We start from the raw sequence: 259081 nt of genomic DNA, 5'->3' as shown, positions 1-259081 counted from the left end.
ACATCAAAAACTTTTGGTAAGATTTCTTCAGACTGTGTCAAGATTATTACCAACATATAGATTGATATTTTTTTCTGTCTTTAGCCATGCTGGGTATTGCATGCAAACACTGTATTAGTTTTAGCATATATAGATCCCACTGGTAGCCTACTTCAAAGAAAGTGACCACTGTTGGCCTATTTCCCTTTGCCAGAACTCCTGTGATTATTTTAAAATACAGGTCCCCTGCATAGAAACTTAATTGACAGGAAATAACAGAGGACAAATCTAAAACCGGTGAATTTCTTGGGGCCACCTTTCCTCCTTACATCTCAAAATGCAGTCTCTGAATGGCTTTCATTTCTCCCTTAAGACTGAAGGGGATGGTATTGTCTTGGGTTGTATATTCTAGGACCTCACGTCTGAGAATCATTTCTGTATCTTCAGGAAACCTTGGGTACCTATACTGCTTATGATGTATTCAACTGCATGATTGGCTCCTTGAAATCAACACGTTTTCACCCCCTCCTTTTTTTTTTTTTGTTTCTGTCATCCTCCCCCCCTTTTTTTTTTACCTCTAGCATTTTTTCCTCTCTTTCTAGTTATTCCACTGTATTCCCTGTGCCTGCACATCCATATATTGTCTCCATTTCCCACTAGTAAAGGCCTTTGGTTAAATTATTAGCTAATTATATGCTTTTCACTGAAAGGGACATAAGTTACTTTCTGTCACTTTAGCATCTTTTTCTTTCAGGAGCTAGCTGCCTTTCCCCTGTGTGGTAGAGCTGTTCAATCACATGGCCTTCACCTCCTCTGGTACCCAGCTCTGGCCACCCAAAATATCCTGTCCCTTTAGCCTGAACCCTGATTGATTCAGGTGTGGGCATGTGACTCAAGCCAAGCCAATCATAGTCTTCTCTAGGATTTTTGTGAGAACTTTTGGAAAAGTGGCTTTCTTTCTTTCTTTCTTTCTTTCTTTCTTTCTCTCTTTTTAAGATTATTTATTTATTTATTTGACAGAGATCGCAAGTACACAGAGAGGCAGGCAGGAGATGGGGGCAGGGGGAAACAGGCTCCCAGCTGAGCAGAGAGCCCAATGCAGAGCTCGATCCCAGGACCCTGAGATCATGACCTGAGTTGAAGACAAAGGCTTAACCCACTGAGCCACCCAGGCACCCCAAAGTGGCCCTTTCTTATACTTCATTTGAGATTGCTAACTGTAAGTGTTATAAAACACAGGACTGGCCAAGGACTGTCTTTGCTACAACATAGGGGAGTTTACCAACAGTGAAGCCAATAGAGAGCAAAGCCAAGCCAGGAGAAAGAGGATTGTATTGAGTCCTTAAGACATGTTTGAGCTCCAAGCTCTTAGCTACTTCTTTTCAGTAAGTTCACTTTCTGCATACCGTGGTTTGAGCCGGGTTTCTGTCACAACACCTGAGTGATTTCCAGCTGAAATACAAACACAAAATGCCAGTCATAAGTCAAGGAATGCCTCCTTAAACAAGAAAAGGTCTCACCAGCCTATGACTAGAAATATAATTTCACATTATTAAGTAATAAATTATGAATAAGAGGGGCTAGATTCTTGTCATCCTGGAGGTGAAGACAAAATGTCCTGTTAGGTTGGGTCCTCCAGTGTTCTTTTGCTAGTTCAGAAACGGGTCCCTCAAGGAGGCCCCTAGTATTCTTTTTTCTTTCTCATGCTGCCACACCAATGTTTCTGACACTTTTTTAAAGCATCAGGACTCTGCCTCCCTCAGGTCATTGACTGAAACATCAGTCTGGTCTTATGAGGTGGGGCAGGTAGCTGCTCTTCTCTATCATTTTCTAAAAAACAAATTTCAACTGAATACATTTGAGGATCTAATTGACTTTATTCAATGATTCATGAATTTGGCGGCATCCCATCTAGAAGCTAGAGAGGAGTCCCACGGAGCTGCACAAATGGAAAGATTTATAGACAGAAATGGAGGAGGGGCAAGGAAAGAGCAGATTGTTTCAGGGCACATCTCTATCCTGTGGGGGAGAAAAGGGGTCTTCTGGGGGGATTACCTCATTAGTGCTGACCAGGTAATTCCAGATTGACTGGTTGAAGGTTACATTTCTGGGACAGACTGAAACTGTACTTAGGTTAGGTATTATGTCTCTTGGTTTGCTTATGCAGGGCTTACCACAACTTTGTCTGGGGCCTATTGACCTTTTTTTCATACATTCCTTCTCAAATTAGAGAGAAGTTTCTTCTCTTGATTTGGATGCCACAACTGTGAGCAGAGCATAACTTAACCGCTCTGTTTCGACTGGCTGTACTCAGAGCCCACTGGCCCAGATGTAGAGAGGCGAAGCTGCTCCACATTCTCCAAGTCTGCCCAGCCTTCAGAGCCAAGGCCCAGGGAATGGATAGACTTTCTAGCTTCTTCAGTTTCAGGGCCACCTCGCCAAACCTTATGCCCTGTTCCAGAAGAAACCTAGACAGTTGACAGTGGAAATGCACTCTCCATACAGGGAAAGCTTGCTTCACCCACAAGAGCATGGTGTTGCCCACTGGCACCAGCAGGGTAATGACTCAGCATGCATTGGCCAACACCAGTGCTTTTGGCCTCCAGTGACACCTTGTGTGGGAGGGCCCCAGTCCAGTCCAGTCCTGCTGAATCACTTCCTCTAGTGCTTTTGTCCCAGCAAGAGGTGAAGATCACTGCTTCCCATGGTCCACCACATTAATGCTGCCTAGTTAAGACACACCCCTTGACACTACCTGGAATTAACTTCACATTCTGACTCTGCTGCTAAGTAGCTGCACCCCATGTCAGAAATTACTTAATCACTCTGAGCCTCATTTTCTTCAAATGTAAGATGGAGACAAAGAAAGATAACTGAGACAGTATACATCAGGCTTTTAGCCCAGTGCCCGACTCACTGGTAGTAAGTTCTTGAGAATGGCAGCTGCTACTGTTTTAATTCCCACAGTCTTCAGGTCCCAGTGAGATTTACATACCAAAATATGCCATGCATACTCTAAAGGACAAGAGATAATGGCGGGTAAAGTGCAAGATAAGGTCTGCATGGTAACACAGTTTCCCTATCTGTTAATGAAGGGGAGCAAAATACAAATACAGGATCTGCTAGTCGGTCATTCAGATCACCCAGAGTGCTTTGCATCCAGACTAAAACATTTGCCTTTAGGTAAATGACCACTTCAAAGTTTACTCAAAGAGAACTTGGTAGGTACTTCTTTTTTTTTTTTTTTTAATGTCAAAACAAGGACTAATTTCTAACAGTTCTCTCAAATCAAGAAAACTGCCTTCCTCGAAGACTAAAACACTCTCTACCCCTTGAGAAATGGAACATTTCTTGCAAATTTAAAGCATTCCCCCCAACTTCTATCTATACCGATTCCAAAAGTCTTTGCTAGGTCACTGTGTTTTTTATATTTAAATTGTTGAGGGGGGGTACATGTTAAGCAGTCCTTTTTTAGTTGAAAGGAAGGAGATAGTTTGACAGGTAAGCTTGTTTACTATACACTTACTCTGTACCTGGCGCTGTGTGAGGTATCAGATTCATATCGGGGATAAAGCAGGTACAGTCTCGTAGCTGACCTTACAGTGGGTAGGCAGGAAAGTCAATATGCACATACAAGTTCTATGAAATAAACAGGACGCAATGAAGGGGCAGGAAAGGGACAGTACAGGGGGTATTTAATATGGTGATCAGGAAGGACTCTCTAAAGAGGAAACATTTGAGCTGGTCTTTGAAGGATTAAAAGGAGCCAGGAAGAGAAAACATGATGCTACCCTGATGTGCAAAAGACAACATTTTCAAGGAAGTAGGGGAAGCCGAGTACAAAGGGAGAGAGTAGAATGGCAGAGAGGTAGGAAGGAATCACATCCTTCCCATGAAGGATGGGAACAGTATATGGATATTTTCGTTTTATTCTAAATGCGATAAAAACCCATCAAAGAGTTCTAAACGGTCAGGTACTTAATCAGATTCATACTTTTGGAAGATGAGTTTGGTTTCCGAATGGAGAATAGGTTAGAGGAGGCAAGAATGAAAAGTAGGGAGCCCAGCTAAGAGGATTTTGTGGTGGTTCAAGTGAACAATGGTAGTGGCTTGGCTAAGATGGTTAAGGAGAGATGGAGACTGATTTGAGATGTATTTTGGAGACAAAGGAGAAAGCTTTATTGATTGTAGGGGGTGAGGGAAAGGGGCATGGAGAATGTCTCCTACGTCTCTGACTTACACCACTGGATGGAGGTGGTACCATTCACTGGGATGGAGAAGAATGAAGAAGGAAAAGCTTTTGATAAGAGGGGGGTCAGAATCTAGAGTTCAGTTTTAAATGTGTCAGCTTTGAGATATTTACAAGATAGCCACATGTAAGTATCACTTAAGCAGATGAATGGACCAAACGACAATTCAGAGCCTACAGATATATGCCTGGGGAACGTCAGCATTATGGTGATCTTCAAAGCCTTGCAATGGCAATGAGATCACCAGAGGATGTGGTCGGGAAGAGGTCCAGGATGAAGTCTTAAGAATCCCAATAATTAGTGGTGAGGTAAAGGGAGAGGAATTGGCCAAAACATAACTATGGAGGAGCCACTACAGAGGAAAGAAAAAAACCCGAAGAATGCCGGGTGGACAAGGCCAGTGTGAGAATCCCTACAGAAGGAGTGCTCATCAGTGAGAGATCTGGGAGAAGCGATCAGAGAAGTGAGCATTGGGTTTTGCTTCCTGGAGGTGATTCATGACCTCCACAACAGCTGTTTTGGTGGAAGAGAGGAGATAGAAGTCAGAAGGGATCAGTGAGTGAATGGGAGACGAAGAAGTAGAGGCAGCCTTCATGGAGGACTGACCCAGCAACATGGTAAAGAAGGCAGGGAAAGGGAGTAGTTATTGCAAAAGAATGTGGATCTTAGACCATTTTGATCTTCTCAGATAAGAAGAATTAGACTGTATTTGTTCTGATAGGCTTTCATTATTATTGCATCAGTAGGGAAAATCAAATGAGGACTCAGGAGAAAGAGAACGACAAAGGGAACAAAGTTCTTAAGAAGGGATAAAATCAAGAGTAGTACTTTTCCAATGTTAGTGTCCTTGCTCATGTAAAACCCCTGGGGGGCCTATCCCATGGCAGACTCTGGTTCAGTGGGTCTCGGGAAGGACCTGAGACTCTGCATTTCTAACAGTTCCCCAGTTGATGCTGATGCAGCTGGCCCAAAGACCACTATGACTAGCAAGGATAGAACAAGAGGGGATCTACATTTAACTGGGGTGGGGGGGGGGAGCTATTTCTTTGACTGTGGTAGGAAGTAGTCCTACCTGGACTGCTCCTTGACAATTGCTAGTTTCTGAGTAAATTATGAGAGTGAGGGAGGAGGTTGAATAGGAAACTTGAGAAGAGAACAGTGGGCATGGAAACCATCTCTGGAGTGGAAAAGTAAGCCCTAAAGAAATGTGGTTAGGTTTTTGGGCAGAGCTGAAGGCCCATTTGAGGTTTCCAGCTATGTACTTAATGTCAAACCATTCTACAACACTGAGCAGCTTGGATGTCCACAAGCAGAATGGGGATAGTTGGATTTCTAGAGTGTTGGGGTTTTGTCAGTTGAGTATGAGAGTGGGAATAGGGGTTAGAGAGGGGAAAGTCTTTTCAAAACTGATGTAACGATCACTGTGGACTCCAAGCTGGCCAGGAATGGAAGTGGACTTACTGTTCCTGCCAAATGTGTGTCAGTTGAGATAATAACATTCATTTCTTTGGAGAAACATGTCAGGGTCATCCTGGAAAAAAGTGCTGGTTCATTATATGAGCACATGCTATTATCTTAAAAATGCAGATTCTAATTGAGAAATGAGAGCTATGGAAAAGCTGTGGGTTTTCTGTGATTCCTGTGTATTTGTTAGGAACATACTTAACTGTAAGAACAGATTACTCAACAAACAGTAGCCTAAATAGTATCTAATATAGCAAGAAATCTAGAGTTAGAATCATGGTTATTCTTTAAACTGCTCAACTATGTCATTTTGGTTTCAGTCTCTTGGTATCCTTTTTGTCCTCAGAGTTATATCCTCTGGTTTACAAAATGGCTGCTGCTGCTCCAGACAGCCCTTCCATGTTAAAGTTAGGAAGAAAGGAGGAAGGGATGATGCCAAATGCAAATGCCCCTTTTTATCAGAAATGCAAAAGCTTTCCCAGAAACCCTTCGGCAGACATCCACTTACACTGCATTGGCCAGAATCTCATCACAGATCCTTCCTTTAAGGGAACTGGGTAAAATGAATATTTCACTTTCCTACTCCCCATGATAGAAGTTCACAAAGGATAAAGGGGTTGGGAGTGGGTGTTGTCTCTGCCCACCTATAATATCTGTCTCATTCAGAGCTGGCCAGAGGGCTTATCCAGGTATCTCTGCTATTTATTTATTTATTTATTTATTTATTTATTTATTTATTTTTGGTATTTTATTCAACTGTAGTCTTGAATTTTTTTTTTTAATTTTTTAATTTTTAAGATTTCTTTTCAGTGTACCAGGATGCATTGTTTACATGGGGAGAGGGACAGGTATCTCTGTTTTAGAGTAGTCAGTCCACCAACAATAACCTATGACGTTAAATATGCTGTGCTCAATAGCAAAGAACTGTCTTCTCTTCGACTCAGTTCCTTTTCTAGTCTCCGAGGTCGGGGTTTGAGAAAGAATGCAAATGTACCCACCCCTGTATTCTCGGGGCTTGCAATCACTCTCACCTGGCTCATGTTCCCAGGTTAATTTGGTGGTTGTTTAAGGAAAGATGAAGTGAAGAATAACACCTCTTTTTCATTCTAGGGGAGCCGTCAGCTCTGGATCATCCACCAGCAGATGATTTGTTTCAGCATTTCCCACACTGAGAGAGGAACTGCTTCCTTCATCTAAGTCCCAGGTTTTCAGTTCTAAGAGTCATTCACGGGGTTTCTCAGCACAACACAGAGGGAGTTCTATTGCCTCTCAAGCAAGTTATTTGAAAGCTTTATTCTGTATTTCACTGGGAGGGCAAGGCTTTTAATCCAAAGCCATGAATTATATGAGATTCTGAAGAATTCCGAGGAAATCACCAGAAAGCCAAATACATAAACCCCAGTGGTATTAGCTGGGTCTGTGATAAGGTCGCTTATCCCTCTCCTTAGCAGGAGGCTCCCTGCAGCCTGGCCCCTGAGAGCCTCTCCAGCTGCAGCCCCTCTCTCTTGGCTTCTTGCTTTCCACCCCCAGCCATTGGAGCCAGCAGCAGTTCCTGAAATGAGCTGGGCCATTTTCCATCTGCTCTGCAAACACGGTCCTCTTGCTGCGAGTGCTGGCTCACGCAGGGGCCCAACGAGGAACAGAGGTGCCCACGAAAAGTGGACAGTTCTAGAGGTGTAGACAGTAAGGGAAGGTAACGAGCCTGCCATCAACAACAGCAGGAAGCTGCTAAACCCGCTCCTCTTGGTAGCCGTTCCCTTCTGTGCCCAGAACTTGGTAGGGTGCTGTGGTCTTAGATGGAGGAACCCAGCTCTGCGGAACCCTGGCCAGGCAGAGTGGGAGCTGTTCTCCCATCTCTTGCTTAGCACAGAGAAGAAGGGAGGAGGTGATGTATAGAAGTCCAGCTCCCAGCCTACAGAGCAGAGAGAAGGACCCTAGAAATTACGCTGGGCATTCTCCATGTGCTCCTCAGATGCAATGCCCTTCCTCCTATTCGTTGTCAAAGCAAACTCCTCGACCCTGTTGAGACCTGTGTAGCACATCCCTTATGCTGCTACCTTTCATTACCCCCAAGCCCTTCCTTTGAATCAGCCTACACACAGCCGTACCTCTTCTGTGATGCTTCTCACTTACCATCATGTTTATGATTTAATAGGTCAGTTCCCCCAGCAAACTGCGGTTTTGAGGTCAGAGACTCTAGCATATTTATTTTGGTGTATGTATTTTTGTATTCTCAGCCTTTGGCCTACTATCTGGCCTACAGTCGACATGCAGTAAAAGTTTGCCAGAGGTGCTGTGCTCCTCAGTGGGTTAAGCGTCTGCTTTCGGCTCAGGTCATGATCTCAGGGTCCTGGGATTGAGCCCCGCATTGGGCTCCCTGCTCAGTGGGGAGCCTGCTTCTCCCTGTCCCTCTGCCTGCCCCTCCCCCTGCTTGTGTGTGTACTCTCTTTCTTTCTCTGTCAAATAAATAAATGAAACCTTTAAAAAAAAGTTTGCCAAATTAAGAAAGATGGCAGAGTATGAATTAGAGGCCTCCAAAGACCAGTCTACTGAAATATAACTCTATCAGTACTTCTTCCAAATAACAGAGACGGCACATTCGTGTGGACAAGATGTCAAGCGTTATCTACGTAATTTGTAAGTCCCGGGTTTCACACAGTGATGATTATATGTGTGTCGTATTTGCAAGTATAGCTGGAACCTCTGTGCTCCAAAGTCCCTGCCTGACTCACGAGCAAGGTATCTGATTTTCTCCTATGATCCTCTCTCCCCTAGTGGCAGAGAATCTCTGAGTATATTACAGGTGTCACCGGCCTGTCCCTAGTTCCCACCTTGCTCCTTCCCTAGGATTTAAGGGCACAGAACAGAGTTACCCTCCTCTGAAAGTTCCAGGCTGGAATTTGTCCACCAGGGATCAGAGACACCATGTGCCACTTTGGGCTCCCTGCACTTCTGCTTTGACCCCTTCACATTCCTGCTGTCACTTGGCCAGCTGGACATGGCCCTTGCTGCTGCCCACACTGGTGCCGGTTCTCCTCAGGGCTGTCTGCACCTACACCACCCCCAGAGCTGGCACTCTCCCGCTGACCATGCCCAGCCTGCCCCAGAGACCACCGACCTGCCCGCTGCCCACGGGTCCTGTTCACACAGTTCTTGACTCCATCTGACTCGCCAACACTATTGCTTCTCTTCCTCACCACTGATGAGGGAAGCACTTTATGCCTTGCCTGACCAGGGCTTCCAGGAGGGCTTCCTAACTCAGAGCTGTGGGGCCTCTAAGGACAAGTTCTCTATTCCACATCCCTCTCTTATACAAAGATCTCAGGCATTCTGGGGTCATGATGGCTTGTACCTGGGTGGGCTTGTGAGGACGTTAACCCCGACTCAGAACCAAAGTCTCAGCCCTTCTTGCTCATTTGGCCAGAGTTGACTTCTTCCCTCAAGGGGACTTTTTTCTCCAAAGGTTTGGTTTTCATTTCCTATTGCTTTCTTCTTTTTAAAGAGGCCTAGTCCATCCAATGGGTCTGTAATATCTAAGGCCTATTGCACATAGGATTCAAGTTCTTTAATGTGAGTCTCCAGGGTCCCATAAAAATCAGGGGAAATTAGTGGGCACCTGTTTTAAATATTTTCAAGTTCTCAGGTGATTAAGAAAGTCCCTGAATTTCTTCGACAGGAGGCTTTATGTCCAGAAAAGCTCAGTTAATTAAAACTCAGATTTTTAGGGAGAAGTTCTGTTTCACCCAACAGTCTATCCATGGTCTCACACCCAGCCCAGAAAAGATACCCAGTGACATCTGGATGGGACAGCACTTTTGAAGCCTATGCAGGTGACTTCAGTGATTTTATCTGTTGGCACAGTAAGCCATGCCCAGGCCTGCTGCAGGCCCAGTGACACAGCAACGGATAGAACTCAGAAGTAGGATTGGGGTTGCAAGAATGTTCTTGCATAGTACCAGGATGGCACTTACCTGTGGATCTGGCCCAGCGCATGGTACTGCTATATTATAAATCTACAAGCCTGTGGGTCCAGGTCCTTCAATGTGACGGATTCGAGTTGTACCACTGATTATCATGGAAAGAACTACTCATTTTGTTTTTTAATCACATGTGTGTTATTTACACTTCTTTTTTGCTAGTTTGGTGGGAAAGAGAAGTGGAAACCAACTTAAACTGAGGCAGATTCATTATTCTTGCCCAGTTTCAAAACTGGCTCAGCCCTTCTTGTGTGACCCGGATTTGTAGATTCCTCTTGGTTCCCGCCAAGTCCCCAAAGCTGTGTGGCTCATTTTGATGAGTGAAAGAGATTATAAATATTCAGACATTCAGAATCTTCTGTGCAGGCCAGGGCTCAGGGGTTAGGATGAAGGAGTAGAAACCCACAGGCTTTGGAATGCACAAGTGTCCAGCCTTGCCACGTTATCTCCTTCATGACGTTATGATGTAGGGAGAGAAGCATCTACCTTCTTCCACGTTTCAGGCTTTCGACAAGCGATAGTCCCTAAGTGGAAGGCTATAGCTATGCTTTGCCAAATATATACCCAGGTATAAGGATTACCTGGGGATGTAAATAGTACAAAAGAAGGAAGTTGGAGAAAGGGATTCATGGCATTAATAATGCTAATCAGAGGTATCCATGAGCAACTTTGACCATCCCCCAAGCAAGACTTGCAGCATAGGGAAAAGTGTTAGAACATGGTCTTGGTAGTGACCTGGGGTGTGAATCCCAAGTGATACTTATCAGTTATAGATTGGTGAGCAAATTAACTAATTCCTCTAACCCACCCTTCTTTCATTGATTAAAAATATAAACTCCAGGAGGGTATGTGCTTTGGTGAGTGCTGTGAAGTGTGTAAACCGGGCGATTCACAGACCTGTACCCCTGGGGATAAAAATATATTATATGTTTATAAAAAATAAAAAATTAAAAAAAAAAAAAAACTCCAGAGACTTTGCTTTTGTGAGGTAACGGGTAGATGGGAAATCTCTGTGCTTTCCTCTCAATTTTCCTGTGAACCTAAAACTGATCTAAAGAAATTGTCTTAATGAGAAGAAAATCTACTCAGAAAGACTTATTAATGATATTGATGTATAAAATACATCGTAACAAAGAATAGGTATATAGTGAATGATCTGGAAGGGAAAGATACGGTCTTCTCACATTGCTCACACTGCTTTATTAAGTTCCAAAAAGGAGAAGACCTTTGAAGCTCTAGGAGCAGAAACATCTCTTTTTCAGCATAGACAATAAGTTGAATGAAATTATGTTCATTCATCTTATTATCTGTAAAGACACAACACATAAAGCAAACATGCTTCAGCTTTGAAGCATGTCTCAGCACATTCCTGACACTGACCACATGGGTTCAAATCCCAGCTCTTCTATTTGCTGGATATGTGACTTTGGGAAAATTACATAACCTCTATGTGCCTCAGTTTCTTCATCTATAACTTAGAAATAATGATCATATCTTTCCTAAAATATTGTTTAGACAGATGAATGACTTAATAATACATATAAAGAGCTTTGGGAAGGGCCTGGCACTTAGTATACCAAATATAAGTATTTGCTGTTACTGCTACTACCACCATCTTTATTTATTATTTATTATTTGTATATTTTTAATGACTGACCAGACAGTGCCTTGGACATGGGAGGCATGCAATCAATCACATTGGTTGACATGTTTTCTGAAGAAAGGAAGATGAGGGCAGTGAAATGGGAGGTGACAGAAGGTGACTTGTGGTATTTATTAAAAGCAATACTAATTTTGAGCCCAAGAAGTCGGCGTGAGTCAGAAGCCATACGTGAATACATTGGAGAGAGTGTCTTCTTGCCCACTGACTTACACAATAGCCATCTGTATTCAGAGGAATTAAATCCCACGTTGCTGCTTGCGGGATCACTAAAGCCCTCTAGCGTGATAACTTCTATGCCTCCAGCTCTGCACCTGCTTGGACGCTTGTCTGGGCAGCTACTGTGGGGAGAGGAAGCCCTGTGCGCAAGACCGACTGTCAGCTGCCTTACACATTGTGGTTCCACTGCCTTCAAAAGTTTTTTGGTTATTTGTTTGTGTTTTAAATTACCGCAGTAGATGCATCAAGAGAATAGGCAGCTACCATTTAGATTTCTAGTTCTGCTGGCTGAGATCTAGCACACGATGCCATTTTCTGGTAGGTGTGATGTGTGAATTGCCCTGTGAATTGGAAGTCGAGTGAATGACATGCTTCTCTAATGACATGCTCCCTCTCTTAACTTTTTATTTTTTCCTGCTCTTTTGTCTACCAGTTATATTATGCATTTTCTTTTTATGTTTTCATGGCTACTGGGTTGCTTTCAGAGGGATACTATAAGACAGCAGAGAAATTAATGCATCAGGGGACCTCAAGCAGAAAAATCCATCTGACCTGATGACAGTTGGTAAGCATTAGAGAAAATCTCATTTACTTGAGAACCATAAGTTTGGCAATTTCATTTTGGCTTACTTCGCTGCCCTTCCCAAAGCTCCGGTTCAATCAAAGAGAAGAGGAAAAAGCAACCTCGCTGAATTTGGTCAGAGAGAGAACTTTGAAGTCTGCAGGAAGGCTGTTCAAGAGGAAAGGAACTGTAAGAAAAATATCTCATTGTTGTTGGTCCAAATCCGACTTCCTGACGCCCTATTGCATTTTAATGAAAACTTTAAGCCATGTCCCAGATTTTCCTTTTCAGCTGATGGATGAGGAGTATTGCTCCATAAGAAGGCACACATTCTTTCTGCCTTTTTCTACTTCCAGCTGCTTTATTGGGTGCTTTATCTCAACCACTTACAATTGTTTTATGATGAAGGCTGCATTCCAGCTCATCTTGAAGTGGAATGTGCTCTTCCACATGGGCAGGGCTGAGGAAGAAGGTCTTTCTCAAAAGAGGAAAAGTGGAATTTGTCAGTGATGCAAACCAGACAGGAAGGGAAGGGAAGGAAACTGGTTGTTCACAAAAGGATACTAGGACAAAGAAAAGCAAGCCCGACAAGCTCACTCAGCAACTGAGGTCATCTGCCTGTGGTTCAGCGATCTTGTCTTTGAAACACAGAGCAGATAGGACCAGGGACTTTGAAGGTAGTGAAAGACACTAGGCTGTCAGGCTCATCAGGCTAAGTAATGAAGCCTCTGTCTCAGAAGGACCTTTGACCAGGGTCATGTTTTTTCTATCTGTAGTCTCCCGACTGCCCCAGATTCAACTCTTCCAAACAGGCCTGAGAAATGATTCTGTCTTTATGAATCTAATCAGTCTAATTTAAGAATTCAAGTGAGAATGGGAACAGTTTCATTCCTGTGAGAAAGTCCATTTTAAATTCACCCTCCTGTGATGTCACCATCTCTCTGGGATATTGTACTTTCTTGACCAGTGTTTTCCAAAAAACACTCTTAAAAGAATAAAAGAAGATTTTATATGAAATAATCTGTTATTTTGCAGGACCTGTGAGGCTATACCTAATCTGGGTTTTGATTCTTTTTTTTTTTAATGTGTGGTTTAAACTGAAGAATCAATTAATGATTGATCGTATGATTGTGTAGGTCTTAGATACTTAGGCCTATTTTACTTCGGATGGTACCAAAAGTTTCAATATTTTTTGTTTGCAAGAAGTTTAACATTAAGTTGAGGAAAGAGAATAATCTCAAACAGTAATTAGTGAGAAGACAGTGTGATAATTAACTATACTTTATGCTGACAAAATAAAGTATAAAGGAATCAAGTATAGAGAACAGAGTTGGGCAGAAGTGGTGTTAATTGCACAGTTTAGAATAAAAAGGCGAAACACAGACAACCATGCACCTACTTTGTTAAGAGCTACTGAGGACACAGCTCTTTGATAACATCGAAAAACTATTTTTCTTGGTTGTATTGTATTGCTCTGAAAATAGTTCATGATTCTTGATATCAGATCCTATTAGTTACCCTAAAGTCTGGGAATAATAGAAAATACCAGTATTTCTATAATGCTTTAGACTGAGTTTGCGTATTCTTGGGAGGGTTTACTATGGGAAAAGAGGTGCTAATTTAAGCTTTTGCCAGATTTTAGGCTTTTGTCCCATTTACTAAACTCTTATCTCTTAGAAATTTCCCTAGTTTCTCCTAAAAAGTCTAACTATATTCACAAGGACTCATGACAGGGGCTTTTTTTAAAAAAAAAAAATGTTTTTTTAAAGATTTTATTTATTTGACACAGAGAGTGATCACAAGCAGGCAGAGAGGCAGAGAGAGAGGGGGAAGCAGACTCCCCGCCAAGCAGAGAGCCCAATGCAGGCCTGGATCCCAGGACCCTGAGATCATGACCCGAGCTGAAGACAGAGGCTCAACACACTGAGGCACCCAGGTGCCCAACAGGGGCTTTTTTAAAGAGTAGATCTTATTACTTGGTATTATTTGCCTTCCATCATGTTACTTTAAGTGGCATAAGGCTGAGCTGTAAGTCCTGAGGTGTGTTAATATCTCTGTGTGAGTCACAAGGGCTGTTTTTCAGTCTATTTAGTGGGGGAAACTGAAGAAAACAAAGATAACATTCTGAGTGACATTACTTGAGGAGGCTATTCCAGCCTTTGGGAAGAGTGCTCATTAGTTAATGTTCAGTGCTACTGACCAGACCGCCAAGGACTTATCTCTTATACTAGTCTTTTCTTAGTTTCTATCTCTTTGCATTCCCTTTGGCTCCAGTCCTATCAGGAGCTTCTTGGTAGGCTTGGGTTTGTTATAAAGGATCTAATGGCATTTCTGTAAAAGTCATAATTGATCTGACATTTCCAATTTGTGAACTGGAAGAGAGCAGAGTTGGTGCAATGCTTTTGTCATCTGAAAAAGCACCTGCCGATTATTTGATGCGCTACCTGGCACCACCAGTGTTCTTTGGTTCTCATTACAAGAAACACTGCTCTGGGCCCATTGATAGAATGGGCGGCACTGTATACAAGAAAAAGCATGGGAACTGGTGCTCTGTGAGTGGAAGAAGAAAGAAGTCTGACCCTGCGATGTGGTTGGCTTCCCTGAAACTGGGCAAAGGAACAAGGTGGCTGCAATGCAATGTCCTGGAAATCGCAAAATCTTAGAGGGGAGTGACTCCATGTCTGCAGAACTAGGAGCCAAGCAGCATTGATGTCAGGGCCCAACGAAGTTTCCTTTAGCTGAGCTTGGTGAGGGTGTGAAGGATTGTTTGAGAGACTGTAACCAGTATTAGTTTTTGTTTGTTTGTATATCCTTAAAAGTCTGTGAGATAAGGGAAAGCCTCCATCCCAACTGGGTTGTCCTCCATATTTCTGGATGACCTAAGCCTGGAATAATTCTAAGACCTGAAAATGGCAATGAAGTCTTGATAACCAAACTCTTTAATGAAGGAGTATTGGAAACAGGTTAATTTTATTTAGAAAAATTAAGAAATATAAATGCTATTGCATTTCAGAAGCCATGGAGGCAATTCAGATCTGTTACAAGTCTTCAAAGGAAGATCATTGAAAAAAGACTGACTTCTGCTGGGATGTGGATTTCACTGATCCTGCTTGAGAACTGGCTTCACAAAGTTAACAAAAATGCAAACCAATTAGGAATTACCTAAGCCGTGCTCCCATTTGGGAAAATGAAAAACAAAAAACCCTAACTAAATTTGTATGTAGTGGGATTTATCACTATGTCTAAGCAAAGGTAACTAGCAACACTGAATGCTTCTCTGGAATTTCAGTAACTGAATCTGGCCATTTTAAAGTCTTTTAGCCCTTTTGACCCTAAGCACTCTTGTACACTTCCTACTCACATCATATCAAGCATATTAAAATGAACTGACAACCTACATTTAATTAAATGCAGACTGAAATACAGAGTTGAGTTGTAGTCACCGCGTCCAATGTTACATTTTTAGAAATAAAAACGTTAGTTTTAATTTTGTGATTTCTTTTTTTCTATTTGGAAGCAATCAATTTCTTTTTCCACATCTCAAATATTTCCACAGGCCCTTGGAAATCTTGAACGTTTCAAGAGATTGTACCTGTGTGCCTAATGGATTAAAGGACCTGCCAAGATGGGGAGCTAGTGGTCAGGTGTATGCTTTCTATGATAACTGACCTGTCCTCCTGTTCCTCACGAAAACCATTTACAATTGGAGATGACTGAGGCCATTGTCATATTCAGTCACTTAACATGATATAATCCTTTGCCTTTCCAGATGAACTGCAAAAGTATTTTATTTCAGTGGAAAGAATGTGAACAATTTTGTCCCTGAAGTGTCTATAAGGCTAAAAAAAAGTTTTTACTAGTGTACCAATAAATGGAACCAGTGGTTGTTTTTTATGGCTTCTGAATGCAAAGACATTACAATGCTTTTTAGAGATTTTTAAAAAATTTATTTGACAGAAAAAAAAATTTATTTGACAGAGAGTGCATGTACACAAGCAGGGGGGAACAGCAGGCAGAAGGAGAAGCAGGCTCCAAGGGAGCTCAATGTGGAGCTTGATCCCAGGACCCTGGGATCAAGACCTGAGCCAAAGGCAGAGGCTGAACCAACTGAGCCACTCAGGTGACCCACATGATGATTTGATCAGGTATATTTTATAAGAATATGATATTTCTCCTTTATAATAGGGAGGTTTGGGGGCAGTTTGAAACAGCAAAATGTACGGGTGTCTGGGTGCCTCAGCCAATTTAGTGTCTGACTTCAGCTCAGGTCATGATCTCTGAGTCCTGGAATCGAGACTCATGTCTGGCTCCATGCTCAGCGGGGAGTCTGCTTGTCCCTCTGCCTGTCCTGCTGCTTGTGCTCTCTCTCTCAAAAATAAAATAAAATAAAATCAGCAAAATATTGACAAGAATACTGCACACATTTGAAAAAAAGTGAATTTGGTTTTACTTCTCTCACTAAGGAGATACATGAATTTCATTACATCTCTTGCCTCAGTTACTTCCCCTGTGTAGTAAATGAGTTGGCATACACAGGCATTTTATAAACTTCAGTTACTTACAAAGCACTTTAATGGTTTTTGCCATATTCATGTGAAATCAGGCTAATAATTTCGTAATACTTTTGTTTATATAAATTCTATTTTTTATTTTTTAAAAAATTTATGAGAGAGAGAAAGAGCATGGGGAAGAGCAGAATGAGAGAGACAAGCAGACTCTATGCTCAGCCGAGAGCCTAATGCAGGGCTCCATCTCATGATCCTGAGATCATGACCTGAGCCAAAACCAAGAGTCAGATGCTTAACTGACTAAGCCACTCAGGCACCCCATAAATTCCATTCTTTATACTAAAAATGTATTTGAGAAGACTTCTGCTTCTGGTCAAAATGGAATAGTAGGGGGCAGGTTTATCTCCCACCTGAAACAACTAAATATACCAACAAAATATATGAAGTAAACATTTTCAAGATGTTGGACATCAGGCCACAAAGACCTGAGGGAGAGGGAAAAAATGAAGAGAATTCTACAGTTGATCCAGCTTTTTGCCCAGAAATAGTTTCCAGATCTTTCTAAGCAACAAGTTGGGGGAAATTTTAGGGTTTGTTTTATTTGTTTTCAGATGTGGTGCAGCAAAGCAAAAACCCTCAATAGATCCTGGAATTCTCCTTAAGTTGAGTAAATAGAGCTGGGAGTCAGGAGGCTAAGAAATAGCTACAGAAAGAAAATTCTAGAGATCTGAAGATTTACTTCCATTAGTCAACTGAGTATTGATCAGCGCATGCATGTGAGGCTGGGGAAAAAGCCATCTGAAAGTGTTAGAGGGAACATAAAGGGTGGGGAATAATGTCTCTTCTCACCACTCGGACCTCAAGATTCACAAAGCCTCAGGTTAGTCAGTTGGGTATTGCTTCAATAATCAGAAAAGTTAGCTAGTAAGACTAGTAACGGTAGTAAGACTAACTGCTCTGGTCTCATCTAAAAAAGCTTAAAACCAGTATCTGATAGGATCAGTTATTTCCAAATAACTGCATCCCAGAACAAAATTCAATATAAGCACCAAACAAAGTAAAATTCTAATTCAAAAATTACCAGGCATACAAAGAAGCATAATAAGAAGGAAAAAAAAAAATCAATAAAAACCAATCCAGAACTGACACAGTATAGAATTTGCAGACAAGGACGTTGAACCAGTTATTATTAATATTCCGTATGTTCCAAGTGCCAGTGAAAGACTAAAGATTGTTGGTAGAGAAGTGAAAGAATGAAAGAGATGCAATTTGAACTCCTAGAGATGAAAACTACAATGTTCAAGGGAAAAAACATGAGATATGATTAATGGAAGATTGGACATTACAGATAAAAGAAAAAAACCTGAAGACAGAAGGAGGATCCATTCTGAATGAAACATAGAGGGTAGGGAAAAAAGGAATTAAAGCAATAAACAGATCTACAGTAATTAATGAACAGAGGGTTATGGGAAAACTTTAAGCAGTCTAATATGTGTGGAATTGTAGTCTCCGAAAGGACAGAGGAGGAGACAGAAAAAAATATTTGAAGGTATGAGAGCTGAGAATTTTACAAATTTCATGAAAACAATAAAGCCACAGACATAAGGAGCCCAAAGAATCAAAAGAACAAGAAACAGAAATAGAACTAAGGCATACAATAGTCAAGATGCTAAAAACCAGTGATAAAAATATTAGAAACAGCCTGGGAATAAAGACACAGTACACACACAGAGGAATAAGGAGAAATAAGGGTGACCACATATTTCTCATAGGAAACAATGCAAGTGAGAAGACAGTGGAGAAATGAAGTACTAACAGAAAACACTGTCCACTTAGAATTCTATACACAACAAAAACATCTTCCAAAAAGAAAGACAGATATACACAGGTGTAAAGAATTCAGTAGTAGATCACCAGTAGTTATACACTATAAAAAATACTGAAGCCTTTTTGATAGAAAGAAAATGATGGGCAGAAATGTAGATCTACACAAAAGAGTGATGAACACCAGAAATGAGTTCTCCACGGGTAAGAATATAACAGTTTTCTTATTCTTTACATACCTTTAATAAATAATAGGTTATGTAAACAGAGTAATAATAAAGTAATATGGGGTTGTAAATGCATAGAGAAGCACATATAGAAGCACAACTGCAATAGCACAAAGCCTGGAAAAGGAAGATCTGAAACTGCTGTTTTTAAGGTTCTCATCGGTAAAATGGTATTCTAGCAACTCAAGATAGACTTTGACAAGTTAAAGATACATACCGTAAACCCTAAACAAACTTCTTGAAAAACAAAGCATATATCCTTGTAAATGAACATGGTAGATGAAGCAGGATCAAAAGAAGTAATCCAAAAGAAGACAGAAAAAGAGGAAAAAGGGAAAATAGAAAACAAATAGTAATTGTTAAATTAAACCTAATTTAATTTAATTTAAATTAAATTTAAACCTAAGCATTATCAATCATCACCTTAAATAAAACTAAGCATTTCAATTAAAATGTGGAAATGATCAGATTGGATAAAACAAGCAAGGCCCAACTATATGCTATTTGCAAGAAAATAACTTTAAATATAAAGACACAAATACATTAAAAGTAAAAAGGTAAAAAGATATGGCATGTTAATATGAAAGTAAAAGAAAGTTGGATTGGCTGTTTTAATATTTGACAAAGTAGTTATCACAATAAAGAATATTATCAAGGATTTTTAAAAGGTCCATTTCAAAATTATAAAAGGGTCAATTCAAAAAGAGAATAAATAAATCCTTAACTTTTATACATCTAATAACAGAGCTCCAAAATATAGAAAGTCAAAACTGATTAGAACTACAAGAAGAAACAGACAAACCCACAATTAGAGTTACAGATTTTGCTACCCTTCTCTCAATAATTAATAGATCAAGCAGGCAGAAAATCAGCAAGAATATTTGAATATTACTCCCAACCTACTTGATTTGACTGACATTTATTAGAACATTCCATTCATCTGCAACAGAATACACAGTCTTCTCAAGGGCACAGAGAACATTTGCCAAGAGAGACTATATTCTGGGCTATAAAACAAGTCTTGATAAATTAAAAAGGATTCAAGTCATATACAGCATGTTCTCTGGCCACAAAGGAATTAAAATAGAAATCAATAACAGGATGATATCTGGACAATCTCCAAATATTTGGAAAATAAATAACATGCTTCTACATTACCAATAGGTCAAAGAAGAATTCCAAAGGGAAATTAGAAAGTATTTTGTCTTGAATGAAAATGGAAACACAGCATATTAGAATTTGTGAGATTACAGCAAAGTAGGAATTGAGAAGAAATTTATAGCAGTAAACCTCTGTATTAGAAGAGAAGAAAGGCCTCAAATCAGCGACTTTAAGGTTCTAAGAAATTAGAAAAGGAGGAGGGAATTAAACCCAAATTAAGCAGAAGAAAGAGCTGGGTTTTATTCCATTAACAGTTAGCTGTGTAACCAACATAATCATTGTTCTCCCTGGTCCCACCTGGCTTCATCACTTGAAAAAATGAGGATCATAAACAATATCAGAGTTTACCAAATTCTGGGTCTACAGCATTTGAATCACAAGGGAGCTTGTTAGAAACACTAATTTCTAAGGCCTGTGACAAATCTAGGGAATCAAAATTTCTGGGTAGAACTTGAGAGAACCTATGCATTTTAAGTACTGAAGTAATACGAGTGTTCTAGAGTGGTAAAACCCATATCCTCAACCTTGGCAACATTCAAATCAAGCCAGTGACGTGATTTCTGAGGGCATGAAAGCTAGGAAGACCTGCCCTAGAGAGAAGGCTCTCAGCTTCAGCACAATCTCTTTCCCCTTACACTTAAGTAGCTGAGTCATCATGGGAGACTCTTGGAGCCTGGACAATGAGGATATTAGCAATGACCTGAATGACTGACGAAGTCCATCTTCCATTTATCTTGTAATGTTATAGAAGCCTCAGAGATGTAGCACTGCTTCCTAGGTTGCTGATGAAGTCTAATTATCTAATTATGACTGTGGTTGGACTTCCAGCCCTTCTAGTGATGTAAGAACTCAGGATGTGATTTAATGTGTTTCATTTTCTTTTCATTTCTGCCTTGTATTTCTTTGATCAAAAATACCTTTATGTATCTATATATCTCTTTGAACAACCTCAACAAATTTATGTTGACATCTTTCAGACTATTCTCTAAAATGAATTTCAGTTGGAATCAATTATCCTTTTCAAGTCTTTTGCTAATTGGCTGTCCTTTGAGAAATTAGTCTTCCGCCCTGTGTTTTGGAATTTTGGTTTGTAAGCTCATTTAGAGTATCCCCTCCAAACTTTTCCCTCCTTGACAGTTTGAGGGTTGTTTCTACTTAGCCCAGCCCAGAACCAGCCTTTACAATTGAGCTTGGGATGTACTGCCCCTAGGGGCCATGAAGGACATGGCAGATCCATTTACAGAGTATAGGCAGTTCCTGGCAGCCACACTTTGTCTTTGTCCTTTAACTCCCCCTGCTCACAGCTTCATCTGTAGCCACAGTCCCAGTAGAGGAGTCCTGTCTGCCCCTGGCATCAAACAGGAAGCCTGGCTCTGCTCCAAGTCCCATTCACATTTAAAGCTCCTTATCCCACAGGAACCAAGCTCCCAGTCACCAGTGCCTTCTTCTAGAGCCCAGATAACACACAATTTATATTTTCCTTCTGTGTCTGGTCCATGGAGATTCTATCTTGTGCCAAAGCTTGATTGGGTCTTCCTGGTCTCATTCCTTTCTTTCTCTTTGTCTGTCTGTCTTTCTTTCTTCCTGTCTTTTAAATATTTCATCTGTCATTGCAATGTGTTCAGAGTGGAAAGGTGAACTCCCTGCCTTTTGACCATTATAAAAGCCTGAATTCATTTCCAAATGGCAAATAAATGACATTTCTTCCAACCCCACGTCTCTGGAGTAAGATCCACATCCTCTACCATGATTGACTCTTCTTTATTTGTCCACTTGGCAGAACCTGAGCAGTTATTTCTTCTATTAATTCTTGTGTACATTATATAAGTCGGTACTTATATAACTTTAATGAGCTACCATTAAAGTGTTCCCCAAATGACACATTCTCTTGTAGCCACAGACAAAGAGCTTCAACCATCAGACTGATTTACTCCACCTATCTCAAATTTCTTCAATTACTTCATCAAAGGCACGATAATGCTTAATAAAAATACTTATATATTCAAATGTGATGCTGAAGTACAAAAATGAATAGCTCTATTCTATATACAAATATGTACAGATTTGACATTTTTAGTTTCTTTTTTTCTTTTTTTGCTACCAGCCTTGAGAATTAGTGTCTAATGACCTTTCAACTTGGAAAACATCGTGCATTTGTCTTCTGTCCATTTTCCAGTGCTATGTAGAGAGAAGAATTCCCCGGGAAGAGGGCCTCCAGCCCTGCCCATCAGGAAGTCAGCTACCTGTGACCAGAGAGAGACTACATTCTTTCTCGGAGCAGGTGTTAACCCACCCCAGCTAGTTAAGAGCCTGCAAGGCCTCTTCCTTTGAGGAATAAAGAGGCAGCCTGTGTGGGGTCCCTTTTCCTCCCTGACAGAACCATTTGCTACTGGGGATACACCCCCTCCAGGAATCTTTCAATGCTCTTCAAACCCTGGGCATGCACAATGCACCTGACCTTGTTCAAAGACAGGGGCTGCATTGCCCCAGGCAAAGGGTGAAGAAATACAGAAAATTACACCTCTCTCTAGGGTTGGTTTTTTTTTTTTTTTTTTTTTACTACATTCATTACATAGAAAGACTCCTATGTCTGTCCACCAAAACACTTATTAGTTCTTCCTTTCTTTTTTCTTTTCCCTCCAGTAAATTAACTAATGCACACCATCAGTTGCTAATGATTTGGCAATAAGAATCTTCACTTTGATAAGGTGCAGCCAGTGTGAAACAAATGCAAAACTTTGTATCCTCTGCATTTTAGGTCATCCATTTACCTCTGAGAAGAATGCTTTTTATGCCCTCCTCATTGAATAGGGAATGGACTTTGTGCAAAGCATGTTTTATCCTGCAGAAGGGCTCTCTGGAAAGTGCCATTTCCTCAAAGGGAACAGATGCCTGTAGGGTGTGCTTACTGAGGTGGGGGTGGCTGGTGACAAGGTGTGACATCTGCAGAAGAAATACAGTCAAGCAGTTTAGCCACTTAGTACTTACCAGTAGACACAGGGCTATTCACAATATAATAGTGGAACTTTGGCTCATGTTCAAAAGGCTATTTACTCAGGTTTTGGCCCACCCAATGGTATCTGCATTTTAATTATAAGACGGGAAAAAGGATGTGAAATCCATATGAGGCCACCACACACTCAGGGACATATGTGCAATTCCTAGCTTGGAGCACAAAGGATATAATTGAAGAAATCCACAAGAAGACATGTGTGTCCATGTGCCTGCACAAGAAAATGAGGAATACTTACGAAAAACATAATTTGCTAAGTAATTGAAAGGTTATCCTATACTCTAGGTTTTCTTTCAATTCCAGCTTTGGCTTATAAAGACAAAGCAGAAGGTTACTACATTCCTAAATCGCTGTAAAATGGACTTAAAACTGATTGGCAGATTTTAAAGATGTGTGTGCATTAAGGTTGGAACACTGGGAAATGCTTTAAAGTTGGTTTTTTTTTTTCCAAGCGTGTACTCATAGATGAAATATTTTGACATAAGTGCGCATAGTCCTAGAAAAGAGTACTGTTGACTATGTTTGCCAGGAGATTTAGGTTTTAAGCGGGGGAAGGCCTGAAAGGCAGGGGGCCAGTGCTCTTGACTTGGGAAAAACTTGGGATTTGGAAGAGTTCAGTGAAGCCCATTACCCGAGCTCTACAACAGGGAGTGTTCTGGGTTAAATTTTGTCTGGAAAAAAAAGATATGTTGAAGTCCTGACCCCCAGAACCCCAGAATGTGACCTTATTTGGAAATAGGGTTTTTTGTAATTAGTTACAATGAGGTCATATTGGATTAGGGTGGGCGTTAATCCATTGAGTTGTGTCCTGTCCTTTTACGGAAAACAGAGGAGAGGGAAGACACACAGGGAGGTTACCATGTGACAGTGGAGGCAGAGATGGGAGTGACACAAGACAATGGGTGGCAAATGTTGTGGGCGGCCACCGGATACCAGGAGAGAAGCACAGAGCAGACTTGCCTTCAGAGCCTTCCAGAAGGTTGCCTTGACTTTGGACTTCTACCCTCCAACACTGTGAAGAGTCCATGTTTCCATTACTTTAAGCCACCCAGTTTGTGGTACTTTGCTCTGGAAGCCCTAGGAAGCCAATATGGGGGTATCCTGTCTCCCAGGCTTCTGATAACTGAGCAGGAAGAAGAGCTGAGATCTAAAGTCAGGATAGGGATGGTCATTTAACCCCTTGTTTTCTGCATGATAGCCTTTGCTTTTCTTCCCTTTCAGCGCTTTACAGAAGTGAGTTGATGAGTACATGGGAGTGGGGAGAAGTGTTCACCATATTATTCTAAGTTTGTGTGTGTATGTGTGTGTGTGTGTGTGTGTGTGTGTGTGTGTATATATATATATATATATATGAGTGTGTGTATATATATATATGAGTTTTTTTTATAATAAAAAACCAAGTCAGTAAATATCCTTAGAGCAATGAGAAATCTTGTATCTGTGTAACAAAATCAGGCTACCATAAAATCAGAACATAAGATTCAAAAGAGCTCTTAGAAACGAAAAGTAGGTTAGTAGAAGTTTTAAATATTCTAAAAGGACTCGAAGATAATGTTGAAGGAATTTCTCTCCAACTTGAACAAAGAGAGACATAGAAGGTGGAAAATTGGAGAGAAGAGATATGTAAATTAGAGGATAGATTTAGGAGGTCCAAAATCTAATAAGCATACCAGAAAGAAATAACATACAAAACAAAGGATAGGAAAATTTCAAATCAATATAATTTCCCTGAACTCGCAAACATGAGTTTCCAGATTGAGCTCTTACCACTCCCACCATTGTTATGAAGCATGGTATAATAAATGAAAAAAAAAAATTAAAAACAAGGCATCATTGCCAGATGGTTTTATTTTATTAATTTTTAAAATTTCTTTTCAGTGTTCCAGAATTCATTGTTTATGCTCCACACCCAGTGCTCCATGCAATACATGCCTTCTACAATACCCACCACCAGGCTCACCCAACCTCCCACCCTCTCCCCTCCAAAACCCTGTTTGTTTTTCAGAGTCCACAGTCTCTCATGGTTCATCTCTCCCTCTGATTTCCCCCAACTCCCTTCTCCTCTCCATCTCCCCATGTCCTCCATGTTATTCCTTATGCTCCACAAGTAAGTGAAACCATATGATACTTAACTTTCTCTGCTTGACTTATTTCACTCAGCATAATCTCTTCCACTCCCATCCATGTTGATACAAAAGTTGGGTATTCATCCTTTCTGATGGAGGCATAGTACTCCATAGTATATATGGACCATATCTTCCTTATCCATTTGTCTGTTGAAGGGCATCTTGGTTCTTTCCACAGTTTGGTGACTATGACCATTGTTGCTATGAACATTGGGGTACAGGTGGCCCTTCTTTCATTACATCTGTATCTTTGGGGTAAATACCCAGTAGTGCAATTGCAGGGTCATAGGGAAGCTCTATTTTTAATTTCTTAAGGAATCACCACACTGTTTTCCAAAGTGGCTGTTTACCAACTTGCATTCCCATCAACAATGTAAGAGGTTCCCCTTTCTCCACATCCTCTCCAATACATGTTGTTTACCGTCTTGTTCATTTTGCTAGGTGGTTTTAAAACATGTTCTCAAATTCCTTGACACCTTTCCCATCAAATAGTGGAATCTGGTGATTCTAATTATGCTGGATAGTTTGGGCAAAAATGCTGGTGCATGACTCCTGAAGCTACGTTACAAAAGGCAGTATGTAACAAAGGGATTTCATAGGGCTCTGTCTTGGGACAGCCACCCCTGGTAACCAGTCACCATACTGTGAGGAAGCCAGCAGCCACCGAGTGGACATGAGAGCAGATATTTCCAGCTGCCAGTCCTCCTTCCAGCTGCCCCTGCTGAAGGCCAAGAGGACTAGAGACAAGCTGTCACTGCTTTGCTGTGCTCTATTTTCAATTTATTTTTGCATATCTTGCAAGACAAAAAGTCAGGGGGACAGGCAACACTGTGGAAGGGTTTTCATGTGTTCAGAAAAATAGAATGAATGATCTCATAGAAATACCTGAAATATCTGCTACTTTACTCCACTGGCATCTCAACTCGTCTTGGGTCCCTGTACAGTGACCTATTTGTATAGCTTTTAAGATAGCTTAGTCAACTTTCCATTTTTCCAGGAACTGATGTTTTAATTTCTGGATTTATTTAATTTCTGCTTGCTTCATTTTAGGGTCATTAGGTTTTTCATTGGGTTTATAAAAATAAACCTTTGCTTATTTGTTTAATCCTTCGGATGATCTGGCAAACTGATGAAGTAAGCACAGTTTTCCCCTCTATCCCTTCCAAATTAAAATTTTTAAATTTTAAATTTTAAAACATGTTCAACCATGAGTGTCTTGACTCTGACCTCCCCCTGTATATAGCTGGAGATATGTCTGGCTATCATTAAGCAGTGTAGAACCCCATGAACTGGCAGCAGTAGAGAAGGCCCAACCCAGCCCCAAGAGCCCAAGACCTTTAAACTAAGTGCGCTGTCATCAAAGTTAGCAAGGACCCGATGACCCATCACACCTGGGATTCTTGGAGATTTGGAAGTGGCACAAGGAAAGATGATGTGACACACAGTCCAGTCTTTGATGATCTGATAGGTCCTGCCCTTCATTCTCTTCAACTTACAAAAGCCCTACACGTCACCCTTCCTGGTGCATACATTTTGGAAAATGGGGTCTAGTCCTTCATTTCTACAGAATTTTCTATAGAATAGCAATAGATCTTGGGTCCCACTAAAAATCTGGCAAATAACTTTCTCTTCTTCTCATCAAACCTTATGAATCTCCATGAAATTGAGGTAGAAGGTTACTGCAGAAACAGGAAAAACATTTGAGATGGAAGGGCAAGATACAAGAGGAGCTAGAAGTGAGCTCGGCCAGTGAGATAGCAAAGGGACTGTTGTGATAGAACAATCAAAGGACCCAGGAAGGAGAAGGCAGGCATCCTGCCTGCCATGTCGGAGCGTTGGGCATGAGATGAGCATTTCCCAGTCTCTGTGGGGCCTTGTGTACCCCTGCAGGGCACAGCAGCCCTGCAGTCTGCAGAGTGTCCCAGCACCCCCACACAGGGCCAGGGGGCTTTTATTATCTTTTCCAGAGAACAGAAGCATGGAGGGCATTTTCTTTGGGGAATCTATGTGGAGAGTTTATATAGCTTCTCCTATTCTATTTTCTGCTTTTTAAGATTTAAAATAAATGTCAGTATAGAGTAAGTAGTATAATAAGTAAAAAGGATTTTGCTTGCACATTTTCTTCATGTTTCTTATAGCAAAAGAAAATGATGTTAGCTGTAGGAGAGAAGTCATCCTTTTAAGCTGATTGGACAGAGAGGAAAGTGACAGAAGTTGTTAGTTTGAAGAGAACACACTTCACATCTATTTACCTTGTTTGGTCTTTGCAGGGAAAAGCTCTATAGCCACCGCCATCTCTTGAGGATGACTTAGCCCACTCTCCTGCAGTACCTTTAGACAGGCTGGAAACGTGGTTTATGGAAATAGCCACACTTAACAACTCTTGCATGTTAATTAACATGTGAGCATGTTCTTAACTGACTCTTAACTCTTAGCTTTCAGCGCCACCACCTTCACTTCCATGCTCTGCATTATGATAGTTGCTTTTGGAGCATGGCAATCCCAATCCCAACACAAACACACGCATGCACTCATGCACGCTTATACGCATGTGTGTGCGCGCGTGCACACACACACACACACACACACACGCTCACACGCATGCGCACACACGCTATGGCTCTGGCAATGTACTCTAGCAGCAGTGCACCCTCTGTTGGGTGTTCGTAGTACACTAGTACAAATTCTTCTTGTACACAAGTCCTGGGAATAATGTATAAACACCTGCTTAGGTGCTTTGGTTCTAAAGCACTTCTCACATCTCTTATCTCATTTAATCCTTACAGTGATCCCACAGTGCAGGCATTGTTATTAGCACCATTTTATAAAGGAAGGAATTAAAACTCAGAGAAGGTAAAGTATTCGCTCAAGTTCAAGGTGGGAGAGTTGGAGCCTTGAGCTAAGATATTCTTGTTTTTATTTATCATTGTATTATTTATATATAATAAAATAAATTATATATTATGTATTTCTTCTGATTTTATAGTTCTAATGTTTTACTGTTATTATTTATTTTAAAGTTCAAATTGTCCCAGATTAGGCCAATGGTAGCCACTTTTCGCTGGCTCCTGTGTCCTTTGACATGCCCCCCTTATTCCTTGAGCCATTTTGTCCTTTCTGTCATGGTTGGATGTTCTGAGTTCATCATGTACTTTTCATGCCTTATCTTGGGAATCAGCCATTTTACTAAGGAGTCCTAGGTGCTTTGGTGGGGAATGGAATTTAGAAATCAACATCTGATGCTAAGGGTACTCACCGTCTGTGTGTGCTGCTTGTAATCCAAGTGATTTCTTCTTGGCCTTCTCAAATAGAACCATGGGGAAAACTCTTTATCTATATTGATATGTATATCTGTATCTTTGTCTATATATAAAAAGAAACATACAACCATATACATATGTATCTTTTCTATATCTATCTGAATTTTAAAATGAATTTATATTAATATCTCAGATTCTCATCAGTTACCCTAGAGTCCACTCTGTCCTTCCCTCTTTCCATATTTCCATATCTATTTCCATCCTCAATAGATAGAAATCTGGCAAGTAAGTAAATATGCTGTGGTTAATGTTTCCTGTCCCTTAGGGGTTGCTGTCCTTTGTTGTCTGGTGTTCAGTATCTTGCAAATGATTGTTTTACAGATATTGTCAATTTGTAGGTTGTTTCCAGTGGGAGGGTAAATTCAATCCCCATAGTACCATCTTAGCAGGAAGCAGAGATCCACTAAGGCCCTTTTTGATGAGTTTTTAAATGTCTATTTATGAATTCTTACTGCTCAGGCACATTATATGATAAAGTAAATTTGGTGTTTAATACCTTGAGATTCCTGAGCTTCCCTAATCCTCCTGTTAACATGCTCATATTTCATATCTTTACCCTAGATTATTTGATCAAGACTTCGTCCCTCACTAGACTGAAAGCTCAATGAAACATGTCATCAGATATGTTATGTTTTGCTCATCATTGTCTTTCCAGATTCTAGGATGTACCTTTTGTTCAATATTCAGTAAGTGAATGAATTTGCTCTGTCAGCCAAACCCACTGCTATTTTTTTCCACATATAATTCCAGGGAATTTTAACACTTGCAGATTTGATTATTCTATATACTTTCACAGTGTTACCCTTAGAACGTCTCTCCATTTACCCAATCTACCTGTCATGGAGAATGGTAGCAAAGAAGCACTTCTGTGTTAGACTTGAAAGACTGTGTCTTATGCCTTTCCACCAAAAAAGAAGGACTGACTGCTGGGATCCTGGGAGTTAGGTCTTAATAGCCTATGATATTCAAGGGTCTCCCAAGGTGTGACAGCCAAATCCAGCACAATGGCCCCTAGTCATAGATGTGTTGCTAGAGAACTCTATAATCTTATTGGAAAATCCTGTTTCCTTGTTGGAAATAATCTCTCATTGGGAGAAAGCAGGAGACAGATCATTATGACAACATCCAACATGTAGTACTAGGTATATGAACTGTTCACTGTTGACTCTTCAAAAGACGATCAGGAAAACCTGTAGATCAAGCAAAGTTAAATTTATTAGCTCTACTGAAATATGGACACCTCCTGGACAGTCTTAATAGAGACTCAGAATTGGAAAATCAGGCTATGGTATGAGAGACTGAACATAACAAATGGGCAATGGCCAGACCATATGTAACAATAGAATTGTGACCCACAACTTCTGCAGCAACTATCCCAGGAAGCCAAACCATAACCTCTGCAGCAACTGGCACAAAATGATCAGGACTGGTCCATGATTGACAGCTCCCCTTAATTCTGCCCCTGCTTCCCCAACTCAGGACCAACCAGGGAAAGCCATGTATGCTCTTCAAACCAGTCTCATGGGATGCCCTGCTTCTTGTTGGCCCACCTCCAGCTTCTCCATGACAACAGCTTCCAATCACAGCATACTCAAATCATACCCCATACCCCCACTTTTTTTTTTTTTTTTTTTTAAACTCTAAGGCTTTACCACTGCTCTGTCAGGGCATAGTCTCTGAAATCCAAGCAATGGTGGCTGACTCTCTTGCTATAGCCAGCTGTGAATAAACAGCCACTGTTCTCATCTGGGTTCCCTTTATTTTATTTCCACAGGTATTTATGAAAGTTTTAGAGTCTTGGCTGTGATTTCAAGGCAAGTCTTGAAAAGCAGGAACTGGTTAGAATGGGCAGAGTTTATGACATAATACTTTTGGAAGGCACAGTGAGGTGAGAGTCTTGAAGTACTCACTCGATGAGAAGGTAACCTTGAAATGCAGGCAGTTTAATATGCTTGCCATCTTGTTTTCCAGGAGTGGTTAATCCCTGGAGCAAGAAGTTAGGCTATCTTTCTTTGGTCTCAGTAATGTTTAACACGGGGAGAAAAGTATGCCTGGTCCAAGAATTGGTTAACACAAGGACATTGTTTTGGCTTAACTTCTTGGGGTGGACAAGGGAAAAGAAATATTTTTAAGTCCATCCTTGACTTTTTCTTTCTTTATCCAACCCAGACACATTGGTCAGTCACTTGAATAATGTCCTTGTAGTCTAAACAACTGCCTGAGCTATTGCCCTATTGTACTAGCCCACTGAGTGCTAAACCTGGATTAATCCTATATTTTGTGATAATCCTACATTTTGTATGTTGTTCCTACAGCTATCTGTTGGTGGTGGCTATGAGTGGTGAACTCAGAAGGGTGCCAAGGCCACATGTGGGCACATGACTGGTTCACAATGTCTGCTATGGACACAAGTGGACACAAGTGAGAGTTTAATTTTATATACAATGCTCAAAAATGTATATCTCTATTGAGTTTTGGACCTGCATATCCAGCTATCTACTAGGTAACCTTAGCTGCATGTTTGCAACCCCCTCAATCTGCACATGGCTAAAATTGAAATTATAATTGCTCTCTTCCACCAAAGGTTTGCTAATGGAGCCATCAGATTGCTCTCATGATCCTTACGAGAGTGTTTCCTGCAGCCATTACCATAGTTCAGATTAGCACTCAGTTCACAATAAACCCTCTTTGCCATCTGGCTAAGGAAATTTTCTCTGATTGTGGAATTATAGGTATCAGCAATGGGGATGAGAGAAGAAGTTGACGACATGATGGAAACCCAACCTCTTGAAATTTTACCTATCTCATTTTTTCTTGGCCCTACATACAGAATTAAGATCAGAGGCAAAAATTTAACCAGTAGTTGATTTTCTCAGGTATGGTGATAGGAACAGGGAAAAAAGAAGATAATGAAACTTTTAGACCTTTCTGGATTCATTTTTACAATATCTTGTTTAGTTTACATCTATCTGTCCATCGCCCTCAACTTCCTTTCCTTAACCTCTAGTATTTTCATTGTCACATGGTCATTAGGAGACAACCTTATTTATGTGAAGAATTACAGCATCGATTCCTTGTAGGATCTTTTCATGCTTATGCAAAAAGTGGTCCCTGATAGAAACAAGGTATAAAACTGATTGATGTCTTAAAGCAACTGAGGGGGTCTCTGCTGGCAGCCAGGACTACTGTTTCCTGGTAGAAAAACTGGTAGAGAAAATTGAGTTCTTATAATAAATTCCATAACAGCAGCTTAGCTGTAAATGATTTTTTAAAAGTCACTTGACTGTGCAAACTGGTTAGAGCAGAAATATTTTAATGATATTTCAAGAGCTTAATGTCAACCATCAGTGTCCAATAAATGAAAATTACTTTTAGTGATACATCTGGAAATATGATGGTTTTTTGAGCCAAAATCTCTCAAGCTTTGCATAAAATCTGGGTTTTTATTTTTACTGTGTGCTTGTTATATAAATTTCTGATATTTGTGATAGAGGAAAAGAAGATAAATTAGCCACTGGGATATTGAAAAATGAGTAAAATGTTAAAACATGTTAAATTTATTGTTTGCTCATTGAGAGAGAGAAAGAGAGTGAATAATTTATTTAAGGAAAACAATTTTACTTAAAGAAAGGGCAATATTTTAATAAGCAGAAAGGGGAAAAGGAATATATTTTGAAATAAGAGCAGTGTCACTGGAATGAAAAATGCAATGCACCAAAGTAGCTACTTGGAGCGGAGAAAACACTCATCTGAATGGAAAATTTTGTTACATTCCCATAAAATTGCAACTTTATCCTTATTCTTATCTGTTTATTTATTAAACCAATATTTATCTAGTACCCACTGTGTGTACTGGTATTGTGTGAGGCATTGGTGGTGTTTCAGTGACTAAGAGAGGCTACAGTTTTTTCTTGTACAAAGACCACATTTAGTGAAATCTTATTAATTGATTAATTCCTACACTCATTATATTAGGGAAAATGAGGTTTAGCTCCAGCTCCATGTGACAAGAAATGAGAAACAACAATGGTTTAAACAACTGCCTCATATAAAAGTAGATCATTCCAGATCTCCAACTGTGGCTCTGTCATCATGAAAAACCTGTAGTGCTTTTATCTCACTGCTCTGCCATTCCTAACCAGTGTGAGCCTCAGCTTTTTGAGTCTGGTTTCTCTCACTTAGCATGATATGTTGAGATAGACCATGTTTGTACCAATAGTCTGTACCTTTTATTATTGAGTGGTATTCTATTCTCGGGATGTCCTATGGTTTTATGTATTCCCCAGTTGAGGGACTTTGGGGTTAGTTTGAGATTTTAATAATAAAATTGCTATAGCTATTTGTTAGGTTTTTGTATGAACATAGGTCTTTCATTTCACTTGGGTGAATACCTAGTATTGGGAAGATTGTGTTGTATGGCTAAGTATACAGCAAAGTTTATAAAAGCTGTGAAACTGTTTTTAGAATGGCAGTACCATTTTGCATTCGCACCAGCAATGTACAAGAATTTCTCCGTGCTCGGCATCCACATCAGCATTTGGTATTGTCAGTTGTGTGTGTATATTTAAGCCATTCTATTAAGTGTATCACATTGAAGTCTTAATTAACATTTTATTAATGACTAGGGATACTGAGCATCTTTTTGGTTACTACTTGTCATCTGTGTATCCTCTTTGGTAAAATGTCTGTCTACATCCTTTGGGCCTTTGAAAAATTTGGTTGGTTGTTTTTGTTGTTGTTTAGTTTTGAGAATTCTTTATATACATTGGCTATAAGTCGTGTGTCAGATATATGAGTTGCGAACATTTTCTCCCAGTCTTTTTTCTCATTCCCTCAATCGTGTTGTTTGCAGAGCAAACATTTTAAATTTTGACCAAGTTCAATTATTTATTCTTTTATGGATTATGCTTTGTGTCTTTTAGCTTTATGTTTTCAAGTTGGATTTTTATATGTTAAAAGCCAAATTTATAAAAAAACAAAAGAATAAATTTCTTCCAGCAACAGTAGATTATCTACAAATAGTAAATTAGCTGTATCTTCTAAGGGTGACATCAAATGAGAAGAAATTAGATAATTTATGTTAGGGAGAACCAAATTAGAAAGATAAGGTAAGGACCTAATGAAATGAATTTTGAAAACTGAGAAGTGAAGTCTTTCAGATTTTATACAATAATAGCATGTGAATACATGAAATAAGACGCTTCGCGGGGATTTAAATACTCACTTCCTTATTTATCTGTTTATGTAAAAAAATTTTACTAACCATGTACTATGAACCAGGCACTGTGTTCTAGATGGGGTTACGTGGTTGAATATTATGGGCGATAAAACTTTGGACCAACAAATCAACAGATTATAACACAATGTGGTAAGAGTTATGGTTGGCGTATGTACAAAGTAAACCACACACTTTTTTTTTTTTTTTGCAGGTTTCATCACACTTATCTCAGTTTGCAATCATTTATCTATGTGACTTGATTTAATGTTTGTCTCTCTCATGGTGTGTTCCAGCAGTATAAATATGATACGTGTTTGCTTCATTGTGGTTGGCACATAATAGGAGCCGCAGAAACAGTTGCTGGGTAAAGAAAGCACTTGCTATTGAAGTACAGAGAGGAGGAGCTGCTAAATCTGCCCCTGAAACTTTTGAGGGCTTCATTTAAGCAGTAATATTTGAAATGAGTCCTGAAGCAGATGTAGGAGCTGCTTGGGGGCCGGGAAGGGGGAAGAGAGGAGAAGAGCAGTATTCCCACACTCTATAGTCTTAGCCATGGACACATGAAGTCACCTAACACAGAAAACGGAAAGTTGTGGGGGGATAGGGTCATCCTGTGTGGTGAAGTGTGGGGGGCAGGAGATGAGGCCAACATGAAAAGCTGGGGTCAGGCTGGGAAGGAAGGGCTTTGCCAACCAGGCTAAGTTTGAACTTCATAGCAATGGAGTTGGGGGACAGGTGGATTTTCAGCCTTTTTTTTTTTTTTAAATAATTTTATTTATTTATTAATTTGTTTATTGGGGGGGGGGGGCGCAGAGGGAGAGACAGAGAATCCCATATGGACTCCATGCTGAGACTCAGAGAACATGACCTGAGCTGAAGCCAAGGATCTGATGCTCAACCTACTGGGAGACCCAGCTGCCCCAGATAGTAAACTTTTCAGTGACATGATTATCTTAAGGAGAGAAGGCAGCGTGGGGACTGACTGGGTAGTAGAGGAGTTAAAGCTGTTTGCTGAAACCAGTAAGAGATGACAGGGTGCTGCAATGCTAGTGGGGAGGTGGAGAAGGACACTTCTGAAAATTATTCGAGGAGACAGAATTTATGGAACTTAGTGATTGATAAGATTCGAAGGGTAAAGTAGAAGGAGGATTTAATATTTTAGCTCTTAAGATGCCTGAAGGGTATTGTGTGTTTGGAGTTAATATATTTAATTTTTTCCCCCTGATTAGTAAGTATTACATGTTCTTTAGAAAATACAGTGAAGTATAAGGAAAAAGACCAAAAAAATCCACCTATTATCCTAGCACACAGTGATAACCACTTGCTGACATTTCCAGGACATCTCTCTCATTCTTTTAAAACACATCTTTGAAAAGAGGTCCTAATGATTCCCTCTCCATCAGGAACTCAGTCTCATGAACTGCATGAATATCCTGAACTTCATTTTGAATGCAAATATTAAGTTTCGACTAAACTAGGAGCTGTACCACTTTTGTAAAAAATCAAGTGAGCTAGGTACACGGACAGGAACTCTGCAAGAAGGAATTTCTTTCCTGGAAACTAAGTAAGTGACAGCAGTGACACCCAAGACATGCCCTTGTAAGTACCAGATTCTAACTTGCAGAGGTAATCTGCTTAGTTGCTGAGGGACATTACCAGTTTCAGTTTGATTAATTCATGTTCAGCTCATTCAGTGGGCCGAGCCATGCAGGAAGACAGCACCGCAGCAATCACCTCATGGGCGCAAAGGTTCTAAACGAGTGCTAATTATTTTTGCCCATCTGAACCCTGAGCTTCATAAGGAAAGCACATAAAGAGTAAGAGAAAAGTTTTCTGAGGCCAGGAGCTGTGAATGAAGAACATCTTATCCAAGTCCCTTCCAAACAGAGGGAATGAGAGGGAAGTTTGAAAAAAAAAAAAAAAGATATTTTAGAAACAAAACAGATGAACATAGGGGAAGGGAAGGAAAAATAAAATAAGATGAAAACAGAGAGGGAGACAAACCATATGAGACTCTTAACTATGGGGAACAAACTGAGGGGTGGTTGGGATGGGGGGTGGGGAGGTGGGGGTTGGGGGAGGAGAAGGGGTAAATGGATGATGGACATTAAGAAGAGCACTTGTTGTAATGAGCACTGGGTATGATGTGCAGCTAAATCACTAAATTCTACCTCTGAAACTAATAATGCACTATATGTCAATTCAATTGAATTTAAATAAAAAAAATTAAAAAGACACTTTTACGTTGAGAAGGAGCAGATTAAGGGGAAGAGCCAAGCCGGAAGATTCAGAACAGGCCTACCTGAAAAGAAGCTTGAAAAATAGAAAGTCCAAGGAGGAGAGAGAGGATACTCATAGCGGGGCAAATGGACCTAAAGCGAAGGTAGTCCTGCAGACCAGGTACCAGGCAGAGGTGGGGCGGCTGTGGGAGACCTTCCGAGGATCTTCTCTAGTCAGCGCCCCCTCGCCCAGCTCCGGTAATGCTCAGTGGGGGAGAAGGGTAAGGCCGTGCTCCTTTTCCACTTTGAGGCTTTAGATTAAAAAGCACAGGAGAGTGAAACCTGATTTACAAGGAAGAGAAAAATCAATACCTCCTGAGAGATTGGCGGGGTCGGGAGTTTGGGGGTGGCTTTACCTGGGAGAAAGGTTTGGCAGAGGGTGGGAGAACTATGCCTACTAAAACCACGATCAGATTCCCACTTTCTCAGAAAGACCTGCCTCCCAGGCTTTCTCCCACCGCTCCATCACCCACCCCGCGGTCTCGTCTTCTATTGCAAACGTCAAGCGGTCTAGATCTGCCCTGGGTTCGGAGAGGGACTTGATTTTCAGCTCGTTAGGTGCTGAAAATGCGGCCCTGGGGATGGCCAGGAGTAGGATTTGGCTGGGGCCATTTCACAATGCCAGGTTTCCACCACTCAACTGCTAGCCAGGGTGCGGCGAGCCGCCTAGGGGGTCGCTCACAGGAAGGAATCGGTGCAACCTGAGCAAACACTGCTGGTTTGGAACGCTCACTGGGAACGGGCTTCAAGGGCAGGTCTTAAATCCTCTCTGTTCCGCCCGCCGAACGCGGACCCCACTGCCCGCCGGAGCGCGGAGCCGGGAGCCCCACCTGCAACCGGCGATCTGCTCCTGCGGGCTGGAGTTTGCAGACTTGGCGCTCAGGCCGACTCTCCCGGAGTTGGGTCGAGCGCGCCGGGCCAATAAGCGCGCCCCGCGGAGGGCTCGGCTCCCCCCGCGCGCGTTGATTGGTCCCGCGGCCCGCGAGGCAGGGCTGGCCGGCCGGGGCTGCGGGCGAAGGCGAGTGCCCGGCGCGGGTGGGAGTGGCGCGCGCGCCCCCCGCCGACCCCCGCCCCTCCCCGCCGCGTTCTCTCTCCTTCCTCTTCCCTCCCTCCCTTGCTTCCTCCCCGCACTCCCCGGCTCCGGCCGTGCGCTGGTGGGGCTCCGCATTGCACACTCTGGGGGCGCCGCAGTGTTCGTGGGATGGGGAAGCGGGCTGCCGCTGGCGGCCGGAATCCGCGCGCAGCCCGGGTGAGTAGAGGCGGGCTTCCCGGGAGAGCACAAAAGGAGACTGGGTTGGTGCCAGCGGCCCTAACTATGCGGGTTCTGGGCGCCCCAGCAGTGGGCTTAGTCCCTGGAACTACCCAGTGCTAAGACACCCATCCCCACCCCCTTCCCGGGGCCCGCGGAGCTGGGGTCCTCGCCTCTGCATCCCGCTCCGGTGTTCTGTCCCCGAGTGGGCAGCCAGTACTGAGCGCAGCCTGGGCAGGTCTAGAGGGGCGTGTGCGTGCGTGTGTGTAGTGCTGGCGCACAGGGGGTGGCATGGAAATGTCAGTAGCTGCCAAGTTCAACGCCGGAGGAATCTTTCCCAAGAGTAATTCAGCACCTTCTCAGGGCCAAGTGTACGTCCACCAGGAACTCCAGCTGGAGGGAGTTCCTGCGGCGGAGTGGCAGCGCCCCACATGTTGCTGCGGGGGGTGGGGGGGTGTCGATGGCCTGGCTGCGCCCACCCGGGGCCGCTGCCCAAGATGCGGTAAGCTGGGGCGCCTCCAGCCTTTGCGGGAATTCTCCAGGCCCTCCGACCACCCACCCGGGCGACCCGCAGAAGGGGCCGTCCACCCACAGAGCCAGGGCTTCGCCTGGGCTTGACTTGGCGATGTGTTTTTCTCTCTGGTAACAGCAGTTCAGTTGATTTACATTTGGCTAAATAGTCAGTTTTAGCCTAAAGCTCTCTATCTGTGGGTCTGTCTGACCGGTTCCGACCCCCACCACAGTATCATTATCTCTCCTCCCCTCCCCACTACCCCCCCACCCCCCGCCCCGGGCATCTACCCCTCTCCTCACTTGGCCGTACAAAACTTGATGTTTCTACATGATGGCATCTGGCGAGGTCTCAGGTATCTTAAGTGTCACAATCATTTGCCATTTCCTTGGGACTACGAACACTCGTATAATTTGGGGGGGGGGTGCTGTTGAGCGGGCAGCAGATCTTAGGTAGCGATTTGTTGGTAGGATAGCACTGACCTCCCAGAGCATATGACAAAAAGAATGTTAAGCTTCTCCCTCTGGTAACCTACCCAAAGTGTGACCTCCAAAATTCAATTTTCTTTGTGGGAGACTAGGGAGTTTAGATTCTCCAGGGAGCAGCTTATTTCTTGTTAAATTGAACTATGGTGACATACACTCTGTTCTGCTCTGCTCTGGCCAGCCATTGCAGATGCCATGATATTATTAGAGCAATTCCCTTAAAGCCATTACATTTTCTTTCGAGTGAGAGGACTCAAGATAGCTGCTTAAAATTTTGGATCTGCACCTTATTTCTCTGGAAGACATTAATGGTTACTGTATATGTGCTCACGTGTACCAAGTTTGCAAAAGATATTTGTGCAATCGTCCATGAAATGGCTTAATGCACATTTATGTTAAACCCATTTAAATGTAAAACATCTATCTGTTTTCAATTTTAGTTTCCACCTTGACCAAAGGCACCAGACTGAAACAGGACTTAGAAGAGGCTTCCTTGTTTAAACAGAGATTGTAGAGAACTCTAGTCCTTAGAGCACACAATAAGCTCTTTGAGCTTGTAGGTATACAAAGGCTGTAAAGATTGTGAACTGGTTCTTTGGGTTAAAAATATCAGAAATGCATCCAGACCAAAAAAATGTAGATAGGATTCTTGGGTCTACATTTTGAAGCTGTTGACAGTCTTTTGAAGATGAATGTTTATATTACAGAATGCATAAATGAAGCTGATTACAGGCAAATAATGTCAAGGTATCATGGTATACAGTTTACATAGCACACTGAGATCTGCTATTGAAGTGTCTGTGAGGAAGTTGTATTTTTGTCACCCCCATTTTACAGGTAGGGTAGCTAAGGCTCTTGGAGATTATGATTTTTCCAAGGTGAATAGTAGAGTTCATGTTTTTTTCTACCTTCTTACTTTCATTGCTCCCTCCCTTCCTTCATGTGGGCTACTTCTTCAGTGTTTTCCTAGTTCTAATTTCTGCATCTCTTTTTATTATTCAACCCATGGCTTTAGGACCATTGTGTACCAGTCCCAAAAAACTTTGCTCTCTGCATTTAAGTCCCACTAAGATGTAGGCTGATAAGGATTTAAGGAGAAAGCTAATGTTTTTAAGGAACTATCCTCTTCAAAGTGTTATATAATTTTTGTTAATGAATAGTTAAATATACAAGTAATCAAATCCCTAAAGAATGATGTCCTGATGGTAGTGTTTCAGGAAAATCACGGGATTGATAGTGATAAAGATGTTTGTAATAGTGACAGAAATATGTAAGTCTTCCATTTTATAAGCAGAAGCTCCTCATAAACTCTATAGACTATTACAAGGAAACCCTAATAAATGATTATTTCATTAGTGCCATTCTTATGTTAAAAAGAATTGACAAAACAGATTACTTAAATAAACCCAAAACCAGTCAGGGGAAAAAACCAAAAACGCATTTATTAAGAAGTCCCCAAATCCTCATTAACGAGTGCACAAATGCAACAGAAGTATTGATTAGAGGGAAATCCTATTTTTAATTGCATGGTTAGCAATAAGGAACATAGAGATACCTGTCTGCCTATCTGATTATTTATTAAAAACCCATCATTTTCAAATCTTTTTTTGGGAAATTATTGCTCACAATATTGATTTGTAACATTGTATAATATTTGTTAAGATAAATAGATTTAATTTTGTTTGCCTTAATGTAGAATGTAGGTAGGTATTGAGTTTCCAAGTAATAAGTCCTAGTTAAGTATCTGGGCTTTGGAAGCAAGTCTTGGCTTCACATACTAACTGTGGGACCTCAGAAAGCAATCGAACCTCTCTGTGCTTCAGAGAGGCACATAGGAAAATATATACGTTTTCTTGTGTGTAAAACATGTATAGTAATGACACGTATTTCATGCAGTTTTTGAGTTTATCTTTATGGCAATATTCAGTGAGCATCTACTAAATGCCAACGCTGCTGTAGGTGCTAGGGATACATGGACAGACTCCTCACCCCTGTTTACAGTCTAATGCCTGAGAATTAATGACACGATGCTTGTCAGATACTTAGTGTGGAACGTGACACCCAGTAAATGCCCCATGATTGTTACCTGTTGGTATCTTATGTTCATCCTGGAAATGTTCACTGAGTACCTTGCAGATGCGATGCAGATTGGAGCACATAATGAGGAATATATATATTTCAATTTAATTCGATACTCTAATGGGAGAGAGGACTCCAAAGAAAGACATCAAGTATGTAATCAGTTCTCTGAAAGATAATTCAATGCAGACATGTAAGAGGAAAAAATGGAGATAAATACTTAATTAAATTATCCATAAGAAAGTGGGGAGTAGAATTTCTTTATGATAACTTAGGATAAAAAAAAGGCCTTGTTTTCAAGCTATTTGAAAAACTGATTACATAGAAAAAAAAAAAACTAAAATGAGCTCTTACTTAGATATATGTAATGAAAAAGAAAATTTTGAAGGGTCAGATTACTGATTCAAGCTTGCAAAAGGTGACAAATCCCAGGCACACAAAAATAAGAAAGCCAATCATGAATTTGAAAAAATCCTTGCAGTGGATTCCTAAAACAATAGCGAAAGATTCTTAAATACTGTGAAATGAGAGTTGTGGAAGCACCTGGCTTACATCGTACCAAGTATATACTCACAGATTTAAAAAAAACAAAAAACAAAAAACAGTGTAAATGAAATCCTTGCTTCACCTTTCACTGAGTAATATTCTTACACCCAGACTTCCCAAGCAATAATCATATAGGAGGAAACAGACAAAATGATAAATGCTCAGGACATTACAGACCTAATCCACAGACTAGATAAAGAGAAATCACTAAGACCAGGTGGCCGTTACCTTAGTTTGTTGATGAACTTAGTGTGTAAGTGACAGCTCTCTGGGGCATTGGCTGGTAACCTTAGGGTTCCTGTCAGCAGAAAGGTTGACTTTTTTTTTTTTTTTTTTTTTTAACCCTTATCAGGTTTCTATAAAAGAAGAGCTAGACGGATACTGGAAGTCAAATTCTCAGGCACACATTACACATAGAATGAGCAGATTGTTTTTCATGAAAGTGGAAACGTAGAACTAGAAAACATCTATTGACATTTGAAAGTAAGAGACTTGGGACAGAAAGTAATAAGCCCAAAGACTATGTAATTCCCCTATTCCCCCCTCCCCCCCCCACCTGCTCAGCCTCATTCTCTCTCTTGCCAAGAAGGCATGCAGGCTAAAATTAAAAATAGGTTCAAGAAATGTGTAGGTATATGTGTGAGTGATTGCCACATAATAGGTTTTTAGGGGAGACAGAAGTACTAGGCAAGGAATTCTCATCTTTTGACAGTCCTTTCAGAAGCCATAGATGTAAGAGTTCTTAAACCCAGGATTGTCCTACCGTCTCTGCCATGAAGAAGAAAATCAAGATTGTTACCTGAATTATCAAAACAAGTATCTTTAAGCAATTCTAAATGATTAACAATATAGTTATTATGTTTGAGCGGCAGGATATTGGGTGACTATTTTCTTTCCTTTTTTTTTTTTTCCCAAGATTTTTTATTTATTTATTTGACAGACAGAGATAACAAGTAGGCAGAGAGGCAGGCAGAGAGAGAGGGGGAAGCAGGCTCCCTGCCGAGTAGAGAGCCTAATGCGGGGCTCAACCCCAGGACCCTGAGACCACAATCTAAGCCAAAGGCAGAGGCCCAACCCACTGAGCCACACAGGTGCTCCATGGGAGACCATTTTCCAAAAATGTATTTCTTAATGTTTTTATGCATAGAAGGTAGGAGAAATAAAGATTGCATTATTCTCATCTCACTTTTTCCTTTTCAGTACTGAGTTGTATAGTAAGTTAGAAATGTATTTAAGTTTCCATCAAGACATCTAGAAATACTAGTTCCTTTATGCCATTAAAGCAATTTAAATAATTATACATTTACTTGCACTTACAATAATGGCATTTATTACCCTCTACTTTTGTTTATATGGCTTTTTATCTACAGCGCTCTATGTGCTTGGCAGGATTATGTTAATTGTCCATTGGCAGAGAAGCAGAGCCCAGTAAAGTTTAGGGGTCTAGGTTCTGCTGGGTTGTAATTCTGCCCCACCAGTTTCCAACTCTGTGACCTTGGGAAAGTTATTTAGTTTCCTCCAGTTTAACTGGTTGCCATTAACTAGCTGGGTGACCTTTAGCAAGTTAGTCCCCCACTGTCTGGACTTCATTTGCTTCAACTATAAAATCAAGGGGCTGCTCAAATTAAACTTTAAATTCCCAGGTGAGTAGGAACCAACACTTTTTTTTTTTTTTCCATTTAAAACTACCCATTAATGCTGACCTACTAAAATAGTTTTGAGCAACTGAAAGTGTGGCATAATGTTGGTATTTAAACCAAACAAAGTTAAACAGAGTTTTTGGCTTCTGAGAGCTGAATCTCTAATCAATAATTTAAAAGATACAGCACATCTTCCTGGAATTTGTTCTTTTCTTGCTTTGTAGATCTTCACTGTTCTTTGACTTGATTATTCATGCAGAATACATTCAATTTCTTAGAATTTTTCTATCTGGAAGAGGAAAAAATCCCACTTTCAAGTGTTCAAAAAATATTACTACTTAAAAATACTGGCTTTAATAGAAGTAATACTCTGCATTTATGTAGTATCTTTCCATGTAAGATCAAAGGACTGGTATTAGAAGTACATGGTTTTTCTTTTATGTATAACTTCATAGAAGAATTTTCTTTTATGAAATTCTTTTAATTCATATTCCCAATCACCCAACTGAGTGAATTTCCAGAAACTTTTGTAGCAGTCTGACTCTTGGTCACACATGTCCTTGGTTAGGATGTCCTTATATCCATTACTTCCCAACTGACAATCTTTTCACCCTTCAGGTCCTAGTTCAATGCATGCTTCCAACAGAAGCCTTTTCTCCTGATTGTCCTCTCCTCAGTAAAAATTTTACTCTTTTACTTATGCTTGTATTTCAAACCGACATGTTTCTTACATGTAGCTTATTATTTTCATAATGTCTTATTTCTCTTGAATGCCAGCAGAAGCATATTGTCTTACACAGAGTAATCCTTCAAAAGTATATGGAGGAGAATTAGGACTTTCATAGAGAAGAAGCTGTAAAGATTGGATGGGAGCATCACAAAAGATTGGTTGAGATGGAAGGGATGGATTGGTTTGCTAACCTTTACTTGGCTTCACTTCTCTGCCAATGGAAAATCTAGTCTCTGGATGTCCATGAAGAACAAATACTACAAGCCATGACTGTTCTCTTCAGAGACGCTTCCCTACTTTTGTTTCCCAGAAACACCTTCTAGTATTGAGGTTTATATGGAACAGACTCCAAGCTGCTAGTCACCATGACTGAAGGCTTGGGAAAGATAGGTATGCCATCTTCACAGGTGGATATAAAAAACTGGCTGATCGCACTTTCATACTAAGATGTACTGTGCTTTTTAAAGTTCACAGATCATTTCAGTTCAACAAAAACAACAGAAATACTGACAGAAGAAAATAATCATTCTCCTTCCTATCACCCAGATTTATTATCCATATGTCATTTCTTAACCCCTCAATGGTGTTGTCTTTAGGTTACATGGTGGCTCCCTAACATATTGCATATGTTCAGTGTGTTTGAGTCTTATTCTAGTAGAATAAACTAGGGGACAATATATCACATGTGCTATATATAGCTAAAGATATACAAAATCATTCTACGCTATTGAAAAACTCTTTTACAAACCATCTCCCATATGGCCTGCTTCTCACCGGAGACAGTCACTTGCATAGTTAGGGCTGGCACTTTAAAACGGAGACCTAGACAAGGCAAGATTTAATCTCTGATAGCCACTCTTCTTCTTTCCTGTTCCATTGTCATAGATTGGAATCACAGCCAGCTGATTTACAATGTTGTTTTAAGGAGCCCCAGGTGAGATGTGGCAGGATCAACATCGACTCCACCCAGTTCTGAGAAACAACTGTGGGTTCATCTTGCACTGTTGCTGGTGTTTGTTCTGTGGCATAGCCAAGCCGGGCAAGGGATGAGCAACAGGATGCAAAAGATATTTTTCCCACCAAAGCTATTTAGAGGCACAGCTTTCTAAATGAAGGCCAATAGGTAGCATCTGATGGAATGGCATTAAAACAAAGATACATTTTGTAATGGTACTTTCTTCTCAGTGTGCGAACTCTCTGAGAAGGACCTTTGCCAGAATGGGTTATTTCTAGCTAGGCTGAGCAAATTCAGGAAATGCTGAGTGCTATATAGCAGGCCTGTGGGGGAACTCATCTCCCCCAAGGTCACTCTGACACAGCAGGAGGGTTGCTGAGCTCTCTAAGGTTGACTATGGAAGAGGAAAAAGGAAGAGTGAAGAAAAGGAGCCCAAGGACTGAACAATAAGGAAAGGGTCACCTACTTTATGATCAGTTTGAGAAAATGTTCCCTAGCTGGTCTGATTCTAGTCTTATCTGGGGAATCCCTAGAATAAATGTGAATAAATTTGAGGAGAAACACAAAGCCCTATCTGCCTTAAATTATATGCTGTGTTCCTGCCACGGCCTCCATGAAAGCCGCTCCCTGGTAAGTCTTTGTTAAAAGGCTTGGGTGGGGGGGTTGGGAAGGACACGTCACTAATGAATGAATCTGAGCCCGTTAACAGCTACACACATTGGTCAAGTAGACAAGCAGAAGTTGAGGGAATGTAAGGGGAATCTGAGGGGAATGAGATAGAGACTCAGGAGAGGCGACCATTTTGCAGTGAGATCTGAGTGGAAAGCAAAGGTGCTGGGCTCTGTGCTTGTTTCCCCGTATTACCTAGACTCCAGTCATGCTATTCTGGCTTATCAACCACGAATTAATTACCGGATCTGGGCCAAACAAGTTAACTTTGAATGTCTGTTTCCTCATCTGTGAAATGATTATACAAGATCAGCACTTCTCGAACAGGATCTGCAAGAAGAGACACCCGTTCTGTGGAATGTTGAAGGCAGAAAAAGGGGTGTGATGGCACACTATGTTTGGGAAACAGTGGGTTGAATTGTAATTTTTTTTTTTTTTTTAAGTTGCAAGACTTTGGAACATTAGTGGCTGAATATCATCCGAAATGTCTGAAAGGAAATGTACTACTCAGTGAACCCCAAACCTCGTTGACAATAGCTCCCCTTTTAAAGGCATATCTTGAGGGTCAGTGTTCGTTATGACATACTCTATTGAGTTAGCTGATGTCTGAGCTTGTTCTGGCTTTTCGATTCTCTGAATCTATAGTTAGATAGTTTGTCTCTCTTCTGTTTCTTTTCTAGCTAGCCCCTTGCTTCTTACCTAGAAGAGTTTGTGTGTTGTTTATAAACCTTTTGATAAAAAATGTACTCTGTTAGAAAATCCCTGCATCTAGTTTAAGAACGGAGCACACTGAGAGAGTGCAAAGCTGCAAGGTATGCAATTTCCTCTTTCCTTTTATATTTTAGACTATATAAAATCACCAGCAGTCAAAACACAAATAACGACTTTCCCAAACACACCCATACCTACACCCACACACCCTTAACAAAAATATTGAAACATTTATGCTAATAGAGGGGATAAGATTTCAGAAAAGCACAATCTGCACAAGACCCAGATTTTATTCTGGCAGAGGAATTTCTGAGCAAAGCAATGCAATTAATCACAGAGCTGTAACAGCGAGATGAAAAGACAAATACTGAATGTATACAAAATGTGCACTGCTCTTCCCTTCATCTTCGGGATTCCAGAAGATGTTTATCTTACCTTGCCCCACCAATACCAATCTTAGATTTTTTTTTTTTTTAATTTGGCTCCTGCCAGATTCACCCTTTGGTTGATGAGGACCTGATAAAGAAGCTGCAGTGTTCTGAGGAGGGTGGGGCAGCCCTTACAGATGTCCACGGGATAGCATGGCTTGGTCTGGATTTCCGCCTTTCCCTACTGAAAAAGCTCCACCTGCAGAGGTGGTGGTGGTGGTGGGGGGGGAATAGAGGGTGGCCATTGTAATCTCTTGCTCTGCGAGGAAGAGTAAGGATTCCCACTGGCTGTTTTTCACATTGTAATCACTGCACTTTGTGAATTCTCTAACATTAGGCTAATCTGAATCTCTGTATGTTACCCTCTAGGTAATTTACAGCAGATGATTTACAGTGGCCTATGCGTTTGATTTCCTTCAGATTTTTTTTTTTAAGATTTTTTATTTATTTGTTAGAGAGAGGGAACACAAGTAGGGAGAGTGGGAGAGGGAGAAGCAGGCTTCCCGCTGAGCAGGGAGCCCGATGTGGGGCTTGATCCCAGGACCCTGGGATCACCACCTGAGCCAAAGGCTCAACCGACTGAGTCACCAAGGCATCCCTTCAGATATTTAAAAAAAAAAAAAAATTATGAGGCAGTGTTAGGATATAAAGGCCAAAATCTGATACCAGTTTCACTTTACAATTGAATTTACATTTTCTGCTCTTTCTAAGTGTTAGTTATGTGTCCTCCTCCATTCTAAATTTTTAAGAATCTTCGTCAAATGTTCTGTTGTTTGAACCCAAGCTTATCTCTGAGGAATCATCGATATTCCCATTTAGTTATTCCTGTCTTGTTTAAAAAAAAAAAAATTGGGATTAGCTGTATCCATTTAATTATATTTTTAAACTCTAAATCTAATTTTGAAATCGGGTGGACAATTGGTAAGTATTTCTGTTACCAAATGATAAAAGGCATAACAATATTGGCTTAATGTGGAGGGCTCATGTTTCCTCACCTCGAGTTGTCTTGGCAAGGATTCCAAACCACGCTGTGCTCTGGTTTTTTAATTCAACACTCATTTTTTAGAAGCCACCTTTCCTGTTCACTTACACATATGCATGGCTCCTTAGTTCATCAGTCATTGCAAGCCCTGGCACAAAGTACATAGATACTCACTAGATTTTTGATGGGCAGAGACTCTCCCTACTCTGTTTGCCGAATAAATAAGCAGATCCACTCATGAATAGTGCTCTCTGTAATTGTCACCACTGTCCCAGTCATGTAATCATTATGTGACATACAACCCTGTGTTTGTTAACAATTGAAAGTACATTTTTATAACCTGCAAATAGGATACTAGTGTCTAATGTTTATTTTCTGTTTTTAAGCAAATACACAGGTAAGAGAATTCTACTTAGTGGTTCCCATAGAAAACAGAAGCATTGTATCTGAGCAGTTGATTCTGTTCTTCAGCAGCTCAGTGAATTTTGGAGGAGATGCAGGTCCTCTCACGTAGGGAAGAGATGCTCCCTATGGGCCCGAACCTCAGTGCCGTAAAAACGTTAGGTAGGGTTTGTTTTGGCATGTGATAGCATTCCCCTTTCGGGATGCTCAATCATTTTATGGATGAAAGATTTCCATAAAATTCTATGCTTAGTCTTCAAATTATCTTATGTGAAAAAGAATCTAGTGTGTAGTTGGTCTGTAGTTGATTGTTGATGTTTTTATAGGAAACGTTCTGGATGTGTAGAGAGATTGAACCATTCCTGAGACTTACTGACTAGTCAGTCTCCCTTGTTAAAGGCTAGTTGTTCAGGAGATGACAGGGTGTGTGCAGGGGAGGGGAAAGTCTCTTCCTTTCTCTGTTGAACTGACCCAGTTTTGTAATTCCCTAACAGTTCCTCTCGGTCATCACCATTCTCATTGCTTGGCATTGTTGATTTATTAAAAGCACCTGTCCATTTTAATAACCAACCTAAGGGAGAAAACCCCCCCAAAACCAAATAGCTTGTTTTGGGGATTGGCACTGAAATTTTATTTGCTGTAATTTACCTGATAAATTATAGCATTGAGATTTCCTCTTCCCATCTTTTTTGGGCAGGTAGTTGTATCGGTATTTTGGCAGCACTTAGGAAACTGTCTCTTATTGGTGATTTTGAGAATTGTTCATACTTGAATAGAGATTATGAGCTCAAGTTTAAACAGCTTTGAAATCCTTTAAAAATTGTTACATCTTAATATTGCATCACCACTGTCTACATTTAACATGTCCAACACTTTGAATGACCTAACATTTTACATTTGCCAATGTAAACAGAGCAGTAATCAGGCAACAAGTACTTTTCTCTGGGCCCTATCCAGGGATATAAAAAGGAACGGTAAGGCATGGCAACTGTCCTTACAGGACTTGTAATTGGTTTCTCTCTTTCGCTTTAAGTATTTGAGGATCAATTTGTGTCAGTCACAGTTCAAGGTGGAAACACAATGGCGAATTAAACAGGCAAAATCTCTGGGGAGAAAGCAGTGACTAAAGCTCACAGAATCCCTGTCCCCTTAGAGCTTACATATTACAAGGGCGGAGGCAGAAAGTAAAGAAATAAATAAGAAAATATGCAGTATGTTAGATGGTCATAAGAGCCTCGGAGCAACTAAAGAGGGGAGGAGGGAGTGTCTGAGGTGGACAGGAAGCAGTTGGCAACTTGAAATATCATGGTCATAGGAGGCCTGATGGGGAAAGCTTCGCGTAGCACCTGGAGCAGGGAAGGGAGGGAGCCTTGGGCACCTCTGCAGGAAGAGCCTTCCAGGCAGAAATGCAAAAGTGCTGCCTTAGCATCATGCCTCACCCTCAAAACAGCAAGCAGACCTGTGTCAGGAATGAAGTAAGCCAGAGGGAGAGTAGTAAAAGCTCAAAAGCCTAAGGTGGCAGGCCGCCCATAGTGCAGGGCCTTAGTGGTTATGGAAAGATGTTCCCTCCTCCTCTCCCTCCCTCTCTCCGTCCCTTCCTTTCCTCTTTCTTTCTTTTTCTCTCTTTTGGGACTGCGTCAGTTGAGCTATTAGAAGAATTTACATCAAGGAATGACCTGATTAATTGTAGGATTTTAAAAATCACTGGCTACTGTTGGAATAAATAATAGAAGGGAGGGGAGGCTGGAAGGAGGCTGTTGCAATCCAGATGAGGTTGGCTTAGATCCACGTGGTTGCAGTGGAGGTGGTGAAAGGGCCTCTCTCTCTGTTTGGAAGGCGTGCAGGAGGTAGGATTTACTGTGGGTAGGATGCAGCGCATGAGTCAGAGAGCACAGTCAGATGGCTGATGCCTGGAAGGGCAGGGCTGTCATTTACTGAGATAGGAAACTTGAGGAGGAACAGATTCGGAAAAGGATCGGGTCAGCTTTAGACATCTTACATTCGAGATACCTGTTAGGCTTCCAAGTGGAGATATGGAATAGGTGTTGGGAATATGGATGAGTTCTGGGTAGAGGTAACTGGGAGCATCACTGTCACTGTAAGAGCCAGGAAATGGGAGCAGATCCGCGCACATGAGGGGATTAGATCAGGGTGTCAGAGCAGAAGGAGGGCAATTAAGTTGCAGACGTATGATCCTTTATTATGTGCTGTAAGTACAGAGAGAAGTAGGAATTTGTGGACTAGAAGACATGAAGCCACTGTCCTAGAAAGTGTAAGAATTGAACTGATCTGTGAAAATGGGCAATATTTGGATGGATAGGAGAATGAGGGGAGGGCATTTTGGTTAAGAGTCTCCAGAATTAGCAAACTGAAACCACAATAAAATACCACTTCACACCAGTTACCATGGCTTGTATCAAAAAGACAGCAAGTGTTGGCAAGGATGTGGAGAAAAGGGAACCCTCGTGCACTGTTGGTGGGAGGGCAAATTGGTGCAGCCACCATGGGAAACAGTATGGAAGGTCCCCCCAAAACGAAAAATAGAAATAGCATGTCATCTAGTCATTCCACAACTGGATATTTACCTAAAGAAAATGAAAACAGTAATTTGAAAAGTTATATGCACCTCTCTGTTTATTGCAGCATTATTTACAATAGTCAAGATATGGAAGCAGCCTGTGTCCATCAATAGATGAATGGATAAAGAAGAAATTGCTCTAGATAGATAGGTAGATATAAATCTATCTATCTATATCCATCTGTATCTATTTTATCTATCTATCTATCTATCTATCTACAAAATGGAATATTACTCAGCCATAAAAATGAAAGCTTGCCATTTGCAAGGATATGGATCGACCTAGAGGGTATTATGCTAAGTAAAATGAGTCAGAGAAAGACAAATACCATGTCTTTCAGATACCACAATTTCACTTACATGTGGAACGTAAAAAAAGACAAAGCAGAGACAGAGCCATAAATATAGAGAACAAACTGGTGGTTGCCAAAGGGGAATGGGGTAGGAGAGATGGGACAAATGGGTGAAAGGGAGTGGACGGTACAGGCTTTAGGTTATGGAATGAATAAGTCACAGGGATGAAAGGTGCAGCACAGGAGATGTAACGGATGGTATTGTAACAGCGTTGTGTGCTGACAGATGGTAGCTATGCTAAAGGTGAGCACAGCATCACATATAAACTTGTCAAATCCTTAGGTTGTACACCTGAGACGAATGTAACATTGTGTGTCAATTACACTTCAATTTAAAAAAGGGTACCAGAATTAAACACATCGTAGTTCCTTAGTAGGAATGTAATAAGGGAAAGCATACCAAGATCACAGTAGAATTTTCTCTTGTGGAGAAAGTGGAAGGGGTAGGATTTCTAGTCTCTGGTCTGTTTCCTAGGATCATGATATGCAAATGGTAAAGAGACTTGGTCCCAATTAAAATCTTGAACATTTCCTGGCACTTTGCTAACAGCTTTTCCTCCTTATCCCTGCAGCTGGTGCTGCCTTATATTTTGTAGTAACTTGAAACTGACATGTGGGGAATTTTAAGTACATATGTTATCAAAACAGATGTTCCCCAGACTTTATAGACTATCAGGAGGTCATCTCATCTTTCAGAAAGCAGCCTGGAATTTGAATTTAGTTACTCTCATAATTTTACATTCTCCAAAGTAACTATGTGGGAAATTTAAAATTTATTAGCAACGTTCTCTTGTTCTTAGATTTTAGAGATACGGCAATTTCAGTAAACCTGAGAAAAATTATATGCTGTGCCAACCAGAGGCAGATTATTGACTGACTTCCCCTTGCCTGGTGATAAATCTAAGGCACATAAGTATTTTAATGCTTTCTCAGGAACTTTGGGGTCCTACTTTATAAATGAAAGATGTCCCACTCCCTTTTCCATGCAAAATGATAATTAAACCAAAAATGAACTTCATAAAATAATAAAAGGATGCTGAGTTCAGAACAAGTAGAGACATTTTGACCCTGGTCCCTGTCCCCTACTTTTTATTAGACTCCAGATGAGACTCTGGCTTCTTTTTTATTCTGTGTACAAGTTTCTCATGGATTGCAAAGGCTGGGGACTTTGGCAGAACTCCCTGAGATAAGAAAAAGTATGTATTTATTTTTATTTTATTTATTATTTTTTTAAAGATTTTATTTATTTATTTGACAGACAGAGATCACAAGTAGAGACGCAGGCAGAGAGAGAGGAAGAGAAGCAGGCTTTCCACTCAGCAGAGAGCCCAATGCAGAGGTCGATCCCAGAATCCTGAGATCATGACCTGAGCTGAAGGCAGAGGCTTTAACCCACTGAGCCACTCAGGCGCCCCATCTTTTTATTTTTAATTTTACTTAAAGAATGCCTTCACAAAAATGTGGTGTTAATTATTTGGCACTACCAGGTGTGATATTTCCAGACCCCACTTTTTCCTTTGGGTTTCAAGGAGGTACAGAGTACAGCTCCAGGAGGCCTTGACTGTTTACCAGCCAAGCCTCATACGTGTTGGCTGGAGAGCAGCAATCACTGAGAAGCGCACTGGACCCACTAGTGCTGTCCGGTAGAACTCTCTAGTCTCTTCTGGGGTGACAGACATCCTCTATCTGCACTGGCCAACATGGTGGATGCTAGCCTCATGTGGCTTCTGAGTACTTGAACGGTGGCTAGTGTAGTTGAGGAACCAGATTTTAAATTGTATTTATTTTTAACTAACTCAGATTTAAGTGGCCACAAATGGCTGGTGTCCACTGTCCAATACAGTAGACCTGATGGTTTGTCTTGGGCTTTCTGGAGCGTGGAATGGGTAGGTGCCTGGCGTCCCCTTGCTGCGGCGTCTCTACCCCTCAACGAGTGCCCCCAAGTAGGTCTTTCATGGAGAGACTCCACATCTGGGGTTACTGCTGAAGAGTGCACGTGGGACAGGACTTTGTGAAATATCTCCTTCCTGTTCTTCACAGGGGTGGGGGGAAGGAACATGAAAAGGTAAAGTGACATTAAATGAAACGAAATATTTGTCCTGGTCTTTTTTTTTTTAAAGGTTTTATTTATTTATTTGACAGAGAGAGATCACAAGTAGGCAGAGAGGCAGGCAGAGAGAGAGAGAGAGGAGGAAGCAGGCTTCCTGCTGAGCAGAGAGCCTGATGAGGGACTCGATCCCAGGACCCAGAGATCATTACCTGAGCCGAAGGCAGCGGCTTAACCCACTGAGCCACCCAGGCGCCCCATGTCCTGGTCTTAAAGACTCTTTTCTCACTAAGATATTTAGGGTGGTGGGTATTATGGAGGGCACGTTGTATTGCATGAAGCACTGGGTGTGGTGCATAAACAATGAATTCTGAAACACTGAAAAGAAATTTAAAAAAAAGATAGTCTATTTGAATATTTTACGATTGATTGTGAAAGAGAGTGATCCTGGGGAGTAGAGTTTGGAGGTAACATTGTGAGAAACTTGTTTTACTTATGCCTTGAAGAATTCTGTGAGGGACCCAGTTTCTTACCCTGAGGAGAATTCCTTGTTTATAAGAAGCACTCTCGAGATTCTTATTAGTTTCTTAGTTTGAGAGTGGAATACTGAAGGCCTACTGTGTGCTTGTGCATAAATACTGACAGTGTAAGTGTGGCTCTGGGGTAGTGATTATTAAGGAGAGGGATAAAAGCACAGGATATGAAAATGACTGAGATAAGGCTGCTGTAAGGTGGGGGACCAGGACAGACAGTGGGCCCGACCTCCCAATGCTCAGCTGGGATGTTGGTGTTACAATGTGCCACGGTACAGTGTGCCACACCAGAGGGTACCTGGGTGGCTCAGTGGGTTAAGCCTCTGCCTTCAGCTCAGGTCATGATCTTAGGGTCCTGGGATCGAGTCCCGCGTTGGGCTCTCTTCTCAGCGGGGAGCCTCTCTCTCTCTCTGCCTGCCTCTCTGCCTACTTGTGATCTCTCTCTGTAAAATAAATAAAAAATAAAACCTTAAAAAAAAAAAAAGAATTTCCTTCAACATTTCTTTAAAAAAAAAAAAAAATTCACACCAGAATCCTGGTGGGTGGTAGAAGGTAGAGACAGGAGGCCTTCTGCCTCTCAGAGATCAGTCTTTATATCTGAGGAAGCTTGACACACCAGCAGTCTTGCAGCGGCTGTGGTGAGGGGGCCACCTCCTACATGGGAAGCCGTCCCCGCTGAATTTGTGGAGAAAGGTGTGTAAAAAGATTTGTTGATTGATATTTCTGTGGTCATTCTGCCACTCTCCCTCATAAAACTAAATGGAGCTTATGTGCCAGGGACTATGCTCCACTTGCCGTCTAAATGAAGAGGAAAAAATGTGTACATGGAAGAAGAAAACTAACAATAAGAGCCTCGTGAGATGGATCCCACGTGAGTGGGGCAGACCGTAAATGCCGTATCCCACAGTTGTCTTCCAAAACATAGAGGCCCTTCAGGTGGGAGAGGTATTAGGCTTCCTCTCTGGGGCTCCAGAAGGCAACACTGGTGGTATTGTCTTTAGTTAAAGAAAAGGGGTTTTGGAAGGTCTGTTTCTGTAGGGCACTGTGGGGTGGGAGAATGGTTGAGGAGTGGGCAGGGTGCCCAGAAGATGAAGGTGTGACGGTGACTGCTGGTTACGGAGGGATTCCTTGCAGCCAGGGGAAGGGAAAGCTTCACAAAAATGGAAGAGGCTGCTCTGAGGGGATTAGCCTTCTTCACGGGAAATGTCGCCAAAGAGGATCCCTGGACCCTGTGTGGGAATAGGGGACTCACACTGGTAGAGCAGGGGTCAGAGAATTACTGACTGTGGGTCAAACCCGGCTTCCTGCTTCCCTTCGTAAATATTTTTATCAGCGTCCAGCCATGCCCATTTGCTTAAATCTGGTGCAGGCTGCTTTCCCACTATAGTGGTAGAAGTGGGTGGGTGATGATGACATCCTATGGCCCACAAAGCCCAAATTATTTACTATCTGGGCCTTGAAAGAAAAAGTTAGCAGGGCTCTAGAAAGGATTGGGTCCAGTGATACATAAATCCTTTCTAATTTTCTGACTGTAAGGGATTGGGAACAGAAGCAAGCCTTATGGGAAGTGTGAAGGGTGCCTTGGAAGAGATGAACTTCAGTTGGACCTTGACGAAAACTGGCAGGTCCTGGCAGAGGATGCCCATCCAACATGACCCCAGGGCCAATCTCATGGGGATTGAGTCAATGTTCCTTGGATGCCGAGGACAGACTCATTCCAACATTTATCCGTTCATTCATTTATTCTTCATGCCTTCAGTGTATCCTTGGCCAATATAGACAATGCTCTAAAACACTTCTCTAGTGTTTACTGGTAAAGTAAGCCCAAATTCTGGCACAAGCTATTGGCACTTCGAGAATAACTTTGCTACTATGGAAATGCTCCTTCAGTTCAATGTTTATAATTGAGTTTTATGGACTTACTTTATTTTAAGTATAATGCTCTCACCTAGACACAACTTAGAATTTATGCACGTGTTCAGCTTAATTGTAGGACATAAGAAATGATCGTTTCAAAATGAAAACCTCACTGTATTTGCGGGTGATGCAGCTCGCCGTGTTAAGGGTAGGATGCACATTACTATTCATGCCTTTTTAATTGATTAGCCTTTAAGGCTTCTGAAAGCCTTTAAAAGTTGTTTTGTCAACATTAGACCAGCTGCTGTGTAATTACGGTAGCTCTTCTTGCAGTTAAATTCTTTTAATAACGTGTTCCATCTGCCCATGCCGAAGTGCTTTGAACCTGTGATATATACTATGGAGAGCTTTTGTTTTTACTTACAGATGGTTGGTGCCGTTTTCTGGGCAACTCTGTAGAAATTTCACAGAAATTTTAAAGATGAATTACTTCAAAATGGGAGGCAAATGAATTTGAACATCAGGTTACTCCTCCTCCTATAAAAATTGTTCATATGTGACTCGAATTTTGAACTTGACTCGTAACAGCCTAAATATGCTCATTAAAAAGGAAAAAAAATCTCCACCCTGAAACCATTTTAAGGCTCTTTTCTCTCACTCTCCAGCTTATAAATCAAAACTTCCTGGCACCGGTCAGACGGTGGTGAAAGCAGTGGGGCTGTGATAAAGATCGCTGCTTAATGAGGAGCCGGACAGGTAGGTCTGCCCTCTGTGCAGGGGGGGCTGAAGGTCTGCTCGGAAAACTGAATGCTACCTTGGTGGTATAGTTTGCTATATTTCAAAGGAGACTTGTCCTGAAGTCGGCTGTAAAAAATTATAACTAGGGACAGGAACTGGTGTCAGAAAGAGGCAAACAGGAGATCCTCTCTGTCCTTCCTTCCTGTCTCCCCACTCCCCAAGCCCCTCTGTGCGCATAGTCGTGTCTACGCGCACAGTTGGCGCAGCTTTTCTATGGACAGGCTGCACAGTGATGAAGGTAGATGGAGCGGTGGCTCTGGCGGCTGTGGAGGCTGCTCCTGGTAGCTCCGTGACTTAGCTGACTTCTTCCCTAGAGCATCTCAATAGAGAAAGGCAAGGCCGTTCAAAGTAGAGGCACAGAACATGGGGCACCTGGAGGAGCAAGAGACTAGATGCGGCCTCAGCGGGCTCTCTCTGGCCCTTGTCCAACTTGTAATTAAGAAATGCATCTATGTTGCTGGGAAACCATGAAGGGACACTGTCAACTGCTTGCGCTCACCTTTGCTCTCCGTTTTGTGGCGTATAAGGAGGCTGGGAGAGAAATGGACTTTTTCCTCATGAGGAAGCCAGTCTGTTTCAAGTTTGAATAGAAGCTCCAGTATCAATGATCTACAAAATCTGGGGAAGAAGCTAACCTTGACGGTGTCGGCAGGGCGGGCTGAAAACTGTGCCTCTTATACCTGCTAACTCCCAAAGTACAGATCTATGTGCCTTGGAAGCTCTTGGGCCCTAAGAATTGGGCATTTGGGAGGAAACATGGACTTGTCAGCATCTACTTGTGGTGCTTACTAAGTGGTCTTTAAGACACGGATATGAAGAGAATAAGAATTTATTTAAATAAAAGATACCTAAATTAGTTAATATTTTATTCTAAAATATTACATGAAGTTATATAATTTATCTTAAAACTTATATGAAAATCTTCTACATAAAATTAATAATATATTTTTCCCTGTGGGACAAACTTGTTCCTGGTAAATGGCTTAATCTTTACAAAGTTATATTGAATGTTAATTCAGATGTTTTTAATATTTCAGGCTGGTAGAACTGTCTACTTGGATAAGGCCAAAAAAACTAGCATGAATCTCGATGTTTGATAACCAAATATCAAAACCTGTTAATACTATCATACAATTCTTGGGACCATCACCTTTTGCTCAGGTGCATTCTTTACATTGATATGATAGAAATTTCTACCTTCAGGTGTCAATTATAAATGCTTGCATGAGACCTGGTCTTCTAATCAATCTTATAATATAAACTTTATATATGCTTTCACATATAATGCTTATCACATTGGCATTTTATATGCTTTCTCCAAGTCTTGCATATAGTTTTAGAAGATTGGAAACTGTCAAAACTTCTCTGAGGACTGCAAAATTGTCTTTATCACTCCCCCACAGTAATCTTACATTATTTTGAGATGCACTGAATCAGGGAGAGGACATATTGATCTTAACCTCTGGTGCTAAGCAAAGGCCCAATAGCCATAAACTTATGTATACATGTATGTACATATATCAATGTATATGAGGAATCAGTTTCCAAAGAACTCCAGGACCAACAAGGTGAAGGACTTGTGCACACTCAGATGGCAAATGTCATGGAGGTCTTTGCTTCTCAAACAAATCATCCGCTAAATCCCCTATTATATTGGCAGGGACTTAGGTATAGCATCTTTTTAAAAAATCAAGTATTTAGATTTTCTTGTCTATAAACAGCCAAAACCTAACTCAAATTAACTTAGGAAAAATTTTTTAAAGGATTATCTCATGTGTGGAACAGAATTTATCTTTTTCTTGACCCTAATTTATGTATTCTATAAACATTGGCCTTTGCATGCTGGGTCTGTGTACTTAACTAAGAGTAAATTCCTTTTTAAATTTTTAATTAATTTATTTTTTATTATCTTTTAAAGATTTTATTTATTTATTTGACAGACAGAGATCACAAGTAGGTAGAGAGACAGGCAGATAGAGAGGGGGAAGCAGGCTCCCTGCTGAGCAGAGAGCCCGATGCAGGGCTCGATCCTAGGACCCTGGGATCATGGCCTGAGCTAGAGGTAGAGGCTTTAACCCACTGAGCCACCCAGGCGCCCCAAGAGTAAATTCTTATAGTGCTGGACTGCACCACCCTTCTCTTACATGATTACATGTAGAATAATTGAAGGAAGAATTAGACAGTAAACTGCTAGAAGACCAGGGTCATAGCTGGGCCTCACTATGAAGGACTTGAATGCATCTGATAGTGTCTCCCTATCTCCCTATCTCTTGATTTCTCTCAGCTTGTCAGTTTAATTTTTGCTTATTGCAGACCAGGTACAGATAAAATGAGAAAGATGACTTCCAATCCTCCTGAGATTTATACATCTTACAGTTTATGCCACTGCACAGGACTGACTCAGGCTCTCAGACCAACAGTCCTGGGAAAGAGAGCTGATTGACTCAGCCCAGGACAGATATCAGCTTGGACCAGTCAGTTGTGGTGAGGGTAGAACAACATGTACTTGTCTTTGGTGGTCCTTTTTCTGGATATCAACAAAAGGAGAACTAGTGTGGGCTAGAGAAGGTTGATACTGGTGAAATGTTTTTATTTCTCATACATGAACACATCATGTTTCTCTTCCCAACCATGATTACCTGGCCTCTGCCAGATACCTTCTTTCTGCCCCTCCTTTCTACTTTGCTTGCTATTGCTTTTGATGGTTTGGTAAATAAATGTCTTGCCCCAAGTTGCTAGGTCAGCAATATAGAGCAGGTCACTTCTGGTCTTTTCCCTTGAACCCCAGTGATGCTCATTTTCCTTTTTATAATTTAGGGAGCAGTGGCAGCTCAAGAGAAGGCAAATGAAAAGGTCAAATGATGAAGCTCACAATCTGCTTTAGGTCCGGGAGATAATGCCCTTTTCTAAAGGCTAAATATTTTCTTGGGATGAATGGATTAGTCATGAGTCCAAAATTTCATGACTGCCGTAGGAGATATTTGATCCTTTATGTATGTATAACATGTATAATAGCTGGAAGAAATGCACTTTTGATTTTTCTTATTTTCTAATTTGTTTTCACTATCCAGACTCATTCGTACATACTTTTTAGGTGAAGAAAATTTTCCAAACTCATTTAACATGTAACTCTTCAAAGCTTTACTGGGATTCTATAGGTGGTTCAAGGCAGTGTAGGAAGATTATGAATTCCCCTCCTCCAAAGGGCACAACAAATCTACAGCTACATGTGGGAATACTTTCCCTGGAAAAGGTACTAAAAACTAAATGAATTGTGTCCCCACAACAAGGGATAAAAGAGCCATATCAAGATGGTTAGAAGAGGCAGAAATGTGCTCTTGCCAAGAACCCCTTCCCAGGCACAGCAGAACACAACCAGGAGGGATCTCCACAATATGAATTTTTTCCTGAGCAGTGAGTGATTTGTGCTCATATCAGGAACTCTAACTCTTGGTTCTTCACTGGACAGACCAGCCCCCAAAACATAAAACCATTAGGGTTCCCTCACCCCTTCCCTCACCCCTGCACTAAACAAAAAAATAATAATTTTTTTTTTTTTTTTTTTTTTTTTTTAAAGAGAGCATCTTAAAAGCAGCAAGAGGAAACCAAAGTTACCTACAAGGGGAAAAACTCCCATAAGGCTATCAGTAGATTTTCCAGCAGAAACCTTAAAGGTCTGAGGGGACTGTTATGACATATTTAAAGTGCTGAAAGGAAAAAACTTTCAACCAAGACTATTCTACCCAGCATGATTATCATTCAGAGTAAGAGTGGTAAAGAGTTTTTCAGATAAGCAAAAGCTAATGGAGTTAATCACCACTAAACCAGAAATGTTAAAGGAACATCTTTAAGCTGAAAATAAGTAGCACTAATTAAAGATAAGAAAACATATGAAAATAAGAATCTCATTGGAAAAGGTAAATATTTAATAATGGTAGTGAATTAATCACTTATAAACCTAGTATGAAGGTAAAAAAAATTTAATTACAAAATAAGCTAAAACTACAACAATTACTTAAGGGATCCATAAAAAAAAGATATAAAATGTGACATCAAAAACAAAACATGGGGGGGGGGCGCCTGGGTGGCTCAGTGGGTTAAGCCTCTGCCTTCAGCTCAGGTCACGGTCTCAGGGTCCTGGGATCAAGCCCTGCATCGAGCTCTCTGCTCAGCAGGGAGCCTGCTCTCTCCGCCCCCAGCCTGCTGCTCTGCCTACTCCTGATCTCTCTCTCTGTGTTGAATAAATAAAAAACAAAAATCTTTTAAAAAATGGGGTGGGTGATTAAAAATGCAGAGTTTTATAATGTATTTAAATTTAAGTTGCTATCAACTTAAACTAGACTATTATATACAAAAGTTGTTATATGTGATCCTCATGGTAACCCCAAAGCAAAAAATTATAATAAATACACAAAACAAAATGATAAAGAAATATAAAAAAAAACACTAAAGAAAATTATCAAACCACAAGGGAAGAGAGAAAGAAGAGAAAGTAATAGAAACTATAAAAACAACCAGAAAACAATAAAATGGCAAAAGTACATACCTATCAATATTACTTTAAATGCAAATTTATTAAATTCTCCAGTCAGAAGACAGAGTAGCTGTCTTTGGATTAAAAAAACAAGAGTCATATATATGTTACCTAAAAGAAACACATTTCAGAAGGACTCATACAGACTGAGAATGAAGGGATAGAGAAAGATATTGCATGCAAATGGAAACAGAAAGCTTGTGTAGCTGTACTCATGTCAGGCAAAATAGACTTTAAAACAAAGACTGTAACAAAAGACAAAGAAGGGCTGTACCTAATGATAAAGGGCTTATCCAGCAATATATGATATTTATAAATATCTATGCACTGAACATATAAGCACCAAAATATATCAAGCCGCTATTAACAGGTAGCAAGGGAGAAATTGACAACAATGCAAAAATAGTATGAGACTTTAACACCCTGCTTATATTAATGGGTAGATCATGCAGACAGAAAATTGATAAGGAAACAGCAGACTAAATGACACATTAGACCAGATGGACTTGATATTTACAAAACATTCCATCCAAAGGCATCAAAATACATGTTCTTCTTAAGTGCACATGGAACATTCTCCATGATAGATCCCATGTTGAGCCACAAAATGAGTTTTATTATGTTCAAGAAGATTGAAACCATATCAAGCATGTTTTCTAACCACAATGTTATGACACTAGAACTCAATTACAAGGAAAAAACCTGGGAAAACCACAAAAATGTGGAAATTAAATAGCATGCTCTTGCTCCTGAACAACCAGTGGGTTAATGTAGATAATCAAAGAAGAAATTTAAAAAATTGAGACAAATAAAAATGGAAATATACCATACCAAAATTTATGGGATGCAGCAAAGACAATTCTAAGAAGGAAGTTCATAGAAATAAAAGCCTGAATCAAGAAACAAGAAAAACTCAGGGCACCTTGGTGGCTCAGTGGGTTAAGCCTCTGCCTTTGGCTCAGGTCATGGTCTCAGGGTCCTGGGTTCGAGCCCCGCATTGGGCTCTCTGCTCAGCAGGGAGCCGGTTTCCTCCTCTCTCTCTGCCTGTCTCTCTGCCTACTTATGATCTCCATCAAATAAATAAATAAAAATCTTAAAAAAAAAGAAAGAAGAAAAACTCAAACAACATAAATCTACATCTCAAGGAATAGGAAAAAGAACAAAAAAGCTAAAAGTTCGAGGAAGGAAAAAAATAACAGAGATCAGAATGGAAAGAAATACAGACTAAAAAGGTAATAGAAAAGATCAATGCAGCTGAAGAGCTGGTTCTTTGAAAAGATCAACAAAACTGACAAAACTTTAGCTAGACTCACCTCACCAAGAAAAAAATGAAGACTCAACTAAATAAAATCAGAAATGAAGAGGAGACATTACAAGTGATATCACAGAAATACAAAGGCTCTTGAGAGACTACATGATTACATGCCAACAAATTTGACAACCTGGAAGAAATGGATAACTTACTAGAAACATACAACTTACCAAGACTAAATCATGAATAAAGAAAAAATCTGAACAAATTCATCACTGGTAGGGAGATTGAATCAGTAATCAAAAACCTACCAATAAAAAAAGTTCAGGACCAGACTGTTTCACTGGTGAATTCTACCAAACATTCAAAGAAGAATTGGTACCAATCCTTTTCAAACTCTTCCAAAAAATAGAATGTGAGGGAATGCTTTCAAATTCATTTTATGAAGCCAGCATAACTCTGAAACCAAAATCAGACAAGGAAACCACAACAAAAGAAAATGATGGAACAATTCCTATGATGAATGTAGATGGAAAAATCCTCAACAAAATATTAGCAAACTGAATTCAACAATACATTAAAAAGGTCACACACCTTAATCAAATGGGATTTGTTCTAGATATGAAAGGATGGCTCTAAATCCACAAATCAATCAATGTGATATGCTACACAAAACAGGCAATAAAAAGCATATGATCATCCCAGTAGACATAGGAAAAGCTCTTATCAAAATTCAATGTCCATTTATGATAAAAACCCAAATAAGTGTGTTGTGAGGGAATGTACCTTGACATCATAAAGCCACGAGTGGCAACCCTATAACTAGCATCATACTTAGTGGTGAAAAGCCAAACACTTGTCCTTTAAATAAGGAAGAAGACAAGGATGTATGCTCTCTCACTTTTAGTCAACATAGTACTGGAAGTCCTAGCCACAGCAGTTAGGGGGAAAAAAAGAAAAGTAAAGGGATAGAAAGCATCCAAATTGGAAAAGAAGTAAAACTGACACTCTGTGTAGATGACATGATATTATATATAGAAGACTCCATTAAAAAAAAAACTGTTAGAACTATTAAAAAATACAGTAAAATTGCAGGATACAAAATCAATACACAGAAATTTGTTGTGTTTCTATATGCTGATAATGAACTACCAGAATGAGAAGTTAAGAAAACAATCCCACTTACACTTGCATTAAAATCTAGGAATAAATTTAACCAAGGAGGTAAAACTTAAAAATAGAAAACCATAAGATATTAATGAAAGAGATTGAAGAAGACACCAATAAATGGAAAGATATTTCATGGTCCTACACTGAAAGAATTAATATTGTTAAAATATCCATACTACCCAAAGCTATCTAGAGATTCAGTGCAATCCCTATCAAAGTTCCAATGGCACTTTTTGCAGAACCAGAACAACCACTCCTAAAATGTATATGGAACCACAGAAATCCTGACTAGAAATGCAATCTTAAGAAAGAGCAAAGCTGGAGGCATCATGCTCCCTGATTTCAAGCTGTATTGCAAAGCTATCATATTCAAAATAGTATAGTTTTAATATAAAACAGACACAAAGATCAATGGAACAGAAGAGAGCCCAGTAACAAACCCACACATGTATGGTCAGTTAATGTACTACAAAGAAGACAAAAATACACAATGGGGGAAGGACATTCTCTTCAATAAATGATGTTGGATAAACTGGACAGCTATATGTAAAAGAATTAAACTGGACCAGTGTCTTGTACCATATACAAAAATCAACTCAAATAGGATTAAAGACTTGAATTTAAGACCTGAAACCATAAAACTCCTAGAAGAAAACAAGTAGTAAGCTCCTTGACATTGGTTTTAGTGATTCTTTATTTTTCTGATCTGACTCCAAAGGCAAGGGCAACAAAAGCAGAAATAAACAAATGGGTATGTTAAACTGAAAAGCTTGTGTACGGTGAAGGAAACCACCAATGAAATGAAATGGCAACCTACTGAGTGGGGAAGGCTTTGCAGATCATACATCTGATAAGGATTTAATATTCAAAGTATATACAGAATTCATGCAATTCAACAACAACCTAACATATGAGCAGATCTGAATAGACATTTTCCCAAAGAAAACAGATGACCAACAGGCACATGAAAAGATACCAGCCATCACTCATCATCAGGGAAATGCAAATCAAAACCACAATGAGATAGTACCTTACGCCCATCAGAATGAACTATTATCAGAAAGACAAAAAATACCAAGTGTTGGCAAGGATGTGGAGAAAAGGGAACCCTCCCACACTAGAGGCGGAAATGTGCATTGGCGCAATCGCTATGGAAAACAGTGTGGAGGGTCCTCAAAAAATTAAAAATAGAACGAATATACCATGCAGCAATTCTAATTCTAAATCTGAAGAAAATGAAAATATTAACTTGAAAAGATACATGCACCCCCTATATTCACTATAGCATTATTTATAATAACCAAGATAAGGAAACAACTTTAGTGTGCATTGAATGGATAAATGTGTGTACACACACACACACACACACACACAAGACTACTTAACCATAAAAAGAATGAAATCTTGCCATTTCTGACAACATGGATGCATCTTGAAGGTATTATGCTAAATGAAATAGGTAAAAGAAGACAAATACTATATGATTTCACTTATACATGGAATCTAAAAAACAAAAAAGGAAAACAAAACCCAGGCTCATAGATACAGAGAACAGAGTATTGGTTGCCGGATGGGGTGGAAGTTGGAAGGCAAAATGGGTAAAGGGGATTAAGAGTTACATACATACTTCCGGGGTGCCTGGGTGGCTCAGTTGGTTAATGTTAAGCTTTTGCCTTTGGCTCAGGTCATGATCCCAGGGTCCTGGGATCAAGCCCCACATCGGGCTCCCTGCTTAGTGGAGAGCTTGCTTCTCTCTCTTCCTCTGCCACTCCCTTGCTTGTGCTCTCTCTAGCTCTTGCTCAATCTCAAATAAATAAAATCTTTAAAAAAGAGAATTACATACTTAAAATTATAAAAGAAATATATCATGGGACTATAAAGGACAGTGTGGGGAACATGTCCAGTAAAATTGCATTAACTTTGTATGGTTGCAGTAGGCAATTAGACATTGTGGCAATCAGTTTGCAGCACCTACAAGTGCAAGTCACTATGTTGTACACATGAAACTAATATAATATTGTATATTTATTATTGTTCAGGAAAATAAACATAAAAATTTACTGGGATTCTATCTGTGTTCACTGAAACAGGAGTCATTCTTTTTTTCCCAAGTTAATGGTGCTAACTCACTTAGTTCTGCTCTGACAGCCATTCGGTAGTAATGCATTCCCAAAGGAGTTGCGGTTGATTTTTAAAATCTTGTATTTTCAGCTGCTGCCTCGTTATCCCACTCTGATTGGCATTTGACCATTGAGTTAGATTTTCCCTGCTAAAGAGGGCTTTATGAGCTTTAACTTCAAGTGCCTGTATCACAGTCTGATGTTTGCATTATAATTGACATGAGTAAGCACTTTTTGCTGGAAAAGGCATTGTCTCCTAGGATTGAGGGAGGATTTGGGCAGAGTTACTGGACATTCTTTTTTAGGGTTCAATTCAGTGTTCTTCTGGATGGCTGCATAGGTGAGCACATTTATAAGAATCTCACCTGGCTCATGTTAACATGCTTATTTTATTTCTGCCGTTAGTGGTGATTATATTCCCTAAGAGCTCTTTCTCTGGGCTTATTGACAGATATGGCCATAAATATATCCCTGAAGGGGAAAACTGTAGCTGCTTCAGCACAGATGGAACAAAAATAAATGTCCCACTGCTTTAGCATTACAAATGGTAATCCCACTGCAGCGTGAAATTTAAGGTGGTGATAGTTCAATTTCTGTTGTGGTTTTTTTTTTCTTTTTCTTTTTTTTTTTTTTGACATGATGGCAGAATAAATCGAATTTAAACAAAATTAATCAAGCAGTTTTTTGCTAAACATACTGTGTGCATGGTTCATCCTCTGGCCCCTTGGTTGATGTATTATATTTCGAAAATAGATCTGATATTCTTAACCCACTGAGCCACCTAGGTGCCCCTTAAATCTGATATTCTTTTGTTATGTTCTTTAATTATTGAAAATAAAGAAACAAAAATTGTCATTTCTAGGACCCTGTGGGGGTGTCCAGGCCAAGAGGGAGAAGCAAGTGGAAGAGAGTATGGCGGGCATGGTTCCTGGTGCAGAGTAGGCATGCAGTCCTTGTTAATATGCACTTGCTCTTCCTTTTCTAGCTCTTGCCCTTTTGTTCGAAAATCAGGACCTGTCGGATTTTCTGTTAGTGGCTGGACGAAGCGATTGACACTTCTGAGAAGGAAATAATGACTCTGATATTAGACCCATGTGATGTTAGAATGGGAGAGGAATTTCATGATTATTTGATACCCCCTCCTTCTCGATTCACAGATGGGGAAACTAAGACCCCAAAGGGTTGAGCAACTTCTCCGATAATCACAAAGCTAATAAATGTCAGAAAAGGACCTGAGCCCGGGTCTTCTGACTTCAGATATTAGTTCTATTTGGATTCTCAGACACACAAATGTCATTTTTGCATGCTTTTCCAATTTGCTAAACAACCAGAGTTAGTACCCTTAAGGGATCTAATCAGCGTATTCAAACACATCCCTCCCTAACCCGCCCCCTCTTTCTCTGTTCTGGGCATCAGTTAGTGACATCAGCAAACACCAGTTGCCTGAGGTAGGCATCTCAGCATCACTTTTGTCTCCCTCTTGTATTCAGTCAGTCACTTGGTCCCATTGATTCCACTTTGGAAATGTATCTCAAATCCATCTTTGTTTTCATTTCCTGCATTTCTTTCTCAATTTAGTCTTTCTTCCTTTTTTCCTTGCACTATTGAAGTAGCTCTTAAATTGGGTTCTGCCTTCTGCCATTCATTCCTCACTGCCTCTGGAGTTTTCTTTGTAAGGCATAAATCTGAATGACCAGTTCAACAGCCTTTGGTGGCTTTTCAGTCTGTCAAGTCCCTCTCGCCTATTGTGGTTCTTCATGATATGAACTTAACGTCCCTCTTCAACATTCTCTTCTGTCGTTGGCTCCTCCCTTTGTCTCCCTGGTTGTAGTCATAGCCACCCATTGGGTACTCCCAACCTCTCCTGTGCTTTCCCAGGTCAGCCTTCATCACCACCAGTTTAAGCACACACCAATGACCGGTTCTCTGCACGTCATATCTTGTTCTTCATGAGGCTTCTATTCCTTTCCTGCTTGAGAGAAATGGATCCTTCCTCTGTTACCCTAGAGTACTTTGGTGATATTTCTCTAACAGCCCTGAGTGGTGTAGTCTGATGTGCACTACAATTAGTTCTCTTTAAAAAAAAAAAAAAGTCTATTTTACTCACTGGTCTGTGAACTTCTTTTTTTTTTTTTTTTTAAAGATTTTATTTATTTATTTGACAGAGAGAGATCACAAGTAGGCAGAGAGGCAGGCAGAGAGAGAGGAAGGGAAGCAGGCCCCCTGCTGAGCAGAGAGCCCGATGCGGGGCTCGATCCCAGCACCCTGAGATCATGACCTGAGCCGAAGGCAGCGGCTTAACCCACTGAACCACCCAGGCGCCCTGGTCTGTGAACTTCTTGAGCTCAGTGGTTTTATCAAATTCATTTTTGTATCCTTGGCACCTGTGGGAGACTGAATTATGCCCCCAGCAAAGATGTCCATGTCCTAATCCCTGGAACCTGCAAATAGTACCTTAGATGGCAACAGGGATTTTGTAGGTATGATTAAGTTAGGGATCCTCAGATGGAGATTATTCTGATTATCCTGGTGGGCCCAGTGCAATCACCAGGGTCCTTTAAAAGGGAGGCAGAGGGGTCAGGGGCAGAGAATGTGATGTGATGAGGGAAGCAGGGGGCAAGAGGAGATAATCCATAGATGAAGAGATTGGAATGATGTGCTTGAAGGGGGAGGAAGAAGTCATCAGCCAAGGCCTGGCAGGGGGCCACAAGACACTATAAAAGGGAAAGATCCTCCCTCAGAGCATCCAGAAGGCACACAGCTCTGCTAACATTTGATTTTAGCACAGTTCAGACTTCCAACCTCCCGAACTTTTAAATAATAGAGTTGTGCCATTTGACGCTACCCAATTTGTGATTTGTTACAATAGCAATGGGAATCTAATAGAGCACCTAACACACACCTGACATGAAGAAGGACTCAGTATGTCTGCGTCTTATCTTGAGTAAGCAGAGAATTGTTCCCGATCTCAGTCAGTGCCCTTCATTAGCATGGTGGCTAACAGTTCTTGAACCTTTTGCTATGTGCTGGTCACTGTGCTAACCCTTTATACAAGAGCCTCGTGGTCACCCAATGGCGGAGTGCTGGGACTATCCCTCCCTAGCAGGAAAGGAAACTGACACACAGGGTGCTTTTATTAATCTGCCCCAAATCCTGCTGCTACAGATGATGGCGCTGGGACTTGAAGTGAGCAGCTAGGCTCCTGGGTCTTGGTTACAAGACCTCTATCTTGTCTGATCATGTACTGAAATCACATATGTAGCATCTGTGTGTGCTAGCCCCAGTGTGAGGAAAACTGGAAGAGCTAGATCTGAGCATTGGTGCCTTCAGCAGTCAGTTGGCTCTGTGAATGCGCTCAAGTCAGCTCACTTAGAGCTGCACCTGTCTTTTTCAAATCTTTGCTTTTCTGCTTACTTCCCGGAGTTAATGCAAGGATCAAATGCTAAACCACATGCTCTGGGAAGTATCAGATGAGACAAACATGCTACTTACCCATGTATATACACTCGCCTGTCACCAAAAGATTCTCTGTATCAGGGCTACTTGGCTGATAAGCTATGATGTCTGACTCATTTGGTAAGTAGGTGCTTAATAATACCTGATAAATGCATTTTTTTTTTAAAGATTTTGTTTATTTATTTGACAGAGAGAAATCACAAGTAGATGGAGAGGCAGGCAGAGAGAGAGAGGGAAGCAGGCTCCCTGCTGAGCAGAGAGCCCGATGTGGGCCTCGATCCCAGGACCCTGAGATCATGACCTGAGCCGAAGGCAGCGGCTTAACCCACTGAGCCACCCAGGCGCCCTGATAAATGCATTTGATAAAGATGCTCTTTGGCTGTCTTGGTTCTCATTCTTATATTTTGGATCACTGATGCTAAAAATTGGAGCTACAATTGGGTCTTCTGCATAGAACTTCACTCTCTCCCCTTTTATAATGAATCCTTTTCATTGCCCTCTGGAGAGAATATTTGTATCTTGTAGCTTTCAAAAAGGTAGGACTTGTAGTGGACTTGTAGTGATTTCAGCATCTTTTCAGTAGGGTTTTTTGGGATAAGGGAACAATTAGTCCCTTGAGAATGCTTGCTGTTTGTGGTGGAGACTTAGGCTGGTGATGAGTTACAAATCTGGAAAGTCCTGACTCAGGAAGATAGGGAGTTTGAAAAGAAAGCCAGTAAGATGAGTTGTATTCTCTTTCTCCCTGCCCTGCCTTAACCAGCAACGTTACTTCTTCCTTTAAGATGCTTTAATTGCTAATTGTCTGCCGTTTTGATTTTGAGATTAGTTGAGATCACCAGGATGATGGGAGGCTAAGATCTGACATGACTGAACCTGAAATGGTTGGCAGGTTCTCAACTTTTTGAAATATTAATAAGCTGCAGGGTAGCTGGCTCTGGTTAAGATGCTACCTGATTTTTTGTAGTATCTTGTTTTGATTTATTGTTTCTTTTGTTTACTTGTCAGATATCCCCACCCATAACATACAGTCTAGTGAACACAAGTGTTTTAAGCCTGTTCAATGCAAGTGAAGCTATCTGGAATTGTATAACATCCAAACATAAAATGATACTGTGATAGGAATCCTTGTGGTAATGTTACTGTTTCTCTTTTGGATTATTTCCTTGGGATGGGTTCTTAGACATAGAATTAGGTGACCAAAGGCATGAACTTAAAACAAAAACAGAATTTTTTAAATTTTTTATTTATTCGTTTGAGAGAGAGAGAGAGAGAGAGTGCATGAGAGAGAGAGAGAAAGAGAAAGAACACAAGCAGTGGGGAGGTGCAGAGGCAAAGGGAGAAGCAGACTCCCCGCTGAGCAGGGACACCCCCCACAAGGGGAACTCAACCCTAGGACCCTGGGATCATGACCTGAGCTGAAGGCAGATGCTTCACCAACCGAGCCACCCAGGTGCCCAAAACAAAAACGAAATTAAAAACCAAACCAAACAAAAAGTGGAGATACATATCTGTAATAATAATAATAGACTGCTTTCTCTGAAGATGTACTAACTTCCACTCCCATAGTCATCTATGGGATTACTTACCTCACTGCAATCTTGTCTGTGCTCATTTATTCAATAAATATTTATGGAATTCTCCCAATCTTCCAGGTTTAGATATTTTTCAGAAGTTTCTAAAAGCACGCTGGGTGATTCAAAGTGTGTCTGGCTGAGAATCACTGGTTTAGTTGATGGGAGAAAGATAAGAAAAAAAGGTTTTCTCTCATACTACTTTTCTGTGGTCTGAGTATCTCTTATTATCCCCTTAGACTAGATAGTCACATTAGGTCACTCCTGTATTTTTTGTTTTGTTTTGTTTTGTTTACATAGGATGCTCATTCTTAGTGAGCAGTCCCTTTATATTGAGTCTACCATTGCCATCTTGAAGCAGCAATTCATAGTAGTATCAACCGTAGGCTTATTAAAGCAATCCTGTGCCCATGCAGTGTTTTCCAAGGTTCAAGTAATTCTGCCTGTGCTGTCACCTTTTAACTGAACAGTGTATTCTTTTTTGCAAAGTTCTTAACTAATATTATCTCATTTAACTATTGCAATAACCTTGAGAATCTGACATTTTCATTCTTTTTACAGAAAAGGAAAAAGAGAATAATAAATGACTTTTCTCTAAGGCTGCACAGCTAGTAATCATGGATTAGGAGCTGACTCAGATCAGCTCTTCTGATTTCAAGGTCAAAGTTTCTAATTCTGTGTTGTAACCTGCCTTTGGGATTTCTCTAGTTCTGCTCCTGTTATAATACACAGGTGCATCCGGTTCTTAGATTGTTATTAAGGCTATTTCATTTAGTGTCTGCTGGTTTTACTGTGCCTATCTTATGTTCATTTTATGCTCATCTAGAATTCTAACCACCTAGAATAGCATTTCTGAACTTCTTTTTTCATTATCTCTTCCTCCCCAAGGGAAAAAAATAATTTAATTTAAATTCTTCCTAATGAGAGAAATTAAATACAGAGGAATAAGATCCTGTCAAGTAGGATGAGCTTTGGGGAGTCACAAATTAGTGGTATGTATAAGATTTTTGTGTGTGTCCTAACAAGCAATTTTCATCTTGGGCCTCAAAAACTGTTAATGGGCAAACCAGATGAGGTGACCTTACCCCTGGCAGTGCAGAGAGTTGGGTTGTAGAACTTACAGGTAGAGCTGGCACATATGTGTAGCTAGTGGTATACATATGAAACTGACATTGCTTTTTAGCTGAAGGCTATTTAGAAAGCCAGAAACCAATAGCTACTTGCAAAGAATCAGTGCTTTGATGTGAATTGCTAATCATTTAAATATGCATTCCACATAATTGAACCACTGGGAATTTCCAACTTATTTTTGTTTTCCTTATACTGTATGGGTCATATAGATTATGTCTTTCCCTTCCACCCACTGACTGTTTTGTTTGTTTGTTTATTTAAAAAAATTTTCTTTTAATGAGCTTTGTATGGAATCTTGTCTAATTGTCACAACTCTGGGCTGAACTTTTAGATTTACTAGTATCAGATTTGTGTCAGTTATACATTTCCATTTATAATTTTAGAGAAATAAATGCTGGCATGTTGAGAGATAGAAAAACACTGCATTGGTAGATAAGCGCTGTCCCATGCTGGGTTTGACTGGCTGCCACCAACTCTGACATCCTCTGACCCTTGGCACAGAAAGAATGTAAATGAGCAGGAATCAGGGGCCCCAGGTAGCTTCTGTTTGTTTTTGCAAGAGAGCCAGATATAAGTGATTTGAGAGGATGCCAGATTTTATGGATGTGGAGCCAAAGAAAAGAACAAGGATGACAGGAAGGGGCCCAGGAATTGGGGGGAGGGGAGTACTTTCAGGGAACAGAGGACAGTGGACAAGGAGGCTTTCATTCATTTCTAGGGGCAGAATTTTTAAGATTAACATGCTAATTTCTTTATTGAAGTCCAACAAGATTTTAAGTCATTTATCAGGGCTCATAGAGTGCCTATTTATAGAAGTCAGAATAAAAGTAAATGAACCATGAGTGCTAACATGCATCTAGCAAATTTAATAAGATTTAAAAGTTAAATAAACCAATGGAGCCTACAGTTTTCTCCAAAGCCCCTTTACGAGTTTTAGCATTGTTCCCTTCCCCACCCCCACTTTATTTTACACAGTGTTTTGTGTGGATTCTTTTAGCTTCATCTTACAGAATGCTAAAGCTTGTTTTAAGAGGGTATTTCAATTTTAGTTAAACATTTATTTGATGACGGCATTCTATTCAACCTGTTAAAAAATGGAATTTTTCCCCCCCAGGTATTTGTATTTCAGTAACGATAAAGAATATTGTATTAGTTATCCTTCATTTCATAACCATCTGCCACATGTGGGTGACTTCAATCATTTTCTGTGGGGTATGACTTGGAAGGGTTTCAGGATCTCTTATGAGGCGGCTATTGATTGTTCAGCAGGGCTGGAATCTTATCAGAAGGCTCAGCTGGGGAGAGATCCACTTCTAAGCTCACATAATTCAGGTTTTTCAGAATTTTTGGACTGAGAACTTCAGTTCCTACCTGCTTTGGAGGCAACCTTTAGTTCCTTATTACTTGGGCCTCCCCAACTTTTCAATGTGTTTCATCAAAGCCAGCAAGAGATACATTCTACTAAAAAGACATCCCAGCATCTTTGTCATATTTGGTTGGTTGGAAACACACCACTAGTAGTCCTGCCCACACTAAGGGAAAGAGATTACATGGGGCATTAAAACGGATGGGGCCACCTTAGGATACTCTGACAAGAGATATATGGCTCCATTCAACAACTCTTTAAGATCTTGGGTTCCTTTTTCTTGAGGGGCATTGGTGGTTCAGTGGTAGAATTCTCGCCTGCCTTTTTCTTGAGGGAAGGGACTTTGTCCTTTCTGAGTTAAACAGAACCTTTACTAGGTGGTGACCAGCACTTTCTGCTGAACCAAGTTTTGCAGCCTTTGGCCAGCACTGTGCGTGTAGGACAAGACCACTCTTGAAATAAATGTATCTAGAGAACTACCCCCTTGAGATATCTCAAGCAGGGGAAAGAAAAAGCCCCATAGCTTTTTCAAAAACAATGGCAGAAAACATACCCTCATCTTTTCCATCTTCATTTCAAAGCTGTAACAGAAAGAGGACAATGTATTCTGGTTCTGGAGAGTCTCTCTCTCTCTCTCTTTTTTTTTTTAATCTCTCACTGATTCCCTGCTGGGTGCTCTAGAACAGGATACCCAGAAAATGTGTCTTGAATGGCAGCACTGTGAATACAAATATAAGAAAGACATTGTTTCTTCCCTTAAGGAATTTACAGTGTTGTGGACAAGTTACAGATAGACCACCAGATTACCATTACAGATTACCAAATGGCCTATGGAAAAGTTATGCGCAAGGAACTGTGGGAGCCCAGAGGTTGTAAACCTAATCCCACAGCACAAGTAGGTGGATATTAAGCAACATTCAAAGAAGTCTTCCTGGAAGAGGTGGTGCTGAACTTAATTAGTTGTTAGGCTTTAAAGAAATGTGGACAGGCTTTGCGCCGGGGGCATTGGGTGTGAAGGCTCAGTGGTTGGGGGAAGTTTGGGACTTCAGGAAACTGCAAGTTACTCAGTTTGACAGAATTTAGGTGCCCACTGGAAAGCGATAAAAGGTGTAGCTGACAAAGTAGGCAGGAGTCAAATCATCATTAGGGTTCTTGGAGGTTTTTTCCAAGGAATTTGGACTTTACCTAAGGAATCAGGGTACAATCCAACCAGGTAGAGTATAAAAGGGATATTGGGTGATAAGAAGTCCAAATAGAATGAAGTATGGGAATCTAAAATACAGTGAAGTCAGAATGGAGGGAGAGGGTATTGGAAGAAATGCTAAGGTTATGGAATTGCTAAAAGACAGGGATTGAGTTAATTGTAGAGGGTGACTCAGAGGGAGAAGTGGTTGCCTCCTCTTGTTGGCTTAGGTGACTGGGTGGATGATGGAAGTGATTCATCAGTCTAGAAAAATTGAGAAAAGCCATAGGTTTGAGCTCAGTTTTATAATTATTCATTGTAAGGGGCCTATGGGATATTCCCCTGCTTCCCCCTGCCCCAGAGATGAGCAGTGTTTCAGGGTATATAGGTCAGGAACTCAGAAAAGAGGTCTAGCTGGGTGACAGATTTCAGAGTTATCTGCCCAGAGGTGGCAGTCTAAGCTGAGTGTATAGAGGAAATCACCAGGAGAGAGTATACAGACTCAGAAGAGAGCTGAGAGTGGGATCCTTGGACACCTGCCATTAGGGGAAAGGGGAAACCATAAGAGAGGAGGCATTCAAGGAGGTGGAGCTAGGGACCACAAAATTGCAAGGAGTCCAGCAGGACTCTGTCACTCTTAGTTTCTGGTATCTCAGCAAGGCTGCTTCTTTTTTCTATATAAACACCATCTTCTTCTGCTCTTCTGTGCACTTGAGAAACCCATAGCTCCCAAGGTTAATTAAACCTCCCCTAGAGAGGAGATCACCAATCTGATTAACTGCTCCTCACCCCCAGTGCCAGTTTTGTGGGAGAGTTAACCTAGTTTCTCTTTCTATCTGGGGAATGTATCCATGATGCAGTAGAGTACAAACATGGCTAACAAAGGCCCATTCCTGCTGGGACCAGCCTCTAGAGAAATGGGAGTGTGGTAAAAATGGTATGCATTGTGAAGTGCCCCAAAGACAGGAAGACAACTTGAAGAGGGTGGGGGCAGAAGGGCCACAACAGGACAAAGCTCTGAGGAGAAGTGATGGTCCCTGGTCTTTGATGCCATTGATCCCATAAAAAGGTGGAAGTGAGGAGGAGTGAGGACAGGGAGTTGGTGACATTGAGAATCTAAATTTGTGAAAATAAGGGATGAATCTTCTGTTGGCTGGCTGGTGTTTGTTTAGATGGGGAAGGTATAAATGTACTTATCCATGGAAGAAGAGGGAAAAACCATCAATGGGGTTGAGAAGATACAGCTGGAAGAGGGTTGAGGTTCTTGAGGAAGTGGGAGCAGATGGAGCATTGAACCCAGACAGGGAGGAGACCATAGTCTCACCAAGGTAGGAGGGAAAGAGGGGTACAATGTAGATAATTTGGGTTGTGGGGGGAAGAGGATGAGCTGCCAAGAAATTAAGTCCAGGAATTATTCTCACTCTACAAAATAGGTTCTTCTCTCACGCCTTAAATATATAACAAAAATTTTGGTGTTCCATACACCAGGGGACTGACACAGGGAACTGCAGCTAAGACTGGGGTGCCTTATAGGAGTTTCCAGTTGGTTCCAGGGTCCCTGTCCAATGTAAATGCTTCTACATTCCTCTGCAAACCCAAGAACATCTTATGAGGAGCAAACATAAAAATGTGAGTCAACTAATGAACTATCAGTCAAGGGTCTATTGGAATTGTACAAGTTAAAAACCTTAGAGTGTGTATTTCTCCTATCTCCACACCATGGTTTTCCTCCTCACTGGGCTGATTTTGGGTTGTGTGAGGGCAACTGAGGGTTGGGATCCTGTCTTGGTGGCCTTGCTGAAGAACATAGCTGAGTATGTCTGCCCTGCCTGGGACCCCCACCCCACCTCCCAATCATCACTTTATTTAGCAAAGGATCCTGGGAGGCTTTTTCCATGCATCTTCAACCAGGCTGGATGAAATTTACTTGCATAGGGTTCAAGGAAAATTTAGGCAGATAAAGGAAGAGAAAGTAGGTTTATGCTATATGACATAACGTATTTTAAAGAAATATATATTTTTCATCCTCTGGGAAGTCTTCTGCTCATCAAAAAGAGAATGGGCTTATGGTGATTTTGCCAAGATTGTTGACTTATCCTCTACCACCCTCCACCCTCCTAAGACTTCAACTGAATAATGAGCAGTTCTTTTTCTCTTTTATGTTTAGGAAGCAAAACTATGGTTTGTAGGAATTCCTTCATGGGAACAGTCCCGATATTTTTTAAGTGCCTTGCATGTACCAGGAATTGCACCATCAAAAACCATGCCTGCTACGTGGCCAGCCAGCATCAACAAGTGGCACCAGCCAGTATGCTTAGCAGATGTCTAACTGTGTTGCCAAAGGGTGCAGAGAGCAAGACTCTCTAGGAACAGAGATGCTTAGTGAGACCTGTTTTGTGAATTCTTCCAGACTTTGGTAAAATCTCCCAGTTGATTCTAATTTTATATTTAGGATTTCTTTTCTTGATGCTAGGGAGGGGGTATTGGACCATCAAGGGAGCAGAATAAGTCCCTGGGCTCCTGCTTCTGTCCACCCCTACCCCTGCCCCCCAAAAGCCCCACGCCCCCGGCCCAACATAGGCTCAGAAATTCCAAACCCTGGGGAGATGTCTGTCTGGATTTCAGGTAACAGAGTAAGCTCTCAGGAACGGCTGATGCATTCCAGGGGCTGGACTTCCCTCGGCTCTTTATTGGAACTGGCCCTTATTCTGGACAGAGGGACATAATCAGGGACTGTACTTTGAAAATAGAGACTCGATGGCCTTCTTCCAGGGTGAGGTTATAATGGTGAATGGGTGCAGGTGAGGCTTTATCCAGCTTTAAGCTGGTCCCCCACAGCCCATCATTAATTCCTAATACTTGCAACTCAACTCTCCTGGTAAGACCTTAATCCTCATAAAGTCTCATTCCTCTATTAAGTCGGTAACTATATACTTTGCTCATGCTGTCACTTCTTTGTCACCTTGAAGTCTTTGTTTGAATCGAAAGAGTCCTTTCCTTGAATTTGCCTGGAAGATTAGTTCTCCAGATTGGTTCAGAGTCTGTGAGCAGAAGTAGTAGTCCCTGTGTCCTCTTAAATATTTAGGGAAAATTCATGGGAACAACTTAATCTGGAGTGTTACGGGGATTTTGTTCTCACTTGTTAATTAACAAACTCTTTTGGGGAGTTGAGACCTGAACACCTGATTTCTGATGACTCCAGGATGTTATTAAACTTAAAGCTGGTTTAATCATTAATTTGCAGGAGCATTTGAAGAGTTTGGTTTCGTTAAAAATGTTTTCATTTCTATAAGCCAATTTATATGGTGATCAAGAACAGACAAAACTCATTCACTATAATAAAGTCCAGAAGAGTGTTTACCTCAGGAGAGGGTGGGTCAGGGCAGAGGCATGGACTTCCTGGAGTGCTAGAAATGTTTCATATCTTGTTCAGGGTAGGAATTGCATAGGGGCAACATTCACAGAACTCTACATCAATGAGAAAGAAAAAAATTCTTATCTAGTTTATATTGTCATTTTTCAAGATCACAGACTTTGTTTTAAATCCTTGGTGTAAACCTTTGGAGGGTTTTAAGACAAAATGGGGAATCACATGGTCAGATTTGAACTTTGAAGAGCTCTCTCTGGAGGTTCCTAGAGAAAGGATGGGCAGGGACAGGATTGAGACAATGACACAGGTTCTGGAGACTGATGCAGTGCTCCAGGGAGAGAGAGTGTGCCCTTAGGAGAGAAGACAAAGGGTGGGTGGGCTATCGGAGAGGAGGTGTTGAGGATGACTCCCCAGAGTTCAGTTGTGTGGATGGAGGGGCCATTGCCTGGAGATCAAGAAGCCAGCTACAGACAAGGTAATTTTCAGATGCTTGTGAGCCAGCCTTAGTGATGACAGTGGGTAATTAAATTAATGAGTCTGGAGTTAAAAAATAGGTCTGGGCTGATGTTATAAATTTGGGAGTTGCTGGTGTGGTAGTTAAGGAAGTAGGAGTGCATGAGGTCACTTTGGGCGAGAGCACAGAGTTGGAAGACGACAGATTCCAAGACTACCCCCCTGGGAGGTGCTACATTTTGTTGTCAGGCAGGCAGAAGTTGGAACAGGAGGCCACAAAGGATTGGAAGAGAGGTAGAAGGACAGCAAGGACAGCAATGCCGTGATGCCACGGTGTCCAAGGGAAGAGCGGTTCTAGAAGCAGAGTACTCAACTGTGAAGGTTGAGGTAAGTCAAGTCAGTTGAGGACTGAACTCCTCAGGTGGATTGAACAGCATGGAGGCCATTGGTCACCTCAGCCCAAATGGTTTATGTGGAGGTGTGGTGGTAGAAACCACACCAGTGTGAGGCAAAAGCAGTTTTTTTTTTTTTTCCCTCTGCAGGGTATTTATTGCTTTAGCTGTATATTCAGAACATCAGTTCTTTATGTAACTTTTAATTGTGTAACAACATTTAAATTGATGTTTAATTCTACAGCACAGTGCAAAAGGGATTAATTGGGGTCCCAGTTTCTTTGTTGTTCTCATCAAAGAAATCGAATTTAGAAAATGCTGTGGGAAATTATTTTCAAGTCCATATATTTACTCTGTAGGATTTTTTTTTTTAAAGATTTTATTTATTTATTTGACAGAGAGAAATCACAAGTAGTCGGAGAGGCAGGCAGAGAGAGAGGAAAGCAGGCTCCCCGCTGAGCAGAGAGCCCGATGTGGGACTCGATCCCAGGACCCTGAGATCATGACCTGAGCCGAAGGCAGCGGCTTAACCCACTGAGCCACCCAGGCGCCCCGCTACTCTGTAGGATTTTTAAAGAGATTTTTTTTCATGGTCCCTTCCTGTTCCGATGCAGAAATGAGCTGCATGATACTTGATTCATGTTGCTTTAAAGGGCAAAGTATTGAATGAACTTTCTGGGGAAATTTAGAATTTCTCTAGCCAATATTGAGAATAAGTATCCCTCTAGGTTAAAAGACCAGCATCTTTTCTTAAATGTATTACAGGAATCCAAATAATGGGCAGGCAGCGCTCATGTCATTTTTTTCAGAAATCAAATATACTGTTTTTTGTTGACTTAAATACATAGGTTGGAAAAAGGTACAGGGGTTGGGGGGAAGTCTCACAATTATGCTCAGCTCTTTGGTGTATGAAGAGTTTTGTGATTATGATTCATCGTGTTGTTTTGGTCAACAGCACTGGAAGTACACAGTGGAAGTGTGACTTTTGTTTGCTGGAGGGTAGTGGTGACCCCCAGATCCTGAGTGCTCCACTGGCCGGGGAATGACGGGGCTATCTGAGTCCTACCTAGAGCCCAGCAAGTAGTGGATGCCCAAAGGATGTTGAGTAATATTATATTGAATGGAAAATTCATCCCTGATAATCTCCTTTTTCTTGCTTGCTTTCTGAGTCTCAGGCTCTTAAGGGAAATGATCTGTATTAAATTTCTTATTCCACTTAGGAGATTCTGCTGAGAATTGCAAGGTCAGATCCATAGTGAGGTTCTTTACACAGTCGTGTCAAGGGGAAGATGGTTAACATCTGCTTAATGGAAAGGTGGCACACATGAGACTTTTATTATAGGAGGTTAATATTTTAGGATCAAATTTGATTGCGTGACATAGACATGTTTAAAAAATACTGTATATACATTTGTTTTTTCTTTTTAGCAAGTGCTGGGATGACCAAAGAGGGGAAATAATGAAGAGCTTCCTTATTTCTGGCACTCTGCCAAAGTCTCCGGATATTCAGGTTGGTCCATGCCAACTGGAGGCTTCAAGGGTCTAGAGAGTCTTGGGGGAGTGTTTATGACCCATTAGAGAGCTGTTTTCCAGACTGAATTTAGGGTTTGCTTTAGATTAGCATCAGCGGGGTCCTTTGCACATTTTTCTTTTTGTTTTTAAATGGGGATGAGATAGGTGTGGATTTATTTTGGAGGTGGTCAAAACAGCACTTGCCTTGATTTCTTGAGAATTTTTCATCAGTGTGAATGAACCTTGTACATAAGTGTCCGTGTATTTAGCGTGTGTATTTTCGTGTATTTTTTACATAGAGGTGGTGTCAAACTGAATTTTTCTGAGACTTGCAAGGCTGAGTCCTGGAGCTATTGGAGGTAGAGGTGTCTGTGAGTGGGGAGAAAGTTGAGTGAGAGGTTTCTTTTACTCTGAAGGTTTGTCGATGAGGAGAAATGAGGAGTCCTGGGTTTGGGGCACCTGCTGAAATGGGGGCCTGCTCTCTGTCTTGGCATGAGAAACATCAAGCCCAGAAAATCCATATGTGTTTTTTGACTCCAGAGTCCCAACAATCTCAAATGAGATGTAGATTGTATCTTTTCTAACCAGGATCAGGAAGGTGGAGTTCTCCTGTTTGTTTTCTTACGCTCTTTTGTTTCCCTGCCTCTTGCCCATGCTCTCTTGTAGTCTCCTGGTTGTAACAGATCCAATACACTGAAATTTCCTCCCAAGGGCCCTGAAGGGACCATTTTGTTACTATTATTGCTGTTGTTATTATTACTATTACTATTGTTGCCGAGAGGCAAGGAATTAGCTTTGGCAGGTGGCGAGGGGGACCCCAACAAGAGAGTGTGGCTGGGCTGATGGGAAGCCCTTGCTCTGAGATACGAGAGTATTATATAGGATATTACTAATGAGAACAATGTTATAAACATGCAAAGCATGTGGAATTGGGTGTTTAGTTCCAAAAACGCTTCCACTGCAAAATTACAGTGACAGCGTTTTCTTAGTGCAGAAGCCTAGTGTTATTTTAGTCTGAGAGGAGGCAGCTGAGCTGGAGATATTGAGCACACCTAAACAAATGTGACCCTGGACAGAGCTGCAAAAACACAAAAGGGCTGCTTGCAGGCATGGAATTCCCCTCAGGGCTGAAACAACAGAAACTGAGGTTGAGCTCCGCCTGCCCTAGTGTGTGGCTTGCCCTGGGTCTGTTTTTGGAGGCCTTGGGAAAACAGCCCTACAGACGGACTCTGGATTTGGGATCCAAAACCCACAGAGAATAAACAGCTTTCCTTAACATCACAACATTGAAGAGCTTTCTGGCTGTGAGCTTACATTATGCAATGTAGTTGTGTGCCCCATCTTTCATGTGAATACTAGCAAAATAGAGGTAGTGAGTCTTACCAGCCCCCCACCCACCCCCGGGCTTTTTCCTCCACTGCCTTGGACCTTCTCCTCAGTTCGTGCAGCCCTTCTAATCTGGAAAAACCATTATAGGAATGGGGAGAGAACAAAGCTTTGGGGCCTTTGAACCTACACACCCATCTGTAAAAGGCTGCTAATCCTACTACTGGGCAATATTGCTGTAAGAAGTAAGTGCAACTAATTTAAATGCAATGTAAACATGTATTAGTCTCAGATGCCATTCATATGTAAAGGGTCTAATAATAGTACATGACTCCACTTACTGTGTCCTACCTACTGTCCTACGGGCCTTATATGCATTATATGCAGTATCTCGTTGTGGTAAGCAACTTGATCCAAGTTCTTTCTCACAGCTCGTCAGGAGCAGAACTGAGATCTGAAACCCTTAGAAGTGACAGTAGAGCCTCTGTGTAACCAGTGCTACTGTCTCTAATATTTAATATACTTGTTTGAAAGGTGCAATACTGAGTAAATTCATTTAATTAAATACAGAACAGTCCAAAGCTTGTGTGTTCTTCTCTTGGTTTTATGCAAACTGTCCGCTGTGCTTACTTACTTACTCTCTTGGTTTTGTGCAAACTGTCCTTACCTTCCATCTCCTTTGTCACACTGATGCCAGGAGAGGGCATTAAATCAGACCTCTCCTGTGCGTGGTCGTGCGGGTAAGAGCCATCTACTCTAGGATTCCACTGTTTTTTTTTTTTTTTTTTTTAAATATTTATTTATTTATTTATTTGACAGAGAGAGATCACAAGTAGACAGAGAGGCAGGCAGAGAGAGAGAGGAAGGGAAGCAGGCTCCCTGCTGAGCAGAGAGCCCGATGCGGGACTCGATCCCAGGACCCTGAGATCATGACCTGAGCCGAAGGCAGGGGCTTAACCCACTGAGCCACCCAGGCACCCTAGGATTCCACTGTTTTAACCAGGTTTTAGACCACTGCTGCTAAGAGAAATGGTGGCCCCTTGTTTACGGCTTTGCCTACAAGAAAGATGAGGAGTCTATTCTGCTTCGATTTAGGCAAATGATTTTTCTGTGGCAAAGTAGATGATTTGCTGTTTCTTTCTTTCTTTTTTCCTTTTTTGGGGAAATATGCTGAAACATGGGGGCTCTTGGGTCTGGTGTAAGTTTCGGTGCATGGGGACATGCAGGAATCTGCCTCCGTTGCTTAATGACTTGAGAAAGCTGCAGTTTCTTTCTTTCTTTTCTTTTTTTTTTTTAAGATTTTATTTATTTATTTGACAGACAGAGATCACAAGTAGTCAGAGAGGCAGGCAGAGAGAGAGACAGGAGAAAGCAGACTCCCCGCTGAGCAGAGAGCCCAATGTGGGGCTCGATCCCAGGACCCTGAGATCATGACCTGAGCCAAAGGCTGAGGTCTCAACCCACTGAGCCATGCAGGTGCCCCGAAAGCTGCAGTTTCTAACCAAGTCCTAGGCTGCAGTGGATACCATCAGACTTTGAGCTGCTCTCTCAGACTTTGAGGAGCCCAGCAGGAGGTGAGAGCACGGTTCTCAGGCTCTTTCCCAGGCTCTTTCTTTAATGCTCTGACCTTGAAGGCACAGTGGCTCTCACGGGCCATGCAAGAATGTGAGTGTAGAAAAGCCAAGCAAGGGAGCTCTGCTAGGGCCCCTCTTGTGCTTCCAGTCTTCCCACCCTCATCTTTGCTCACTGGCTCAGTCTTATTCTTGCCCCGGAGCCTCCCTCGGCCTCTGCCTCCATTTTTCACACATGCCCAAAACCTCCCGTGTGCCAGGCCCTGGGCGGGACCCGGGGATCTGGTAGCACACCGCTCCTGTCTACATGTACCGTGCACCTTCTGAAGCTGGTGATACCTGTTGTACCCATTCTTGGAAATGACTCCCCTAGCTGGACCTAATTCATAGGCAGAATCAAGGGAGCTTCTATGATCAAACTTTCAATAATAGTACTTGTGCAGTCGCTTTGCTTTAGTTCTCTTGTTTTTAAGTAGTCAGTTGAGCTTCATTCTTCTCTACTTTTTCTAGTAGTCACTAACTTATCAACAACTATTATTTGAAAGCCTATTATCTGCAAGATACACTATGGATACCATTATTGATGAGTGGTTATTTTCAGTGGTACAGAACATTTTGCAGAAGGTAGAAGGGAAGTCTTGCATTCAGCAATTTAATTTAATAAGCTGGCAGCTCTTCTGGGTTTCATAGATCCTCAGCTCACCCCACAGCTCCAACACGAGACCATGTGGGAAGAGCCCCATAGAGAGAGATGCAGCCGCCTCCATCCCTCAGACTTGCTCTCCCCACCTCTGCATTATTGGTTTGTCTTGCAGTGTGTGTGTGTCCTATTGCCTCATGTAAGAATCTCGTGCCTATGCTTGGTTTTCCCCACAGTATTTACCATGGTGTCTTGCAGAGAATATAGAGACACATAAAACACCGATTGCACGATGAGTTGATTTTTTTAAGAGAGTGATTCTATTTGGGCATACTGGTTATCAGCAGACAGTTTTTCTGATGATCTTGGGCTATTTGAGGAAGATATTTGATCATTGAATTGACTGAAACCTGCTCTCTCAGGAACCTTGGGGGTGTCGTCAAGAAGTTTGTGTTGGGTTGCACAGGAGGGAGGATGAGCGAGTGTGGAGCTGGGGCTCCTTCAACTCAAGAGTCAGTATCATCAGATAACACACTCAGGCTATGGCTGGTTTGGTATCAGAGAAGCAGCTGGAAATCGGGAGTCGGTGGGAACTAGAGGACTCCAGCCTGAGAGGAAGAGGAGGGTGAATGAAGCAGAGACCATCGGAGATGCTTGGGACCTTCGGGAAACTGGTGAACCATCAGAAACCTTGTCTTTACCAACTGATCACTGTAAATGTTTGGCAGTAAGAGTATGGGAATAAAAAAATATCTTACCAAAGGCTGCCCAGTGCCTGGTGGGCTAGAATAGACCTCCATTTAAAAATTAATATTTGGCACCTGGGTGGCTCACTTTGGCTCAGGTCATGATCTCAAGGTCCTGAGAGCAGCCAGCTCAGCTGGGAGTCTGCTCCTCCCTCTCCCTCTGCCCCTTCCCCTGTTTGTGCTCTCTCACTTGCTTTCCTTCAAATAAATAAATAAAATCTTTAAAATTTGTTTAAAAAATAAAAATTGATATTTGAAAGAATTCTGGATTGGCTTCATATCAGGCTTAACCCCAACCAGCGGCAGGAGAGTTTATGTTCATGTGCACGATTAAGCTTCTTTGTACTGCATGTCTGAATTTCCTCTGTTTGAGGAGGACACCCCCCCACTCTCCCAAGCCCCCCACCCCCATCAGCTGTGCTCCTTTAGAAGTAGGAGTACCCTCTTGAGGTCAGTTATGTCTTCTAGAATACAGGAATTCTGTCTTTTTACCTACCTCAAAATAAGAGAATTGACCAGATATCTGAAATTTATGGCTAATATCTGTGATTCAATAATTTATTAATTCAATACATATTTATCAAGCAGAGACTACAAAGTGCCAAATACTGTTTAAGTGTCAGGTATGTAGCAGGAAACAGACTCCCTACCCTTGAGGAGCTTATATTATATGCAGGATAAGGGGAGACAGACAATAAGCAAAATAAATCTGTAAATGATACTGTATATTAGAAGGTGAAAAGGAAGTAATATGAGGTATACCTAGAAACAAAGCAGAGCAGGGGAATGGGGAGAGATTTGCACTTTTAAATAATGTCAGAAAATACATCACTGGAAAGGGGACTGAACAAATACTTGGCAGAGGTGAGGAGCCAACTGTATGGATCTCTGGGAGAGAGCATGCCTCACAGAGGAAGGAGCAAGGGCAAACGTCCTGAGGCAGGAGTTGTTGGCAGCTTTGAGAGACAACAAGCAGTGGTGTGATCAGGGGAGAGTGACAGGAGATTATATAAGATCAGAAAAGTAATGGGAGCTTTTGCAACACCTCTGGATTTTACTCTGAGTGAGAAAGAGAGCCACAGAAGGTTCTAAACAGAGGGGAGGACTTTAAGCGATGTATCCTTTATAAGAATCACTGCCTTTTGTGCTGAGAAGAAACCAGAGGGGCCAGAGAGGAAGCAGGGAGAACTGGTGGGAGGCTATTGCAATATTCCAGGTAAGGGGTGGGGGGGCACTGGAGTCCTGAGAAGAGGTCAGGATCTGGATGTATTGTGAAGATTTACAGATGGATAAGGTATAAGTGTGAGACCAAGAGTGGGGTCAAGGCAGCACAGAGTCTAGCTGGTGGGTAGAGGTGATGGGAGAGTGTGCGGAAGTTCTTTTCTGATTTCTTCAGATTTCTCAGTGCAGTGAGAAAACAGATCACCAACAGAGAGTGACGCTAGGGTAGAGAATGGTAGAAGTTTGAGGAGAAGAGAAAAGGAAGATAAAATCTTGTCATCCAGGAGAACAGGAGCATGAATGACTTAATGTCTAATGCTGTGGACCAATGTCTCGGACCAATGTCTAAAGCTGCTATTGGTCTTTATTATCGGTAGGCATGTCCCTTCGTCAGTGCTATTCCATTTATTAAGTGCTTTCTAGTAAGCTGATGGTCCTAGGAACCCTGCAAGGTATCAGAGAGTGGATGTTCTAATATCCCATGGCTTGAAGTCAAAGTGTGGTTCTCAAACCCAGGGCCTCTGAACTGCAGTCTAGAATTACCTCTGTCAGGCTTCTCTTTTTTAATGAGCATTAATTAGCAATGATTTCCAGTATGAAAGTACTTCACGGACTCTTCTTTACCTGTCCATGTTTTGCTGCTCTGAATAGTCCCCATAGAGAGATCAGACTTCGTGTTCCTTTTCTATCAAGTGTTGAGTTCTATCGTTTTAGGTCACAGTCCGGGGGAAAGCAAGTTTAATGGTGAGAAAATCCTTGCAGAGCTTAAAAGTGAAATCTACTTAACTTAATAGGAAAAACATGGCCTTGTTAATGGAAATTCTGATTGTTTTCCAGACCATAAATACATTTTTAGAAATACTTTTGTTAACATGGGAAGTTATAATTTCCTTAAGTGTACAGTTTTATTATAAATAGGAATTAGGTATGAAATTATTCTTCTTACTCTGCAATCACATCTCCTATGATCCTAATTATACCATATGCATAGTAATATTAGGGTAAAATATCTCTCATTTTCCCTTAGGTATGGATAGAATTTCTAAGGTTGAATTGATTATTTTCCTATTGCATTAGAAATGGCTTAATCATTTTCAATTGCTATATCTCTTCCTTAAAAATGCCAGCTCTTCCAAGGAACACTTCACCATACTGTAGCTTCTGAATTTTACTCACTGCTTTTCACCCTCCTTGAGACCCGATTCTGTGGCCCTAAATCGTGTTTGTGAAACTCATGTCAACAGCAGTCAGCATCTTGGTTTGGTGTAACTGACTATACCATAAATTGCTGGAGTTTCTAAATCTTTCAACAACTTGATTCAAATCTTGTATAAAATTTAGTTAGTGTCAGAACAACTTAACTATGCACAAATTTTGGCCACACATATAAACTCTAGGAACTGGAATCATTTCAGAATGTCTACAGAAAAGTAGTAGATACTCAAATCGATAGATAGCCTGGTGTAATGCTGCTACTTCGTTAGTTTAAGAGGAAGGTATAGAAATGTTGTGGCATGACCTCCTCTAGAATTCTTTAAGATATACTGCTAACATTTTACATATGGTTTTGCCTGGATATGAGGCAATGGCTTTAACTAGAGAGTCTGTGATGATCTCTCAGGATATTTTCAAGGAAATGGTAAGAAAAAAAATTTTTGAATGTTAATATCTGGTTTACAAAGAAAATATTTCAGTGAGTTCTTTGGGGATTCTTTTTATTGTGGTAAAATATGCATAACAAGAAATTGACCATTTTAACCATTTTAAAGTGTACAATTTAGTAACATTAATTACATCTACAGTGTTGTACAATCATCGCTACTATTCAATTTCCAAAGTTTATTATTATCCCAAGCCCAGTAAGTGCTTTTTAAATTATGTGAAAGTACTAAAAATTTTCTGTACCAGCTGACTCACCTTGAATATTGCCTCAAGTTTTAATAGGTCAGTAAGTGAGTTTTGGGTCAGAAACTGTTCAATCTGAGTGTTCGTTTTGTAATGTGATCATTTTTTATTAGGCTGAACTTAACCACATCTTTGGCCTCATTGATAATTGTTAAAATTCAGTTTCTCAAGTAAGGTGATTGCTTTCATGAGCATTCCCTTAATCCTTTTATCAAAGTACCACAAAATTAAACTCGACATCTGTTAGTTTCACATCAAAGAGATTTGATGATCATGTGTATTGCTGCATGTACAGTCCAAAGATTAAAGTCAGTTCAGTTTAAAGAGACCCCAAATAACAGAGGACTAAAGGAAGCCATACAGGGAAACTAGAATGAAAGAGAACTAATCTCACTAAGGTATTGTACGTCAGAACCTTCCATGAGCTGCATAACACCATAGGAAGGATCAGTTTGGCAAGCTACGATGAACTGAGTATACTTTGAGCAAATTTAGAACTTTCCTATTCTAACTTGATGCATTTGATTTTAGGTAACAGTGGTAATGATTAGGTCCTGGGACCTAAATATGTACATCAGTAAATAATATAACTGAGTTTCCTTGCTTATGTTGTGTTTACTCTGACCTGGCACTTCTTTCTCCATCTATAAAACATGTATTCACCTTTATGGATTTAAATTAAATGCCATCTCTTTTGTGAAGACTTTCCAGCTCCCATAGACAGTCATTGAATCTTCCTTTATGGCCCAGTGATACTCACCAAAAAAAAAAAAAAAAGAAAGAAAAAAATCCATATTATAGCAAACATGACATTAAATTCTCATTTCTTCTACCCCGTAAGCTTCTTGGGATAGAAGCTGTGGGTTATTCCTACTTGTATTCCCACGGCAGTTCCCAGCATAAAATGGAAACCCATTGAATATTTGTTAACTAAATGTATGAACTAAACAATCTAAATGTATGACTAAATGTATGAACAACTCAATCGAAGCACCCATACTAGAATTTTCATTTTTTGACGGCACCTCAATGATAAGATATTTGCATTTTACTTACTGAAGAAATTGGCAAGATATATGTGGGGTCTAGTTTGATTCACTGAAGTAGCAGGCATTTCCATTTGTGACATAAACTGAAGACGAAGCATTTTGATCACAAACTCTTGGATATTTGCCCATGGATGTAGAAAACTCAAGATGACATTCCCCATAGGAATTCCTAGATGATTGTGTTCATTTGTCATGGGAACTGAGAAGTCTGGGGGACATGTCTCCTTCAAGTCCTTTGTGCCAGAGTGTGACATCTCCATCATCTGCTTTGTTCTGGGTAAAGGTCCAACATTGGTCCCAGTCACGGGTGTTGGTCGGACAAACATTCCACTTGACATGGCACTTGCCAAAGTTGGGTGCTGGGAAGAGCACAAAGAGAACAGCCTCTCTCCAGGTGTCACTGTGGATTTCTGTGAGGAGACTAAGGTACTTCCCTCACCCCTTATATAGCTCTGTCCAGGTGCAAATACAGCAACCTTCTACCTTCAAGTGGCTTCCTAGGACCCATCCTTTAATTTTCTCTCCGTTTTGCTTCTCTTTTGATTCCTCTGCTCTCTGAAGGAGAGCTCATGACAGTCTAGGTGGCAAAGTATGAATAAATTATTCCCCCTGCATAAACCCAACTGACTGATCTCCCTGGCCCTCTCTGCATGCAACATTCAGAGCAGAAGCATCTGAAAGGCGCATTTCTTTCCCCAAGCCCCCAGGAGGACAAAGCCAGCAAGGACATATTGGATTTATCTGAGTTCAACAGTCTTCATCAGAGATAAGCCCTGACGTGCAAAAGAAATTGGCAATTTGGATAACTAGAAACAGAGTCCTAATATCAGTCATGTCTGCATAGGGCTACCTTAGTGACCTGCTGGTTAACAATCCGGGGACTTAACTGGTCTTCTCAGCCAGGCAATTGAAGAGATTTATTTTCTTGGACTGAAATGCCCAACGAATTCAGTGAAAGCAATTAGACTGGGTCTGTACAGAAATTGAAATTTTTCCTTTTCTCTGATTATCAAATGGAGAAATCAAAGCTTGTTTGTTTGTTCTCTTTCCAGAACAGCTACAAGAAAGGGGGAGGGAAAAGAGTTGATTTTTCTCTGGCACTTAAAAAAAAAAAAGGACAGATTTGTCTTTATATGTTCAGAGGAGGCAGGGGAGAGGGAGAGAACAGCACTACCTGCTTTGGGGAATGGGGTGAGGTTCAGCTCCCTTTCCAGGAGTTGGACAGTTAAGAAGGTGCTTGGGTCTAGAACATCACCACTATTCCCCAAGTTACTATTTGCCAGGTACAGTGGAATGCCTACGTTTTGGCAAAGGATCAAGAATTTCTTCCCAGACCTGTAATTAACCATTATAATTACCTATGTTTTCCAAAATGAAAATGTCCTTAAAACCTAATCCATATATTTTAACCTTTTGAGTCTTCTGTAAAAAAATAAATAGCATGTGGGCAAACTTACCCCCTCTTGAAGAATGAAGACTAACCTGAATTTCATTGCAATTATAAGGAAAGGAGAGTCTTCAGATCAGTAATGGGAGGGTAAGAGCTTTTGCTTCCTGTTGCACTTAGATGTGGAGTATTTTTGTTTCCACTGCAGCTGCCTAGAATTTCCCCCTCTTTGTAAGATGATTTTCCAGATTTCTCATCTACCATGTGCTTTAAATTTTAATAATGCTTACTGACATGGAAGGGACTGATTCTCTGCTTCTCACGGATGTCATCCTCTTTTCTTCAGCTGCTAGAAACTCATGTCTCTTGCAATATATGGCCTTGAGCAGCGAGGGTAGAAACGGGTCCTTTATGATCAGATGCAGAGTCAGACTTGAATACCTGCTTTCCAGGTGGAAACTGTGGGGTTGTGTATGCACCTATTCTGGTGCAAACAAGGAGGCAGATAATGCAGAACCCTGCCTTCTTTTTTAGCAGAGAGCAACAACTCAGAAAATAGACAACTTAGACCACATCTGAAGCCCAAAGGAATTTCTGAAAAGGGAGAGAATGGATGTAAGGTGCACTGTAGTCAGCCGTGAATGGAGGGTTCTGGGGGACCAACACTAACGTCCCTCTCTGTAGGTCTGTGTGCAGTGCTGCTGCACTGTGGCTGCCTGTCGAGAATGAGCAATGAAATGCATTGAGAATGTGGGCAGATGTGTTTTCTCAAGACTTAGTCTCTTCTAATCACCTTCACATATAATGCACAAAATGGAGGCTTTTCTTGCTTCGGGAACTTATGTGTCCTGGCAAATTTGGGACTGCAGTGGTGAAAGATGAGACCAAGTGGAAAAGTTTCAGTAGACCCAGCATGACAGTGACACTGTCCCTTTAGCAACATTGAAGTGCTCTTCCAGAAAGCCAACCAGTTCTTTAGAGATTCTCTATTTGAAAAAAAAAAATTAGTTCCAATACAGCTAACATACAATATTGTATTAGTTTCATGTGTACAATATAGTAATTCAACAATTCAATACATTACTCAGTGCTTACCATGGTAAGTGTACTCTTAATCCCCATCACCTCTACCATTTCTCCCATCCACCTACCAACCGCCCCTTTGGTAACCATCAGTTTGTGCTCTATAGTTAAGAATCTATTTTTCGGCTGGTCTCTTTTTTTCTTTGTTCATTTGTTTTGTCTTTTGAACATCATATACGACTAAAATAATATGGTATTGGCCTTTCTCTGACTGACTTATTTTACATGGCACTGTACTCTCTAGCTCTATCCACGTTGTTGCAAGTGGCAAGATTTCACTCTTTTTTTATGTCTGAGTAATACTCCACTGTATATCTACATACATCTTTTTTTAAATTAAGTTTCAAAATTTTAATTTTAATATGACATACAGTGTTATGTCAGTTTCAGGTATACAATATAGTGACAGCTATTCTATACATCGCTCAGTGCTCATCGTGATAAGTACACTCAATCTCCTTCCTCTATTTTAACCGTCTTCCGAACCAACCTCCTCTCTGGTAACCGTCAATTTGTTCTCTATCGTTAAGAGTCTGTTTCTTGGTTTGTCCCCCCCACCCTTTTTTTTCTTTGCTCATTTGTTTTGTTCCTTCTACTTATGAATGAAATCATACGGTATTTGTCTTTCTCTATCTGGCTTATTTCACTTAGCATTATCCTCTTTAGCTCCATCCATGTTGTGGCTAATGGTAAGATTTCATTCCTTTTTAGTGGCTGAATAATATTACACTGTATATATACCACTTCTTTATCTGTTCATCTATGGATGAACACTTGGGTTGCTTCCATAATTTCGCTATTGTAAATTACACTGCAATAAACATGGATTTCATGTATCCCTTTGAATTAATGTATTTGTATCCTTTAGGTATACCCTGTAATAGAATTACTGGCTCATATGGTAATTCTATTTTTTGAGACACCTTCATACTGTTTTCCACAGTGGCTGCACGAGTTTGCATTCCTATCAACAGTGCATGAGGGGTCCTTTTTCTGCACATCCTCACCAGCCCCTATTGTTTCTTATGTTTCTGATTTTGGCCATTCTGACAAGTGTGAGGTGATATCTCCTTGCGGTTTGGATTTGCTTTTCCCTGATGATTAGTGACATTGAGCTGAGATTCTCTATTTTTGCATTAACTTTCAGTTCTAATAGGAGCACCTGAACAAAATGTCTCTTCACAGGAATTGAAACAAGGACCGATATTTGGATTAAGTGTGGTTAGGGGCAGCGGGAAGAAAATGTTTTAATATTTCTGTGAATTTAGTCTTCTCCATGCTCCTCTCTTAGGCCAAATCATTTTGAGTAATAGAGGTCTTTGACTGGGTTGCAGATGGAAGGAAACCAACTGGTATGCATTTCCATTCCTTTTCTCACCTTGCCCTTTATTCAAATAGCTCCGATTAGTTTAAGTTAATTTCACTAATTCATTCTTTCAATTCCTCAATAAATATTCACTTCAGATTTACTAGCTGGGAGGCACTGTGTTAGATGCTGGTGATGCTGACATAAATAGGCCCGGCTGCAGGCTAGAGGAGCTCCTGGTTGGGTGCTGAGGCAGGCATGCCGACGGGGACTTCAGCACTGCCTCTCAGAATGGTCCTCAGGAAGCTAGCAGGAGGTGAGCAAATCAATGGGAAAAGAGTGAAGGAGAGTTCTCTTGTAGGAACCTGCTGGGGCTGAGATACAAGGATGAACATTCACCAGGCAAATAATGGGAGGAGACACTCCCAGCAAGGGAAACAGGTCAGATAGTAGTAGGTAGATAGAGAATAGAGAGGGAGCTATAAGTACAAATGATGAAGTAAATTGAGAAAATGGGAAGACATCATTTTTCAAGCATCTTTGAAGTGTCTTCCTAGTGATCTTTGCATGCTGTGTACAAGACCGAGGCTCATCCTTTAATTACCCTTGACCCATGGAAGGTGGGGTCTAGATGGCAGATGGCCTGTGTGCTACATCAAAGAGTTTGGATTCCTTCTCAGTATTTGATAGGGAGTGTTGAAGGATATGGAGTGAAATCACATGTCCATATTTTCATTTTGGAAACTCTTAAGTTATAGATGGCTGAACCTAACTTGAACTACCTTATGCCCAAAGAGGACTTTTTCCCTCTCTCATAAGTGGGAAGTTCAAGGGGGGCATTCTGGCTTCAGGTACAGTGAAATCTAGGGGTTAAAGTGGTGTCATCAGGACACTGTCTCTCTGTGCCTTTCTCTCCACATTTCTCCTCTTGATTCTCTTTGAGCACCTCTTATACAAATTGGCTTGATTCTTAGGCACCTTCTTTTTGTGTTAACAAAGACGGACACTGATATTTCTTCAGGTATTTCATATATATACACATATAGTGGCAATATAGGGGAAAGAACTCTGAGCAGAATTGCTGGGGAGTTCTCTGGCTTGGCTGAGATGCCCATTCCTAAACCAATCTTTGTAGCTAAGGAGCTGTGTATTCCATGTAGTTCTGGGTCAGATGCCACCCCGTTTATAGGCGGGGTGGGGGGGGAAGTAACCTAACCTGTAATTCCCTAAACTACTTGGAATGGGCTTCCCATTTGGCATAGGAATCTGTTAGCTACAGGGGAAAAAAAAAAAGGCAGTAGGACAGTAGCAAAAATTCTACTTACTGCATTCCCCTAGAATAAGGAGGAAGAATGGAAGAGGAAAGCGGGAAAAGAATAATATTGAAATACTCTTTCTTCTAGATGTTTCTAAACAATGACTTCAATTTTATTTAAATAATTAAATATGCCAAATCACTTTTCTCTCACCCCCTTGTTTTTAAGCTGCTACACAAAGACAAAGGGGATTAAAAGTTTGAGTGAACTTCTTCGGAAATAGAGGGCATGTAAACTGACAGTGTACCAAACACACAAACAGGATTAACCTGGTGCAGCTCCCTGCAGCATTTGTTTCACATGAGTTCAGACAACACACTGGCTTGATATGAAAACAGAGGAATATATTAAAAAAATAGAATGAAGTTGACACTTAAAAAAATGAAACATGATATCAAGGGAATTTAGACTCTCTACTTTGTTCTGGATAGCAGTCCCCCTGCGTAGGCATTTGCTTACTCTACAGTTGAGTTATTTAAGAGGACAAGGTTGAGAAGTCCTGGATTCAGGAAAGCCACCCGTGGATGAAGTCCTCATGCAAATGATGTGTCAGGAGAACATGTCTGGGAGTTGGGTAATGCCCATGGAACTTTCACAGCTCAAGGGAGGGATGAGGGGGTGGGGAGGCGGAGGAGTCAGGGATGTGATGGGAGGGAGAGTCCTGTAATTTTTGCCTGAATGTTTGGGTGTCTTTTTATAAGATGATTGGCTACATTTGAAGTCAAATACTTTTTCTCCTTGTCTGTGTTGTTATTTATTGAGGAGCTCAACTATATCTGTTTTCAGTAACATTCAAGTTAACGGTGCTATGATTTACATTAAAAGAAAGATTAAAACTTCTCAACAACCTGGTGATGGAGAAAGTTCCAGAAATCTCCTTGCCCAACAGAAAGGGTTAGCACTCTACTGCTCACTTTGTTAAGCTTTACACTGGACGTTGTCAGATCGAGTTACAGCATAGGACTTACAGGTCAATTATGCCATGATTTTAGGGGGAAGGGAGAGTGGCTGAGAGGTTAAAAAAAAAATACCCAAAGCCTTAGCTTTTAAAGACTTATGAAATTGTAGTTGCTTTGTGACATTTGATCCATCACTCTTCTTAATTTTCATTCTGATAACAATCTCCCTAGGCTTTTCCTAAGAAGCTCTTTCATGGCAGAAACACTGTCCTGTGTATGCCTGAGAGAGACAGAGCCAGTTATCCAGGCTGGGGGACAGTGGTGGGTACCCCTGTCTCTTTGAGTTGACTTGCTAATATTTTCCTAGGTTTACTGAAATCAAGATCCATGAAGTTAAAATTTTAGGGCATAAGAATGTTACAATCACAACTAGGCATGGAACTGGCTTCAGAAAGAAAGACTGAGTCAGACTTTTGGAGGATGAGAACCAAATTAGAGAAATATGAAAATTAGAAATAGAAAAACCAAAATGGCCCCATGCATTAATGAATGGCCTGAGGGAACATCTGTGATTGTCTGCTTCTTGGCTTACAAACTGAATCCAGGCACATTTTCATCACAATGGTTTCATTTGAAAGCAGTGGAGGTCACCAGGATTAAGGGTTTTGACCTGTCACTGCAGTGGGGTTTCAGTTTGGTGTCTTTAGTTTTGGTCTATAAAGTCTTTTGTTCAATGCAAAATTGATCTTTCCCTGAGATGGCCTGGAGTGGAAGTGGACCAGCTTCATGTTTCCAGTGAGTCCCTCCTCTTGTTCCTGACCGCCTCTGTCCTGTCACAATGGGAGCTGGAAGCCCTCTCTCCCAGGCTGCAGTGCAGGGTACCCTCCATTACTGGGTGGGTATATTTTTGAGGGTAGCATAATGGTGTGCTCTCTTGGGATCAAGCTAATGGACCCCCTGCCTATCCTGGGCTCTTGACCATTGAGTATTGAACCTCCTAGTGTTTTTCCAAATAGAGTAGTATATATGTGAACACTCTGAAAGCATTATATCCTGCTTGTTGATTAAATGCAATTGATTAAGATTATTTTGCTTTGAATTCCTTGTCAGGAGTATTCTATCCAGGTAGTTTACTCATATGTTGGACCTTGTGTAATTTTCAAAATGCTCGATACCTTAGATTTGTAAGAGCTATGGCCAATTTTGAAAATCGGCACCCTTGTAGTCCTGCTGTTTAGTCTAGCTTTCTGACCTCTTTCTCTCATCACCTTCTTATTTCATTTCTACTTTGAATACTTTCTTGTCCAATTCCTGGAAAGGGGAAGAATACCCTTGTCCCTCAGGAGAGACCCAACCCATGCTGTAGCCACGAAGCTATATGCTGTCGCTTCTCACTGCTGTGGGATACTCGGGGCTGCCTGGCTTGTCCTCTCTTCTTGTCTTCAACTCATCTAGTGCTTCCTGTGGCTCTGATTCATTGCAGGTTTTCATGTTGGCTTGTTCTTACCTTGCTTGGAGGTCCTCTGCCCTAGTCAGAGACGACTTCCTTCTTTTGCCTTTCTGGAGAATCTTGGGGATGTTGCTACTTGGAATTGTTGCAAGAATTCAACCAGCCAGGCAGGCCCTGTCCCTACTGCTCGGTCTAGGACAGCAGGGCACATGTCCCAGCTTATGCTTTAAAATCTCAGGATCTGAAGTCTTATGAAAGCCAATTCTGTCTTCTAAATACTATGGCTTATTGATATCCAGAAAAAAGTATTACAGTCCCTTAGGTCAGTGGGCAGTAGTTGGATGGAAGTATTGATAGAGTGGTTTATAGATGATGAGGGGGTGTGACAGGATGTAGTGAATGCAGTTGAATTCATACATAGACTCCTGTTTGGAGATATTAATCTGTGATAACTACCTTTATTTGCTGAGCACATACAACATATTAGACAGTGCTTTAACTGCCTTAGGTGTATTTTCTCTAACATTCATAGGAAGCCTGTATGGTAAGCATCAGAATTCCCATTTCACAGATGAAAGAATTGAGACACTGGCCCAATGTGAGTGGCAGAATTAGTATCCTTGTGTAGGTGCATTTGATTTCAAAGCCAGAGCTTTCCATTAGGCTGTACTGCTATGTACTGACAAAGAAGAATCCCAGGGTGATCCTTAGTAACCCACTCTCAGCAGGAGAAAACACTTTCGAGGATTCTCTTGAGTGTGGCACCACATTGGTTCACTGAATGATTGATTGATTGATTTTTTTCTCTCTTGCTATGTGTCAGGCAACAGAATGGACTCTGGAGTTTTAAAAGTGAGTGAAACTTGACCCTTGTCCCTGAGGATACCAGTTTAGTGGGGGAACCTCTTGTTCAATGTCACTGAATTTGTGCCTGGAATAGAAACTGTGCTTGCGCTTTCTCTTGTTTCAAACCATTTTTTTCCCCCTGATAATGAAGAAAGGTTCTCGCCCTGATGTAACTTAATTTAGGGGATGGCATAGACTATTTTGGATCTTTGTATGTTTGTATGGGACTTTATAAACTAATTTTGTTACTGGAGCTGTTACTGGCTTTTTGCCAATAATCTGGAAGTTTCATTCCCCAAAATGTGCTAAGACAGCATGATATGTTTTATATATTTATATGGTCCCTCACAGTCTATAAAATACTTTCCAGGTACATTGATTTGATTCAGGTTGAATCAGGTTGATTTGAAACAGGTTTTGATTCCTGTTTCATAGAATTGATTCTCAGAAGCCACTCCTAGTGTGTGATGAGCCTGATATGACCCTGTGTTCTCTGCCTGTGCCGTTCGTTACCACTTTGAAAGGGGGAGGAAGAGATTTGCTGGCAGAAAGCTTTCTAAAAGAAGAGAAGGTATGTCAAACAGAAGGAAATGCGGTTATAAATAACCTAACTTTGTGGGGAAGTAGAGAACAAGGAATGTGCATTTAGCAGGACAACAATGGGAATTAGTCAGCAGTTTGACAGACTATAGTCAAGCAACTGAGTAGAGGGAAGCCCTGGGTGGAGGGTGTCCTGTCAGCTTGGGGCTGCCATCACAAAATACCACAGCCTGGGTGGCTGAACTGACAGAAATGTGTCTCTCAAAGTCAGGGCTCAGTGTGTGAGTGTGTAATGTGAACATAAAAGGCACCGTCAATGTGGCTGTGGAAAACAATTTCTTGGTGGTCGTCTGGACTGAAGTGGGGGAGAAGAAGAATCTCTGAGGGCTCAGCATACCTCAGCCTTTCTTTCAATGTCTTGGGAATTCACGCAGTGACTATCAGACCCCCTGAGGAAAAGGGAGGTTGTGATTGCACAGCAGTGAGTGTTGTTCCCATTTATGTAAGCAGGATGCTGCCATACAGAGGTGGTATATTCCTTCCTTCCTTTCTTCCTTCTTTCCTCCCTTTCTTTCTTTCTTCTCTACAAAAGTCTTGAATATCTATTTTTTGAAATCCTTCAGATCCAAATTTGACCCCCAGGAAGGTTCTCTGTCAATGAAGACTATCACTCTAGGTAGGACCCCACTAGAAAATAATACTGCTTGCACATTGGCTCCAGTGCGTGATGAAAGGTGTAGGGTTTTGTGTTCTTTCACTCTGCCTGCCTCAATCAGGTATAGCTGTGTGTCTTTTTTTCCTTCTGAAGTTTGGATGATTCAGAGATGACTATAAAGCCCTTTTTCATGGTAATTATAATCAGAGTTCTGAGTACATTTATGCATCTATAGCTTTTCAGTTTTACACTTAAATGGATGCCATCCAAAGTATTTTGAGGGCTGATTTTGCTTGAAGAGTTTCCATTTAAAACCCATTCTTGTGTTTCTAGCATTTTCAGCAGCAAGGTGCAGGAGTTGATCTGGTCATAAATGACTGTGGTGAGTGGACGAATTCAAAGCTCTTCACTACGTGAAGACAGTATTATTTCCTCCTCTCCACTATAGAAGCATAGATCTTCACAATAAATAGCCTCATACTTGCTCCTTGTAGGATATTAGATAACCAGTACTACATAACCAGTGTATCAGGAATGAAGGCTCGCGGAGTTAGCCGGCATAGAGGTTGGAAGGTGCGCAGGGAAGGCTCACTCGGAAGAGGTTAGAGCCCAGTGTGGTCCCGTTTGCCTTGTGTGGGCGGCTGTCAGGCTACAGGCCCAGGGGTGCGGCAGGGAGCCGTCTTTTTGGACACAGCATTACTTAAACATCAGAGGGCATTACGTGCAAATCTGAGCAAGATTAAGGGATCGGGGTTGCACTGTACCGTGGGTGCACTGTACCGTGAGAGAAGATGAGATTAGCTTTCCCCAGCTAGAAAGACTGGATACATTTTAAAAAGTATTTTAACCGCAGGGATTTCTAAGTTCTCCTGGAATCTATTACCATCTATTAGCTCCTGGGGCTTTGAAGCGCTGACTGCTTGAAGATACGGCTGGAACAGGGTGACCTGCTTTCCTTTGTGGTGGGGTTTGAAGACCAAGGTACCAAAGGGGCCTGGAAAGCCTCCTCCAGACCTGATGATGGAGGTAGGAAGGTATTGCCCAAAGCCACTTGCAAATCAGGTGGCTGGGAGGTCTAGAATAAGTAGTGCCGTAATCAGCTTACACTGTCACGTTTCTACCCGGATGACAAGAGCACTTAAGACCTTCTGTTTGGAAAGTCAGAAGCAAATGTTTCTGCTTCAGCTCTTAATTCACAATGACGTCATCTCCCCTCGCTACACAGTTGTATTGAGGAAATCAGCTGATATTCTTTTTCTGCCTGCATGAAGATGATATTAAAGCCATTAGTGATGATTCTATGAGCTTCCCTTCACTTGGGTCATACTTTTGCTACAAGACAGATATCAACGGGTTGACCAAGACAGAGGTCAACAGGTGACCTCTAAGTGTCTGGAAGTAATGACAGTAGCGGTCATTATTCTGTATGTCACCCATGTGCTATGGGCTTGCATTCTCCACCTTATTTAAAATTCCACACAATAATATGAGGATCCTCTGACTTGACATCCATTGAAAATATATTTTAAAACCAAATTTATACCATAAATTTGTATTTCACAATTTGAACTTTTTGTTTCTTTAGTAATGAATATTACTTTTTCCTGATTATGTAAAGGAAAAATCGCCTGAAATTCATGCCTTTGTGATAACCACCAACAACATTTGGGTGACTATACTTTCATCTCTCTCTCTCTCTCTCTCTCTCTTTCTCTCTCTCTATGTATCTCTTCCTCTATACAAACACAGTGCGGGGATGGGGTGTGTGTGTGTGTATGCAAATAATTCTTCATAAATTAGATCCTTATAAATATTCTGCATTTATTGTGGATACCTTTTGAAAAATAATGTTTGTTTCTGCCCTCCCTTCACATCCACAACTCCCCCACTCTACTGTTGAAACTAAATGTTGAACAACCTAGTTGATTTATCTGTGTATCTCCACATTTCTCTTCATATGTTATATAGACATTTACAAATATATATATTTATGTTTTGTTTTGTAAAAAGAGGCATCCTCCAAAGCAGTGTTAGTCATCACAATTCACGTTATCCCAAACTCTAAATAGTGGACAAGACATTCCGCAGAAGGCTTGCTGTAATATATTTTGGATCCTCCTTCTCTTACTGAGCAGTACCTCACAGACTTCGTTGTTGAGATGGCTTATCTCACTCATTCTCTTTAGTGACTTCATAATAAGATGGGGGTTAGCAGCTGCACCTCATTCTTATTTTCCATTTGCATGATATCCCATTGTGTGCCATTTATCAGTGAGATGTTCTCTCCACAATGGATCACAATACTCACTTTGTCAAATAGAAGCTTCTATCTATGAATATTGCCAGTGATCAATAGTTGGAGGGTTTCCTCCAGAAAGGATGCTGGGATTCCTTTCTGGGCTCTCTAGTCTATTCTGTTCTGTTATTCAGTCCTATGCCATGTTTTTTTTGTTTGTTTGTTTGCTTTGTTTTGTTTTTTTAACATTTTATTTATTTATTAAAGAGCAAGAGCAAGGAGGAAGTGGCAGAGGGTGAAGCAGACTCCTTGCTTAGCAGGGAGACTGACACAGGGCTTGGTCCTAGGATCCTGAGATCATGACCTGAGCCCAAGGCAGATGCTTAACCAACTGGGCCACGTAGGTGCCCATCCACGCCAGGTTTTGATTTTAGTGGATTTAAGTCTGGTATGGCCCTTCCCTCATTATTCTTCCTCAAAAATTTCTTGCTAGTCTTTGGACATTTAATCTTGCCTAAACAGATACTATATCTACTTTAAAAATTTGGGACTCTAATCGACACTGCATTAGATGGCTGTATGAATTTTGAATTTCTGTTCTTATCTCTAATCTTTCTCTGCCTTTTGGATGCTATTATAATGCGATTATATTTTCATTGCAAATATGGAGAAAAGCTCTAAACTTCCAGCCACCTGATCAATCTCCTTCATTGATTCTAGTAGTTTTTATTTTTGAACCAGAGTAGGAATTTCTGGGTATATAAAGGTATCATTGGCAAAAAAGGAAAATTTTATCTCCCCATCTACTCTGTTTATATAGACTATTTTCTTTTCCTCCGTGCACTGCTGAAGTATAGCAGTAAGAGCAGGTATCCCATCTTATTCCTGGCATTGTTTAGAATGATGTTTGCAGTTTATTTTTGATAAATAGATATTTTTATACTCAAAAGGTTTCTTTCTATTTATATTTTACTCAGAGTTTTATTAAAAATGGCTGTTAAATTTTACCAACTATTTTTTAGAAGATATTGATGTAACCAGCCACTTTTCCTCCAGTGTTTGTTGCTATCATGAAGGATGTGGATGGATTTGCTGGTGGAAACTCTACTTGATCACTGGTGGCATTCGTTTCATCTACTTTGGGATATGCTTGCTAATATTTTACTTAGAATTTTTATAAGTAGGATAACAAATAAGCAAAAATGTCTAAGTGGGATTGCTCTGTGGTTTTCTTGTATTGTACTGCTTTTATCAATTTTGGTTTAAAGGCTAAACTAGTTTTATAAAATGGATTTAAGGGCTTTCTCTAGGTTTCTATAGTCTTGAATAATTTAAATAACATTTTTATTCTTTGTAAGCTATCTGGAACTGACTATAAAATCACCTCTTTCTGCTCTCTTTTTTTTTTTTTTTAAAGATTTTATTTATTTATTTGACAGAGAGAGATTACAAGTAGGCAGAGAGGCAGGCAGAGAGAGAGAGGAGGAAGCAGGCTCCCTGCTGAGCAGAGAGCCCAATGCGGGACTCGATCCCAGGACCCTGAGATCATGACCTGAGCCGAAGGCAGCGGCTTAACCCACTGAGCCACCCAGGCGCCCTGCTCTCTTTCTTAATATTAGGAATTTAACCACTTTCCCAATTTCTCCTATGTTAATTGGTCTATTTGATTTTCTACATGAATCAGTTTTGTTGATTTATGTCTTACAGAAATTCATATCAAGAACTTCAGAATGCATTTGCTTCTCCCCCCCTTCTCTTTCTTTCTTTCTAAAGGGAGAGAGAGAGAGGGAGGGAGAAGGAGAGGGAGAGAGACAGGTAGGAGCAGAGGAAGAGGGAAAGGGAGAATCTTTAGCAGGCTCCATGCTCAGCATAAACTTGGTGCGGGGCTTGATCTCTCAACGCCAAGATCATGACCGAAACCAAAATCAAGAGTCGGAGGTCGAATGGACTGAGCCACCAGGTGTCCCTTCTTCTTTTTCTTTTTCCTGCCTCTAGCCTTGCTCCTTCCCAACTCCTGCATTTCCTTTCCTTCTTGACTATGACCGCTACCCTTGCAGTCTGTCTGTTCTTTCAGAAGGCTTTCCCATCTAGTTAACACGCTCTCAGTTATGGTATCCATAGTATCTTAAATTTCACAATGTATTTGCAAGATATACTTCTTGTCGCTATTCTTTCTACTTTCCCCTTTCCTCTCCCTGGAGGTCTCTGCTCTGATGCATTTTTGTTGCATTGGAGTCCTTCCCAATATTTTTTACATATGAAACATGGGGTTTATTTATTTTTGAAACGTTGCAATTCTCCAAGAACTTTCTTTCCATCTGTGTAAGCCTTGGAAAGTTTAACTTACCTGGGATTTTATCTCCTTACCTGTAAAATGGCAGTACCAGTAACAGTAGGAATAGTGTAAAGATTAAACACGTTAGTGTCAGTATTCTGGTCATATACTGCTATATAATGAACTACCCCAAAACAGCAGTACAAACAACAACTTATTATCTTTTTTTAAGATTTTATTTATTTATCTGAGAGAGAGAGAGAGAGAGAGAGAGCAAGTGAGAGAGAGAGCATGAGCAGGGGAAGGGACAGAGGGAGAAGCAGGCTCTCACTGAGCAGGAAGCCCAACCCTGGGCTTGATCCTGGGACTCCAGGATCATGACCTGAGCCGAAGGCAGACATTTAACTGCCGGAGCCACCCAGGCACCCCAACAACAACATATTATTATCTCCTGTGGTTCTGCAGGTTGGGCTTGGCTGAGCCATTCTTGTGTAGTCAGAATCAAATAGCAGCAGGGGCTGGAATGGTCTGAAGATTCAGCTATGCTTCGTGTCCAACATGACTTTTCTCACCCACATGCCTGTTTTCCTCATACAACCTCTCCCTTCATCAGCTGACTTTCCTACATGGAAACTCCAGGAGGCAGAAAGTGCCAGTCTTCCTGTTTCAGCTCAGAGTTGGTGACACTTCTATCAGATTCTGTGAGATGGGAGACTAGACCCCATCCTGAACTGGCATGAATGAGAGGGAGGGAAAGAATTAATGGGAGCTACCACGTAGACAAACTATCATGGTAAGTGAAATGTATAGAATTGAACCTGGGACTGAAAAAGTGCTATATGAATGTTAACTCAATGGTACTGTTGTTGTGGTTATTAAATTAATTTCAATATTTCCTGTTACTGTGGGAGGTAAAAAGATATCTTGGATGGTCCCAGAATTCAGGGAATGTGATTCTTACCTCTTGGTAGTGTGCACATGAAGTCTGATGTTAATCCAATTCTCTTTCCTTCATAGGTAACTTGTTATTTTTGTCTAGAAGCTTTTAATATTTTTCATTAAGATCAGAAATAAGCCAGCTATTACTTTTCTTTTTTTAGATTTTATTTATTTATTTGACAGAGAAAGATCACAAGTAGGCAGAGAGGCAGGCAGAGAGAGAGGAGGAAGCAGGCTCCCTGCTGAGCAGAGATCCTGATGCGGGACTCGATCCCAGGACCCCAAGATTATGACACAAGCCGAAGGCAGAGGCTTTAACCCACTGAGCCACCCAGGTGCCCAGCTATTACCACTTTTTAACAGACTTTTGGGGATTTTAGAATATAGGAGATAAGAAATGACAGGAGGAAATATTAAAAAGGAAAAATAAAATTTCCTCTTTGAGCTCATGATTATTTTTAGAAAACCCAGGAGGCTCTATTAAGAAACACAAACTAGAATTAAAGAGGGAATATAGTAAGATGAGTGATTATGAGAGAAACACATAAAAACCATAGCTTTTCTTTATTCTAGCAAGTATCAGGGTTTGCATTGAAATGTGTCTTTTGTAATCATCCTTAACTTGGGACTGGACAAGCTCTTCCAACCTGCCAGCTGCAGTCTTTTTACAAGGTAGGGGTATTTTCCTCTAAGATTTCTTCAGTGTTTGCCTTTCCTCCATCTGCTCCTTTTTCTCTGCATGTTCTTGTGATTTGTATGACTATGATATGCCAACTTCCTTTTCTTGGGGGGTAGATTTGCCCTTTTACTATAAGGTTCTGAGCTCCCTGTTTTGGAAGACTATCCTCTATTTTATTATAGGATGGGGACGGCTATGGGTCTGTGTGTGTGGGGGGTGAGGCAGCGGTGTTACTTTGTCTCACGGCTCTCCTAGAAGTGCTACCAGTGGAAGAGAGAGGCTGCTTTCTTCTACCTTTCTACCTGGGAGGCTGAAGAAGGAGTATGCAGGGGGGTTTTTCTGGGGACCTCAATGGAGGACAGACAGGTGGTGTCGGCCCACTGGACAAACCTCAGGCTCATCAAGTTGTAGCTGTTCAAAATGTCCTATAGCTGGACCTGTACTTTCAGGGGTAATAAAGCAAAAATAAGCTACGGACAATCAAGATAAAAGGACCCAGGCACCAAAGAATAATAAGCAGAAGATTAGTGAAATTTGTCAAATAGAAGAATGGAGGAGAATAATTAAGAATGGAGGAGAATCCCACTGCAAAATAAAGTTATCTAGGATTTAAAGAAAATGCCTTGTAAATGAACAATTCCATAGACATCAAGGAATTGTTGGCAGTTTCAGTTTTTGCCTCTGGAGAGAGGTCAGGGGGATGGCTGGAAGACCAGGGTGAGATCACTTCCTTTTCCTTGATGCTTAGCGCCGCATCACTTTGACACATCCTGTATGAATGTAGTTATATAGTTGGGTGCGGAATGGATTGGGCTATTAAAAAAAAAAAAAAGTAGTGGTGTTGGGGTAGGTTGGAAATTTTCTGTTTCCAATTTATAGGAGAATATAACATTTAATTTGGAAGGAAAAATGCACCTTTATTTTTATTATCTTCTAATGAAACCACAAGAGGATTAGTGGTGCCTGTGACTCTGTCATCAGTAGAAATCTAAAATATTTTCAGATAGCATTAGAGTGGTTGCACACATCTTAAAATATCATTTACACTCATCACTGCTTGAAATTATGATCATTTTTAGCATCTCCACTAGAGCTTGATATGTAATGTCATAATAAAGAAGCATATGTATTGCTGTATCACAAGTTTGTGTATTTTAATATTTTATATTGATATTTAAATATAATTGGTTTGGTTTGTGATGCTATGTATTTCACTTTATGCATTTAAAAATACTGCCTTGAGGGGCATCTGGGTGGCTTAGTTGGTTAAGCATCTCCCGTTGGCTCAGGTTCTGATCCCAGGGTTCTGGAATCGAGCCCCACATAGGGCTCCCTGCTCAGCAGGAAGTTGGCTTCTCCCTCTGCTCCCCCTCCTCTCTCTCTCTCTCTCTCCCAAATAAATAAATAAAATCTTAAAAAAAAAAATACTGCTTTGGGAATAGGTCCGTTGGTTTTCACTAGACTGATGAAGGGATCTATGTCCCCCCAAAATTCAAGAACTTTTGGAATTGGGACTGTTGGGATAAACTGGTCTGGACAATCAAGGGGAAAAAACATTTCAAAATACAGAGCAAAGTATATAAATAAAAGGTAAAAAATCATTTGGAAAATACTAAGAGACTGGGCAGATAGCCTGCCACTTATAAAATGGGCAGAATGGAATCCTTCACCAAAAATGGATCCATCTGGGATGCCTGGGTGGCTCAGTTGGTTAAGCGGCTGCCTTCAGCTCAGGTCATGATCCCAGCGGCGTGGGTCCCACATCGGGCTCCTTACTCAGCAGGGAGCCTGCTTCTCCCTCTGCCTCTGCTGCCACTCTGCCTGCCTGTGCTCACTTGCTCTCTTTCTCTCTCTCTCTCTGGCAAATAAATAAATAAAATCTTAAAAAAAAAAAAAGGATCCATCTTCCCAATAAAGTGTGGTTGGGAACATTATGTCTGTTTTAACTTTTGTTGTTGCTTTATTTGTTATGGTCTTATAAAGAAAAATGCAACATTGGCAAAACATTGTTGCAATGTAGTTTTTTATTCTCAAGTTAAATTTTACTGGTCAACAAAACCCCCTAGAGGTTTAGAATAACTGATACAGGTCAACCCCCTTCCCGCCCAGGTAGAGAAGCCCGTGTGATTGTCCATGGGGAACAGTGACTTAGCCAGGACTGGAGCATCAGCACCCCACACCTTCAGGCCAGTCCCTATCTTCTTCAGCTGAAGAGGGCCTGGAGGTGCTGATAGGGAAGTCCCAGGACAACCACCTGATGCCTTTAGACCCAAAGGAATGTGGAGTGATCTGTGCCGGGGGTGGGGGTGGGGGTGGGGTGGGGGGAGTGCTGTGGTTCCTCTGCTTACTCCACCCTCAGAGGGTATCTGGCTCTTAATATATTCCTCCCCTCCCACGCGTAACAAAGAAACAGCCTTTATAATGTTGCATGCAAGGTTCTCTGCTGATGATCGGTCTCAGCTGCTGTTTCTGTAGCAAAAGGAAAGCAACGTCTGTGTTTGAGACTATGAATTATGTGATTGTGATTGTGTGTAAGAAACCAACAAAAGGCAGCGTGTGTGTGTGTGTGTGTGTGTGTGTGTGTGTGTGTGTGTGAAAGAGAGAGAGGGAGAGAAAGAAGGAGGACACGGAGGAGAAAAATTTCATAGCTCTTTTTCTGGAGGATAAAAGGAAAAAATCTTGTCTAAACAAATTGTATTTAAGCCCTGGGATTATGTCTTCATGTGATTTTTTTCAAAGGAAACTGCACATGTTATTGGCCATTGAAATCCTGTTTTATTAGCTCTGGATTTAATATCATATTTAAACTTTCTGCTAACACAATTGTTTTTGTTTTCAGAAGGATAGTTTTTTTTTCTTTTTTTTTTTTTTAAGATTTTATTTATTTATTTGACAGAGATCACAAGTAGGCAGAGAGGCAGGCAGAGAGAGAGCTGAGCAGGGAGCTGAGCAGGGAGCCTGATGCAGGGCTCCATCCCAGGACCCTGGGATCATGATCCGAGCTGAAGGCAGAGGCTTTGACCCACTGAGCCACCCAGGCACCCCTGCTAACAAAATTGTTAATAGTGTTTGCTGCTTCATTATAACAGTACTTTTTTTTACAGTGCCAGGACATCCTTAATTTCACGTTTTGGTAAAAGTGAAGGATTCAGGAATGTTAGCGTTTTGCTCTAAGATTTGCAAACAAAACTAATAGTAATGCATCAAGAGTCTTGCCTATGTATATAAAATGGGGTTCTGTTTGCATCCATCTGGATGCATCAACAGTCCAGGGGCTACACCTAACAGGCACTGTCTTTTCTCATTAATAAGAAGACTGGAAGCTGGCAATCCAGGGCAGATGTGACAGCTCTGAGAGACCACTTTGTTCCATCTTCCTACTCATTCCCCAAATGACACTCACACCTCTGGCCTCATCTGTATTGCAGGCAGCTAGAAGACCACAGGTGAGGTATCAGCTTTCCTCCAAGCCCTACTGTGGCTGTCATTTGCATCTCATTATCCCAGACTGTGTCACATGATCACCGTGGCTGTAGGAAATTCTGGGAAGTGTATTTCCAGTCAGGCCAGATGCTGCACGGAACAAAATTGAGTTTCTGTTTGTAACAAAGAAGGAGTGATTGGATTTTGGGTATGTAACCTTCAGCCTAGCCCAGGGTCGTTGGCCATTCCCCTCTGTCTTCGTTGCACCTGTCTCCTGCTCTCCTGTCAGGTCTCTGTCTGTATCTTCAGCCCCAGGAAGCCCCCTGGGACCCTCCCCAGGAGGGGTAAAGTGACCATTCATTCTCTGTGCACTGTTTAGTTATACAGCTAATATTACACCTAACCTATCCCCGTCATCTGGAATGATCTGTTTTATGATGGATGTTGTAAGTATTGTCAGAGTAGGGTTTGTGTACAACTTTTAATCCCAGTTCCTGGAAACAGTACTTGGTGCACATTAGGTGCTTATTTAAAACACCTGAACTGTTGAAAACAAGCTTACTGAAATTTGGGGATCTCAGAGCATTTTTAGTTTTTTAAAAAGTGTTCTTTTTTAAAAAAATTTTTCCCTGGTTGAGGTATAATGTATACATTTATAAGAGAATCTGTTGGATGTATTTTTAGATGTTTTTAATCTTGTCAAACATATTGGTTGTTAGTATCATTGTACATGCAAATGTCTTTGTGCGTGTGCGTGTGTGTGTGTGTGTGTGTGTGATCTTTATCTGAGTGCAGCTGGTAAGTGCACCAATTATTTCCTAAGGCACTGAGTGCTTTGGGATCCACGAACCAAGTAGGGATCAGAGACAGAGGCCTCAGACATAGAAATCCAGTGCTATAATGAACGCACAGCTTACACACCACTGCTACCTGCACTGCCCGCCCCCGCTCAACCCAAGGGTAGTGGAAGATAAATAAGGTTGTTTATCTGAAAAGTATTTTGAACTCTTACCTCTCCAGGAGAAAGGTCCTATGTTAATTCCTGGTACAGTTAATCCTCTATTCCCTGTGTCAATAGGGAAAAAAAAAAAAGAGTGCAGATTGTCTAAAGGTCATTGATTCTTGATTTTGGAATTGAATGATAATATATTTTGGATGTTGGCAGGAGACCAGTCTCCTGTGTGGATAAAATGAAGCTATTGCTAATGCCAGTCATGAATTTGCATTATGAGTTCCTGTCTAAGCCCTATCAGGGGCATGTGATGTGGAATGAATTTGTATTTAGAAGGCCCAAGTCATGTGCAATACATTTATGTCTATAGCTGTCTTGATTTCCATCTTTTTTTCTGATTAGATCATAAGAAACTGGGTGACATTTCAAACTTCCACTGGAATGCTTATGTGAAGAGCATCTCCAGATCCTCAGTAGAACTACTGATGAAGTCATTAACCATTAAGGGCTAATGAATGAAGGGTTGGTCAAAGATCTCTGTGCCCAAAGTACAGTCTTGGAGTTAGCAGCATCAGCATCACCTAGGAAACCTGTTAGAAATGAAAAGTCCCAGGCTCCACCCATACTTACTCAATCAGAAATCCTGTGAGTGAAACCCCAAAATCTGTGTTTTCACAAGTCCTCTGGGTGATTTTGATGCATGGTCAAATTTGAGAAACTAAGGCCATAAAATCCAGATGTTTTCAAAGTGCCTTGGATCATGGCTCTTAAAATTCAGCACTAAGTAAAAAAAAATCTTTGACAAACAGGCATGAAATCTTTTTCCAGGCAATAAGAATGACATCAACCATCGTGTTTCTACTTTGGCCTTTTTCTTTAGGAAATTTGGAGCCATGCTGACTGCTCAGTCATAGTCAATACATTTGCTTGGGCTTTTTATTTCCTCTTCCTTCCCATGAATTTTATTTGCTTCTTTTATTTAATAGCCTTACTATGAGTCTTTTATTATAGGCCTTCTCAAATCCATTTTTCTAGTAAGTGGGTTGGCAGCATGGGTGGGATATAATCTGAAATAAATTGACTCACTCACATAGTGATTGACAGAAGTATTTGACTAAGATATGTGCTAGAGAGTGAGGGAAGCCAGCATGGAATTAAACAGATCTTGCAGAAAACTCCATCATGCCCTTGATTCTCTGTACGTGGTGAGAAAATACAAACAGTATAGAAACATATAAAATGGAAGTTAAAACTTCCCTCACTTCTCCGGTGGAGTCCCTCTCCCCAAAGATAATTATCAATAATTTTTTTAGGTATCTTCAGAAAATAAAGACTACATGTAGAGCTCCTGTGTGTGTGTGTGTGTGTATTTATGCATTTCTTTTTCTGAAAACACAAAAAGGATCACAGTGTACATTCTTGTGTGCGTCTTTTTTTTCTTCACAATATAGCATGTAGATCTTCTATTTTTATTAAAGGTCACGCAATATTCCTTTGTATGGTATTACAAAGGAATGTTATTATTAGATATTTAGGTTATCATGAACATTCTCCCCTATATTATCTTGGCACACTTGAAATATATCTGCTGGGTAAGTTGTTGGAAACGGAATTTTTGGATTAAAGAGGACAAAAAAATTGATAGATACTTTTTAATTACCTTCCAAAAAAAGATAAACTAATTTACTTCTTAAATGAGATTGTCCTTTTCCCACACACCCATTAATAGAGGGTATTATTAAATGAAAGTATTTTTGCCAGTTTTATAGATGAACAAATTATATTGTTTTGAATCATTGTTTTGATTCACTTTTCTTTAAGTCTGGTAAGGTTAAACATTTTAAAAAGATGTATTAGTCCATTTTTATTTCATTTTTTGGGAACTGCTATTTAGGGATGATGTTTATCCATGCTTTTTTTTTTTAAGATTTTATTTATTTATTTGATAGAGAGAGAATAAGAGAGGGAACACAAGCAAGGGGAGTGGGAGAGGAAGAAGCAGGCTTCTCACTGAGCAGGGAGCTTAATGTGCAGCTCCATCCCAGGTCCCTGGGATCATGACCTGAGCCGAAGGCAGACACTCAACAATTAAGCCACCCAGGGACCCTATCCATGTTTTTCTTGATCTAATCCCAAACCTGAAAATCTTTAAACCCCACGGAATTTGTATTTGGTGCTGTTGTTGTTTTAATACAGATTTTCTGATTTTACCTTAGACTTCCTGAGTTTTTTCTGCAATAGTCTACTTTTTCAGATAATGTTGATGATTGATCGCATTGGGACTGTGGTCTGTAAATGCTATAAACACACTACAGTGTCCAGGAGAGATCTCTTAAACCAGCAGTGTCTCTTTTCTTTTTATCAAGTTAACAGGGAATAAATATTCAAGACTGCATTGTGAGCACTGTGATAATTAGGAGCCAAAATATTGTCAACTTTTTCCATTTTTTAATCTAAAAAATTGTGGATAAAAATTCATTTCATATTAGGATCCAAACTGTCTCATGTGGTGGGAATGAAAATGAAAGGTAGGTAATGTAGATAATAAATACTTCCAGGAGAATTTCTATTTGTGAATTACATGCCAGTGAAATTTACTTCTTTCATAAGCAGGAACTCATGCTCCCCTTTGATCCAGGAAGCCCAGAACTAAATTTTAAGATGAAACATAGTAACAATATTTTGCTAGGTTTCTGGTATTCTTAATTTCCCTTGCATTTCATTGTTTTTGATAATGTCACACTCATCTCCAACGATCTCTCCCGTGGCTTGCATTTTCCTTTCTCTCTGACTTTATAAAAGTTTAACATATCGTTAAGCATCATCAAACAGTTGGTTTTCTCTTCACACAAGGCAAACTGAGACTATTTAGGCGATTGTCCAGCAAGGTCCTCCAGATATCTTCTGGTGCCCAGTAATCCTGAACCCAGCATCCTTGCCTGTCCCCTTTCCTTGCTCAGGTAAGCCTGGACTAAGGGAAGGAAGAGGTCAAATTTGCAAGTTCCCGGTACGTTTCCTACCCCCTCATTTATCACATTATACAGGAAAATAGATGGAGAGAATAAACCTGCCCAAATTTTATCATGTATAAAGAAAAATAAAACCTGACTTAAAAAAAAAAAAAAAGAATCAGGAGGAAAAAAGGATTTCCTCTTCCTACTGTGTTACAGACTTACCAAACCATGATTTCTGTGGCCCGAATTCTTTCAGTTGTTCTATCCCACTTATTTTATTCTACTTTCCCACTCGTTTCTCCGAGATTTGCACTTTCCATTTGTTCTTGAAATCAGCTAACAGTTAATCTATTCTCTGGCATGAGCATTTCCCCTGGGAGTTTACCATTTGATTGGCCTTTCAATCCAGTTGTTAAAATTCTCCCAGTACTCAGAGACACAGAGCAGCTTCAATTTGTGAGTTTCAAAGTGCTGGCCAGGGTTATTAGGAAAGTGAAGTTCAGATATCTGCTTTGTAGCACTGGAACGGTACTAGGCAATTGATTTGCAGTGTGATTGGGGACTTGAGGGAAAGACGGAAAGAAGTATTTGGAACAATCTCCAGGTTCACTCTAATTTGGGGCTCCATCCATACACCACATCTCACCACATGATGAGAACACAATTTGGACTAGCTGAGTGCAGATGTGCTTAAGTTAGGGACAGGGCCAAGGGTAGCTAGTTTTATCTTTACAATGTGCAGATAGGTCTTCAGCAATCTCAGAATCTATGGCCAAGTCTCCCTGGAACTAGCTGTTGTATTCATGTTTCTTTACAAATTTACATCATTAGAAATAGGACTTAATAAGCAATGGAAACTTGATAGTGTAGGTATTCAGTTAAGAAAATTGTATTATACTTTTTGTCTTCTTCCCCAAATTAATTTATATTTTATGCCACTATTCAGAAAAATAAATTTCAGAATGTAAGAGTGAGAAACGGTTTTGAAGTGATTTTATTAAAGCATTTTCTACCAGATATTTATTAATATTTTCTAAATCCTCATTTAGCTTATAAAACTTTAAAATGAAAAGATTTCTCATTCGTTAAAATCTTCCAAATAGCCAAGTTATGGTTTAAGGTGTTTCTTGAAACACCTTATATACATGTATACATGTATACATATATACATATATTTGTGTGTGTGTGTATAGTTTTATTTATATATATATTTTAAACATATATATATATTTTTTTTTTTTTAAAGACTTTATTTATTTATTTGACAGAGAGAAATCACAAGTAGATGGAGAGGCAGGCAGAGAGAGGGAGAGAGGGAAGCAGGCTCCCTGCCAAGCAGAGAGCCTGATGCGGGACTCGATCCCAGGACCCTGAGATCATGACCTGAGCCGAAGGCAGCGGCTTAACCCACTGAGCCACCCAGGCGCCCCTTAAACATATTTTAAATATATAATTTGTTTAATTACATATGTAACTTATTTTAAATTAAATTTAATTTTTTAAAAAATTTATTTCACAGACAGAGATCACAAGTAGGCAGAGAGGCAGGCAGAGAGAGAGGAAAGGAAGCAGGCTCCCTGCGGAGCAGAGAACCAGATGTGGGGTTCCATCCCAGGAACCTGGGATCATGACCTGAGCCAAAGGCAGAGGCTTTAACCCACTGAGCCACCCAGGCGCCCCTATTTTTAACTTTAAATATATATAATTTATTTGAAAAGATATATTTTAAATATATATTTATATTATTATATTAAATATATATTTAAATATATATTTTTTTATATATTTTCTCTTTTATTTTTTGTTTGAAAGATACTAATATTCCTTGAAAGATCAAGATACTTGCCTTTAGTAGAGAATAAATATATTAATAAAATCTCAAACAACAGAACATTGTATCTTCTACATCTCTGTCTCTTCTACTTAATTGTGATTTTTCTCAATGAGAAGGGCTCGATTATTCAGGTCTGAACCTCCAGGCATAGCACAGGGTTTACCCATGTTAAGTCCTCAAATATTCGTAGAGCAAGACAATGAATTAGTTGCCTCTTTGGTGAGGCTAATACAGTCTGCGGTAGCATGAAGTTATGAAATACTTCAGGAATTAAGAGGACAAAATCTAAAATGTACTGGTGAATTTCCTTAAGAGAGTACTGCAGCTCTTGGAGACATCACTGTGCGCTGAGCCTCCAGCATTCAGACCTACGGGGACCATCCGTAAGGGTGATGGTCGTAGTCATTCTTGTGTTTGAGAGTGGTGGGCAGAAGCCGGCAGGAATAACCATAGCAGTCAGTGGATAGTCTGTGTGTGACCTCCTGTTGGGTTTTGTTTAAATTTTGAATCACTTATAACTTTTAAAATACAGCACTCACAATGAAAATCTGAATTTCAAAGGTTTTTCAGAAACGCAACACATCTTGCCTTATGAGGCCTCATGTCAGTATTCGGCTGGAGCTGAGTAGTGACTGTTCCTTACCAATGGACGCAGTCTGGGGGCGATCACTGTCCAGCAGGAGAGACACTTTGTGGGACGCGTCCCATATGGGATAAATATATGAGGCCCTCCAACTTGGTATAGGATAGGAAGGAAGCTATATTCTGTAGTCAGGCAGATCCCCTTGAACTGGTCATGCAAAACCAGAAGTAGTGAAAACAGGGCCAGGCCAAGGAGTGTTCCTTATCCTGGCTGCCAAACCTTAGTCCCCTGAGAGAAAGAAAACGGGGAAAGGCAGTCTAGACAAAGAGAGTCGTAGATTTTCCCAGGTTTGGATGAAGAAAGCAGCATGTTCATTAGTGGTGTCTGTGGAGTGCACAGAGGACTGGGGGGTTGCCGGGAGCAAGGAGGGGGTGAGCCTAGAGAGATGGTAGAGACAGATCAGGAAGACAGTGAAGCAGGTGCAGAGATGGGATTAGATGTGTAAGAGATTTATTACATACCTGTGAGGGGAAGAGGGAGGGACTGGGGAGGCTGGGAGAGTTGGCAGAAGCAGTTGAAAGGCCCATCCCTTGGGAGGGAGGGAGAGAGGGAAAGACGGAGGACCTTAGCCTGTAGTCCATTCCCAGAAAGTTTAGTGAGGAAGATGGGGCACCCTCCAGCCAAAGTCACTTAATGGAGGAGTCTCCTGTATTCCCAGAAAAGGAGCCAGCTTTAGGATCCCTGCCATGCTCATTGGCTAGGAGGAACCTTCTGGAAGTGTGGCCTCAGTATGAAAGTGGTGATAGATTTGGGAGTGCAGCTAGGGCTGTAGGTTAATTGTGCTTCCTACAGTCAGAGATTATGAGGTTTATTCTCATGCTGCTACAGTCTGCCTTTCATGCCCCACAGACCTCCTTCTCCATGTAAGTTCAAAGAGGAGCACCCCTCTGGTTCCTGTATGCTGCTTTTCCTGAGAGGAAACTCAGAAGATGAAGGTTGGTTGGACAAATGATACCCCATCCTCGCTGCAATTGATTTGGGGATTGCAATGGGTGCTTACTCTCTCCCTCCTGCAATCCATTCTGAGTTTCTCACATCCTTGATTATCTCTTTGGTAGGTCTTCATGGTTTTCCTAGTGGTGTAACCCAAATCTTCATTCGTGGGGGTTTGGAACCTTGATGATCATCCCTTTTTCAGACTGGGACTGCTGCATGTGTATTTTCACAGCCACACTGGGGTAAGGGGTGCCAGGAAGCACCTCTAGGAATCACGTAGGTTTCCTACATTCCTCTCTGCCTTTATAGCGTAAAAGTAGCCTTGCCTCCTCCTCCTATGTGGGACCAGTTATCCCTGCCAGTATGGCTTTCTGTTGGTCTCTGGACACAAAGAGTCCCAGGTGCCCAGGTGTGAGCTGAAACTTGTGGTTTGGTGGGGCCTTGCCATGTCCTTTGATAAAATTGTGCCATTTTGTAAATGAGGACTTTGAAGATCGCAGAGCTCAGAGTTGCAGGGGGCAAAGGTCAGAGAGACTGCTCGCTTGTGCTTTTACCCCTTGGTCTTTGGACTCATGTATTCTTCCTAATCAGAACACAGCATCATATGGAGGACCCTGACCTGATGTATATGCTGCCTCCTGAGGCTGGCACCCCATCCTTTCAAAGTATTGCCTCTGAGCTGGTGCTTCAGCCCTACCTTCAGCATTTGGTGGGACCAGCTCCATAGTCTTGGGCTCCGTGCCACACCCCTTTTCTGGGAAGTGGGTTCTGGTTAGATGCTGGGTTGTGCAGAATTCCATGCGTGTGCATCAGGCATTTCTTAAGGCCTCAGGTGATGATGCTGGCTGAGGTTCTGGTAGATACAAATGCCTTTGTGAATGATTAGATCAAATAGAACCCAGTTTATAACAGGCAGTTCTGAATGCATGATCACTTGCTAGCAGACGCAAGCATTCTGCCTCTAGCAGGTCTCAGCCAATATGCCAGGGGCTGTTTTTCAGAAGGGGTGCACTTTTCTGGTACAGATGGCCTTAATGCAAAATCCTGGGGCTTATTTTCTCATTTTCCCACTAGAATACTGTATTTCCTCATATGTACTGATAAAAAAAAAAATTCAGCTATATCCTGCAAGCAGTGAGAACCATTCAAGGTTTCCAACTGTAGAACTATAGGCTCAGATCTCTGTTTTGGAAAATTATAAGACAGAAGTATTGGAATGAAAAGAGACCGGAGGCAGGCAGACCAGTTTAGAAGCAATGGCAATAGTCCAACCAAAAATTAAGGACCTGAACTGAAGCTCTGGCCATAGGCATGATGAAGAAGATGGGACTGATGTGAAAAGTATTTTGTAAGTAGGATCAAAAAACCTGGGAAGATATTACGTATCAGAAAAGAAAAATGTCCAGAACAATTCTGGGGTTTCAGGACCTGGTGAGTAACAAAAACAAAAAAAGTTCATGTGTTACATTTTTGTTGTTTCCTTTTGGAGTAGAGAGTTCCCAAGCACTCTATTACTAAAAGAAACTTGAACTGTGCTGAGGCGACAGTGTTAATGAGCTACCTTTAATGAGTTGGATCTTAAATTGAACCTTAGTATTAATTTTTCTTGATCCGTTTCTTTTTCCAAAAATACTGAGATGGAATATACCAGAAATATATTGAGCCAGAATATCAAATATTGTTTTCATTTGTTTTCTTTACTCTATAATCCCAGAATGTAGAATACCCAATAAATATTAGACACAGTATATATTAAATTAATGAATTCTCCCAAATAAACCAGTAATTAATTTGGAGTTTATGACTCTTTCTTTGGCCATATTTAGAGTGTGCATTATTAGTGGGAGATGTTGAATTTGCAGTGTAAATTAAGGTTAGAAAAGATATCTTGTTCACAAGTCTCATGTGGTAAAAAGAGATGGGTTGTATTTTCATGGGAAACTCAAATGTTTCCTTATTTTATCTGGACTTGATATTTTTGGCGTAATCAGTCCTGCAGGAGGGAAGGACCAAGAGAGATTCTTTTCTTTCCCTCTTGAGTGAGAGCAGAGAAAAACAAAGGATCCCAGGAAATACTTACATCATAACTTTATGACACAATTCTAGGGAAAGGAAAACCCCACATTCTTTCTGGGCTACCCAGTGGAAGACAAGGTCTTTTCATTTTCTTTTTTTCCTGCATCTGAGTTTATTCTAAGAAAATAATGGGGAATAGACCACGTGCTAGAGTAGCAAAGATGCTACCCATGGCATTATTTAGAATACAGAAATCTGGAACCCTATGGAACGAGTAATAATGGGGATTAAAAGTGGGGGATAGCCCATTACAATTACCTACATTTGATTTACAAGGTTAAGATTTTATAGTTCAAGCAAACGGAGTTAGAGACTCTCAACATATAATAGAAGCAGTTTTTTCCTCTAATTCTTTCAAGACTTGCACTATGTTTTACTCTATCTGCAGTCTTGCCATTGGCTTTAATGACTTGAAAAGAAATCAGTAGATCCAGAGAAAATCTGAGGGAGAATGGTTGGCAAAGTGAGTCTTGCAAAGCCCCTGGTTTCCCTGTTTGCATCTGTCTCTTCACCCTCTTCCTTCAACGTCCAGTGTTCCCACACTTCCTATATACTTCTCAAAGTTGAAATGACCACTTCCCCTAAAATGTCACAGTCTTAGGATGTCTGGGATACATTGAGCAAGGCTGCTTCCTTTCAAAGGCATTTCTTCTAGTCGCTCTAACTTCTAAATTACAGATGAGTGTTTGAAACATGGTGTATGAAGCCAGATGACTGAATTCAAATGTCCACCCCTGTGCTTTCTACCCAGGGGATCTTGGAGCAGTTGACTTATCCCTTCTCTCCCAAACTTGGATTAAAAAATAGTAATAAAAAAATAATAAAGATGGGCAAAACACTTCTGTGCAGTGAAAGAAATAGCACGGGAATGGAGAGTAGAGACTTCTTGTCTGCTTCATGATATTCATAACCCAAAGCTTTAAACCAGTGTTAACTAAGCAAAGTGTATATATCCTGCTGCAATCTAATGTTGAATGCATGTTTAGTGAGAATGTGGCAAGCGAGATTAGAAGAATTTGGACTTTGGCCTCTCTGTTGTTTTGTTAAGTACATAGTGCTGATGAGAGAACAACAACAAAAAGCAATACTGACCTCATAAAATAATTGACAGGATCAAATATGAAGCATATAGGATGGGCGCCTGGGTGGCTCCGTCAGTTCAGCGTCTGCCTTTGGCTCAGGTCCTGATCCCAGGGTCCTGGGCTCCAGCTCCACGTCAGGTTCATTGCTCAGAGAGTAGTGTGCTTCTCCCTCTGCCCCTCTCCATGACTCATGCTCTCTCTCTCCCAAATAAATAAATCTTTTAAAAAATCAAAGCATGTAGGATGATTCTTGTCACATATAATAAGCTAACATTTTCAGGCATCCACTAAAAACAAAATAAAGGTAGGGTAGGGGCAGAGTGATTGTTTGTGGAACTTCTGAAAAATGATGCCTCAGTGTAAGTTTCCTTTCCCCCCAGCAATGATGAGCAGGCTGAGTACCTTCCACAGAAGCAGTTGCATGATGTTTTCTGGCTTGATTTAATTAACACTGATGTGTTGGTATTTAGCTAGGTAATAATCATGCTACGTCTCCCTAGCCCTAATTGGTCCTGGGGTCATAAGTTGGACTGTTTTCTGTTCACTTATCATTAATGTAGAACTCCACTATCCAGAACTGTAGCCAATGTTCATGTGTCTATTTAGTTTAAATAGTTAGGTAAAACTGAATTCAGTTCCTCAGTCACCTATGTCCTTTGCTCAATAGCCACATGTGGCTAGTGGCCCCCAGATTGGACAGTGCTAATGTAGAACATCGTGTCATTGCAGAAAGACCTAACTGACAGTGTGGGTTTAGACCCTTATGTTTGCTGTGTACATAGAATCATTGCAGCATTTTCATCACTGTTGACAGGACTCCTGTGCACACACAGGCTGGACAGAAACTCCAGATCCTTACAAACATGAAAACAGGAAATGGAGCAACCAGTCATCCTGTTTCAAATCCCAGTCCTTTTAGGATCTTTGGTTCAGTTCCTTTGTCTCTTGTAGGATTATTTTCTATTATATATGCATGTTTACATTTTCATTTTTGTTTTGTAACTTCTATGAAAAATACCTGGCAGGAGCCAATGCAACTGCATAAATTATATGGTTTTGATATTGGAACTATGTTACTGTAACTTTACAAAGTGAAATCAGGATGAATGTATTACTACCTTTCCTGTTTATTCCCAGCGATTCTTTTCTTTTTGCTTTATTCTCAGCCCAGCTTTCCTTCTATGAATAACATCAGAATGAGTGACTAGATAGTCAGTTAAGATGGAAAATTTGCCAGCTCTAAAGGAACAGAGAGGGTCCCTTCTTGATCAAGGCTCAGCTTCACAATTGTAGTCACTTACAGTGGAAATGGCAGTGTGAGGGTCCCAATGAATTGAAGGCATCCCTGTGTGTCAGAGCAGACAAAGAGACCGAGCCACGGGGAGTGTAGTGTTCTAGTTCACATGGCTCTTTGTAGCAGAGCGAGAGTTCAAGCTCAAGTCTGTAGTCTGCAAAAGCCATTCCCCTCCCAACACTCCATGCTGCCTCTGAAAATGTTGGTCTGTTTCCTTTCTCAAAAATGTATCCTTTCTGGCTACCTGAAAAGTAATAGTTGTAAGCATTTATTTGTCCCCGGAGAGGCCTCAAGACATTTTCTCTTTTGTTGTAAAATTAAGTGTGCAGGTCGGAAAGGTAGAGTGCACTTTACCCTTGAGTCTTTCAAGGGCAACATGGGACAATCACTTCATCAAGAAGATGAAAACCATTTTGGGGAAGTCATTACCAAAGTGGCCAAGAGAAGACTATCAGGTTTGGAGCCAGAGTATTGGAGAAGCCAGCTTGGAAGTTGTGGTCATTTTATAGATCACAGTCCACTCATTTCCTTTCCCGGGTACTCTGAGGAGCCCAGGAAAGATAGAGAGGAGACCTAGTGGAATACATAACATTGATTATTGGGGCTGCTTACTAGTTCCTTAATTGAATTCTCTGGGGAAATTTCAGTCCAGTTTGCCTATGCCTTAGAAGAATGGAATGCACCTCAGAGCTGTTTCCTTCCACTAGCACTTGAAAAGGTAGGATACAGCTTTCCAAATACTGCTGCAAATGAGAATCACCAGGAGTGATTTTTTGAGCCTCACTACTGAGGTCACACCCCATACCATTGGCCCTGTAATGCGTGAGAGCCGTCGTCAGTCGGATCTTAGGATCCCAACTGATACTAATGTATGGCAAATTTGGCAATCTTGGCCCTTCTTTGACTCCCTCCTTCTCTCTTCCTCACCCTCTGTCCACCTACCTTCCCCCTGTTTCTCCTCTCTCGAGGTTTGCACCCGGACTCTTGCTCCCCAGGGAGGCCAGGACCTCTCTTCCTCGGAGTCCCACTCAGCAAGGCCCTTCTTCTGCCCCACCCAGAACACACACCAAAGGGCAAGGTGGTCTTCTATGGGTGGCACCTGCAATTCAGCATCCCCATCTTGGTGTCCTTCAAGTGCTCTCTGGCTGCCCCAAACCTTTCCTGGGTCTGGCTCTTCCTCCATCACCCCATCCCCAGGTGCTATATGCCTTGTAGGTCTAGGCTTCCCCAAGTGGTGTCTGCTCGATCCTGGGCACCTGCCAGTTATGTAGAAGATTAAAAATGTGTGCTTTTTTCATTGGTTCGTGCCCCAGTTTTCTCATCTGTAAAATGGGGTAATCATAGTGCCTACTTCACAGTGCTGTGCGGGGCGGGGGGGGGGGGTGGTCGTTCAAGAAAGGACTTATAGAGTGTGCTTTGCACATGGTGGGTTGAACCACACAAGACTGCCATTTCTGTAGGTCAAAAGTGATCAAACAGTAGTAATTTCATGCTGTTCAGCCCTATATTAAGTGCTCAATAAGTGCTAGTCATTACTGTTATTTTTCATTTTATTTCATTAGTATATTTAATTGGAATGTAATTTTATTTATATTTGGTAATTTTGCTTAGCTTTAAAGCTATTACGTGGGTTTTAAGCAAGGGAGCTTCATTTAGTTTTCTGTGTGTATATAAGAAGCATTATAATTATTATAATTAGGATTAATTATTTGAGAGTAGGGATAAATGAGATGCTGTCCATGAGACTTTTTTCTCTTTAAAGGAGAAAGCATTTTTCAAATTTGGGAAATCCCTATCTTGGGCCTTCCGGATCTGGCTCCCTTAATTCACTTGTCCTGTATCATTATCCCCACCTGAGGCTGCTGCTCTGTGTTGGGATCAGCTAGAAAATCTGGCAAGCAACTTGGGCTTTTGATTTCTCCCAGTAGAACACAGGATTCCATAGAAGATTCCTTCCTGGACTGGGGAGCAGAAGGTTCTGAGCCAGCATCTTGCCCCCAGCTGACTAACCCGTTGCCTTGTTAGGACCCTCGGGGCTTGTTTTGAGAGTTATCTCAGCTAGCAGGCATGTGCTAGGTATAGTTCAAAGTGCCTTATGTGTATTAACTCCTTTAGTCCTCCTAAAGGCCCTATGGCATAGGCGGTATAATTGCCCCTATTTTGCAGATGAGGAAACTGAGGTGCTGGGATTAAGAAATGGGCCCAAGGTTATGCAACTCTCAATGACAGAGTCAGAATGAGAGCCTGGGCTGGCTCCGGAACCTGCGCTCCTCAGTCTTTCCAGGCATGATCTGTTTGCTCTCGCAGTAATCCTAGGAGGTAAAGAAAAGGGTCTGGGATTGCCTGGCCCTGGAGCCGGTACTTAATGCCCTTTCTCCTGGATGAGCTGTGGCCTGACCAGCACTGCTGGGACTGCTGGGTGTGATCTTGTTGCTCCCTTTATAGTGGTCTCCTCTCCAGTCCAGTGATAAGATAAAGTGGCTTCTTTGGCTCTTCTTTAAATAGTTTTAAAAAACTAACCAAACAAAAAACGCGTGTTATCTGAAGGTTGGGGTTTTCTCTCGGCCTTCATTTCTCCTTTGGCTTAGGGGCGCCCTACATTCCTTCTCCATTCAAGGGTCCTGTGAGATTTGCTCACAGGTGGTACTGGAGGGGGTCCCGAGGGACAGAGTTATTTGGTTGGTGGATTGTTTTCTCCAGCTATAATTCCGCTTCCCCAGTTTGGATGTTGGCCTTTGTTAATGTGCTTCTTGTCTGCTTTTTTTCCCTTCCTTTCCATGAGAGTAGAATAACAGCATGTATTTCTGTTTATTAACCTAATGCCTTTTGGAGAAAAGGCAAGAATATTATTACTCATAACAAAAATTGTTTTTGCATTACTGTGGCTAGGGGTGGCTGATCCAGGTTTTTAGGGAGGAGCTCTTTAAGGAAATCCTGTAGGAATTAATAATCCTAAAGTGAGGAACAGGGCCTTGGGAGGGGCCCCTACAGTCGGGGACCCTGAAGCTTACCTTTCACTACATAGTACCTCCAGCTCTGGCTGTGATACTTTGGAATTTAAACTTCTCTTGCTTCCCCTAATCCCTCGTATCCCTGTCTTATGACTGGTGTAATTATTTGCTAAGTCATAGGTACCTAGATGTTAATTGGGCCTCTGTGAAATGTGATGGGTCCTCCCTGTCTCCACTTCTTTTTTTCCTCCTTCTTCCAGATAAGCTGCCCTGGTTGACAGCAAGAACTGTGGCCCTCAGGTTGGGTTTTTTTGGAAACATCTGGTGACCTCCTTGAGGGCCTGTGTAGGGCTGGTGCAGTCACTGTGTTATCTGCCTCTTCTACCTGGCATCTCACAAGTGTGTGGCCTTAGTTGTAAGGGCAGGAGGTCAGCATCGCCCTGAGATCACTCTTGACTAAATGACTCAATGATGTGTCATCTCTCCCTTGCATACAAGGCAAATCGGCTTTTCCTCCCATGTACTTAGCAACCTAAAAAGGATTTTTAAGAATTACATCAATGATTTTAGTTATAGGGTTCAATAATTTGAGCTTCCAGCTGGCACTCTTAATGACAGCATGCATAACAGATAACACTATCTATACCTGCCCTGTAGAGGATGATGAATGAATCAATGAGCTAGTAAGATACACAACAAGGAGGACAACCGGCCAACAGAGATAGGAAAACTCAGTAATGAAGAAGGGCGAGGAATAGACCAATCTCCTGTTGGCTCTTTCAGTATCAGCAGTCAGGGAGTGGAGTCTTCTTAGATAACCACATTTCCTCATCCACAAGAAGCTACTCAGTATTTTGTCTCTAAGAACGCAGTTAATTTAAATGCAAGAATAAAAAGTTTCTATTATCAAGGAAAATGTTCTTTTATTAATAACTCCTACATCTTTTTCTGCCTGGATGAATACTACTACATGAAATCTTATTATATTCTGTTTTGCTACAATAATAGACTTCTTTAATAACCATTATTTATGGGGGCTTGTAAATGAAGATGGTGCACTACAAAGGAAGAATTCACACCCCAGTGATACTGAGTCAGGAGGTCATCTGAAACATTCCTCTGCCTTCACAACAGGGTGAGGAAATAGTCAAATTATAGTTTAGACCAGGAGTATTCACAGACCCCTGTACTCTTTCATCAAAATGAAACTGTAATGGTCTTTGCACTCTGATGTGTGTAGCTCAAGGTATTGGTTGATCAGAAATTTGGAGGGTGAGTGCATGGACAGATTTGTTTTGGAAAACATATTCTTCATTACATGAGATATATCAGTTAAGATTTAGTACTTAGCTAATAAGGAACCCAGTGATTTGAAAAATGATAGCCGTAGAATTTTTAACTAAGCCACTGTTTTGATGTTAGCTATTTGATCTTAATTTTTCATTTTTTCTCCCAAGAAGAGAGAGTACAGGCTGGCTTTCCAACCCTGTAAGAAATTTGGAATGGGATCTACAATTTTCTTGAACTTGAGTTATAAATGGCTAATTGGAAACAACTTGAGGCCTTTGGACAAAAACTTGGTTAGGATTCTTGAAACCATGAACAAAACCCTACTCCATGCAAAATAAGAAATAATATTTAATGTGAATTGGTTCTTCTCAGTCCTGGGTGAGAATCAAGATTAGGTGAAGTGATTGTTAATAATTTGGAAATGAGAATTAATAATAATATGTTCAAACATTTTGAACTTCCAGTTCTTTTGGAAGGTCTCTAGGATGATAATTCCTAGAAAAAATAAAATGAAAATACGACCTTCTTAATCCTATGGAATCATTTAATAAAAGACACTGAAGCAAAAATTTCTCCAAGCCACCACTCCCTTCCAGGTAAATAAAAATGGCAGGCTGGAACTGGAATGTACCTAGTGTTCCATTCCAGCCTGAGTTCTTTGACTCCATCCCCTTGTGGGTCTTTGTACTTCAGAAAGCCTTCTCATCAGTTCTCTAGAAACTTCAAATTGATTGAGGAAGCAAACAAGCAAGTAGCCAACAAGCAGGAGAGAGTTAATATAACATCTTTTAGAAATGGGAATATACTGCTGGGCATACTTGGCCAGACATCATTAATCCTTCAGGAATTGAAGCCTTTTTGATGCAATTGACCTTTAAATCAGATTGGGAAAGGTACAAAGGCAGCTTTTCCCTATAACTCTAGCCTTGCCAAGGGGTTCCAGAAAAAGAAATACACATTTTTTTAAAGCATTGATTTTTATGCAAGTAGATCCTCAATTCATATTGGAATATGATCATGTAACTCCCTATAACTTATGGAAATGCAACATCAGTGTCTAAGAAGTCTAAAAGAGGTAATCTCTGAGTAGTTCTCCATTACTGATATCTTTTAAAACTTTTTTTTTTTTTTTTCAAGTAGGTTCCACACCCACCATGGAGCCCAGCACAGGGCTTGGACTCATGACCCTGATCTCAAGACCTGCGCTGAGATCAAGAGTCAGATGCTTAACCAACTGCCCCTATTATTAACATTTTTAAAAACTAGCTCTAACCTTTTTTTGATAAGCCTTAAAAAAGTTTTAATGTCAAAAGTATATATGTGTTACAAAGAAAAATTTACGCTGGTGACTGGCCCCTTTTAGAAGACTCTTGAACTGGACAGAACTCCTGGTTGCAAGGGGCAGGAAGCCACCTCAGACTAACTTGGGCAAAAATGTTTATTGGCGGTACCTTATGTTTTGATCTGTAAAGTTGTAATGGCATCGCATTCTAGTTTTAGAGAAGGGAATCCTGTCAACAGGAACTTCCCCCACCTTCTGGCATTTGCAGAAATACTCATTTTGGCATCATTAGCTTCATTTTGCACTTTCAGTTTAATGAGGTTTCTAGAAGTTAGTATTGTTAATTGTAGGGACATCTGTGTGATTTTGCTGGGCCAGCATTCAGTTCTCCTTCACATGACAGTAGTACCTAGATTTTCCTTTGGGAAACCAATACCTCCTCTATTCTCAAACCATGTGATTTACATGAACTTGACACTATGTGTTTGTCCAAGAGACATGCTAATGACCCAGCTCTGGCCAGTTGGAATGCCACATTCCAGCGCATTCCAAGCATTTGGCCAGTTGTGGTCCAAGGATGGAACACCTTTTCCCCCCCACTGAAACTGTTGGGAAACAGTCTGGGAATGCTTCTGAAGCTGCTGGTGGCCACAGTGTGGGAAGACCTGAATTAGAATAAAGGCAAATGAGAGGAGTAGAGTTGAGGGCTAGAAGTTCCTGAAAGGAGGATTTAAAGTCCAGCCATGTCCAAGCTGGACTGTCAGATGAGGCAGTAAAATTCTTTCCCTTCTCCCCTTACCCCTATTTTGGCTACAGTCTGTTTGATTTCGATTTCTGTACCTTGCAACCAATGTGAAAAATGGCATCATCTTCATGAGTGGTGTTATAATTCCTAGTGAGCTCTCCTGCACCAGTCCCTCATACTCCGGATGTCTATTGCTACCTAACAGATCACCACAAAATGTAGTAGCATGAAGTAGTTATGATTTTATTTATCTCTCATTGTTTATGTGGGTCCAGAATTGGGAAGGGCTTGGCTAGGCAGATCTCACTTGGAGTCTCCATGCCGTTGTAACCAGACCATGGGCTGGAGCTGGAAGGGAGCAGGCAGTGGGGCGGGAGGAGCCGGGGGCTAGCAGCACAGCACTGTCTCTTCATGAAGTCTGGGGAGCTCTGTGTCCACTACTTGGGCTTCCTCACTCAAAGTACTCAGATTGCTTACATGGCTGAGTGTTCCAAAACACTGGGTGTAAGTTGAAGTACCTTCTATGACCGAGCTTTAAAAGCCACAGGTGTTATTTCCACCATACTCTGCTCAACTGGTCAATAAGGCTGGGGAGACCCATTGAGACCCTACCTCTCAATGGAGACATGTTAACGAATTTGCAGACATGTTTATAAACCACCACCATGTTATAAGCAATTCTCACATTGTGAGAAGTTACTATAATCGGAATGATGTGTGTAAGTAGTCTTAGTTTTGTGAAGACATGTCTTTAATTTGTACCTTTGGGAGCTAGATTAACTTTCTCAAGTTATTAAGGTACCACTAAGCCTAGATTATACATATTTAAAATTAAGTCAAGATTTCTCGTGATTTCAGGCTTCAGAATTTCATTTTGTCCCCATAATAGGCACTTCAAACTTCAAAATGAATAGCATTGGAAAATACTTAGATTTGTGTTAATTCTCTACTTCATCATTGTATATTGATTTAGTACTGAGGTGTGGTCATTTTGTAACTGGTAACCTCAGTCATTGTGGCCTCCAGAAGTGCTTAATTGTCTTAGTGACCAGTTTAAGGAGTTGGGAGTATTTTATTTTATGCACTCTATATGAAACAGCAATTGGGGTGTGGATTTGTAAAACTTGACCTGGGTTATGGGTTGATCACTTTGCCTCCCTGACCAGTATTAGAAATCCTCCTCTATGCCAAGTGTTACCATGGAGTAAAAAATCAGAATACAACCCTTTTCAACTTTCTCCCAAGTAGAAGAAGTCAAATAGATCTCAAACTAATTTTTTTTTTTTCTGTTTCAGAATGTAGCAAGTAATCCTTTGGAATAAAATCGGCAGTTGAGTAACTCATGCAAAGGTAATTTAGAGCACAAATTAAATCTGTCAGAGTGGTATTAGATTTGCAAAAGCTCATAAATAACAAATGAAAGGTCACAGAGCTGTGAAAATGAGAGTGTACTTCTTCATAAAGAGAACTGTAGTCAGGGATGGGGTCCTCAGTGCGTATTCAAATAGCGGCACATAAAATGGAAACGCAACATCTTTTCTAAATGTCTAGGACAGTCCAAAGGCACAGTGGACTCCAGAGAAAAGTGTCAAAGTCCTAGAAAAGACCCTTCATATTATCCAAGCATGTCCAGCATCATATCTGGGAGGCTTAGGGATTAAAGCTCCATTGCCTGCTGAGAATCTGTACAGGAAAAATACATCCCTGTCAGGAGAGCCTGTATTTCAGTAATGGTTAGACTAATTGTGAATGTGTGTAACTCATCTTTCATATTTTAGTTCCTAGAATATACTAATAGAGTGAGTAGTTTTTCATGATTTATTATAAGAATGTAAGCAATTGGTGGTGATATTAATAAATAGTTTTGCCCATTCTGTTTTTCTTATGGGAAAGGGAGGTGGAAAATATAGCCCTGGCTACTATAAAGTAAACAAACTCTTTTACAGTGCATTCTATGCAGAATTTTATTTATTTACTTATTTATTTTTTAGTGCTATGTTGGGCCTGACTTGTACAAGGGAAACAAAATCTAGATTTATAAAAAGCAATGCGTGGGCTGCATCAAAATTAAAAATTTTTTATGTTGAAGGGCACCATCAAGAAAGTGAAAAGTCAACACAGAGAAAGGGAGAAGATATCATTTATCTGAAAAGTATCCAGAATCCAGAATCTAGAAAGAACTCTTATAACTCAACAATAAAAAGACAGTAACCCATTAAAAAATGAGCAAAGAATTTGAATTGATGTCACCCCCAAGAAGATCTACAAATGGCCAGTAAATACATGAAAAGATGTTCAGCATCATATCACTTGGGAAATGCAAAACAAAATCATAATGAGATACCACTTCATGCTCACTAGGGTATAATTCAAAAAATTAATCAAAATAAGGATTGGTAAGGATGTGGAGAAATTGGAACACTGGTATTTTACCAATGAGAATGTACTGTGGTGCAGCTACAGTGGAAAACTTTGGCAGTTCCTCAAAAAGTTAAACTCAGAGTTACCCTGAAGCCCAGCAATCCCACTCTTAGGTATATACCCAAGAAAACTGAAGACCTATGTTCACACAAAAGTTGAACATGAATGTTCCAGCAGCATTATTCCCAGTAGTCAAAAAGTGGAAGCCACCCAAATGTTCTTCAGCCAATGAATGGATAAAGAAATGTGTTACATCCATATCATGAAGTGTTACTCAGCTGCAAAAAGGAAAGCTGTACCCATCCATGCTACCCCATGGATGACTCTTAAAAATGTTATACCAACTGAAAGAAGCCAGACACAGGAGGCAATATGTTGTATGATTCTGTTGACACAAAATATTCCCAATAGGCAAATCCATAGAGACAGGAAGTAGATCAGTGATTGCAGGTGTTAGGGAGAGAAGGGCATTGGGAATGGCTGCTAATTGTGCAAGAGTTCTGGAGGAGTGCTGGAGAAGTTCTGGACAAGGGGCTGGGTTATTTTTGAGCCTACAAGTTAAGCAAAAAGAGGAACTTTAAAATTATCAGGAATCCTGGACGCCTGGGTGGCTCAGTGGGTTAAGCCTCTGCCTTCAGCTCAGGTCATGATCTCAGGGTTCTGGGATCAAGCCCCCCATTGGGCTCTCTGCTTGGCAGGAAGCCTGCTTCCGCCCCACCCCCACCCCCGCTCTGCCTGCCTCTCTGCCCACTTGTGATCTGTCAAATAAATAAATAAAAAATCTTAAAAAGAAATTATCAGAAATCCTAAACAACTTTGGTGTCTACCCTTTCAGTCCTTCTTCTAACTATATATAAGCCTAGGAAATACATATTTCCTTTTTTCATTTCTTTTTTTTCATATTTCCTTTTTTCTAAAGAAGAAACAATTTCATGAGTAAAATGTGTTGGAGTCTTATAGTTTTAGCTACTTTAAGAATTCAGAAATTGTCCATTAAACACATGTGTGAGGAAACATTTACAGAGACGTGCGGCTTCAGAGGGATATAAGATGCTGTGCTCATGACCTGTGCTCTCTCGACATCTTCATAAGTAAAATCTAACGGATTTTGTAAATCCATTATGTAAATAGTATGTGGATATATAAAGGTAATGGAGATGGAGCACAGGCCTTCCAGGATAGGTTTTGGGTGACATGGAGAGAGTGTGGATGGGCATTAGCCATCCATTTGCTTCATTGCCTAAGGATGGCAGGAAGTCACCCAGGTCTGCAGGAACCTCTGCAACATGAAAATGGCAGTGGCAGGAGGCACCCTCGCCCTGTCCCCCTCCTGATTTACCTCTGCCTGGCTAGTCATGGGCCAGCTGTTGGGGTCAAAATGTGTGGATTTCCAGTAGTTCTAGATATTGTTATATTTTTTCTGATTTAAGGAAAGGGAGCTGTGTGTTGAACCTGAATTCATGGCACCATATTCACTTTCACTTAGAACACAACATTTATATCATACTTACCCTGACTTAGAAAACTATATTGACTCTAAAACTATATTTTGACCAAAATGATAGTAGTAAAAATATTGGGAAATATTACACAGTATTTTCTATGTGACAGACACTGTTCTTAGTGCTTCACTCTGTTACCTCACATCATTCTCATAATAAACTTTGAGATGGGAAATATTATGATCCTCTTTTGCAGATGAGAAAACTGAGGCACAGAATGGTTAAGTAACTGGCTCAAGTTTGCATAACAAAAAGTATTGGAGCAAGGTTTCAAATCCAGGCATCTAGCCATTATCTCTGTATATTACTTACATATAGTAGTACACACGTGCTATGCAATGAAGGCTGGGTTTGTTTAATTTCAGGGGACATGAAATAACGTGTACTTCTTAGTGCAAGTACCGTGCAGAGGGAGCTCTTTTGATTGGTAACTGGAAGAAATACGGTGGTTCACAGAGGCTTTGATAAAAGCATGCCCCTTGGATTGTTTGGCGCATGGGAAGTATTGGCGCTGACACTGAATTTCACATTACAAAGAACTTAGTTGACAGCTAGTTGATATTTAATGTTAGGTTGTATCAAAAGAAAACCAGATGGCTTTTCTCACCATCCCTCACACCCTGGGCAGGGCTGCAGACTGTGAGGGGCTGGGGGCTGTGGAAGCAGGGGAGAGTCCTTCCTCAGCTGTGTGTAAAACATAGCACCACTGCATTCACTGAAGATGAGATTATGTTTCTCTCTGTCCCCTGGCAAATGAAAAATATCTTTAACATTGGTCTGTTTCCTCATCATATTTTTTAAACAAGTGCCTAGTACAGTGCCTGGCAGTTGCACTTGTTAAGGGAACAAGCAGCTCATTCCCTTCTCGAATGCACATTTGCCTGGGGAACCAAATGTTAACAGAAGATGGGGAGTGAGCGTGAAATTGGCCAGGCTGGCATCAGCAAGCTGCTACCGGGTGATAAGAATTCCACTCTTATTTCCTAATAGTTTGTCTATTTAAAAAAAATAATGAATGCATCAGTCTATCTGGAGTTAATTGCAGTGTATTGTACATTGTTTGGTTTTGCTTAATCTTTCCAGTTTTTAATTAAGTAATCAGAATAGTATTCAGTTAATATTTTCCTGTTCTATAATTTTGAAAAATTATTTATATCGTGTCAATATTTGTGCATATTTCTGAGCTCCTTAGAGTGTTCTATCTTCTGTATTCATTTTTATACTTTCTATCCTGCTGTCCTAAATATTAATTAATATCTGATCCATTCATATTGATTTTCTCTATTGATTTTGTTTTGTAATCTATTTACTCTTGATCTATTTATTTTGAAAATAATTTTATAATTATAAATTAATCACATTAATCTATAAAATTAAGTATACTATTAATTAACTAATAATTATAAAATTATTTTGCCATGATTTTTAAAAATCTCATTGAATATTCATATTAAAATTTGTAAACAAAATGTCCAACTGGAGTTTTTTTCTGCCAGTTTAAAATAAAGTGACAATCTAATGTGACCCCTTGTGTGGGCAATAGAATGATGGTATTTGCAAAAGAGTAGAACCTGAGGAACAGATTCTATGGGAAAGCAGTAAGATGGCAAGCAAATAGCATGTATAAATTAAGATATATATTCACATTCTTAGTGAGCTGGACAGTTCAACCCTAGTAAAAGATTTTATTGCTCTGAATTTTAATTGAAAAGAGAGAACCAGAATGAAGGGAACCAGAATGATTGGTTAGTGCTACGGTGATACTTTTACCTCATTTTATCAGTTTAAGTTGATACACTTTGAATCAGTCTTTGGAAGAACAGAGTAACACCTAGCTTTTACAAACGTGGATTCAGTGGCCAGACTGTCTTGGTTTGAACCAGCTCCTCTCCTTATTTGCTGGACTTCAGTTTACTCAAATGGGGTGGTAATAGTGCTACCTCATAGGGTTGCTGGGGGAATTAATTGACATGTGGAAAGGGCTTCAACAGCACCCAGCCAATACAGTTAGTTATGTAAAGGAGATTTTGGACTGCAAAGATCCTTTTTGTTTCCGGAGAGGCTAAGTTACCTACATTCATTTCTTTCTTTCTTCCTCCTTCCCTCCCCTCCCCATCCCTCCCCTCTCCTGCCCTCCCCTCCCTTTCCCTTTCCTCCCTTCCTCTTTCTTTCTTTCTTTCTTTCTTTCTTTCTTTCTTTCTTTCTTTCTTTCTTTCTTTCTTTCTTTCTTTCTTTTTTTTCTTTCTCTCTCTCTCTCTCTCTCTCTCTCTCTCTCTCTTTCTTTCTTTTTCTTTCTTTCTTCCTCTCTCTCTTTTTCTTCTTTTCCCAAATCTGAAAGTCTACACTCTATAGGTTTTTTGGGGCACCATGACCCAGGAAGGCTGCACTCTCATACCTGGCCTTCACCATTATCAAGGAAATGCTCTTGAACTCTTGTACCTGACTTGCTCATTGTTGCATTCTGGCAGACATCCCCTGGCCTCCTGGCAAAAGTACCTGGATTTCATTAAAATCCAATCTCTCTTGATACCATCTCTGCTGTATATGAGAAGAGACTCCAGCCCATGGAGCTTTAGCTACTTGATTAAGAATAGATTGGGACTGGACGGTTCTACGTGCTCTAAAATTACCGTGTACAATGTTTCTCTCCGTGTCTACCCACTTCCCGGTGCCTTTGGCTCCCTGTCTGCCCCGAGTCCATGCTCCCAGCACAGGAGCTCTGCCAAGTCTCCCATGGTTTCCTGGAGTTGGACACTGAGATGAGTCTTGCTTCATATTTCAGGTGCGAATTCCCTCCCGTGGTCCCAAGTTCTGGCTCCCAGGCCCTCTGTATGAGTGACGCCTCAGTCTGCCATGGAACCTGGCCCTGCCCTGGCCTGGCTCCTGCTCCTGAGCCTGCTGGCAGATTGTCTGAAAGCTGCTCAGTCACGAGACTTCACAGTGAAAGACATTGTCTACCTCCATCCTTCAAGTAAGACTCTGTTCTCTTTGCTGAAGAAATGTCATTTTACTTTGAATAAGATGTGAGTTGAGAAAAGGACAAGAGAACTCAGCCTTCTGTCCCCAGCATTCTGCAGGAGAAATATTGGCTGACTTAATTGGGGGGTACAGGTGCTCCCAAAGATGTTGCATTTTTACCCTCCCCTTTTTATAAGGTTTTGTTTTTTATTTCTAGGCAAATCGTTAAGGCCTGTTTTCTCTGTTCCCAGAACAGTCGCTCTGATTCTGAATACTCTTCCCTTTAACTTGTGCCAGCTCTCAAATCAGTTATCAAAGTGAACCGGCATGTCCCAGGACAGAGGTGTTTGTCAAAGATCAGTCCTTTGTAGGCAAGATAATAGCTGCTCTTCCTGTCTGTGCATCTAATTCTCCATTTCAGCGTGATTGGCCTCCCACAACTTCCTAGTCCCTATCCCTTTTGGTTTCCTGTGTTCAAGAATCACCTAGGGAGTGCATAATAATGTCAGTGCCCAGATATCTTCCCCGGCGTGTCTGATTGCACATATCTGGGGCTCTACTCATGAATTTTTGCTTTCAGCAAGAATTTCAGCTGCTCCTGTTACTGGTGGTGTTCTAAGGATCACACTTGGGGAAAACAGCAGTTTTACTTCCTCTTTTGGTCTCTGTCTCTGTATTTATCGTCTCTCTTCTATCTGTTTGAGTCGTCTTCTGCATGGCCCCTGTGGAGGTGAGAGCTGGGTCTGTTGGGTATATTTTGACCATTAGCATTGGTCCTGAGGTATGTAACTCTTTGGAAATGTTCTGTTCAGCAAACATTTTTTGAGTGTCTACTATGTGTCAAGCATTGTGATAGGCATGGGAGGTATTAAGGCAAAAAAAAACCAAAAACCATAGTTCTTGCTTTTGAGGATCTTGATAGCCCAAGTGGAGGCAGATACACGGGCTCCTTCAGCTCCACACAGTACAGTATTTAATGTGTCTGTGTTGTGCTTTAGATGAGAGGTGTTCTGTGGAATGCACAAGGGCTTGGATCTTGGGTGAGTGGCTAGTTCAAGTGCTTTGTAGCCTTCTGGCTTACAATAAATTCCCTAATTTTGTGAAGGTTAAATAAAGGAAAGTGTGCAAAGCACTTAGAGTAAATGCTCAATGAATGGTAGAGGCATCTTGTTAAGTGTTGAGTTCTACATTTCTAGAATGGATAAGATAATACACACCCTGTTGCATTATTCTGTGGACCAGAAAGATACTAGGCACATATATAGTAGGCATTTGGATGTTCATTGCTTATGATGTTGTGGTAATTGACTTAGGTGGTCAACTGAGGTTGCTGAAAATATGTCACTCTAATTTTTGAACTCCAAATATACGTTTTACAGGCAGCAGATAGTTCCTTTGGACTTAATGCTTTTGTACATTCTCACCAGTAAAGGCTGGTGCCTACTGGTTAATTGTGTGGAAAAATTATCTGGCTCCTTGTTTTTGCAGGACTGTTGATTTTTGTAATCATGACAAGAAGGTGCTTGGATACTTGCTGTGTTTTCTAGGATTGCATTTTGTTCTTTTCCCCAAAGAGTCATGCTTTTTTATTAGACTTGGTGAACAAAAACCTAGATTTCAGTCTCGGTTGTGATTGCTAAAACCTTTGGTTTCTATGGGATTCTTTGTTCACTTCAGTGATAGACTCAGTAGTCATTTGGCCAAAAAATAGGCCTCCCCTGAGGCTGTCATTGTCCACACAGGGTGGGGAGGAAAATTAAGGGGATTGGATTTAAGTATGCAAGAATAAAACACACACACCGCTCCTGTGCCAGTGTTGTGGTGGGCCAGTGCCTGGGCTGAGTGGACCCCTATCTGAAAAGGCCATTTCAGAATGGGATCTCTGAAGGATGAGCTCTGCCAGGCTAGAGAAGCAATCACTCCCGCTCTCTGGAAGTTGGCGAGAAAGTTCTGCTCATGCGGCCTGTTTTAAGTAAATAAGGCCATGGCCTGATTAGAAAGAATTCACCATAGTGAGGTGCCTGAGTGGCTCAGTCGGTTGAGAAGCCAACTCCTGGTTTCAGCTCAGCTCTTGGTCTCAGGGTCACAAGATTGAGCCCCACGTTGGGCTCTGTGCTCAACATGGAGTCTGCTTCAGATTCTCTCCCTCTGCCCCTCCCCCGACTCATGCTCTCTCTTTCTCTAAAATAAATAAGTAAGTCTTAAGAGAAAAGAATTCCCCATATAGGAAGAATTGGTAGCGTTTTCTGATTTGATCTTCAGATATGGAGGCTAGAAGATGTCATTTCTAAGCTATATTATACATAAATGATTTACCAACAGCTCTGAGTTGAGTTCTGAGTCTCTGCGACTGGTCACAGAAAGTAAAAATTCTTGCTGGATTGAAGTTACTGCCAACAGTTCCCACTTCACAATTCTCTGCACCATTTCAGAAGTTTCTGATGTTTGTTTGCTTGTTTTTAAACTTTGGTTTTTTAAAAGGTCATATTCCTCTGCCCCTGAGCAGTACCCACTCGACCAGGTTTAGAAAGAGTGATCTCTCTACAAATAAGCCGGTATCTGTAGAACATGAGCATAAAAAATAGAGGGAAGAGTGGGATTATTTTGACTTTGAATTATTAATATAATTGCCTCATTTTGTAGATGGAGGCACAAACAGCTTTCCTGGGGTCGGCAAGTGAGCCAGATTCCATCAAGGTTAGATACCGCTCAGAACCTATCCAAGGAGAAATCAGTGATGCCAGAGATGTTGAGAAGACACATGAATTTCCTGCACCGGGCAAACAAACTCATTTCCCATGGGCTGTGAACAGCCCTCAGAGATCATAAGTGGGGTGAGGTTGAAACTCTGGTGGGGAAGGTTCAGCATCCCATGACTAATCTCCTTTGATCTCTGGTTCTCTAATTTTTCTGTTTTCTGTTTGTTTGTTTTTAAAGATTTTATTTTTGAACAATCTCTAAACCCAGCGTGGGGCTAGAACTTGCAGCCCTGAGATCAAGAATTGCATGGTCTACCAGCTGAACTAGCCAGGCACCCCCTGGTTCACTAATTTTTGAAGTTTCTAACCTTTGGGGGAAAAAAAAATCAACTTTATGGCTTTCAAACTTGAGGCACTGTCCTCAATAACATTCTTTTCTATAATTTGTATGCTTTTCTTTTCTTTTTCATTTAAAACATGGTGGTGAATTTCTTCCCACCCTATGATTAAAATACCAAAGACCAATAAAACCTTCAAAACAGGAGTTAGCATTCAGAGAAATGGAGTGACTTATTTGGGTTCCAGACGTCAGAAGAGTTAACATCCTGAGTGGTTGCAACCTGTTCTTGGCCTCCATTTCTTTACTCATAATAGAAACCTTTCCTGAGAAATCCAGTTTCCCCTCTGGTTGCATATTCTGAGTCTTAATCACATCTCTGAAGGGGGCTTGCTTATGCCCAGATAGTGAACCAACCAAGTTTCTTCATAATTCTATGCTATGTAGGTCTTGGGGAGTAAGGGCACTCTCAAGAAAGGTACCAGAAAATGCATTTCTGTCAGAAATATGTTCATAGTCTTCAAGTGATACTGTAAAATTTTGTGGCTAGATGGACTCAGAAGGAAGATCGATTTATTAGAGTTCTAGAAATTTTAAGTTTGCATCCAGTTTCCAAAAACAATGGGAACAGATTTGGCAAGAGTAACCCAAGTTTGGATGCATTTCGTAGCAGCATGCCTCTTACAACAAGATTCTTTTCTCACCACAGTTTGGATAACTGAAGGCCTTTGTCCAGGCAAAAGTTCCAAGAGATGGAAACAAAGATGAAATCTCTTCCATTGCCTTACGAATGAATTATAGTCGGTTGAACCACATCTGACCATGGGACTCTAATGGACAGATTAAATTACAGGAAGTAACTAGGCACTTTGACGTTTCTTTTTTTTCTTTACAATCACCTACTCTTGAGGGACCAAGGACTTATGCCCTGAAATACAGAAGACTAAGCTTATTAACTCTGTGATCAAGAGCCAAATTAGATTCATTCACAGCTGAGCCCACAACGATTTGAAACTCTACTTGCCCTGCAATGCTTTGAAGTAACAAAGAAGAAAATAACACATCTCTTAGGAATCTCTTTCCTTCCTTTTAAAAAAAAGAACTTCTTTATCAGATGCAGTATCAGTTAGCAAGTTACTGGAGACAGTTGCTCATCTGTAGACCTCAGTTTGGGTTAAATATTTCCAGAGGGAAGAATTTAACCATTTACTTGGTATTATGCTATAATTAGCCACTTAAAAAACGGAGGCTCTTTGAAAAGATTTGTCACTGAAAAGAGTTTGATTATTCACTGATCAGTACTACCAACCACGATGCAAACACAAGTTCCTATAAGCAAACATTAGTGATTGAGACACACACAGAATGAACTTGCAGATTTAAAAGTAAAACTCACTGAAAAAGAGATCATTTAGTTAATCATCAGTGCTATGTGCTGATAAACACGTTCAGAGATAAATGATGTGAAACAAAGCGTCCTTTTGCTACCATAGTGTGTTAGCTCGTATTCCCATTTAGATTTTGATATACTCTGGGTTAAATTCAGAGTCCAGAACTCCTTGTGTAAGTTATTCCTAATAACTTAGTATTTAATGTAATATGTCACTAGTCTTACAAAAGGTCGTTTTGAAGAGTCTATTAAATAATCCAAATTTGGGAACACTACAACTTATTAGTGCGAGGTTCTCAATAAGTTTATTCTTGCAGTGACTCGATCACTAATCCTCATTCAGAATTCTTAATTTATCTCTTTGATGGGAAAGTTTCCAGGAATAACTAATCCAACATTCCAGTGAAAAGTTTTACTGGCTGTAGTGACAGATAAAATTGGATGCTCTCGTGAATTAATCATGCAGTTTGAAGGGGAACGGCTAGCTTGCAGTCATAAACCTAGGTGCATATGATGATAATTTTTTGAGAAATACTTTTCTGTGACAAATCATTTACATCTTTCCCCCCCAAAACACTTACTTTGATAATGCCTCAAATTTTACAAGCTGTTTTAAAGTTCTTCTTCTTTTTTTTAAATACTTTTTTTTTTAAAAAAGATTATATTTATTTATTTGACACAGAGAGAGACACAGAGAAAGAGGGAACATAAGCAGAGGGACTGGTGAGGGAGAAGCAGGCTCCCTGCTGAGCAGGGAGCCCGATGTGGGGCTCTATCCCAGGACCCTGGGATCATGACCTGAGCTGAAGGCAGACGCTTAACTGAGCCACCCAGGCACCTCTTAAAGTTGTTCTTCTTTTAAACTGACTTATAGATTACACACTTTTAAATTGATAAAGCTAGTTTTTCCATGTACCCAATAGGACAGTTTCCTAAAATACTATGTATGGGTTTTCTCATAACAGTATTTGTCAAAATAAGCTAATTTGAGTGTCCATAAGAATATGGAGTGGCTTTGGAATTTAAGAACCTGTTTGTCAGGGAGCCTAGGTGGCTCAGTTGGATAAGCAGCTGCCTTCGGTGCAGGTCATGATCTCAGGGTCCTGGGATTGAGCCCTGCGGGGCTGCCTGCTCAGCCAGAGTATCTGGTTCTTCCTCTACCTCTATTCCTCTCTCCACTCATATAAATAAATAAAATCTTAAAAAAAAAAAAAAACAAAAAAACCCAAACCTGTTTGTTTTAAATTCTTCAGGCATGTACTTATCTAAGTAGCATCTTTCAATTCAAATGTAACTCACCTATCTAGACGGCAAGATGTGGAGATGTAAACGTTATTTGTGTGTAGTTTTACAAAATAGTTTACTTCTGGTTTTTTTTTTGTTTTTTTGTTTACTTCTGTTTTATCATAACCGTACAATGGGGAGAGTGTGTCTCCCTGTGGTGAAATTTCCGTGGTGAAGTACGGCCATCCGTTGTAAAGTAGTTCGTGCACTCACAATCATTGTTTCGGAATTTGAGTCACCAACTACCTGAAGGAATGTAGTTAGCTTCTAAAGAGGTCGAGTTCCTTGTCTTTTTTAGACAGTTGTGAGTTTGGATCCTGTCAGGTTCTTGGATATTGTCATTCAGCTCCGTGACTTGTTGCAAGCAAGTACAAGGATGCAGCCATTCCACGCAAGGTGAAAATCAAAGTTAAAGCTGGCCCATAATTTTGGCCTTAAGCTGCTGCCTCCTCCTTCATTTATTTTTGATAACATACTTAATTGGTTCCATGTGGGCAAAGCAATTTACCCCGAGATGATGATTTCCACCAGGGGGATACGCAGGCTCAGCCATCTGCGAGGGAGAACAGTTGGTCCTGCAGATGAACTGTCTGAACGTCTGTAGTTTTCAAAGAGGCCAGGTAATTTTACAAATTAAAAAAAAATGCAAAAGTTCTGTTTATGAAAGGCAAAATTCTGAGCTGATAAGCAGCAAGGTAAAGCACATCAGTGAAAAGGACAGAGACACCCAGGCGTTCTGGGCACCCTGACACTGGGGAGGCTCGTCCTTAGATGTCCGCTGGGCTCTGCGTGTGCAGGGTACGGTCTGCAGCGTGACCCTCACCAGGCACCTCACTGCCTGAGCGAGCTAAGTGAAGGCAAAGATACTCATACCCAGAGGACAGTCTCTTCAGAAGGTAGGAGGGGGCAGTTAGAGTGGGAGGGGAAAGGAAAGGCTAGGAAGGGATTCCTGGAATCACCCGTTCCTCAGGCCTTTAGTGGCTCCACATCCACCAGGTGCCCTCAGCAGGCTGCCCGTGGATGCTGGAAACGGGCCGAGACAGCCCTTGGGACCATCACCTCTGCACAGCATAGATTTTAGTAAAGAAGACTCTTTTCTTAGCTGATACTTACCATATCTAAGGGTTCTTTTTTTTAATATATATAAGAATTTATTTGATAGAGACAAAGAGAATGAGTGGTGGCAAGGGGCAGAGGTAGAGGGAGAGAGAAAAAAAAAAGAGAGAGAGAAGCAGACTCCCCGCTGAGTAGGGAGCCTGATGCAGGACTGATCTCAGGACTCTGGGATCATGACCTGAGCCGAAGGCAGTCGCTTAACATACTGAGCCTCCCTGACACCCTTTCCATCTCTAGTGATTCTTAACCATGTCAAGTCAACTAGATAAAAATATCAGATTGAACCAGAGATATGGCCAGTTTTATAGTTCAAAAATGGTCAAACCCAAAGAAATTTTTAATGATTCAACCTAATATTTATATATACATATTGACATGTCTATGTAATTGAAACAGAAGAGTGAATCATTGGAAATCTAGAGCAACTAGTTTAAAAAAATTTTTAATTAACATATTATATATTATTAGCCCCAGGGGTACAGGTCTGTGAATCGCCAGGTTTATAGCCTTCACAGCACCATAACCCCACCACTCTCTCCCTACCCTCCTCTCCCGGTCAGCCCTCAGTTTGTTTTGTGAGATTAAGAGTCTTATGGTTTTTCTCCCTCCTAATCCCATCTTGTTTCATTTATTCTTTTCCTACCCCCCAAACCCCCCACGTTGCCTCTCAACCTCCTCCTATCAGGGAGATCATATGATAATTGTTTTTCTCTGATTGACTTATTTTAGAGCGGCTATTTTTAATTGGAATTTTGGGGGGGATAATTGTTACATTTATAAGCAGTTCTAAGAAGTAACACAGGGAGATCCCATGTTCACTTCACTCACTTTCCCCCAATGGTAACATTATGAAAAACTATAGAATAAAATCACAACCAGGTCATTAACATTGACATAATCAACCGGCCTGTCTTATTCTGATTTCCCCAATTTTATTTGTGTTCATGTGTATGTGTGCGTATTTCGTTCTGCACAGTTTTCTCACATGTGTAACTTTGTGTATCTGCCACCAAGTCAAGACACTAAACAGTTTCAGTAGCACAAGAATCCCTCTTGTTGGCCTCCCCTCTAGCTTCTTCTGACCCTGGCCCCAACCACTCCCAGCCCTAACTCCCGGCAATCGCCAATCTTTCCTCCTTTTCTAAAATGCTGGCATTTTTTAAATGTTCCATAAATGGAATCATACAGTATATAACCTTTGGGGATTTTTTTTCACTTTGCATAATTCTCTGGAAATTCATCCAAATTGTCGGATGTATTAATAATTCACTTTTATTGCTAGTATTCCATAATATGGAGGTACCACCGTGTGTTTAACCATGCATTCATTGAAGGACATCTGAATTGTTTCCAGTTTTCAGCTATCACAATCGAAGTTGCTGTGAACATTTTCATAGGGGTGTTGTGTGAATATTAGTTTTCATTTCTCAGAGATAAATGCCCAAGAGTACAATTGCTGAGTGATGGTAGTTACATGTTTAGTTTTCTTAAGAAACTGCCAGACAGGCTGTTTTGAGAATACTTTCTGAAAAATAAAAATGTCTAGTTTCAGGATTCCGTACCCAGTCTAAGAAAAAATTAATCATTTTTCTTGATCCTTTTTCTAGCCACACCATATCCTGGTGGATTTAAGTGTTTCACCTGTGAAAAGGCAGCAGACAATTACGAGTGCAACCGATGGGCTCCAGACATCTACTGTCCTCGAGGTAAACTCTCAGTACACAGACTGGGGTGCCCCGGGCTGCCCATGAGTGAAAAGCCTTGTTGACTTTGACGTATAGATAGAGGCATGCTTGCAATTTCAACCACTTCTCTTGTCTAAGGCTATTAGTAGATCTTTCCTCATCAACTTATCATCAGAGGCTTTTAGAGACATAAACTAATCATAGGCTTGTTCCCTTTCTCAAGAAGCATCACTGGAGTGCCAAAAGAGGTAAGAGATCCTTCCCACCCCCAGGCTCAGCCAAATGCAGGACAGGAAGAGAACCACCAGCCTGTTGGCCACTCTTGGAAGCATTAGTCATTGCATAGTAACTTCTTTTATGTGAAGTATGAATTGATGTTCATATAAAGATCCCATTTATTACATATCTTGCCAGAGGCACCTATCCTGAGAGTATATGAAAGCTAGAATTCTAAATGCCATCATTGCACAAAAAAACCTGAGCTTTTTAAACCATTAAGTTCTTTTTGAAGGATGAGATGGATGCCCAATTAAAGCGTGAAATTTTGACCCAGAGGCCCATTTCAAAATGAAGTAGAGGCTTCACATGCACATTTATATCTCTTTTATTCTCTCGAATAAAAAAGATAGTTATATTTGACTATGGAGTCACTATTAATTGGCTGTTTTAATTTTGGAGGAAAGTTCATTTGATGGGGAGATGATGAGAACAGAGCATTTTATTGACAAATGTTTGAGTAGTTAGATGCGTTTCGCTGAGACTTAATCCAGTTGTTAAAATGACTGAATACACCAACACCAAATCTATCATTTTTTAACATAATGCAGGAGTTCTCATGCTCACCCTAGGGAAAGGCCCTCTTTCTCCCATGGAGGACTAGACATCAGGAGAAGGTAGAAAATGAAATTAAGACACAGGTGCCCACTGCGTAAGACAGTACTATTTAACCCATCAACTTTCACCTAAGCTGCCCAACAGAAACACCTGTGGATCTCTTCAAAATCACTGGAACCTGTGTCCTCCCTAGGCCAGTGGTCCTCAAACTCTATCATGATCAGCATCCCCGGAGGGCTTATTAAAACATAGATTTCTGTGCCCATTCATGCTCCATTCCTGATTCAGTAAGTCTGTGATGGGGGCTGAGAATTTGCATTTCTAAACAATTCCCAGGTGTTACAGATGCTGCTGGGCTGGAGACCACATGATAAGAAATGCACGTTTTACAGAACTTGAGCCAGCATCCCTGAGATCGGGGCGCTGCACTGGTAGATTCAAATAGCACAGGTGATACTAATGAACAGTCAGGGTCAAGAACCACTGGGAGCTCCTCTCACCACTAACGGAAAGTGAAATGTACTGTTGTCATTTCCAACCAAGTTCCTCTTGTTTACTTTTACTTAGAGATGCTAATGGGGTCCCAAATGACCGTAGGGAAGAGAAAAGCTCGGAGATGCTGAAGATTAGCTTAATCACAAGCTAGATATCCCACCATCCTGGTAATCAGAGCTAAAAAGTTCTGTCTGCAGTGCCTTCTGCAGTCATGTGCTTATTTTGGACTAAGCCAGTGTTTTTCTAACATCACCCCTACATTTGGGTAGACTGCTTCTCAAGCTTGGTGGCACATTGAAATCACAGAGGGAGATTTTAAAAAACACTGAGGCCTGGGTTCGTTCTCAGGGATTCATATTTAAATGGTGTGGGGTGTGGCTGAGCGCAAGGATTTTGCCCCACGTCATTCTACTAGGTAGCAAAATTTGAGACCCACTGTAAACAGTGACTTTGGACAAAAACAGGATGGTTTGCTTGTGTAGCCAATAACCTTTGGGATGGTTCCAGCAGGGACAAAGCTGGCAGGTTAGCTTTTGAAACAGCTGCCACGAGTCGGATGTACCACAGGACACGTGGGGATGCTTTCTCAGCATTGCTCTAGCAGAGAGAATGCAGCGGACAAGGAGGGATTGTGAACTGGGCCAGATTTCACAGAGGCCCAGTCCGAGCCTGATGGTGGGCAAGCATATCCCTGCCACAAAGGAAAAACAGGTGACCGGTAGCACTCTGCTTGAATTCCTCTCAGGAAAGGAGAGCAATCCCTTTGATGCTTTCTTCAAAGGTCAAAATCTATTCTTCCAATGTACAGATATCGGAAAGCATCACAGTGTTCACACAATTTCTCTTTTTCCCTTCTTTCCTCCCACTTTTATCTTTTTGTCCTTAAATTTATAAGGATAAGTGGAAAGTGATGCCCTGAGTTCATGACACAGAACCACCCTGCCAGGCTTTGTAGGGGATTAGCCAGAGAAAGATAGGAATCTGGTCTCTTCTTTCCGGGAGCACCCAGTTAGCTGGGGAGATCTGATCTGAACGCATCAAATGTCAAAAATATCAGGACAAAAGCAAGTTGCCAAGTGAAGCATGGCATTCAGTGCCCTGAGAGCTCATGGGAACAACTGCTATTTGGGGGCTGAGGTGGTTAGGGACTGCACTGTGAACCAGGAAGAGGCGAAAGCCTGCAAGTGGGCAGCCTAAGTGCAATGTGGAGGAGGGCGTGGCTTCTGGAAAGTCACTCACAGCAAAGGTGTGGAGAGAGGATTCGCAGATGTGCTCACCGGACAGCAAGAGACCGAAACTGGGCAGAGCGACTAGTTCATGTCGGAGAATAGTGGGACCAAAGAAACGCATCTTGATTATTTTTGTGGGGCCTTGACCTTTCAGGGAAGGAGTAGAGACTGAACCTGTAACCAGAGAAGAGACGGAGCCACACTTAGCTTCCTTCTTAACCAACCCCACTTCCCAGGAGTCATTCTCTTTCCTCCTGAGTTTTCTCCAAATTTTTCTCACGATGGAACAGCGTCATAATTCTTAAATTGAAATCTGAGTTGTGTCTAACGACTAAAAACAACTGACTAACCCTGGACTTATTTTTTTGGTTGATTATTAGTTGAAAGCAACTGAAGGACTACCAAGAGACTTAGTCAGGGAAGGCTCGGTAGCCACCATGGAAGAAATCCTGGATTTCTGTGATATTCCTGGGTTTTTGTTTGTTTCATCACATGTTTAGCTAGGTTTTAATTATCACATGATGTGAAAATAACTTGTTGAAAGTGAAAAAAACCATTTCATGTAAGTATTTAATCTTATCTCTATGGAACAAACCCCCCATTCCAAATAGCTTAGGGGACCACCTGGGTTTCAAGAATTTTTGAAAACCGAACTCGGTCAAATGGATATACACAGAGACTATTGTATTTTAGCAGTTGAGGTAAGCTTGCTTATAATTAAGCAGACTTGTTATGAATCATCATTTGGCAAAAATAAGCATCAAGAAAGCCTTGTCCTAACTAGAAACACTCTGTCGGGCAATGGTGGCATCAGCCAGTGACCTCTAGCTAACTCAGGTTCCCTATCACTCTTACCTTTGATTTGTGTGTTATGTAAGGATTTTCTTCTCTGTCAGTTTGTTATTGCCTCTGGCTCTAACAGATTTGTGCTACCATACAGGAGAATTTAAGAGCCCTCCATACCTGGCTTCTGTTTAGTCTTTGGTCTCTGAGTACTTCCTGGGTAATAACTAGAGTTGGAAAGAATCTTGAAATCATATTATATGAGGGACCAGTTAAAGGAACTGGCAAAAGAAAACAAGAGTTAATGGTACGCATTCAGATCCAAAGGTTTTGCCTGTGTGCAAGGTTAAAAACTCTTTGAGAGAGGGGCTGTCTTGTATTAAGAGTCTGTGGAATTGAATGTCAAATCAAAAACATGACCGTTTTCAAAAAGGCACATTCTTTTGAGGATGTCTAAGCACCAAAGGCCCTTAGGTTTCTTCTTGAATATGAAGAGCCAGTGTCTCTCTTCAAGGTGAAATCTTTACTTGAAATTACCACCAATGCAAAATCAGACCGGGAGAAATATTGAGATGGAGGAACACACATCCTTTAGGGGCAAGCTTCTATGCTGCTCATGGTTTTTCTGTGGAAGTGAAGAAAAAGCTGGGCATGACACTGAGTGACTCTTTTTATATCCATTACCTGGTATAAGCAGGGAATATACCTGTGGTCCCCACCATAACTGAAGACAAGCTCCATGGTTACAAATTTTCAGGAAAGACTTCTTTATTATTGACTTCTTTCAGATGGAACCCAGGCTGAGACAGACAGCCTTTCTGTGTTACTTCACCTATGGTGAATTCTTTTTTTCTCTTTTAGGCAATGTTAGGATATAGCCCTTTAAGGATTCTATCATTTTAAAGGGGTATTTATTCTAGCTCTAAACCCCATCACGACCCCAGGCTTCACATCTTCTTATGGCCTATTAACATCTCCCAGCCCCCATCTCTATCCTGGGTAGAGAACTCAGAACAGAGCATTGGCCCTTAGAATTTCTCTTAAGTTCAGCAGAGTTCGTTTGGTATGTCTACAGACGGTATTGGCTACGTGTTATCTGACATTCCTGGCTTCTGTGTAATGAAGTGGTGTTTAGGCAATCTATCTTGTCATATTGCTAAATGGAAGTTTTAGGCTTCCTTTTTTTAAAGTAGAAATTTTAAAATTAAAGTGTAACATCCATGCCAGAAAGTGTATAGATCACAGGTGCTGAGCTTATTGAAATTTTACCAAGTGAACAGGCTGTGTGTCTGTCACCCATGTTAAGTAACAGAACTTCATAAGGCCACTAGGGTCCCCCAGTCACTACACCCCATCTCCCGGAGGTAACGCAATTGTGACTACTATCACTGAGCTGTATATAAATGGAATCACAGAATGTATTCCTTTCTTTGTCACATTTTCTGTGTGAGAGTCATCCATGTATTTGAGCCACAGAGTTAGTCTCACGGATATGTATGTACTGAAATTCATCCATTCTACTCTTGATGGACTTTTGGATTGTCTCCAGGTTTTGACTGTCGTGAGCATTCTTGTACATGTGTTTTGGTACATGTATGTCTTCATTTCTGATAGGTCTAGCCCCGGTTGGGGGGTTGTTGGGCACGTGCTATGTGTGCTTTGGCCTTACTGGATTCTGTGTGGCAGTTTTCCAGACTGACTGGACCAATGTATGTTCTCCCATTGGTGCCTAAGAGTGCCAGCTGCTGCACAACCTTGCCAATGCTTAGTGTTGACAGAAACAGTAGAAGCTCGAGGTTAATGGAATGATATTTTTAAGGCACTGAAAGTAAATACCACCAGCCTTAGAATTCTGTACTCAGACTGCAGCCTAACTTCTCTGCATTTCCCTTCTCTCCCAGATACCCTGCTGCCTCTGATTTTCTGTTCATGCCTCCCTGTTCCGTTGAGAGTAAACAAGGTTCTGTGTAGCTTCTCTACCCCTTAGCAGGGTTTTCTGCTTGGTTTCTCAGCTTCTGCGTGTGCAGCTTTGGAGTCCATAAGTGCCTTGAGGGGAGAACAGGTGTAGAATGTCAGGCCCAACTCAACGTGTAGTTCATTTCACTGGTATCGCTCTTCAAATCCTATCTGCCTTAGTAGCACATCGATGCTTCCACATGGATTTCTATTGTTTTAGTTCCATCTGGCTATTGTAATTTTATTTTATTGTTTTTTGGTAAGAAGGTACAAGCTAGTTCATTTCAGCTGACATTTTAATTCCCAGATCTATTCTTTAATTAGAACTTTTCCAGTAATTTTTAACCCACGTTCTAATAGCCTAAACAAGATAGGTTTTCTTTTGACACCCTGGATTCATCTAACCCGCTCCATTTCACAGTGGTTTAGCCCAAGTATTTTCTATTAACATAATTGCCTCAGATAGGAAGCATCTGTTTGATGCTTCTTTCTTATCACTTTTATTTTAACTACTGTTCACGGGAAGGTCCTCTTTATCCTTATTACTTTGACATACATTCCCAGCCACATTTTTTGCCTTTTGTCTAGTAATAAGCACATAGCCTTCTGAATTTCAGTGATTTGCCTTAAAAGAGAGTTTCCTCAACTTAACAAGTCACCTGTCCTTAGGAGGTATGGATTTTTTTTTTTTTTTTTTTTAAAGACAAGACTAAAACAAAAACCAGTAAAGTATCTGTTTGGCAGTTTCTTCAGGTGGTGTCAACTGCAGGGTAAAAGAGGACATTTAAGTTAATAAGTATTCATTTATTTTTAATTTCTGCCTTGAAGAATTTTTTACTTGGGGCAAGAAAAGAAAAGAGTGTCTTTTAGGGGTCTGTGGAGAGTGATTGATAGGACCAGGAAAGCCAGGAGATTAATCAGATGCCTGGGTATCAGAGACCATGTGATAATTTCTAATTGGGATACACTTTAAATAATTGAGCTTATCTACGACTCAGTTTGTAGCTCGTTCTTTTCATAAGTCTATTTTCTTTTATTTTGGATTCTTTTTTCTTTTACTTTCTATTTCACTGAACTTATAATTGAGATGTAACATACACAGTATAGTGAACAGCGTGACAAATTTCCACAGATTGAACACATTATGGAAGCAGCACCTTGATTAAGAAATTGATTATTTTCAACAGCCCAGAGTCTTCTTACATGACTGTAAGTTACATGACATGTAACTTACATGATAGTTTGGTTACTATCTCTTCCACCAAAGATCCTGTTATAGGCAGCTCAGTTGTGTCCTCCCAAAATTCACATGTGAAGTCCTAACATCCAGTACTTCTGAATGTGATTGTGTTTGAAGATAGGGTCCTTAAAGTGGTAAATCAGGTTCGGTGATAAAGGGGAGATTAGGACATAGACACACACAGAGGAAAGAACATGTAAAGATGTTCACAGATGGAAAGTTGCCCATCTGTGAGCCAAGGAGATAGGTCTCAGAAGAAATCAACCCAGCTGACACCTTGAACTTGGACTTTCAGCCTCCAGAATTGTGAGAAAATAAATCTCTGCTGTTTAAGCCACCTAATCTAAGGTATTCTGTTGTGCCTTTTATCTAGAATCTATAATTACCCTGAATCTAAAACCGGACTAAGTACCAAAAACAATAATAACAACAAAACCTGCAGTCTAATATTCCTTATGAATATAGTCTCAAACATCCTTACTATAATATTAAACAAATAGGATTTAGCAATATTTTAAAATAAGCCTGACCAAATGTGACTTATTTCAGGGATGCAGGGCTGGTTCAATATTTAAAATCAAACAGTATTAACAGGCTAAAGATCATAAAGTCACGTGTTAATATCAACTGAGGCAGAAAAAGCATTTGGCAAAATTCAATACCATTCAGGTTCAAAAACTTTCAGAAAAAACCAGCATGTGAGAAACTTCCTCAACCTGATAAAGAATATTTATTTTAAAAAACTGTAGCAAACATTATACCTACTAGTGAAAGACAAAATACTTTTCTGGTAAGATCAAGGTCTGGGCAAGAATGTCTCCTTCACCACTCTTATCCAACATCATGCTGAAAGTTCTACCCAGTGCAATAAAGCAAGAAATGGAAATAAAAGGTGTACAGATTGGAAAGGAAGAAATAAAACTGTCCCTCTCACAGATGACATGATTTTCTAAGTAGGAAATCCCAGCAAATCTACACAAAACTCCTAGAACTAATAAGTTCAGCAAGATTACAAGATACTAAGACTAACACATAAAATTCAATTTTGGCAAAATTCAACTTATATATACTATCAATTAACACGTGGTCATTGGATTTAAAAATATAATACCATTTACAATTGTTCGAAAGAATTAAATACTTCAGTGTAAATCTAATAAAACATGTAAAGACTTGTATGCTAAAATCATAAATGCTAATGAAAGAATTCAGAGAAAATTTAAATAAATAGATACCATGTTCATGAATTGAAAACTCAACATAGTAAAGATGTCATTTCTCTCCAAACTTATGTGCAGGTTTTACACAATTCCTATCAAAATTGTTTGTAGTTATAGACAAGATTATTGTATAATTTATATGGAAAGATAAGAAACTAGAATAGCTAAAATAATTTTGATAAAAATTAAAGTGAGAGGAACCAATCTACCCTCTTTCAAGATTTCTCATATAATTACAGAAATCAAGACAGTAGTAGAGTCAGAGGGATAGCAACACAGATCAATAGAACAAACAGAGATCTCAGAAAGAGACTCTCAAAAATATGCTCAACTTATTTCTGACAAGGATATAAAATCTGATTCACTAGAGGAAAGAGCCTTTTCAACAAATGTCCTGGAGAATTTGGACATTCATGAGCAAAAAATGAAACTTAACCTAAGTATAATAACCTTTACAAAAGTTAACTCAAAATTAATCACAGACTTAAATGCCAAATATAAAACTATATGACATTTAGGAAAAAAAACACAGGAGAGGGGCGCCTGGGTGGCTCAGTGGGTTAAGCCGCTGCCTTCGGCTCAGGTCATGATCTCAGGGTCCTGGGATCGAGTCCTGCATCGGGCTCTCTGCTCGGCAGGGAGCCTGCTTCCCTCTCTCTCTCTGCCTGCCTCTCTGTCTACTTGTGATTTCTCTCTGTCAAATAGATAAATAAAATCTTTAAAAAAAAACAACAACACAGGAGAAAATCTCTGAAATCTAGGGATAGGCAAAGAGTTCTTAGACTTGCTATAAGAAGTGTGATCTATAAAAGGAAAAAGTGGTAAACAGGACTTTATCAAAATTAAAAACCTTTGTTCTACATAAGACCCTATAAAGAGGACAAAAAGACAACAAACTGACATACAATATTTACTAATCAAGTATCTGACAAAGGACTAGGACTAAAATATATAAAGAATTCTCAAAATACAATAGTAAAAAAAATAATTAAGAAAAGGACAAAAAACATAAATAAATATTTCACCAAGAAAGATAAATAGATGGCAAATAAGCACATGTTCAACATCATTAGCCATCAGGAAAATACAAATTAAAAACATGAGATATCACTGTACATCTATCAGAATGGCTAAACTTAAAAAAGAAAAACAGGAACACCATCAAATGCCAGTAAGAATTAGGAGAAACTGCATCATGTATATATTGCTGGTGGGAGTATAAAATGGCACAGCTACTCTTGAAAATAGTGTGGCAGTTCCTTAAACAACTAAACAGGCATGTACCATATAACCTAGTAATTCCACTGCTGAACATTTATCCCAAAGAAATGAAAACCTATGTTCACACAAAAGCCTTAACACAGGTGTTGATTGCAGCTTTACTAATAATATCCCAAACCTAGATACCCTTTCAATGGGTGAATGGTTAAACCAACCTTGATACATCCATGGCATGGAATACTACTCAGGATCAAAAATTAGCAAACTGTTGATACAACAATCTGGATAACTTTCAAGTGAATAAGGCTAAGTGAATATGACTAATCCTAAAAGTTTACATACTGTATGAGTCCATTTATACAACATTCTTAAGATGACAAAGTTACAGAAATGGAGCACAGATTAGTAGTTGCCCAGGATTAAGGAGCAGTTGGAGGGAGGTGGGATGAGGATGTGAGAATGAAAAGGTGACATGAGTGATCCCTCTAGAGATAGAAATGTTCTGTATCTTGGCTGTATCAATGTCAACATCCTGGTTGTGACACTGTACCATAGTTTTGCATTATGTTGCCATTTGGGGAAAAGTGGGTGAATTATTAATATAATAAAAGTGGCTGTATTATTTCTTACAAGCTCATGTGAATCTCTAATTATCTCAAAATAATAACACACTAATTTTAAAAAGTCAGTAAAAACAAACAAACAAAAAAAACAAACTTCAATTGTGCTCATGTTGAGAAACTGATTAGAAGGAAAGCCAGACCTACCAAATGAGGAAGCTAAGAAGGTCTGTGAACCTGGTTGGGAAGAAAATCAAGGAAGGTTCCACCGAATTCATCACATTTAGATTGAACCCTGAAGAACAGGTTTCCAGGAGCAGAAGACGGGGGAAACTTTTTGTTGTGAAGAACAGTCAAAAGCTGTAACGTCGTGTCTCAACCAACTGAGCCATCCAGGTGTCCTGTAATGTCGTGTCTCAAATATCCAGCAAGCAATCATGAGGTAGTCTGGGCCTAGATCAAGGGGAATATTGAATAATAAGAAGTGCTGAGTTTCAAGATGTGAGTTATAAATGTAATCGGTTCCTTTAGCAGTGAAGCAAAGTTACTCTCACACTCTTGACACACAGCTTTAGGAGCAGGGAGAAAACAGTGGACCACCTACTGGCCACTCCAGTAGGCTAAATGAACCTGGCAGTAGGCAGCCGAGGCTCCTCGACAGGTGGGGTTCACTTAGACTCTCATAGGCAGTGAGAGGCATTATCCGACCTTGGCTCCAATAATATATCTGGTGGTTGTCCAGCATCTGCATTAGAAAGGAGAGAAGTCAGAGACAAAGAAGATAGGAAATGATGTGGTCCCACACTGGGAAAATGGAACAGGAAGATTAAAAGGATAATGGAGACATTTCGGGGGACTTGAAGACACCCAGCTTGGGAAGAGAATTCTGAATTTTCTAGTCCAGGATGGAGGTGCCACATCTCAGGATGTCCCTTCCTAAGATAGAAACACAAGAAGACAAACAGCAGGATTTGATTTGTTTGAGATACATGAGGTGTGAGGTGCTGCTGACAATGTGCAGGAGATCACTGGAGATTAGTTCTATAGTTTGCAAGAGAGTATCAGACTGAAGATAATGTCATCAGAGGTTGAATGAAGTCACGTAAGTGAGAAGACGTTCAAGAACAGAACATGAAAGAATATTAACGTTCAGGTTAAGGAAAGTATAGGAAAAAAAGAGACCAGAGATGCAGGAGAAAATCTAGAAGACAAAACTCTGAAGCCCAGGGAAATCAGGCAGAGGACATTATACAGAGTAGATTCCAGAGCTACATTATACAAAGTAGATCCTTTGGGGTCACACATGGGCAAAGGGCAAACAGTGGGACAAACAGTCATTGCAGAGGAGGGCCTGGGAGGAGCAGAGCCAGATGTGAAGGGCTGAGGGCACAGTCAGGAATCAAGCTGGGAGTGGCCGGCAGCTGCCACTAGACTTTTATTTTTCCAATATAATTTGTAATACTATGATTAAAGCTATATTCCTCCTGTTAATTTTCTCACACATGGTGAGTGGTTCTCTAGCATCCCTTTAGTCATTATATATGTTTGTAAAAAAAAAAAAAAAAAAAAAGCAGAACTAGTGGACCCATAGGGAATAACTGAGTAGCAAGGAAGTCTTACCAAGGAGTTGGTCATTTTTTAATTCAAGTCATTTGCTGTATATTTTGTTTAAATATATCTTCTGTTATTAGAAACTGAATATTGGTGGGTAAAATGGAATTGATAGTTTACATTTTAACTTTGAACATTTTTTTAAATTTCAGAACTAGGTTATGGAACTTCTGTGTGTGTGTGTGTGTGTGTGTATTTCACAAAAAATTATATATTTTGTGTTTTCCACTCGTTGATTAAGCCCTCTTATATCCAGTTCTGCTGCTTTCAGTTGCATGCCTGTGAGTCTTAAAGTGAAAGACTTTTGTTTCACAACCTCTGGGAATACCTTGCAGTTGCAGAATATGAGATTTTAGAGGCTGAAACTAACCTGGTAGAAATTCAAATCCATCTTTTATCTTTTAGATAAAAGCCTTTGAAATCCTTTTAGTGTGAAGTTATCAGCAGGCTTGATTCTCCTGTAACCTCATTACTAACCCAAGGATTATTCAGAATGCATGGAGAGCAATGCTTTGTGGCTGAAACTCCTTTTTTATCAATTCTACAGCCCCGTGATAAGCCACATGTGGTCCACCTCGTCCTGCTTGGGAAATGCTGCCTGCGTGCCCCCGGCTCGCCTTGGAGATCACCATACACATTCAAGGCTCTCCTAAGTTGTGTTCTAAAGAAATCTGTTCAATTTTATTTGAATATTTCCAAAACTTATTTAACTGTAGAACCTTTTTTTTTTTTTAACGTTAACATTTCATAACTCACCTAGGGGTTTTTATAAGATAAGAAGTGGAATGGATTAATGCTTCAGATCTAAGGTAGCTGCTGCTAGAAGTAATAGGGTGTTCTTAAAATATCTTTGTTTCATGGGTTAGATATGGCAAGTGTAAGAAAATTTTTTATCTAGCCTCATCGCTGATCATTTTTCTCTCCCCAGGATGGCAAGAATTAGCTTATTAGGTACTGGGCTTTTGCATATTTCCCTGAAAAAAAAAAAAAGTTCATTAATTATCTCTGCAGTGGAATAAATTTCCAATTAATAAATTAAAAGAGAGTTTATTATGGACACAAAAGTAAGAACAAAAAGTAGTTATATCAAGTTCACTAATTCTTATTCAGGGCTTACTTAAGACAGCAGAATTTAATGCTTGGGGAACAAACCCAATTTCCAAAACTGAAACCATGTAGTGGTTTACTTATTCCATAAATGTTTGATCTTATCTGCTCAGATTTACCTTTGGAGCAATAAAACCTCTGGCAGCTCCTCCTGGTTGTCTGCGTGAAGAGGAGACAGGAGATAAGGGCATTCCTGTCTTTAATGGTTTCATGAACATCTGAAGGTGCGCCGGGTGGGAAAGGTGTACTTGTCATGACTGTAAATGTCCAAGTCTGGTTCCAAAGAGGTCAATCAGTCTGCTTCGGGAAATATGGTAAATCTCTCAGGCTACTGGTCTCCATTTGCTAAAACCTATCACGGGATTAAAAAATCAGAGATCTGCCACCTCCTTGGCATAAAAAAAAAAACCAGTCACTCCAATTTTAAAATATTGTAGGACTTTGGGAGAATCATTGCCTGGTGTAAAACTTCCAACCTTTCCTGTAAGCTCATAGGGTTGCCTTACATACTGCACTCACAAAGAGCTCCCCAGGAGCCTGAGCTAGCTAGGGCCCCTTGAGCTGATTCCCACTGACAAAATTCTGGTCAGGATACACTGTGGGGATAGCATTTGGGGGAGGGCATTGACTAAAGTCAGCCCAGGCACACTCCCCAATAGTGTACCCATCAAGAAAATCTCTGTCCTTGGCAAGACTCAGTCAGAGGTCATTCAGGTTCCTGTCACGTGGAGTGTTTGGGAAGATTGTTAAAAACCCTGAATTTTCCTAACTCTCAAGATGTGTCAGTGTGGTCTGTATTAGCTCATTCTCAAGGCCTGAAATTCTTAAGCTTCTTTCTTTGGACTTTAGTACTTTGGTTCAAAGCTGCCAAAATTGTGACAGAATCTGGTGGGGGGAATTTTTATTGCCTAATAAATAACATCATAGAAGGTCATAATTCCACATTAGCTACTAAATATCCAAAATGTATAAAGCATGCAAAATTGAGTCCAAGATATGGATGAAAAACAGCTCGGTGACATTTCTTAAGAATTATTCATTTTCTTTTTCCATCTGAAAGTGGAGCAGGAACATTTTCCTAAATCCCAGGCTTAGAAAGCTGAACACTGCCTAGAGGCCTTAAAGAATTACTTTGACAAAGCCATTTTTCTTTGGTCTTTAAATTAGAAGTAGAAAAATTCTCCATGGCAGTTTGGGAGAAATCTTAAGTTTTTGGGTTCCTAAGACTTTGAGGGATGTCTAGAAACTTACATCATGATCCGTCTACATCTGTCATCCTAGAAATCATACTAGGGAGAAATGATTCTCCTTCATTTGCACACCTTCATTGTGGGGTTAAATTCTAGGATCCAGCTATGCTTATTGTCAAGAAGTTCTTTCTTTTGGATAAAGTCATTTTCTCAAGATAAAATGAATCTACTTTTAATTGTTCAGCCCTTACTGGGAATAGCTATTTCCAAAACACACACACACACACACACACACACACACACATATACACACAACACACACACCCACCTTCTGCTATAGCCTTTTAATTCCTTGAAGACCATTGTTACCTGCCTAACTTCTTTTTTCTTTAACCTGTATTCATTGAACTTTTTCACCCTTTATCTTCCTGAAAATTGCAGACTCTCACATCCTAATCATCCCTCCAAGCCTCTCATCCCCCAAAATAAAGATCAATACAGTGGGAAAATTTTTTTGAAAGACAAAGAATGACACCATTATATCTTGACTTATGGGGATGATGACAGGCCGAGAGACCAGTGTCCTTCAGAAGGCTCTCCTTCTACCGTGCAGAAGTGCATCTCTCCAAGGACGTCTTTGGGATTGGACAGAAACTCAACACGTCTCATGTGCTGTTAAATCTCTTCAAGACTTGTAGTGTTGACACTCCTGTTGTTTCCCTTCCAGGCAGGTTGGGCTAACATTTCCCATCTCAATTGAAACATATTTTCTCTGTTGACAGAGACCAGATACTGCTACACTCAGCATACAATGGAAGTCACAGGAAACAGCATCTCTGTCACCAAACGCTGCGTTCCACTGGAAGACTGCTTGTCCACGGGCTGCAGAGATTCTGAACATGAAGGCCACAAGGTCTGGGCAACAAAGCAAGTGATGGGTACAGCACAGTCAGCCTTCCTCTGCTGCAGATGTGTGCCAGTCAGTGCTCTTGAGCAAATTCTCACTCCGTGATGTAGCCTGGCTTTTGACGGTCTTTATACCATGATGAGAAGATTCTCCTTTCCTGTTTGCTCTAAGAGGATAAATTTATATCAGAGCATAGGAAAGCCCATATAAATTATGTAAACACAACACCAAGAGGGTATTGAAAACTACCATAAGCTCTTTCTTTACTCAGAAGAAAGTAATCAAGTCACCAGAAGGATGAGGAATTAGGGAAGTGTTATGTCCTCCATGGTAAAGCAGATGTAGCCACAATTCATTCTGCTGAGGATGGCCACAGCAGTTTACCTTTGATAACTATCTGTGAAGTGAGGCTCATGTCTTCATTGGAATGCTGACTTGGGGAAGGCATCCCTGGGTCCTGAATCATTTGAGTAGGTGATCAGAGAACCATCTCCTTGCGGGTTTACTCCCATCTGGTGCCTATACAGAAGCACTGAATGTTAAATGAACTTCAAGTGCAGCCTTGACGGAGAATATGAAGGACAAGAGGAAGGCAGCCTGACTGTGGTTGGAATGGGGAATGCCCCTGACTCTTCCTGCTGGCTGTTCACATCTGGCTCCACATATAATCTTGTATATCAGGCCTTGGCCTTTATTTGGAGTTGGCTTGCTTCTCCCCTTCAGGCTGCCTTCCTGGTGCTCAGAGGCAACTTCTGCTCTCAAAACTCTGGAACACCATGTTTAGTAGCATTTACTAGAAGACACCTGATTTTGAAGCAACTTGTGAAATACACTAGGAATTCAGATTTCAAATATAAATCTGCTGACTTGATCCTGGTTTGAAATGTAAAAGGTAAACCAAGGGTTTTATCTCACACTCCACCCCACCACCAGCAAGCTAGGCTCTCAGGCTTTATTGTGGCTAGTTTACCATGGAAAAATTTAAAGATCAGAGAAATAACATCATGTGCTCGGGTCACAGAGCTGGTAATTCTGTCTGACAGCATTCAGGCTCACTTCCGACCTTCAGTTTCTCTCCTCAAGATTATCAGTTTCCCTCCTCAAGGTGTCCTCCTAGCCCATGTCAACTGTGACCAGCCTCAGATCCTTACAGGATAATGACTAAATAGGATATTGACCGTCAGAGAATTTTTTGAGTACTACTGTGCATACGGATCAGTTGGGGATCTTGTTAAAATGCGGATTCTGATTCACTAAATTTGGAGTGAGGTTTGAGATTCTGCATTTCTAAGAGCCTCCCAGGTGATGCTGAAGCTACTGGTCTGCACTTTGTGTAGCCATGGCCCCAAATAATTTCAGCCAACAATCCTTTTAGGTTTCTTTCTTTCCTACAGTCTATGAATAAAATAGTATAAAGCAGGAATAATTCCATTAATGAAAACCCTCCAAATTTTAACTCATGCCCAAGAATGGCAGTGGCTATATAGACAATTCTAATGAAAGTAAATAGTTAATTTTAAGTTGGATTTTTTTCACTTCATTTACACTGTAGAAATTTGGCAAGTGAAAGTTTACCCTCTGAATGGTGTCTTCAAGTAGTCAGAAGGGGTTTCTTTGAGATAGTAGGGCATTATAATCCCCATTTCACAGATGGAAAAGCTGAGACCTAGGAAGGTTGTAGAACCATGTAATAACCACCTGGTGGGAGGTCAAAAACAGAACTCGTGTTCCTTGAAGCTTCGTCCAGAGGGTTTCCATGTTGATCACATTGCTTCCAGATGAAATTTCATCCCACTTCCTTAAATGCAGGGTTGGTGCCTCTTTAGTGGAACAGGTAGTTCTCGTTTCAGTCTGACTGTGAGGGAGACCGTTCCTTCTAAAAATCCTTGCCTCCTTCCAAAATCTGCCAGCTTCTCATCAGCCTTCTGTTTCTCTTCCTTTCTTTCAGGTCTGCACTTCCTGTTGTGAAGGAAATATCTGTAACTTGCCACTCCCCCGAAATGAAACTGATGCCACATTTGCCACAACGTCACCCATAAATCAGACAAATGGGCACCCACACTTCATGTCAGTGATGGTGTCCTGCTTGTGGATGTGGTTGGGACTCACATTATAGCAGCTCCAAGGTGCCATGTATAGTAGCAGTCCATGGAGATTTCCATGGTCCATGGTCCAAGGTCATTGCATGAGTCGTTGGCTTGACAATAGTTAGACATGTGAAAACATGACATTCACAGATGTCTTCACAGCCAAACATTTCCACCTACCATGAGGAACAAGCATTGCTTCAGTGTAGTCATTCCAAGCCCAAGACCTCATCAAAGCCAGCCTGCCCCCAAACTGATCCTGAGTCATATACCACAAACCTTTCTTTTCACTCCAGGAAATAATTCTTCATTTATTGAGATCTGAGGCTCTTAATTTGGAATAACATGCATGATCCATAAGAGGTCCTGGGATCCTCTGAGATATTAGACAATACGTCATACAGACATGCATAGATATGTGTTCTTCATGAGAAAGGTAAAGGACCACTGGTTTAAATATAATCATGAATTTATTTATAGCCTTAGAATTATAAAACTTTGATTCTGAAATGAATGGACTATTTCCTTGGAGATTCTGACTGAGTCAGATTCTCTGGAAAAGTAGTAAGCAGTTGTCCAACTTAATTTTCCCAACATTCTTCTCCCAATGGTGGGAATCAAAGCCCCTCTGCTCTGTGCAAGAAATAAAAGCCAATCATAAGTTTGTTGCATAGGGGGAGGGGTAGCTGGAGAAGGTTCTTTCCCAACTTAATGGAACTAGCATCCACAAAGTAGCTGTGTATCCTTTCTTTATAATTGGTGAGGTTGGCCTTGATTTGGAACCTCATTGTGCTCCATGAGATCCTGAATTCTACCTGGGCCAAAGGGTATCCAAAGAGTCCTAAAGCAGGATGGGGTTTTCTCCGCTCATGGGGTTCTATTCAGGCATAGCTAAAATGGACATGGGATTTCAGAATGAAAGGATAGAGATATGTGGAGGTTGACCCAAGTTCGCTACGAGGGCCCAGTCAGTGGCTTAGCCAGATCTCCCAGCTGCACATCATATTGCCGGAGAGTCCTCCCGGGTTCTTCCTCTTTCAGATCCCCAGTGGCTTTAGGGAGAAGGTTCTGTATCACATTATCTCAAGACTGATAGGGAAAGAAGACATAATATCCTAAGACAAGAAATAGGTGGCAAGTCAGGTGATGGTGAGACTAGTAGGAAGACCCAGTGGGATTTTTCTTTCATTTGGGTGATTGCTTTTGAAGTAGATGGTAAACTTTTGCCATCCTTCCTATACTTTTGGCCTGAGTTACAACTTGTTCTTCTTCCTTGTAAATCATTTATACAATATTTATTTTTGTATGGCATAGCTAGAAACTTAAATATATTGTAAAATATTCTTTATTCTGAATGAAATGACCAAATGAGAATACTTATTTTCAACAGTGGTAGAGCTTATGATGTATGGTTTTTCAAAGTTATCTATAATACTTGCACCAGTGTTGAAAAACAATTAACTTATGTTTGAGTGAGAAGAATGCATTGGCCTTAAGGGTTTTTGCTCATGGTTTCTTCCATGGTATTGTCCCGGAAGTGTTCAGGTAGTGATCATCACTTGGTATGAGTGTCTCTGCAGGGTTATGGAGTATATCTGCATGAAATTCGGTGGAGCCATCATTGTCGGGGTCCATCTGCCCTACATAGGAAAATGTGTGTGGCTTATGAGACCCCCTCAGGGATTACCAGATATAAACTGACAATGGTAACTCTGATATAAAATAATCTAAATTGCATCAAATGGCCTTAAATCAGAGTTTGGTAGGCTTACCAATACATTGCTTATAATTGGGGTGAGGGAAGTAGAGAGAGAGAAAATAAGACACTTACTAAGCACCTTTTATGTGGCAGGCACTATGCTAAGCACTATACATATAAGGTGCACTATACATATAAGGCGCATATATATATATATGCATATATATATATATATATATATATATATATATTCATATAAAACCTGCAAGCACCCTCTAGGGAATATTACTAGTATTTTCATGCTACAGATGAAGGTACTAAGGCTCTAAGAAGCTTAAAAAAAGGAAGACTTTTCCTTCCAATTTAGGTCTTCTAGGTTGAAGTGGGGTTGAAGAGGGAGGGGAAGATGGAATTACCACCCCTAGGAAAACTTCCAGACCTGACCACAGAAATCTGTCCATCTGCTCATGTGGAGTTTGCCCAGTCCTGCTTCTAAAGGACACCATTTGTGTGTGTGTCCATTAGATGGTCTTTTTTCTTCCAGGGGTGGAGGGTACAGCTTCCTAGTTCATTCCTCTTGCTAAAAGAGGTGGCAGGTTGACTGCTGTAAACGCTCTAAGACAGTGAAACTTGACGTTGTACATATCTACAAGTACCATTTTTGCACATGACCATTCTCCACTGATAACTGCCAAGTACTGCATGCAATGCGGCTAAGAGACAAAGGCCAAATGTTGGTTCTTAATGAGAAAGCGACCATCCCAGAGCCTCCCTGTCTGGTGTGAGGGACCAGGTCCCCAGTGATGCGAACTCATCTGCCATCCGAGGGAATCACTACAAACTCTGCACAGATGTGACCACACGCACCTCGTGTGCCTATCACAGTGACGGGTGTTTCATTCTCTTGAAAGAAAGTGGTTTGCTCACCATCCCCAGCCTCAAGGAGACAAGGAAGGGCCATTCATGTGGAAGGCCCAGGACTGGTCATCCGTGTAACTTTTCTACTACATTAAACTTTCCATTAAATCTCACGGTTGGTGACGGCTTGAAGCGCAAACAGCCGTGATATGTACATTAACCTATGTGCCACTTATTTATTTTCAGAGTCCCCATTGCATTTGTGTCAATACGGGATGAATGCCTAAACTTTGTAAATATTGTACATTTTGTAAATCAATGAATAAAGGTTTTAAGTGTATCTCACCAGGCTCCTCCCTGCAAATGTTTGTGTCAGCCAGTGATTAAGGCACTCGGGTTATGTATAAGGCGTAGGGCTCGGGATCACAGGGAACTTCCTTCCAAGAGTTCATTTTCTTGTTGTGTAGGCAAGAAATACATGCATGAGAAGATACAAGACAATTCACTCACACCAAATGATACATGTAGGCAGTAAGTGCCCCAGAAAATCAAAGAGGGAAAGATTACCAGACTTTTTAATCAGGTCTGCAGTTCCCCTAGAGCATTTTCTTTGTTAAATCAGGAAAATTAAAAGTGTTTGTGCATGTATGTTTCTAAATACTATCCCATTAACTCGTAATTTTTAAATCTCCTTCCGTTCTGTTAGTGATGATAAAAATAGAAAGTATTTTCTGTTGATGGTCTCTTCTGCAACAGGAAACAAACATCTGAATAGTATAAATGTTTATACAGTGAATTCATTTTATTTTTCATAGTAAAATTATAGATATTGAAAGTGACTTTGAAAAACCTCAGTTTGTGGTCTCTGGTCATTCCTATTTATTTATTTATTTATTATTTTAAAATTGAGGCATATTGACATATAACACTTTATTAGTCTCGTGTCTGCAATATAATGATTTGACATTTTTATACATTGTGTAATGACCACCATAATTCTAGTTAACATCTGTCACCTTACATAGTTAGAAGTGCTTTTTTCTTCTGATAGGAACTTTTAAGATGTTCTCTCTTAGTGTCTTTCAAATATGCAGTACAGTATTATTAGCTATAGTCACTATGCTGTACAACCCCATGACTTACTTATTCTATAACTAGAATTTTGACCCCCTCCACCCGTTTCCCCATGCCTCTCCACTTTTGGCAACCACAAGTCTACTCACTGTATCTATGGGCTTGGTTTTTAACTTGCGTGTTTTTCAGATTCCACATATAAGTGAAATGGTCTTTGTCTTTGTCTTTCTCTGACTTATTTCACTTGGCATAATGCCCTCAAGTTCCTATCATGTTGTCACAAACGGTAAGATTTCATTATTTTTATGGGTGGATAATATATATATATTATATTTATGGGTGAATAATAATATATATTATATATGTATCTTCTTTATCCAGTTACACATTAATGGCCACTGAAGTTGTTTCCATATTTTGGCTATTATAAATAAGGTTTCAGCGATCATGGTGGGGGCAGAGGGAGGAGGGACATAAGTCTTTTGGAGTTAGTGTTTTTATTTTCTTTGGGTAAATACCCAAAAGTCGAATTGCTGAGTCATGGCATTTCTATTTTTAAGTTTTTGAGGAAATTATATACTGGTTTTCCACGTGGCTGTACCAGTTTACCTTCCTATCAACAGTGCGCAAGGGTTCCCTTTTCTCTGCATCCTCGCCAACATGTGTTATTTCTTGTCTTTTTGATAATAGCCATTGTGACATTTACAAGTTGATATTCTCATTGTGCTTTTGATTGGCATTTCCCTAATGATTAATGATGTTGAGCATCTTTTCATGTGTTCGTTGATCATCAGTATATCTTTTATGTAAAAATGTCTATTCAGGTCCCACCATGCCCCATTTTTAATCAGATAGGTTTTTTGGGGATTAAATTGTATAAATTCTTTATATATTTTAGATATTGATACTCCTGATTGAAAGTATCCTTTGCAAGTAACTTCTCCCATTCTGTAGTCTGCCTTTTTATATTTTGATGGTTTTCTTCACTGTGCAGAAGCTTCCTTGTTTGATATAGTCCCAACTGTTTATTTTTGCTTTTGTGCCCTTGCCTGAAGAGACTCATCCAAAAATATATTGCTTAGACTGATGTCTAAGAGTTTATTGGCTATGTTTTCTTTTAGGGGTTTTATGGTTTGGTGTCTTACATTAGGTCTTTAATCCATTTTGAGTTTATTTTTGTGTATGGTGTGAGGCAGTGATCCAGTTCCATTCTTTTGCATGTAGCTGTTCAGTTTTCCGGGTACCATTTATTGAAGAGACTGTCTTTTCCCTAGTATATAGTCTCACCTCCTCTGTTGTAGATTAATTGACCATATGGGCATGCATTTGTTTCTGGGCTGTCTTTTCTGTTTCATTGATTTATGTGTGTCTTTTTGTGCCCTTACCATACGATTTTGATTACTATAGCTTTGAAATCAGGGGGCATGATGCCTTCAGCTTTGTTCTCCTTTCTCAAGATTGCTTTTGCTACTCAGCGTCTTTTGTGGTTCCATATAAATTTTAGGATTGCAGGTTCTATTTCTATGAAGAATGCCACTAGAATTTTGATAGGAATTGCACTGGGTTTCTAGCTTGTTTTGGGTAGTATGGACATTTTAACAATATTAATTTTTCTAATCCATGAGCACAGAATACCTTTTCTTTTTTGTGTGTGTATTCAATTTCTTTTATTAATGTCTTGTAGTTTTCTCTGTATGGGTCTTTCACCTCCTTGGTTAAGTTTATTCCTAGGTATTTTATTCCTTTTGATGCAGTTGTAAGTGGGATTGTTTTCTTAATTTCTCTTTCTGATAGTTCTTTATTAGTGTATGGAAATGTAATAGATTTTCATATGTTGATTTTGTATCCTGAAACTCTATCGTTTTATTCTAAAAGGTTTTTTTGTTTGTTTGTTTGTATTTTGTTTTTGTTTTTGTTTTTGGTGAAGTCTTTAAGGTTTTCAATATAGTATCATGTCATCTGCAAATAGTGACAATTTTATTTCTTCCTTACCAATTTGGGTGCCTTTTATTTCTTTGCCTTGCCTAATTGCTCTAGCGAGGACTTCCAGTACTATGTTGAATAAAAGTGGGGAGAGTGCACATCCCTTTCTTGTTCCTGATCTTAGAAGAAAACCTTTAAGCTTTTCACCAGTGAGTATAATTTTAGCTATTAGCTTGTCAAATATGGCCCTTATTATGTCAAATTACATTCCCTCTCTACACACTTAGTTGAGAGTTTTTATCATAAATGGATATTAAGTTTTATCAAAAGCTTTTTCTGCATCTATTGAGATGGTTATATGAGTTTTATTGTTTATTTATTAATGTGGTATATCACATTGATTGATTTGTGGATATTGAATCATCCATGCATCCTCAGAATAAATTCCATTCAATTGTAGTGTATGTTCCTTTTACTGTATTGCTGAATTTGGTTTGCTAAAACTTTGTTGAGGATTTTTGCATCTCTGGTTCTTCATAGAAATTGGCCTGTAATTTTCTCTTCTTGTGGTATCCTTGGACCTGATATCTGGATCTGATATTGGGGTAATGCTGGCCTCACAAAATGAATTTGAAAACATTCTTTCTTCTGTTCTTTGGAAGAATTTGAGAAGGATTGGTATCAGTTCTTTGAATATTTGGTGGACTTTCCCAGTGAAACTACCTGGTTCTAGACTTTTGTTTGTTGGTAGATTTCTGATTATTGATTTACTCTCCTTACTACTAATTGATCTCTTCAGATTTTCTCTTTCTTTATGATACAGTCTTGGTAGGTCATATGTTTCTAGCAATTTCTCTATTTCTTGTATTGTCAAATCTGTATAATTATTCATAGTAGTCTTTTATGATCCCTTGTATTTATGTGTTATCAGTTGTAACTTCTCTTCGTTTCTGAATTTATTTGAATCCTTTCTTTTTTCTTGGTGAGTCTAGCTAAAGTTTTGTCAATTTTGTTTATCTTTCTAAGGAACAGCTCTTGAATTTATTGATCTGTTCTATTGTCCTATTACTCTCAACTTCATTTATTTCGCACTGATCTTTTTTGTTTCCTTTATTTTCCCAATTTTGGCCTTTTTTGGTTCTTCTTTTTCTAGTTCTTAGAGGTATAGAGTTTTTGTTTTTTCTTGTTTCTTGAAGTAATCACTTATTTCTATGAGTATCCCTTTTAAAACTGCTTTTCTGCATCCCATAAATTTTGGTATATTGAATTTCCATTTTAATTTGTCTTAAGGTATTTTTGATTTCTCCTTTGATTCCTTCTTTGACACATTGGTTGCCCAGTAGCATGTTGTTTAATATATACATTTTTGTGGCCTAATATATGATATATCCTGGAGAATGTTCCATGGGCACTTGAGAAGAATGTATATTCTGTTACTTTTGGATAAAATGTTCAGGATGTATCTGTTAAGTCTATCTGGTCTAACGTGTTTTTTTAAGGCCAATGTTTCCTTATTGATTTTGTCTGAATGATTTATCCATTGATGTAAGTAGAGTATATTGCAGCCCCTACTATTACTTTGTTGTTGTACATTTCTCCCTTTAGGTCTATTGATATTTGTTTTATATATTTAGGAGCTCTTATGCTGAGTGCATAAATATTTACAAATGTAATATCCTCTTGTTGGGTTGACCCCTTCATCATTATGACATGCTCTTCGTTGTCTCTTATTACAGCCTTTGTTTTAAAGACTGTTTTGCCTGATAGATATACTGCTACCCTAGGTTTCTTCTGGTTTCCATTTGCATGGAATATCTTTTCCATCTCTTCCTTTTCAGTCTGTGCATTCTTACCTGTGAAATGAATCCCTTATTGGTAACATACAGATGGGTCTTGTTTCTTTGTTCATTTTTTTATGATTATTCAATCTACCATTCTATGTCCTTTGATTTCAGAATTTAGTTTATTTACATTTAAAGTAATTATTGATAAGTATGTGCTTCCTGCCATTTAGTTAATTGCTTTCCAGCTGTTTTATGGTTACTTTCTGTAGTTTCTTCTTCTCTTACTCCCTTCCACTGTGGTTTGTGATTTTGTTTGGTGGTAGCTTAGAATCCTTTCTCTTTATCTTTCATGTATCTACAATAGGATTTTGCTTTGTGGTTACCATGAGGCTTACATATTAAAAACTTACATCTATAACTGTATTTTAAGTTGTTGACAACATAAGTTTGATCACATTCTGAAGTTCTACATTTTTACTCCCCTTCACACCATATTTTGTGTTTATTTTTGGTGTCACATTTTACATTTTTTCTTACATTTTTTCTTGTGTATCCCTTAACTAATTTTTGTTGGCGTTTATGCATTAAATGAAATAACTGCCTCTCTTAGTCTTGAAGTAGTGGTCTTGTGTAGGAGATGAACCTTGTTCAACTCTGTTCTAGCTCTTGACTCTCTCGCCAGCCTCTGATTGTCCACATAGCCTATTATATTTTAAATATCTCCCACTTATTGAAGGTATGCCAAGACCTGTCAGTGTCCTAAAGGAGAGGACCTCTGTTAGCATTTAGCTTCCAGCTAATTGGAAGCCAGACCCTCTGGGAACAGCTTTTATAGTATGAAAATATATACACTTCTGTGGGACTACAAGCATAAACCCTACTGTCCCCCAGAGCCAGGTAATCTGGAAGTTTCCCCTAGGTGACAGTCACAAAAATCAGGGAGCAAGGGAAATGCATAAGTTTGTTTTTGGGAAATACCAGTGAGCAGGAACAAGGTAGAGAGAGCACAGAGATGGCATCCCCTGATCCACATTCCTAGCAAATGCCTCTGTAGCCTCTAGATATGTGCAGTCTTGATGCCTTCCCCTTAAGCCAAAATCCAGGACAAGCAAAGAGGTCTCTACAAAAAACTGGGTGGGGATGCCTCAGTTTGCTGTCCATACATTGCTCTTGTGGTGTTAGCCTGCCAAGAATGGTATTTCTGATTGTTGCACTGCTATGGGATCCAGGAATACAAACTGTGTTGGCCACTAGAGCAAGGTGGTTAAGAGGTGTTCCCTTGGTGGCAGCCCATAAAAACTGGGATACCAGACATGAATCTGTGTTCTTTTGCAATACCCCATATTTTGACATTTTCAGGGAAATACATGTTTTCCTTAAAGTTAGAGGTTTTCTATTAGGTTCTGTATCAGTGACATGGTTGATACTTTTAAGGTGCCATACTTCCATGAAAATAACTCTTATCACTAACCTCTGTGAATAGCCCTGGGTATTTAATGTAAACAGAACTGCAGGTAGACTGTACTTTCAGAAAATTTGATTTTTAAAAACATAGACTAACATGATAAGGCAACTTACTGGTTTAAAAGGATTCTTCACTTTATAAAGGCATTTTATATGTCTAACTCATTTATAAGATTTTATTTACAAACAACATTTAGGGCATACCAGGTATGAAAAGCCAGATGTTGTACCTTGGTCACAATATGATAACTTTTATCTAAAATACCTAAAGTACTTTTACAAATGTTTTTAATAAATTATCTTTAACTTACCTACTAGGAGTGAAATGTACAAAAGCTCCTTGAGCATGTAGTATTAATCTACACTGTAACTGGGAGAGCTTAACCTTAGACATTCAGCCATTTTCCTAAGCTTGCTTAGCAACTTGGAAGCACTACTAAGACATGAATATGAAGTATCATGGGTTTAGCCTAGAATGTTCTCCACTAGAATCTACTAGAAAATAGGTCTCAGATTTTTTTTTTTTTAGAGGTTTTGTTTATTCATTCGACAGACAGAGATCACAAGTAGGCAGAGAGAGAGGAGAAATCAGGCTCTCTGAGGAACAGAGAGCCCGACATGGGGCTCGATCCCAGGACCCCGGGACCATGACCCAAGCCAAAGGCAGAGGCCTTAACTCACTGAGCCACCCAGGTGCCCCTCAGATTTTTTTAAATATGAAAATTTCTAACCTAATTTGGTATTGCAAAGCCAATGCAGATTTCCAAAATGTCTTTCAAATCAAGCCTTTATTTTCAGCAGTTGCTCTCCTTAGCTAATTTTAAAAGCATGGATTTTCCCATTAGCAAATTACTATTGTCTTGCTATTCCTTTGGCAAATTTTAACTCCACTGTGGTTGCTGAAGTTGGATGGGGAGTGGCATCTCTGTGTAGCTATATTTTAAGTTGATTGGAGACCTAAAATCCAGAGGCTGGGAAACAATTTCTGAAGGACCCTCTTTGCAGCTTTCCTAATAGCAACCTCTGATTCTTGTATTTGATTTTATTTTCAAAGTACTTTCACATACATTGCTTCAGTTGATCAACATGATCCCATTTATAGTTTTCACAGCTGAAGCTTTGAAGTGGATCCAGGACTCTGTTCCACCCCCACCAGGGTGACATGCATGGTGACTCCACCTTTCTTTGACACTTTTATTAAAAAGGCATTTCTCAAGCCACAGAGTTAGAGGTTAATGGGAACTTAGAAAACTTCTAGTCCATCTCCTTTATTTTGTACATAAGGAAAAGGAACCCCAGAGAACCCAGGCCATTTGTCTCTGAGAAAGTACATTGTTTGTGTTAAGAAAAGGCAGAACCATCAAACTCTCCCTTCTTTGATGTTCTACAACATCAGAAATGGACAAGAGTTTACAGGTTTCCTCTTCCTTTGCGCTCATTGTGTGCTTAGCAGTATCACACGGATTGTCAGTATAGGAAAGGGCACACAATAAATGTGGAGAAAGCAAGCCAAGAAAGGAAGCTAGCCTTCGGGGAACATAGTTGTTCATTCTAATTTGAGAAGAAAATCATTCAGGGAAATAAAAATTATCAGAATCATGGTCTAGAAAGAACAGAATGATTTGTCTAAGAGGTTATAAACTATTCAGAAATAGTTTTCTCAGGGTTTATGGCTTGTCCATTCTCAGAAGCCAACCTCAAAAGCCACGTTCAGACCTGGAATTCAGGCTTCCATTTGAAGTCCTCCTGTGGAAGTGATGGGGATCATTTTGTCAAAGTCTGGAAGGTATGTATGAAAAGTAACTCTGTTGAGTTTAGGCAAAATGAACAAAATATCACCAGAATACATCCATGATGCAAAAGGAAGCACTTAAAGTAACTTATACCCTCTTAAATCCATTCATCTTTGAGAAGAATTCAAACTGACTCACTGTCTGATCCCTATACTCTCTACAGTGAAACCTGGCTGTTTGGCTCATGGAAGGTGTACCCATCCCTTATTCTGCCTGCCTTCCCCCTGGTGTTCACTGGGTGATGGCTACCAGTCCAGCCTCACAGCTGCCCAGCTGCTTAGCTGCTTCTCCACCCCAGCCACTCCCAGCAATAAAACAGGACAGAGTGAGCAACTAGGGACCTGCGTCACATAGTGATACATGAAAATGAATCATTTAAGGACAGGGATCATGCTTGCAGTGTTTAGAGTGAAAAGGTGCTGTGTACTCCATGGTCTGAGGGAAAGGTACTCCATGGTCTGTGTACTCCATGGTCTGAGGGAAAGGTACTCCATGGTCTGAGAGAACATATTTGGGCTCACTTGTGACTCATTCAGTCAGGCTTGTTCCTGACACCTGTCAGAACTGGGCTTATCCCTACCTTTAAAGACTTTCTAACTGTTTAAAGTGTTGGGTCCAGCTCTGACGTTAATATCATAATTAATTAATTAATTAATTACTCTGTATGTGTTTTGCCACTAACCTGAATACCACATGTGTTGCATAGAGACACACCCTTCTTCACGTGAGACAGACCAAGACCAATGTGAAAATGTGATCAGACCTCCCAGGAACTATCTCTTAAAAGTCTATTCAGAGTATTGAAAGTCTGGGAGAAAAGCATAGCTGGTGTGTTTAGGCCAGCCTGGGGTAGAGCATGTTGAGAATAGTCAGCTTGAGTATCTAGTCAAATAGCTGGCCCATGGTCACCTTCATTTTATGGGAAGAGGACAGTGAGGACCTCTCTGTGTGTCTACCTCAGGAGCTCCAAGCTTTTCAGACTGGTAGCTGGGACACTTTATTCCTGGTACTTACACAAAAGGAATGACAATGGTGAAGGAACAGAGCAAAGTTTGGAAGGCCTAAGAGACTAGATTGCATGAGAGACTGTAGATCACTGTAAATAACAAAACTCTTTCAACTTAGGGAGCAGTGGAGAAAGCATCAGCAAGAGAACAGCTGGGGACATACCACCCAACCACCGGGTGGCAAAGGAGACAGTGACAAAGGTCTCTGCAGGGAAAGGAGGAGAGGGGAGGGGTGGAAGGATGGTTGGAGTTCCTATAAATCATGTAAGCAAGGAAATAAAGCCAAAATTACTGAGATTAGTGCGAATCTTACACACACACAAAAATCTTTCAAACTCAACATATGTAAGAATTAAATCTCTCAGACCTGGTGGAAGCAGAAATGTACTTGAGGGAAGTAGGTAGAGTTGTAAGAGCATTCTAATTCTGCACCCTCACTCTGAGACCTGAGATCTGATGTCCTGAGAACAAACCTTAGCACCCTCGTGGCTCCCAGAGCCCCACAGCAGGGGGTCTCCACACCAAGTACTTATTAGAACTACCTGGGAGCTTTTTAAAACTAATAATGACTAGGTTCCACGTCCAGCAATTCTAATCTACTATTTCTGGGTGCTTTAAAACACTAGACAGTTAGTAAAACTCCTCCTATCCCAGGTGACTCTAATGGACAGCCGTTGAGTAACAAACATGGAAGTCTAAACATGTATCAGGGATGATCAATAATAATCACAGACACAACCTTAGTGAAGAGCAATCTAGAAAAATAAATCACGAACCAGTCCATAGGCACCCAACTTTTCAGTTACAGTCATCTACAGCTAATTACCAACTTCTCCCAAAACTGACTTCATAGCTTTCCCAAAATTCGACATTCACAGCCCTTTGACACCATTATATACTAATTCTTTTCATTAGCCAAATACTTACCCAGTTTTCATGTTTGGATTGCATTCATTTTCCCAAGGGAGTCTTCGCTTACCTGTAAAATAAAGTGGAACCCTCTTACTATTAACTGCTACAGAATTCTAAATTTCTCCTTCATGATTATTATCACTTAGGATTATTTAATTAGTTATTGTTATGACTCCCCACTATGCCAAAGCTCCGCGAAGATGGGTAATATTTTTTTTTCATCTCTGCTTTATTCTAAGTATCTGGTACACAGAGGACACAGAATAAACATTTATAAACGTACAGGACCAAACTAATAGAACAGGACCTTGACTATGTGATATTCCCTGTGGGTGTAATTCCTCCAAAAATACTAATGTTGGCCAGATTATGCATGAGAGCTGGACAGCTATCCCCCACTAGCTGATCCTGTCCTGTGATTATACTGTGCCCAGAAAGAAGTAACTCATTTAAGCTGAGTTGTTGAACAACAGGTCCAAAAATTAGGCTGGGAATGGGGGGGGGGATTAGAAATCTTTCTTTCCCTCTAGTGCAAACTTCTTGACCAAGAGGTCCTTCCCTTACCAGGACCATTCTGAAAACCCATCTTCTTCCTCAGTTTTCACCAGCACTGCTTTATGAGTGCCTTGAACTTGGAAACTGAAGGCACTTTGGTCTGGAGCACTTTACACAGTATTTGATCGAACCCCTTAATTCACGGTCTTCAAAACTTGCAAGCCTTCAAACTTTCCCCTCATTCTCCACAAATAGCACTCCTCCTATTTACATGACATGAGAAATAAGCAAGAGAGAACACTTCAACTTTCTTCCACCAAACCACGTACTAAGGCTGTCTCTCTGGAGACAAGGGTGAGGTTGCTCCCGCCTGTGCACAGGATCCCTTTGCCTCCGCCCTTCTGAGGGACCTCACAGTACAGAAGGCTTCCCACCTCTACATTTTCAGCTTCTTCCACTGCCCTCTATCTCTCTCACCCACATTCAAATACCATAAAAGCAAAGCAAAGCAAAACGGACGTGACCCCTAGTTTTCCCCTCCAGCTACCCCCTCGTTATACACTCTGCAACCAAACTTCTTGAACAATATCTATGCTCACCATGCTCATTTCCTCGCCAGCCAGTCACTTCCCACCCACTCTGCTCTGCTAAGCCCACAGAAAATTTCCTGAATTCACTAATGACAGACAGGCCACTCAGCCCAGGGCCACTACTCCGTCCTCCTCTCGCCTAACTTGTCACTGTTGGTCTGTACGTGGACTCATCTCTCCACGCTGAATCACTAACCTTGACGTCTATGAACCGCCCTCTCCCTTACTACCCTTGCTTTTTCAATCCCCTTAGGTGGATTATCCTTCGCTATGAAATTTAAATGTCAAGGTTTCTCAAGGTTTGTCACTAGCCTCTTTCTCACTCTGTAATCTCTCCTAGTTGCTATCTTCATGCCCATTATTTAAATTTCCAGCCATTTCCCAGTAGCTGTCAAATGTCTATCACAGACTCCTGTGAATGTTAGAGAGCTCTCCGCAGATTACCTTCTCAAGATATTATTTGTGTGTCATTCAAATTCAAGAGAGACTAAAACCAAACGTGCTTTCTGCCTCCCTCCAGTGTCTTCTCCATCTCCGTAAACATCACCAATGCCTTTCAGCTGTATAGGCCAAAAACCTAAGGTCATTTTTCATACTCCCAAACTCTACTTCACCTCCCAAATTGAATCCACTGCCAAGTCCTATTAATTTTATCTCTTTCAAGTTCTGTCTGCTTCCCATGTCCACTTGCACTACTATGGCCTAAGCTATGATCCTAATTTGTCTCTCCCATTTGTTCCCCCCCCCCATTTTAATCCACTTATCACAACCAGAAATACTTCTAATGTATAAATCTGATTATGTCACCCATGTTCTTAATACTCTTCAAAGATTTCATATTGTTTATGGTGTGGAAAAACAACATCCTCTCCATGGCCTAGAAAGTGTCCCTGAGCTAGTCCTAGCCTTCCCCCTGCCCTCATTCAGGTCTCATTCCCTTTGACTCCCTGCACATCAGCCACTCTGATTTTCTTTTCATTCTTCGAAACATGTGCTCCCTCCAGGTTCAGTTCTTTGCACGGCATTCTTTCCTCTAACACATGCACTCGTCCCTTTCTCTTCCATATCCCAGCTATATAATACTTACTCAAGGGTTCTCTTCCTTGAAACCCCCAGATGAGATTAAGTCTCCTTGCTCTCCATAGTCATGGGACACTGAACTTTTCTGTCACAGCGCTTTTCAGTTTGTCCTTGTGTGAGTTTGTGTGTAATATCCATGTCTATTTATCTCTCTTTCATGGGACAAGGACAATTATGTCTTTCTCACCACTTGTAGTACTGTTGTGATGCACCACCCTGATTTCCCTACAGGGGATAAAGACTTATGTCCCCAACTGCTGGGAGCATTGCCACCCACAGCCCTCAGCTTGTGCTCCTCCTCGGGAACTGACAGGGCTAAAGACAGTTGCCTCACCCAAGGTCATGTCTGCTTCCTCATGCAACCAGCATCCAGTCTCTGAATAAAGTGAGGACATAAAGACCCTACACTTCACCCCAATTTGGGGTACTTTGGAAGGCATATCTCATCTTCACAGCTGCACATGGGGTTAGCTGTTGCTTCACTGAGACTTTGTGGCAGCGCTCCTCCTCTCTCTGCCCTATCTTGCATTTGTCATTTCCTTTCCATATATGTTGATCGGAAAGCACTCTGTCATCACTCTCTTGCATTGCACTCTCTTGCAATGCACTAATCTCCATTTCAGAGTCTGCTTCTCAGGGATCCCAACCTACAAAACCAGTATACTCCCAGCCTGAGAACAGTGCCTGGATCCCAGCAAGTATTCAGTAAGAATTTGTTGAATAAATGCAAGAAACAATGAAGAAAGTTTAAGGGAAAAATCTCAGAAGTCACTGCTAGTTAGTGACAGAATAAGAGTTAAAATCAAACTTTCCCTTCTGCCAGCCCTGGCCTACTTCTGATACATTTTTCATATATTAAATTTGCAACAAAAAATTTATAATGTCAAATGCTGCAAAACTAGGATCTCTTGCTGATTGCAGCATATATGGTTAAAGCTTTTTAGCAAAGCAGTTTGGCATTACCAGTTGAAGGCTATGAGCATAGACATATCTTGACCCATAACCCTACTCTTGTAAATGGCCTGAAATAGGAAACACTGCTAAGAGCATATTTCTTCCCTGCAGCAGTATTTGTAATTAAAAAAAAAAAACCTTAAAATAAATAAAAATTCAAGACAACTAAAGGGTACAAGCACAGGAGAGCAGTTAAATCAATAACAGCATATCTACTTGGTACAGTTTCATCAAAAATGATTGCTCTGAAGACATTTACAATGTCAAATGAAAATAGCAGCACTAAAGTCATATGTTCAATGTGTCATACTATCTAGGAAGTGAATATATACATTAAAAATGCTTGGAGGAAATAGACTAAAATGCTCTTATTGCATATGTTACAGTAATAACTTTTTCTTTTAAAATATTTCCCAGTTTTTACATAATGTGCTTATATTGCTTTATAATGAAAATCATAAATATAATAAACAGTTGAGATGATAGATGGTTAAAGTAATGGTTGTTATTAATTTGGAGATTACTTTTCAGTGTTGTTGCTCACCCAGGGCAGACCTCAGAGTCCTAGAATCTGATTCTCAGCTCTGACCTCCCACTGTGGTCCCTCGGATTCTTTAAAATCTACTGATGCTGGCATCTTTCCCCCAGAGATTTGGATTGTACTGATCTTAGATGAGATCTGGAAAGCATGATTTTTTAAAACTTTTTATTTAGATGTTTATTTCAAAATAATTCCAAACTTACAGAAAAGTTTCAAGAAGATTCATTAATTTTTAAATTTTGCCCACACTCGGTTTATCATTCTTTCTCTCTAATAATATAATAATTGTTTTATAATCAAACCATTTTAAGGAAGGTTGCATACATACATCATACTTTTTTACCCCTTAATCCTTTAGCATTTCCTAAGAACAAGATGTTCTCTACTAAAACCACAGTGCAGATATCAAAGTCAAGAAACTTAATATGGATACAGTACTGTATGCATACTCTAATTCTGAATAAGCATGCCACAAAGAAAGGAGTTATGGAGGAATTGGCTGCCTTCTGATTGTAACATGGGCAACAAAATCCAAAAGCTGCAAAGCAAGAGGAGCCAGCTCTGTCCTTTTACTTATTCTTTTTCTTTTTTTGCTTCCCCATCCTCTCTTCAATCCGTGAGCTCCTCTCTATTCTTTCTAAGCAATTCCCATTTATTCCAGTAAAGTCCCTACATTAGCTGAGATCACTTTCTGTTGCTTGCCAACTAGGAATTCTGCTGGGTCAGAATAGTTGAGCTGGGACTGTTTACAGAGTACTTGGGTCCCTTGTTGGTTTCTTTTGGCCTTTATAGGCTATTCTAGGACATTTCTCTCTCTCCTTTTTTAAGACACCAAATGGTCCATAAATAACAGGTAGAAGACTGTGTTATAAAGAAACTGGTAGAAGGCAAGAGTGATACCTATCCACAGGAGAGCACATCTGACAAATCCTGGCTCAAGAAAAGTCCTGACAGGCTAGGGCTCTGAGTGGGCAGAAAGCATGGCTGAAAGCCCGTTTCTTTCAACACCTGAGGAAGCCATGGCCCAGGACTTCCTCCAGACACAGGAACTTTAAAGAGCACTGCACCCATTCCCTGTGCGTGGAGACCTTGCCAGATGGGTGGCATCTGAGAGCCCGGCAGAGAGCTGTCAGATCTAGACCTGTTACTAACAGCCCCTCTGGTCTGAGTTGCAGGGAAAGCAGTGTCTGTGGGCCTGGGGGATGCATCCTGGCCTCCAGGCAAGATGCTGGAGACTGCCAATGTCTGGCATTCTGGCATTTAGGCATTCAGGTTCAGAACTCTTGCCTACTCTGTGATAAGGGAAGATTAGATCAGGGAACTTGTGTCTCAGGATATCTGCTCATCTCCTGGAGTTGTGAGCTGTTTATTTCCCTAGAGAAGGAAAAATGCTTAAAAATTCATTTCTTGCCTCTCTACTTCCCTCTCTCCAACTTATGTGGGTTGGACATACAGGGTTATTGTGTTAAGAAAGAAGGGAGGTTTTAAAGCTCCCATTGAATTCTAAAACATTGGGAGGTTTCTCCCTCCTCTAGACTCCTCCTTCTCTCAAAAGTTTGCAGAGGCACCTTGTTGGCTCAGTAGGTACAGCATGTGACTCTTGATCTCCGGTTATAAGTTTGAGTCCAACACTGAGTGTAGAGATTACTTAAAAATAAAATCTTTTTAAAAATGTTTACAAACCACTGGACAAGAGTGATTCTGAAGATTCATTGAACAGAAAGAAGGGTTGGACTCAAACTGTACAAATAGAATATAGTTCAAGGGATAAATGCACACTATTTGCAACTGGTTTAGAATGTTATTAAACCAACGGTACATCTTACAGTCATTGCTACAAATCCAGAAACTATAATACATACTGCAGTGAAAGGCAGAATTGTGAAATGGAAAGAGCAATAGCTTTGGGTCAATAGGCTTGGACTTAAGTCCCAGCTCAGCCACCAAAAAGCTAAAGCCTCGGACAAAGTTCTTCACATTGTTTTGAGAATCAAAAGAGATCCTAGAAAGCTCTTAGTGTTAACCTAGCACACAGTGAGCTTACAACACAAGTTATTAGATTTTTGTAGGTGCTGATCTCTCTTAGCTAGCTTCTTGAGGATGGGGAACATCCATCCCTTTGAACCTTCTGCATCTAGCATCTAGCTCAGAGTAACTGCTTATTAACTTTAGTTGGCATAAACTGAGTAAACCTATAGTAGTATCATCTGATTTAGGTTTTAAGTTCATCAACTATTTATTTGACATTTTTCAAAGAGTTGGGAAATGAATTCAAATAGGAGAGAATCTGATCTTTCTCTTCTGCTGTTAAGCGGTTTTAACATTTGTTGCTAACAAAATGATCTGTTGTCAATGCTGATTATCTGCATTGGAGATAGACTGTGGTATATTTAATGTTACACAGAGTTTTCATGAGCCACAGCTTCTGCCCAATGGGGAATCTTGTTTCCGAGCAGATACCAAACAGAAGTCTAAAATTCCTGGCATGGGCACTGAGAACAGAAAGCTTAGATTTTATGGAAAGACCATTAGTGACAGAAAAATCAGATACAAATACAGAATCGCAATAGATCCACAGCTACTGTATAATCCATGCACACCAACCCTGCAGAACATGGTAAAGCCATCCTTAAAAATCAGTGGATCAAGAGTTTCAGGTTGTTCTTTGAGAAAGTGTGTAAGAAAAGGTTGAAAATGGATTTAAAAATAGATAGTCTAAGTCAGGCCAATCCTAATGACACAAGAATAAATTAGGATAAGAAGAATCACATCTAAACCAAACCAGTTACAATGAACAAATGAGTAGTTTATGGGAAAATGTTGTAAACTACAAAAAATACTGTTTTTTTAGCATTATTATTTTCCCAGGTTCCTCTAAGAATACCTTAGATTGCCCAGACCACACATGTCAAGGATGATAGTGGTAAAAAAGTAAAAGTAGGAAACTCAAAAATCTAGCAATATCTAGTTAACCTCAAAGTCTTATTCTGGTTTGGGGAAAAGGCATATTGTTTTGGGATATCCAATATCCTGCCACAGTGTTTTGTGCCTTGTATCAGATCTATAGGAAGGAGTGTTACTAACTGGATCCTCACTAGGTCCATGAGCTAAAATCCAAAGGGCTCATAGTACAAGTAATCACATTCAAGTAGGGAGAGAGGAAATGCTTGCACCTCGGGCTAGAGTAAAAGAGTGCATTTTTTATGTTCCTGAAGGGAGAAAAACTCTTGTGATTCTATAATGAAATAGTGAATTGGTAGACTAAAAAAAAGCAACAATTTTCACATAGCACAAAACTGAGTAGGGCGACATTGGGAAAAGCACTTGAATGGGTCTTTTCCTGTGACTTTAATATACTTACTGAGATGAAATATGTACAGTTGGAGCAAGAATTGTAGTTGAACAAAGAATTGCTTTCAGGTGCCTGCAGGACAGTGATGCTAGATACTGCACAACTACTCATTATCATATCACATGGCTAATGTTAGGCCAGATGCTTCTCTTCCTACCTGTGGTTCATTTATGACTTGGAAACATTCTTGTTAAGACATCAGCCTTGGAATTCTCACTTCCCATGACAGGAAACCTGCTTTGTTCACCTGATTCCGAGGCAGTGACTTTGGATCTTGCCAGAGTTCACAAGCTCATCCTGTATTGATAGCATGGTACATTTTAATGTAGTAATTTAGTAACATGGAAGCTTCCATATTTATACATATATTATCTTCCCTAGTAGCCTTGTCAGAAAGGTGAGCTCAGTAGGATTAATTTTGAAGGATGGGACTATTAAAACACAAAGACTATAGTGGGGAGACACAAGTTGTAGTCAGGTTTTATAGACACAGATGTTATTGTCTTAAAGGAGCTATCTAATCCCTCTAGACCTCAGGGCTGTCACCTGATGAAGGAGATGAAGTTGAATCGATAGTTTTAAAACTTTTCTGGCTGCCATTTATATTAATACTTTGTAGTTCAATTCAATGCATACATTTCTATGTATATAAAACATAACTGAAATTATGTTTCACAAAAATATGCATTATGTCTGATTTTCCCCCATATTTCATTCTGTTTCAGTTCACTATTTTTAAAGAAAAATCTGAGTTATGACTCACTACATGATTTCAGGATTCATTAATGGTTACAATTTACATTTTGAAAAACAGTGAAAGATGTGATCAAAAAGAATCTTTCCAGTGCTTATTTCTCATTGTATACCTCAAGTCAAGAAATCAGGATTCAACACCTGATCTAGGACCCACTTCCCCTCTCTTGCTTAGGTGCTGTGAGAGGGTAAGGATTTCTCCCTGAATTATGAGTTCTCTATTCACTGCTGTACCTATCCAGTCTGGTGTTAGTCTTATAATCTTGCTGTGATTCATTCTGTCATTCTTTGATTTGATTAATTTATTCCACAAACCTTGGGGTTTGGGAAGAAAAATCTGGGTTTGAATCCAAGCTTCATTTGTTAAACACCCTCCCTAATCTTCAATCCAAGCTTGTTGTGAGGATCAACAATAAAGGATGTAAACCTGTAGCACAGTGAGGGCACAAAATGCACGTCAGATTAGTGGTACTTTTGAGACAGGTGTGCTGGGTCCTGTGCTGGCATGGATGTTGTAAGAACTCAACCTGGAACATGTCCTTGGGAGACTCTAACTGTTCTCTCGCTCATCCTCCTGCTCTTTTTGCTTTGTAAACTTCTTTTAAAATTTAGCAATATGTCTCAAATGTGTTTCTGCCAGCAAATATAGTTGTAGGAAATAATTCCTCATGCTTGGTTACTATTACATTTTATAGTTGTATCATAATTTATTTCACATTTTAAAAAGGTATTTCTGGTTTTTTGCTTTGAAAAGGTTTTGTATAAAGGTGAAGGTAATGCATGAGCATTGAAATATGAACTAATTAAGTAAACAAGTTTTAATTTCTTTTCAATGTTCCAGAATTCATTGAGTAAACAAGTTTTTAATTAGAAAAGCAAAATTCTTCCTTCTACTCCCTCCTCTTTTCCTTCTACACAATAACCTTTATTAATAATTACTTGAATATGCTTTTGTGTTTTCTAATGCTTATATAAACAATTTTAAATATATTCATACAGTGATGTGAATGGTTTCACATACACTTGTAGAAAATGAGTTCTGCAACATATCTTTCATTTTTTTTACATGTATGATTATGCATTTGTCATATTCTTATGTTAATCAGTTTATTCTTGATAAGGATCACTCATCTGAAAATTTCCTGAAGTTCATTTGAGGTGCAGATCATTGCAATGTAGCTTTTATTTACTTTATTTCTTTTTATTTTTTTTGCAATGTGGCTTTTAAAATGAGTATATTGGGGGTATCTTTTGTTGTCAGAACATGTAGATCTATCATTCTTTAAGTGGCTGTATGCGTTCCATTGTATGGATGGATCATAATTTATTTAACCCATCCCCTATTGATCCACATTCAGCATATCCTAAAAATTGTTTCTAGATTTTGCTGTCATAAACAATTATGCAATGAACACCTGTGTACCCTCTTGAGATAACTCTAGGATAACTAGTAGAAGTGGAATGTCTTTATGCATTTAAAATGTTGATCTATATTGCCAATGTTGATCTATATTAAATGTTGATCTATATTCATAACAGTGTTATGAAGAATGTCCAAATCTGTATACCCTTTCCAAAGTTGGTTTATCAATACTTTATTTTTGTGAACTTTTTTCTCATTAGTAAATAGTAACAAGAATGTTTAAATTAATTCAGTAGAGGAAAGAAGGAGATGTGTGGATAAGAGGAAGTAATGGCCTTGCCAATCCTGGAATAATTTGGGGGGGGGTGATTTGGGGAGTTGCATATGGGACAAGAGAGATTTGACTTCCAGGAGAGATTTGACTGGCCTTTGGCTCTCTGCAGGACAAGCTGTTTTGTGAAGGCTTTCAGCATCAAGCATGTGTCAGATCATAACTCAAACAGCATAAAACAAGCCTGGTTACCATTTCTCAGCTATGCTAGACACAAGCTATGTTGACTCTGGTGTGACTGATTTTATTTCTTCTCCTTTATTCCACCAGCTAAGAGGTAAATGTAACACCACCACCTTTTGTTGCCTAGGACTTGGCTTATGAAGCAAAGAACTTTGGGAGTACAAATGGAAATCAACACTTTTGCCTTTTGCGGAACAGATGCTGGGATTCTATTAAGAGTAGCTTATGGTCCTCTGGCAACTTGGATTAACTCACTTGCCATTTCCTGGCAGAAGAAAATACCCTACAACTTCCTATCCAAGTCTGCAATCCTGTATTCTGGACTTTCTCTTTAAATCTACAAAGTAGGAATATCACATTGAAACAACTGATGTTTCATTTAAATATAAAAGGGAACTGTTGGATAATGCAGAATACCTATTTTCAAAGCCCAAATGTCAGTAATAACAAAAAGAAGTGGCAAAAATGGCTTATGAAAGCTTAAGCAGATTCAAATATCCAACCGGTAAATATCCAAGCAAGAACACCCATATAAGTGAAAAATTCATTATGTGGATGAAGACAGAGGGGTACACAGAAAGCTTGTGTGACTTATCTCACATCACTCAGAATGTTGGTGACAGCACTGGAACTCAAACCTAACTCCCATGACTCTAAGTTTAATGCCCCTTCTGCTGCACCACTGTCCCTCTGTTGAGAAGATCAGGTAGATGGTGGAGGTAGGAAATGGATACTGAGAAAGGAGATTGCACTTGTCCAGAGCAGAAGGTGGGGGACAGGAGAGAAGGAAATGAAAGAAGAAAGGTTGGGGTCAGGGGGCAAAATAAAACACTTGGTTGGGAGGAGAAGTTAAAAAGAAAGTTGATACCAAAGGCAGATGATTTACTGCACAAGAACACATCCTACCGTAGCTTCTAAAGAAACCAAGAGGCTGTTTGTTACTAGTATTAGCTACTATTTCAAAAATAAAAAGCCATCATTATAGTGGCACCTGAATGACTTAGTTGGTTGGGCATGTGACTCTTGATCTTGGAGTTATGAGTTAGAGCCTCATATTGGGTGCAGAGCTTACTTAAAAAGAAAAAAGCAATTATTGTAGTCATGTGTCCTGTTTTTGTATTAAATACATGTGTAGGACAATAGCTAATAGGAATGGCATGTTGAAGTCTCAGAAGCATATACATGGCGTTGAGAGTTATTTTCATATGCAGACCATTCCTATGTGTGCTGAATAAAATGATGGACTGATTCTACTCAATTTAAATGTAGACAAGGTTCAATTCAGTACATGTTTCCAGTATTTATAGAGCATTTTTTTTTTATCACCTTCTTTAGTCGATTTGTTTCCTCCAGAACAGCACCCTTGCCAAGGATCATGTTTCTGTGAAACTACTTTTTTTTTTTCTCTCTCTTTCACTCTCTCCCGGCAAATATAAAATTCCAGTTTAGCTCCTATAGAGTGGATGGCCACAGGCAGGCTCTTGGCTACACCCACATCCAAGGAATATTTAATGAAAGGTCTTCTGTCTTCCTGGAGAAACAGGTAAGAGTCATAGTTGTGAAATCAATAGGAGAAAAATTACTTCTGGTTTGGGAAATTCTAGTTTTTCCAACCAGTGATACAGAAAAGATAGAAAACAGTCTGTTCTATTCAATCAGTCATGCTCACTTGCAACCGATGAGAAATTTGTTAAAGCTCTCCCTAGGAATTTAGGTAGAATATTGGAACTTCTTGTGAACTCAGAAGATTCTTAGTTTTTGAGATGAACTGGTGTAGGAAGAAAGGAAGGAAGGAAGGAAGAAAAAGGAAGACTAACCTAGGAAGCTTTTTGCCAGCTTTTGTACCAGAAAGAGAATATTTGCTACAGCTGGCCTTGCAGAAGAAGAGTCTGGCCTATGGCAAAGTTCCCTTTCACTTTCGACAGATCTCCTGCTCTCAGTGGCAGACAGGAGGCTGACCAGCAACCTGGTGCTGACTGTGTAGAGCCTATTTCCAGTTTATTCTGATTTTAAAAATTCTCTATCAGTCATCTTTCAGTAGGTTATGATACAGTAACCAACAATCTTAAAATACTAATGGCTTCAAAAACAAAGCATTTCTATCTTGTTATGTTTCTCCCCTTGGCTCACAATATGTATCAGCTGCAAGTTAGCTCCATGTATCTGCTTGATTCTGGAATTCAGGCTAAAAGAATCTACTAAGGAGAGAAGTAGATCAAGGATGCTGGGAGAAAACCACCATGCCTCTTTGAACTTTCTGCTGGATAGGGCGACTTTCACTTGTGTTCACATTTCACTGGCCAGAACAAGTCATATGGCCAAGTGCTGCTCCTAGGGAGAGCAGTGCACCCTCCAGCCAGGCAGTGCAGCATCAGGGGCAGGTAGAGTGTGGGAAGGGGCAGAGAACACTCAGCCATGGCTACACAGCCTACCACAGGATCCTTGATTCAGCGGTATGCGTGGATCCTCAAAGATCAGAATGGAGTTCGTGTCCTTTGACATGTTCTGACCGATAGCTCTCAAACCAAGGGACAGCAAGCAATATTAAGTTTTGATTTTAAAACTAGGAATGGGTTAAGGTCAAGCTTGATGGGTGTGTGGTTTTCACCACCCATGTTTTACCCAATACTGGACAATGGGTATAGCTGATATGGTTCCTACATATTTAAGAATTTAGCAGAATGGCAAAAACAGGAAAATATCTGTAGGATGTTTTCTGTAGGGCCAAGACTTGACTTTTTTATGTAGAAAACTGTAACATGGGGGATTCTGAGTGGAGGTTATAAAAGAAAAAGCCAATTTTGAATCATTTCTGAGCCAACTTTCACTATTTGTGTATTCAGATAAAGCAAGGAGGAAAAGCGTCAGTGAAGATCGGCTGATTTTTAAACATTGAACCTATCCCCCCGCCCACCTCACCTCATGAAAATCAGCTTCAGACATCAATGATTCTGAAATGCAAAGTCCTGCCCCAGGCAAAGGGCTCTCAGTAGATTGTTTGTCTTGAAAATTTCCTACTGGCATCTTCAGGCAATCAGTACCCTCCTTCTGCCACTGCCAGCAGAGAGCCCCACTGCAAACCATGTCTGGCTGAATCTGTAAAATTCAGCAGAAATGTGGGAAGCTTGTACTTAGGGCTGGGAACCAGGCCAGCAAGAGCTCTCACACAGCCTAGGGAGCCAACAGTCTCACAGGGGAGACAAACCGGTAAACAAGAAATTATATGAGAGTTCTACTGCAAGGAGGAAGCGCACACAGAGAACTTTTCCAGTTCAAGGAAGGGAATTACAACTCATACAAGGGAATTACAACTCATACACTGATACAAGATGGAAAACACTTCCTCCAAAGAAGGATGTGTAAATTAAGAAAGGACATATTTGGTGGAGTCAGCCAGGTGATCTGAAGGAGCGGAAATTCACTCTGGGGCTCAGGTGCAGACTCCTAAGCAGGAATGAAATGGTGAAGGGGTTTAGGGTTCACTCCCTGCCCTATCCCTGCCCTGGGCATGACTTTATTAAGATTTTTATGATGATAAATGCCACCCTCTTAATAGTCTTTAAAAAACCCAACTTACCTTGTTTTACTATTTTTTTAAATTTAGAAACTGTCATTATTTATTCATTTTTATTATATCCAATTAGCTAACATATAGTACATCATTGTTTTTGATGTAGTGTTCAGCAATTCATTAGATGTGTATAACACCCAGTGCGCATCATGCCACATGCCCTCCTTATTTAAAAAAAAATAATTTGAATACCAAAAGTTTTTTAAAAAGATAATAAAATAAGTGCCCATGTAGCTATAACCCAGAATTAACAAATGTTAATATGATATCACATTTTATTGTTTATATTTATCAATCTTTTAATAAATTATTACCATTAAAGTTGAAGTCTCCTATAAGCATTTCCTGGGTCGCATTTCTCTTCATCCATCTCTTTAGAGTTAAGTGCTAATGTGAATTTTGTGATTCTGCCCTTGTTCTTATGTTTCTAAATATAAGTTGATAAACAACATAGATTGTTTATATGTATGTAAATTTTATGTTAATAATTTACTGTGCTATAAATAATCTATAACTGGAATGTTCTTGATATGTCACATATATATAATGGAATAATATGGAATACATATATATGTATGTGTGTATGTATATATATATGTACACACACCACATTTTCTTTATCCATTCATCTATTGATGGATACTTCCATAATTTGGCTATTGTAAATGATACTGTAGTAAACATAGGAGTGTATATATCTTTTTGAATTAATGTTTTCATTTTCTTTAGGTAAATATCAAGGAGTAAATCATATGGTAATTTTATTTCTAATTTTTTGAGGAATTTTCATATTGTCTTCCACAGTGGCTGCACCAGTTTGCAGTCCCATCAACAGTACCTAAGGGTTCCTTTTTCTCCATATTTTTATGAATATTTGTTGTTCCCTGTGTTTTTGATTTTAGCCTTTCTGACAAGTGTAAGGTGGATCTTACTGTGGTTTTGATTTGCATTTCCCTAACAATTGGTGATGTAGAGCATCTTTCCATGTGTCTCTTAGCCATCTGTATATTTTCTGGAGATATGCCTTCTCATATCTTCTGCCCAATTTTTAATTAGATTATTTTTTTTTGGTTTTATGTAAGTTCTCTGTATATTTTGAATACAATCCCTTTATCAGATATGCCATTTGCAAATATCATTGCAATCAATAATTATTCTGGTTTTAGGTCTCACATTTAGGTTTTTAATCCATTTTGAGTTTATTTTTGTGTATGGTATAAGAAATGGTCTAGTTTTATTCTTTTGCATGTAGTTGTCCAGTGTTCTCAGCACCACTTATTGAAGACACAATCTTTTTCAAATTGAATATTTTTGCTTCCTTTGTCAAAGATTAATTGACTACATACGCATGGGTTTATTTCTGGGCTCTCTGTTCCGTTCCATTGATCAATATGTCTATTTTATTGCCAGGACCATACTTTTTTTTATCGCTATAGCTTTGTAGTATATTTTGAAATCTGGGGTTGTGATACCTCTAGTTTTGTTCTTTTTCAAAATTGCTTTCTTGATTCAGGGTCTTTTGGGCTTCCATACAAATTTTGGGATTTTTTTGTTCCAGTTACATGGAAAATGGTTTTGGTATTTTGATAGGGATTGAGTGAAATTTGTAGATTGCTTTAGATAATATGGTCATTTTAACAATATTTGTTCTTCCAAACCATGAGACTGGAATATCTATCTTTCCACTTGTTAGTATCATCCTCAATACCTTTCATCAGTGTTTTGTACTTTTCAGAGTTTAGGTCTTTCACCTCCTTGGTAAGGTTTATTCCTAAGTATTTTATTATCTTTGGTGCAATTGTAAATGGGATTGCTTTCTTCATTTCTCTTTCTGTTTCTTCATTATTAGTCTATACATATATCACAGATTTCTATACATGAACTTTGTATCCTGCAACTTTACTGAATTTATTTATCAGTTCTAGTAGTTTTTTGGTATAGTCTTTAGGGTTTTCTGTCTATAGTACCATGTCATCTGCAAATAGTGAAAATTTCATTTCTTCCTTACCAATTTAGATGCCTTTTATTTCTTATTGTCTGATTGCTGTGGCTAAGACTTCCAGTACTATGTTGAATAAAAGTGGTGGGAGACAAGATGGCGGGGAACTAGGAGGAGGCACTGTTTCAAACAGGTGAGAGCAGATATCTTGTCTTGTTCCTGAACTTAGGGGAAAATCTTTCAGTTTTTCTTCACTGAGTGTGTGTCAGCTATGAGTTTTTCATACATGGCCTTTATGTTGTTGAGGTATGTTCCCTCTGAACCTATTTTGTTGAGGTGGGTTTTTTTGTTGTTGTTGTTTTTATCATGAATGGTGGTTGTACTTTGTCAAATGCGTTTTCTGCATCTATTGAAATGATCATATGGTTTTTTATCCTTTCTCCCATTGGTATGATGTAGCACACTTATTGTTTTGCTAATATTGAACCAGCCTTGCATTCCAGAGATAAATCTCACTTGATCATGCTGAATGATTTTTTTTTTTTAATCTGACAGAGATAGAGATCACAAGTAGGCAGAGAGGCAGGCAGAGGGAGAGAGGAAAGCAGGCTTCCCACTGAGCAGAGAGCCCAATGCAGGGCTCAACCCCAGGACCCTGGGATCATGACCTGAGCTGAAGGCAGAGGCTTAACCCACTGAGCCACCCAGGTGCCCTGCTGAATGATTTTTTTAAATGTATTATTTGGCTACTGAATTTAGTTTGCTAATATTTTGTTGAGGATTTTTACATTTATGTTTATCAGAGATATTGGCCTTTAGTTCTCTCTCTCTCTGTCTCTCTCTCTCTATCTTTTTTGGGGGAGGTAACATCTTTATCTGGTTTTGGTATCAGAGTAATGCTGGCTTCATAGAATGAATTTCTCTCAGCTTTCTTTCCTCTTCTCCTTTTTGGCATAGTTTGAGAAGAATAAGTATAAACTCTTCTTGAAATGCCATCTGGTCCTGAACTTTAGTTTGTTGGGAGGGTTTTGTTAATTAATTATTTTTATTAACATATAATGTATTATTTGCCCCAGAGGTACAGGTCTGTGAATCTTCAGGCTTACACACTTCATAGCACTCATCATATCATATACCCTCCCCAGTTTCCATAGCCCCTCTCCCCCCAGCAACCCTCAGTTTGTTTTCTGAGACTGAGAGTCTTACAGTTTGTCTCCCTCCTGATCCCATCTTGTTTCATTTTTTCCTTCCCTACCCCCCAAACCGCCCACCCTGCCTCTCAAATTCCTCATATGACAGAGATCATATGATAATTGTCTTTCTCTGATTGACTTATTTCCCTCAGCATAATACCCTCTAGTTCGATCCATGTCATTGCAAATGGCAAGGTTTCATTTCTTTTAATGGCTGCATAGTATTCCATTTTATGTGCATACCACATCTTCTTTATCCATTCTTCTGTTGATGGACATCTAGAGTCTTTCCATAGTTTGGCTATTGTGGACATTGTTGCTATAAACATTCAGATGCATGTGCCCCTTTGGATCATTGCATTTGTATCTTTATGGTGAATACCAAGTAGTGTGATTGCTGGGTCATAGAGTAGTTCTATTTTCAACTTTTTGAGGAACCTCCATGCTGTTTTCCAGAGTGGCTTCACCAGCTTGCATTCCCACCAACAGTATAAGAGGGGCCCTCTTTCTCTGCCTCCTTGACAACATCTGTCATTTCCTGACTTGTTAATTTTAGCTATACTGACTGGTGTGAAGTGGTATCTCATTGTGGTTTTGAATGGCTTCACCAGCTTGCATTCCCACCAACAGTATAAGAGGGGCCCTCTTTCTCTGCATCCTTGACAACATCTGTCATTTCCTGACTTGTTAATTTTAGCTATACTGACTGGTGTGAAGTGGTATCTCATTGTGGTTTTGATTTATATTTCCCTGATGTCAAATGATGTTGAGCACTTTTTTTTTTTTTAAGATTTTATTTATTTATTTGACAGAGAGAAATCACAAGTAGTTGGAGAGGCAGGCAGAGAGAGAGCGAAGGAAGCAGGCTCCCTGCTGAGCAGAGAGCCCCATGCGGGACTTGATCCCAGGACCCTGAGATCATGACCCGAGCTGAAGGCAGTGGCTTAACCCGCTGAGCCACCCAGGCGCCCTGTTGAGCACTTTTTAATGTATCTGTTGGCCTTCTGTATGTCTTCTTTGCAGAAATGTCTGTTCATGTCTTCTCCCCATTTCTTGATTAGATTATTTGTTCTTTGGGTGTTGAGTTTCATAAGTTCCTTTTGGATATTAGCCCTTTATCTGATATGGCATTTGTGAATATCTTCTCCCATTCTGTCAGTTGTCTTTTGGTTTTGTTGACTGTTTCCTTTGCTGTGCAAAAGATTTTGATCTTGATGAAGTCCCAATAGTTCATTTTTGCTCTTGCTTCCCTTGCCTTTGTTGATGTTTCTAGGAAAAAGATGCTGCAGCTGAGGTCAAAGAGGTTGCTGCCTGTGTTCTCCTCAAGGATTTTGATAGATTCCTGTCTCATATTGAGGTCTTTCATCCATTTTGAGTTTATTTTTGTGTGTGGTGTAAGGAAATGATCTAGTTTCATTTTCTGCATGTGGCTGTCCAATTTTCCCAAAACCATTTGTTGAAGAGACTTTTTTCCATTGGACATTCTTTCTTTCTTTGTTGAAGATTAGTTGACCATAGAGTTGAGGGTCTATTTCTGGGCTCTCTATTCTTTCCCATTAATCTATGTGTCTGTTTTTGTGCCAGTTACCATACTGTCTTGATGATTACAGCTTTGTAATAGAGCTTGAAGTTTGGAAATATGATACTGCCAACTTTGGCTTTCTTTTCCAACATTCCTCTAGCTATTCAGGGTCTTTTCTGGTTCCATATAAATTTTAGGATGGTTAGTTCCATTTCTTTGAAAGAAAATGATGGCATTTTGATAGGGATTGAATTAAGTGTGTAGATTGCTTTAGGTAGCATGGATGTTTTCACAATATTTGTTCTTCCAATTCATGAGCACAGAACGTTTTTCCATTTCTTTGTGTCTTCCTCATTTCTTTTCATGAGTATTTTATAGGTTTTCTGAGTACAGATTCTTTGCCTCTTTGGATAGGTTTATTCCTAGGTATCTCATGATTTGGGTGCAATTGTAAATGTGATCGACTCCTTAATTTCTCTTTCTTCTGTCTTTTTGTTGATGTATAGAAGTGCAACTGATTTCTGTGCATTGATTTTATATCCTGACAGTTTACTGAATTCCTATATGAGTTCTAGCATATTTGGACTGAAGTCTTTTGTGTTTTCCACATAAAGTATCATGTCATCTGCAAAGAGTGGGAGTTTGACTTCTTCTTTGCTGATTCGGATGCGTTTTACTTCTTTTTGTTGTCTGATTGCTGAGGCTCAGACTTTTAATACTGTGTTGATTAGTGGTGATAGTGGACAACCCTGCCCTGTTTCTTTTTTTTTTTTTTTAGATTTTATTTATTTATTTGACAGACAGAGATTACAAGTAGGCAGAGAGGCAGGCAGAGAGGAGGAAGCAGGCTCCCTGCTGAGCAGAGAGCCCAATGCGGGGCTCGATCCCAGGACACTGGGATCATGACCTGAGCTGAAGGCAGAGGCTTTAACCCACTGAGCTACCCAGGCGCCCCCCCTGCCCTGTTTCTGACCTCAGGGAAAAAGCTCTCAGTTTTTCCCCATTGAGAATGATACTTGCTGTGGGGTTTTCATAGATGGCTTTGATGATGTTGAAGTATGTACCCTCTATCCCTAAACTTTGAAGAGTTTTGATCAGGAAAGGATACTGTATTTTGTCAAATGCTTTTTCAGCATTTATTGAGAGTATCATATGTTTCTTGTTCTTTCTTTTATTAATGTATTGTATCACATTGATTGATTTGTGGATGTTGAACCAAACTTGCAGCCAGGAATGAATCCCACTTGGTCATGATGAATAATCCTTTTAATGTATTGTTGGATCCTATTGGTTATTATTTTGGTGAGATTTTCACATCTGTTTCACCAAGGATATTTGTCTGTAATTCTCTGTTTTGATGGGGTCTTTGGTTTTGGGATCAAGGTAATGCTGGCCTCAAAAAATGAGTTTGGAAGTTTTCCTTCCATTTCTACTTTTTGGAACAGTTTCAGGAGAATAGGTATTAATTCTTCTTTAAATGTTTGGTTGAACTCCCCTGGGAAGCTATCTGGCCCTGGGCTCTTGTTTGTTGAGAGATTTTTGATGACTGCTTCAATCTCCTTACTGGTTATGGGTCTGTTCAGGTTTTCTATTTCTTTCTGATTCAGTTTTGGTGGTTCAGTTTTGGTCATTTATGTCTCTAGAAATGCACTAGTTTCTTCCAGATTGTCAAATTTGCTGGTGTATAGTTGCTCATAATATGTACTTATAATTGTTTGTATTTCTTTGGTGTTGGTTGTGATCCCTCCTCTTTCATTCATGATTTTATTGATTTGGGTCCTTTTTCTTTTCTTTTTGATAAGTCTGGCCAGGGGGTTATCAATATTATTAATTCTTTCAAAGAACCAGCTCCTAGTTTTGTTGATTTTGTTCTTTTGGTTTCTATTTCATTGATTCCTGCTCTGATCTTTATTATTATTTATTGATTTTGTTCTTTTGGTTTCTATTTCATTGATTCCTGCTCTGATCTTTATTATTTCTCTTCTCTTGCTAAGCTTAAGCTTTCTTTGCTGTTCTTTCTCCTTTAGGTATAGGGTTAGGTTGTGTACTTGAGACATTTCTTGTTTCTTGAGAAAGGCTTGTATAGCTATATACTTTCCTCTCAGGACTGCCTTTGCTGTGTCCCACAGATTTTGAACAGTTGTGTTTTCATTTTCATTTGTTTCCATGAATTTTTTCAATTCTTCTTTAATTTCCTGGTTTACCCATTCATTCTTTAGTAGGATGCTCTTTAGCCTCCATGTATTTGAATTCTTTCCTCTTGTGATTGAGTTCTAGTTTCAGAGCATTGTGGTCTGAAAATATGCAGGGAATGATCCCAATCTTTTGGTATTGGTTGAAACCTGATTTGTGAACCAGGATGTGATCTATTCTGTATACTGTTCCATGTGCACTAGAGAAGAATGTGTATTCTGTTGCTTTGGGATGGAATGTTCTGAATATATCTGTGGTGTTCCTCTGGTCCAGTGTGTCATTTAAAGCCTTTAGTTCCTTGTTGATCTTTTCCTTGGATGATCTGTCCATTTCAGTGATGGGGGGATGTTAAAGTCCCCTACTATTATCATATTATTGTCGATATGTGTCTTTGATTTTGTTATTAATTGGTTTATATAGTTGGCTGCTCCCATGTTAGGGGCATAGATATTTAAAATTGTTAGATCTTGTTGGACAGACTCTTTAAGTATAATATAGTGTCCTTCCTCATCTCTTATTATAGTCTTTGGCTTAAAATCTAATTGATCCGGTATAAGGATTCCCACCCCAGCTTTCTTTTGATGTCCATTAGCATGGTAAATTGGTTTTCACCCCTCATGTTAAATCTGGAGATGTCTTTGGGTCTAAAATGAATTTCTTGTAGAGAGCATATTGATGGGTTTGTTTTTTTTTTTTAATCCATTCTGATACCCTATGTCTTTTGATTCAGGCATTTAGCCCATTTAATTCAGGGTAACTATTGAAAGATATTAATTTGGTGCCATTGTATTGCCTGTAAGGTGACTATTACTGTGTATTGTCTCTTTTCCTTTCTCTTCTACTACTTTTAGGCTCTGTCTTTACTTAGAAGACTCCTTTTAATATTTCCTGTAATGCTGGTTTGGTGTTTGCAAATTCTTTTAATTTTTGTTTGTTCTGGAAGCTTTGTATCTCTCCTTCTATTTTCAGTGATAGCCTAGCTGGATATAGTATTCTTGGCTGCATGTTTTTCTCATTTAGTGCTCTAAATATATCATGCCAGCTCTTTCTGGCCTGCCAGGTCTCTGTGGATAAGTCTTCTGCCAATCTAATATTTCTACCATTGTATGTTACAGACTTCTTGTCCTGAGCTGCTTTTGGGATTTTCTCTTTGTTACAAAGAAAAAGGATTTTTTTCTTTGTCACTAAGACTTGTAAGGTTTACTATTAGATGATGGGGTGTGGACCTATTTTTATTGATTTTGAGGGGGATTCTCTGTGCCTCCTGGATTTTGATGCTTGTTCCCTTTGCCATATTAGGTAAATTCTCTACTATAATTTGCTCCAATATACCTTCAGCGCCCCTCTCTCTTTCTTCTTTTTCTTACTCTTTTGTCTTATATCACTTATCTCTCAAATTCTTCCATTGTGGTCTAGTAGTTGTTTGTCTTTCTTTTGCTCAGCTTCTTTATACTCTGTCTTTTGGTCTTCTATATCACTAATTCTTCTGCCTCATTTACTGCCTAGTGGTAAGATCCTCCATTTGATTTGCACCTCATTAATACCTTTTTTTATTTCAACTTGGTTAGATTTTAGTTCTTTTATTTCTCCATAAAGGGATTCTCTAGTATCTTCCATGCCTTTTTAGAGCTCAGCTAGCACCTTAAGAATCATCATTCTGAACTCTAGTTCTGACATAATACCAATGTCCATATTGATTAGTTCTCTAGCCATTGGTACAGCCTCTTGTTCTTTTTTTTTTTTTTTTTTTTTTTTGGTGGTATGTTTTTCTGCCTTGTCATTTTATCCAGATAAGAATATATGAACAAGAGAATAAAATACTAAAAGGGTGGCAAAGACCCTAGAAAAATGTAAACTAGCCAAGTCAGAAGAGACCCAACACTGGAGGGAGAAGATGGGGGGGGGGAATTAAAAAGAAAAAAATAAAAATAAATAAAAAAAAATTTTAAATGTATATATATTAGACTGGTGAATAGAACAGAGCCACCCATTTGATTTTGGGTGTATTCTGGTCTCTTAGAAGAAACCACCTCCCAAAATTTTAAAGAAAGAAAAACTTATCTATATACAAAAATAAGGGTAAACACAATGAAGGGATGGACCATGACTGTAAAGATGAAAAATTTTAAGGAAGATTCTAAAAAAGGAATTGATAAGATGAGTTGGTTGTGGGAAAAAAAAAAAAAGGAGAGAATGTGATCAGGTTGGAGACTAAATCAAAGCCATGTGCTAGATTTGGGGTATATTTTGATCTATTAGAAGAAATTGTATCCCAAAATTTTAAAGGAAAAAAACCTTATATATACAAAAAATAAGGTTAAATACAATGAACGGATAAGATATGACTATAACAATAAAAATTTTAAAAGTTTTTTTTATTTTATTTTATTTCTTTTCAGTGTTCCAGCATTCACTGTTTATGCACCACATCCCGTGCTCCATACAATATGTGCCCTCCTAAATACCATCACCAGGCTCACCCAACCCCCCCCCAAAACCCTCAATTTGTTTCTCAGAGTCCACAGTCTCTCATGGTTTGTCTCCCCCTCTAATTTCCCCCAACTTTCTTCTCCTCTCCATCTCCCAATGTCCTCCGTGTTATTCCTTATGCTCCACAGTAAATGAAACCATATGATAATTATTTCACTCAGCATAAGGTAGTGTTAAGATAAACTAGTTAAAAAATGTTAAAAGAGGAAAGGTTAAAAAAATAGAATAAGAAAAAAATAAAATTAAAAAATTTAAGTTTACAAGAGTAAAGGATCATAGTTTAAGGTAACCTCGAGCTGAAAAAGCCATGAATTCTATGCATTGCTTTCCTCTAGCTCTGCAGTTCCACCATTATCATTGATTGGTGAACTTGATCTTGGCTGGATGTTATTGCTGACCTTCTGTGGGAGGGATTGCAGTGATTCTCAAATGTTTTTGCCTGAGGTGGAATTGCACCATGCTTGCCAGGGGCCAGGCTAAGTAATCTGCTCAGGTTCTCTCTTGGTAGCTTTTGTTCTCTGAACAATTTCCATAGAGCTTTGGAGGACAGGAATGAAAATGGTGGCCTCCCAATCTCTGGCCTGGAGAAGTCAAGAGCTCAGGGCTCCACTCATCAGTGCATCTCAGAGAAAAGTAGTCAATCCCTCTATTCTCCCTGGTCTCTGGCCGCACTCTGATCTCACCCAGTCTGTGACTGAGCATTTCTATCTCTGGTGCACGACACTGTTTGGAGTCTCCAAACCGCAGATTCCAGCCATGTGCTCCCGTGCCACTCCTCCCAGAGGAGGAAGGGGGGGGTTTCCTCTGGATTTGCCACTTGTGGGGTCCCTGCTTGAAGAGGAGTGGCCCAATGGTGCCTTGGATCACAGTTTAAGGTAACCCCGAGCTGAGAGCCCACACCACAGCTCTGTCTCTGTAGTCAGCTTCTCTGCTCTGATACCTAGGATCTCTGCCACACTCAGACACTCCTAGTCTTCCTGTGACCCTGTGGGACCTGAAATCACACTGGCCCTGTGAGGGCTCCACCACCACTTAGCCTCTGGAACGGTGTCCCTCAGTGGAACAGACTTCTAAATATTCTGATGTTGTGCTCTGCTGCTCCACTGCCTGCCAGGAGCCAGCCCCTCCCCCCATGGTCTATCTTCCCATCGCTTTGGATTCACTTTTCTGCATGTCCTATCTTCCAGAAAGTGGTCAATTTTCTGTTCCTAGAAGTGCTGCTCTTCTTCTTCTCTATCTCCTTTTGAGTTTATAGGTGTTGTGAATGGTTTGATAACTATCTAGCTGCACTCCTGGGAGCTGATGTCATTTCAGTCTGCCACTCCTCCACCATCTTGCTTCCTCCCCCACGTTGGGAGTTTTTTGATTACAGATTCAATTTCATTTCTGGTGATCAGCGTGTTCAAATTTTCTATTTCTTCCTGATTCAGTTTTGGGAGGTTGTATATTCCTAGGAATTTATCCATTTCTTCTAGGTGGTCCAATTTGTTGGCACATAATTTTTCATAACATTCCCTTATAATCCTATATTTTTCTATGGTGTTGGTGTTATTTCTCCTCTTTCATTTCGGGCTTTGTTTATTTGAGTATTCTCTCTCTCTCTCTCTCTCTCTTTCTCTTTATCTCTCTCTTTTTATGATGAGTCTGCTAAAGGTTTCTCAATTTTGTTAATCTTATCAAAGAATCAGCTTCTGGTTTTATTGATCTGTTCTATTGTTTAAATTTCTATTTCATTTATTTCTGCTCTAATCCCTATTATTTCCTTCCTTCTGCTAGTTTTGGGTTTTGTTTGTTCTTTTTCTAGCTATTTTGGTATAAGTTTAGGTTGTTTATTTGAAATTTTTCTTGCTTCTTGAGGTAGGTCTGTATTGCCCTAAACTTTCTTCTTAGAACTGCTTTTGCAGAATCCCAATGATTTTGTTCTGTTGTGTTTTCATTTTCATTTATCTCCATGTATTTTTTAAATTTCCTCTTTGATTTCTTGGTTGACCAATTCATTGTTTAGTAGCATGCTATTTAACCTCCATGTATTTGGTCTTCTTTTCTCTTGCAACCCTCCATGTATTTGTGTTCTTTCCAGATTTTCTCTTGTGGTTAGTTTCTAGTTTCATAATGTTGTGATTTTAAAAGATGCATAGTATGATTTCAATCTTTTTAAATTTGTTGAGACCTGTTTTTTGGCTTAAATATAATCTATTCTAGAGAATGTTCCACGTACACTTGAAAAGAATGCATATCTGCTGTTTTAGGACAGAATGTTCTGAATACACTGTTAGATCCATCTGGTCCAATGTATCTATCAAAGCCACTCTTTTCTTACTGATTTTCTTTTTGGATGATCTATCTCGTGATGTCAATGGGGTGTTAAAATCCCCTACTATAATAGAATTACTATTGGTTACTCCCTTTATGTTTGTTATTACCTACTTTATTATGTATTTGGATGCTCACATGTTGGTGCATAAATATTTACAATTGCTATATCTTCTTATTAAATTGTTTCTTTTATGATTACGTCCTTCTTTGGCTCATTATAGTCTTTGTTTTAAAGTCTGTTTTGTCTTAATAAGTGCTGCTGCCTCAACTTTCTTTCACTTCCATTTGCATGGTAAATACTTTTCCATCCTTTACCTTTCAATCAGTATGGGTGTTTAGGTCTGAAATGAGTCTTGTAGGTAGCGTATGGATGGGTCTTGCTTTTTTATCCATCCTATCACCTTATGTCTTTTCATTAGAGTATTTAGTCCATTTACATTCAAAGTAATTATTTATTGGTGTGTGCTTATTGCCATTTTGTTATTTGTGTTATGTTGGTTTTTTGTTTCTTTTTTTTTTCTTAAATAATTCCTCTCTGTCCATTTCTTCTCTTGCTATCTTCTCTCAAGGTTTGCTGGCTTTCTTTTTATTTTTTGCACATCTACTACTGGTTTTTGATTTGTGGTTACCATTAGGTTTTTATATGACATCTTATGCATATAGCAGTTCATATGAAGCTGATGATTGCTTAATTTTGAAATTCTTTAGTTCTTTCCCCTCAGTGTTGCAGTTATTTGGTATCATATTTTACACCCTTTGATTTTGACATATTTTTACAGATATATTTGTGTTTTTGTGTTTGTGCTTCCTATTTTTCTTACTCTTATTTATGATTTTTGTTTTCCACTCATAGATGCCCTTTAACATTTTTTATAGGGTTGGTTTAGTGGTCATAAATTCATTTAACTTTTTTCTGGGGGGGGGGTTGTCTCTGTCTCTCCCTCTATTTTGAATGATGGCCTTGCTGGGTAGAGTATTTTTAGCTGCAGGTTTTTCTCTTTAAGCATCATGCAACTTTCTTCTGGCCTATAAAATTTGTGCTGAAAATCAGCTTACAGACTTATGGGATTTCCTTTGTATGTAACTGTCTTTTCTCCTGCAACCCTTCAAATTCTTTCTTTATTACTTTTTTTTTTTTTTTTTTTGCCAATTTAATTACCATTGCCTTGGTGTGTATCTCCTTGGATTGATTTTGTTGGGGGCTCTGGATCTAGATTTCTGTTTCCTGCTCTAGATTTGGGAAGTTTTCAGCTTTTATTTCTTCAAATAAATTTTCTGCTCCCTTTTTTCTTCTCTTCTGGAATAACTAATGAGAATGTTATTATGCTTGATGGTGCTACTGAATTATCTTAGTCTACTTTAAATTTTTATTATTTTTTTCCTCTCTCCTGTTCAGCTTGATTAGTGCTTTCCACTACTCTGTCTTCCAGGTTGTCGATCTGCTCTTTTGTTTCCTCAGTGTACTATTTTCCATGTAGTGTATTTTTATTTTAAATTATTGAGTTCTTCATTTCTGATTAATTTTTTTTTCTATTTCTTTGTTGAGGTCTTTGTTGTTTATTTCTCACAGAAGTCCTACACTCTTCCTCAAGTCCATTGAATATTACCATTACTTTAAATTCTCTATCAGGCATATTACTTATATCTTTTTGCCTTCCTCCCCAACCTCCTCATATCCAGAATCAAGAATTTGAAGGTAATGGGCAATTAAGCAGAGCTTATAATTTTCATTAAGATGTTTGCTTACCCATTTCTTGAAAGCTACTTTCAGAAATGTGAGGTTTTTACGAAAGTAGGTTAATTCTGAAGTTCACTTATTTTATGATTCCAGGTTTGAACTGAATGTGCTTACATGGTGATAATGTGAAATGGCAGGTAACACCTTCTGGGGAGACATGCTGTGATCCTGCTTGTTTGTCCCTCCTCACCCCCTACCCCCAATTTTAAATATAATGACTCTGTCCTATGAATATATATGACAAGCAGAGACACAGTCTCTTCTAGGCTTTGACCCTGAGAACTCCTCCAGCAGTGGATGCATTTCTATAGCTGGGGGACCCAGTTGAGAGAGCGGCAACTCATTCAAGGGGAACAAGCTCTGCTGCTATAATGGGTCTGGAATGTAGATGTGGGATCTGTCAAAAGAGCTACTCTCTTCTTCATACTGACAGCTTGTGCTCACTCCATGACACAGGTACTGCAGAAACATGACCTGGAACTGATATATTCTGGCAGAAACAAGCTGGGAGATTTTGGGATTTCTCTTGCTTTTTTTCTCTTTCCTGATGGTACTGAATTGTTGAAGCAGGAGGGGGCTTGTAGTTCTCTGAGAGGGTTTCCAGCCTCACCATTGAAGCCAGCTCTGTGGCCCACTAAATCTATGTGGAGACCATTCCTGGGATTCTTGGAAGATGACACTATTATATGCATATGAAATTGTACTATACATTGCATAAAATTCTAAGGTGGGCTATCTGTAAAATAGGGACTAAAAGAATAGAATAAACAAAACCAACTTTTAGACAGGAGAAAATGGAAGTAATATAGAAAAAGGCTATGATGATCTGGTTTTTCAATTCTATATACACAATCAATTTTGATATTGGAATATAAAAAGTCTATTATGATCAGGCTTGATTGCCTATGTAAATAAATTTAAAATTTTTCTGTGTAACTTTAAAATTTATTTTTTTGGAGGCAGGGCAAATGAAACTTTGCTTTTGAAAATTCTACCCAAGTCGTCAAGCATATGTTAATACATTTATTCAACAAATATTAAATAATATTTACTGTGTGTTAAGTACTAAGGATGCAGTGATGTAGAGGAGAAGGATGATTCCCCCAAGGCTTATCTTTATCAAAGGCAAATATCCAAATAAAATATTTACAAAATCTGATAAGCATATGAATCAAACCAAAGAGGGGCTGAGAAAGAGAATATAAGTAAGGATTAAGGGGTATCTTAAGTGGATGTTTAAGATGAGATTCAAAGAATGTGAATGGGATAGTCATGTGGAATGGAGGATGAGCATCTCAAGTAGGGGGAAAAGTAAAATCAAAGGCCCTCTCAAGATTTGTTCAAAGAACTGAAAGAAAACATGTGTGGCAGAAGTTGAGAAGGGTGTAGAAGGATAAAGAGGGTTGCAAAAATGACCAAGAGAGTATTAAGGAATTTGGATTTTGTTAAGTGTGATAGGAAGCCCATAAAAAGCTTTTAGCAGGGAAGAGGCATAATCCAACACACACACACACACACACACACACACACACACACACACATGCTTTTAAAACAATCTCAGTCTTAAAGTATAGCTCTTCCTCCAGAACCAGAGAATAAGTTTAAATTCCTCCAGAGAATAAGTCACTGTATGATATACTGTGTTTGTTGTTTATTGCTGTGTAACAAATTATCCCACAACTTAGTGGCTTAAAACAGCTTTATAATCTCAAAACTTCTGCAGGTCAGAATCTGGGCATGGCTTAGCTTGTTCCTCTCTCTTGTAATCTTTCATGGGCTACAATAAAAGTGTTGAGAGGGGCTGTAGTCTTACCTAACACTTGTCTGTAACAATTCCAAGTTTGCTCAGGTGGTTGTTGACAGGATTTGCTTCCTCATATGTTATTGACCCAAGGCCTTGCTGAGGACTCAGTTCCTCACAAGCTACCTTACAGGTCTCCCTCACTTCCCTGCCATGTAGCTCTCTCTCAAGGGTATCTCACAACATGGCAGCTGACCTGTTGCAGGGTGAGTGAGCAAGAAAAGGAGAAAGAGCAGGCAAGGTGGGAGACACAGTCTTGCTATAACCTAATCTATTAAGTGCTATGCTATCACTTCTGTTGTTTTCTAATAATTAGAAGTGAATCCCTGAGCGTAAATACACTCGGTGGGAGGCGATTGGGCATGGATATCAAGAGGTGGGTATCATGAGGACCATCTTAGCATCTACCTATCACATGACCCATCACACCAAGCACTTTACAATAAGGATGTTCTACTAACCAAAATGCAATCACCAAAATTTAAAAATCAAATCAATACTAGCCTCAGACCCTACTCAAGTTTTACCAGTTATTATAGTAATGTCCTTTATAGCAAAATGATCTAGTGCAGAATCGTGCTTTTCTTTTAGTTGTCATGTCACTTTAGTTTCCTTCAATCTGCCTGCTTCCTCAATCCTGTCTTAACAGTCATGGTCTTGACATTTTTGAAGATTTGCAGGCTAGTTACTTTGTAGACAGTCTCTTGGTTTGAGGTTTTCCGATATTATTTTATGGTTGGATTCCAGTTATGCTTCTTTGGCAGCAATATCATAGAAGGAATGCATTGCATCCTATCAGGTGGCACATGGTTTTGATTAACCCATTCATTGCTGGTGATTTTAACTTTGATCTCTTGATTAGGATGATATCAGGTAGGCTTCTCAACTATAAGTTTAGTTACCTTTCTCCCTCCCTTGTAATTAATAAATATTTTGTGAAGAGTGCTTCCCAGATTTCCCATTCCCATAGAAACATCCAATCTATTCATTTATTGATTTGTATCAGTATAGATTAGTCAGTATAGTTTTCCATCTTATTACTATCATTATTAATTTTGATGCTAAATAGTTTCAGATTTGACCCATGGGAGATCTTTCAAATTAGCGTCTATGTTTTTTGACATCTCCCTATCATTTTTAAGCACTTCCTTAGTTTCTGACATAAAACATGTTCCAGGCTCATCTTGTACTTCCCCTACCCCAGCCTTGGGATTATCCATTTCACTAAGAAGTCCTTTGTTTTTTTTAGTGGAGAATGGTATTTAGAAACCAAGATATGCACGTATTGCTACTGGGGTGTTATTTCTCCCCCTTTCTCAAAGGATAGAGCTAGGGAGGTATACATGTACAGCTATATACATGTGTGTATACATGTGTGTTTACACACATTTATATTTATGTTTATGTTTATGTCTATTGATGTATATGGGGAACTGTGAATTCACACTGCTATCTCCAATTCCAATGCAACACTACAAGGCAAATTCTATTTTTCTACCTTTCTGTATTTGTAACCCCTTTTCCCACAGTGAGAAACCTGACTTCCACTATACTTGATATATTTACTTGTTTGAACAGTATCCCTGAAAGCAATCAACCTCCAATTTCTACTACCAATCCCTGCTCCCCTACTTCCCAGTATGGATGATCTCCTGATGACACTCAGGCTCCAACAGCCATGCTGGGTTATTACCATATCCACCTGTACTGTGTGGATATCCTTCTCATTCATCCAGGCTTGGCAATATGTACCATGACATCACCCCATGTAGATGTTCTCCTCAGCCCTGCTTTGGTTTTGATCCCCAGTTCTAGGCCATTGTGGTTAATTCCCCACTACATGGATGCCTCCTTTATTTAGCACCAATGAATGAGGGGCTGAATTGGGTTTTTTTTTTCCCTCCTGTTTTATTAAGATACAATTGACAGATGGTACTGTATAATTTTAAGGTGTACAGTATAATAACTTGATATATGTATATTATAAAATGATTACCACAATAAATTTAGTTAACATCCATTAATTCACGTGGATACAAAAAAAAAGAATTTTTTTTTTCTTTGCAACAAGGACTTTCCTAAAAACATTCAAATGTACCATACAACAGTGTTAACCATAGTCATCATGTTATACATTCACCACAATATTTATCTTATAACTGGAAGTTTGTACCTTTTGAGCACTTTTATCCAACACTCCCTACCCTTTGCCTCTGGTAAACACAAATCTGATTTTTTTTTTTTCCTATGAGTTGTTGTTTGGTTTGGTTTGGTTTTTTTAGATTCCACATATAAGTGAAATCTTCCAGTATTTGTCTTTCTCTAACTTATTTCACTTAGTGTAATGCCTTCAAGTTCCATCCACATCATCACAAATGGTAGGATTTCCTTTTTTATGGCTGAACTATATCCAAAGGGCTGAATTTCTGAGGAGAGGTAAGAAAGCAAAATAGAAAAGGAGAGCCACAGTATATTTTCAGCCAGTATCTCTTATTGTTTTATGGAGCATGGATGAGAGAAGGCAGGAACTGGAACAAGAAGACCAGTTGAAAAGGTACTCAATGTCTCAATGACTCAACAATGTCAGCTGAGAGATGATGGTGAAAAATTTAAAGGTCAGGTAGTAGAGTGGAAAAAAAAGAAAACCACTGGGGAAGTTGGAATCATTTTCTCTCAGATGACAGTGGGAGGAGCAGGAAAGAAAGAAACCTAGTCATCTTGAGCAACTGATTGAAACATGGTGCCCTCTACTCAGATAGGAAGGGATTGGGGTTGAGAGTATAGTGTCCTGAGAAGAATCAATCATTATTTTTAAACATGTCCAGCTTGAGATATATATGAGATATTTAAGAGGAGATGTTAAGTAGGTACATGGACATAGGAGTGAACTCAAAACAGAAGTCTGGGCTGGCAATATAAATTTGGGAGACATGAACATAGAGAAGGAGTTGAAAAAGGGAGAGCATCCAGGGATGACCCTCAGAAAGTCCAACAGTCAAATGCCAGGAAAAAGAGAAGGACCTAGCAACAGAGTTTGAAAAGGAGAGGCCAGTGGGTAAGAGAAAAAACAGAAAAACAAAAGTGTTACTACATAACTAAGAGAGGAGCATGCTTTAAGAAGGCAGAATTAATTGATTATATCAAGTGTGCTGAGAAGACAAACATGAGAATTCAAGTGTCCATAAGCTTTACCTATGAGGACGTCGTTGGTGATTTTTACAGTGTTGCATTCAATGGAATGGCTGGGGAAGAAATCAGATTGTAGTGGATTAAGTAGATAAGGAGATACAAGCACACATAAATGTGGTGGGATGCAATGCTTTTGAGAGGTTTGCTCTGAATGACAGGAAAGATAGTAGCATCACTGGAAGAGTATTTAGGGTTTAGAGAGAATCATTTTAGGATGGGTGATATTGGAATCTGTATTCTAAGGGCAGTAATCTCAGAGGAAGACACTGATAAGGCAGAGCAAAGGGGAAAGCCTGAACAGAGAAATCCTTGAGGTTGGTGAGGGTTGTTGTCATAGGACAATTGGAGGATTGGCCTTTGATATGATTGTTATCAGTGGTAAGGGAAAAAAAAAAAGAGAGACAGTGGATTAACAGATCTATCTGTAGTGTAGTAAATTGGATATTTAAAAAACGTATCTTGACATATTTTTTCCTTCTTCCTCATCTGGATTTTTCTTCCCTAGCCTTCTACTATAAGTCTAAATCATAAATCTTCTTGCCCCAGGGAAGAAGTGGAGGATATTGCTTTGAATAAAGTGTAAAGAATAGAACGAAATGATGCAATGGGAGTTCCTGCCTGGCAGACAGGGAAGTAGGAAGTGAGGAGATGCTAGAGAATAGAGGAGATGTTAAAGAAAGAATCCTTTTGAGGTCCAACCTGAGTGTATGTCATGTTGGAAAGTTCCAGATAGATTTGCAGGAAAAGAATCCAGACAGCTGGTATTTACTCTCCTGGGGGCTAGCCTGAGTGGCTGAAATCCTCTCAAATAGCCCTGCATTTGACTTGGCATCATGTCCAGCAAGGTGCAGGGGTGGCAATGAAATCAAACTGAAAGAGATGCATGAGAGCTGCCTCGCAGAGCCTCTCTATCAACACAAACCCACTCATGGGAGGGGGAAAAAGCAGCTATTTCCAGCTCCCTGGAGGGATGGAGGTGCCGAGAGGAACAGAGATTCATAATAAGTTTGAGCTTGGGGCGAGGAGCATGTGATGTGACAGGAGAACAGGACATCATCTGTGGACACCACAGGACAGCCAGGAGTTGATTAGAATGAGCCAACCCCTAGCCAGGACTGGTGAAAACTCAAAGGACAGTGCATGGACCAGAAGCTTCTCTTTTATTTCCGTAAATGCATGTGAGCTTTCACTATGTCCAGATGCTTCCAGGGAGAGAATAAAGACAACAGGAAATGGAAAACACCTTGAAAGATTATTTACAACAAGGTGTATATTTAACCAAAGCCTCTTTTAAATGGCAAGAAAGTAAGTTACTTTTAATGAATTTGTTTTCATTTTCCCCATGGAAGTAGGAACACCAGAGAAAGATGAAGTCAATGAGAGAAAATTAAATTCACCATCTCCCCAAACATGGGCTGCTCTGTCTCTGTGGACAGTGAGTTGGTAGGTTCGTTGGTGTGAAGATAAGAGAGGTTGCATCACAAGGCTTTCATTGTGCCTATGAAATGTGAAGTGAGTGTTGGTTGAGAGTGGGAGTTAAGAAAGAGATCTGGGAATTTGAGAAAAGGAGAGAAGGTATAAAAGTGTTTCAGGGGGATTCCAAATGCACATTAGTATCTTAGAGTATATCAGAAGTCTTGTTTTAGAAAAAAGATACTTGTTCAAGATTTTATACAAGCTAGGATAGGTCCAGTTTTGGTGGATCCTGAAGCTTATTCAATTTGAAAACTCTTTTAAGAAAAGGAATACAAGGGATGCCTGGGTGGCTCAGTTGGTTAAGCATCTGGCTTGGGCTCCGGTCATGTCCTGCATTGGGCTTGTTGCTCAATGCGCAGCCTGCTTCTCCCTCTGCCTGCTGTCACTCCCCCTGTTCCTGCTCTCTCTCTCTCTCTCTCTCTCTCTGACAAATCAATCAATCAATCAATCTTAAAAAAAAAAAAAGCAAAATTGCAAATACAAAATCCAGAACAGCTTGGCAGGGACTCATGGAAACAATGGTTTCTGAAGTTCCAGCTTTAGTAGCTTTACAGTAAATCCACCTCTACTATGCATTAAATGACCATATTTGCATATGAAAAAACTTTTTTCACTTCCACACCTACTGATGAGGAGCAGAATAGGCTACTTAAAATCAGGGTAGGACGTGCTGACACAGCCTGTTGTGGATTCTCCAACTTGCCTTCCTTCTCTCATCTGTCACCTCTCTCACCTCAAACATACGGTTGATCCTTGAACAACATGTTAGGGGCGCCAACCCTCCACACAGTTGAAAATCCATATGTAACTTTTGACTCCCCTAAAACTTAACTACTGATAGCCTACTGTTAACCAGAAGTCTTATTGATAATATACACAATCAATTAACATCTGTTTTTGTATGTTGTATGCATTATATATGGTGTTCTGATGATAAAGTAAACTAGAGAAAAGACAATGTTATTAGGAAAAATCACAAGGAAGAGAAAATAGATTACAGTACTGTATTTATTGAAAAAAAATCTGCTTATAAGTGGACCTGTGCAGTTCAAACCTGTGTTGCTCAAGGACCAGCCATACATCATTCCATAGCTGCTTGTTATTTTCCTAAGAACACCAGTGTCATACCCACACCACATCTCTCTACAGCTTAACTTCCAACCTCTGTAAATGGGTGCCTTTCAAACTTCTTATCCCACAACCCGTAACAAGAAATATATTTTATTTTGTAATCCAACACCCACATATATCACTGAGAAAACTTTCACAAAATGCATCTTATTTTTTTATGTGCAATGTACTGTAATATTTTCTAGTTGATGTCTTGCCTATTTAAAAATAATTCTGGTTTGGGGACATCCTGGCTGGCTCAGTTGTTTAAGTGTCTGACTCTTGGTTTTGGCTGAGGTCATGATCCCAGGGTCATGGGATCAGCCCCGAGCTGGGTTTGCAGTCAGCATAGAGTCTGCTGGAGATTATCTCCCTCTGCCTCTGTTCCTCCCCTGCTTGCACTCTCTCTCAAGTAAATACATGAAATCGTTAAAAAAAATCTGTTTGGGCCACACTAAAATGATCTCACAACCAGCAGATTGAGACATACTCTCTAGCTAGTACTATACCTCTAATGCCATTCTTTGCTCTGTGGCTCCCTTACCCTGGATAACCCTTAACTCCTGCTATGATTTTGGAGATCATTTTCATCCCTCTGGTTTAAAATAACACTTTACAAACTTTTATATAAAGCCATCCACTTAATCCTCTGCACTCTCATGGATTTTGCATTCATATCTGTATGGTAGATATTTTATTCTGCTTTTGATTATAATTAATTATTTAAAATCCAATACTCTTCACTTGATTGTGAATTCCTTCAGTGTAAGATTATATCTGGTTCTGGCATGGTAATTTCTATGACTCCTATAGCATATAGCTCCCAGTACCTTGCAAATTTGTAAAGCTGGAAAAAACAGTAGTGGCTCATAGGGTTGTTATGAGGATTAGATGAGAGAATACATTTCAGAACTAATGGTATGTATAACACCTCCTGTACTTGTTTTATAGCTGAAATAATTGGCTTAGGGTCACACAGGTTGTAATTGGTATAGCCAGGACACAAGCCAAGCCAAGCCCCACATTCCCAGCCTCCATGCTATTCTCCTAGTGAAGTGCTTCACCTATAGGAAGCACTCAGTAATTGGTGACTACTATTATCACTTAACAAAAGGGTGTTGGATCAAAACTGAATGAATAATTTGGCAGAAACTGTAGATTATCTATAATAGCCTTTGTGCCTAGGGATAATTTCATTCATCATTCTGCTATTAGCTCAGTATTTAATCTGCTGTTTTATTTTTCTGTGTGAGTGGCTGTGACTATATGATTAAAAATCACCAGATCAGGAAAATGAATTTACTGTCTTTAGTAGTCTTAATGACCACATCAGATTAACTGCAAGACTGATTCAACTATGCACAAATTAGATATTAAGATAGATGAAGAGAATCCAATTTGACCAAAAAATGATTTTGAGACTGCATAGGTCAAACTAATTTTCTTCCTTTGTGCAATTCAGTTCAATTCAGACCTTCAAATATTCAGTGCAAAGCACCACAGGGCATAGCAGGAAAATAAGCATCATCCCCTGTTACCAGGGATTTCACAGTCCAGTAGGGCTGCGGGTAGAAGGAATAAGATGTCCATATAAATAACCCTAATATAAGGCAGGGTAAGATCTGCTTCATGAGGTTTCAAAGAATCCTGAGGTCCCAAGGAAGAATGGATTTTTTCCCCAGGCAGACAGTTGTGGAGTGGAAGAAACATCTTGAAAGATGAGATGGACAAGTGTGATTCTGGTTCTTAAAATGAAGAAGATGTGGGATTTTCCTCATGGCAGACCAGTGGCAATTTCATAGATTTTTTAGTAAAATTCTAGGATTACCTATTAACAGGGTGGTGGGGAGGTCAGGTTTATAACAGGAACCTGGGGATTAGTAAGTATCATCGAAGAAGTCATATCAAACTAATTTGATTTTCAAGGTAGGGGGGGTCATGGTTATTTAACTGGTACAAGTAAGGAAAGAGATATATATGGAACAGCCAAATCTCAAGGATAGCCTTGGGGACAAAACAGAAGAAAAATGAGGTACATTAAAATTGATGAATTGAACAATTGTATCCAAAGGATGCTGATTAATAGATAGATGTTATCCTGAAGGACACTCTTTAGTGTCTTTTCATAGGCCTCTAACTTGAATACTGTTTGATTTGTATTTAATCAGAAACTTGACTAAAGATATGGAAGACATGTTCATTAATCTGCAGATGAACCAGAGCTGGGAAGGATGGCAAACAAATGGTGACAAAATCAGGACCTAAAACAATCTTCATTAGATTGAAATGATGGCTCAAATCTACCAAGATAAAACTCAGTCTTCCTTGGGGCGCCTGGGTGGCTCGGTGGGTTAAGCCTCTGCCTTCAGCTCAGGTCATGATCTCAGAGTCCTGGGATCGAGTCCCGCATGGGGCCCTCTGCTCAGCAGGGAGCCTGCTTCCTCCTCTCTCTCTCTCTCTCTCTCTCTCTCTCTCTGCCTGCCTCTCTACCTACTTGTGATCTCTGTCTGTCAAATAAATAAATAAAATCTTAAAAAAAACCAAAACCTCAGTCTTCCTGATCATCATCTAAAAATCTATTAGCACATGAAAAAGATGGTAGAGATATGACTTAGTAGCAGCAAAACAGGCTTCTAACTTTAATTAGTTGACTATGACGGACTAGGAATATTACAAGATCAGTGAAACTATCATCTAATAGTGTTTAGTCCACTGGGCCTAGGCTGTGGTAGAATGACCAGCATCTGGAGTTATGTGGCTGTTTGTGGTCAGATAGAGACTTAGATGATGTCTTGTCCTTTGTCAAATGTGATGTACCCTAACTGAGGGTTTTGGAGGGGAGAAGGGTGGGAGGTTGGGTGAGCCTGGTGATGGGTATTGTGGAGGGCATGAATTGCATGGAGCGCTGGGTGTGGTGCATAAACAATGAATTCTGGAACACTGAAAAGAAATTTTAGAAATAAAATAAGGAAGAGAACATTAAAAAAAAAAAAGTGATGTATCCTAAGGGATACATCTTTTCTCTGCAGTTTCATGGGTGGTGAAGTCAGAAGGTGAGTCTTTGGGAACTCTCCTCGATGGAGGCATGCTGGTGGCTTCAAAGGGCTTGGTGTCAGGAACGCTGGGGCGAATTTCTGTAGCTGCTTGCCTGACACTGGGTGAATCAGGTTATCCCACAGGCTTTCCTTTTCCTCCTTAGGAAAGTGCTGGCAGGAAATGTTCTGCTTAAAACACAACCCTCCTGAACTGTCAGTGAGCTTGAGGATTGTTGCAGCCACTCTGGAAGAGTACGGTGGTTCCTCCAAAAGCTAAAAACTGAACAACCCTAGGATCCAGCAATTGCACTCCTAGGTCTCTACCCAAAAGACATAAAAATGCATATTCAGTGGGGTACAAACACCATGATGTTTATAGCAGCATTATCAATAATAATGAAACTATGGAGGGAGTCCCAATGTCCATTCACTGATGAATGGAAAAAGAAGATGTGGAAGAGATATATATATATATATATATATATATATATTTTTTTTTTTTTTTTTTTTTTTTTACATACACAATGGACTAGGACCCAGCTTCAAAAAGAATGAAATCTTACCATCTGCAAAGATGTGGATGGATCTAGAGTGGATTCAGCTCAGCAAAATCAGTAAGAAAAGACCAATACCCCATGACTTGACTCCTGTGGAATTTCAGAAAGAAAACAGATGAACTTAGTGAGGGGAGAAAGATAGGTCAATGAGGAAACAGACTCAACCTTAGAGCACAAACCGAGGGTTGCTAGAAGGCAGGGGTGTGGGGGAAAGTGTTAAATGGGTGATGGCTATTAGGGAGGGCCCTTGTTGTGCTGAGCTCTGGCTATTCTATGCAGGTGAAGAATCATGAAGTCTTACCCCTGAAACAAAGGAATTACCACGGCATGGAAACGAATTGGAGTTGAAGTCAATGAAGAAAAGAAGACCACGTTCTGCTTCCTGAAGAGTGAGGTTAAAATGGAGTGATTTTCGCTCTCCTGTTCTGTGGATGATCATTTTCAAACACACTGTGAAAGGATATGCTAGTTTCTTATTGCTGAGGAGTCCTCAGGAAGCTGCCAGGAAAGATTCAGATGTCAGAGTATGTACGTGTTCCATTGATTTGTTACTTACAGTTTGCCCGGGTAGAAAGGAAAGTGGAGAGAAAAATGACAGAAGAGGAAAGGAGGTGTTAACCATTCAGGAGGTAGCCTTCTTCCTTTCTCATGAAAGATCTGGGCCAGAGTAATTTTGGAAGAAGGATGGGGGATCCTAGAGCTGACAGACAAGGGAGTTCCAGGTCTGCCTTGAGCTGACAGGGGTCCCAGAGCAGAGCTGAGCTATAGGCATGACAGATTCTATCTGCTGGCACTTAGGCAGGATCCCAGGGGAACTGAGTTGAGGGCGGGTGTCAGAAGGCTGGTCAGACTCTGGGTTTGTGGCCAAAGGGGCCATCAAAACTGTGGGTGGCCTCTGGGGTAGGGGTGGGGGGCATGCAGGTTTCTCCTGCTGAGGATTCTACACAGCTTGGAGCAGCACAGCTTCCATTTGCATTGCAGGCAGAGTTCTGGGATGTGTCTCAGGGGTCCCCAATTCGAAGGGCTTGGGGGCCAGACCTATGGGGATGGAAGTCTGGAAACCAAACCTGGGGTTAGACTTAAAGACTAGGGGCATGGCAGGCCCGATCTTCCAGGGCTGAGGCAGACGACCCTGGGGGTTGAGTTGAGGGCAGGGGTCATGTGGCAAGTCAGACTCTGGGTTTGTGGCCAGGGGAGCTGCAGAACATGGCGGTGGCCTCTGTGGGAAGGCATGCAGGCTTCTCCCTCTCTGAGTGTTCTGTGCAGCTCCGAACAACATAATTCCTCCTGGATGCAGGCAGAGTCCTGGGATGTGGCCAAGAGGTTCCCAATCTGGAGGGCCTGGGGCCAGGTCTCTGGCGATGGAAGCCTGAAAACCCAAGCTAGGGTTAGGCTTAGGGCCTGGGGCATACAGGCCAGATCTGCCGGCACTGAGGCAGGATCCCTGGGGGGTTGAGCTGAGGAGAGGGGTCATGTGGTGTGTCAGGGTCTGGGTTTGTGGCCAAGGGGACCTCTTTGGGGTGGCCTCAGAGAGGCATTCCAGTTTCTCCCTATCTGAGGGTTCTGCACAGCTCCAAACCACAGTGTCCATCTGGGTGGCAGGCGAACTCTTGGTGTGTGGCTCCAGGGTCCCCAGTCTGGAGGGGCTTGGGGATGCCTTTGAGGACCGAAACCTGAAAACCCAATGTAGGGTTAGGGTTAGGGCCTAGGGGCATGGCAGGCCTGATCTTCCAGTGCTGAGACAGGTACACCAGGCGGCTGAGTAAGAGGGAGTGTTTGGCCATGTGTGAGCCTGGTTTTTGGAGCACTTTCTCTCAGGGTTTGGGCTGAGACCACTCAGGACCATGGGCCAGGACCAGGTGGCTCCTCTGAAGTCCCGCACATCCCAAAGCAAGTTTGCTGGGGTTTTGGGGCCAATTCTCACGAGCTTTCTGCCCACATCGATATCAATTTGGCAGAAAGCTCATGAGAACTGTCTGGTGTTGTGGGGCGATGCTGGTCGAGCTCACACCCACTGTTTAGAGCGCTTTCCGTGAGTGTTGTGAGCATACGTGAACGCGGACCAGAGCCACGCGGCTCCACTAAGGTCCCTCGTCAAGGGAGCTTTCCGGGGACAGAGTTGAGGAAGGTTGTCAGGGTGAGCATCAGATTCCGTGTGTGTGGCCTGGTGAGGTGCCAAAGGTGGGAGTGGCCTCAGGGTGGCATGCGGGTTTCTCCTGCTCTGAGGGTTATGCAGAGCTCCAAAGGGCATGGTTTCCTCCTGGGTGTCGGGAGGAGTCCTGGGATGTGGCTCAGGGGTCCCAAGTCTGGAGGGCTTGGAGGGTCAGACCTCTGGGGACTGAAGCCTGAAAACTCAATCTAGGGTTAGGGTTAGGCCTAGGGTCATGGCAGGCCTGATCTGCCAGCGCTGAGGTGAGATTGCCCGGGCACTGAGTGGAGGGTGGGGGTCTGATGGGGCATCAGGCTCCAGGTTTGTGGCAAGGGGGGGCATAATATATATGTATATTAAACAGCATATTTTTAAAAAATGCATTTATTGGAAGCAAATGTTGGAACAGGACATAAATATTATTAATTCCCATTCAGAGTTAATAATTCTATCAGAGCTAAGTTTAAATATCCCTTTAACATATGAATGAGTATACTTTGCCGAAAGTGCTATGATTAGCAGTCTCCGAGCTTTCTGTTATGTTCCATTGATTTGTGTGTCTTTTGTGGCAGTAACATACTGTTTTAATGATAACAGCTTTATAATCTAGCTTGAAATTGGAGTGTGGTGACTCCAGGTCTCTTAGTCACTCGTACTCTTTCTTTCTTTCTATCAATGAGATTATTTATTTATTTTTAGTCAGTTTACATTTGTATTCCAAATGTTTTTCTTTCCCTTCTTTTTTATTATGATCATATGATCTTTTTGTTTCAGGGGTACAGGCGAGATCCTTCTGTTGTACAGAGCACACAGTGCTCACCACAGCTCATATTCTCCCCATGCCCATGGCCCAGCCACCCCATTCCCTCACCTTCCTCTCCTTCAGAAACCCTCAGTTTGTTTCCTGAGATTAAGTATCTCTTTTGCTTTGACTCCCTCTCTGGTTTCATCTTGCTTCCTTTTTTTTTTTTTTTTTTCCTCATACCTTATGATCTTCTGTCTTGTTTCCTAAATTCCATGTATCAGTGGGATCATATGATAATTGTCCTTCTCTGATTGACTTATTTCACTTAGCATAATATCCTCTAGTTCCATCCATGTCATTGCAAATGGCAAGATTTCTTTTTTTTTTAATATTTTATTTGTTTATTTGACAGACAGAGATCACACGTAGGCAGAGAGGCAGATGAGAGAGAGAGGGGGAAGCAGGCTCCCCGCTAAGCAGAGAGCCCGATGTGGGACTCTATCCCAGGACCCTGAGATCACGACCTGAGCCAAAGGCAGAGGTTTTAACCCACTGAGCCACCCAGGTGCTCTTTTAACCCACGTGGGTTAAAAGATTTCATTTTTTGATGGCTGCATAATATTCAATGGTATATATATCCATCTATATCCATTCATCTCTGGATGGACGTCTGGGCTCTTTGCATACTTTGGCTCTTGTGGGCATTGCTGCTCTATAGGGTGCAGATGAACTTTGGGCATTGCTGCTCTATTGGGGTGCAGGTGACCCTTCAGATCACTAAATTTGTATCTGGGGTAAATACCCAGCAGTGCAATTGCAAAGTTGTAGGGTAGCTCTATTTTCAATTCTTGAGGAACCTCCACACTGTTTTCCAGAGTGACTTCACCAGCTGCAATCCCACCAACAGTATCAAAGTGTTCCCCTTTCTCCACATCCTCTCCAACACATGTCATTTCCTGACTTGTTCATTTTAGCCATTTTGACTGGTGCAAGGTGGTATCTCATTATGGATTTGATTTATATTTTCCTAATGTCAAGGGATGCTTAGCACTTTTTTATAGGTCTGTTGGCCATTTAGATGTCTTCTTTGGAGAAATGCCTGTTCATGTCTGGCCTATTTCTTGACTGGATTATTTGTTCTGTGGGTGTTGAGTTTGGTAAGTTCTTTCTAGATTTTGGATACGAGCCCTTTATCTGATACTTCATTTGAAAATATCTTCTCTCATTCTTTTTGTTGTCTTTTCATTTTGTTAACTGTTTCCTTTGCTGTGTAAAAGCTTGCTATCTTGATGAAATCCCAACAGTTCATTTTTGCTTTTATTTTCCTCACCGTTGGAGATGTGTCTAGCAAGAAGTCGCTGTGGCTGAGGTCAAAGAGTTTGCTGCTTCTGTTCTCCTCAAGGATTTGGGTGAATTCCTGTCTCACATTGAGGTCTTCCATTCACTTGGAGTCCATTTTTTGTGTATGGTGTAAGGAAATGGTCCAGTTTCATTATTCTGCATATGGATGTCCTGTGTTCCCAGCACTATTTATTGAAGGCACTTTTCTCCCCATTGGATATTCCTTCCTGCTTTGAAGAAAATTAGTTGACCCTTAGAGTTGAGGGTCCATTTCTGCTTACTCTATTCTGCTCCATTGATCTGTGTGTCTGTTTTTGTGCCAGGACCATCCTGTCTGGATATTACAGCTTTGTAATAGAGCTTGAAGTCTGTAACTGTGTTGCCATCAGCTTTGGTTTTCTTTTTCAACATCCCTTTGGCTATTTGGGGTCTTTTCTGCTTCCATACAAATTGGGGATTCTTTATTCCAGTTCTGTGAAAAATGTGGATGATATTTAGATAGGGGTCACCTTGAATCTGTGGATTGTTCTGGGTAGCATAGACATTTTCACAATATTTGTTCTTCCAATCCATGAGCATGGAATGTTTTTCCATTTCTTTGTGTCTTCCTCCATTTCTTTCATGACTGTGGTATGGTTTTCTGAGTACAGATCCTTTGCCTCTTTGCTTAGATGGATTCCTATGTATCTTATGGTTTTGGGTGAAATTATAGACGGGATGGACACTTTAATTTCTCTTTCTTCCATCGCATTGTTGCTGTAGACAAATGCAAGTGATTTCTGTGTATTGATTTTATATTCTGCCACTTTATGGAATTCCTGGATGAGTTCTAGCAATTCTGGGGTGGAGTCGTTTGGGTTTCCCACAGAAAGTGTCCTATTGTCTGCAAAGGGTGAGAATTTGGTTTCTTCTTTGCCAATTCAGATGTCTTTTATTTGTTTTTATTGTCTGATGCCTGAGGCTAGGGATTCTAGTACTATGTTGAACAGTAGTGATGAGAATGGGCATCTCTGTCATTTTCCTGACCTGAAGGAGAAAACTCTCAGTTTTTCCCCACTGGGAATGATATTTTCTGTGGGTTTCCCATAGATGGCCTTTATGATGTGGAGAGATCCCTCCACGGTGAAGAGTTTTGATCAAGAAGGGATGCATTAATTTGTCAAATGCTTTTTCTGCATCTATTGAAAGGATCCTATGGTTCTTGTTCTTTCTTCTACTAAGGTAGTGGATTCCATTGATTGATTAGTGGTTGTCAAATCACCCTTGCAGCACAGGAATAAATACAGATTGTTTGTAGTGAATCATCTTTTTAAAGGGCTGCTGGATCTTATTGGCTGGTATGTTGGTGAGAATTTTTACATCCATATTTATCAGGGATAGTGGTCTTTAATTCTCCTTTTGGGTGGGGTCTTTGTCTGGTTTGGGGATCAAGGTAATACTGGTCTTATCAAAAGGGTTTGGAACTTTTCCTTCCAGTTCTATTTTTTGGAAAAGTTTCAGAGGAAGAGGTATTAAATCTTCTTTAAATGTTTGGTAGAATTCCCCTGGGAAGCCATCTGGTGCTGGGCTCTTGTTTCCTGGAGGATTTTTGATGCCTGCTTCAACTTTGTTGCTGATTATGAGTCTCTTCGGGTTCCCTTTTCTTCCTGGTTCAGTTTTGGTCATTCCTGTTTCTGGGAATGTATTCATTTTTTTTGAGACTGCCTGATTTGTGGACATAGAGTTGCCATCCTATGTTCTTATAATCATTAGTATTTCTTTGGTGTTGGGTGTGATCTCTCCTTCTTGATTCATGATTTTATTGATTTGGGTCCTTTCTGTTTTCTTTTTGAAAAATGTGGCCGGGGGTGTATCAATCTAATTAATTCTTTCAAAGAAGAAGCTCCTAGTTTCATTGATTTGTTCTACTATTCTTTTGGTTTCTACTTCATTGATTTCTGTTCTAATTTTATTATTTCTCTTCTCCTTCTGGTTTTAGACTTACTATGCTTTTCTTTCTCCAGCACCTTTAGGTGTAGGGTTAGGTTGTGTATTTGACATCTTTCTTGGTTCTTAAGAAAGGCATGGAGTGCTATATTCTTCCCTCTTAGGACTGCCTTTGCTGCATCCCAAAGGTATTGAACGGTTGTATTTTCATGCTTGTGTGTTCCCATGAATTTTCAAAATTCACCTTGAATTGACTGGTTGATCCATACATTCTTTAGTAGGATGTTCTCTAGGCTCCATTTATTTGAGTTCTTTCCACCTTTCCTCTTGTCACTGAGTTTCATTTTCAAAACACTGTGGTCTGAATATGCAGGGAATGATCCCAGGCTTTTGGGATGAGAATGAACATGGCAGCCTCCCTATCTCTGGCCCCAGAGTTGAGAACTTGGGGCCTCACTCCTCAGTGTGCCCTCACCAAAAAGTGGTCAGTCCTTCATGTCTCCCCAGTCTCTGTCTGAACTCTGTGCTCACAGGACCTGTGACCAAGTATTTCTGTCTCTGGCACCCAACCCTAATTGGAGTCTCCAAACCCAGCAGACTCCTGCAGCATACTCAAGCACCACTCCTCCTGGGGGAAGAAGGGGGTTCTCCCCAGTTGTGCTGCTTCTTGGACCCCTTCTCAAAGAACAGTGGCCAGACTGTGCTGTGGATCACAGTTTCTGGCAACCTCCAGCTTAGAGCTCACTCCTGGGCTCACTCTTTGCAGCTGGCTTCCCTGCTCCAATACCTGGGAGCTCTGCTGCCCTCAAGTTCCCCTGGTCTTCCTGGGACCCCAAGGATCTTGAGACCACACTGCCCCATCGAGTGTTCCATCCCCTGCCCAGCTGCCAGAGTGATATCCTTCACCAGAGCAGACTTCTAAAAGTTCTGATTTTGTCCTCTGCTGCTCCTAGCACTTGGCAGTAACTGGCTGACAGAGGTTTCCTCTCCCTAGGGTTTATCTTCCCACCTATGAGCTCACTTTTCTGTACCCCCTACCTTGTGGAAAGTGGTTGCTTTTCTGTTTGTAGAGTTGCTGCTATTCTTTTCTCAGGTCTGTGCTTAAATTTGCAGGTGTTCAGCATGGTTTGGTAGCTATCTAGCTAAATTCCTTGTGCCAGATGAAATGAAGGTGTCCTGCTCTCTGCCATCTTGGACTCTCTCTCATTCTTCTTGTTCCAGATTGCTTTGGGTATGGTGGACATGTTAACATTATTAACTCTTCCAGTTAATGAACATGGTGTATGCTTCCATTTATTTGCACCTTCTTCCAAATCTTTGGTCCATACATCACCCACCAACACACACATCTTTTCCTTCCTTTTCCACCATGCGTGCAGTATACCAGATCTTTCTCTTTCTTGGCTACTTTTATTCCTAGATTTTTTTTTTCTTGAAGCAATTGTAATGACATTGCTTTCTTAATTTCTCTTTGTGAACTTTGGTCATCCATATATAGAAATACAAGTTGGGGCACTTGGGTGGCTCAGTCGGTTAAGTGTCTGCCTTCAGGTCAGGTCATGATCCTGGGGTTCTGGGAATGAATCTGCCATTGGGCTCCCTGATCAGCAGAGAGTCTGCTTTTCCCTGACTCTCCTCTGATTCCCCTGCATATGCTTTCTCTCTCTGTCTTTCTGTCTGTTTCTCTCTGTGTCAAATAAATACATTAAAAAAAAAAAAAAGAAATGCAACATGTCTCTGTATATTGACTTTGTATCCTGCAGCTTTACTGAATTTATTTATTCTAATTTATTCAAATTCATTTATTTGTTAATAAAACAATTTAATTTTTTGTGTGGACTCCTTAGAGATTTCTACATATAATATCATGTCATCTGCAAATAGTGACCATTTTCTTTTCCTATTAGATTTCATATCTTCTTTTTTTTTTTTTTTGTATAAATGGTGTGGGGAGGGCTTTCAATACAAAGATGAGTGAAAGTAGTAAGACTGGGCATCTTTGTCTTGTTCTTGCTGGTAGTGGGAAAGTTTTCAGCATTTCACCCTCAAGTGTAATGTCAGCTGTGCGCTTTTCATATAGAGCCTTTGTTTAGTGGAGGTATAATTCCTCAGTACCCAGATGGTTTAGAGTTCTTACCATACATGTATTGAATCTTGTCAAGTGTTCTTTATGCATTTATTGTAACAATCCTAGGGTTTTTGTCTTTTGTTTTGTCAAGGTGGTGTATGCTATTAGTGGATGTGCAGATGTGGAATCATCCCTGCATCCCTGGAATAAATCCCACTGGGTCATGTTGTATGATTCTCCTGATGTATTGTTGAATAAATGTTGCCAATAATTTGTTGAGGATTTTTGCATCTCTGTTCATGAGGGATATTGGCCTTTCCTTTTCTTCCTTGTCTTGTTTTGGTAGCAGGATAATGCTGCCTTCATAAAATGAGTTTGGATATATGCCCTTCTCTCCTTTTTTAAAAACAGTTTGTGAAGGGTTGGTATTAATTCTTCTACCTCTGGTTGTACTTGTCAGTGAAATTATCTGGTCTTGGGCATTTGTTTCTTGGGAGGATTTGATTATCGAATCAATCTTTTTACTAGTGATGAGTCTGTTCAGAATTCTTTTTCCCTTCAAGCTTCATTCTAGGTTGTTGTTAGAAACATATCCATTTCTTCTAAGTTGTCCAAGGTGTTGGCCTCTACTTGCTTATAGTACTCTCTAATGATCCTTTGTATTTTTGTGATATTCATTGTAATAGCTTGTGTTTCTTTTTTTTAAGTTTTTCAAATTTTTCATTTAAATTCATTTAGCTAAAGTATAGTTTTTGATGTAATGGTCAATGATTCATTAGTTGCATATAACATCCAGGGCTCATCACCACATGTCCCCTTCTTAATACCCATCACCCATATACCTCACCCCCCCAACCTACCTCTTCTGCAGTTTGTTTCTTTCATATGATTAAGAGTCTCTCATTGTTTGTCTCCCTTTTTTATATCTTCCCATTCAGTTTTCCCTCCCTTCCCCTGTGATCCTCCACACTATTCCTTGTGTTCCACATATGAGTGACACCATATCATTATTGTCGTTCTCTGCTTGACTAAATTCATTTAGCATTACCCCTTCTAGTTCCATCCATGTCGATGCAAATGGTCGGCATTCATCCCTTCCGGTGGCTAAATACTATTCTATGATATGTATGTACATCTTCTTTATCCATTCCCCTGCTGAAGGACATGTCAGCTTTTTCCACAGTTTAGCTCTTGGGGACATTGCTGCTATGAACATTGGGGAGTGTGTGCCCCTTCTTTTCACTGCATCTGTATCCTTGGGGTAAATACCTAGGAATGCAGTTGCTGGGTCATAGGGCAGCTCTACTTTTAACTTTTTGAGCAATCTCCATGCTGTTTTCCGGAGTGACTGCACCAGCTTGCATTCCCACCAACAGTATAAGAAGGTTCCCCTTTCTCCATATCTTCATCATCTTCATCAACTGTCTTATTAATTTTAGCCATCCTAACTGCTGAAAGGTGGTACCTCATTGTGGTTTTGAATTCCCTGATGACAATTGATGAGAAGCACTTTTTCATGGACTATTGGCTATTTGTGTATCTTCTTTGGAGAAGTGTCTTTTCTTGTCTTCTGCTCATTTCTTGAGTGTTTTCATTGTTTCTTGGGTGTTGAGTTTGAGCAGTTCTTTGTAGATCTTGGATACCAGACCTTTATCTGTCCTGCCATTTTCAAATATCTTCTCCTGTTCTGTAGGTTGCCTTTTCATCTTGTTAACTCTTCCCTTGGCTATGCAGAAGCTTTTTACCTTGATGAAGTCCCAATAGTTCATTTTTGTGTTTGTTTCCCTGGCCTTTAGAGACATGTCTTGCAAGAAGATGCAGTGCCCAAGGTTGAAGAGGTTGTTGTCTGTGTTCTCCTCTAGGATTTTGATGTGAGACAGGAATCATTTATCTTTCTTTCCTGATTGTATTTGAGCCCTCTCTTGTTCTTAGTGAGTCTAGCTAACAGTTGGTCAGTTTGGTTTATCTTTCCAAAAACAGCAGCTCATATTTTCATTGATCGTTTGTCTTTTTAGTCTCCTTTGGATTTATTTCAACTTTCCTTTTTTTAAAGATTTTATTTATTTATCTGAAGCAGGCAGGGGAGAAGAAGGGAAGCAGGCTCCCTGCTAAGCAGAGAGCCTGATGCAGGACTGGATCCCAGAACCCTGGGATCATGATCTGAGCCCAAGTCAGAGGCTTTAACCCACTGAGCCACCCAGGAGCCCCTCAACTTTCCTTTTTGTTATTTCCTTCTATCTACTGATTTGGGGCTTTGTTTGTTTGTTTGTTTGTTTTTTCCACTTCTTTCCCATGTGTATTAGGTTGGCTACTGGAGAGCTTTCAGATGGATGGATGAGGACCTGAATTTCTATGAACTTCCCCCTTAGAGCTACTTTTGCTGTATCCCATAACTTTTCATAGGTTCTCTTTTCCATTTGTCTCAAGGTACATTTAAATTTTCTTTTGATTTCTTATTTGACTATTTGTTGTTTACTAGCATATTGGTAAATTTCCACATATTTATGACTGTGCCATTTTCTACTTGTGACTGATTACTATTTTCATACTATTGTGGTTGGACAAGATTTGAACCAGAACATGAAGGGAGCTTCAGTTTAAAGGTTATTTTCCTGGGGTATTTTCTAAGGGCACAACATGACTTCTATGGGGACAGAGGAAGGTTTTGTGAGACTGAGGGGGAGGTGCACAACACTTGTTAATAACTGATTACTACCATGAGGGGTGTACTTCTGTTCACACTGTAGCCCTGATGGACATGTAATTCCTTAGAAACATTTTCCAGGAGGTGCAGGATGGCCTTCTCTAACAGAAGGGTGCCATGTGGGTTTATGGCATGGCCCCAAATCAGCAATCAGGATGTATGGTAAGTTGGGGGATCAGAACCTGACTTTCTGTAGGAGGTAACAGAAATAGATCATGGTGAGTTTCATAACAATAGCTGAGGTCCCGAGTAAACCAGTGCATTTTTGTCGTGGATGATGTAGTAGGGCCTTTGGATTTGTCTCATCAGAAACTGTAGAATTCAGGGACACACTCCTGTCTGTTGAATTGTGTGGAGATAGGTAGACAGCAGTCTCTGGCCAAGCATGAGGGTCACACTAGACCACCACCAGAGGGGTAGTATGTGGTGGGAGCCAGTGCTTGGTTTCCATGAAAACCAATTGGGACCTGGTGACTGTGATTCCAGAAGCATGTGGAGAGGAGGAGGGTGGTGGTGTTCACTTCCTAAGGTTGTGGTCAGCAGTAAACTGGAGCCCACTGAAGTGAACTGTGTCTGGCACAGAAGGTGCCCAGTCACTGTAGCTGTGGGCACTGTGCCCATGGCACTTTCATGTCAGAGTCTTTCATGCTGCCACCTCCAGCTTTTTATCATCTTCATGATCATGAGTCTATGCTCTTGCCCCATGGCCCCCTGGGGTGTTTTCCTCTCTCCCTCTGGCCCTCATCCTCTGCCTTGTGCAAGCCAATGCCAAAGTAGCCTTCTCAAGAGGTAGCTCTTTTGATCCCCTGATGGAACACTTCCTTCTGTCCCCTGTGAGGTAAGGATGATGCCCTGTCCTGGAAGGAGGCTACAGGTCCCCAATCAGGAGACCCATGTCTTCCTTTTCAGCTTTGTCAGCCCTCCCCTCAGTCCTCTTCAGGGAAGCTGTCCCCACTTCCTCAGGTGACAGCTCTGACCTTAAAAACCAATATTGTTTTCTGTATCTCCGTGCCTAAGTTCATCCATGGCATGTCTTTCAAACCTCTCAGTGAGTTTTCAGCAGTCCTGCAGGGCTGTCTGCTCAAAGAGGGGATGACCTCAGAGGGGCAGCCTTCCCTGCCATCTCCCTCAACATGTCACTGAGTCCTGGAGCCAGCTGCCCCACTGAGTGCTGAGGGACCCAAGCCAGCCTATCCTGAACCCAAGCTGTGTCAGTAGTGTAGACTGATGTGTGCCAGGAGCGGTGGCCAGGTGGCATGGGCCAGGTGCAGGCAGTTTTTTGTTCTTATTCCTTCCCCCCTCTCCATCCCAGAGGTAGCTCAGAGCAGCCCCCACAACCCATATCACAAGATCCCTTGACCTGTGCCTCCTGCATTCAGCTGGTGTGCTTGGTGGCTTCCCATTGCTTCTGTCTCCCATAGTGACACCCATGGCAGTTCCTGGATCAGGGGACGGATTATACCCTTGTCTGTACTTGACCCTCTTCCTATCCTGCACTGAGCCCACCCACCTTCGTGTTTCCATGGATGTGCTTGGAAGTAAGCTCATCCACAGGAAATCTATAAGCCAAATGGTCCAGGGAAAGATCACTGAATTAGTGATCCAGGATAGAGAACAAACCTGCTCTGAAACCTGTCCCACACTCTGTGACCATCTCATACTGAAACAGAAACAGTAATAGCTTTCTGGATTATGACTTGGCATCTATCTCTACTTACACTCTCTTGAATGCATAGGTGCTGATCCTGGATGAAAAGGGACCATGGCTCCTGTGGGCTGGGATTAACAGGTCAAATATAAGAACTCAGTGAAATTTGAATTCCAGGCATAGAGTGAATAAATATTTTCCAGGAAATACTCCCAAGTAGGGCATATGATCATTGTGTACCAAAGCTTTTTCAAATAGGTTACTGAAAGAAAAATCTTTTTTATTGTTTATTTTAATTCTAATTGAGTTGACATACAGTGTTATATTAGTTTCATGTGTACAATAGTGTGAGTCAGTAATTTTCTATATACTCAAAGCTCTTCAAGAAAAGTGTACTCTTAGTCTCCTTCATCTGTTTCACTCATCCCTCCATTTGCCTCCCCTTTGGTAACCATCGGTTTGTTTTCTATTATTAAGAATCTTTTTTTCTTTGGTTTGTCTCTTTTTTCCTCCTTTATTTATGTATGTTTGTTTCTTCAATTCTACACAAGAGTGACATCATGTGGCATTGTCTTTCTCTGACTGACTGATTTCACTTAGGGTAATCCTCTCTAGATATCCATCCATGTGGCTGCAAATGGCAAGATTTCATTCTTTTTATGGTTGAGTAAGTTTCCACTGTGTGTGTGTGTGTGTACATCTCTCATCTCATTTAGCACTTTATCAGTGGACACTTGGGTTGCTTCCCTATTGTGATCTTGTATATAATGCAGCAAGAAACATAGGGGCACATGTATCCTTTTGTGTTAATGTTTTTGTATGCTTCAGGTAAATACCCATTAGTGTGGTTGCTGGATCCTAGAGTAGCTCTATTTTTAACATTTTGAGGACTCTCCATTACTGTTTTCCAGAGTGGCTGCAGCAGGTTGTTTTTCCACCAACAGTGCATGAGGGTCCCCTTTTCCCACATCCTCCCAGCACCTGTTGTTCCTTGTGCTGCTGATGGGAGCCATTCTGATAGTCTATGCTAATATCTCATTATACCTTTTTTTTTTTTTAAGATTTTATTTGTTTATTTGACAGAGATAGATCACAAGTAGGCAGAGAGGCAGGCAGAGAGAGAGAGAGGGAAGCAGGCTCCCTGCTGAGCTGAGAGCCTGATGCGGGACTCGATCCCAGGACTCTGAGATCAAGACCTGAGCCGAAGGCAGAGGTTTTAATTCATTGAACCACCTAGGCGCCCCTCATTATACTTTTGATTTGCATTTTCCTGAGGTCGGGTATTGGTGAACATCTTTTCATGGGACCTTTGGCCATCTGTATTTCTTCTTTGGAGAAATGTCTGTTTATATCTTCAGACTATTTTTTAACTGGATTTTTTTTTGGGGGGGGGGTGTTGAGTTGTATCCTCTCCACACATTTTGGACGCTATCCCTTTACTGCATAGGTTATTTTCAAATATCTTCTCCCTTTTAGTAGATTGTCTTATTACTTCTTCCTAGTTCTTCTGCTGTGTGGCAACTTTTTATTTTGATATAGTCCCAGTTGTTCATTTCTGCCTTTAATTTCTTTGCCTCAGGAGACAGTCTAGAAAAATGTTGCTTTGGTCCATGTCGAGAAGTTACTGTCCGTGCCCTCTTGTGGGATTTTTATCGTTTTAAGTCTTTCATTGAGGTCTTGAAATTGTTTTGAGCTTTTGAGTCTGTATGGTGTAAGGAAGGAGAGTAGTTGCATTCTTGTGTGCGTGGCTGTCCAGTTCTCCCAACACCATTTGTTGTACAGATTTTTCCTTTTTGATATTCTTGCCTGCTTTATGGAAGACTAATGGGCCACACAATTGTGGGTTTATTTCTGAGCTTCTCTCCTGTTCCCTAGGTCACTGTGTGTATTTTTGTGCCAGTGCCATACTGGTAGGATGACTACAGCTTTGAAATATAACTTGAAATCTGGAATTGTGACTCCTCCAACTTTGTTTTTCTTTCTCAACATTGCATTGGCAGTTCAGTATCTTTGGTAGTTCCATATAGATTTTTAGAAGTGTTTGCTTGAGTTCTTTTTGTTTAACTGAATGTCAATGAGCCAACTTATTGGACAGGATTAGTTTCAGATGTAGTGTTCAATAATAGATCAGGTGTGTATAACCCCCAGGGCTCAATGCATCACATGCCCTCCTTAATGCCCATCAGCCAGTTACCCCATCCCCAATCCTCTCCCCTCCAGCAACCTTCAGTTTGTTTCTGTAATGAAGAAGCTCTTGTGCTTTTTCTTCCTCTTTGATGACTTCCCATTCTGTTTTCCCTCCCTTTCCCTCTGACCCTCTGTGTTGTTTATCTTATTTCACTTATGAGTAAACCCATGTGCTAATTGTTTTTCTCTTATAGGCTTATTTTTCTCAGCATAATACCCTCCAGTTCCATCCAGGTGGATCTGATGGTAAGTCTTCATCCTCTCTGATGGCTGAATAATATTCCATTGTAGTTATGAACCACATTTTCTTTATCCATTCATCTGTCCATGGACATCTGGGCTCTTTCAATAGTTTGGCTGGAGTGGATAATACTGCAATGAACATGGCAGGGTGCTACTACTTTTCACTCAATCTGTATCTTTGAGGTAAATACCTAGTAGTGCAATTGTTGGGTCACAGGGTAGCTCTATTTTTTTTTTTTTTTAGGATTTATTTATTTGACACAGAGATCACAAGCAGGCAGAGCAACAGGCAGAGAGAGAGAGGAAGCAGGCTCCCCACTGAGCAGAAAGCCCAATGCAGGGCTCGATCCCAGAACCTCAGGATCATGACCTGAGCTGAAGGTACAGGCTTAACCCACTGAACCACCCAGGTACCCCGGGTAGCTCTATTTTTAAATTCTTGAAGAAACTTAGTAACATTTGGCAGAGTGGCTATACAAGCTTGCATTCCCACCAGCAGTGTAGGAGGGTTCCCCTTTCACCACATCCTCACCAACATTTGTTGTTTCCTGCCTTGATAATTTTAGCCATGCCAACTGTTGTGAAGTGGTATCCCATTGTGGTTTTGATTTGTATTTCCCTGATAGCTATTGATGTGGAGCATGTTTTCTTGTATCTGTTGGTCTCTTCTATGTCCTTTGGTAGAAAGATGTGTTCATGTTTTCACCTATGTCTTAAGCTAGGATAGGGGTAGTCCCAGGAGCATGGAAGTCATGATGCGTAGGTGTGGAGACCTTAAGAGACATCTGACTTGAGGGCTAGAGTTAAGGAGAGTGTCAGGCTCAGGCTATGTGTTCAGTATGGTATGAAAGTATAAATAGGTAGGGATTGGTTCAAGATGCCATTCAGATTTCTCCTGCTCTAAATCCTTTCTGGAGTTCCAAAAGGTATGATTTCTGACTTTGTTGTGGGATGAGCCCTCTGCTTTGCTTAGGTGTCCCCATTCCCTGGGGATTTGGAGCCAGGCCTCTGGGCATGGTCCTTTAAAAAGCCAACCTACAGTTAGGATCGGGGCCTAGGATCATGGCAGGTCCAATCTGCCAGCTGTGTGGTAAGACTCCCAGAGAGCTAAGTTGAGGGCATGGGTCGGGGTGAGTATCAGGCCCCAGGTTTGTGTCTAGTGGGCCAGTGAATGTGGGGATGGCCTCAGGTAGGCATACAGATTTCTTCCTGCTCTGAATCATTTCCAGAGTTCCAAAGCCCTGGTTTCCTTCTGGGGGGAGGCAGAGTCCTATGGAATTGCTTGGATGTCCCCAGTCCCTGGGGCTGTGCTGCCAGGTCTCTGGGAAAGACCCCCCACCCTGAGCCCAACCTAAGGTCAGGGATGGGGTCAGGTTTAGGGTCCAGATTTAGGGTCATGGGTTAGGGTCATGGGTTAGGGTTAGGGTTCAGGAGTTTGCTAGGGTTAAGTTATTTGCCTTTAATACAAGATATTCATGCTTAAGTAACATTTTCTTAGAGTATTTTAAGTGAATAAAGTTTAGCATACAACACAAATAGTTACAGAGAAGAACCAAATTTTCCAAAGCAACACTTAAGGCAATATTTCTTAATATTTATGTTTTATGGTCAAATAAATAAAAATTGAATTTCTCTGTGACTCTTCTCCCATATGAACTCACTGGCCCTGTCTTTCTGGTCTTGGCTAAAAGCATCTTCTCAGTGGGCTTCCTTAATGGGCCTCTCTGAATACAATGGCTCTCTTAGCCCTTGCCCTGCATTCCTTCCAATCATTAATCTATTGATTATATCCCCGAGCTCTTTGCAAGCTCCCAGGTGGAACTAGAGCTATATACATTTGCACTAAGTAGAATACTCCATAAATATTTATCAATTCAACAAGTATGGCTTTCTTTTTAATCAAAAATATCCATGTTTTATCAGTGAATTTTTTTACCATATCAGAATATATTTGGAGAAAGCTATTGCTCCATGAGTATACATCTGTCAAGGCTGTGACTTTATTATGTCCTGTGTCACGCTTCCCTGAGCTAGCCAGGGTGCTCTTGACACACGTATGAATCTCAGCTTCAAAGCTTAGGAGTGAGTTCTGTGAAAACACTGGGGGGGGACGTTGGGGTATTGCTCTGCTGGATACCACTGTGTCATGTGGGGCCAGATGTGACGTGAGCATCCCCTCTTTCCCTAGCTTTTTCCATCATCTTCTGCCATCTGCCAATATGTGTGTTTCCCATCAGCCATATCTTTGTTGACAAACTATGAGATGACCTATGGCTTGGGACTCCACTGATATTACAGAGTCTCATTATAACTAGTGCCAGAGATTTCTGTGGCACTGACAGGACCTTGGTTCCCAGAATATGCCCCATGAAGAGTCGCATGAGAGTCTGGGAGTCCAGAAAAGGTCAATGGGTGATTGTGGCTCTAGCTAAAGCCACTCTGGGGGATCATGCTGGAAGCCACCTCCCATCTCAGTCTGGCTCTTTTGCTGATTTCCAATACAACCTAGGAGAGTCACTTCATCAGAGCTTGAGGCTCATCATTTCTAAAATGAGGAAATGTTTTTAGATTAATTGATTCATGCAAGATAATGAAATGAACTCCTAGGAAGTTCTGGGCAGTCTCCTAGATGGATTCTACCTCAGGAGTTTTGACTCCCATCCTTCCCACTCCTATTGAGTTCTCCCATTGGACACAGTGGCTGTTCCATGGAAATTCCCCAGGGCAACACCAGACTAGCAAGTGTCTTCAGGGTGTGCCCCCAGGCCATCTGATGTGGCTGTGCTGCTTTACTTGCACAAAATAGCAGTGCCTGAGTCAGGCCTTCACTGCAACAGCAGAGCCGGCTTGGTGAGGACCTTGCCCAGGTCACTAGCCCCATGACACTGTGAGGGCCTTGGAGTCTACAGTTAAGTCATGCAATGCAACAAGTGATTCTACATCAGGTAGATGACGCGAGGTATAGTTTCACAGCAAACATGACAAAAGACATTTAAATGACAGAATAGTAAGTAGTTAAACATAATCTATATTATGGCAGTGATGGGAAAAGTGAACAATGGGGTCAGAAAGGGGGAATGGGAGTTCCAAGAATCAGGCTGGAGTCCTCAGGGGGGAGGGGTGTTTCGTGAAGGAAGGGACCAGGAGACTTGTCACGGGTTGTAACAGTGCAGCATCAGGCTGTGTGCTCTGCTTGACCCACGACCCCCAGGGGCATTGGGGATATTCTAGTTCCAGAAGATCTATGGACTGCAAGTTGGCCTGAGCAGAGCTTCGTGGTATGCCTTCCTTTTTCCTGGGTGTGCCTATTTTTCTGCTTCTGGAGGCTGTTGACTCTCCTTTTGTTTTCCTCTGAGCTGCACTATTTTGTGTGGATTCAGTGCGGTTAGATGACACAAATTCTTCCTGAAAAGAAGTGGAATGGTAGTCACCCTTGTTTCCTAAGTAGACCTGAGTAGATTCAACAGTAATAGCCTTTTCCCAGGCCCCTGGGCTTCATCTGCTCGCCAACACAAAGATTTTTGAAAACATCTACTATTCTTAACAGGTAAAGAATTAGTTTTGTTTTTTAAAAATTCAACAAAGTCACACTTTTCATAATCTATAGCATGATGTGCAAACATTGAATGAACAATGTTTGACAGGATGAAGGAAGAATTGGCTTTGCAGTGTGATTTGGGGCAATGCTTACTCACTGTTGCCCCCGTGTGGCCACTCTCCAGATAGCACGCGGCCTAATGGGTTTGAATTTACCAGACTGGAGGGAGAATAAGACAGAAGAAGGTTGGTCCCTGAATTCCTTAGCTCCTAAAAACTATCCTCTAATTTATGCGAAAAATTCTAAATCAAGTATATCTTAACTAGATACTAGGGTTTGGGCCAGGGTCAAGTTGCATACATTAACTATGGACAGATTTGTGTGTGTGTCAATCTTACCTGCCTAAAGTGTTTTTAAAACATAAATTGGGAGAGGATTTAGTTACCAAAGCACTGAGCAAATTACCTGCACCAGGAAATAGGTAACTAACATAATTATTGTTCATCTTAGCTGAGGCCAGGAGTTGGTCCTACAGGTACTTGGCAGGTAGCATCTGTGGCCAGCTGGCTATCTCCCCCTGACAGCCACACCCAGCTCAGCACATCCTCTGCTCTGCTCAAGGGCAGCAAACAGACCAGATGCAGGTGGGACTCCCTTCTGTCAGGCTTGGCTTGCTTCCGACAGATAGAGAAGTGGGCCAGCTCACATGCACATGACGTGTTCCTTATAGTTCCTTGCTATTGGCCTCCCCCTTCTGTCCCCCGGGTCCTGAACCTTTAGCTCCTGTGAGAACTTGGGTTTGCAGATTTCTGTGGACATTTTGAAGTCCATATCTGTGTTGCCTTTGTTCCATGTCCTTGGGTCAGATATGAAGGCAGGTAAGTCGTCATACTCTGAAAGCAACAAAAAGAAATATCAAGTGTGCTCTGCCTCCCAGCACCTCAGGTTTGAAAGCCACGGCCAATGACTTACTTCATGTTCTACACAGTCAGCTTTAGGGGTTCATGGATGCATGTGACATGAAATTGTACTGAAAGAAATCTCATTACCAAACTTCTGCTTTGCAGAAGACAGTTTAGGGACACCGCTCCTTGCCCACCCTGTCATTTCCGGTCTGGCCAATGCCCAGTCACATTGACACGTGTAGGCATATAAGGGCACAACTGTGACATCCTCCTGGAGCATTCCCCATCTCCCTGTCCCCTGGTCTGGCCAACCCTGCACACACCCAGTCCTCCTGAGTATCCCCTTTCATGACACTTGTTACACAAGGCTGTCATTTGTTGTCTCTTGGTCTGTCCTTTCTCCTTGGAGTAGATCTCTCTCACAGATGCCGGGCTAGATGACAGGCAGATGAATGGTTTCAGGATCTTTTGTCCTGGAACAGCAGGCATCCCTCAAAACCCTGATGGGCATGGGGAGTCTCTGTGTGCCTCCAGCCTCAGTGAAACCTGGTGTCCAGCACAAGGGACTTGGGGGTCCTCCCAGATAAAGTTTGTTCTATGAAGGTGGCTTCCTTCCAAGATCATTATGGACCCACATAATGGCTGTTCCTGTGGGACAGAAAGCACGCTACTGTATTGTATTCTCCTTGCACACTGTGGCTAACAAAGAGGAAACACATGCTCACACTCATAAGTTCACACTTACACCTCCATTTCTGAGCATCAGTACCATGAAAAGGACAATGAATTCCCGTTGGGCTGCAGACCTGTAGATGTGCCTTTCAAGGTGTAGAGGAGGATGGAGTTGGCGTTGTGGTTAAAAGGATGGATGTCTTTGCCTCTGAAGAAATTAAATTTGACCCAGAAGTGCTAATGTTCTACTCAAAGAAGGGACATGATCCTAGGATCCATGAGACTAGGGATCAGCACAGACTTTTCTGGAAAGTCTTCTGTAAAGATTTTCTGTGAGGTGTTGCAGTCCATGTGATATCTCTGACAATGACTCCACTCTTGCACTGTGGCTTGATAGCAGCCACAGACTGTCCCTAACTAATGTTCCAGCCACACTAGATTGAGAGAATATGGGGGGAGGTCCTATTTGGCCCATGGGTGGTAGTTTCCCACACCCCAGATCTGCAACATGATAGATGGTGGGGGAGAGGGCTCTTCTTTTCCAGTGATAGAGTGGGAAGACACTGGGACCCTGCCTGACCCTGGCCCCTCCATTTGAAATGAAAAAAAAAACCAAAACAAAACAAAAAAGATGATAGTGAGATTGGCCAGTTAAGACTTCAGGAATCCCCCCCACCCCATTTCTCTGTAGGCCTTGAGCTTCCCACAACATGTTTGTCTGTGGTTGAATTCCATGTAGGTATTGTTTGACTGTGTAAGTCCCCATTTCCTGGCAGGTATATCTTGCAGGTTATGTACCATACAGATGGTCATCTTGTCCAGGCAAAGACCATGAACACATTTAGGGTTCTTCTGAGTTAGTGGAGGATCTAGCATGTGTGGGATTCAGGTTGAGTCCGATTCAGCTTTAAGCAATGTTGTGGAGTATCTGGCTTCCTGGGCCATCTGTGGCACTGGCATGGGCCTGGCCTAGGCCACTTCCACAGTCATGATGAGAAAACACCTGGCCTGGGTGTCCACCCCATGCTTGGCTCTGTAGGCTCAGACCGGAGGTTCCTCCCACTTCCTTGGCTGGGACCAAGTCCCATGCCCATGGATGAGCCAATCCCTGGAGCCAGGTTGTAGAGCCATGGAGATTGGCACATGTTGTTAGGATCTCTGTTGTAATGACTTTTCTAATGGCCGTGGTAGCAAGATCTTCTGGGATGCATCTGGTAATAAAACAAATATTAATTTCTGATAGTAATTGGGTCCAAGGTGCTGGCTGAGCACCTAGTACCTCAGTTCCTCAGTTCCAGCACATCAGTACTACTTTACAGAGACAATGGCTGAAAATGAGCAAGGTGCATGGAAACTGGTCTGGAGTGCATAAGGGAAGGGTGTGTGTGTGTGTGTGTGTGTGTGTGTGTGTGTGTGTCTGCAGAGGGTTGGGGATAATAGCTCTGGCCAACCTGTATCTCCAACTTATCTAGGCTCAAGAAGATGCAGGGAACCCATGATGTTATACCATCCATCATTTTGTAGATGAAAAATGTGCCTTTTGCATGGAGCAAGGCAAGACTTGTTCTAAGTATTCTCTAGTTGGTATGGAAGTCGGGGAGAGCAGCACCTTCCATCTGCTAGGATAGGTGTGAGAGGCTGAGTGCTCTCAAGAAGATGTCTAGGTTTTGCAGGGCTCGCTGTGAGCCTGTACACAGGACTGAGGAGGACAGTTCACGGTTTTGTTCTGAGGATGGAGTATTGGAAGAATGTGGTGCCCCGTGTAATCCCGGGAAGGGGACAGACCTAGAATCCACTGTAGAGTTACTTCGTGGGAGTGGTGGTGATTTGCAGCATCTGCTTCATGAGATGTCTGCCCTTTATTGAGTTCTGGGTGTGGTTTCTGTGATTTTGTCCTAATGTCTGTGATTTCCAAGGAGTGGGATTTTTTTGGCTTCACTGTAAGAATTGGTCGACTGGGAGTGGGCAAGTCCGTTCTCATGGGGAGAAGTGTGTCTCTAGTGGTTGGAGTGTGTATTACAAGCCTAGAGTTCAATGGTGAGGTGGTTACAGTGGTCGGCAGGCTATTGTTATTGGTGATTTTTATGGGTGAATTCTATAGGATGAGATGTTAGATCTTATGGTTAGGGAACCTTATTAAGTGCCCATCAAGGGTGCTTTTTCTGAGCTTCATATTCTATATCTTTTTATTGCTTCTAATAGCCCTCCTTCTAGTTGGTATTCCAATGAGCAGTGCATTACAACATTGCCTGCATTTTACCCATGTGTTGATGAGGATTTGAGAAAGGAAAATGTTGTCAGTGCTTCCACAAATTGTACACTGGAAAATACAAATAATATAATTTTGTTTTGACACAACATAGGAAGTATCCTGCTGTGATTCTTAGTTTAAAGCAGGGGAGGGGGCCCTATTTCAATACTGGTAACAAGTACCATAGGCCTTCCTAGGGAACATACTATTTTCCATCCTCCATACTGTTTTCCAGAGTGGCTGCACCAGCTTGCTTTTCCACCAATAGTGTAGGAAGGTTCCTCTTTCTCCACATCCTCTCCAACATCTGTCATTTCCTGACTTGTTAATTTTGGCCATTCTAACTGGTGTAAGGTGGTGTCTCATTGTGGTTTTGATTTGTATTTCCCTGATGGCAAGTGATGTTGAACATGTTGCCATGTATCTGTAAGCCATTTGCATGCTTTGGAGAAATGTCTTCTTGTGTCTTCTGCCCATTTCTTGGTTGGGTTGTTTCTTTTTTGGGTGTTGAGTTTGAGTTTCTTTATATATCTTGGATACCAGCTATTTACATGACAAGTCATTTCCAAGTATCTCCTATTCCATGGGTTGTCTCTTTGTTTTGTTGACTGTTTCCTTTGATGTGAAGAAGTGTTTATCTTGACTACGTCCCAATAGTTCATTTTTGTTATTGTTTCCCTTGCCTTTGGTGGTGTGTCTAGGAAGAAGTTGCTGTGGCTGATGTTGAAGAGGAGACTGCTTATGTTCTCCTCTAGGATTTTGGTGGATTCCTGTCTCTCATGGAGGTCTTCCATCCATTTTGAGTTTAACTTTGTACACACAAAGTTAAGAGAATGTTTTGTGTGTACTTTTGTACACACAAAAGTAAGAGAATGGTTGAGTTTCAATCTTCTGCATGTGGCTGTCCAATTTCCCCAGCACGATTAATTGGAAAGACTGTCTTTTTTCCATTGTATATTCATTCCTGTTTTGTCAAAGATGAGTAGACCATAGAGATGAGGGTCAATTTCTGGAGTCTCTATTATGTTCCATTGATCTATGTGTCTGTTTTTTTTGTGAATACCATGCTGTCACAGCTTTGGAATGTAGCTTGAGGTCAGGCATTGTGATGCCTCCAGCTTTGGTTTTCTTTTTCAACATTTCCCTGGCTGTGTGAGGTCTTTTCTGGTTCCATACAAGTTTTAGGAATGTTTGTTCCAGCTCTATGAGAAATGCCAATGGTATTTTAACAGGGATGGTGTTGAAAGTGTGAAGTGCTCTGGGCAGCATAGACATTTTAGCCATGTTTATTCTTCTGATCCATGAGCATGGATTGGTTTTCCATCTTTTTGTGTCTTCCTCCATTTCTTTCATAAGTGTTCTGTAGTTTCTAGAGTATAGATCCTTTGCCTCCTTGGTTAGGTTTATTCCAAGGTATCCTACAGTTTTTGGTGCGATTGTAAATGGAATCAATTCCCTAATTTCTCTTTCTATGGTTACATTGTTAGTGTATAGAAAAGCAACAGATTTCTGTGCATTGATTTTGTATCTGCCACATCACTGAATTGCTGTATGAGTTCTAATAATTTGGGAATGGAGTATTTTGGGTTTTCCACATAAAGTGTCATGTCATCTGGGAAGAGAGAGTTTGACTTCTTTGCCAATTTGAATGCCTTTTATTTCTTTTTGTAGTGTGATAGCTGAGGCTAGGACTTCTAGTACTATGTTGAACAATAGTGGTGAGAGTGGGTATTGAATATGTATTCCTGATCTTAAGGAAAAAGCCCTCAGCTTTTCCCCATTGAGAATGGTATTCGCTGTGGGCTTTTCATAAATGGTTTTTATGAAACTGAGGAATGTCCCTTCTATCCCTATTCTCTGAAGGTTTTAATCAGGAAAGGGTGCTGTATTTTGTCAAATGCTTTTTCTGCATTAATTGAGAGGATCCTATGGTTCTTGTCTTTTCTTTGATTAATGTGCTCTATCATGTTGATTGATTTGCAGATGTTGAACCACACACTTGCATCCCAGGAATAAATTCCAGCTGGTCATGATGGATAATCCTTTTAATGTACTGTTCGATCCTATTGGTTAGGATATTGTTGAGTGTTTTGGCATCTATGATCATCAGGGATATTGCTCTGTAATTCTCCTTTTTGATGGGGTCTTTGCCTGATTTTAGTATCAAGGTAATGCTGGCCTCATAGAACGAGTTTGGAAGTTTTCCTTCTGTTTCTATTTTTTGAAGCAGCTTCAGAAGAATAGATATTATTTCTTCTCTGAATGAGAGCCTTGCTGGATGAGGTATCCTTAGCTGCATGTTCTTCTCATTTAGCATCCTGAATATGTCTTTCCAGCCCTTTCTGGCTTGCCAGGTCTCTGGGGACAAGTCTGACATTACTCTGATGTTCTTCCTTCCATCCATAAGATATCTCCTCCCCCAGGCTGCTTTGTGGATTGCTTTCTTGGTTCTAAGATTTGCAAGTTTTCCATTTTTAATTCTAGTAGTGTATTTATAGATATTTTATATTTTCCATGTACACCCTAATATTATCTGTGTATAGTCACAATTATCCCCTCAATTCTTATTCTTTTTGTTTCTCTTGCTTTATAACACTTGGTAGATTCTCCAATGCAATGTTGACTAGAGTAGCATTGTTTGAACATTTTAATATATCTTTCTCAATATCTGATAGAAAAAGCAGGTGAAACATCGGTAACAAATGTGACCTAATTGACACATATGGAACATTACACATTAAATACAGAATATATTATTTTCAAGTGGTCCTAGGATATTTACCCATGTAGATGAAATGTTGGGCCATGAAGCAAGTCTACACATTTTAAAGCCTGAAATTAACTAGATTATATTCTTAGACTACAGGAGAATAGAGCCATAGTCCTAATGAAAAGAAAATCATGAAGTCCTTCAGTGTTTGAAAATTAAATGTAACTTTGCTACATATCCTAAGGGTCAGAGAGGGAATCACAAGGGAAATCCTCAACCTTTCCTACATCAGAGCTTGCAGACAATGGCAGAGCAGTATAATTAGATAGACAAGAGTTGAGCCTTGGATAAAACGACAGGACCCATCCATATATTGTCTACAAGAGACCCATTTTGAACCTAAAGATGCACCCAGACTGAAAGTGAAGGGATGGAGAAGCATCTTTCATGCCAATGGGCCTCAGAAGAAGGCTAGGGTAGCGATTCTCATATCAGATAAATTAGATTTTAAGCTAAAGACTGTAGTCAGAGATACAGAAGGACACTACATCATTCTTAAAGGGACTATCCACCAAGATGATCTAACAATTGTAAATATCTATGCCCCCAATATGGGAGAAGCCAATTACATAAGAAAACTGTTAATCAAGATAAAGAGTCATATTGATATGAATAGATTAATAGTAGGAGATCTTAACACGCCTCTCTCAGAAATAGATCATCGAAACAGAAAATCAATAAAGAAACAAGAGAATTGAATGACACATTGGACCAGATGGACCTCATAGATATATACAGAACATTCCACCCTAAAACAACAGAATACTCATTTTTCTCAAGTGCACATGGAACCTTCTCAAGAGTAGACCACATACTGGGTCACAAATCAGGACTCAACTGATACCAAAAGACTGAAATTATTCCCTGCATATTCTCAGATCACAATGCTTTGAAACTGGAGCTCAATCACAAGAGTTGAGCCTTAAGTCAGAGTTCTGCCTGCCCCAGCCACACCTGGCAGCCTTGGCCTGTGGTCTCCCCACAGCTGCCCTTTTCGGTAGCCCTGACCTAAGAGGTACAACATGGCCATATGGAAATAGGAAGCTCCCACCCCCTAGTGATGATGGTGTTATTGTATTGTCCTCACCAGTCCAACAGCATATTTTCTGAGTGAAATACGACACAGTAACAGGTTCTTGACCTTCCTTAAGGTCTGAAAATCATCTTGTGAGTCATCTATTAGAAATATGGATTCATGGGCGCCTGGGTGGCTCAGTGGGTTAAAGCCTCTGCCTTTGGCTCAGGTCATGATCCCAGAGTCCTGGGATCAAGCTCTGCATCAGGCTCTCTGCTCAGCGGGGAGCCTGCTCCCCCGCCCCTGCCCCGCCTGCGTCTCTGCCTACTTGCGATCTCTTTCTGTCAAATAAATAAATAAAAATCTTTAAAAAAAAAAGAAAGAAAGAAAGAAAGAAATATGGATTCAACATGTGTTCTTTCTTCTGAAAAGAAGTAGACCCCAATAGTAATCATGGCTTCCTGAGCACCTGGTCTTAAGAGCCATCACACCGACTCTGTGGAATTCTCCCTCTCAAACTTCCAAACTATGATGTGGATATTATTAGTCACATTTTCTAGATGGTTATACTGGGGCTCAGAGATGATGTGAGTCACAGAGGATTTTAGTGTCAGAAACCTAAGTGGGATCCCCAAACTGACTCCAAATCCTTTGTCATTCCATATGTGGAACTATTTCCCTCTTATCTCTGGTCTTCTCAATCTGGAAACATCTCAAGTCTTAAGATTTCCTTGTTGTGTGGTCAACCAGAATAAATTCAGCTGGCCTTTTTACCTCTGTCAATCATGATCATTAAGCATGGAGGAGCTCTGAGTAAGAGATGCAAAGATCCCTAGGAATAGAGACATTATAATATTTTTCTGATATTAAAGTTACTGAAAGAACTATCTTTTTAAAATTGATTCAGGTTCTGGTATGTTCAGAGTATGCTGTAAGACAGGTCTGAAATAGTGTTTAAAAACACTCAGCTCAGCCTCTTCTACAAAGTGAGACAATGCTTCTAAACATTCTAAACTCTTCCCTTGCCCATGATTACTTACTTCCCAACCATCATAGTATTTATATGGTATGACCATGAGTTGCATTAGTCAACATCTGCAGGGAAAGAACTAAGACAGTGTACCCAAGCTTTAGGGGGCTTCATGTTTTATTTAGTGTTGTGACAATGAGCTACTCTGTTTTATTCTGTAGTCCAAGGGAATGGTGCCAGACATCTCTAAGATGTTGGAAGGTTCTAAAATTCTGACTTTAAATAATCTGTGTGCTTCAGAGATTTGGGCAGGAGAAAGGGAGAAGCCCAGCTTCTGTGAACACCTCTGTTACCTGCGTTGACCATAGAACAGGTAAACTTCTGTAGGCATCATTTTGATTTCTTAGTAGTATTATTAAAAGTGCTTTTGTCTCAATTTCCTCTCTTTAGTAGTAATTAGAATGATAATGGAAATTTTTGCCTTTTGCCATCCATGGGTCCAGATCCTGGGCTCCCAGGAAAGCTATCCTTTAACATTCTACCAAGCTCAAAGTGACTGGGCAAAACCTCAGAGCATGGATCCTTTTTCTGCCCCAAGCACATGTTGTACATCTCCTTCAAGAAGAAAAAGAGAAACAAACAAACAAACAAATGCCATTGAAAACACAAAGATGAGAAAAACAAAAGAACCTCTCCTGCTCCCACAAGATTAAAGTCATACTGACTTGCACATAGTGAAAACAGAAAAAGTCTCTAACTTTCTGGAATGTTTTTCTTCATGGTGATGTGTCACTCTGTATGTAAAACAAAACAGAACAAATATAGAAACCTGCCCCAAATGTTTCTCCCCCAGACCACTCCTTTCCTTGTGAAGATTCTGTCTTCCAGGCAGTTAACTTGACTTGGGTTTGAATAGAACTCTCTTCTTTTCTCCCTAAAATGTTTAAAAGGGTTTGTTCCTTTAGTGTTGACAATAACAATGTGCTTTCTTTTAAGTGAAAAATGAATGTTCCCGGCTCACAACTCCAACAGTACAGAAGGATGGTTGTTCTTGTTCATCCTGGAGCTTCCTGCAGAACCAAGCATATGTATACACAAGCCCGCACGAGTGGACTCATCCTAGAAGGAGGCTTGGAAGGTCTGAGAAGCACTATCCACTCCATGGGTGAGACCAGAAGATGAAGCTCCTCTCACTTAGAGCATTTCTTTTTGGGGTCTTAAAATTGCCTGGAAATGTGGGAAACCACTGCATTTCCTTTTCTCCCCCTAAGATTTTATTTATTATTTGACAGAGAGAGACACAGTGAGAGAGGGAACACAAGCAGGGGAGTGGGAGAGGGAGAAACAGGCTTCCCACTGAGCCCAAAGACAGATGCGGGGCTCGATCCCAGTACTCTGGGATCATGGTTTGAGCTGAAGGCAGATGCTTAATGACTGAACCACCAAGGTGCCCCAACCATTGCATTTCCTAAAGCCCAAGCCTGGGAAGATCTGAGAGCAGCTGACCTCTCCAGGAGCCAGGAACAGCTCTATGGGCAGAGCTGGTGAAGGAAGGGAAGGGGCAGGGCTCTGAGGGTGGTCTGCAGCCAGAGGGGTCCCCAGAAGGTGCCAGATGTCTGGGGGAGAGGGCCCCTGCCCATGACCTGCCCATGACCTGCCCATGACTACCCTGCGGAGCCAGGTGTTTCAGCAAGGAGATACCACCTCCAGCAATACCTGCGAAAGCAGGGAGGTGCTGGTGTAAGGGGGGCTCACCCGGTACAGGCAGGCACAGCATCCAGTGGGCTCAGGGCACCACCCTCCAACCATCAGCACGTGGGAGTGGAGCTATGTCCTCTGTGGGCAGACCCAGAGCTGCCTTAGGACGCAGAGGCGGGGCAGGCAAAGGGATGCTAGGAGAGATGGGGGGTGCGGTGGGTTGGCAGGTTCTGGCTCGCTGAGTGTGGCCTCTCCACTGTTGTGGGGTTCCCGGGGGTAGGGTCCTTGAAGGGTGCATGAAGCGAGTTCATTGTGAGGACTCAGATGGGTTTTCTTTTCCCCTTGAAAGTCTCTTCTGCCCAATGTCCATCAACAGGCCCTATCCCCCCACACCCCTGAACTCCGGGAACCTTCTCACCCAAACTTTTGTGGGATGGGTTGCAGACATTTCAGGGTTTCCTTTGTTCCCCAGGAAGAATGCATGTAAAGACAGCACACAGTCCCCAGCTTCAGTGCGTCCCATCCCCTGGCACAGTGCAGGTAATGGACCTTGAGCAGCAAGCACCCAGAGTTCAGCAGGATGTCCCCTGTTCCCCACCCCCCACAGGCACGGTGCTAATAAGCCCCAGAACCATCCCCCAGCTTCAGCATTGTCCCCCGTGTCCCCGGGGATGGTAGAAATGGGCTGTCAGGATGCCGCTGGAGGGTCCCCCAGGTTCCTGCCGCCCACCTCCCCAGCACAGGTGTGGCGGTAGCAGCCCCAGAGCCATCCCCCAATTTTAGCATTGTGCCCCATGTCCCAGAGGATGGTGGTAATGGGCTGTCAGGATCCTGCAGGAGTGTCCTCCAGGTGGGGGCCTGGAAGCTGGAGGAAACCAGATCCCACTCAAGCTGCATGAGGAACAGGTGAGTTGAGGTGTTCATTTGGAAGGATAATTTCACTTTTCCAAAAAAGACAAAGTCATTGGTCCACTTTAGAATGTTGATAATTACTACTTAAGAAAACAAGCATGTGTTTCCAAAAAAGAAAAAAGAAAGATAAAAGAAAACAAACAAGTATGTGTTTTCCCTTCACCCAAGAACAGAAGCAGGTGTGCCAGCCTTAGGTCAGAGGTGCCTTCTCAACCACACCTGACAACACTTCTCTGATCTGGCTCCACGAGACCCAACATTTTGAACAGCATCTGAGTCAGTCATGCAGCTTGTCACAGGATGTCAGTGTTCCTGACATCAGGTACAGGTACAGAAAACAGCAGGTACATTAGGCGCAATGTCACTTACATTTCAGGACTGGAGGTAAGATTTCTTTTTAACCCAAAACCTCCTGGGCTTTTCTCTTTTCTCTAGTTGAGTCACCAAGTAAAACTGAAGTAGCTGTCTGCATTCTGGATTTGGTGCAGGAGTTACTTAGGTTCCCTGCAGGTAGAACATCACAGGGAATACCATTTTCTCTGTTCATTTCCTGCTTACAAAATGTAACCTGCACAACTGTTTCCCAGGAAATCACTTGTATTAGAGAAGGAAGATGAGATTTACTCTTTGTGTGTTTTTAACATATAATTTGATCCTTCTTCTAACAGTGTTTATTCACTTGGGCCTGGGGTATGGTCGAATGGCCACCATCTAGAGTGAGGTGGCTTTTTGAGGCCTGATAGAGACATGGATGAGTCTTGTCATTTGTCAAAGGTGATGTTTTATAACTGTTTAGTGTCTTCATCTAAAGAGTTATAATTAAGGTATAGGGAAAACTCAAAATTATTCAAACTTTTACTGTTTAAAAGTAAAGCTTGACTTTCTAGTTTACCTAAATGTATCATCTAGATATTTTGATGTGCTGCATTTTCTCTGTAGTTTCTTTGGTGGTGGAGTCAGAAGGAGATTCTTTGGGAATTCTACTGGATAGAGGCACACTGGTGGCCTCAAGGGACTTGGCAGACTTCAGCCTGGGGTGAATTCTGGAACTGCTTGCCTGATGTTGCACCGGTGAGTCAGGTTATCCCACAGAGTTTGTTTCTCCTCATGAAATTGCTGGAAGGTAATATCTATGGAAAGGCTTTTTACACAGAAACTTTTGGGCTAATGAAGAGCATCTAACAATGAGGTGATTTGGGCTGTATTATTCTGTAAATAATAGTTTTATAGCCCCTGTCCTAGGCTATGGTATTTCATTGCATAAGGAGTCCTCAGAAGTCTACAATGAAAGACTCAGATCTCAGAGCGTATTCATGTTCCACTGTTTCATTACTTATAGTTAGCCCAGGTAGGAAGGTGAGTTGAAAGAAATATGACACATTTATGAAAGCCTTGGGCCAGTGTAATTTTGACAAGAGGGGAAAATCCTGGAGCTTCGCAGTAGAAGGGGAGTTCCAGGATTGGGTAATGCTGGCAGGGGTCCCGGAGGAGAGCGGAATGCATTCTGCAGGAGGGTGTGGGCAGGGCTGGCTTTAGGGGTGGCTGTGTGTCTCCCATGTGACAGTTGTAACAGGTCAGGGCTGTGAGCAGGTTCCTGGTTGAGGACAGGGGAGGTCCAGGAGGAGAGCTGACAGAGCACCTTCTTCTGTGCCACCAGCCTTGGCCAACACACACGAGCCCTTCATCTGTCCCTGTCCCTCCAATTCAGACTTCACCTTGCCAGGCCAAGATGTTGGTTTGTGTTTCCTCTTCTTCTTTTTTTTAAATTAAAAAGTTTTGTTTATTTATTTGACAGAGAGATAGAGATCACAAGTAGGCAGAGAGGCAGGCGAGGGGGGTGGGAAGCAGGCTCCCTGCTGAGCAGAGAGCCTGATGTGGGACTTGATCCCAGGACCCTGAGATCATGACCTGAGCTGCAGGCGCCCACCCACTGAGCCACTCAGGCGCCCCAGGCTTCTTTCTTTGAGTGTGTGTGGAGTTTCAAAACCTAGATGATGGAAATGGGTCATCAGAACATCTGTTCCTCTTGTATTTCCTGCTCTCCTTTAAGTCACCACAGTGAATTGTATCTGCTAGTGGAAGGGGCTATCTGTGCATTTTTATTTCTTGTTTTAGTTAAACAATGGGAAACAAATCTCCTGAAATATTAAAAGAATTCTTTGTGGGTGTTCGTGTTTTTCTCTTCCATGAACCACATTCCAATATTAGAAAATATTTTTTAAGGTAAAACACAGGCACAGGGCTCAACAGGTCACAGTGGCCTTTGTGAGGAGGACACATGGAGAAGGAGAATAGGTTGTTGAATAGCTCAGGGAGGGACTCGTGCTCCCAAAGAACATCTACCCTTCCCTCGGTGGGGAGGGGTAGCTGCTTACTTGGTGGCCCATCCTGGGCTCTAAAGTCTGACCCAGTGAGTCCCTTGTGACTAGAACTGGGGAATTTCTGAAGAAAACAGAATGAACCCTGGAGGGTGCCTGCATCCTTTGCACTCGGACAACTCCATGGAGCAAAGGAACTCATCACCCGTGAGGCACGTCAGGATACCTGAGGGTGTGGGCTTTGTTTCCTGGGAAAAGGTTCTGTCTTCATCCTTATCTGAACCAGAGCCATGTTGTCTGGTTATGGAGACCCAGACCTTTATATGACCATGTCACTATTTTTCTTGTTATTTTAAGAGAGCAATATAGACATTGACTTTGAGATCCAAATATCAAAAGGAAAAACACAAGGCCAAATATATATAAGAGGATTGAACTTGTGGTATCTCTCATTAATATGGGCAATGTAGGGCTGCCCATATGAGAAGGAACACGGAATTCTATTTGGATAGAAGTGTGCTGTACCCACATAGTGTTTTATTCTATCCTTTCCTGACTTCTCTGAAGGGAAATTAGAGTGGTGACTGGAGCTTGGTTTCTGATTTGAAGAAATGGGAGACAAGAGATTTGAAAGAGCAGTGTTCATGCTGACATGGTACTCCATGCCCAGTGAGGGAGGGTTTGAAGTTTGGACTTGGAAGCGTTGGTGGTCAGGGAGGATGTGGAGTTTCCCACACACAGTCACTCAGCTGGTCTGCCTAAATGGACCCATTCCAGCCTTTTGAATGCTGAATGCGTTTCTGAGCCTGGAGTTTGCTTCTCTGTGAGTAGCATTGCGCTGGGGTGGAAAGCAGTCTCTGGGTCCTAGGAGTCACCATGTCAGCAGATGTGAGCCTGGCAGGGCAGTCTGATCAGATAGCTGTGAGGCTGTGAGGCTGTGGCAGTGGCCTTCACTGTTGATACACAGGCCAGCTTGCTCCAGGGACAGGGCTCTGCTCCCCAGCCAGCCCTCCTGCAGATGGGATAGGAAACTTGCTTCCTCTTTGGCTCTCCAGCCCTCATCTCAGTAGGGCCCTTGGTGGGAAGGAGCCCACAGGCAGCATTATGGATTCTTGCCCAGTGTGCCCCTTGCCTCCTCGGATGAGGCACTACAGGTGTCCTCTGCCTGGGGTCTGTGAATTCAGCCAGCAGAAGCTCTTCTTCCAGAACCACACCCCTGAGAAATCCTCCACTTTCCTGTGCTGTGTGGAAGAGGCCAGTGTTCATTTGGAACTCAAATCTCAGCTCCTGCCATTGGGTTCCAAGGCCACACAGCACACCAGTCTCCTTGAATTTCTAGTTCTACATGAGGCCTGATGTGTGAGGCTAAGACTGAACCTGGGAGCCTGCTGCTGCTGCTGGTTCCTTCCTGAAAACTGTGCAGCAAAGCCTGGTTTGTGATGACATCCAGGAAAGAGAGACAGGTGCACCATTCTGCCCTAGCACAGGAGGATACCGGACGTCAATCACTGGCGGTTGGTGCAGGGAAGACAGATGTCTGTTTCCCAGGACCTTGGCCAGAGGGAGACTTGGACCCTGGGATGCTTCTCTGCTCAGCCTTCTCAGATGAGCACATCAGGCAAGGGGAGGACATGTGTGTGCTCGCCTGGAATCAAGGAAGGTGTCTGGTTTCAGGTTTCATGTGCAAGTGGATTCCTCTTATGGGTCATTTTCCTGATGGTCTTCAGGGTGCCATAAGGGGACCCATTGTCCCAGGCGTCCTGACTGTGTAAGAGCTCTAGTCATCTCCCCCCCTCCCCCGCCCCAGGGCTCTGGACTAGGAAATCGAAAGGAGTCAGCAGTGAAACCATCTGAGTAGGGCTCTGTTTCTTCCTTGCTGAGATGGCTTGGTGATTGTGATAACTGCCCTGGAAATAGAAAGCAGGAGACAGGGCTGGGATGCTGAAGGGGAGGTGGTGGTGGTGCTTGCTATTCACATAGGGGCCAGGTGGGACTTCACTAGGAAGGTGACACTTCAGTGAAGTTCTAAATAAGGTGAGTGATATCACACCAAGAGCCTTATAAATGGCAAGGAAAGCATATGCAAAGGCCCTGGGGCAGGAGCATACCAGGTATGTCCAGGAGCAGCAAGCCCTGTGACCGCAGGAGACAGCATAGGACTGACCTCAAGAAGGTGTCAGTAAGGTAACAGAAAGCCATTGCAGGGCTTTGACCCCATGGGACCTTGTTTCACTGAGCTATCCTGGCTACAGTGTTGAGAACAGATGACACATGGTTGAGGATGGACAAGGGAGGTCAATGATGAAGATTTTCCTGGAACTCAGGCAAGAGATGGGCTCCAGTTTGGGCCAGACAGGTGGCCTTGGAAGGAGGGGTTAATGCTACTCTGGGTACCTACTGAAGATGGAGCTCACAGGATTTGCTGATGGGTATGGAAGAAAGGAGGAATTGAGGTACCTCTGAGCTCTTGCTGGTTGCCCCAATCAAGGTGAAGGAGGAGGTTTCTGGGGGTAGGAGGTAGTCTTTGTTCTACCTGCTGAGGAAGGTGCCTTTCACAGTGGACCTGCTGATGTTTGTGTCTGGGAGAACTCTGAACTTCTACCCCCTTCAACATCTTTCAAGTACAAGTCTTTCCCACTTTTCTCAAAGTTAATGATAAGACACTTGGCTTTTTCAAAAGATCTATGTTATTACCCACCTCCAGTAGCAGGAATAAACCTGAAGAGGATTTCTCTCTTATGAAAAAAGTAAAAAAGTGGGCATTGCATTCAGCATCTGTATGGTGGGGAACCACTACACAGGCAGTGTGCACTCCAGCCAGGTCTTTCCTGAGCACTGCTCTCTGCGTCTAGCCACCAGTGCTTTGAATTGTGTCTGTGAGCATCTGCTGTGCTTTATCTCCATTTATTTTGGGCATCCGTTAGGATTTGTGTCCTGAGGTCCAAGAAGAGCCAAAGAGAAGGAACTTTTGGAGTCTGAACATGCTCACTCATTTTTCTGTAGAAATGAATGGTAATTCCTTTTTCTGTTTACACCACTTCTGCTGTGAAAGGTTTCCTAGGGGCACTGTACTTTCAAGAATGAGAGAGCCTGTACCCCATCCTGCAGGGTTAGCCTTCGTCTCCATGTTGCACAGAACATTCCATGACTTGCTGATTTTACCACTCAAACACGGCACCTTTGACTACCTTCACCCGTTTCTCCTCACCATCTCCAAATCTGGCAACTAGCCATCTATTCTCATTATCTCTGAGTTCAGTAATTCTTTTTTCCATGTGGAATGTCCATGACAGCCTCTGGTGTTTGTCTTTCTATGTCTGAGCTACTTAACATAATGCTCCCAAGGTCGATGTTTCCATGTTAGGTTATTGTGATTAATGCTGCCATGAACATGGGAATGCATCTTTCTTTTGGAGGGAATGTTTTTGTGTTCACCAAAGAAATACTCAGTAGAGCAATTACCAGGTCATGTGATAGTTCTATTAATTTTTCCTGGAACCTCCACAGTGTTTGTCATAGTGGCTGCACCAATTTCCATTCTCACCAACAGTGCACAGGGTCCCCTGATGTACACACCTTTAACCACACCTGGTGTCTGTCTCTGGGACAATTGCCATTTCCACAGTTGTGAGGTGATAGCTGACTACAGTTTTGACTTCTATTTCCCTGATGACAATTAGTGATGTTGAACAACTTTCTCTGAGTCTGTTGGACACATGTATGCCATCTTTTGAAAGATGAAATGAAAGAATATGGCTATTCACATATTCTCCCCAGTTTTTATTCATTTTTTGTTTGGATTTTAAGGAGTATTTTGTGTATTTTGGATGTTAGCCTCTTCTTACACATAGGCTGTGCAGATATTTTTTCTCATTGAGGAGGTTGCTTTTAAGGGTTTGATGGTTTCTTTTGTCATTCAGAAATTGCAGTTTGATGTCCTTCCACTTGTTTATTTTTGGTTTTGTTGCCTTTGCTTTTGGTGTCTGATGTAAAAGTGTCTTCCCCAAAACCAGTATTGAGAAACTTACTACCTGTGTTTCCTTTTTGGAGGTTTATAGATTCAGTTCTTATGTTCAAGTCATTCATCCATTCATAATTTGTATTTGAGGTATAAGAAAGTGATCCAGTCACATTCGTCCGCATTTAGTGTCCAGTTTTCCCAGTACTGTTCACTGAAGAGACAATCCTTTCCTCATTCTGTATTTTCTGCTTTGTCATAAGTTAAGATTATACATGTGTGGGTTAGTTTCTGATCTGTTTTCCTTTCTTTCTTTCTTTTCTTTTTTCTCTCTCTTCTTTCTTTCTTTCTTTCTTTCTTTCTTTCTTTCTTTCTTTCTTTCTTTCTTTCTTTCTTTCTTTCTTCCTTTCCTCCCTTCCTTCCCTCCTTCTTTCCCTCTTTCTGGTCTTACAGTTTATTTATTGGGAAAATATTTTTCCTGTCAGAATATATGCATTGTGGACTTCAAAGGCGGTGCCTTCATACTCTTTGTTAGAACTTTTCTCTCATATCTGCGTTTTGTAAATGAGTAGCTGGATCTATAGCTTTCAACAGGTTGAACATTTAGGTAGAACTACTTAAATAGTATCTTGTTCTTCCATCAGATACCAGATTGTGTCTGATTGTCTTCTTTGTGATGTTCTCAGTTGTGATGATGGATATCTATATTTCCTTTTCTGTGGTAGGCTTATTAAAGTTAAATTAATTTTTCTTAAAAGTGTGGATTTTAAATCATCTGTATTGTATAATATATGTTTATATAAAACAGTATCATTTAAAAAATGCATTTGTTAGGAGCAAACATTGGAACAGGACATAAATATTATTAATTCCTGTTCAGAGTTAATAATTCTATCAGGGCTAAGTTTAAATATACCTTTATATATGAATGAATAAACATTGCCAGAAGTAATATAGTTATCAGTTTCTGAGCTGTCTGTTGTGTTCCATTTACCCATATGTCTGTTTTTATGCCAGTACCATACTGTTTTGATGACAACAGTTTTGTAATCTAGCTTGAAATTGGAGTGTGGTGACTCCAGGTGGCTTAGTCACTTGTTAGCTTGCTTGCTTGCTTTCTATCAGGGAGATTATTTATTTATTTATTTTTACATAGTTCACATTATATTCTAATTTCTTTTCTTTCACATCTTTTTTATTATGATCATATAAAGTATTGATCATTTTAAATGATCATTTAAGTAATTGATCACTTATTATGATCATATAAAGTGTTATTTGTTTCAGGGGTACATGTTTGTACATTTTACACAGCACACAGTGCTCACCACAGCACATGCCCTCCTCATGCCCCTCACTCATCCACCCCATTCGCATCCTCCTCCCCTTCACAAACCCTCAGTTTATTTCCTGGGATAAAGTGTGTCTTTTGCTTTGACTCCCTCTCTGGATTCATCTTGCTTCCTTTTTTCTTCTCTTCCCCTATGATCCTCTGTCTTCTTTCTTAAATTCCAATTATCAGTGAGATCATATGATAATTGTACTTCTCTGATTGACTTATTTCGCTTACCATAATTCTCTCTAGTTCCATCCATGTCATTGCAAATGGCAAGATTTCATTTTTTGATTGCTGCAAAATATTCAGTGATATATATACCCATATATATCAATTCATCTGTTGATGGATGTTGGGCTCTTTGCGTACTTTGGCTTTTGCATGTATTGCTGCTATAGACATTGGGGTGCAGGTGCCCCTACAGATCACTACATTTGTATCTTTGGATTAAATACCCAGTAGCGCAGTTGCAGTGTTTAGGGTAACTTTATATTCAACTTCTTGAGGAACCTCCACACTATTTTCCAGGGTGGCTTCACCAGATTTCATTCACACCAACAGCGTAAAAGGGTTCCCCTTTCTCCACATCCATAACAACACCTTTTGTTTCCTGACTTATTCTTTTTAACCATTCTAACTGGTGCAAGGTGGTATCTCATTACGGATTTGTATTTTCCTAATGTCGAGGGACGTGGAACACTTTTTTATAGGTCTGTTGGCCATTTAGATGTCTTCTTTGGAGAAATGTCTGTTCATGTCTTTGGCCTATTTCTTGACTGGATTATTTGTTCTGTGGGTGTTGAGTTTGGTAAGTTCTTTCTAGATTTTGGATACGAGCCCTTTATCTGATACATCATTTGAAAATATCTTCTTTCATTCTTTTGGTCGTCTTTTCATTTTGTTGACTGTTTCCTTTGCTGTGTAAAAGCTTGCTATCTTGATGAAATCCCAACAGTTCATTTATGTTTTTGTTTCCCTCACCTTTGGAGATGTGTCTAGCAAGAAGTTACTGTGGCTAAGATGTTGGAGGCTATGGCATGGATGGAGTTGAGGACCAAACCAGGCCCTGACTTGTGTCTCCTTCAAAGTCCGGACACCTTGACAAGGTTAAGGACAGGAAAGTTGAGTGCACTGAGAAAAGGGTTTGTACTATGTGTTATGCACTCGCCTACATGACTTCCCACACACTCTCCCTACAGAAGGGAACAATGTGGCCGGGGTCCTGAAGTCTTAGTCCTTGTTGTTCTGTACCTCCCATAACCGCCTCCTGGTTGATTGTCTTGCTAATGGGTTTAGCCGAAACTACCTGGCTTCACGAGGTTTGCTTGTAGTTAATGTAGACTTGTTATAGGAACTTGCAGTCATCTGGCTAGGTATTGATGTATTACTCCTTCTATTGTGATCTGCCTTATAAATGCTTGTAAGATGTGGAATAAAATTGGCACTGTTGGACATCATCTTCAGTGTCCCTCCTGCCCCCATCTCTTTGTCTCTTAATTTCTTTTCATCATCCTCTTAGCACTCACGGTTTTCCTGGCCGATTCGTCGCGCTGGCCGTGACACTAAGGTCAAAGAGTTTGCTGCCTCTGTTCTCCTCAAGGATTTGAGTGAATTCTTGTCTCACATTGAGGTCTTCCATCCACTTGGAGTCTATTTTTTGTGTATGGTGTAAGGAAATGGTCCAGTTTCATTATTCTGCATATGGCTGTCCCATGTTCCCAGCACTATTTATTGAAGACACTCCCCCCCTCCACTGGATCTTCCTTCCTGCTTTGAAGAAGATTAGTTGACCCTAGAGTTGAGGGTCCATTTCTGGTTACTCTATTCTGTTCCATTGATCTGTGTGTCTCTTTTTGTGCCAGGACCATCCTGTCTGGATATTACAGCTTTGTAATAGAGCTTAAAGTCTGCATCTGTGTTGCCATCAGCTTTGGTTTTCTTTTTCAACATCCCTTTGGCTATTTGGGGTTTTTTCTGCTTCCATACAAATTGGGGATTCTTTATTCCAGTTCTGTGAAAAATGTGGATGGTATTTAGATAGGGGTCGCATTGAATCTGTGGACTGTTCTGGGTAGCATAGACATTTTCACAATATTTGTTCTTCCAATCCATGAGCATGGAACATTTTTCCATTTCTTTGTCTTTCTCCATTTCTTTCATGGCTGTGGTATGATTTTCCGAGTACAGATCCTTTGCCTCTTTGCTTAGATGGATTCCTAAGTATCTTGTGGTTTGGGGTGCAATTATATATGGGATAGACTCCTTAATTTCTCTTTCTTCCATCTCATTGTTGCTGTAGACAAATGCAAGTGATTTCTGTGTATTGATTTTATATTCTGCCACTTTATGGAATTCCTGGATGGGTTATAGCAATTCTGGGGTGGAGTCTTTTGGGTTTCCCACAGAAAGTGTCCTATTGTCTGCAAAGGGTGGGAGGTTCAGATACCTTTTATTTCTTTTTGTTAAAGAGAATGGGCATCCCTGTCATTTTCCTGACCTGAAGGGAAAAACTGAGTTTTTTCCCATTGGGAAAGATATTCTCTGTGCATTTCCCATAGATGGCCTTTATGATGTGGAGGTACCTTCTATCCTCTTTCCTTCCACGGTGAAGAGTTTTGATCAAGAAGGGATGCATTAATTTGTCAAATGCTTTTTCTGCATCTATTGAGAGGATCCTATGGTTCTTTTTTCTTCTACTAAGGTAGTGGATTCCATTTATTAATTAGTGGTTGTCAAATCACCCTTGCAGCCCAGGAATAAATTCCATTTGGTCGTGGTGCATCATCCTTTTAATGGGCTTTTGGATTTTATTGGCTAGTATGTTGGTGAGAATTTTTGCATCATATTCATTAGGGATAGTGGTCCATAATTCTCCTTTGGGATGGAGTCTTTGCCTGGTTTTAGGATCAAGGTAATGCTGGCCTTATCAAAAGGGTTTGAAAATTTTCCTTCCAGTTCTATTTTTTGGAAAAGTTTCAGAGGAAGAGGTATTAAAACTTCTTTAAATGTTTGATAGAATTCCCCTGGGAAGCCATCTGGCACTGGGCTCTAGTTTCCTGGAGGGTTTTTGATGCCTGCTTCAACTTTGTTGCTGATTATGAGTCTCTTCAGGTTCCCTTTTCTTCCTGGTTCAGTTTTGGTCATTCCTATGTTTCTGGGAATGCATCCATTTTTTTCGAGACTGCCTGATTTGTAGACATAAAGTTGCCATCCTATGTTCTTATAATTGTTTGTATTTCTTTGGTGTTGGGTGTGATCTCTCCTTCTTGATTCATGACTTTATTGATTTGGGTCCTTTCTGTTTTCTTTTTGAGAAATCTGGCCAGTGGTGAATCAATCTAACTAATTCTTTCAAATAAGAAGTTCCTAGTTTCATTGCTTTGTTCTACTATTCTTTTGGTTTCTACTTCATTGATTTCTGCTCCAATCTTTATTTCTCTTCTCCTTCTGGGTTTAGGCTTACTATGCTATTTTTTTTTCCAGCTCCTTTAGGTATAGGGTTAGGTTGTGTATTTGACATCTTTCTTGGCTCCTGAGAAAGGCTTGTGTTGCTATATACTTCCCTCTTAGGACCACCTTTGCTGCATCCCAAGGATATTGAATGGTTGTGTCTTCACTCTCATGTGTTCCCATGAATTTTCAAAATTCACCTTGAATTAACTGGTTGATCCATACATTCTTTAGTAGGATGCTCTTTAGGCTCCGTTTATTTGAGTTCTTTCCACCTTTCCTCTTGTGACTGAGTTTCCTTTTCAAAACATTGTGGTCTGAAAATAGGCAGGGAATGATCCCAGTCTTCTGGGATGAGAATGAACATGGCAGCCTCCCTATCTCTGGCCCTAGAGTTGAGAGCTTGGGGCCCCACTTCTCAATGCTCCCTCACAGAAACGTGGTCAATCCTCTGTCTCCCCAGTCTCTGTCCAGACTCTATACTCACTGCACCTGTGACCAAGTATTTCTGTGTCTGGCACACAACCCTGTTTGGAGTCTCCAAACCCAACAGACTCCTGCAACATACACAAGCACCACTCTTCCTGGGGGAGCAAGGGGGCTCTCCCCAGTTGTGCTGCTTCTTGGGCCCCTTCTCAAAGAACAGTGGCCAGACTGTGCTGTGAATCAAAATTTATGGCAACCTCCAGCTTAGAGCTCACTCCTGGGCTCACTCTTTGCAGCTGGCTTCCCTGCTCCAATACCTGGGAGCTCTGCTGCCCTCAAGTGCCCCTGGTATTCCTGGGACCCCAAGGATCCTGAGACCACACTCTCTCATCGAGGGTTCCACCCCCTGCCCAGCTGCCAGAGCGACATCCCTCACCAGAGCAGACTTCTAAACATTCTGATTTTGTGCTCTGCTTCTCCTAGGACTTGGCAGTAACTGCCTGACAGAGGCTCCCTCCCCCCAGGGTTTATCTTCCCACCTATCAACTTAGACTCACTTTTCTGTACTCCTTACCTTGTGGAAAGTGGTCACCTTTCTGTTTGTAGAGTTGCTGCTATTCTTTTCTCAGGTCTGTGCTTGAATTTGCAGGTGTTCAGCATGGTTTGGTAGCTATCTAGCTAAATTCCTTGTGCCAGATGAAATGAAGGTGTCCTGCTCCTCTACCATCTTGGACTCTCTCTCATTCTTCTTTCTCCAGATTGCTTTGGGTACGGTGGACCTGATAACATCAATAACTCTTCCAGTTAATGAGCATGGCATATGCTTCCATTTATTTGCCTCATCTTCTAAATCTTTGGTCCATAAATCACTCACCAACATGCACATCTTTTTCTTTCCTTTTCCACCATGTGTGCAGTATACCAGGTCTTTCTCTTCCTTGGTTACTTTTATTCCTAGATTTTTTCTTTTGCCTGATGCAATTGTAATGGTATTACTTTCTTAATTCCTCTTTGTGAACATTGGTCATCAGCATATAGAAATACACGTTGGGGCTCTTGGGTGGCTCTGTTGGTTAAGTGTCTACCTTCAGGTCAGATCATGATCCTGGGGTTCTGGGAATGAGTCTGCCATTGGGCTCCCTGCTCAGCATAGAGTCTGCATTTCCCTGACCCTCTGCTGCTCCCCTTGCTTTTTCTCTTTGTCTCTCTGTCTCTCTGTCTGTCTCTGTGTCTCTCTCTCTCTGTGTCAAATAAATACATTCTTTAAAGAAAAAAAGAAATGCAACATGTTTCTGTATATTGACTTTGTATCATGCAGCTTTACTGAATTTATTCTAATTTATTTAAATTCATTTATTTGTTAATAAAAGAATTTAAATTTTTTGCGTGGACTCCTTAGAGAGATTTCTACATATAGTATCATGTCATCTGCACATAGTGACCATTTTCTTTTCCTATTTCGATTTCATATCTTTTTTGTTTGTTTGTTTTTTGGTTTCTTTTGTCTAAATGGTTTGGCGAGGGCTTTCCATACAATGATGAATGAGAGTGGTAAGACTGGGCATCTTTATCTTGTTCTTGCTGGTAGTGGGAAAGTTTTCAGCATTTCACCCTCAAGTATAATGTCAGCTGTGGGCTTTTTATGCAGGGCCTTTGTTTGGTGGGTATGTTCTGGCAGTACCCAGATGCTTTAGAGTCCTTACCATACATGTATTGAATCTTGTCAAGTGTTCTTTATGCATTTATTGTAACAATCCTAGGGTTTTTGTCTTTTGTTTTGTCAAGGTGGTGTATGCTATTGGTGGATGTGCAGATGTGGAATCATCCCTGTATCTCTGGAATAAATCCCACTGGGTCATGTTGTATGATTCTCCTGATGTATTGTTGAATAAATGTTGCCAACAATTTGTTGAGGATTTTTGCATCTCTGTTCATGAGGGATATTGGCCTTTCCTTTTCGTATAGCATCCTTATCTTTTTTGGTAGCAGGATAATGCTGCCTTCATAAAATGAGTTTGGACATATGCCTTCTCTCCTTTTTAAAAAATGGTTTGTGAAGGGTTGGTATTAATTCTTCTTCTACCTCTGGTTGAAATTCTCAGTGAAACTATCTGGGCTTGGGTATTTGTTTCTTGGGAGGTTTTGATTATCGAGTCAATCTTTTTACTAGAGATCAGTCTGTTCAGATTTTCTTTTTCCAACTAAGGTTCATTCTAGGTTGTTTTTAGGAACATATCCATTTCTTCTAGGTTGTTCAAGGTATTGGCCTCTACTTTCTCAAAGTACTCTCTAACAATCCTTTGTATTTTTGTGATAGCCATTGTAATTGTAATAGTTCGTGTTTCTTTCTTTTTTTTTTTTTTTAGTTTTTCAAATTTTCACTTAAATTCAGTTATGCAAAGTATAGTTTTTGATGTATTAGTCAATGATCCATTAGTTGCGTATAACCCCCAGGGCTCATCACAACATGTCCCCTCCTTAATACCCATCATCGAATTACCCTGCCCCCCACCAAACCTACCTCTCCTCTAGTCAGTTTCCTATGAATAAGAGACTCATGGTTTGTCACCTTCTCTGATTTCTTCCCACTAAGTTTTCCCTCCCTACCCCTGTGGTCCTCCACACTATTCCTTGTGTTCCACATATGAGTGACACCATATGATTGTCATTCTCTGCTTGACTGATTTCATTTAGCATAACCCCCTCCAGTTCCATCCATGTCAATGCAAATGGTGAGCATTCATCCCTTCTGATGGCTGAGTGTTATTCCATGGTATGTATGTACCACATCTTCTTTCTCCATTCCTCTGTTGAAGGACATCTGAACTCCTTCCACAGTTAAGCTCTTGTGGACATTGCTGCTATTAACATTGGGGAGTGTATGCCCCTTCTTTTCACTGTATCTGTATCTTTGGGGTAAATACTCAGGAGTGCAATTGCTGGGTCATAGGGCCGCTCTACTTTTAACTTTTTGAGGAATCTCCATGCTGTTTTCCAGAGTGACTGCACCAGTTTGCATTCCCACCAACAGGGTAAGAAGGTTCCCCTTTCTCCACATCCTCATCAACAGTTGTTGTTTCCTGTCCTGTTAATTTTAGCCATCCTAAGTGCCAGGAGGGTATCTCATTGTGGTTTTGGATTCGCTGATGAAAATTGATGTGAAGCATTTTTTCATGGACTGTTGGCCATTTGTGTGTCCTCTATGGAGAAGTGTCTCTTCCTGTCTTCTGCTCATTTCTTGAGTGTTTTGTTTCTTGGGTGTTGAGTTGAGCAGTTCTTTGTAGATCTTGGATACCAGACATTTATCTGTCATGCCATTTGCAAATATCTTCTCCCATTCTATAGGTTGCCTTTTCGTTTTGTTAATTGTTCCCTTTATGGTGCAGAAGCTTTTTACCTTGATAGAGTCCCAATAGTTCATTTTTGCTTTTGTTTCCCTGGCCTTTAGAGACATGTCTTGCAAGAAGTTGCAGTGCCCAGGTTGAAGTGGTTGTTATCTGTGTTCTCGAGGATGTTGATGTGAGACAGGAATCAGTTATCTTTCTTTCCTGATTGTATTTGAGCCCTCTCTCTTTTTTGGTGAGTCTAGTTAAAAGTTTGTCTGTTTTGTTTATCTTTCCAAAAAAGGCAGCTTGTATTTTCATTGATCTTTTGTCTTTTTAGTCTCCATTGGATTTATTTCAACTTTTCTTTTTGTTATTTTTTTCTATCTACTGATTGGGGGCTTTGCTTATTTTTTTGTTCTTTCATTTTTTTCCATTTCTTTCTCATGTATATTAGGTTTGTTATTGGAGAGCTTTCAGATGGATGGATGAGGACCTGAATTTCTATGAACTTCCCCCTTAGAGCTATTTATCCTGCATCCCATAACTTTTCATAGGTTCTCTTTTCCATTTGTCTCAAGGTACTTTTAAATTTTCTTTTGATTTCTTACTTGACTTTTGGTTGTTTACTAGCATGTTGTTAAATTTCCACATATTTGTGACTATCTCATTTTCTTCTTGTGACTGATTTCTACTTTCATACTATTGTGGTTAGACAAGATTTGAAACCAGAGCATGAAGGGAGCATTCAGTTTAGAGGTTAGTTTCCTGGAATACTTTCTGAGAGCAGACCCTGACTTCCATGGGTACAGAGGAAGGTTTTGTGAGACTTGGTGGGGAGGTGCTAAACACTTGTTAGAATTATTTATTACTACCATGCAGGCTGTGTACCAATGTTCACACTGTAGCCCTGACGGGCATGTATGTCCTTAGTAACATTTTCCAGGAGGTGCAGGGTGGCCTTCTCTAACAAGTGTGTCATGTGGGTTCACAACATGGCCTCAGGTCATAAATCAGGACGTATGGTAAACTGGGGCATCAGAATCTGACTTTCTTTTGAAAATGACAGAAACAGGGCATGGTGAGTTTCATGACAATTGCTGAGGTCCCAAGTGACCCACTGGGTATTGGTGGTGGGTAGGGTCATGGAGTCTGTGGATCTGTCTCATCAGAACCTGTGGAATTCAGGGACACCCTCTTGTCTGTTGAGTTGTGTGGAGACAGGTAGACAGCAGTCTCTTGCCAGGCATGAGAGTCACACTAGACCACCACCAGAGGGGCAGTGTATGATGGGAGCCAGTGCTTGCTTTCCATGAAAACCAATCAGGATCTGGTGACTATTCCTAGCAGCATCATGGGGAGAGGAGGGCGGTGGTGATGCACAATTCCTAGGGTTATGGTCAGCACTAATCTGGAGTTTGGTGAAGTGAATCATGCCTGGCACAAAAGGCACCTGGTCACTGTAGCTGTGGGCACTGTCCCCATGGCACTTTCATGTCAGAGACTCCCATGCTGCCACTTCCTACTTTTCATCATCTTCATGATCATGAGCCTATGCTCTTGCCCATGGCTCCCCAGGGTATTGCCCTCCGTCAATCTGGCCCGCATCCTTTGTCTTTTGCAACCACATGCCATGGTAGCCTTCTCAAGAGGCAGCTCTGTCAGTCCCCTGATGGAACACTTCCTTCAATCCCCTGTGAGGTGAGGATGATGCCCTGCCCTGGAGGGGGGCTATAGATCCCCAATCAGGAGAGCCCTGCCTTCCTTTTCAGCTTTGTCAGCCCTCCCCTCAGTCCTCTTCAGGGAAGCTGTCCCTACTTCCTCAGGTGACAGCTCTGACCTTAAAAACCAATATTGTTTTCTGTATCTCCATGCCTAAGTTCATCCATGGCAATCTTTCAAACTTCTCAGTGGGTCTTCAGCAGTTCTGCAGGGCTGTCTGCTCAGAGGGGATGACCTCAGAGGGGCAGCCTTCCCTGCCACCTCCCTCAACATGTCGCTGAGTCCTGGAGCCAGCTGCCCCACTGAGTGCTGAGGGACCCAAGCCAGCCCATCCTAAGGCCAAGCTGTGTCAGTAGTGTAGACTGATGTGTGCCAGGAGCAGTGGGCAGGTGGCATGGGCCAGGTGCAGGCAGTTTCTCTTTCTTATTCCTTCCCCGCCCGCTCCCAGAAGTAGCTCAGAGCAGCCTCCACAGCCCACATCATGAGATCCCTTTACATGAGCCTCCTGCATTCAGCTGGTGTGCTTGGTGGCTTCCCATTGCTTCTGTCTCCCATAGTGACACCCATGGCAGTTTCTGGATCAGGGGAGGGGTTATACCCTTGTCTGTACTTGACCCTCTTCCTATCCCACACTGAGCCCACCCACCTTTATGTTTCCATGGATGTGCTTGGAAGCAAGCTCTTCTACAGAAAATGTATTAGCCAAATGAATCCAAGTAATGACCACTGAATTAGTGACCCAGGATAGAGAACAAACCTGCTCTGAAACTTATCCCACACTCTGTGACCATCTCCTGCTAAAACAGAAACAGTAATAGCTTTCTGGATTATGACATGGCATCTATCTCTACTTACACTCTCTTGAATGCATAGGTGCTGATCCAGGATGAAAGGGGACCATGGCTCCTGTGGGCTAGAATTCACAGGTAAGATGTAAGAATTTAGTGAAAATTGAATTTGAGGCATAGAATGAATAAATATTGATGAGGAAATCCTCCCAATAAGGGCATATGAACATTGTGTACCAAAGCTTTTTCAAATAGGTAACTGAAAGAAAAATGTTTTTTATTGTTTATTTTAATTCCAGTCGAGTTAACATACAGTGTTATATTAGTTTCATGTGTACAAGAGCATGAGTCAGTAATTCTATATATTAGTCACTGCTCATTAAGAAAAGTGTACTCCTAGTCCCCTTTATCTATTTCACTCATCCCTCCATCCACCTTCCCTTTGGTAATCATCAGTTTGTTCTCTATTGTTAAGAACCTGTATTTTGGTTAGTTTCTTTTTTCTCCATTATTTATGTACATTTGTTTCTTCAATTCTACACAAGAGTGACATCATATGGTATTGTCTTTCTCTGACTGATTTCACTTAGGGTAATCCTCTCTAGATATCCATCTGTGTGGCTGCAAATGGCAAGATTTCATTCTTTTTCTGGCTGAGTAATATTCCACTGTGTGTGTGTGTGTGTGTGTGTGTGTGTGCGTGTGTGTATGTAGGTACACATCTCTCATCTCATTTATCAGTTTATCAACAGACATTTGAGTTGCTTGCATATTGTGATCTTGTATATGCTGAAAGAAACATAGGGATGCATGTATCCTTTTGTGTTATCTTTTTCATATGCTTTAGGTAAATATCCAATAGTGTGGTTCCTAGCTGGATCCTAGGGTAGCTCTATTTCTAACGTTTTGAGGACTCTCAAAACGTTACTGTTTTCCAGAGTGGCTGCAGCAGGTTGCCTTTCTACCTACAGTGCACGAGGGTCCCCTTTTCCCACATCCTCCCAGCACCTGTTGTTCCTTGTGCTGTTGATGGGAGCCATTCTGATAGTATGTGACAATATCTCATTATACTTTTGATTTGCATTTTCCTGAGGTCGGGTGATGGTGAACATCTTTTCATGGGACCATTGGCCATCTGTATTTCTTCTTTGGAGAAATATCTGTTCATGTCTTCAGACTATTTTTTAATTGGATTGTTTGTTTCTTGGTGTTGAGTTGTATCCACTCCACATATTTTGGACGCTGTCCCTTTACTGCATAGGATATTTGCAAATATCTTCTCCTTTTTAATAGGCTGTCTTATTACTTCTTCCTAGTTCTTCTGCTGTGTGGGAACTTTTTATTTCAACATAGTCCCATTTGTTTATTTTTTCTTTTATTCCCTTTGCCTCAGGAGACAGTCTAGAAAAAAGGTGCTTTGGTCCATGTCAAGAAGTTACTGTTTATGCCCTCTTGTAGGATTTTTATGGTTTCAGGTTTTGCATTAAGGTCTTGAAACTGTTTTGAGTTTAAGTGTCTGTATGGTGTAAGGAAGCAAAGTAATTGCATTCTTCTATGAGCAGAGGTCCAGTTTTCCCAACACCATTTGTTGTAGAGACTGTCCTTTTCCTTTTTGATATTCTTCCCTGCTTTGGGGAATGCTGATTGGCCACACCATTGTGGGTTTATATCTGAGCTTCTCTCTTATTCCCTAGGTCGCTGTGTGTATTTTTGTGCAAGTGCCATACTGGTAGGATGACTACAGCTTTGAAATATAACTTGAAATCTGGAATTGTGACTTGTCCAGCTTAGTTTTTCTTTCTCAACATTGCATTGGCAGTTCAGTATCTTTGGTAGTTCCATATAGATTTTTAGAAGTGTTTGCTTGAGTTCTTTTTGTTTAACTGAATGTCAATGAGCCAACCTATAGTACATCATTAGTTTCAGATGTAGTGTTCAATAATAGATCAGGTGTGAATAACACCCAGTGCTCAATGCATCACATGCCCTCCTTAATGCCCATCAGCCAGTTACCCTAATCCCTATCCACCTCCCCTCTAGCAACCCTCAGTTTGTTTCTGTAATGAAAAGTCTTTCATGGTTTTTCTCCCTCTCTGATGACTTCCCATTCAGTTTTCCCTCCCTTACCTTCTGATCCTCTGTGGTGCTTCTCCTATTTCACATATGAGTGAACCCATGTGCTGATTGTCTTTCTCTGATAGACTTATTTTGCTCAGCATAAGACCCTCCAGTTCCATCCAGGTGGATGTGATGGTAAGTCTTCATCCTCTCTGATGGCTGAATAATATTCCATTGTAGATATGAACCACATCTTCTTTATCCATTCATCTGTCCATGAACATCTGGGCTCTTTCCATGGTTTGGCTAGAGCAGATAATGCTGCAATGAACATTGGGGGGCAGGTGCTACTACTTTTCACTCAATCTGTATCTTTGGTGTAAATACCAAGTAATACAATTGCTAGGTCATAAGGTAGTCTATTTTTAAATGTTTTTAAGTTCTAGAGTATCTCCAAGATGGATTCTCTCTCAGGAGTTCTGACTCCCATCATCCCCACTCCTATGGAGTTCCCCCATTACACACAATGGCTGTTCCATGGATATTCCCAGGGCAACACTGGACTAGTAAGTGTCTTCAGGGTGTGCCCCCAGGCCATCTGGTGTGGCTGAGAAGCCACGAGCAATCCTGAACCCAAACCAAGGTTTTGGCTTTGCTGCCTTACTTGCACACAAACAGCAGTGCCTGGGTCAGGCCTTCACTGCAACCGCTGAGCCGGCTTAGTGAGGACCTTGCCTAGAACACTAGCCTCCTGACACTGTGAGGGCACAGCGAAGTCAAGCAATGCAAAGGGATTCTACATCAGGGTAGACAATGCAAGGTATTGTTTCACAGCAAACATGACCAAAAACATGTAAATGACAGAATAGTAAATAGTTCAATGTACACTATATGATGGCAGTGATGGGAAAAGTGAAGGATGGGGTCAGAAAGGGAAATAGGAGTTCCAAGAAGCAGGCTGGGGTCATCAGGAGGTAAGGGGTGTCTCACGGAGGAAGGGACCAGGAGGCTTGACACAGGTTCCCACAGGGCAGCATCAGAGTGTGCACTCTGCCTGACCCATGGCCGCCAGGGGCACTGGGGACATTCTAGCTCCAGAGGATCTACAGAAATGCCAATTGGCCTGAGTTGAGCTTCGTGGGACATCTTCTTTGTTCCTGGGTGTGCCTCCTTCTCTTCTTCTGGAAGCTGTTGATTCTCCTTTGTGTCCCTCTGAGCTGCACCATTTGTGCATTCTTTTATTGGTGTGGATTCAGTGCTTTTAGTTGACACAAATTCTTCCTGAAAAGAAGTGGAATAGAAGCCATCCTTGTTTCCTAAGTAGACCTGAATAGATTCCATAGTCATAGCCCTTTCCCAGGCCCCTGGGCTTTCACCTGCTCTCCAAGTCTAAGATTTTAGAAGACATCTTCTATTCTTAATAGGTTGAAAGAATTCATTTGGTTTTTTAAAATTTTACCAGAGTCACACTTTTCAGCATCTATGCAATGACCTGTAAACATTGAATGAACAATGTTTGACAGGATGAAGGAAGAATTGGCTTTGCAGTGCGATTTGGGGCAATGCTTACTCACTGTTGCCCCCGTGTGGCCACTCTCCAGATAGCACGTAGCCAAATGTGTTCCTATTCACCGGATTCAAGGGAGAATAAGATTGAAGATTGTTGGTTCCTGAATTCCTTATCTCCTAAAAACCATCCTCTAATTTATGAGCAATATTCTAAATCGAGTATATATTAAGTAGATATTCGGGTTATGGTCAGGGTCAAGTTACATATATTAACTATGGACAGCTTTGTGTATGTATGTCAGTTTTACCTGCCTAAGGTGGGAGAGGATATACTCACCAAAGCACTGAGCACATGACCTGTCCCCGGAAATAGGTCACTACACATAATGATTGTTTCATCTTAACTGAGGACCAGGAGATGGTCCTATAGGTACTTGGCAGGTAGCATCTGTGGCCAGCTGGCCATCTCCCCCTGACAGCCACACCCAGCTCAGCCCATCTTCTGCTCTGCTCAAGAACAGCAAACAGACAGACCAGGTGCAGGTGGGACTCCCTCCTGTCAGGCATGCCTTGCTTCTGATAGGTAGAGAAGTGAACCAGCTCACATGCACATGACATGTTCCTTTAGTTCCTTGCTATTTGCCTCCCCTTTCTGTCACCCGGGTCCTGAAAGTTCAACTCTTCTGAGAACTTGGGTTTGCAGATTTCTGTTGACATTTCACAGTGTAGATATGTGTTGCCTTTGTTCCCTATCTTGGGGTTGGAGATGAAGGCAGGAAAAGTCTGAAAAGTTGCTGCTCTGAAAGCAACAAAAAGAAATATCAAGTGTGCTCTGCCCCCAGCACATCAGGTTTGAAAGCCATGGCCAACTAGGTACTTCGTGTTCTACACAATGAGCTTTAGGGACTCCTGGATGCATGTGACATGAAATCGTACTGAAAGAAATCTCGTTACTGAACTTTTGCCTTGCAGAAGATAGTTCAGGGACACTGCCCCTCACCCATGCTGGCATTTCCCATCTGGCCAATGCCCAATCACACTGACATGTGTAGCCACCCAAGGGAACAGCTGTGACATCCTCCTGGAGCACCCCTGGTCTCCCTGCACCCCGGTCTGGCCAACCTTGCACAGCCCCAGTCCTCCCAAGCATCCCGTGTCATGACACAGCTGTGATCACCCTCCTAGAGTGTTCCCTATTCTTCTACCCCCAGGTCTGGCCAGCCCTGCACACCCCCAGTCCTCCTGAGTGTCCCTTGTCATAGCACTTGCCACACAAGGCTGTCATTTGTTGTCTCTCGCTCTGTCCTTTCTGCTTGGAGTAGATCTCTGTCACAAATGCCTGGCTGGGTGACAGGCAGATGAATGGTTTCAGGATCTTTTGTCCTGGAACAGCAGGCATCCCTCAAAACTCTAACAGGCATGGAGACTCTCTGTCCCTCTATGTGCCCCCAGCCTCGATGGAACCTAGTGTCCAGGACAAGGGACTTGGGAGTCCTCCCAGATGAAATTTATTCTCTGAAGGTGATCTCCTTCTGAGATTATTATGGAACCACATTGCATGGCTGTTCCTGTGGGACAGAAAGCACACTGCTGTATTGTATTCTCCTTGTACACTGTGGCTAACAAAGAGGAAACACACACTCACACTCACAAGTTCACACTTATGCCTCCATTTCTGAGCATCAGTACCATGGAAACAATAGTGAATTCCCATTGGGCTGCAGACCTGTAGACGTGCCATTCAAGGTGTCAACCGAGGAGGATGGAGATGGTGTACTGGCTAAAAGGATGGACGTCCTTGCCTCTAGGGGTGAAGAAATTAGATATGACCCAGAAGGCGCTGCATTCTACTCAAAGAAGGGACATGATCCTAGGATCTTTGAGACCAGGGATCAGCACTTTTTCTGGGAAGTCTTCTGTAAAGATTTTCTGTGAGGTTTTGCAGTCCATGT

At 40.8% G+C, this 259081-nt stretch overlaps 1 protein-coding gene across 8 annotated transcripts; it reads left to right on the top strand.

Moving 5' to 3' along the window:
* Positions 1–36808: 36808 nt before the first annotated feature.
* On the top strand, positions 36809–158085 carry LYPD6 (LY6/PLAUR domain containing 6). Of its 8 annotated transcripts, XM_032356171.1 has the most exons (7): positions 36813–37036; positions 55208–55298; positions 125677–125731; positions 131087–131275; positions 139696–139794; positions 154002–154132; positions 156075–158085. In XM_032356171.1, exons 4-7 carry the CDS (start codon positions 131158–131160, stop codon positions 156240–156242), a joined length of 516 nt encoding a protein of 171 aa, XP_032212062.1. In that variant the 5' UTR covers positions 36813–37036; positions 55208–55298; positions 125677–125731; positions 131087–131157; the 3' UTR covers positions 156243–158085. The 8 variants fall into 8 exon arrangements, with proteins under 8 accessions (XP_032212069.1, XP_032212067.1, XP_032212062.1 ...); XM_032356173.1 differs by lacking the exon at positions 55208–55298; XM_032356172.1 differs by lacking the exon at positions 125677–125731.
* The last annotated feature ends 100996 nt before the right edge of the window (positions 158086–259081 follow it).

This window comes from Mustela erminea, chromosome 8 (assembly GCF_009829155.1).
Source record: "Mustela erminea isolate mMusErm1 chromosome 8, mMusErm1.Pri, whole genome shotgun sequence".
Lineage (NCBI taxonomy): Eukaryota > Metazoa > Chordata > Mammalia > Carnivora > Mustelidae > Mustela > Mustela erminea.
This window is presented reverse-complemented; position numbering and strand designations above follow the sequence as displayed.

Coding starts and splice junctions, on each gene's coding strand:
- LYPD6 (XM_032356176.1), top strand. CDS start 131,158: ATGGAACCTGGCCCTGCCCTGGCCTGGCTCCTGCTCCTGAGCCTGCTG. Junction 131,276..139,695: donor TGTCTACCTCCATCCTTCAA/GTAAGACTCTGT, acceptor TCCTTTTTCTAG/CCACACCATATCCTGGTGGA. Junction 154,133..156,074: donor CTGAACATGAAGGCCACAAG/GTCTGGGCAACA, acceptor CCTTTCTTTCAG/GTCTGCACTTCCTGTTGTGA.